This window comes from Scyliorhinus torazame, chromosome 11, assembly GCF_047496885.1.
Source record: "Scyliorhinus torazame isolate Kashiwa2021f chromosome 11, sScyTor2.1, whole genome shotgun sequence".
Lineage (NCBI taxonomy): Eukaryota > Metazoa > Chordata > Chondrichthyes > Carcharhiniformes > Scyliorhinidae > Scyliorhinus > Scyliorhinus torazame.
Genome location: NC_092717.1, coordinates 171,017,133 through 171,305,490, shown reverse-complemented (window position 1 = coordinate 171,305,490; position 288,358 = coordinate 171,017,133). Strand labels below are relative to the sequence as shown.

At 47.5% G+C, this 288,358-nt stretch overlaps 1 protein-coding gene and 1 long non-coding RNA gene across 7 annotated transcripts; one reads left to right on the top strand and one right to left on the bottom strand.

Annotated features, from left to right (window-relative positions):
- Nucleotides 1–105,810: 105,810 nt before the first annotated feature.
- On the bottom strand, nt 105,811–108,832 carry LOC140386024 (uncharacterized). Its single transcript, XR_011933539.1, has 3 exons — nt 108,750–108,832; nt 106,379–106,469; nt 105,811–106,229 (listed from the first exon to the last, which is right to left on the bottom strand). It is a non-coding gene; the product is annotated as an uncharacterized lncRNA (long non-coding RNA).
- An 8,169-nt stretch (nt 108,833–117,001) lies between these two features.
- runx1t1 (RUNX1 partner transcriptional co-repressor 1) lies at nt 117,002–242,588 on the top strand. 6 transcript variants are annotated; one of them, XM_072468005.1, is made up of 11 exons: nt 117,002–117,502; nt 151,410–151,547; nt 152,267–152,508; nt 190,593–190,682; nt 201,394–201,575; nt 202,205–202,455; nt 202,816–202,901; nt 203,316–203,514; nt 210,475–210,573; nt 217,900–218,090; nt 239,682–242,588. In XM_072468005.1, exons 2-11 carry the CDS (start codon nt 151,433–151,435, stop codon nt 239,955–239,957), a joined length of 1,731 nt encoding a protein of 576 aa, XP_072324106.1. In that variant the 5' UTR covers nt 117,002–117,502; nt 151,410–151,432; the 3' UTR covers nt 239,958–242,588. The 6 variants fall into 6 exon arrangements, with proteins under 6 accessions (XP_072324106.1, XP_072324102.1, XP_072324104.1 ...); XM_072468001.1 differs by lacking the exon at nt 117,002–117,502 and adding an exon at nt 117,785–118,541; XM_072468003.1 differs by lacking the exon at nt 117,002–117,502 and adding an exon at nt 117,790–118,541 and having other exon boundaries at nt 210,475–210,540.
- The last annotated feature ends 45,770 nt before the right edge of the window (nt 242,589–288,358 follow it).

Genomic DNA, 288,358 nt, shown 5'->3' with positions numbered 1-288,358 from the left:
TACTGTTTTCCACTGTGCTGCCACCTCTGGTGGGTCTGTCATGTTGGTGGTATGGTGATGGTGGTGTCTGAAAGCTGTGATTCCCTGAGTATGAATATGTCAGGCTGTTGCTTGACTAGTCTGTAAGACAGCTCTCCCATATTTGACACAAATGCCCAGATGTTAATAAGGGGGACGTTGCAGCACCGACAGGAATAGGTTTCACAGCATTTCCGGTGCCTAGGTTGATCCCGGGTGATCCATCCTATTTCATTCCTTTTTGCTTCTTTTGTAGGCTTTGATACAACTGAATTGCTTGCCAGGTAATTTCAGAATCAACCACATTATTGTTGGTCTGGAGTCGCATGTAGGTCAGACCAAGTAAGGACAGCATATTTCCTTCCCTAAAGGGACATTAGTGAACCAGATGGGTTTTTTGGACAATGGAAAATGGTTTCATGGTTATTATTGCCGAAGCTAGCTTTTTAATTCCAGATTATTTTTATTATCTGAATTTAAATTCTACCATCTGCTGTGGTTGGATTCAAATCCATGTCCCCAGAGCCTTAGCCTGGGCATCTAGATTATTACTGCAGTAACATTACCACAACGTCAGCTCCTCCACCCAAATGAAAATAAACATTTTAAAACCGAAGGCAGAGCTAAGAATCCCCTTCAAATCGAGTTCCAACATTCAAATAAACTGATCATTGGCATAGATTTGTGTTTAAAGGTTTCCTGCCGAGAGAATATGTTTTTTAAAAATTGCCTTGTCAGGGCAATGGGGGTTCACTGAAACCCAACAAACATGGGAAAAGCAAAGGCAAGCAAAACGGTTACCGCATGGCCATTTTTAAAAGGGAAGCAAAATTTAAAGCCGTACTCCCCTCTCAAGTATAATCGCCGTGGATAGTAAATTAAAACTGCCACACCAATTTGTGCCCAGGCAAGGGGCAAACCCAGACCCAAAATTGGGCCAATTGGAGAAGAAAATTTTTAGAATACACAATTCCATCAGGGTTATATAAGAAGTACAAGTTGATATGTTTTTTATACCTCTTTGTATTGAATTTGTGCAATAAGGTATAGATGAATTCTCAACCACACTTGGTGAGATTTTAAAAAGCTTTGACAAGTATTTTGAACTCCAAGTTGTGAAGAGTGTAGACCTTGAAAAATGTCTAGTACTCGCCCAATAAAGCACCGCACGGTAAAGGAGGCCCTAAACTGAGGGAGACAATAGCTCAGCAAACCGCAAGATGGTCGTAGATCATTTCAGCACAATGACGTGCATGAGCCAAAGAGTTTATTGCCGAGGAAAGTAGAGGCTGAGAAGCAGCCAAAACATATGAGAATAGAGGCTTTTTAAAAAGGCTGACACATTACCCAAACTGCAACAGCAAATAGTTATGCAAAGTGGCTGTGAATAATGGAAAGCTATTATGGAATCATGGAATTCCTACAGTGCAGAAGGAGGCCATTCAGCCCATCGAGTCTGCACCGACCCTCTGAAAGAACACCCTACCTAGGCCCATCCCCCTTCCCACCATCCCCATAACCTCTGCTAACCTTTAGACATGAAGAGAGCAATTTAATATGGCCAATCCACCTAACCTGCATATATTTGGACTGTGGGAGGAAACCAGAGTACCGAGAGGAAACCCACGCAGACACGGGAAGAATATGCAAACTCCGCACAATCACCCAAAGTTGGAACTGGAACCAGGTCCCTGCCACTATGAGGCAGCAGTGCTAACCACTGTACCACCGTGCCACCCAAAATCCAAGTGGAGAATGTGAATATTGATTCCCCTATCTCTCACATGCAAAGCAAGCACTCAAAAGAAACACAACCAGACAAAAGAATATTAATCTGTTTCACAGGAAAATGTTTGTATCAAAGCTGAATTAGAAGATGTGAAGCACAAGATTCAAATTCATACCTATGAAAATGCAATATAAACTAATGTCTTCAATGAAGCAAACTGTTCAAGATCTGAACAAACACATTTCTGAGGTATCAGAAAGACACAAAGCGACTTTGAAAGAAACAGAAATGGATGTTGAGAAGGAAGCAATAAGCAAAAATGTGAATTGTGTACAGACTCAATACATATCTCCAGCAAGGCACAAGGAAGAAATCACAACTCTAAATTCCATTGTGAGCAAATCGAAGAGGGTATTGGAAAAACTCAACCAGAAGCATAGCTAGGCTCAATGGTAGGCAGAAAAGGTCATCAAAGAAGTCGCTGCCTTGAAAGTATCTTTGAAGAATCAAAAGTGACCCTGGATAAGGATGAGGAGTTAAAAATATGTTGAATGGTACTTTAGAAAAAATTATCAGTTCTGACAAATCAATGCACTGAAGTAAAAGCATGAGTTGGCACAAGGTCAACAATAAAACAAACATTTGAAAGAACAGTTGATTGACCTTTATGTTCAAGTGCAAAAGGAGTACACAGCCCTTCAGCAACATGAATAAATGAAAATTGTCTTGAGCAATGGAATAGAAAAACAACAGAACAACGTTAAGGAAACTGTTAAATTACAAGAAAGCTAAAGATGATGCAGTTGAACTTGGTAAAATAAAAGGAAAACTTGTTCAAGGAACTTAAACATTACAAAGATCCCTCAGGTCAGTTTGTTCTTCTGGAACATTAAATATCTAAGCAAAATCAATGTAATATCACTCGAGAGAACTAAAGAACCAGTTGGCAGAGAAGACTGAGCAATGTTTTACATTCCAGGGGAAAGACAACAGGTACAAGAAAGAGACAGCAAAGTTGAAGAAAATGTTTGGACATTCAGAAAAAACTTAGAAAACATTATATTTCCAAAGAAACATGTAAAGAGATGAAAATTAGACACTAAAATGACATGAGATAGTAGGATTTCTCAAAAAAAAGGAATTAACGTCTGCTAAAAAAAAACTGGTCATGGAACAGAACCAACTTTCACATTCGAAAGATGAGTTTAATGATGAAAAACGAGAATGGATGAGAAAATAAGAATGTCGCTCCCAGGAAGTAGAAGATTTGAAAGAGGACTTGAATTGTCCAAATGATGAACTGGTCGAAACAAATTCAACAAAGATAGCCCTTGAATTAAATCCTGATGAACTTTAACCATTAGAAGTCTCTTGTACGTATGGTGGTAAATGCCAGGAACAGGAGAAAGAATTGTTGGTGCACTAGCACAGTTGTTTGAAAGAAGAATTAACAACAAAAATTGGCCTAATTCTTGGTCTTCAATCCAATCATGACATGGATGTGAAGTGGCGTATGGAAGAGCAAATCCAGACTTTGAAAGCAGATCAAAAAATTTGAAGAAACAGATTGAAGATCTATTGAATTAATTGAAAAAGTGACGCTCTTAAACTTAAATAAGAGATCTGCAGATATCTCTGAAACAAAGACAACTCAACTTACCAGAATAATTGTGAAGCTGAATAAAAAGACCCGTAAGCTCAAAAAACACCTGGAAAATAAGAAAGTCATCAAAGATTTGGGTACAATATTGAAACAAATGGGAATAAATATTCAACTTTTGAAATGTCAATCTCAATGCACATTGCGCCGCGCCACATGAAGGAAGATAAAGATAGCACACCTTATAGATGAGCTGAGAGCCAATTCTTCCCATAAAGAACCGGATAAACCAAACACCATCCATAACAAGAAACATGGAGTTGACAAAGAACGATTCAATGCCAAAGAATGGAAAAACAGGGAGAAAAGACACCCAGACACCAGAGTAGTAATGATGTAAATACATGAGGGAAACTGGGATAACTTATAAATAAGTTGGGTAAAGACTTGGGGGAGGTGTAGTATAAAGGTCTGGCACATATAGGGTTAATGCGAGACTGAGTAAGGTACCGCCCACACAGTGATGTAAGAGAATACATATTCAACACCTAGAAGTCAATGTAGCATGAGCAGAGCTCTGTGTAAAAACAAGCAAGGAGACAGCACCCATGCAAGGCTATACCTTGAAGTTGTATTTAGTTACAAGTTGTTAATAAACACTTAATGTGCAACAAGCCTCCAGGCCTCTCCATGAGTCACCAAACAAACTTTACAGAATCTTACAAACCGACAACCACTACCATCTAGAAGGACAAAGGCAGCAGACACACGGGAACACCACAACCTGGAAGTCCCCTTCAAGTCACTCACTATGATGACTTGGGAATATTTTGCTGTTCCTTCACTGCCACTGTGTTAAAAACCTGGAACTGCCTCCCTAACAGCACTATGGACTTTAAGATCAAGTGCAAAAGGTGTACCACAGGGACTGCTGCGGTTCAAGAAGGCAGCTCACCACCACCTTCTCAAGGGCAATTAAAAATGGGCAATAAAAGGTGGCTTAGTCAGCGATGCTACATCCCATAAATGAACTTTAAAAACTTTGAGTGATGTTCCTGTCAAAGCTGAATAACTGGAGCTATGTGGAAACTGCAAGAACTGTATATGAGACAGGCAGCATTAGCAATTGTACAAGGGTAAGTGAAACATCTGAATGTTAAGCATGATTATTAATTGCTGATGGGTCGGTGATGCATTGAGCAATGTGAGAAGTTGGTGGTGCGATAGGTAAGCCATAAGAACATAAGAGCCAGGAGCAGGAAAGGCCATCTGACCCCTCAAGCCTGCTCCGCCATTCAATGAGATCATGGCTGATCTTTTGTGGACTCAGCTCTACTTTCCCGCCCGAACACCATAACCCATTATTCCTTTATTCTTCAAAAAACTATCTATCTTTATCTTGAAATGTTACCTGAAATCACTTGCATGTTATTGGAAGATGTAGTCACTGACCTTGAACACATATGGGTGCTCTCATTCAGAATGAGTTCGCCATGTTTAGCCCAATAAGCAGCACCAATCAATGAATGATGATTTTAGAAAAACAAAGGGGCGATTCTCTCAAAAAGTAACTAAGGGCACGATTTAACGGGGGGCAAAAAGTCACGTATTTTGTGCGTTTAGCAATGCCAAGAACTTGCGCGATCAAACGTGACTCTTCTTTTGGCCTCAGCGAGGAATTCTCTGCCCGGAGCCACACTTACCACACCGAGGAAGAGATCAGGGTGCCATTTTTAAATGCCGCCCCGATCTCTCAACCCCTCCCTCAGACGATCCACCATCGCCTCCATACCTCCCGCAAATTACCTGTTAGGGGAACCCCGAGCACCCCCTCACCCCATCTTATAAGGGCAGGCGCGATGCCTGGCACAGGCAACCTTGATGCTCTTTTTAGCTTTAGTCTATTTGCTCTGTTTACGTCACCTTTGCTCATGAGTCGCCAGGTATCTTTATGATACCGCCACGTGGTTCAAGTTCAGGTTATGATTAATAATACAGCACACCGCTTAGTAAGGATTAAAACAACGGTCATTTATTATATACAACAAGCAATATTAATACCCTAATACTACTTTCTACATAATAAAACTATCACTACTGGCCAATACTTAACTTAGGAAGAGCCCACCAGGTCAGGGAAACGAATGGCTTGTCCAATCAAATCTGGCCCGCGGGATTCAAAAGGCTGCTACAGGTCGGTGGCTAGATGTCTCTACCGGATAGCGATCGCTGGATTCAAACTTACTATTGCCGGTGGCTGGTCTTGCGAAGGTCTCGAGCAGGCGAAGAGGAGAGAGAGAGAGATCTGAACTTGGACCCTCACTTTTATAGGGCCCAGGGGCTTCCCGCCTCCCGGGGCGGCCCTTGACCCCGAGTCCCAAGTGATTGGATCTGTCCCCAATCTCTGGGGTCGATGTGTCCAATGGTGAGGCGATTCCTCGATCAGGGGGTGGGCGCTCACCTGTCTTTGTTTCGGCCACGGCAGGCGCCGACAGGTCTGGCCCGGTATTCAATTGCTAATGTGTTGCAATTGTTCCCGGGGATAGCCGATTTAACTGCAGATGTCTGAATAGATGGGCTGCAAACAGTCCTGAATGTAACTGCAGATACCTGGGTGGATGGGCTGTTGATAGCCCTGAGTATCGACCTGGGCTAACTTCCCAGAGCCGAATATGCAATACTGTCTGCAGCTGCCTGCTTGTGTCTTCTTCGCTGCTTTTCCCAGCAGTCTTTCGGGTTAGCCATTTTAAACTGGGTTTTGGCCAGATTAATCGGAACGCAGCCATTTTATGTGGCTACAACCTGCCACCCAGGGACCTAGGTGCTGCCAACCTGGCACCCTGACAGTGCCCCTGCCATCCTGACAGTGCCACCAAGGCACCCTGGCACCTTGGTGCCTGGCTGGCAGTGCCAAGGTGCCTGGCTGGCAGTGCCAAGGTGCGCAGGTGCCAAAAGGAGTGCCGGAATACCACCCTGCCCAGAGCACAACCACACGGGGGCCTCCAATGTTCTGGGAGACCCCCCCCCCACACGGGGGCCTCCAATGTTCTGCCCCCCCCCCCCCAGGTGCCATTACCCCATGTCCACCTTAGTGTGGACGAGTGCTAAATGGCACCATGGCAAAGTATCCCAGACATCGATGATTATTTCCAGGCCATTGAAGCATCGGACGTCGACCTATTTAAGTGAACTTAACTGCTCACTTAGATATGTAAATCTGGATCATGTCCAGTGAGGGTGAGATCCAGATTGCGACGTTTCACGAGATTGCGTTAGATCCCACGAGGTGTTCCAAGCATCTCAAATCTCACGAGAGGCCTCTCGCAAAATGTAGCAGCCTCATCACTTCATTGAGGCAGCCGCAGCGAGGCAGTTCGGTCACGCCCCAAGTGTATTTTCGGGCAGGAAAGCTGGTGAGAATCCGCTCCCAGGAACTACCCAGCTCGCAATTCCTTGCGAGACCTAACGCAATCTCGTGAGATGTTGCGAGGTGAATCCCGGTTATCTGCATATTAAAGCGAGATAGTTAGTCTGCCTTTAATGTGCAGATTCCTGTGTTACCCAAGGCATGGGATCAATCTCCCTTGCCTCGGAGACCTTGGGGGAGTGCCATTCAGTACTGTTCTCCACATATGGGGCACAGATGAAATGGCACTCGTGGGGGTCTCCAAGGGTTCGGAAACACCCAGGTGCATGCCCTTTGGCCAGGGTGGTACCCTGGCATGGCTGGTGCCACCCAAGCACCCTGGCACTGCCAGCCTGACACCCTGGCAGTGCTACCTGTTGCCAGCCTGACACTGCCAAGGTGCCCAGGTGGTACTGCCAGATGGCAAGGGCATTGCCAGGTTGGTACTGCCAAGTTGGCAATTTGTGCACGCTGATGATCGGGCCAGGTGGAAGTGTTGTAAGGTGTGGGGGCAGGGACCCTCCCACAGTGCGTTGAGGCTTGGGAGGGATCAAGGGTCGCTTCGGGGGCCTAAGAGATCGGGACGGAATTTAAGAATTATATCTCAATCCCTTGCTATACTACGGAGTTCCGGTATATTGAGCTCCTCAGTGCACAAAGCGGAGCTATGTGCAGTATCAACCACACATTCCCCGCTGAGGCCCCTTATCAAACGCGAGTGGCGTTTTATAGCCATTTGTTTCTCGATGCTGCAAGCGCCAGGAAACACGCAGCTACATGCTCTTGCTATGGGACTTTGTTCCCTTCTTTAAAAATCTTTTTATTCTCCATATTTTCAATGGTTAAAAATTCAAGTAGGACCACCCTGCCAAGCTGAGGCACAGGGTGGAGAAGCTGACCCTCCACCCTAACAGGACCTGCCTCCGGGCAATCAGCGAGGCGAAGGCTAAACATCTGTCCCCAGAAGGGTCAGATCTGCATCCCGCGCGGAACTCCTGTCCACCTCCAACGTCTTCTCTAGCAGCCTTTGATGCTCCTCTCTCTCCTCTTTATCCACCTTGACCATAAATGATATCACCTCCCCCTCACTATGGCCTTCAGGGCCTCCCATACCATTGCCTGCGATACTTCCCCTGTACAGTTAAATCCTACGTACTCCTCAATCACTTTCTCGATCTTCTCACAGAAGCTTCGGTCCCCGAACAACCCTGCGTCTATTCTCCACCCCAGCCTCTGAGCTACCCACCTCTCCAGGACCACATCCACCCAGTGCGGTGCATGGTGGGAAATCGCTATTGACGATTACTCTGATCCCCTAACCCAGTCAACAACATCTTCCCTACCACAAAAGGAATCTATCCTCAAATATACTTTGTGAACCGGGGAGAAGAACGAGTGCTCCTGCTTCCTTGGGTGCAAGAATCTCCACGGGTCCACCCCTCGCATAAGCCTAGTCAGCGCCTTTGCCCCCCTGACTGGGCAAGCAAGCGCGGCTGCAACCTGTTCATCCTTGGCTCTTGCACCATATCCCAATCTCTCCCACTATTAGCTGATGTAAGTCCAAGTCTGGAATGGCCCCTGGCACCTTCCTCAAAAATCATGCATCTTCCCAGTTCGGGCCATTCACCCTCACCAGCACCACCAACCTCCCCTCCAACGCTTGGAGTGTGGTGACTGGGGGATTTTCACAGTAACTTCATTGCAGTGTATTATTATTTATTTATTATAATTTCTTCCACAGTCCTTCTGCCTTCACAAAAACCTCCTCTGCCTCAACCGGCTCAAAGTCAAAGTATTTTGAATCGTAGGTCACCCTCAGATTTGCTGGATACATCACGCCAAACTGCACGCCATTGTTGTACAGTGTCACCTTCACTCGACCAAAGGCCGCCCGCCTCCTCACCAGCTCCACAGTTAAATCCTGGTATATGCATATAACCAGCTCCAGTCCACTGCTCCAGCTTCTGCTTCGCCCAACTCAGGACCTTCTCATTCACATAGTACCTGTGAAAACAAATTATTACAGCCCTTGGCGGCTCATTCATCTTCAATTTAGGCTTCAACGACCAATGAGCCCGATCCAGTTCATACCAGGATGGATCTTTCCCGTCCCCAGCAGCTCCGCCAACATCTTGGCAAAGTACTCAGTCAGCCTCGGGCCCTCCACCCCTTCGGTCAGACTCGGAATTGTTAAGTTCTGCCGCCTTGTTTTATTTTCCAGGACCTCCATCTTTGCTCTCAGACATCTGATGGCCTCCACCACCCTCTGCTGCTCCTCACCCATTGAGGTGAGCTGATTGCTGTGTTGCGACAAGGCCTTCTCCACTCCCTTCAGCTTCTCACCCTGCTCCCGTACCTCAGCCGATGTCTTCCACACCTCCGTCTTCACCAGGGCAATCGCTTCCTCCACCAATACCTTCATTGCCGCCATCATTACCTTCCTCATCACCTCCATGTGTTTAGTAAACAGTTTTTCAAATTCCACGGCCATCACCTCGGTCATCTTTTCTGCCATGAATGGTGCGGCTCCACCCAGCGACCCAGCCTCCGCCATCTTTCCTGCTGCCGGCTGACACTTTTGCTCAACGGCGAACCTTTACTTTCTCCCTTCTTCCCTGCGGCCTTCTTCTGAGTTTTAGATATCCCTCTCCTTCCTTATGTCTTCCTGCACCTGTACATTTAAAAAATTGCCCCTAGGACCAAGCATTAAGTTCCAAAAAATTGAGCCTCAAGCAGGAGCTACCCAACGTGTGATTCCCTCCTACATGCCACCACTGGAAGTCCACTTTCTTCCCTTTTAGCTAAATTGTGCCCTTGGTCATTTGTTTTGGTGCTTGGAGAGATTCTCAGTGAATTCTTCTACACTTAGAATTTTTTAAGGAGTGGAGACCTAAAGATGGCAGCAAAACCGGCTCCTCAGAGATTAGGGTGCCATTTTTAAAGGATACCCCAATCTCAAAGTTAAGATGATGGTCCCTCAGTCCCCCTCCCATGGACATCGCAACCTCCAACAGACATAGGTAACACCCCCAACCTTTGACACCAGGAGGGCAACCTTCCCTCCATCACTAGATGTCTGTGTCACCCCCCGTACACAACCCAGGCTAGAGGGTGGCCTGCCGTCCCCCTCCCCACATCCACCCTCGCCAGCATCAGGCATTGGCTCCACGCCCAAAATTAAAACATGAACTTTCCTATGGAATCAGGAATGCTATTCTAACTTCACAGTCATCACAATTTTCACCCTATCTCTGTTGTCTGTTCCAACCCTTCCCCTGGGACTTACCTTTGGACAGATACTTTGAGCCGTGACAGGTGCCATAGCTCATGCATAGAGAATTAGGCCGACGGCCCACTTCCAGGCCTATATGGGAATAGGCAGATTGGTTTTCCCTCAATCTTTAGAGGGAGAATTGAGCATAATTTAGTTTATTTAAATGTTGATCAAAATAATAATCCATGTTACTTAATGTAACAGCATATTAGTGGAAATAATCACCTGGGAAATTTGATTTATCTTGATTTCTCTACATATATTTTTCAATTCAACTCAATTCATTTTCATTCTATTGTCCATTTTAGAAATTAATTTAGGGTACATTGCTCACTCATTAAAAATACACACAAATGAATAATAACAATAAAAATATATAAAATAACCCTACCACAGAGTTTTGCATTTTCAACCAAAATTAATCTTGCATTTTAAATTATTTGAAATGATATGTGTTTAGTAATTTATTTGACTGTATAATTTCATAAAATTACTTCTGATTTTAATTATCTGTATTCAATTATATGAGAGCCATACGTTCATCAGGATCAAGGTTGTCCTTTCATTCGTATTCACGTGAGGTGGTGAGTGTGTTCTAATCCCAGCAACACATGGTAATTTTTTCATTCTCTCTGCTTCCACCTGTTCCATGGTCCAGTGGAGGACTGCAAATCCTATCAGGGGACTGCAGCATAGCCGAGCCTGTTTTTTTGGCTCAAGTCCATCACATGTGCAGTCAGGCTGTGAGTGTGGAGCCAGCTGCTTACAAACGATCGTGTTATCAGATGACGGATGGCTTCATATCAGGTGTTTAAACTGACGAGCCGACCCATCTGGTAAATGATTCTGGAAGTCTGGCCTGCTTGATGAATGGATAAAGTGACAGTGCCAATCAGCACAACCCCTATAGTCTCCACTACATGGTCTATTCCTATAAACAAGTACATCTTCAGTATCCTTTTTTATAATATTACTGCCATACAACATAAACTATTTCAGAGGAATAACTTTGATGCGACATACGATACTGACAGAAATCAATTTAATAAGCTTAAAGTTCCACTTAATCTAAATGTCTAACCAACCAAGTACCAAGGGATAAAGTGATAATACAGTTAAAAAGATAGTCAGATGACTTATTTTTTCATAAAGAGATTGGCTGCAGCAAAATAAAGGAAGAAGAATTCTCATCCCAAATGTGTGCCTTCTTTGGGTATATGTGTAGAATTCTATTGTGCAGCAGAATCCAGGATTTAAACTCAAAAATCGAAGTTGACACTCTAGTATTTCTGATGGAGTTCCGCACTGCTGGACGTGCTGTCTTTCACACAAGACATAAATCCAATGCCACGTCTGCCCCCTCAGGTAGGTGTAAAAGATCCCATGACACTACTTCAGAGAAGAGTAGGGGCGTTATCCCCGGAGCCCTGGCCAATACTTATCTCTCCATTAACATCACAAAAAACAGATTATCTGGTCATTATCCCATTACAATTTATGGGAGTTTGCTGCACTCATAATGAATATTCCATTTCCTGCATTACAACAGTGATTACATTTCAAAAGTACTTAATTTGCTGTGAAGCACTTTGGGAAGTCCAGCGGTCATGAGAGTCGCTATGTAAATGTAAGTCTCTCTTTTTTTAAAGTTTTAAATTCTCATTTGTGTTTTTGAATCCCTCCATAGCATCATCTTTGTCTATCTCTGCAACCTCTTCCAACTCTCTAATATACCTATGCTTCTCCAACTTTTCTCTCTTGTGTAGCTCCGATATTACGGAACGGAGTTCCTCAGTGCCAGAAATGCAACTGCATGCGGCCTTGTGGTGGGGGCGTTCCAACTTGGCCACCAAAAAAATGGAGTGCCATTAGATAATGGGGTTATTTCCGCCGCTTGTAGCAGACTCCATTTCCAGAATGTACTCTTTTTTTGTTTTGGTTACATCATGCTGTATGTGTGTGTGTGTGTGTGAGAGAGAGGGTGTGAGAGAGAATGAGAGTGAGTGTGTGGGAGAGAGGGAGACAATGTGTGTGAGAGGGAGGTGTGTGAGACACAGCATGTGTGAGAGAGTACGTGTGAGCATGTGTGAGTGTGTGTGTGAGAAATAGAGTGTGTGTGTGAGAAATAGAGTAGGTGGGATTCTCCGGTTTGCCAGCCGTATTTTCCTGGGCGGCACACCCTCGCCTGCAGTGAGATTCTCCATTCCCGCCACCTGCCAATGGGATTTCCCATTGTGGCCACGCCACACTGCCAGGAAACCTGCTGCCGTGGGTGTACTGCCGGTGCAATGGAGAATCTGGCCAGCGGATAATCCAGTCCAGCGTGTGTGAGAGTATGCGTGTGTTAGAGAGTGTGCGTGTGAAATTGCGTGTTTGTGTGTAAGAAAGAGAGTGTGTGAGGGAGAGCGTGTGTGTGTGTGAGAGAAAGAGTGAGTATGTGTGTGTGTGTGTGTGAGAAAGAGTGAATATGTGTGTGAGAGAAGTGTGTGTGAGAGAAAGGGAGAGAATGTGTGTTTCGCAAGTTCTGGGAATTCCGGCTGGCAAATGTAAATACAAATGAGGCATGGATGGCATGCAATCTCATTATAATATTTAAAATGCCAACCATCCTCCTTGGAGTGAGGTCCTTATCCACCTCTGTCAAAAGCAAAACTGCACCGTTGGAGTTAGGTTGGGATTAGCGTTCAGACTTCCAACACCTTCAATACCACCCCCCTCCCCACCTAACCTGCACATTCTGGAGGTTACAATTTCCCCCTTTGCTGTGTTAAAGCTGCTGTATAAGTAGTTGTTCTGAAGAAAAGGGTGAAAATTTGCTTATTTTTGAAAATCAGCTTATTGAGTATAACAATGAAGGAACCTATCTTTTATGCACATTTCATTCCATCCTTCCCTTATTCTCAGTTGGTTTCAGACCTAGAATTGTTACAACCACCTCAACTGAGTGAAGTTGTTAAAGAACTTTACTTCCCAATCTTTTATCTACAGTAGCCTTATGCTTATTGCCAGCAGAAGAAAGGTGCACAAAGGCCTTTTATACACAAATATTCTGAAAATAGAGAGAAAATTCAGTTTACTAAACAACAAATATTAAACATGCAGATCCCTATCCACAGTGGCCAACAGAGTTAACGGTCTCTATCATCCCCTGGCGATACAGTGATTAGCACTGCTGCCTCACAGCGCCAGGGACCCGGGTTCTATTCCTGCCTTGGTTGACTGTATGTGTGGAGTTTGCACGTTCTCCCTGTGTCTGCGTGGGTTTCCTCCAGGTGCTCTGGTTTCCTCCCACAGTCCAAAGATATGTAGGTTAGGTGGATTGGCCACACTATATTGCCCCTTGGTGTCTAAAGATGTGCAGGTCAGGTGGATTAGCCATGATCAATGTGTGGTGTTACAGGGATAGGTTGGATGCTCTTTCAGCGGGTCCATGCAGACTCGATGGACCAAATGGCCTCCTTCTGCACTGTCGAGATTCTATGGATTCTACGGAATAACTGGTGTCACCACTTTTCTGGAAGACTTGCCCCATTACATGTCAGTCAGGCACTTAATCCCACATTGTTCCAGGATCAACAATCCTGGGGCTGGAAGTCCCACCTGCCAAGAGCTGGCAACCAATCAGAGGTAGGCACCTCTTCATTGTGCAGCAGCAGCACCACCAGGGAGGCAGTGGCTGCTGCGAGTAATGCACCCATCAATGTTCAGGATTACTGAGACCCAGGCCACAGGTAAGTGATGGTGGGATGGAGGTTGCAGGGTGGGGGCCGCAAAAGCTTGGGAGTCCGCAGCAAGAGCAGGGGGTAACTCTCAGCAAGCCTGCCTTTCCTGATGCCGGATCCCATGATCATCCACTGAGTGGCTTTGAATAAGGTACCTTCCCCACCCACTCTCTCAGAGCCCAAACAGGATTTGCTTTTCTAGCCTCCTATGTGGTGAGCCCCCACCGGCCATTGGTTGGATATCACTGATGGCTGGATGAGACCTATAGGAAAGGCAATCAATTCTGACATTGTTTCCATATATAACTGATTTTCCACAATAGTTCATATAAATGACAATTCAATACCAAATTGATGTGTTCTTGTGTATTCATAATATCCCATCTGCTCCTTTCACAGAGCAAGGAGAATCAATTGGTTCCTAGTGCCAAGGAAGTCAACAACAACCATTACCATTCACACAGTAAGCATCAACATAGATACAGACACCTGCAACCTTTAGAACTATTATGGAAAAAATAGAATTACATGAGGTGGATAGCACTGATGATGAAGGAGCATAAGCAATACACACTGACATGAACCAAGTATAGGGCAATGCCTTGGTCTACCAAGTGCCCCCCTGAGGTCAGTAGATGTACAGTACAACATCAGGCATCCAATCAACAAAGGATAATGTTAAGCGGTTTCCATACAATCCCTATCCACAGCACTGGAAGATGATCTGAATTGGTTGCCTCGATTAGGCATTGGCAACTTTAGTTTGTTTAGAGAACACATACAGGCAACGATGAGGGAAGGTTTCACAGAGATCACAGCTGCCCACTGTTCTACATTAAGTGAGATTATGGAGCTTCAGCTGTGCAGCAGCAAGGAGCAGCCATATGCCAGTGGCAGTTCTCACAGCTATGCTTAAGTAACTGCATTTAATGTATCGACAAGCAATGAGTCCAGGGTGACTTGGGCACATGAGACTTCTGGCATTGATGAAGGAACATCAGAGGAAATCACAATCAGGCGGATGCGAGCCTTATGTAACCCATGCAGATGGTCAATTGGCTCAGGGGCCAGCAAGCTGGAATAGGATTTTAAAATAAAGTGTTTGAACAATAAAAACAAAGGATTCTGTGCATCAGTGGTTTGTACATCAGAAAAACGAATGTTGATCCCTGAAGCAGTGAAAACACAAGCAGTACCTGACAAAAAACAACTTCACTTTTTTGGGAGGGCTAAATTGCATGTCCTCTAAAATAGGATTATAAAGCACAATTATCCCACATTCATTCATTGTAACGCAGGCATCATTACACTTTTGTGCTGCCTGCTGATTTGAATGATTTCTGAATCCAGTCAGTGATATTCAATCTGTTGATTGGTTGGATGCATCAGCAGGGGGAACGAGATCCATGAGTAGTTAATACTGCTTAAAGTTAACCTGCACTAATTAAAGCAGATCTCCACCTCTTAAAGTGGAGGTGCATTCTGATAGAACAACTGCTGACAGTCGTACAGGAGCTGGAACTGACCTGGGGCATATTGATGAATGATGGTATAAAATAGGCTCCGAGGATTTCAGACGCTCGATAGAGAGCCTTAGGGGAGGTGTTAGAAAGGAGGAAAGGTGTCCTGTATCCCTCCAGAAGCTTGCTCAGATGGCAGTTAGAGTGGAAGCCATCAAGGTCAATGCCAGGAGTTCAGCCCTGATAACCTGGGTGCAATGCTGCAAAGAGTTCAATTATCTGACATAAGCGGTCATGGTCAGTGAATGCATCTTCAAATGCCGTACCTTATCTGTTGCCCTCTTAGCCTCAAGCCTGCTCAATTCACCGGACACCCATCACATACCTACCAACAGTTTCCAGTAATTGGGACTAATATCTAACATTTATTTGCTCAATTGCATCCTCACACACTGCTGCAAATCTCACACCCACATTTCACAGCATGCACAAAATTTAACTACATCATCCAAAAAGATTGTATGATACTCAATGAGACATTTCCCTCACTCTTACACGAGCAGATACACAATCAGAGGCAGCAGGTCGGGAGGGGACAAGCATGCTTGCATGTCCTAACCCCTGTGGAGCAGATAGTGATGGACATTATTGGCACAACCATTGCTGAGGCAAGTGGCCATCAGCAGTGCTGAAACCATTAAAGGTGATGTATTCTAATGCCAAATCCTCCTTCTCACATCCCAGCTCCCCCTAACCCCACACACCCTTTTGAGTTGCAGGTTGCCCCCATCAACCTTGCTCATAACACAACCATACCCTTGCGCCTTTTCCTTTTAAGTATCCAAGACATGCAACCTGGACAATCAGTGGAGGAAAAGCAAAAGCACAGTGATGATGATCATTATCACTTGATTTCATATTCACAACAACCAGCTCAAATATTGACTCTCCACATAATTTAGACAAAAGGACAGAGGCAGAATCTGTATGTGCTGAGACAGTGATCACAAATGGTCTGCAGCCACAGCAAAATGCAAGGATAGTACAGATGCCAGCATGCTGGAGCACAAGGCTGAACATAAGTTCTTCTGCTGAGGACTTAGTTGGGGCAAGAGACAGAAGTTGTTCATGGTGTGCACGATGAAAGGATTCAGCATTGGGAAATTTGCCAAGAAGCCTGTGCTCATTGCCAAGGAGCATGGAGGAGTACAGCACCCACCCGACAAAGGGTTTTGTGCAGAGCTTGGAATCCATCCTTTTTTATCACAGAAATGATGACCCACTCTGTTCACACATTTGTGGATACATCTGTGATTCAGCATCTGATGGCTGATATTGCCATTCCCAATATAACACAAGCAGTCATCACACAATGTCAGAGTGCCTCAATGGAGGTTCAGCTGCTATAATGCAAGATCAACTTGTTGCTATACCAGTTTAAACATCTACCGCCATGGCTAATGGGGCAGTGTGCAGAAGGAATTGCAGAGTGCCACAACAGTCCTGCATTATGTCCTCCAACAGACTACTAGGATCACCTAGTGGTGTCCTCTTTCAGGAAGACAGCATTCATCCTCCCACCCCTGTCATCCCTCCTATGACTTTTTATCCCCATTCTGAAATGTGCAGTCTGCAGCTAGGCTTGCTACCAGTCATGCTGCAGCTACTGGGGAAGCACTATAGAAGGAACACTGGGACAGGCAGAGCTCTAAGGGAGTACACAAGGGTGATTATTTAGCTTTTGCATTCAACATAGCATGATTTCCTTTTTAAGAACAAAAAAGAACAAAGAAAAGTACAGCACAGGAACAGGCCCTTCGGCCCTCCATGCTTGTGCCAATCATGATGCCAAACTAAAAAAAAACCTTCTGCCCTTACTCGGTCCTTATCCCTTTATTTCCTCCCTATTCATGTACCCATCCAGATGCCTCTTAAATGTTGCTAACGTGCCTGCTTCCACCACATTCTCTGGTAGCATGTTCCAGGCACCCACCACTCTGCATGAAAAACTTACCCCACACATCTCCCTTAAACTTTCCCCCCTTACCTTGAACCTGTGCCCCCTTGTAATTTACACTTCCAGCCTTGGAAAAAGCCTCTGACTATCCACCCTATCAATTCCTCTCATAATTTTGTAGACCTCAATCAGGTCTCCTCTCAGCCTCCATCTTTCCAGTGAAAACAATCCTGGTTTATTCAACCTCTCCTCATAGCCAACACCCTTGAGACCAGGCAACATCCTGATGAACCTTCTTTGCACTCCCTTCAGAGCTTCCACATTCTTCTGATAACGTGGTGACCAGAAATGTATGCAATACTTCAAATGCGACCTAATCAAGGTTTGAAATAGCTACACCATGATTTCCCAATTCCTGTACTCAGTGCCCCGGCTGATGAAGGCAAGCATGTCATATGTCTTCTTAATCACCTTGGCCACCTGTGTTGCCACATTTAGGGAATTGTGGACCTACATGCCTAGATCCCCCTGTATGTTAATGTTCCTAAGGATTCTGCCATTTACAGTATAATTCATATCGAGATTTGATCCTCCAAAATGCATCACCTCGCATTTTTCCGTATTAAACTTCATCTGCCATTTCTGCTCCTAAGTCTCCAAACTATCTATATCTTGTTGTATCCTTTGACAATCCTCGGCACTATCAGCAACTCCACCAATCTTCATGACATCCGCAAATTTAATAATCAGACCACCACATTTTACTCCAGATCATTTATATATAGTACAAACAGAGATCCCAGCACTGATCGCTGTGGAACACCACTAGCTACAGATCTCCATTCAGTAAAACACCCTTCCACCACTACTCTTTGGCTTCTATAACCAAACCAGTTCTGTATCCATCTAGCCAGCCCACCCCAAATCTCATGTGCTTTTAGTTTTTGTACAAGTTTGCCATGTGGGACCTTGTCAAATGCCTTAATAAAGTCCATGTAAACTACATCTACAGCCCTTCTCTCAACACTTTCCTTTGTCATCACTTCAAAAAACTCAATCAAGTTGGTGACACATGACCTTCCCTGTCCAAAACCATGATGCCTGTCACTAACTAGTCCATTTTCTTCCAAATGTGCATATATCCTGCCCCTCAGTATCTTTTCCAAAAGCTTCCGCATCATTGATGTCAGGCTCACCGGCCTATAATTTGCTGGATTATCCCTGTTTCCTTTCTTAAACAAGGGAACAACACAGGCTATTCTTCAGTCCTCTGGAATCTTGTATGTGGTCAAAGAGGATGTGAAGATACTGTTAAGGCCCAAGCTTTTTCTCCCCTTGCCTCCCGCAGTAACCTGGGATCGATCCCATCTGTCCCCGGGGCCCTATCTACTTTAATGCAATTTAGGATACTCAACACTTCCTCCTTTGATATATTGATGTTCTCAAGAGCGTTGACACACCTATCCCTGACCTCAACATTCGTCATGCCCTTTGCCCTGTGAATACCGATACAAAGTACTCATTGAGGATTTCACCCACTTCCTGTGGTTCCACGCATAACGTCCCTCCATTGTCCTTGAGTTGGCCTACTCTTTTTCTTGCTGCCACCTTGCTCCTAATATATGCATAAAAGTCTTGTGATTCTCCTTGACCATGTTTGCTAAAGACATTTCATGCCCCCTTTTAGCTCACCTAATTCCACATTTAAGTTCCTTCCTACTGTCACTGTACTCCTCAAGGGCTTTGCCAGTTTTTAGATGCCTAGACCTATCGTATGCTTCCTTTTTCCTTTTGACTAAGCTTACCATTTCACTTGTCATCCATGGTTCCCAAATCCTGCCATTTCTATCTGACATTTTTGCAGGGACATGCCTGCCTGCACTTTAATCAACTGGCCTTTAAAAGCCTCCCAGAGTCAGACATGGATTTGCCCTCAGATAGCCACTCCCAATCCACATTCCCCCGTTTCTGTCTAATTTGGATGTAATTGGCCCTCGCCCAATTAAGCACCCTCACCCACGGGCCACCCTTGTCCATGGCTGCCCAAAATCTCTTAGGAATTATGGTAGCTAAACCCAAAATGCTGAAACATCAATAACCTGGCATGGCTCATTCCCCAATACCAAGTCTAGTATGACCCCCTCCCTGGTTGGGTTCAAAAAGGGTTCTTCGGCTACCCACAGTACAGTCGAGGTAACTGAGTTAACATCTCCCAGAATCCTCTTCTGCCGCCCCTGCTGGATGAACTTCCTCCTGTTTGTGACTGGAGGGGTTCTTCAGCTACCACAGTTTTAAGTTTGAACTTGAATGTGGTTGACTCTTAACTGCCTCCTCATGGGCAATTAGGGATGGGCCATAAGTGCTGGCACAGCTTGCGACGTCCACATCCCATGAACGAATAAAAAATAAATTAAAACATTTCATTTTGGGATGACTTTTATTTTGAAATTCAGGTCAGGTCAGGTGGATCTGTGATGGCCAGTAACAGAGGAAAATAAGGAAGTGTAGGTGAATCGGGAATTGGATTTGTGAGTCTGTTTTTTATTGTATACATTCTATGATCATCTGTGTAAATTGCACACCAGATTAATCAGCCATGACATCAATGGAGAGCCCTTTTCACCTGCTAGCCCCCCCCCCCCCACCTCCCCGTTTGTTTGCCACGGTGTCTAAAATGAGCTGACACTGTGGACTGCCGCAGAATGTAGGCCTCATGTTTTATACTGGGGTACAGGGCAATGACCTATCCGCATGTTCTGCTGTTGGATGTTGAGGGACTGGAATCCCTTTTTGGCTCTGGTACATGGCGGAGTTGACATGCCGCTCACCCAGAGTGAATTGAATATAGTCAACATCAGCTTAAACCTTGGAGAAGCCCACAGACCTAATAAAGCCGCCTGCTTGTTTTTCCTGCTTGTTTCTGGCAAAAGAAAATAAATATTGGTACTCAGTTACCTCTCTTACACAACAGTGAATGGCAGACTGGGAGATGCTGCAGGTATCTCCAGTTCCTTCCTGGAAGGAGCTAGACACATAATAGTTCATTGCTGCAATCACCTAATTGGCAGTGCAGCTCTTGCCTGCTTTGAGCTTGGCTCCAGGAGGAGGCAAATTTCAGTGATATCATGCCGACTGAAGTATAGGCGTCTCACATGTTGTTCTTCCCGAAGGGTCAGGTGGGGGAATTGTTTCCTGAACACCAAGCCTATATGAGCTCCTGCTAAGAGACTTCCTTTCACTCCTGCTTCTTAATGCGGTTATCTAGAGAAGTATTGGGGCTGAGTCCGGTTATGATGTACCTTTCAATGCAGCAGCAAAGCACAAGCCTGCAGGTGTGGAGGCATAGAAATAGTTTCAAAATTTCTCACTCTAACCATTTGGTGAGACTTTTTGCCCATTTTGATTTTGTTGCACTATTGCTTCTTTCTTCCGATCGGATTACTTTGTCACCTTTTGTTTAATTTCAGCTTTCTTGCTGCACTGTTTCCATTCAAAACATTTTGCCGGATATAGGATGCACATTCAAAAGCTCCTGCCTCGTCTTAACACAAAGAAAATGTCCACTTTCTACCAACAGGATGTGCAGCTGCGCAGGAAATCCTACCCCTCCCCTCCTCCCAACCTGTGTGTTCGACACAGCACATAAATCATGTTGCGAGTGCATTAGAACTATGTAAATATGGATACATTGGAAAACCTGAACCATGCAGGCAGTGTGAAATGTACCAGCAGCCCATACCCACAAGTAAATGGTGAGTTTAGTGCCAGCAGCCCCTTGTGAGCTGGTGGTTTACTTTACCAAATTCAGTGATCTCGAACCCCATCATCAGCAATATTTAAATGTGATTTTTTAATAAAAGTTTGGATCTTTTTGTGGTACGGACCTCTGATTCAACAATTCTGGCATTGATCCTGGTTTAGTGCCACTGGGTCCAAGTTCTCATTTCCAATGACTCAGAGTGAGAGTGTTTTGTGAGGTTTATTGGGCAGCATGGTGGCACAGTGGTTAGCACTGGTGCTTCACAGCACCAGGATCCCAGGTTCGATTCCAGGCTTGGGTCACTGTCTGTGCCGAGTCTGCAGGTTCTCCCTGTGTCTGCGTGGGTTTCCTCCGGGTGCTCCGGGTTCCTTCCACAAGTTCCAAAAGACGTGCTTATTAGGTGATTTGGACATTCTGAAATCTCCCTCCGTGTACCCGAACAGGCGCCGGAATGTGGCGACTCGGGGATTTTCACAGCAACTTCATTGTAGTGTTAATGTAAGCCTACTTGTGACATTAATAAATATTATTGTGAGATTATTATCATTATTGAAATTAGTCACCATAAAGGGGCTGGTTTAGCACAGTGGGCTAAATAGCTGGCTTACAAAGCAGAACAATACCAGCAGCGTGGGTTCAATTCCCGTACCGGCCACCCCGAACAGGTGCCGGAATGTGGCGACTAGCGGATTTTCACAGTAACTTCATTGAAGCCTACTTGTGACAATAAGCGATTATTATTATTATTAAATGTGAAGTATCACGAATTGAGATTCGCAACTTCCCCAATCTTGTTTCAATTGAATGGGTCTCCAAGCCTGGAGTGGGGACTCCTAACATTCTTCAATTTGGTATAGAAGTTGTCTAAAATTGATGATTTTGGTTTTACCTGTGAATTTCCATACTCCGGGAATTTCCTTGGGGATTTGTCGACTCCACCGTTATAACTTTGGCAGAAATCCTATTTACTTGCGGAATCGAGATTTAAGCTGAAGTTATGGAGGCTGAACAGGAGAACCCTTGAAGAACATAGAACATAGAACATAGAACAATACAGCGCAGTACAGGCCCTTCGGCCCACGATGTTGCACCGAAACAAAAGCCATCCAACCTACACTATGCCATTATCATCCATATGTTTATCCAATAAACTTTTAAATGCCCTCAATGTTGGCGAGTTCACCACTGTAGCAGGTAGGGCATTCCACGGCCTCACTACTCTTTGCGTAAAGAACCTACCTCTGACCTCTGTCCTATATCTATTACCCCTCAGTTTAAAGTTATGTCCCCTCGTGCCAGTCATATCCATCCGTGGGAGAAGGCTCTCACTGTCCACCCTATCCAACCCCCTGAAGAAATTCCTGCCATTCATGTTCATCCTTTTAAGAAAGTAAATAAATAAAATAGACAAAATTGTTTATTATCACGCAAAATTCAATTTTTCTGGATTAGGATGTTTTGTACAATTTTGGAAACTTGCGTGTTTTCCACCTGTAAGTACATTACTAAGTTATCTGCCATATTAAGCATAATATTGGAACATGTGTTACCACATGCCCTTCCTACATACCTGTTACCAGGGCTGCTATTCCTGGTAAAATGAACATGGAAATAATATGGGACCCATCGCAGAAAATAATGTGCACTACCGCAAACTACTGAGGAATAAGAATTAGATGTGCATTTATATAGTACATTTCATGACCTCTGGACATCCCCAAACACTGCATAGCCAATGAAGTAATTTTTGAAGTGCAATGTAAGAAATGTGGCAGCCAATTTGCTCACAGGAAGGTTCCACAAACAGTAATGTGATAATGGCCAGATATCCTGCTTCTGTCATTTTGATTGAAGGACAGACTTTGGCCAGGACACTGTGGAAACAACCCCCACCGCCACTTCCCCCATAACAACCCTCCCCCACCACTACCCCCATAACAACACCCCCACCACTAACCCCATAACAACCCATACCACCACTACCCCCATAACAACCCCCACCACCACTACCCCATAACAACCCCCCCACCACTACGCCCATAAGAACCCGTACCACCACTAACCCATAACAAACCCACCCACCACTATCCCCATAACAACCTCCCACCACTACCCCATAACAACCCCCCACCACTACCCCCATAACAACCCCCCCCCAACTTCCCCCGTAGCAACCCTCCCACCACTACCCCCATAAAACCTCCCCACCACTACCCCATAATCCCACCCACCACTACCCCATAACAACGCCCCGCCACTTCCCCCGTAACAACCCCCCCTTCACTACCCCCATAACAACCCCCCACCACTTCCCCGTAACAACCCCCAATCACTACCCCCATAAAACCCACCCCCACCACTACCCCACATAACAACCCCGTCCCCATTATCCCCATAACAACCCCGCTCACTACCCCAGTAACCACCCCCCCCCACCACTATCTCCATAACAACCCCCCCCCACCACTATCCCCATAACAACCCCCCCCACCACTACTCCCACCCCAATCCCCCCATCACTACTCCCATAACAACCCGTACCACCACTTCCCCCATAACAACCCCACCCCCCCTCCACCACAACGAACCACCCCCCCCCCCCGACAATAACTTCAGACTCCAGCTGCTTCTCTTCAAAACCCGGGTCATTAAAATCTGACTGGGCCGGCAGAAACATTGTTTATTATATCATCCAACAACGCAGCATTCCCTCAATACTGCAGTTTAATTCAGTCTACATTTAGTGCTCAAGTTTAAGTAGGATTGTAACTCAAAAGTTCCTGACTCGAAGACACTGAGCCACAAGTGACACAGCTGGTAAATGTAGAGCGTGGGTCAGCTGGAGTGTACGGTGCTTGTGTAGCTATAACCTTTACAGAAGGTATCCTGTGGTCCATACCAGTTCTTGCCGATGTGTGGCTCCAGTTGTTTTTGTTTTGATTGTGAGCAGGCAAGTCACCATTACAATTGCAGCGCTTCAAGAAGAAGATAACCCAACACCCCCTTCTTAGGAGGAACTGGCCTCCTCGGGGCGTGTTTCTCAGCGACAGGAGGCAGCCCATCATTGACCAGTGATGGGATCTCCTGGTCCTGTTGCTGTCAATGGGATTTCCCACTGAACCCACTCCACGCGCGGTGGATGCGCCGTCGCAGGTCCAGAAGATCCTGCTGGCGTGAACAGCCAGAAGATCTCGCCCAGAGTTAATATTAAGGTCAATGGCTATTCAGCAGTTCATTCACAGATGTTACCAGGCCTCCTGAATACTCACAGCATTTTGTATTTTTATTCGGATTTTCTGCACTCACTTTTCTGCTGTATACTTCGGGCATTTAACAGCTTTTGAAGGAAGAAAGCATCATTCAATTTGGTTGGGTTAGATTCCATCCTAGGTTCCAAAAGTGAGAACACAATGTTCAAATCTAAAGTCCAGCCTGATCTCCAATATCACATGAAAGTGACAGAGCTTTAACAACACTGTGCTGTAAACCATGTATACATACACCATTACCATTCTAAATGTAAAACAAATTATCATAAATGTATGACCCTACAGGCTGTAGTTGTTTTCACAATTACATTTATCTCAGGAGAGATAAGGACTAATTGCATTATCATAGAATCATGGCTGATTGTCAATTTTTTTCCATTTAGCTTTTCCCCCTTAGTTTGTTAAAGCGAAGGTGCCATACGCTACTTGAATTCAATAATACCCTGATGGATGATACATTTTCCCAGCAGACTAGCCACCAGTACATATACTGAATTAGGAATGATAGACCATCAATCATATCTGCTTCAAACAGTTATGTGTCTCAGGATCATTTGTTATACATTAAATCAGTTTTAAAATATATCAGCACTCTAGTAGTTTAAAAGTGGACAGTCTTTGACTCAGTAATATGTAACACTATTGCTGCAGAAAATAATATTCAAAAAACTGTAAATTATACTTAACAACTCTTAAATGGATGATTCCTTTTCTACTCTACCTTTTCTAAAAATAGGTTATCACATTAAGCTTCATGCATTGCTAATGAGCTACTTGTACCATTTATAATGTAGGATCTCTATTATCTATTTGTTTTTTGAATATGCAATGAATATTTGTATTATGAATGATATTGGGATGGATTCTCCAGCCGGAGTTGAATCGTTTCTAGTCATGCTGACTTTGGTAGCGGCACTCAGAAGCAATTCACTCTCCCCAGCCATGTAAATTTATGCATGGCGGGGATTGCAAGGGATTCTGTCGCAAATCATGCTATTGGGCCACTATTTTGAACGGGTTGCCCAATATCCAGGTCCAGCGGCTGGCCCCGCTCATCTAACTATGATTGAGGGGTCATCACCACATCAAAAGCAGTTAAGTGCTTTCTGCTGAGAAAACGAGGAATTGAAAGTACTTGGCACGTGGATGTTTATAAACATTGTGGTTATGTTCAAAGCAGGCTACTTGAGATGTATTTAAATGTGAAGGGAGATGAAAATAAACAATCCAGATATGTTGCTGTCTGGAGTCTATTAATTACAGGCTACTAAAAGCTATTTCTCTTTGAAGTGAGTAGAAACCTTGCAGATCAAAGGATCTGAGGGAGTTTAAAGCCTTGTCATGTGGTTTTGGCTTTCTATTAAGTAACATATGCTGCTTTCTTTTCTTGTTAATTTAGTGTACTCAATTATGTTTTTCCAATTAAGGGGCAATTTAGCGTGGCCAATCCACCTACCATGCACATCTTTCAGTTCTGGGGGTGAGACCCACGCAGACACGAGGAGAATGTGCAAATTCCACATGGACAGTGACCCAGGGCAGGAATTAAACCCGGATCCATGGTACCGTGAGGCAGCAGTTCGAACCACTGCGCCACCGTGCCACCCCCAGCTGTTGCTTTCTGGACACTTGTCTGAGACAGCAGCTGTGAGGCACAGGTTAGCGAAAAAGCAGTGATTTTTTATCACTGTTTCTACCTGGACTGTTCTTCATCCTCCAGGTAGGGGTGACTGATGTAGGGAGGGGGTCTCTGACATGGGGGCGGGGAGGGGGTGTTCTGTGTTATGGGGAGATCTCTGTTAAGCGAAGTTCGCTGTTATAGGGATTCTCTGCAATGGGGGGGGGGGGGGTTCTCTGCTATGGGGTGTGTTTTCTGCAATGGAAGGTTCTCGTTATGGTGGGTTTTCTGTTAAGCAAGGTTTCCTGTTATGGAGGGTTCTCTGCAAGAGGGCTCTCTGATATGGGGGGGAGGGTTGCCCATTGTGAGGCAGTTCTCTGATATGGAGATTTCCTTGTTATGGGGCATTCTCTCCTCTCGGGGTTCTCTGATTATGGGGTTAGTCTGAGGTGCAGGGGGTCTTTGTTGGAGGGGGGGGTTTGGGTAGGCAGATTTTGCATTGTGAGGGGGACCCTCCAATGGCCATTTGGGGTACCTACTCCAACTTACCCTTAAATACATACCCTCTTCGACCACTGCAAGATCCACTGTATCAGGGCTATGCTGTCAAAGACATGTACCAATCCATGCCTGTGTGAATCCCGGCGCCGAAGGCCCAAGCATCACGAAGGCTTGGAGAATCCAGTCAAAATGACTCATTTGCATCCTCTTGCTGGCGCGGGGCACGAACCTCGATGCTGTCGCTGATGCAAATCTGTTTTTGTCCCCCACACGGGATTTTCCGCCAAATCGGGAACTCCCCTACCAGTGGCAGGCAACGGAGAATCCAGCCCATTATTTCTTTAACCCTGAAAAATGCTCTTGAACCTTCTCTTGGTATATTCATTGTTACAATCCCCATACCGACTGATACGTTTAAAAAGAAATTCAAACTTCCAATTAATAACTGAAAAGGATAACACAAGATTTTATGTTTTAAATTATTCACTCCACCAAACACCCTTAACTAAACACTATTTTGTAGATAACTTACAGTTCAAACTACCTTTTATACTTAGTGCATATTGCACGTTCCACATAATTACATTCTTATAGCAAACAGTCCACAGCAGTTTCTTCCAGATTCATAGAGTCATAGAATTTACAGTGCAGAAGGAGACCATTCAGCCCATCAAAGCTCTCCGGCCCTTGGAAAGAGCACCCAACCTAAGCCCACACCTCCACCCTATCCCGTAACCCAGGAACTACACCTAACCTTTTTGGACACTAAGGGCAATTTAGGGGCCAATCCACCTAACTTACACATCTCTGGTCTGTGGGAGGAAACCGGATCATCTGGAGGAAACCCACGCAAACAAGTGGGAGAACGTGCAGACTCCGCACAGACAGTGACCCAAGCCGAGAACCAAACCTGGGACCTTGGAGCTGCAAAGCAACCGTGCCAACCACTGCGCCACCCTGGTGGCACGGTAGCACACCAAGTGGGTTCACTTTTTCTCATTTTGCTGAGTAGTCCCAGATGCTTCCCTCAGTATTAGGCGTTTCCCAAATCCACGACCAGCAGTAAGGTTTTCTCCAATGACCACACCAGCTCCTGTTCTTTTCCTCTCTCTCTTTTTCCTTCTGCCCAAAAACCTAGAGCTGGCATTTACTGTTAGCATAACTGCTCTCACCCTTTGCTCCCAAAATGTCGCACCTTGCTCGGCCAGACCACTGGCTAAGGCAGGCTTGTTGTCAGGTAGGATTCGGACTAGTCACAAGGCCTCCTTTATTTTAAACTAAGTTTAAAGACACAGTACAAAACATAATAATCAAATGAACCTCATAATTGTAACATCATAGCTGATGTACCCCCCTGCTTACCATTTAACTATTTAATTTAGCAATTTTAATAACCTTAGGCAGTAACCCTCTGTACACTCTTGAAATTATCTATCGTTTGTGTAGTCCCCACTGTTCCAGTTAGTAAGTTAGTGAAATGTATAAGGATTGATCCATTTCGTTTAGATATATATTTACTGGAATTTCTCTTGGGGTCCTTTGATCGGTAATCGCAACTGAAAAAATAATGCAAATGACCAAAATATGCAGTTTGGGCCAACTTGCTGGAAGTTTCACAATCTCCAGCCCAAGTTACAACAGGAGATTGGGAGAACCCTGTCGAAAAATTAAGGGTAATGTTCTTGTTCTGTCACCATGCAGAATGTAGAAGGCAGATATGTTTTGAAAATGTAATAACTGGTTGAGAGTCGGCTTGTGGTTATAAGAATGGAATGGACTGAGGCTATTCCACAGGACATATTGTTTTCCCTTGGATTTGAGGAGAGTTAGACAAATGAAGTCTGTGAAGGCAGCAGGTGAGGACTAACTAATGGAGGTTTGACGATGGATAAATATTCTTGAGATTTGTTTGACTGCCTTTGGTGATCAGGAAATATTTGTGCAGAATTTCACCCAAGAGATTAAATGGATGGAGATAATGTTTATTATAATGTAACTTGTGCCTAATCTAGAGATGGAGCACACTGGGTGCACTGTCCTTTTTCTGTTACAGGCCTTCTTAAAATCTAATCTCCTGGATGAAGAAGAGGCCAAAAACAGAACAATTTACTGAGGTGGTATTGTTGCACTTCAATCGCAAATTTTAAATGGAATGTGCCTTGAAGGAAACTAAGTAAATTGCAGCAGATCACAGGCCTTCTGTGAATGGAAATAAAAATCTGGAGAGATGCATGATGGCTGCTGACTGACTATTACTCATTTTACATATTGCACAAAGTCAAAATTATCCTGATGACAATTGCCATTCGTGGAAATCAAAGGTCAAAATACAAATGCCGACCCTAACTGTTATGGGGAAATTCTGCTTTGAAATTGTATTCCATCTGGAAAACAAACAAAATTTGAAATTGATACGAAAATATTCAAAAATGATCACAAATTTTATCCAGAAAGAAATCCGAACGGTTTACGTCAAATTAATTATTAAATATTTTGCAGTATTATGTATCTCCGAAAGTAGCGGACTTTGATTATAGTTGAAAGACGCTGCCCATAGCTTTGACATTTCATATTAACACTCAATTGGCGCAGTTGGAAACAGGGGTAATCCATCATGCATTTTCTTATGGTTGGATGTAATTTCAAAAAAGGTTCCCAAATAATTTTATAAAGGAAGTCAAAGGCATGCCTATACAATAGAATTGCTTCAGCATATTCCAATGATGCATTTTCTTTTCTCTTTTGCGACCTGACTATAAGCCATAGACTGAAAGGTATGAAGCATTTTGTCATTGAGTAGACCATTTTTTCAAAACGATTGGACTGCAGCCCAGCTTAAAGTAGCATTTGTTTTCAATCGCTACATTTTAATTTGACCATCGTGACCTTCCCAAACAATGCAACTGCTAGGACTAATCTTACCAATCTCCTTCCTGTCCAAATGATCTCTCTCCTGTTGCTGCTGTGGACTCTGCTTTTGGATGTTGCATCAACATCATGGCCTTCATAGAAACCAGATTGAAGAGTTTTGATGTATTTCACCTTAGTGAAGCCTCCTCACCTAGCTATATTTTCTATTGCCTTGGACCCATCCTATTTCTCACCTACATGTTGCTCCTTGTAGAGCAGGCCTCCTGGTTACACTTCCTGCACTGACGGCTGCTGTCTCTGCCTCCCAGACGGCACTGGCTGCCCTGTGGCTGAGTCTCCACCCACCTTGGGGGAACAGGGTACCCTGTCAGTAATCCACCGCGTCCAACAGGCAGGTTGGCATCACTGAAATGTGGGGCTGGTCTGTGGTATGGCTACATGCTATCTGCGGGATTGGTTTAAGAGCTGCTCCCCATTATTAGCAGGGAACTTCTGAGCGCGTCCAGGTGAATCAGCTGGCAGGACAGTCATTTCTTTTTAAAAATAAATTTAGAGTACCCGATTCTTATTTTCCAACTAAGGGACAATTTAGCATGGCCAATTCACCTACCCTGCACGTCTTTTTGGGTTGTGGGGGTGCAACCCACGGAGACACGGGGAAATGTGCCAACTCCACACGGACAGTGACCCGGTTTCGGGTTCGAACCTGGGTCCTCGGTGCCGTGAGGCACCAGTTCTAACCACTGCACCTCCATGCTGCCCAGGGCAGCCATTTCTAGCGTGAAGCATGTGGGGCATCATTAAGTGCCCTAATTAACGTTAGATACTGGTGACAGCCTCGCCGGGGTGGCCGTCGGGAAACACTCTGCAGTTACTTCACTTAGAAATGTTTCCATTAAGTCGCGTCCATTGAGTGAGGATTTGTTCTGATGCTTTCTTTTGCTGACACTCATTCTGCTGGCCTCAAACTGAGCCATTACCAGCGATTAAGAATTAAATGCAGAGAATTTTACTCCACATTCAGGGTTTGGATATTTTCCTTCCAAAAGTTTATGCAGTATTAAAAATATTACCTAAACAAAGCTCAAAAAATCCTCATCATGACACTCTCAATGGTGGCACAATAACAGAATTTTTTGTCAATTGCTATTCAGCAGTTATTGGGCAACGTTAGAGCAAGGAGGTGATGATGTAGTGGTATTGTCACTGAACTAATCCTCCAAGGACCCACTGTACTGCTCTGGTGGCACTGGTTCAATTCCCACCTGAGCCGATGGTGTAATTTGACTATTTTTAACAATAATAATAATAATTGCTTATTGTCACAAGTAGGCTTCAATGAAGCTACTGTGAAAAGCCCCTCGTCTCCACATTCCGGTGCCTGTTCGGGGAGGCCGATACGGGAATTGAACCCGCGCTGCTGGCCTTGTTCTGCATTACAAGCCAGCTGTTTAGCCCACTGTGCTAAACCAGCCCCAGATTTTTAAAAATCTGTCCAATGAAACCATTGTCAATTGCTGTAAAAACCCATCTGGTTCACTGAAGACCTTTAGGGAAGGAAATCCGCCACCCTTATCTGGTCTGGCCTATATGTGACTACGGATCCACACCAATGTGGTTGACTCTTAACTACCACTCAGTTCATGGGTAATTAGGGATGGCCAACAAACACTGACCTTGCTAGCGACTCCTGTGTCCTACGATAGAATAAAGGAAATGTAGTGCAGTCTCTCCCTCAATGAGATTCACATCATTCATGAAGCAAGCTTGTCTTCCATTTTATTCTTCCAATGCACTCAGTTATATCGAACTTAATTTGCCACCAGACTGCAAACCTAATTCTTTGGCTTCTACATCACATTTTACTGTCTCCAAAGTTAATTCTGTGAATTCTATGTATATGGCCAATTTATGTCTGGGGGAATTTTAACTGGGGGCACAGGATATATATGAAGTGAGTGGCAAATACATGTTGGAAGCATGAGACTGGGCAATTCAGCTCCTGGACCTCATCTATATACCTTTGATCAGCTTCCCTCCCATGAAGCGGAAACGAACATTCAAGTGGCAGGAAGCCACTGGCTGACTCAAAACTAATCCTCGCCGGCAAGAAGCTATGTTGCAAAGTTGAAAGTTTAAGAGCACGTCTGCCCTTACTGGCCCTAAAAGGAGTTTTAAAAAAACGTATTTTAAAGGTCTCGTCTGGTCCCAGGTCACCATCTCTTTGTCATCGTGTGACAGGGAAGCTGCAGCGACATGTTTTTCAATCTAATATTTCTGTCAGGGCTTTATGAAGTCATCAGATCCCAGTAGGCTTATTTAAAGAAAGATCTAGGTCGAGATTCTCCTTTCCTGAGACTAAGCCTCCGTGTACACGAACATGCGGCGGAATGTGGCGATTGGGGGCTTTTCACAGTAATTTCATCGCAGTGTTAATGTAAGCCTACTTATGACAATAAAGATTATTATTATTATTATTATTATTATTATTATTAATAAGTGCTGACGCCGGGGCAGGATTTATGGGGCGAGATTCTCCACTCCCATGCCGGTTGGGAGAATCGCCTGGGCCGCCAAAATTTCCCGGGACGCCGGTCCGACGCCCTCCCGCGATTCTCCCAAGCGGCGGGAATGGCCCGGTCGAGTTCCGCGGGCCGCAGGCCGGAGAATCGCCGGAGACACCCAAAATGGCGATTCTCCGGCACCCCCGCTATTCTCAGGCCCGGATGGGCCGAGCGGCCAGGCCAAAACGGCGGGTTCCCCCCGGCGCCGTCCACACCTGGTCGCTGCAGTCGTGAACGGTGCGTGAACGCTGGGGGGGCGGCCTGCGGGGGGGCGAGGGGGGATCCTGCACCTGGGGGTACCTTAAATGTGGCATGGCACGCGATCGGTGCCCACCAATCGTCGGGCCGTCCTCTCTGAAGGAGGACCACCTTCCTTCCGCGGCCCCGCAAGATCCGTCCACCATCTTCTTGCGGGGCGGACTTAGAGAGGACGGCAACCACGCATGCGCGGATGCCAGGCGACAAGGCCTGGCGCGTGGAGATGACGCGGCCCCGATTCTGGCCTATTGTCAGGGCCTGAATCGGTCGGGATCGAGGCCGTTTCGCGCCGTCGTGAACCTCAACGGCGTTCACGACGGCGCGGCCACTTCGGCGCGGGAGTGGAGAAACCCGCCCATGGACTTTCACAACAGCAAAACTGGTGCCAAACCTGGACCAATTCAAAGACTGTGGAGGGGCTAGCACTGGCGCCATGTGGAAACAGTGCGGGATTCACCGGGTCCGTGACTGACAGTCGGGAGGCTGACAAGCTGCAGCCGCACATGCACATTACAATCCCCACACACACTCATCCCAGCCAACAAGATGCCACTGGTTGTGCTGGAGCGTGCCCATAGTGCTGATGGGTCGGCTGGGCCAGAGAGCACCTAGGGGTGCCCTGGGGGGCCACCTATATGACCCATGGCCCTAAGCTCATAGTGAACTGTCAGCGGCGTGCACAGCTGCATGGCTGCCTTGCCAGCTATGGCAATGGTGTTCCGTGTCCGTCCACCCCGACTCCACAGCCACCTCCTGGCCACCTCCTGTTACTCCCCCCAGCCCTGGCAGAAGGCCCCAGCCAGCGGCACAACTGTCAGCAAACTATGGCGATGTTGGACACTTTCAGTACCCTTTCTCTCCCTCAGCAACTACGGCACCGGTTTCATGATTTTTAAAAACACAAGTGAACCGCGCCATAGGGAGCACGACCCAATGGAGGCGGAGAATCGCGGAGGTCCGGAGAATGCCGGACCAGGCCTGCTAATAATATGCAAGCGGTGTCTATTGCCCGTGTGGATTGGCGTCAAATCTGTGCCCGCCGTGATTTCAGCGTCGGAACCTATTCCGCCCAATCACTTTTCCCAATTTCAGTGTCAGCCAGCGGAGAATCCCACCCCTCATCTTCTTCTGCTGGGTTCCTTTGCCACCTGCTGTGAAGATTAGTTTATAATGAAAGATGGCTGCTCCAGGTGAGACGTCGGTGGGTGAATCAAACAGTCACGTTTAACAGTCTACTCTCCTGGTTTCTTCGAGGTGGGAATGGTTGAAAGCATCCTCATTCTGGGCGGGATTCTCGGGTCCCCCAGCTGCGTTTTTCTCAGCCTTGGTCGTTGAAGCCACCCGACACCGTCGGGAAACCTGCGAGCAGGTGTGCGCTGCCAGCGGCAAAGAGAATCTCAACAGCCTGAGAAATCCTGCCTGTATTTCTGAATCCAGTTAATTTATGTAGATCAACACAAGGGAACCAGCACCCACCTATGCTGCATTCTATTCAGTATGTATACCTCATTTGACACCTCTCCCTTCGCCAGTGCCTGTTGTTTTCACTATTTTAAAAACACCCAGAGACACAGCCATCCTAGCCCTCCTCAGTAACATCTGAGGACTTGAGGGAAAATTGGGAGAGCTGTCCCACGAGTCAAGCAAATGTCAGACACAGTCATACTCACCAAATCATACCTTGCATCCAATGTCTTAGACTCCTTCATCACCATCCCTGGAACACCAGCAGGATAGATCAATAAGAGGTAGCAGCACAGCGATATACAATTAAGGAGGAAGCGACCCTGGGTGTCCTCAACATTGACTCTACACTCATGAAGTTTCATGGTATCAGGTCAAATGCGGGCAAGGATATTTTCTTCTTGCTGAATCCTACCTGCCACTCTCCATCAGCTGATGAATCAATACTTCATGTTGAACACTACTTGGATGAGTCACTATGGGCGTGATTATCGGGTGTGAATAGCAAGAGAGGCCAAAAATGAGACCCGCTGCAGGCGCCAAACAGTTTGCGAGCAACCGGCCCGTGCCCATAGGTAAAATTGGGATCTTGCCGTAGCGTGGTGAGAAACAGATTATCACCACGTAAGCTCCATTTCCATGCAATCAATGAGAGCCACCCATGTCCAACAGCCTCCCGTCATTCAGCAGCCTCTCCAGCAAGTGGTCACGCTGGCACCGATTAGAACTCCTTTTCAAAAACATGAACCGGGCGGAAGGGCTTCAGTGGGGAACCGAGGAGGTGAGTAGCCATCTTTGCTCACAAGCAAAGAGCCTGGGTGTGCTGAACCCGCCACCCCAGTGCTCGGTGGTGGGTGGGGACCCTCAGCTGGGTGTGGGCCACCATGGGGGTGTGGGGGAAAGCTTTGGATGGTCAAGTGGGGGGAGGGGGCAATTGCTCACGGCACCACCATGCCAACCCTGGATCAAGCTGACCCATTCGGGGGGCAATCCTTGTCCCAGCCCATGTGCCCCTGAGGCCTCTGGCTGAGTGACTGAAGGCTATTGCTGATAGGGAATTGGCAATCGTGAGATTCACAGATGCCAAGTGGATTTCCGTGGGTGGCGGGCCATGTAGCATGTAGCATGTGGGAGTCATTACCTAGCATCCCAATCACACTTTGATGCCTGGATACTGTGTTTGAATACTGTGGGAGGCAACACCACACACGCAACATCTGAACGCCCAGGTGATGGGACACAGCTCCGGGGGACATGTCCATGGCCGGAGGGTGGGTGAGCGCCACGGGGAAGGGGAGATGCCTGGAGAGATGGGGGGGGAGTCAGCCCGCATTGTGTAGGAAAGTGCCAGAGGAATCATAATGGTTGTGAAAAAGGAGTTTAAAGTGCTGTATAATACCCCACTCCGAGTGGTTCCAACCCCCGACCCCAACCCCTCCTCCCCACCCACCTCCACTGGTGCCCTCAGTGATCCTCAACGTGCTTGGCCCTCCTAGCTCTCCCACTATATCTAGGTGTTTCCCCACGATGCACATCTGAGGTGGAGGCTGCCAGCTGCCTACCTCGTTCCGCGGTCTTCGGTGCCTCTGGCGGGCGTCCTCTGGGGACTCCGGGGCTCACTTGTCGGCGGCATATGCACAGCCGTGCTGGCCTGTCCCGTGTGCTGACCTCGAGACGCAGCCTCATCAGAGGGGTAGAACCCGGGGGAGCTGGTGGCCACCCTGGCCACTCCATGAGGCGGGCCTAAGTTGGCACTCAGCACCCCCTCCTCCCGGTCAGTGCCCATAGGGCCCCGGGGTTCACCTTAGGGCGGAGAAACAGCTGGTTCGAGCCCTGGTTGCCCCTGCATCATCTTGCTCTGCCAGCTCTGGCAGTTCCCCACAATCTGCAATGGTGTGTCGACGCCCTCAGCGATGCTCCTCAGAGACTGGGACAGGCTCCACAGCTAATCGCCATGCCCATCTGAGAGTGGGACATATCCCGCAGCACCTCATCAAGATCGGCCTGGAACTGGGTGACATCCCCCAGTGAGGCAGACATTCTGCCTAGACCCTCAGCCATGGCCGCCACCGACTGCACGACGCCTTGGACACCTTCATTCATGGTGCCGTCGTTGTGCACCAGGCTCTCCACTGTGGTCGGCACTCAAGCAGTCACTCATTGCCAGCGCCACCTTCTGCGCCCATAGCCTCTGGGACTCCTCTGAACGGTTATGGATCTGCTGAAGCGACGCTGACATCTCCCTCTGAATGTCTCGGCTGCTCCATATTGTCTCTGTCAGCTCCGGGTAATCTACTTCCAGGGGTTCAACATCAGGCTGGGAACCAGCCGGGTCTTGGGATCCAGCAGCCCTCCGAAAGTTGTCTCGCTTGGGGGTTCCTGCCTCCACCAGATGTGTATCATCAGCATTGCAGTGCTCACCAGATTGTGCCCCGAAGCATGTCTACTAACATGTCCCATCGAGGTGTATGTATCTGCGCTGGTGGAGAATGGGGATGACAGCTGTGCCGCGACTATAACAGTTGCATCCTCAGAGTTGTTCTCCTCGGAATCAGGAGAGAGGGCCGCCCTGGATGGACCGGCTTCATCGGCTGGAGGACCTGCAGGAAAATGGACATGTGGCCAGTGGGAGGGATGGGTCAGTCAGTGATGCAATCACTGCTCATGTTTGACCGGTCCACCTGGTGGAGCGCAGTGGTTCCTCATCTCTGCAGCGTCCGCCAGCCTCCTCGTGGGTGACCGCCCTGTCCTCGGCCGCACCAGTCACCTCCAGGGCCCACTTCTCAAAAGAGGTGAGGATTCTTATTTATGGCACCCCTCTGCCAGTCTGGGCCTTCCTCCGCTGATTGTGGGAGAGCTTTTCCTATGGAGACACAGAGAGGGCATCGTTAGCCACACGCGCGGTTCACAGTGGTGGGGGAGTGTGTGTGAAAGTGGGGTGGAAGGGGTTATGGGGGGAGGGGGGAAGGAGGGCTGGGGGCTGCCTGGGAGGTTGGGGTTGTTGGGGTGGTTGCTCCATTAGGGAGGCGGGGCATCGGTGCCTACTCACTCGTGCTGCCTGGTTTAGGTGGTTGACCTTTTTCCAGCACGGAAGGCCAATTCTCCTGGTCACATTCCCGAGCTCACATCCCTCCTGCCGCCACCTTAACCCAGGCAGCACTGGCTGCTTTGTGGCTCACCCTCCAGGACCTTGGGGGAACAGGACATCCCTCCGGCCTCCACCTCGTCCAGGAGTCTCCCCAGGTCAGCGTCCCCAATCTTGGGGCTGGTCTCCTCGATGCCAGTGTTGCGAACTGGTTGAGAAAGTGCAGTTTAAATGCTGCTCAAAATCGTTAGTGGGTGGTTGGCTGGCGCCATCCGGGCGAATCAGCTGGTGAGCCATCATTTGCAGCAAGGAAGCCCATGAGGCCTTATTAAATGGACCAATTAACGTTGAATTGCATTGCCGGCATCTCTGAGCCGAGCGCAGGGAAGCTCCCAGCAATTCCCGCTCGCTACCACACTTTGAAATTTGCCCAGAGAATTGCGCCCTATCAGTAGCAAGAGCACAGTATGTACTCTCGATATGGGACTTCAATGTCCACAACCAAGAAAGGCCCGATAGCACCATGATTGATTGAGCTGGCTGAGTCCTGAGGGACATAGCTGCCAGTCTGGGACTGCAACAGATGAACCAACATGAGGGAAACACTTTCTTAATGTGTGGGGAAGTCGGGGACAGGGGGGAGAGGGTGTATTGGAGGGTGGAGTTAGTGCTGTCAATGGTGGGGTCCCCGGGGAGAACTCAGAGTACTGATGATAATGGGGAGCTGTCACATTCAGAGGGGAGCAGGTCCAACGTGAGATTCTGATAAGTGAAGGTCTTATCGGGTGGCTCATGGAGGAAAACAAGACAGGTGGCTCAGATAACGGGAGAGGGCAGGGTCAGGGTGGCTATGTGGATATTGTTGGCTCTGAAGGGATGAAAGGCATGTGGATGTGGATCGTGAAAAGGTGCAGGGTAACAGTGGGAGGATCATTGGCACAGAAGGGATAGGCGTGGTGGTATTAGGCATGTCTATGGTGATAGGGGGATGTTCGTGGGTAATGAGGAGGGTAGAAGGTAGTGGAGTAATTTGAAAGGTGACGTGCACCATTTTTCTAAATGGACCTTGACCACACGGTTAATCTGTCAGTGGGATCCCTCGAGATGGGATCGGCATCTTTTTGGGTGCATGGAGTTCAAGATCAGCACAAGTGGTTGACTAAAGGGACACCCTAATAAATATAAGTCAACTGTGTGACAAAGATGCTCATGCAGTTGTTTTCTCCTCTCTGTGGAGAAGCCCTGCATTGCCGCAGTTTCATTCTTGATGCATGGGTCTCATAACACGAAGGTCCCAGTGAGATATGGAGCTGCCATTTATTCTGTGCCATTTGATATTGGCTGCAATCAGAGGCAGGGATAAAGGGAGGAATCAAGGAGATGCCTCCAAGGGGCATAGCTGGTGGAGAAAAGCCAACCTGCGATTCCAAACTTCCATCTTTCCAGGTGAATGGTCATGTGTGACAAGGGATCACGTGATGAGTCTTTCTACGCTGCCGAGACAATCGTCTCTCTATAGAGTTTTGAGGGTAGTGGAGACAAGTAGAAAAGTGCCCATGTGGCTTCTTCCACATAGCACTCACCACACTGGTCAAAGAGCAACATTTCTTTTGTCTAGAAGGGATGGACTGGGGATGCCATGTCTAGTCAGAGGGCAGGTGAGGGGCGTAGCACTTGCCTGTTGAATTGAGGTTGAAAAGAAACCTGTAAAAGATACGTTCACAAAACATATCACTTCTATTCATTGACACATCCACTGAGGGAAGATCATTGATGAAGCAGCTGCAGATCGTTGGACTAAGGACACTACCCTGAGGAACTTTTGCAGTGATGTTCTGGGGCTGAGATTATAACGTGCCCAAAAGAGCTGAACTCTTTTGAAAGGAGGGCCCATCACCAGTTGAAACTGGGCCATGAGGAGCAAGGGCCAGAACAGCAAGAGGCAGTGGAGCCACTATGAAGCAAAGATGACTACTGCAATGTTGAGCATTGGCACAACCTTGGATGTATCGCTGATACTCCCTTATCTAGAGATGAGAGAAAGACAGTGCCAGAGGCACTTTTCTTTCTGTCCCTGGATGTGTTTGCTCACATCTGTCAGAATCTCCAGTGTGAGTTGAGGCCACAAAGACTCTGGAGGAGTAATACGGAGCTCCTGTCCTGCAGTGAATGAATGTGTATCCGGTGTCCTTTATATGTGGCATAAGGACCTACCATACCATGATTTGCGGCACGGTAATACAGTGGTTAGCACTGTTGCTTCACAGCGCCAGGGTTCCAGGTTCAATTCCCGGCTTGGGTCACTGTCTGTGCGGAGTCTGCAAGTTCTCCCCGTGTCTGCGTGGGTTTCCTACGGGTGCTCCGGTTTCCTCCCACAAGTTCAGAAAAACGTGCTGTTAGATAATTTGGGCATTCCAAATTCTTCTTCAGTGTACCCGAACAGGCGCCGGAATGTGACGACCAGGGTCTTTTCACAGTAACTTCATTACAGTGTTAATGTAAGCCTACTGCCAGCCTCCCAGACGGTCTTGATCCACTGCAGTTTGCCTATCACCGCAACCGGTCCACAGCAGACGCTATCTCACTGGCTCTGCAATCAACACTCAAACACCTTGACAACAAGGACACCTATGTAAGACTGCTGTTCATCGACTACAGCTCTGCCTTCAACAACATTATCCCAACAAGACTAATAACCAAACTCCGCAATCTTGGACTTGACCCCTCCCTGTGCAGCTGGATCCTCGACTTCCTCACCAACAGACCGCAATCTGTCAGGATAGGCAACAGCTCCTCCTCCACAATAGTCCTCAACACCGGAGCCCCACAAGGATGTGTGCTCAGTCCTCTACTGTACTCCTTATACACACATGACTGTGTGGCACGATTTAACTCCAATTCAACCTATAAGTTTGCGAATGATACGACTGTGTTGGGCCGCATCTCAAACAACGATGAATCAGACTACAGGAGGGAGATAAATCACTTGGTTGCATGGTGTACCGGAAACAACCTCTCTCTAAATGTTGGAAAGACCAAGGAACTGATCATCGACTTCAGGAAGCACAGAACGACACACACTCCCGTCTGTATTAATGGCTCCGAAGTGGAGATGGTCGATAGCTTTAAGTTCCTAGGGGTAACCATCACCAACAGTCTGTCCTGGTCCACTCACGTTGATGCAGCAGTTAAGAAATCCCAACAGCATCTCTACTTCCTACGGAAGCATCAGAGCCTGGTATGGCAATTGCTCAGTCCAAGATCACAAGAAACTGCAGACAGGGTGAACTCGGCCCAATGCATCACACAAACTTGCCACCCCCACATTGATTCTGTATACACCTCTCGCTGCCTCAGGAAGGCAGACAGCATTATCAGAGACCCCTCCCATTCAGAAGGTACAGAAGTCTGAAGACTCGCACATCCAGACATAGGAACAGCTTCTTCCCCACAGCTACAAGACTCCTCAACAACTCCCCCTCGGACTGATCTGTTCCCTGTAAGAACACTATTTACGACACACTATGCTGGTCTTGCTCATGTATTAGCTTTGTTTGGCCCCTTGTTCCGCACTGTAACCAATCACTGTTTTGTCGATGTACCATTTGTCAATGTTCTCTGTTGATTATTCTTTTGTCCACTATGTACGTCCTGTGTACGTTCCTCGGCCGCAGAAAAATACTTTTCACTGTACTTCGGTACATATGACAATAAATCAAATCAAATCACTTGTGACAATAAAGATTATTATTATTATTATTATTTGAGTTCCTGCCTGTCCCACCACACGATTCACCAAGCTCCTTGCTAATGCAGAAGATGGTGTCTGTTTACCCGCCCCGCAACCCAGAGGGAATCACGCTTGCTTTCCTGCCCGCCATTGAACTTAGTTTCCAGAATGGAAAATTCTGCCCACTGTCTTGATGTCAAGGGCAGTCATCCTCATCTGGGTTCAGCTCTTTTGGGCATGTTATAATCTCAGCCCCAGGATATCACTGCAGCAGTTCCTCAGGGCAGTGTCCTCACTTCATCAATGACCTACCCTCCATCATAAGGTCAGAGGCAGCAGTGCCTGGTGATGTTTGTACAGTGTAAAGTCCAAATACTCAGAAAATGAAGCAGTCTGTGCAAATGTGCAGCAAGATGGGACAATATTCAGGCTTGGACTAATAAGAAACAAGTAACATTCATGACAAACAAGTGCCAGGCAATTACTATTTCCAACAAGAGAGAATCTACCTTTGCCAAATCGCCCACAATAAAATCCTGCAGCAGATTAGCATCGACCAGCATCAAGAACAGCTTCTTCCCTGCTGCCAGCAGACTTTTGAATCGACCAATCTTGCATTAAGTTGATCTTTTCTCCACACCCTAGCTATGACTGTAACATTACATTCTGCAGTCTCTCCTTCCTTCCCTATGTACGGTATGCATTGTTTGTACAGCATGCAAGAAACAATACTTTTCACTGTATACTAATACATGTGACAAGAATAAATCAAATCAAAGAAACCAAACTGGACCAGCCAAATAAATATTCTGTCAACCAAGAGCAGGTTAGAGTAAGGGAATTCTGTGGCAAATAAGTAATCTGCTGACTCTCCAAATCCTGTCCATCATCTACAAGGCCCAAGTCAAGAATGTGATGGAATACATTAGGAATAATATTAAGGCATATTAACATGAAATTAGACATTGACAATGTTTCAGAAGAAGAAAAATCAACAATAGCAATTAAGAAGGTTGACACCATCCAGGACAAAGTAACACATTTGATTGGCAGCACATCCTTCAGCAATCCCTCCCTCCAGCATCAATGCAGGTGGCAGCACTGTGTACCATCTACAAAATGTACAGCACAACTTACCAAGACTCCTTTGACAGCATCTTCCAAACCCATTGAGGCACGATCAATTTGGCTGGAGACGAAGTTGAATTCAAACTGAGGCTTTATTAGTATCTGAAGTGTGGCCTCCTACAGCAGCTGACGAAATGGCTGCTAGCTGAAGGCCACGCATATTTATAACCCGGCTCCTGGGCGGAGCTAGCATGCAGGGGCCCAGGTGAACCTGTAGTGCAGGTTCTACCGTACAACCCCTAATATAGGATCACAGTGGTTTACCACATTCACCCCCTGTTAAAATTGAGTCCGGTGGGGGTGGTGGATAACTATATACAATTTGCAATCCTTGATCGTCCTCTGAGATCGCCGAAGTGGAGCCGGCGATGCTGGTGCTGTCGTGGTCGAAGTTGACTCTGGGAGCGTGCCAAAATCCTCTTCATCAACGGGGGTGGGCAGGGGGAGGACGGACGGTCCTAGGTGGGGTGATGGGGGCGGCGGGGGAGGGGAGGGTGGCGCCGGGGGCGACGGGTGTGGTGTGGGGGCGGAACCTGCAGGTGTCAGGTCCCTGAGGGAGACGGTATCCTGGCAGCCGTCGGTGAACGCCACGTAGGCGTACTGTGGGTTTGCGTGGAGCAGGTGCACCCTTTCCATCAACGGGTCCGCCTTGGGGAGCCGCACATGTTTACGGAGAAGCACGGTTCCCGGAGCTGTGAGCCAAGTTGGGAGTGATACCCCGGATGTGGACTTCCTGGGGAAGGCAAAAAGGCGTTCATGCGGTGTACTGTGCAGAGTAATGAGCGAATGGAATGTAGTGCATCAGGGAGGACCTCTTGCCAGCGGGAGGCCGGGGGATTTCTGGACAGTAGGGCCAGCTGGACGGCCCTTCATACTGTCCCATTGTCCCTTTCTACCTGTCCGTTTCCCCGGGGGTTGCAGCTCGTCGTTCTGCTGGAGGCGATACCCCTGCTGAGCAGGAACTGACGGAGCTCATCACTCATGAATGAGGAGCCCCTGTCACTATGGATGTAGGCGGGGAAGCCGAACAGAGTGAAGATAGAATTAAGGGCTTCAATGACGGTGGCAGACGTCATGTCGAGGCATGGGATGGCGAAGGGAAAACGCGAGTATTCATCGATCACACTGAGGAAATACATGTGGCGGTCGGAGGAGGGGAGGGGGCCTTTGAAATCCACGCTGAGGCATTCAAAGGGGCGAGAGGCCTTCACCAGGTGCACGCGGTCCGGCCGGTAGAAGTGCAGTTTGCACTCTGCACAGACCTGGTAGTCCTTGCTGATCGTCCTTACTTCCTCGACGGAGTAGGGCAAATTTTGTGCCTTAATGAAGTGGTACAACTGAGTGACCCCTGGGTGACAAAGGCTGTCGTGCAGGGTCCGGAGTCGGTCTACCTGTGCGCTGGCACATGTACCTCGGGATAGGGCGTCTGGGGGCTCATTGAGTTTGCCAGGGCGATACTTAATCTCGTAGTTATAGGTGGAGAGCTTGATTCTCCACCGCAAGATTTTGGGACTTGATCTTGCCTCGCTGTGTGTTGTTGTACACGAAGGCTACCGACCGTTGGTCAGTGAGGAGAGTGAATATCCTGCCGGCCAGGTAATGCCTCCAATGTCGCACAGCCTCAACGATAGCCTGGGCCTCCTTTTCGACGGATGAATGCCGAATTTTGGAGGCATGGAGGGTGCGGGAAATGAATGCCATGGCCTGCCTGCCTGGTTGATGGTGGCGGCAAGGGCGATGTCCGATGCGTCACTTTCTACTTGGAAAGGAAGAGTTTCGTCTACAGCGTGCATTGTGGCCTTGACAATATCAGCTCTGATCCGGGTGAAGGCCTGTTGGGCCTCGGCCGTCAGGGGGAAATGAGTGGACTGTATGAGTGGGCAGGCCTTGTCCCTATAGTTTGGGACCCACTGAGCGTAATACGAGAAGAACCCCAGGCAGCGTTTGAGGGCCTTGGGGTAGTGGGGGAGGGGAAGCTCCAGGAAGGGGCGCATGCGGTCGGGATCGGGCCCCAGAACTCCATTCTGGACCACATAGCCGAGGATGGCTAAGCGGTTGGTACAGAACACACACTTCCCCTTGTTGTACGTGAGGTTGAGGAGAGTGGCGGTACGGAGAAATTTAGCGAGGTTGCGTCGTGGTCCTGCTGATCATGGCCGCAGATGGTCACATTGTCTAGGTACGGAAACGTGGCCCGCAAGCCGTACCGGTCGACCATTCGGTCCATCTCCCTTTGGAAGACCGAAACCCCATTGGTGACGCCGAAGGGGACCCTAAGGAAGTGATATAGCCAGCCGTCTGCCTCAAAGGCGGTGTATGGCCGGTCCGATTTAAGGATGGGGAGCTGGTGGTAAGCGGATTTCAAGTCCACCGTTGAGAAGACCCGGTTCTGTGCAATCTGGTTAACCATATCAGATATGCTGGGAGGGGGTACGCGTCGAGCTGCGTGTACCTGTTGATGGTCTGGCTGTAGTCCACGACCATTCGGTTTTTCTCCCCAGACTTAATTACTACCACTTGAGCTCTCCAGTGGCTGTTGCTGGCCTCGATGACTCCCTCCTGAAGCAACCGCTGGACCTCGGACCTGATGGAGGCCTTATCCTGGGTGCTGTTCCATCTGCTCCTGGTGGCGATGGGTTGGCAATCTGGAGTTAGATTGGCAAAAAGGGAAGGAGGATCGACCTTTAGGGTCGCGAGGCCGCACAAAGTGAGGGGTGGTAAGGGTCCGCCAAACTTAAGGGTCAGGCTCTGGAGTTTGCACTGAAAATCCAGGCCAAGGATAAGTTCAGCGTAGAGGTTAGGGAGGACGTAGAGGCGAAAACCATGGAACTCTACGCCTTGGACTGTGAGCATGACCATGCAGTACCCCCGGATTGCTACGCGATGGGATCCGGAGGCCAGGGAGATGCTTTGATTGGTAGGGTGTACCTTAAGGGAGCAGCGCCTTACCGTATTTGGATGTACAAAGCTCTCAGTGCTCCCGGAGTCCAGTAGGCATGAGGTCATGTGGCCGTTGACTTTCACGCTGGTGGATGTGTTGGTCAGAGCGTGTGGTCTGGACTGGTCGATTACCATGGATGTGAGTCGTCGGGTAGTGAGGCGGCCGCTGGTCGATTACCATGGATGCGAGTCGTCGGGTAGTGAGGTGGCCGCTGCGTCGGGGTCCTGAAACGCCTTTGGTCTCCGTGTGCTGCGGGGTGGACAAGATGGCGGCGCCCAGAGGTCCTGGGGGTCACAAAATGGCGGCGCCCACGGAACGCACGTTGCGGGGGTGGAGCAAGATGGCGGCGCCCATGAAACGCACATGTTGTGCGGGGGAGAGGATGGCAGCGCCCATTGCTCGCACATGGCCTGGGAGGAGGGGAGGATAGCGGCGCCCATTGTCCGTGACTGGGGGGGGTGGGGGCGACCGCTGCCGCTGAGTGGGCCTGGTGCGGGGGAGAAGATGTCGGCGCCCATTGCTCGCACATGGCCTGGGGAGGAGGGGAGGATAGCAGCGCCCATTGTCCGTGACCGGGGGAGGGGGGGGGTGACTGCTGCCACTGTGCGGGCCTGGCACACCGCTGCGTAGTGGCCCTTCTTCCCGCAGGCCTTACAAAGGGCAGCGCGGGCTGGGTAGCGTTGGCGGGGGTGTCTTTGTTGACCGCAAAAATAGCATCGGGGCCCCCGGAGATCACCGGCTGGCGTGTAGCGCAGGCGTACTGGGTGGGTAGCGCCCCAGCTGGGGCGGCTGCCTGTGGGGCCCATGAAGCATAGGAGGAGTGGGCCGTGTGGTTGGTGGCATAGGACTGTGCATTGCGCAGGGCGACCGTCATGGAAAATGCTAGTGATTTAGTCTCTGCGAGGTCCCTTCTAGGAGCCGCTGCCTGATATCATCGGACCCAATCCCAGTTACAAAAGCGTCCCTCATAAGGAGATCTGAGTGCTCCTTAGCTGTAACGCCCTGGCAGTCACAGTCCCAAACTCGTGGGATCGGGGCCCTCCAGAGGTCCTCGATTGACTCACCAGGTAGTTGCGAGAGCGTGTCTGGCGAAGAGCGTGTTCGTCTTCTGCTCATAACTCTCTTTGAGTCGAGTCATAGCGTCAGTGTAATTGGGCGCATCCTGGATCAGCGGGAAAGTTTTAGAGTTGAGTCTGGAGTTCAAGATTTGAATCTTCTGAGCCTCTGAAACAGGGGTCGGCGCCGCATTGATATACGCTTCAAAACAAGCTAGCCAGTGCTGAAAGTCCTTTCTGGCGTCGCTTGCGTGTGGATCCAGCTGCAGTGGATCTGGTTTAATCCGGAGGTCCACCTTCTGAATCAGATACTAATAAATTGAGGCACGATCAATTTGGCTGGAGACGAAGTTGAATTCAAACTGAGGCTTTATTAGTATCTGAAGTGTGGCCTCCTACAGCAGCTGACGAAATGACAGCTAGCTGAAGGCCACGCATATTTATAGCCCGGCTCCTGGGCGGAGCTAGCATGCAGGGGCCCAGGTGAACCTGTAGTGCAGGTTCTACCGTACAACCCTTAATATAGGAACACAGTGGTTTACCACACCCATGACCTCTGCCACCTAGAAGGACAAGGGCAGCAGGTTCTTGGGAACGCCACCATCTGCAAGCTCATCTCCAAATCACACACCATCTTGATTTGGAAATATATCATCATTCCCTCACTGTCGCTGGGTCGAAATCCTGGAACTCCCTGCCTACCTACACCATACGCACTGCAGCAGTTCAAGAAGACTACCACTTTTAAGGGAAACTGGGGATGGCCAATAAATGCTGGCCTTCCCACTCCCGTGAACAAATGGAAAAAAAAGATCCATATCCAAATTATAGTTAGAATACTTACTGGCAATTCATTAAAAATGTTTTCAAAGCCAATTCCTGCATCTGTAAACATCCATTAGGGATGTAACCTCTTTGACAAAGTGTCAGAGCATGGCAAGGCAGCACTTTCCTCCTTCTGAAGCATTGTCAATATCTAATTTCCTGTTAATACTCTTTAATATTATTCCCAATAATTAACTCCATTCTTTTATCAATTACAGAAGCAAGACTAATGAAACTATAGTTGCTTTAAAGTCAGTTTTAGGACTTTGCTAGAAAATAGCTCCAGTAGTTTGTTCTTGCACAAGTACCATTAGCCTGCTTTTGATGTGTATTAGCAGAGGCTTTGGAGAATGTTGTTCGGTGCCCTCTCTACTGCGGAATGGCACAAACTGGGAATGGGCAGAAAAATGGAAGCATTAAGAGAAATGTGACAAACAATATGTTGTACATGCGCTGTATGTTATTATGTATGTTACATACATATGTTGTGCAAGGTTAATCCGAACATTTCTTTTTCAGCTGTATGATAAAAGACAATGGAGTTGAACAATGCTGTTTGTCACTGCTTTGTACTTACTTTTTCAAATCATCATTTGAGGTTACAAATTTTAATTATATTTATAGGAATGTAATTTTTCTTTTATTTATTCCTGAAAAATATGCTGAACTTATAATGCTTTGAGTTGCATTTATTTATATAAATGTAATTGCCATGATGCTGATTTCTATTGTACTGAATTACCATGGGAAATAATAGGGACGCCCCAGGAAATATAAAGAATATTTTAAATCTTGATCATTAATCTTTATTATAAATTCCTATGACCCAAATAGAGAGAACTATAATCCTGAAAGGGCAGTAATGTAACAAGTGACTCTATTAAAAGGTAGAGACATGAAGAACAAGTAACAGGAGGTAGCTTAATAAGTTTCTTTCACACTTATGGTGGCACTAATATTGCATGTCATCGAGAGAAAAATTGTTATCAAATCCAGTTACCCAATTCGCAAGATTTACCCCAAGTTCAAGACCTCTAGTTAATAACGTCATTGCCTGCATTAAGATTTATTCACCAAACCTGTTAATGCAAAGGTGATCACCAATGGGTGCAGTGGGCCAATTTCAATTAAATAATAAAGATTAATCAGCGTGACTTGTGTAATATTTATCAGGTTGACTAAAGGCAGCTAGCTACTAATGGCAGACCTGGTTTAATCTCTCTCTAATAGTCACAGTGCTTTGTTACAATAGCTATTATCATATTATTTATTAAATGTCTGCCAGCACCAGTCTTTCAGAAAAACGATTTGTGAGATGCCATATGGTAGTACTCATTATTACTGCAAAATCTAAAAAAACAGACACACACAAATCAACTATATGACATGGTGATTTTTTTTTCAGAGTGTTGTCAGTAATCACTGTGTTGGCAGAGCTTTAGAACCGGAAAATTGAGGACTAATTCAGATGTGAATCAAATATAAAGTGCATCACAAATCTGGACTGCAGTGCTATTTTGTTTATTTCATTGGACACCTGGGTCAGAAAATGAAATCCATTAATCAATAATAATATGTTTCATTTAACTTGTCTGTTAGAAGCTAGGAAAAAATAATGGAACATTGCAACAAGGCACTCCAGGTAAATTAAGCATGGGCCTGGATTTTTAGATTGTTGGGTGAGCGCAATCGACAGGACTAGGAGAGTGTATGAAATCTGGTCCAGCCTGCGATTGTCTCCAGACATCAATTTCATGCTGGCTGGGGCAATTACCTGCCAGCCAGGAGGAAGGCACGCCGAGATGGGCTCAGTGCTATTGACGGGGCAAGATGAGTAAGGATGTGAGTGGGGCATTTAACTGGAAATCCCTGAAGGCCGGCGGTCAGTGTTCAAGAGCCTCAAGGATTGGCTTTGAAACTCGAATTGCGTGGTTACTTATTTCAGTTATTGTGCTGTTGCTGTCTCCAGCTCCTCTGCCCCTCTGCCAGTGGCCGTCACATCTGAGGAGACCACGATGGCGGAGGAATGCTCAGACATGGTGCTGGATTCTCCCACCCAGAAGTGGGAGACACAGGCCCTGGCGACCAGAGGGCAGTTGCTAAGACCATCAAGCCCAATGGGCCACCAAAGTCAGCAGGCTGCCTCCAAACCAGCTGCCAATGAGGGGGCAAGCACCAGGTCGTAGCACTCACAAGCGGAAGTTTAAGGCACAATGATCACACAAGGGGTCTCACGGGTGATTAATTTTTCCTTGTACTTGTATATCTCTGCTTCAGTATTCAAATGTTATACAATGTGTGCTTCATGCAATTGTTAAGGATGAGCTCTGGGAGTCGTGTGATATACATATAAAGAGTTGTAACCACCAAGGAGTAATTTGGCTGTTATAACACCCACAAATACCACGGAGGGTTCATTGATTGATCTCCCCATGGGGTTCGTGAAGTAGGAGTTCCTGTATTGAGCGGGTGGTGGCCCGCTCAATAGGCGCTCGCCAGCGGGAGCTTAAATATCGTGAGCCAGACCCAGGCCAGCAGTTTCTGATGGTCCTGGGCTGGGACAGGAGCATTGTACACCATGGCTGCAGCTTTATTTCTGTTGAGAATTAAACCTTTGTTCTGCCTGGATTGGCCTCCACTTACATTAGTGAAGAAGAGCAAGAATGGGATTCCCAGCAGCCTTTAAAGAAAGTAAACAATTCCAATACGAAAAAGAAAACTGGAAATATCCTTCTTTGGAAAATTATACCTGGACACACAAACGTAGAAGACTGAGCCCGGTATGCTGAGTGAATGTGCTATTTTTTTCATGCCAACAGCAACGAAGGGGATGGGAAACAGAAGGTAATCCTCCTGACTGCGAGTGGGGCCCTGATATTTAGCATCATAAAAAGTCTCAGTTTCCCAGCAGCCCCCGACTCCAAAGTTTTTGACAAGCTCATAGGATGATTATGAAATCACCATGGCTCGAAGCTGTCAATCATTCTCCAACGTTACCGTCTCAACACAACTGGGAGAGTATTGGGGGGAGCCCATTATAGAATTCCTTAGTAGGTGAAGGAAATTGGCGAAGTACTGCAAATTCTGCTTGCCCCTGTCTGAGATGCTACACAATAGCCGGTGTGTGGAACTAATAACATCACAACCCAAAAGAAATTGTTGGCGGAGACCAACCTTGACCTGGAAAAGGCCATAGAGGTAGCCTTGTCCCTCGAGAGTGCTGAGAAAGGGGCTCAGAACATCAAGGAACACAGGACAATAATGTTCTCTGGATGGAGGGAGGGACCTCGCATAGAGGAGCCTCCAGTTCAAGTAGAGTTGTCCATGTGCATTGTCCATTATCAACCCAATATTCCGTAGGGATGCCCTGGAGTCTAAGAAACAAGACAACCCCAGATATACCTGAGAAACCTCTCTGGAGGAATGTAATTGTCTTCTGTTGGACTGCAGTAAGTGCTGCAGAAAGACACAACCTAGGCAAGGCTGCTGAAATCATCAATATGCATACCGCACAGGCAAGAAGCCACAGTCAACACAGCTTTATACCTTACAGAAATATCAGCCTCCAGATGAAGGGATGATGCAGTTGAACCGCTTTGTCATGACCAAAGTCACCCCAACAAGGATAAGGTGTGGTAGTCACCACTGTTTGTATAATATGTGTATTAGAGGTAATACGGTAAGGCTCCTGTACTACACGTACGGGGGTAGATCCCTGCATGCTGGTTCCGCCCAGTAGGCGGAGTATAAATGAGTGTGCACACCGAGCTGCTACCATTTCTAGTAGCAGCTGCAGGAGGCAACACATCTCTGCTTAATAAATCCTCGATTACTCTCTACTCTCGTCTTGTCGTAATTGATAGTGCATCAATTTATTAAGCAGAGATATTACAGCGATGGAACTATGCATCAAGCCTGATTGCCTACAGCTGCACCCGCAAACAGCCAATGCTGCTTCAGCCTTCGAACACTGGTCGGTTGATTCGAGAGCTACCTACGATCCGCAACGGACCAACCCTCGGAAGAACAGAAACTCCAGGTCCTCTACTCACGGGTGAGCTCTGATATTTTCCCCCTTATCCGGGATGCGCCTACTTACACAGAAGCAATAGTGCTCCGGAAAGGACATTATATCTGCCCAATCAACAAACTGTACACCAGGCACCTCCTGTCCACGAGACAGCAACTCCCTGGTGAGTCTTCAGACGATTTCTGGCGTGGCCTGCACATCCTGGCGAGGAACTATGATTGCCAGGCAGTTTCGGCAGTCGAACATACTGAACTTTTAATCTGGGACGCTTTGGTTACGGTCATGAGGTCAGCATACGTCCGCCAGCGCCAATTAGAAGGGGTTATGCTCGACCTTGCGGCAACCAGGCAACTCGCAAACTCACTGACTGTTGCCTCCCGTAACGTACAGTCTTACGCCCCCGACCCCATGCCGCCCTCATGGACATCGTGGACCCCACCAGCGGCCGCCCCCAGCCAACCCCAAGCCTGCATCGCGCGGCAGCCAGCCAACCCCGGGGGTCCCAAATGCTACTTCTGTGGCCAGACAAAGCACCCCCGGCAGCACTGCCCGGCGCGGAGTGCAATCTGAAAGGCCTGTGGGAGGAAGGGACATTTTGCTGCGGTGTGCCAGGCCTGGTCGGTCGCCACTGTATCCAGGCCCATTGTTCCCGCACCCCCCATGTGCGACCCATGGGCGCCACCATATTCGCCCCCGCAGCCCACATGCGGCCCCTGGGCGCCACCATCTTCCTCCCATCAGACCACATGCGCCCCTTGGTGCCGCCATCTTCGGCGCCATTTTGGACGCCGCCTCAGGACCCCTGCTCGTCGAACACCTCATCTGGCCGCTCAGCACCTGCCACCGCCGCTGACCAGCACGGGGCCTACCAACACCAGTCGCAGCTCGCCTCCATCACGCTCGACGAGTCCCTCCAAAGCCTAACTCTAAAATTCGGCGGACCCCTACCACCCCTCACCGTTTGCGGCCTCAAGACCCTTAAGGTCGACCCACCTTCCCTGTTTGCAAACTTCACCCCAGATTGCAAACCCATCGCCACCAGGAGCAGACGGTACAGTGCCCAGGACAGGACCTTCATCAGGTCCAGTGGCTGCTGCGGGAAGGCATCATTGAGGCCAGCAACAGCCCCTGAGAGCCCAAGTGGTAGTAGTTAAGACTGGGGAGAAACACAGGATGGTCATTGACTACAGTCAGACCATCAATCGGTACACGCAGCTCGACGCGTACCCCCTCCCACGCATATCTGATATGGTCAATCAAATTGCACAGTACCGGGTCTTTTCCACAGTGGACCTGAAATCTGCCTACCACCAGCTCCCCATCCGCAAGGCGGACCGCCAATAGACTGCGCTCGAAGCAGACGGCCGCCTTTACCATTTCCTTAGGGTTCCCTTCGGCAGGAGGTCCTCGCCGACACGCTCCACTCCTTCCGATCGCTACTCTGCACTGCGACTAATGAAACCCCCAATTAATGTCTTCTTTCCTTCCCTAGGAAGTCCACCTGCGGGTTTCGCTCCCAATGTGGCTGGCAGCTCCAGGACCCGTCCTCCTCCGCAAACACGTGCGGCTCCACAAGGCGGACCCGTTGGTCGAAAGGGTACAGCTGCTGCATGCAAACCCGCAGTATGCCTACGTGGCGTACCCCGACAGCCGCCAGGACACAGTCTCCCTCAGGGATCTGGCACCAGCTGGATCCCCACCCACGGCCCCACACCACTCGACACCCCCCCCCCCTGATTGCTCCGGCGCCACCCATCCTCCCCCCAGCGCACCTCACGACAGCCCCCGCCCCAGGACAATCGGACCTCCCACTAGTTCCACCCGGGGATGAAGATGAGGACAACACGCTCCCGGAGTCACAGGCGACTAAGCTGGCGCCTGCATCACCACTGGGACTGCGGCGCTCACAGCGGACGATCAAGGCACCCGACCGGCTAAATTTGTAAATTTTCAAAAGACTGTAAACTTTAAATTTTCACATACTGGTGAATAGTTTTTACACCACCCCCGCTGGACTCTTTTTTAACAGGGGGTGAATGTGGTAGTCATCACTGTTTGTATAATACGTGCATTAGAGGTAATACGGTAAGGCTCCTGTACTACAGGTACGGGATAGATCCCTGCCTGCTGGTTCCACCCAGGAGACGGAGTACAAATGTGTGTGCACACCGAGCTGCTACAATTTCTAGTAGCTGCTGCAGGAGGCAACACATCTCTGCTTAATAAATCCTCGATTACTCTCCACTCTCGTCTCGTCGTAATTGATAGTGCATCATAAGGCTACTCTTGAACGGTCATTCCTGTATTGAGCAGGTGGAGGCCCATCCAATAGCGGCTCAACAGCAGGAGTTTAAATACTGTGACCCAGATGCAGACCAGCAGTTCCCGATGGTCCCGGGCTGGGACAAGAGTGTTGTACGCCATGCTACGGCTTTATTTCTGTTGATAATTAAACCTTTTTCCTTGGAACCATAGAATACCTCCAGAGCTGAAGGAGGCTATTCGGCCCATCGAGTCTACACCGACCCTCTGAAAGGGTACCCCACCTAGGCCCACTCCCGTTCCCTATTCCCGTGGCTCCACGTAATCTGCACACCCCTGGACACCAAGGGGAAATTTTAGCACGGCCAAGTCACCTAACCTGCACATCGTTGGACTGTGGGAGAAACCGGAGCACCTGAAACAAACCCACGCAGACACGGGGAGAATGGGTTAACTCCACACAGACAGATACCCAAGGGCGGAATTGAATCTGGGTCCCTGTGGCTGTCTAACCACTGTGCCACCGAGCCACCCCATAATTTGTTTTGCCCAGCATGACCTCCGCTGGAGGTATTACAGTGGTGTTTCCCTTGCCATCACCTTGACTCCTTGCTTTAGATTCATAACTGAAAGTCTTCTTAATCAAGGCCGCCCTGGTCTTCCTGACTCCCATAAATATCCTCACATTGGGATTTTGCTCCTCACCCTGAGAATCTTTAGGCTCCTCCTCAGACTCAGCACTTGAATCGTCCTTAGAGGCCTCTGAAACAGTATCGCTGTCTTCACCCTCCAATGCGTCCCGCCTTGAGAGAACCAGACTGTGCAGGGCCCAGAAAATAAAAATAAAGGAGACATATTTTGGAGGAATTGGCAGTGATCTACTGAGTTGTCCAGGTAGAGAATCCCATCTTGGGTCGGCCTATGATCCTCTCAATTACTGCACTTGTGGAGGAATAACTGTGGTTGTAGCTCTCCGCGCTGGAGTCCTTGGTTGTCTCAGTGGTGCCAGCATCCACCTTTTTAGTGTACAGCCTTTGTCTCTGAGTATTCAGCTACCTGAGTGAGTTCAGGAATTCAGGGAAATCCTGCAATTGCAGCAAAGCCTCTGTATTTCTCTGTCTGATTTGCCTTGTCGGTCCTGAAGTAAATGAAGATACTGCCCTTTTCAAACAAAACATCTGAAACCAACTTGATGCAGCTGTGAGCAGTAGATTGCGAGACACCACGGAGACCTCCCACTGACCCATGGAAAGAATCTAAGTCATAAACATTCAGGGCTACTGTTACCTTCAGAATCACCGCACAGGGTGGCCACCTACACGGTTGGATGCAGCGCCACAACCAATCATCTTGCAGATAATTGCGACAGTGCCCTTGGAGAGGCAGAGCTTTTTTTGGCACTGAACCAGGTAGCTGCCCTTACATACTAGCTGCTGGGTAATAGCCCCTCCACTCCTTCTGACTGTGTCGCTGATTCCACAACTCTCACTCTGGGACGCTGCCTATGGGCAATTGGTGTTGTTTCCTTTCTGACCCTCTCCTCCAGTTCCGAGGAGGTCCCTCCATCAGAGCACACAATCCCCAAGTTTATTAATGGTGTGTCTGCACTGAAGGGGCCTTGCTGCACCAAGCCTCTGCAAATGCTTAAAAAATAGCCTTCTCAAAACAACATGAGAAAATATAGGATTGACCTTTACACCAACACCAAATAATGAACAGAAAAATCCTACACCTCACCGTACTAACATCTTGTGGGTCTTTTATCCCACCCTGGACGTGGAATGAATTCGGCCACCTAGCCGTTTAACCCATGAGCCAAACTTAAAAGCGCACGTGACACTCAAAATCCCTGCCAATTGGCCTTTTTATGGCTTCGATTGGCTTACTTGGCCCTTTAACTGTCACCGATGTGGTTCCAATTTCAGCACCTGCCCGTCGACTGAAATGCCACGAGGACGACACAATGACCTTGGATCGCTGTTCTGATCCTGTTTCATGAACATTCGTCTCTAACGCTCTGCGAGCGTAAAATTCTGACCACAATTGCTTATTTTCATTGTTCGTTTGCAGGTTACGCTATTTCACTGAAGAGTAGCTGTTGATTAAAGGAGGAGCAGTTTCCCCTTTTGACGGTCTGGAATGCATGTGCTTAAGTGAAAAGTCTGGCTTTCTATATTAGTAATATTTTAATTTGTCTTGTAAAAGTGGAAGTGATATTCCAGCTGAAAGGTATATTTTTACATTACTTTGTGACCAGAAAGTGCAGCTTAATGGAGAAACGATTATTGTGCCAGGTTGACAAGTCAGCAGTTAACCCTTTACCACTTGGCTGCACCAAAGATACTTGAGAGCCTTCTTCAGTTTACATTTGTCTCCAAAAATCTATTAAATTAGGAAATGTTCTGAATTTGCATAAGGTTACTTAACTGTGCTTAATGTACTCAAATTGTATCATATTTGATTTTGAGATCTAAAACGGTGGGAGACATTCAGTCCTGAAAAAGTTAACTTAGCGGACGGAATTCCCCGTTTGAGAGACTATGGGCTTAATTCTCCGATTTTGAGGCTATGTCCGGAGAAAGTGTCTAGTTTTACGATGAAAAAGTCGACGCCACCCCCGCACCAATGCTCCGCCCGGTGGGGGGCTAGCAGCCGCGCCACGTAAAACCCCTGGCGTTCCCAACATAAACGGCTGGAGAATTGCTGAGTCCGTGGCCGCGCATGCGCACGGCGACGACCTACAGCGGTCGCGCCGTATAACATGGCGCCGGCCATGGGCAGACCCGGCCTTCCAGATAGTATCCCCCCTCGCCACCCCCAGACCACCCCAACCAGTCCCCCCAACCTGCGCCGAAGCCCCCCTCCCCCACAGGCCAGCAGAGTGGTGCCCCCCCGACTGTGGCGGCGCTGGACACAGTCCGCAGCCGCCATGTGAGGTTGACGAAAGCTCAGAACATACATGTCCCACGCCGTTTGCAGACCATCGGGGGACGGCCTGCAGGTGACGTCCTGAGGTCGTCCTAACGGCATGTGGCGTACTCACTGATAGTGCCGTTTTAGACAAGGTGGAGCATCCAAAAACAGGCCTGACCCTGATTTCGGCATCAAAGGGGATTCTCTGCCCGATCGCTGAACACGATTTTGGCGTCGGGCAATGGAGAATCCCACCCTATGTTCCCCGCCGAAGCTGAGTTGCACATGATTTGTGCTCCCGTTGGGAGTGCAAATGAGGAAGCGATTCCCAATCGTTTGCATTGCAAATATATGCATGGCGAGGATTGCGAGGGATTTCGTAGACCATGGGGTGGCACAGTGGTTAGCACTGCTGCCTCACAGCATCAAGGAACCGGGTCCAATTCCGGCCTTGGACAGCTGTCTATGTTGCACTTTCTCCCTGTGTCTGCGTGGGTTTCCTTCAGGTGCAACAGTTTCCTCCCACAGTCCAAAGATGTGCAGGTTCGGTGGATTGGCCATGCTATAATGCCCCTTAGTGTCCAAAGGTTGGGTGGGGTTACAGGGTTCCAGGGAAGTAGGCCTAGGTAGGGTGTTCTTTTGGTGCGGACTTGATCATAGAATTCATAGAATTTACAGTGCAGAAGGAGGCCATTCAGCCGATCGAGTCTGCACCGGCTCTTGGAAAGAGCACCCTACCCAAGGTCAACACCTCCATTCTATCCCCATAACCCAGAAACCTCACCAAACACTAAGGGCAATTTTGGACACTAAGGGCAATTTATCATGGCCAATCTACCGAACCTGCACATCTTTGGACTGTGGGAGGAAACCGGAGCACCCGGAGGAAACCCACGCACACACGGGGAGGATGTGCAGACTTCACACAGACAGTGACCCAAGCCAAAACCGAACCTGGGACTCTGGAGCTGTGAAGCAATTGTGCTAACCACTGTGCTACCATGCTGCCCGTGGGCTGAATGGGCTAGATGGGATGAATGGGCTGATGGGCTGAATGGCCTCCTTCTGCACTGTAGGCATTCTGTGATTCAATGAGACCCCCAGTGACCCCCTAAATTAAGAGATCCCCCGACAGAGACACCCTAAATAAGAATACACCCCCACAGACCTCCCCAGAAAAGTGACCCCTGTCAGAGAGTCTCCCAAAAGAGGGACCCTGTCAGGAAGCCCCCCAGAAAATAGACCCCTGTCAGGAGGTCACTCAGAAGAGAGACCCCTGTAGGAAGTCCACCAGAAGAGCGGCCCCTGTCAGGAAGCCCCCCCAGAGGCGAGGCCCCCGTCTGGAAGCTAGAGAGCAGTCCAAACAGAGGCACTGAAAAATAATCACCGCTTTAACACTCACCTGTGCAATACACTTGCTGGTTCAGGCAGTGGAGGCAGCGCCTGTCAATACCTGGAAAGAGAAAACCAGTCAGCTGTATTTAAACCCCCTCAGATCTTTGATCTGCAAATCATTCATTAATTTCTCTGTGAAATTGAATTTACAGGGCTGTGATTGACACCAACCAGGCACCCCCAGCTGTCTGCATTGCATCATTCTTCTCCCTTCACCCTTAACTAACTCTGAAGTGTTCTAACCACTATGTTTATAAACATCAAGCTTTGATTGATAGGTCCTGGAATACTTCCTGACAGGGACCTCTCTTCTGGGGGGCTTTAAGTGCTTTCACTTCCTCTGCAGAAAGCCCATCACTGGTTAGTTTCACAGCTGGGTACTTCAAAGCCACTCAAGCCTCAAGAGAGATGGATAAAGCAATGCCGACAGCTGAGTGTGTGTGGAAACTGCCTAGTGAAAGCAATTTCACAGAGAAATGAATGAAAGACTTGCAGATCAAGATCTGAGGGGGTTTAAACCCAGTTGACTGGTTTTCTCTTTCCAAGAATTGACAGGTGCTGCAATGTGGCAAACTGGATAAAAAGTTGGCTTTGTAGCAGGAAACAAAGGGTAATGTTTGCTGCCCTTGCAAATGGGAAGTTGTTTCAAGTGGTGTTCCACAGGGCTCGGTGTTGGGACTGTTTGTGTTATATATTAACGATTTGGACATGAATGTGGGGGGCACAAATGGACAATTTGCAGACAACACAAAGATTGGCCGAGTGATGGACAGTGCAGAGGATAGCTATAATTTCCAAAATTATATTGATGGGTTGATGGGTGATAAAGTGGCAGATGGAATTTGACACCGAGAAGTGTGAGATCAGGGGCGGGATTCTGCCGTAATCGGCGGGGTGGGCAACTCCGGCGGGAAGGAGTGGCATGAACCACTCCGGCGTCGGGCCGCCCCAAAGGTGCAGAATCCTCCGCACCTTCAGGGGCTAGGCCGGCCCCGGAGTGGTTTGCGCTGCGCCGGCCAGCGGGGAAGGGGCTTGGCGCCAGGCCAACCGGTGCCGAAGGGCCTCCGCCGGCCGGCGCAAGTTGGCGCATGCACGGGAGCGCAAGCGTGTGCTGGCGTCATCCCAGAACATGCGCAGAGGGTTTTGTCTCTGCACCAGCCATGGCAGAGGATCACAACGGCCGACAGTGCGGAAGAGTAGAGTGCCCCCACGGCACAGGCCCGCCCTCAGATCGGTGGGCCCCGATCGCGGGCCAGGCCACCGTGGGGGCACCTCCCGGGGCCAGATCCCCCCGTGCCTCCCCGAGAACCCCAGAGGCTGCCCGCACCGCCAGGTCCCGCTGGTAAGGACCTACTCTAATTTACGCCGGCAGGACCGACAAAAAACGGGTGGCCACTCGGCCCTTCACGGGCCGGAGAATCGACCGGCGTGGCGCAATTCCTGCCCCCGCCAAATCCCCAGCGCCGGAGAATTCGGCAGCCGGTGGGGGCAGGATTCATGCCGCCCCCCCCCCCCCCCCCCCGGCGATTCTCCGACCTGGCGGGCCAACGGAGAATCCCACCGCATGTATTTAGGGAGGTCAAACTGTTATGGGGAGTACACAACAAATGGGAATATTCTAAGAGGGTAGATGAAGTGAGAGATCTTGGCAAAGAAGTACACAGGTCCCTAAATGCAGAGGTTCAAGCAGACAAGGTTGTGAATTTCATAGAATTTACAGTGCAGAAGGAGGCCATTCAGCCCATCGAGTCTGTACTGTCCCTCAGAAAGAGCACCCTACCTAAACCCACACCTCCACCTTATCCCCATAATTCCACATAACCCAATCATTTTGGACACGAAGGGCAATTTAGCATGGCCAATCCACCTAACCTACACATCTTTGGATTGTGGGAGGAAACCGGAGCACCCGGAAGAAACCCACGCACACATGGGGAGAATATGCAGACTCCGCACAGACAATGAAGAAAGCATATGGAATGCTCTCCTTCATTGGCAAAGATATAGAATATAAAAGTAAGAATATAGTGTTGCAATTGTGTAAAACACTGGTGAAGCCACATTGGAGTATTGTGTGCAGTTCTAGTCACCACATTATAATCATAGAATTTACAGTGCAGAAGGAGGCCATTCGGCCCATCGAGTATGCACCGGCTCTTGGAAAGAGCACCCTACCCAAGGTCAACACCTCCACCCTATCCCCATAACCCAGTAACCTCACCCAACACTAAGGGCAATTTTGGACACTAAGGGCAATTTATCATGGCCAATCCACCTAACCTGCACATCTTTGGACGGTGGGAGGAAACCGGAGCACCCGGAGGAAACCCACGCACACACGGGGAGGATGTGCAGACTCCACACAGACAGTGACCCAAGCTGAAATCGAACCTGGGACCCTGGAGCTGTGACGCAATTGTGCTATCCACAATGCTACTGTGCTGCCCCGCACCTTCAGGTGCTAGGCCGGCCCCGGAGTGGTTTGCGCTGCACGGCCAGCGGGGAAGGGGCTTGGCGCCAGGCCAACCGGTGCCGATGGGCCTCCGCCGGCCGGCGCAAGTTGGCGCATGCACGGGAGCGCAAGCGTGTGCTGGCGTCATCCCAGAACATGCGCAGAGGGTTTTGTCTCTGCACCAGCCATGGCAGAGGATCACAACGGCCGACAGTGCGGAAGAGTAGAGTGCCCCCACGGCACAGGCCGTGTGGGCCTGTAATAAGAAAGTAATTGCTCTGGAGAAAGTATAGAAGAGGTTTACAAGAATGTTGCCAGGGCTTGAAAAGTGTAGCTACGAGGGTAGAATAGATAGGTTGGGGTTATTTTCCTTGGAACAAAGAAGGCTGAAGAGTGACTTAATTGAGGTGTATAAAATTATGAGGGAAAGTGATAGAGTGGACAGGATAAAATAATTTCCTTGGTGGAGAATTCTAGAAGCAGGGGACATAGATTCAACATAAGTGGCGAAGGTGTAGAGGGGACATGAGGAAGAACCTTTTTATGCAGAGGGCAGTGGGAGTTAGGTATTCGCTGACCAAGTTGGTGGTGGAGGCAGAGACTCTAAACTCTTTTAAAACGAGGGTGATGGTGGGTGACCAAAGCGTTTGCAGGAGGTTGGTTTGCAATATAAATTTAATAGTGAGGCTGTGGCCGAGATTCCCTGGCCTCCGCACTGGGTGTTTCTCGGTTGCGGGAGGCAGTCTATGGTTGGCCGGTGGTGGGATCTTCTGGTTCCCCCCCGCCCCCCCACTGTCAATGGGATTTCCCATTGAATCCACCCCACACCATCCGGGGGCGCATCATGGGCAGGACCAGAAGATCCCACAGGCGTGAACAGTCGGAAGATCACTCTCTACAATTTAAACTTAAGCTTGGCGGCATGAGTTTTCTGTATTTCAGGAAAGCTGACAGTTAATGGCAGGTGAGGACTATTGGCTCCACAAGATAAGTGTTTTCTCATTTACCTGTCCGATCCAGTTTACTTTTATTTTATTTATTAATCTAATAATCGAACACCCTCGGGCCCCCATTCTTATAATCTTCCTCAACCTGAACCCAGCATCTATTATTCCCTGCAGTTGCAAATCTTTACCCTACTCAAACTTCCTATCCTGCTTCCAGCCTCCAAACCCCCTTCTGCTCTGGATGGTGAGCGTGGCCCATTACTCCCTTCCTCCTCCCCAACTCTGCCTATTCCAATCCCCCTCTTCCTCCTGCTCTCAATTTTCTGGCTGAAGCCTGGGGTCAAAGGCCTACCTAACTGACAACCAGACATCCTCCCAATTTATCTAGTTGTGGTTTGAAAAAGGAGGCTAAAAAATGCTATTAGGTCTTGCCGTTAAATTTGGCAAGAACTGCAGGAAATCTATTCTTTCGAGCTTCCTGACCTCAAAGCACTCATTCCCCACAGAGCCCTTGCTTGTGCATTTCTGTACAAAATTATTAAATATTCAATTAGGTTTTTGGAAGAAGGGTCATATTGGGCTTGAAATTATAATTCTGTTTCTCTCTGCTGAGTTTTTCTTGCATTTTCGACTTTTATTTCAGAATTCCAGTATCTGCAGTATTTTGCTTTTCATTGAAATGTTGTTAGCTGTGGATACAACACAACTTGCATTTAAAAAGCACCTTTCAGTAAAATGTCCCAAGGTGCCTCACAGTAGCATTATCAAGCAAACTTTGGCTGCCACACAAATAAAGAGATGTCAGGCATGACTAAGAGCTTGTTCAGGGGGATAGGTTTGAAAGAGTCTTCACTGGAAAGAAAGGTACAGAGAGTTAGGGAGGGAATTCAACAGCTCAGGCAGTTGAAGGCACAGCTGCCAATAATAGAGCATTTAAAATCAGGGATATGCAGGAGACGAGAATTGGAGGCGCTCAGAGATCTCAAATAGTTGTAGGGCTGGAGGTGGTTACAGAGTGCAAAGAGGCTATGAAGTGATTTGAAAATAAGGATGAGAATTTTATAAACAGCGCATTCCTGAATCAGAGGCCAATGCGGCAACAGATACAAGTATCGTGAGTGATCAAGACTGGTTTGAGATAGAATATAGCAGCAGAGTTTTGCGGGAGCTCAAGTTTATGTAAACGTAGAAACATAGAAAATAGGAGCAGGAGTAGGTCATTGGGCACTGCAAGCCTGCTCCACCATTCAACATTATCATGGCTGGTCCTTTACCTCAACACCATACCTCTATGTTCTCTCCATGCCCGTTGACACCTGTAGTGTCTAGAAATCTTTCTATTATCTTTTCAAATATATTCACTGACTTGGCCTCCACAGCCTTCTAAGGTAGAGAATTCTACAGATTCACCACCCACTGAATGAAAACGTTCTCATCTCAGTCCTAAACAGCCTACTCTTGTCCTGAGACTGTGGCCCCCTTGTTCCAGACCTCCCCAGCCAGAGGAAACATTATCCTTGCATCCAGTCTATCCAGCCCTGTCAGAAATGTGTACACTTTAATGAAATCCTCTCCCATTCTTCTCAACTCCAGTGAATGAAAGCCTAGTTGACCCAATTTCTCCACATATGACAATCCTGCTCTGCCAGGAATCAGTCTGCTGAACATTTAATGCACTCCCTCGATGGCAAGTATATCCTTTCTTAGGAAAGGAGGCCAAAACTGCACACAGTACTCCAAGTGTGGTCTCACCAAGGCCCTGCAGTAAGACCTCTTTGCTCCTGTACTCAGGTCCTCTTGCAATGGAGGCCAGCATACTATTTGCCTTCCTAACTGCTTGATGTGCCTGCATGCTTGCTTTCAGTGACTGGTGCATAATGACACCCGGGTCCCATTGTATATCAATATTTCTCTTCAGCTGCGACCCCCAAAAGACACCCTCACCAGAGACTCCCAGTAGAGACCTTCATTAGTCATCCTTGTCTGAAAGTATGGGTGGCACAGTAGCACAGTGGTTAGCACTGTTGCTTCACAGCATTAGGATCCAGTTCGATTCCCGGCTTGGGTCATGGTCTGTGCAGAGTCTGCCCGTTTTCCCTGTGTCTGCGTGGGTTTCCTCCGGGTGCTCCGGTTTCCTCCCACAAGTCCCGAAAGATGTGCTGTTAGTAATTTAGGCATTCTATATTCTCATTCCGTGTACCTGAACAGGCGCCGGAATGTGGCGATGAGGGGCTTTTCACAGTAACTTCATTGATGTGTTAATGTAAGCCGACTTGGGACAATAAAGATTATTTTTTTTAAAGCTGAAGAGAGGTGCAGGCAGTCGAGTGCAAAATCACTGCATTTTCACTTACCCTTTCCTCACATCTGCTGCCTCAGACAAAAGTGTTTAAAGCAGCAGCTGTTACAAGTGCCAGAGGCTCCCTCAAAAGCCATGTACACTTCAAAGGGCTTTAAATCTCTTGACAGTCTTTGGAATGCAAATCTTCCATTCAATTTCACACAGCAATACATTGCATTTGCCAGTGATTGACAGTTTTATTGGCCCAGGCACAGGTGCTTGGTGGATTGTTTGTCTTTCCCTTCATGCTTGAATGCATGTAAATTGTCTTGCTTTGGATGCCGAGAACAATGGAGTGCAGGTCCAAGCACATATTCAGAAATCACTGTGCATTCTGCTGCGCCTGGGTCTCCAAAGCACTCTTTCCATGCAGCCAAACACTCGCATGCTGGAGTTACAGCAACAGACAGAATATGAATGGACTCCTCCAACCTTTGGTCCAGTCTGCCCATAGATTCTGGCAACACTACCTGATGTTACCATGCCAGTCTCTGCATCTCCAACAGATCTACAGTCCAGAGGTTTGTCACCTGCTTGGGATTCAGCAGGAGCCTGGCTTCCGGCAGCCCTCCAAGTGTCAGAGAATTTGCCTGTCATGCCCTTCATCATCTGTAGACCTGGGTCAGTGATGTGCTCACCAGATTGTGACCCTAGCCCAATCTAGAAGTTGGATCCACTGGGGAGAATGTGTCTGTTCTGTGGTGCATCCTTTGTGGACTCTGAGACCACCTTCAGAGGTGGGTTTGGGGTTGGGACTGAGGCTGGGGTTGCTGTGGGTTGCAGTCTGCCCCTGTTTCTTGCTGGTACCTGGAATAGAGAAAAGAGAGATTTTGGTGATTGGTGAAACAGTCTCATAAATTAAAGACACCTCACAGTCAGATGCATCCTATCACACCTCCAGCACTGGCATGTTCCAGTTCCTCCCCAGTTACCTCAGTGGCCTGCTCCTCATAATGGGTGAGGACTCAGGTCTCTGCCATTCCCCCTCATGTCTTGGCTCGCTCCTGCTTGTTGTGGGTGTTCTTTTTCCTGTATAAAGACAGAGGATTGATTGCGATCCCAATGGTTCCATGATTATTCAGGAGCATGCATGCAAATGCCAGCCGCTGAGCCCTCCCCAGAAAGTGATTAAGAAGCTGTTCATCCTCAACTGCTATGAGATATGGTGCCTGGTACCCATTCAGTGCTGATGTCCCATCTGCTGGCCATGTGTGACACCTTTAGGTTGCCAAGTGTCTTGATGAGAATATCAGTTTGCAGCGAGTAGATGGTGCACTTACCCTGGCAGAGCACACCGCTTCTGACACTGCTGCCCAGTTTGTTTTTGGGCCCCATGGCTGCTAACCACTCCTGTGACATCCTTCCAGGCTACCATGGTCAGGTGGGAGGGCCTTTCCTGGGAAACAACATCTCCCAACACTTTTCCTCGATGGTCTGGTGGAGACTGAAACATGAGACTGACTGTTGATTTCATTTTGGGACATCCTAGATGAGTAATTCAGAGCTCCTGGCCTGGAGCGAGTGAATGGCTATCCAAGTGCCCTTTAAATATGACACATGGACTTTTGACCCCGTGAGACAACAGCAAGGACTGTAATTCCCTGCCCGACACAGCCATAAGTTTTGTTGTGCTCTGCAAGGATGCATAAGTAATGAGCCGAACAGTGCAAGACTGGGCGGGCCTTTTCAGCCGTCCCACCGCACAGTGGGAAATACTCCCACTTCTGCCAGCACATTTAGACTTCAGAATGGGAGATTCTGCCACTGGTGCATTTCATTCTTACTCCTGACTACCTTGCACTGTGGGTGGCACAGTGGTTAGCACTGTTGCTTCACAGCGCCTGAGACCCGGATTCATTTCCTGGCTTGGGTCACTGCCTGTGCGGATTCTGCATGTTCTCCCCGTGACTGCGTGGGTTTTCCCCGGCTACCTCCCACAAGTCCTGAAAGACGTGCTTGTTACGTAATTTAGACATTCTGAATTCTCCCTTAGTGTACCAGAACAGGTGCCATAATTTGGTGACTAGGGGATTTTCTCAGTAACTTCATTGCAGTGTTAATCTACGCCTTACTTGTGATAATAAAGATTATTATTATTAGCTATGTCTCAGCAATACCCTCCAAAGTGCTGTTTATACTCCATACTTGTATAAAAACACTTATTTGAGCTACACACCCTAACCTGCTCCAATGGTTTACTCACAGATTTCTTATTTCTCTCTCCAGATTTAATCACGTGTAACTTTTAGTACTTCCTTTACCTCTGTGCTGGTCGTGTTGCTACAATTCTAGAAAGGCACCAATCATTCATGAGGGATCGGCTAAATACCTTGTGGGATCATTTATTCAGACTACGCACATGAGAACAGATATAAATAGGTAAAAAGCTCAAAGACATCAGCAGCAGAGCTGTGTGTGTGGTCTGCTTGAAAGCAAAAGTGAAACAAGACTGGATGGCATAATACTTTTCCGTTCTAGTGATGTGGTGCTGCTATCCTTGATAAGCATATTACAAAACCCCCATTTCTTTTTAAGGATACTTACGCACCCCCCACCCTGCAAGAGACCACCCCCCTCCCCACCCCACCCCACCAAAGAAGTATAACTATTTACAATACATGTTTATGTTTAGTTAGCATTACAGAAGTACATGGGACTGTTGAATCTATGACTCAAAAGCATAAATGTAATCTGCTGGTATGCCTAGAACTGTGTAAATATAAACTTGTTTGGAGGTTTCTTTAATTGCGCACAGTGATCTGTGGGATTGTCATTCTTGGATGCTGTTCCTAGTTACATTTGGGATCTTCTCCTTGATGCAATAGGACTGCACGGTAGTTGAGGAGATTGAGGTGGTGGTGAGCTGCCTTCTTGAACTGCTGTGATTCCTGAGGTGCAGGTACACCAATAGTGCTACTAGGGAGGGAATTCCAGGATTTTGACCCAGTCACAGTCAAGCAACGGTGATATATTTCCAAGTCAGAATGGTGTGTGACTTGGAGTGGAACCTCCAGGTGCTGGTGTTCCTTGGTTATGTCTCACCATTGAATCTTTGTATGTAATAACTTTGTAGGATCTTGGTTCTGAACAAATCCTTGTCACCTCGGCTGATTGCCACATACCTTCTGTGGAATTCTGGATGTGAGCTTGTTGTCCCAAATATAAACTTGGCAATTCTGTACAATGTACCTGTATTTTTATTGTGCACTTGGTCATCTTCTCTTGCAGTTGTTGTAAAACTTGCTCTCCAGTTTCTGAGAGAGTAGAGTGTATAAGAGTATGTAAATTGGTACACACTAGTCTGCCAAACATGAGCTTTGTAGGTGATGGAATAGTTGCATTGAAGGTGTTGCTTTCAGATGTAATATTGCATTTGTTCTTGCTTGGTCTGCCTATTTTTGAGAATTTCACCATGTGAATCATTTATTCAGCTATTAGATCTAGGGTAATGAGGAGAAGAAGTAGTGGGAGCTATATGCCACTTCTCACACATCTTCTGAAATGGTTATACCAAACACTGCAGTCTGTTATCTGTATGATCTTTCTAGGCACACTGAATAAACTTAAATTAGCATTTAGAGCATGTGCGACAGTTGTGCTTGACGTATTGTGAAATTGTTAAATAATGGGGTATTAGATAAAGTAGTCGATGATGAAGCCAGTGCTATGGACATGAAAGAAGTTGGATGTGATTTTGGACCAAGGACGAGTAGAAAGTTCATGTGGAACCAATGGTTCTTTGTGCTGACTTAGCATATGCTCTTGGCATGCCTTGTACCTCTTCATGATGACTTGACTGTCTTTGTCCATACTGAGCCAATAGACTGTCTCTCTTGCAAGTCTTCCTGTCCAATCTAAGCCTGTTTGTGAGTGATGAGGTTGTCAGGTCATAAAGATTCCAGTATGATGCCCTGTCTGCCTTTAAAATTGACTCACTGGGAGATGCCTAATTAATCCCAGAAAAGCCGAAATGGTCTCTCGTGTTCACGGACAAGCTGAATTGAATAAGGCCATCCTTCAATGATGGTTTCCCACAGTTTTTATAGTGTGGAATCTTTCGCTGTTGTTTCCTTGCATTTGCGTTGCTCAGAAAGTAGCAGATCAATTTGGAGAACATCCTCGAGTTTGTTGTTAATGAAGTCAACTTGTAGGTCTAAGGATATATCTTCACTTTTCACTGGGTTAGGTAACCTGCAAAGTGTATCTGACACGACCATCAAGTTACCTGGTTTATACCTAATCTCACAGCCATAGACATGAATCTTTACCAAGAGGTGTTCCAATCTTGTTGTTGCACAGATAAAATAATTTTCATCAAACCATCTCCAGTGGCTTGTGGTTGGTCTCTACCACAAAGTTTTTGTTAACTGAAAAGGTATGAAAATATATAATTCCAAATATTAAAGCAAATGTTTCCCACTCGATGTTGGAGTAATTGGATAGGATAACAGACAGATATTTTGAAGTAAACACAATCAGTTTGCCTTTTTGCAGTAGGCATGTTCCCAGACCTTTCTGTGAGGCATCTATCTCCAGGGTAGATATCTCCCCAGAATTGTAACATGTCAATGCTTATGATAAAGACTGTTTCAATGATTTGACGATGTAGTCTGGCCTTCATGCCACAGGAAAGGCACCTCCTTTCTCAACAATTCCCTTAGTGAGGATGATTTTGAATGAAATTGGGGGTGTATGGAGACAGGAAGTTAAAGAGACCTAGACATCTTTAAAGATCATCCTTATCTTGCGGAATTGACATGACTATAATATCCTTTATTTTACTTGGATAGGGATATATACCAGCATTGGAATAATTAGAACCAATAAATCACTCTGCTGCACGTGTTTGTCACATTTCAGACTGTTGAACACCGATCCTTCATTAGGTGTCACTTACATAAATAAATACAGATCATGGTCATGTTCTTGCTTCACTCTACCCACAACAGAAATGCCATCAGTAATATGGATGCATTCTGGCACAGTGCATGTAATGTGGTGGAAACAAATTCTGGTTAACTGAAAGCGTGAAAGGGAATTATTGGAAACTATCATCCAAACAGTGTATGAAATCCATAACCTTCTCAACAAGCTGACCAGTAGCCATTGCTTGGCATCAAGCAAAGCATTGGACCTGACAATCTCAGTTTTAACTCTTCTAATATGGGTAATTTGTAAGCACAATGTTTCAAAGCTGTGTTAATGGAAGGCTGTTAAAATATGTAACCCAAGGTACAAGAGACAGTATTCTGGCTGTCCTTCCTTATCTAGTCTTTCCTTATCTTTACAGGAAGCATGAACATTGTGCCTTTTGGAGAGAATAATTTTTGGGGATCCTCATTCTTTACTTATCTTAAGGGAACAACAACAATTTGCATTTACACAGCATCTTTAACAAATCACCAAAGTGCTTCAGAGGAGCATTATCAAATAATAATAATTTTTATTAATGTCACAAGTAGGCCTACATTAATACTGCAATGAAGTTACTGTGAAATGCCCTAGTCGCCACATTCCTGTGCCTGTTCGGGTACACAGAGGGAGAATTCAGAACGTCCAAATGACCTAATAGCACATCTTTTGGGACTAGTGGGAGGAAACTGGAGCACCCGGAGGAAACCCACGCAGATACGCGGAGAATGTGCAGACTCCGCACAGCCAGTGACTCAAGCCGGGAATCGAACCTGGGACCCTGGTGCTGTGAAGCAACAGTGCTAACCACTGTATTACCATGCCTGGTGAATAATTGTGGTGAATAATTGTAATTAGAGCAATTTATTCATTTATGGAGAAATCTATCAAAGATTTTTTTCCGAATGTATTTACAGGATGTGAGCATTGTTGACTAGGCCAACATTTATTGCCCATCCATCCCTAGTTGCCCTTGAGAAGCTGGTGGTGATCTGCCTTCATGAACCGCTGCAGTCTTGGAGGGATATTCCAGGTGGTGGGATTCCCAGGTATCTGCTGCTCTCGTCCTTCTAGATGGTAGCGGTCTAGGGTGTGGGAAATTTTGCCAAAGGAACCTTGATGATTTCTTGCAGTGCATCTTGTAGATGTCATACATGGCTGCCACTGTTCATCAGTGGTGGAGGGTTAGAATGTTTGTGGAAGGGTTGTCAATCAAGCGGTTGCTTTGTTCTGGATGGTTTTGAGCTTCTTGAATGTTGTTGGAGCTTCTTGAATGTTGTTGGAGCTGCACTCACCCAGGCAAGTGGACAGCATTCCATTACACTTCTGACATGTGCCTTGTAGATGGTGGACAAACATTTTTTGTTTTGCGGGGGGGGGGGGCTGGTCAGGAGATGAGTTACTTGCCACATGTCCCTGGTCTGCGATTTGCTCTGGTAGCCACAGGGCTGGATTCGCCATTCCTGAGACTAAATGTTGATGCCAGGGCAGGATTCGTGGACTTTCACGACAGCAAACTTTCCACCGACCTGGACCAATTTAGCTACCATGGAGGGGCCACGTGGAATACGACCGATTCCAATGAAACATGGTGCGGGATTCACCGGGTCTGTGAATGATACTCAGGAGGCTGACATGTTGCAGCAGCATACACACATTACAATCCCCACACACACTCATCCCAGCCAACAAGATGACACTGGTTGCACTGGAGCTCATCCATACAGCTGATGGGTCGGCAGGCCCAGAAGGAATCTAGAGGGGTGGCCTGCGGGATGACCTATATGACCCGTGGCCTATGTACACAATGGGCTGTCAGTGGCGTGCGCAGGTGCCATGGCTGCCTTTCCGGCTGTGGCAAAGGTGCCCATCTACCTTCGGTAGAGCTTTTCGGGAGGGTTTAAACTAGTTTGGCAGGGGGATGGGAACCAGAGCTATGGATCAGAGGATAGGGTAGCTGTTGAACAGACAGAAATAGTATGCAGCGAGTCTGTGAGGAAGGATAGACAGTTGATAGGGCAAAGTTGCACTCAGTGGAATAGGTTAAAGTGTGTCTGTTTCAATGCAAGGAGTGTCAGGAATAAGGGAAATGAACTTAGAGCATGGATCAGTACTTGGAACAACGATGTTGTGGCCATTACGGAGTCATGGCTTTCACAGGGGCAGGAATGTTTGTTAGATGTTCCGGGGTTTAGATGTTTTAAGAAGAATAGGGAGGGAGGTAAAAGAGGAGGTGGAGTGATGCTGTTAATTAGCGAGTGCATCACAGCTGCAGAAATGGAGGTAGTCGAGGAGGGTTTGTCTACTGAATCAGTATAGGTAGAAATTAGAAATAAGAAAGGAGCAATCACTTTATTGGGAGTTTTCTATCGACCCGCCAATAGCAGCAGAGAGAAGGAGGAACATTTGGGCAGCAGTCCTTCAAAAGGTGCAAAAGTAACAGAGTTGTTGTCATGGGTGACTTCAACTTCTCTAATATTGACTGGAACCTCCTTACTGCAAATGGTTTGTATGGAGCAGATTTTGTCAGGTGTGTACAGGAAGGATTCCTGACTCAATATGTAGATAGGCCGACTAGGGGGGAGGCCATATTGGATTTGGCGCTTGGCAACGAACCAGGCCAGGTGTCAGAAGTCTTAGTGGGAGAGCATTTCGGTGACAGTGACCACAACTCCTTGCCCTTTACTATAGTCATGGAGAGGGACAGGAACAGACAGTATGGGATGGTATTTAATTGAGGGAGAGGAAAATATACGGCTATTAGTCAGGAGCTGAGGAACATAAAATGGGAACAGTTATTCTTGGGAAATGCGCAACAGTAATGTGGGGGTTGTTGAAGGCGCACTTGCTGCGAGTGCTGGATAGTTTTGTCCCACTGAGACGAGGACGGAATGGTAAGGTGAAGGAGCCTTGGATGACAAGAAAAGTGGAGTTTCTAGTCAAGAGGAAGAAGGAAGCTTATGTAAGGTTGAGGAAGCAAAAATCTGGCACAGCTCTAGAGGGTTACAAGGTAGCCAGAAAGGAACTCAAAAATGGACTTAGGAGAGCTAGCAGGGGGCATGAAAAAACCCTGACAGGAAGGATTACGGAAACCCCAAGGCGTTCTACACTTATGTGAGAAATAAGAGGATGATCAAAGTGAGAGTAGGGCCGATCAGGGATAGTGGGGGGAACTTGTGCTGAGGAGGTAGGGGAGGCACTAAATGAATATTTTGCTTCAGTATTCACTCAAGAGAGGGACCTTGTCTGAGGAGGTAGGGGAGACCCGAAATGAATATTTTGCTGCAGTATTCACTACAGAGAGTTACCTTGTTGCTCATGAGAACAGCGTGAACCAGGTTAATAGACTCAAACAGGTTGATATTAAGACGGAGGACATTTTGAAAAGCATCAGGATGGATATGTCCCCCGGGCCTGACGGGATATACCCAAGGTTACTACAGGAAGCGAGGGAGGAGATTGCTGCGCCGTTGGCGATGACCTTTGCATCCTCACTCTCCACTGGAGTAGTACCGGGTGATTGGACGGAGGCGAATCTTGTTCCCCCGTTCAAGAAAGGGAATAGGGAAATCCCTGGTAATTACAGACCAGTCAGTCTTATGTCTGTGGTGAGCAAAATATTGGAAAGGAGTTTGAGAGATAGGATTTATGATTATTTAGAAAAACATAGTTTGATTAAAGATAGTCAGCATGGCTTTGTGAGGGGCAGGTCAAGCCTCACAAGCCTCATTGAATTCTTTGAGGATGTGACGAGACACATTGATGAAGGTCGGGCAGTGGATATGGTGTATATGGATTTCAGTATGGCATTTGATAAGGTTCCCCATGGTAGGCTCATTCAGAAAGTTTGGGGGCATGGGATACAGGGAAATTTGGCTGTCTGGATCCAGAATTGGCTGGCCAAAAGAAGACAGCGAGTGGTAGTGGATGGAAAGTATTCCGCCTGGAGGTCGGTGACCAGTGGTGTCCTGCAGGGATCTGTTCTGGGACCTCTGCTCTTTGTGGTTTTTATAAATGACTTGGATGAGGAAGTGGAATGGTGGGTTAGTATGTTTGCCGATGACACAAAGGTTGGGGGAGTTGCAGATAGTGTTGAGGGCCGTTGCAGGTTATAGCAGGACATTGACAGGATGCAGAGCTGGGTTGAGAAGTGGCAGATGGAGTCCAACCTAGATAAATGTGAAGTGATTCATTTTGGAAGGTCAAATTTGAATGCTAAGTACAAGGTTAAAAGTAGGATTCTTGGAAGTGTGGCGGAACAGTGGGATCTTGGGGTCCACTTACAAGGATCTCTCAAAGTTGCCACCCAGGTTGATGGGGCTGTTAAGAAGGAGTATGGTGTATTGGCTTTCATTGAGGGCAGCATGGTAGTATAGTGGTTAGCACTGTGATTTCACAGCACCAGGGTCCCAGGTTCAATTCCCTTTTGGGTCACTGTCTGTGCGGAGTCTGCACCTTCCCTCCGTGTCTGCGTGGGTTTCCACCGGGTGCTCCGGTTTCCTCCCACAGTCCAAGGATGTGCAGCTTAGGTGGATTGGCCATGCTAAATTGTCTTAGTGTCCAAAAAAGGTTAGGAGGGGTTATTGGGTTAGGGGTAGGGTTGAAGTGAGGGCTTAAGTGGGTCGGTGCAGACTCAATGGGCTGAATGGCCTCCTTCTGGACAGCACGGTAGTGTCCAAAAAATGACAAGTGGGGGTTACTGGGTGAAGGGAATAGGATGCTCTTTGTAAGGGTCAGTGCAGACTCGATGGGCCGAATGGCCTCCTTCTGCACTGTACATTCTATGTAATTCTATGTAATTCTGCACTGTATGGTCTATGTTCTATGCTGTATTAACAGGGGGTTTGGGTTTAAGAGCTGTGAGATTTTGCTGCAGCTTTATAAACTCCTGGCTGGGCCACACTTGGAATATTGTGTCCAGTTCTGGTCGCCTCATTATAGGAAGGATGTGGATGCTTTGGAGAGGGTACAGAGGAGATTTACCAGGATGCTGTCTGGACTGGAGCGTATGTCTTATGAAGAAAGGTTGAGGGAGCTAGGGCTTTTCTCACTGGAGCAAAGAAGGAAGAGAGGTGATTTGATAGAGGTGTACAAGTTGATGAGAGGCATGGATGGAATGGATAGGCAGAGGCTTTTCCCCAGGGTGGAAATGGCTGTCACGAGTGGGACATAATTTTAAGATGATTGGAGGAAGGTATAGGGGGGATGTCAGAGGTAGGTTCTTTACACAGAGAGTGGTGGGTGCGTGGAATGCACTGCCAGCAGAGGTGGTGGAGTCAGAGTCATTAGGGACATTTAAGCGACTCTTGGACAGGCACATGGACAGCAGTAAATTGAAAGGGTGTAGGTTAGGTTGATCTTAGATTAGAATAAATGGTCGACACAACATCGTGGGCCGAAGGGCATATACTGTGTTGTACTGTTCTCTGTTCTATGTACCCCAAGCCCACAGCCCACCTCCTGGCCTGCTACTCCTCCCCCCCCCCAACCTCCAGTCCTGGAAGAAGCCCCCTGACCAGCGGCACAACTATGGTGATGTTGGACTCTTTCCGGATCCTCTCTCTCTCTCTCTCAGAAGTCACGACGCTAGTTTCACCATTTTTAAAAGCACAAGTGAACCGTGCCATGGGAACCCGGCCCATCGGAAGCGGAGAATCGCGGAGGCCCCGGAAAATACCGGGTCAGGCCTCCTAATGACATGCAAATGGTGTTTACTGTACATGCATTCCGGACCACATTGTTGCCGCTGTCGCGGTGACGGAGAATTGAGATTTGGTGTCAAATTGGCACCTGCCGTGATTTTGACATCGGAACCTATTCTCCACCCAATCGATTTTCCTGATTTCGGCATCAGCTAACGGAGAGCCCCGCCCATAGGATTTATATGTCTAGTTAAGTTCAGTTTCTGGTCAATGGTAAGCCCCAGGATGTTGATAGGGGCCGATTGACCAGTTTCTACATTGTAACTTCTATGTATGCATGTGTTGAACTATGGTAAACTCACTGGCATGAAAGTATTACATCCACAATATGCATTACAGTACACATATAAAACAGAAAATGAAATTTATTCCAAAGTTTCTGTTGCATGGATCCTTTTTATTGAATCCAGCTGCTTCACCATGTTGAGAATTTTGGATCTAAATAAGTTAACTAGAATGTAACACTTCTTGCTGATTTGTATCTGGCACATTTTCTCCATGTGCAGCTCGTGGGATAATCGCTGAATTAGAGATTCCTTCTTGTATCCGTCACCCGAGTTGAATCAACTGGCTTAGAGATGTGCTTGAGTAGCTAAAGAATTATCTCTAACAGGATGATGGTAAAACATATGCAGCATTTAAAAATAAATTATATTTTTAAAAAGGTTTCTATCCCTTTGGTATGCAGTGGGATGGAAAATTGGTGGCCAGCATGTTTTGAAATTAAGCCCTGATATCTCTAGACTTATGTTAAAGATTTTTGGATATTGGCTGGGACTTCTTCAGTGATGATGGGCAATTGAAAATGAGATTGTGACTTCCGGTTGCAGCGATGACCAGCTAAGCCGCACGTTTCGGGGGCTCCAGCTCGAACGGACCTTCGGGCTCTTTTAACAGCCCCAACGGGGAATTTTTTTGGGACAAAACCTGGTGTGGGGTGAGACAACAGGGAGTCCCCCCCCCCAGTGAAAAAGAAAACTATCGGCGGCGGCGGCCAGATCTCGGAGAATCCTCGAGTGCAGTGGCAGAAGGAAGAAAGGAGCAAGATGGCGGTGGAGGGAACCCAGGCGACATGGGGACCAGACCAGGATGAATTTTTAAGACGGTGTGTGGAGCTGCTAAAAAAGGAGGTGCTGGCCCCGATGCTACAAGCAATTGAGGGGCTTAAGGGGACACAAAAGACCCAGGAGATAGAGCTCCGTGTGGTGGAGCAGAAGGTGACTGACAACGAGGATGAGGTCCTGGGCCTGGCGGTCAAAATGCAGACGCACGAGGCGCTCCATAAGAAGTGCATCGAAAGGATTGAAGTCCTAGAAAAAGAACCTCCGGATCCTGGGTCTCCCCGAGGGAGTGGAAGGAGCTGACGGCGGGGCTTATGTGAGTACGGTACTACGCTCGCTAATGGGAGCTGAGGCCCCCTCGGGCCCCTTGGAAGTGGAAGAGGCCCATCGGGTCCCTGCGAGGAGACCAAAGGCGGGAGAACCACCTAGGGCGATGATCGTGCAATTTCACCGCTTCAATGATAGAGAGGCGGTTCTGAGATGGCCCAAGAAGGTACGGAGTAGTAAATGGGAGAATGCGGTGGTACGAGTGTATCAGGATTGGAGTGCGGAGGTGGCGAGAAGGAAGGCGAGCTTCAATCGAGCCAAGGAGGTGCTGCACAAGAAGAAAGTGAAGTTCGGGATGTTGCAGCCGGCGCGACTGTGGGTCACGCACCAGAAGAGGCATTACTACTTCGAAACGGCGGAAGAAGCATGGACCTTCATTAAAAATGAGAAACTGGATCAGAACTGAGGGACTGATGTTGGAGGGGAAACAACAATGCTGATGTATATAGAAGTGTAAATTGGGGAGGGTGGGACATTGAGAAATGTGGGCGCCGGTGGAGGGGGGAAGAAGAGACTCAGGCGGGGGATGGGGAATGGGAGTGGGGCGGCAGAGGGAGCTGCGCCACGAGGGGCGGGACGGCTCGAGAGAACACAAGGTTTCTTTTTCTTGTTCCCGCGTCAGAAAGATGATGGCGGAAGATAGGCGCAAGGTGGATGGGAGGGGTCAAGGAGAGAGCGGGAGAAGCCGGGGCCAGTTGAAGTCAGCTGACTTTCGGAAGCAATATGGGGGGAGTAACCATGCTAGATGGTGGTCTACGGGGGGGGGGGGGGGGGAGGGGGGGGAGGGGGGGAAGGGGGGGAGGAGGGAGGGGGGGGAAGGGGGGAGGGAGGGGGGGATAACTGGGCTGCTGCTGCGGAGATCGAGAAGGAACTGGTAAAAGAAAAGGTGGTTGGGGCGGGAATGCGCCGCGTGGGGGGACGGGTGGGTGCGCGGAACTGGGACGTGGGACTGGCCCAGAGAGGGTGATGGCTAGTCGACAGGGGAGGGGGGTGGGCAGCCCCCCAGTCCGGCTGATCACGTGGAACGTGAGAGGCCTAAATGGGCCGATTAAGAGGGCTCGAGTGTTCACGCACTTAAAAGGACTGAAGGCAGACGTGGCCATGCTTTAGAAGACGCACCTGAAGGTGGCGGACCAGGTTAGGTTAAGGAAAGGATGGGTGGGACAGGTGTTCCACTCGGGACTGGACGCAAAGAATAGGGGGGTGGCCATATTGGTGGGGAAGCGGGTGTCATTCGAGGCTAGGAACATTGTAGCGGACAGCGGTGACAGATATGTGATGGTGAGCGGCAGACTGCAGGGAATGGAGGTCGTGTTGGTTAATGTATATGCCCCGAATTGGGATGATGCAGGATTTATGAAGCAGATGCTGGGACGTATCCCGGACCTGGAGGTAGGAAACCTGATAAAGAGGGGGGACTTCAACACCGTGCTGGACCCAGGGTTAGATAGATCTAGATCTAGGACCGGAAGAAGGCCGGCAGCGGCCAAGGTGCTTAGGGGGTTTATGGACCAAAAGGGGGGAGGGGATCCGTGGCGATTTGCTAGGCTGATGGCAAAAGAGTTCTCCTTTTTCTCCCATGTCCATAAGGTGTACTCCCGGATAGATTTCTTTGTTTTGGGAAGGTCACTGATTTCAAGGGTGGAAGGAACTGAGTACTCAGCCATAGCTGTTTCAGATCATGCCCCACACTGGGTGGACCTGGAACTAGGAGAGGAGAGGGAGCAGTGTCCACTCTGGCGACTGGATGTGGGATTATTGGCGGATGAGGGAGTCTGCGGAAGGGTGCGGGGATGTATCGAAAGATACCTGGAGGCCAACGACGACGGGGAGGTCCGAGTAGGAGTAGTATGGGAAGCACTAAAAGCGGTGGTCAGGGGAGAGTTGATCTCCATCAGGGCTCACAAGGGGAAAACGGAGGCCAAAGAAAGGGAAAGACTACTGGGGGAGATTTTGAGGGTAGATAAAAAATATGCGGAGGCCCCGGATGAAGGACTATACAGGGAGAGGCGACGACTCCAGACGGAGTTCGATCTTCTCACCACAGGGAGGGCAGAGGCACAGTGGAGGAAGGCACGGGGGATGAGATATGAATATGGGGAAAAGGCGAGTCGCCTGTTGGCCCACCAGCTGCGAAAGAGGACAGCGGCGAAGGAGATAGGGGGAGTTAGGGATGAAACGGGAGCCACGGTGCGGAGAGCAGGGAAGATAAACGAGGTGTTTAAGACCTTTTACGAGAGGCTATATAGGTCCCAACCCCCGGAGGGAAAAGAGGGGATGCAGCAATTTCTGGACCAACTAAGGTTCCCGAAGGTGGAGGAGCAGGAGGTGGAAGGCCTGGGGGCGCCAATTGGGGTGGACGAGGTGACCAAAGGGCTGGGGAACATGCAGGCAGGGAAGGCCCCGGGACCAGATGGGTTCCCGGTGGAATTCTATAGAAAATATGTGGACTTGTTGGCCCCGCTGCTGGTAAGAACCTTTAACGAGGCCAGAGAAGGGGGGACCCTACCCCCGACAATGTCGGAGGCGACAATATCACTAATCTTGAAGCGAGAGAAAGATCCGCTGCAGTGCGGGTCCTATAGGCCTATCTCATTGCTAAAATGTGGACGCCAAGTTGCTGGCAAAGGTGCTGGCAAAGAGGATGGAGGATTGTGTCCCGGGGGTGGTGCACGAAGACCAGACAGGGTTCGTAAAGGGGAGACAATTGAATGACAACATGCGATGGCTATTCGGGGTGATAATGATGCCCCCAGCAGAGGGGGAGGCAGAGATAGTGGCGGCAATGGGTGCAGAGAAGGTATTTGATAGGGTGGAGTGGGAGTATCTATGGGAGGTGCTGAGGAGGTTCGGGTTCAGGGAGGGGTTTGTCAGCTGGGTTAGACTCCTCTATGGGGCCCCAACGGCAAGTGTGGTCACAAATCGGCAAAGGTCGGAGTATTTTCGACTACACAGGGGAACAAGACAGGGATGCCCGCTGTCCCCATTACTGTTCACGCTGGCAATCGAACCACTGGCCATAGCGCTGAGAAACTCCAGAAAATGGAGAGGGGTGGTTAGAGGGGGAGAGGAACACCGAGTGTCACTCTATGCGGATGACCTACTGCTGTATGTGACGGATCCAGTGGGGGGGATGACAGAGGTCATGCAGATATTGAGGGAGTTTAGAGATTTCTCGGGATATAGGCTTAACATGGGAAAGAGTGAACTTTTTGTGATACACCCTGGGGACCAGAGTAGAGGGATAGATGGCCTACCGCTAAGGAGAGTGGAAAGAAACTTCCGATACCTGGGGATTCAGATAGCCAGGAGCTGGGGAACCTTACAGAGACTCAATCTGACATGGCTGGTGGAACAAATGGAAGAGGATTTCAAAAGGTGGGACATGCAGCCGCTGTCACTGGCGGGCAGAGTGCAGGCAATTAAGATGATGGTCCTCCCGACGTTCCTATTTGTGTTCCAATGTCTCCCGATACTGATCACTAAGGCCTTCTTTAAGAAAATAGATAGGAGCATCACGAGCTTCGTGTGGGCAGGGAAGGCCCCGAGGGTAAGGAGGGGGTTCCTACAACGTAGCAGAGACAGAGGGGGACTGGCGTTGCTGAATTTGGGCGACTACTATTGGGCCGCCAACGTGGCGATGATTCGTAAATGGATGATAGAGGGAGAGGGAGCGGCGTGGAAAAGGTTGGAGATGAAGTGCTGCAAAGGGACGAGCTTGAAGGTGCTGGTGACGGCGCCATTACCGCTCTCCTCGAAAAAGTTTACCACGAACCCAGTGGTGGCAGCAATATTAAGTATCTGGGGGCAATGGAGGCGACAGAGGGGTGTGCTGGGAGCCTCGGTGTGGTCCCCGATCAGGAACAACCATAGGTTTGCCCCAGGGAGGCTGGACGGAGGATTCCAGAGCTGGCACCGGGCAGGAATCAGGAGAGTGGGAGACTTATTTATAGATGGGACGTTTGCGAGTTTGGGAGCGCTTGAGGAAAGGTATGAGCTGCCCCTGGGAAATACCTTTAGGTATATGCAGGTGAGAGCGTTCACGAGACAACTGGTGAGGGAATTTCCACTGCTCCCGACACAAGGGATCCAGGACAGGGTGCTTTCGGGGGTGTGGGTCGGGGAGGGCAAAGTGTCCGAGATATACCGGGAGATGAGAGAAGAGGGGGAGGAGCTGGTGGACGAACTGAAGGGAAAATGGGAAGAAGAGCTCGGGGAGGAGATTGAGGAGGGTTTGTGGGCTGATGCCCTAAGCAGGGTAAATTCCTCTTCCTCGTGTGCCAGGCTTAGCCTGATCCAATTTAAGGTGCTGCATAGAGCAGACATAACGGGAGCAAGGTTGAGCAGGTTCTTCGGAGTGGAGGACAAGTGTGGGAGGTGCGAGTGAAGCCCGGCGAACCACACACATATGTTTTGGTCGTGTCCGGCACTGGTGGGGTATTGGAGGGGAGTGACGGGAGTGATCTCGAAGGTGGTGAAGGGTCGGGTCAAGCCAGGCTGGGGGTTAGCTATATTTGAAGTAGCGGATGAGCCGCGAGTGCAGGAGGCGAAAGAGGCCGATGTTGTGGCCTTTGCGTCCCTAGTAGCCTGGCGTAGGATTTTACTCATGTGGAAGGAAGCAAAACCCCCCCCGGCCTGGAGACCTGGATAAACGATATGGCGGGGTTCATAAAACTGGAGCGGATGATGTTTGCGCTGACAGGATCGGCTCAAGGGTTCACCAGGCGGTGGCAACCGTTCCTCGACTATCTAGCGGAAGGTTTGGGGGGAAGATAGATAGCCAGCAGCAGCAGCCGGGGGGGGGGGTAAATTGTTTGTGTTCTAGATGGGGAGAGGGGGTGGGGGGAGCATTGCTTCGTGTTATTTGGTTAGTTTACTATATTATTTAAACAATGTTATATAGCAGGTATCATGCTACCATTTTTGTTGATTTGTAAGGGAAAAAGTTGTGTTTGAAAACTTTAATAAAATATATTTTTTTTAAAAAGAAAATGAGATTGTGGCAAATTTCATTTTGCCCAACATGCCTTAACTGGACTTTTCTAATCTTTCTGTTGCATTACTCTCCCAACAATAAGCCTGATACCAGACTGGCTGTATTGATAATTTAAAGGGTTAATTAATTATGCAAAGGAAGGATCATTATGGAAAATCTCTCATGTTTTGGCCTACTGTAAGACAAAGCTCATTCTGACGCCTAAAGTTCCGGGTGACATTCTATTCCATTTGCATAGCAGGAGGGCTTAGCTAAGTGAGACATGTGGGAATCTCCTGCTCCCATACCAAAAGAGTCGGTTGTCGCAGACATAAGCTGAATTCCCAAAGGACTCTGTCTCAGACTCAGAATGGTTTCTGTTTTCACAGCACCAGCTGGAGTTTAAAAGTCTGAACCAGTATAGCTTTGGAATCTTAGTTACGGCACATGAACACATATTTACAGAGTTTTTAAGTTGCGTCTTTATTAATTTTCATGAGTGAGGAGCAGAGGAAAATGTTATTGTTCCTGCTGTATAAAAACGAGTTCTATTCATTGATAAACCAGCCAGTAGTCTGAGTTCAATACCACGCTTCTCAGACCACCTTTCATAGAAAGAGTAAAAATGTACTCGGTGGCAAATGTTATATGTCAGTACCCACTACATAGAGTAAACATTTTCTGTAACAATTCCTGGGTCACACTATTATGTATCTCCAGGCGCTGCACAGACTCTGGGTGATAGAGAATGCAATGTCAGATCACAGCAGGAACGACTGTTGATACTGGACTGAATTGAATAACTCGCTCAGAAGACCAAAGCGAAACAACAGAAACGGGGGAGTAATTACAACAGCTGTGTTTTGTTTTATTTCTACAGATCAATGGAAAACAATACTTGTTCATTGTGAAATTTATTTACCACAACGGTACTTATAAATCCTTATCTAAACAATATTCACAAACTTTCAATGTAAACAAAGAAAAGGTAAATGCTGTCATCTTCCGGGTCGTGGGAAAGGAAAACATGCTATTCATTTTTCAAGAACCAATCAAAAACAATTGTTTCATTGCCTTAAAGAAGGCTTATTACAAACATTTTCCCAAATTCTTTCCCCTGAAGTATTTACTCCTTTCCTGCAAACATATCTCAGCACTCCATCTTCCAAACAGTTTAACCTTTGACTCACCATTAGAAAACCGCAGCAAATCTACTGATGTATAGAGAAACTGTTGGGCTGGTGTGCATTTGATTGGTCACAAATTGGGTTTTATGACTACCTATCTACAAATAAATCCCTCTGTCATACTTAAACCTAATAGCAAACACACAGGTGGCATGCTTTGTGAACTTGATAAAGGTGACTTATCCTTCCTGTCCTTCTCAACCTGCCTGCAGCCTTTGATATGGGGGATCATGCCATACTCTTCCAGCATCTCTTCACTGTACTCCAGCTCGGTGCAATTGTACTTACTTAGTTCCATTTTTTATCTATCTAATCATAGCCAGAGAATAACTTGCTTCTTGTCCTGCTCCCATTCTGCTACCTTCAGTGTCCCCAAGCACCCTACAAAAAGTCTTTGGGTGCACAGCCATGGTCCATCTAATGAACGTGGCTGAGTCAGCGCTGATGTTGCTTGCTTCACAGCCCATATGGTGTGCACACCCAGAGTGCTGTTAGGGAAGGACTTCCAGAGTGTTGATCCAGTGACATGAAGGAACGGCGATATTGTTTGTATATTTAATCTTATATTCAAATTCCCTCAGTTAAAACCCTCAATCACAGGAAATAGCTGTTTCTATTTATCCTGTCACATAACTTTAAATAAATTATGAAATCATCTCTTAAAAGTTCTGGACATGATAACACATTCTCAGGCTTATCTTCCGGATCTGTTGAGTGGCGCAACGGTGGTTAGCACTGCTGCCTCACAGCACCAGAGACCCAGGTTCAATTCCAACCTTGGGTAACTGTCTGTATGGGGTTTGTACGTTTTCCCCGTGACTGTGTGTGTTTCTTCTGGGTGCTCTGGTTTCCTCCCACAATTCAAAGATGTACAGGTTAGGAGGATTGGCCATGATAAATTGCCCCTTAGTGTCCAAAGATTAGATGGGTTCATGGGGACAAGGATGCAGATGGGCCTGGATCGGGTGCTCCTTCGTCGGGTCGGTGCAGACTCAATGGGCTGAATAGCCGCTTTCTGCTCTGGAGGGATTCTATGATTCTAACCTGCGAGGGTTGATACCGTGTGTTGGGTTTTTTTTTGCGGAACTGAGCCAATATAGTTTTGTATTGGTACCAATATGGAACAGCAACTTATCCTTGTTTAATGGTTAGTGTCATATGTGAAATGTTACGTAGTTGATTTTTGAATCTTAGTTGCTGTTGACCGTTTAATAAACAAAATATTCTCCTCTTGTCTAACAAAAATAGCCCCAGTCTTTCATGATGCTCTTTATATTTGTATCGTATCCCAGTGAGATTGCACTGTATGCTCTATTGACAGAGTTATCCAGACTCGAAACATTAGCTCCATTCCCTGTCCACAGATGCTGTCAGACTTGCTGACATTGTCCACCATTTTCTGTTTTTGTTTGTGATTGAAATCCATCTGCTTTTTTTCCCCACTTCATCATCTAGTCTTTTGCCACTTCCTTTGGTCTACAGACGCATTAACTATATCTCCTGTTTCAGCATTGTCTGCAAAGTAGGACACAACTTGTTTAGCTCTATGTCTCAATGCAGTCATTTTCAAATTCAGGATCATGACCCGCGGGTGGATTGTGGGCAGGACTGGAAGGGTCATGGAGCCATCGGTTGCAGCGCTCCCGCTTGCAGGAGGAAGTGCCCAACGGCCGTGACCGTCCTTTAAAAATGCAGGCCACGACCAGCTTTCAGAGTGCTCGCCTCCCCACACATGCGTGCCGCTCAGCAGTGTGCAGCCCTCAAACCCAGCGAGGCAGACCGCCTTCTCCAGGTGTCAGGGTGCTGACCCAGGAGCAAATTCTTTTTGAAAATCGATGGAATCTTCTCTCCAGAAGCTGCGGCAGGGAGCACGTCACGTGCTTTGGACATGAGAGAGATTCTTTCATTTTATAGATGCCAGCGGTGCTGGTGTGAACTTCAGGGCGCCTGGTGATTAACCAATGAAGAAGAAGCCAAAATCAGGAATAAAGCAGTACAAAGAAGTTTTCTTGAGGTATGGGTTTATTAATTGTGCCAATGCAAATCAGGATGCAAAGCTCATTTGTGTTATATGCAGGGAAGTACTGGCAAATTAAAGATTAAAGCCCTCAAAACTTCAAAGGCATTTGAAGACTAAGCACAGCAGATTTGAGGACAAACCTCTTGATTTGTTTCAATGGATACAGTGAGAACTTACACCATCATAGAACATAGAACATTACAGCGCAGTACAGGCCCTTCGGCCCTCGATGTTGCGCCGACCTGTGAAACCACTCTAAAGCCCATCTAAAGCCCAGTTGAAGTCCTTAGCAGAAATGTAACATTGAATGACAAAGCAAGTGAGATTGTGAGGACCAAGCAGCCTCAGATGTCACATTAAAGGTAAGTGAAAATGGTGAGTCATGAAGTTTGGGGGGCATGGGTCACCAAGGTCGGCCGGTGTGCATCACAAAGGTCGGCCAGTGTGGATTGCGAAGGTAGGCCAGCATCGATCGCGAAGGTCGGTCCCGTTGGTCACGAAGATCGGCCGGCGTTGGTCCCAAAGGATGGGTGGTTGGTACAAATTGATCCCGGCAAAAACGTTTGATAAACATTGTCCTATCGTACACACTGAATCGATACTATCTCAAAACAGAATCCTGCGGGCACTGTCACCTCCTTTCAACTACTCTGAAAAACTGTCTCTAACCCTAATTCCCATGTTTCCTCCCTTCCGACCAGTTTTTAATTCAATTTGCTACCCTCCCCTAATTCCATATTTTATACTCTTCTATAATAGTTTCCTGTACCTACGCAAAAACTTTCTGAAAATGTTAACATCAGATCCACTCAATTCTCCCCATCGAGGAAGTTGATATCCAAGTTGCTCTGCCCCTCCACAGGCTGCGCTACACTGCAAACTCAGCAAGAGATTTGCCATTTAAATAGATGAGGGGCATGAATTTTCTGTACTTGCCTACTCGACACTCACCAAAATTGCCAGATGATGTTAAACCTTGTCCATTCAAGTGTAACTGAATTTTTAACAGCATGATAAGTCTTAATTACTGCCAAACACCTCACTGGAACTGAAAATTTACTTTTATCAGATTACAGTCAAAGAAAATACAAAGAGTCAATCTGATACCTCCAGAGACCAGTTTCTACGCTTATGCGTGTCTGTAAGGATTCTTCAATCTGATTGGTTGAGGGGACACACTATTGCTTGCTTTGTTCACAAAGGGCCCAGGTCCAACATTAACCAACATTATCTGGTTGTAGTGCAGAAGACCACAGGATATTTCTGTGCAAGTGTAAGTGTACTGAATGGCAAACATTCAACACTAACTGCAAACTATGGACCAATATTTAGCCAGGTTTCTGTTCACGCCAGTAAATATGTAGACTTATATTGCACTGAGGCTGACTTGCAGGTAGCAAATGAATGCAGGAAGCGTTCCCCACAACCAAAGACAGAAGTCCAAGGATTGCAAGAAATTCGTGTTGGGCCTCATGTAAATGATCTTGGTAAATTGGCTTCACTTGTGCCTCCACTGGTAAGATGCCTGATGAAAATTTTGGCTATCCTGCCTGCCTGCTCTGACCTCAACCTCCGAACTTTCTGCTACCTGTGGATGGTTCATCATCCTCCCCCCACCCACCCCACCTCCTTATCATCGCTGCCTCTCTATCTCCCCAAAACATTTTTTATCTTGTGCCTTTAATGGAGTAAAATTTCCCAAGACACTTCATAGGATTGTAATCATAGAAGAATTGACACCAAAGAAGGAGATATTATGACAAATTATTAATTGCTTGGTCAAACAGCTATATTATAAGGATTTAAAGGAGGGTAGAGAGAGTGAATTGCAGGGGGAGATGAGATAATTGAAGGAAAGGCTGGTGGAGGAATGCAGAACTCTGAAAAGAGCTGTAGGACTGCTGGAGGTATCAGAGCGAGGGAAGGGTGAAGCCATGGACAGTTTCACGATGAGGACAAGAATTTTAATGTTGAGGTAATGGTGGACTTGCAACCAACATAGTCCAGTGGGAATAGAGATGATGAGTGAAGGCCTGGTAGGGAATGGGGTAGCAGAGTTTTGGCTGAGCTCAGATTTATGAAGAGTGGAAGGTGAGAGGTCAGCCAGGACAGCAATGAAATAGTCATGAAAACTTTGACCCAGAAACCTCTCCCCATCTCCTAATGTGTCAGTTGTCTTTAGCTCTGTCACAATTTCTGATATCTTAATCTTAGGTAATCTCAGTTGAAATATCTCCCCCAGATGTGTTTGTCTGAATAACGAGCTGCTATTTAAAAGCCCCACATGCTGCAGTGTTAGATATCGCTGCCACTGGTGTGCTGTTATTCTTACCATAAATATTAGTTATTATTAAGTTTATATTCTATCTACTTAAATCTCAATTAAATTGCTCAACTCCCTCTTCCCCTCTGCACTGAATTCCCATTCCAGCTAAATTCCCATTATGAAAATGTTATTTTACTATTCTCATTTCACTCTTATAGGGTCATTCCAAGATGTGCTCTCCACTGCTGGTTCACTCTTCCATTAGTGCCCTCCAATACTGGCAATGACCTTCACTCATTTTCCCTTCTAGGCCTGCTGATCGCTGTTTGTTTCCTTCTCAGGAGCTCCCCTCCTTATAGCCTGGACCCTCTTCCATTAGTCCCAGCACCCCACAGATGTCCTTCCTCCTGACCGTCCTCTCCCACTGCTTGGCCTTTGCTTCACTAGTGCTTTCCATTGCTCAACTTCTCCTCATCACCTTTTATCATCATTTCTTCACTGCTGATCCATTTCTTCCATTGATGCTCTCCTTGCCATTTTTGTTCTCTCCTACAGTCACTTATCACTCCCCAACTAGTATATTCTTCCATTGGGTATAGGTCCTATCCTCACTTTCCTTACAGATGGTATTGGAATTTAACTTAGTTTGGGCTGAATTTACTTGGTGCATTAGAGTTACCATACATACTAATTATGTACCAAGGAATGATAATTTTGTGATTTTGAGTTAATTGAATTGGCGTTAACATTTGTCTACACTCCTAAAATTTCTCCTGGGAATAAATATTTTTAACGTACGTTAACACTCAGATTGCGTTAATGTTTTTTTTTGCTTGCTAACTGCTTGTTAAGCAGCAATTAACATGGAATGTGCAAATTTGCTTAGTATTTATTTAATTCCGACATTGCATTAATTTCTCCTATTTATAATTGGCATTAAAGAATTGGAGAGAGAGACAGAGTTCCAATGGTGTGGAGAAGGAGATATATTTATGAATCTGCAGTATGGATATAGCAGCAGATTTAATATCACTAGTTACTTTGAGCAGAGCCCCACAAGTCAGGAGGTCTTGGGCCACATAGGATGGACTTACATTATTTGCAATGCAAGTACCATCAATGTGTCATCCACCGGGATCTCAAAGAAGTTGCACCTCTGGGGCGTCATTCTCCGACCCCCCGCCGGGTTGGAGAATGGCCGTTGGCTGCTGTGAATCCCGCCCCCGCCCCCGCCAAAGTCTCCGGTACCGGAGATTGGGCGGGGGCGGTAATCGGGCCGCGCCGGTTGGCGGGGCCTCCCGCTCAATTCTCCGGCCCGGATGGGCCGAAGTCCCGCCCAGAAATTGCCTGTCCCGCCGGCGTAAATCAAAGCTGGTATTTACCGGCGGGACCAGGCGGCGTGGGCGGGCTCCGGGGTCCTGAGGGGGGGTGCCTAGCCTAGCCCCTCAATGTTGGGGCTCGGCCCCCAAAGATGCGGAGCATTCCGCACCTTTGGGCCGGCGCGATGCCCGTCTGATCTGCGCCGTTTTTGGCGCCAGTCGGTGGACATCGCGCCGTTGGGGGAGAATTTCGCCCATGATACGTAAATGGCCTTTAATCATAAATAACTGCGACATTCAAAACAAATGCCTTGGGGATTTCACCACAAGTAGCAACAAGAGCTGATTTTTGTCCCATTGTAATTACAATTACAACATATTCTACATTTCCTGGCATTTTATAATCATGGGCCGGGTCGGAGAATCGCAGGGGGCGGTGTGAATCCTGCACCCGCCGACTGCAGAATTCTCCGACGCCGGGGATTTGGCGGGGGCGGGAATCATGCTGCGCCAGTCGGCGGCCGCTGGCAGTGGCTCCCCGGCGGTTCTCCAGACCGCAATGGGCCGAGTGGCTGCCCGTTTTTTGCCGGTCCTGCCGGCGTAAATTAGAGTAGGTCCTTACCGGCGGGACCTGGCGTCGCGGGCGGCCTCCGGGGTCCTCGGGGGAGCGCGGGGGAATCTGGCCCCGGGAGGTGCCCCCACGGTGGCCTGGCCCGTGATCGGGGCCCATCGGTCCGCGGGCGGGCCTGTGCCGTGGGGGCACTCTATTGTTCCGCGTCGGCCGCTGTGGTCCTCCGTGATGGCTGACGCGGAAATGAACCCCCCCAGCGCATGCGCTGAGATGACTCCAGCACACGCTGGTGCTCCCGCGCATGCGCCAACTTGCGCCGGCCAGCGGAGGCACTCTATTGTTCCGCGTTGGCCGCTGTGGTCCTCCGCGATGGCCGACGCGGAGATGAACTCCCCCCAGCGCATGCGCTGGGATGACTCCAGCACACGCCGACACTCCCGCGCATGTGCCAACTTGCGCCGGCCAGCGGAGGCCCTTCGGCGCCGGGTTGGCGTGGCGCCAAGCCCGTCCCCGCCGGCCGGCGCGGCGCAAACCACTCCGGGGCCGGCCTAGCCCCTGAAGGTGCGGAGGATTCCGCACCTTTGGGGCGGCCCGACCGGCCGGGTAGGGGAGAATCCCGCCCAATCTTTGACTCTAAGAATAAGTGCAATAATCAATATCATTGAATTCATAGCAGGACACGGCATAATATGTGATTATTATCCACCGATAACAAGGGTTATCTCTTCAATTTTTAATGCCATCGTCCACTGGCATCCATAACCTCCTTTTTGTAATGAGTGAAAGAACAAACAAAAGAACAAAGAAAAGTACACAGCGACCGACCTCCTCAGAAGACAAACATGGGACACAACCGACAGAATACCCTTCGTCGTCCAGTACTTCCACGGAGCGGAGAAACTACGTCATCTTCTTCACAGCCTTCAACACGTCATTGATGACGATAAACATCTTGCCAAGGTCATCCCCACACCCCCACTACTTGCCTTCAAACAACCGCGCAACCTCAAACGAACCATTGTGTGCAGCAAACTACCCAGTCTTCAGAACAGTGACCACGACACCACACAACCCTGTCATGGCAATCTCTGCAAGACGTGCCAGATCATCGACATGGATACCACTATTACACGTGAGAACACCACCCACCAGGTACGCGGTACATACTCGTGCGACTCGGCCAACGTTGTCTACCTCATACGCTGCAGGAAAGGATGTCCCGAAGCGTGGTACATTGGCGAGACCATGCAGACGCTGCGACAACGAATGAACGGACATCGCGCAACAATCACCAGGCAGGAATGTTCCCTTCCAGTCGGGGAACACTTCAGCAGTCAAGGGCATTCAGCCTCTGATCTCTGGGTAAGCGTTCTCCAAGGCGGCCTTCAGGACCCGCGACAACGCAGAATCGCCGAGCAGAAACTTATAGCCAAGTTCCGCACACATGAGTGCGGCCTCAACCGGGACCTGGGATTCATGTCACATTACATTCATCCCCCACCATCTGGCCTGCGAAATCCTACCAACTGTCCTGGCTTGAGACAATTCACACCTTTTTAACCTGGGGTTACCCCATCTCTGGATCTGTAAAGATTTAATCACCTGCTAATGCTCGCATTCCTAGCATTGTTTGGCATCTTTGAATTTGTCTATATATGTGTTTCTGGAACAGACCTCTCCACTCACCTGAGGAAGGAGCAGCGCTCCGAAAGCTAGTGACATCGAAACAAACCTGTTGGACTTTAACCTGGTGTTGTAAGACTTTGTACTGTGCTCACCCCAGTCCAACGCCGGCATCTCCACATCAAAGAAAAGTACAGCACAGGAACAGGCCCTTCGGCCCTCCAAGCCCGTGCCGGCCATGCTGCCCGACTAAACTACAATCTTCTCCACTTCCTGGGTCCGTATCCCTCTATTCCCATCCTATTCATGTATTTGTCAAGATGCCCCTTAAATGTCACTATCGTCCCTGCTTCCAGTAGCGAGTTCCAGGTACCCACTACCCTCTGTGTAAAAAACTTGCCTCGTACATCTACTCTAAACCTTGCCCCTCTCACCTTAAACCTATGCCCCCTAGTAATTGACCCCTCTACCCTGGGGAAAAGCCTCTGACTATCCACTCTGTCTATGCCCCTCATAATTTTGTAGACCTCTATCAGGTCGCCCCTCAAGCTCCATCGTTCCAGTGATAACAAACCGAGTTTATTCAACCGCTCCTCATAGCTAATGCCCTCCATACCAGGCAACATTCTGGTAAATCTCTTCTGCACCCTCTCTAAAGCCTCCACATCCTTCTGATAGTGTGGCGACCAGAATGGAACACTATACTCCAAGTGTGGCCTAACTAAGGTTCTATACAGCTGCAACATGACTTTCCAATTCTTATACTCAATGCCCTGGCCAATAAAGGCAATCATGCCGTATGCCTTCTTGACTACCTTCTCCACCTGTGTTGCCCCATTCAGTGACTTGCGGACCTGTACTCCTAGATCTCTCTGACTTTCAATACTCTTGAGGGTTCTACCATTCACTGTATATTCCCTGTCTGCATTAGACCTTCCAAAATGCATTCCCTCACATTTGTCCGGATTAAACTCCATCTGCCATCTCTCCGCCCAAGTCTCCAAACAATCTAAATCCTGCTGTATCCTCTGACAGGTTTTGCTCATTGCGTGTGGATACCCATCCCAGCTGAATGTTGACCTCTGTGAAGCACAGTGTGCAAACTGAGAGACAGTGTTGCAGAAGGAAAGGTTGCCCTATCAATTTTTAAAGATTTTTTTTTCCCCAATTAAGGGTCAATTTAGTGTGGCCAATCCACCTAGCCTGCATATCTTTGGGTTGTGGAATGAGACCCACACAAACACAGAGAGAATGTGCAAGCTCCACATAGACAGTGACCCGGGGCCTGGATCGAATCCGGGTCCTCGGTGCCATGAGGCAGCAGTGCTAACCACTGGGCCACCGTGCCACCCAAGGCTGCCCTATCATTAGAGGTATTGCCAAGAGTTGACACCGGGGCAGGTTTCGCGGAGTTCTACAACAGCAAAACCGGTGCTGCACCTGGGCCGATACAACGACTGTTGAGGGGCTCGGACTGGCGCCTTATGGAACACAATCAATTCCAATGAGAAACGGTGCGCGATTGGCACTCAGGAGGCTGACGAGCAACAGTTCCATATACACACTTCACTCTCCACACACACCAACAAGATGGCAGCGAGGAGAGCGGCACCTTGTTTTATGGATGCCGAGGTCGAGACCCTGTTGGACGCCGTGGAGGTGAGGCAGGCAACCCAGTAACCTGGCCCGGGAAGGACACTGCCAGCCGACGCTGTTAGCTGTGCCTGGGCGCAGGTGGCAGAGGCAGAGGCACCTGTGAGCAACACCCTCCGGACTGGCCAGCAGTGCCATAAAAAACTGCATGGCCTCCTCAGTGTGGCCAGGGTGAGTAGGCAGCACAGTGCTCCAGGCGGCAAACCCCGTCCCACACATCCGTAACCCTACCCCCCGCCACACCCCCCCAGCAGGTGGGCGGATGAACCTCCACCCTGCACCACATGCCAGCACCCATACTGGCCGCCATGGCCGGGTGCCCTGGCCATTGAAACCACCAGCTACCCACCCCCTGGGCTACATGTGTCGGACTGTCTAAAACTGTCGTTTTCTATTTTCAGCCCCATCCCTAGGAGAAGGCTGCCCATAACCGCTGGGAGCAGGAGACGATCGGAGGGGGACCCCCGGACCAGCAGCCCATCACCGCAGCAGAGCAGCGGGGTGGATTATCATAGAATTTACAGGGCAGAAGGAGGCCATTCGGCCCATCGAGTCTGCACCGGCTCTTGGAAAGAGCACCGTACCCAAGGTCAACACCTCCACCCTATCCCCATAACCTAGTAACTCCACCCAACACTAAGGGCAATTTTGGACACTAAGGGCAATTTATCATGGCCAATCCACCTAACCTGCACATCTTTGGACAATGGGAGGAAACCGGAGCACCCGGAGGAAACCCACGCACACACGGGGAGGATGTGCAGACTCCACACAGACAGTGACCCAAGCCGGAATCGAACCTGGGACCCTGGAGCTGTGAATCAATTGTGCTATCCACAATGCTACCGTGCAGCCCACAATGCTACCGTGCTGAAACTGAAATCTGAAATGTCTCCTCTCATTTGCCTGTACTTCCCTGCACATGGGCTTCCCATCCTTTTTTGCATTAGTACAATTGACAAAACCATACCTCAAGAAATCAACTTTATACTGCTTTGTTCCCAAATTAAGATTCTTCTCTGTAGGCTGTTAACCAAAGGCCGTAGAGCTCCATACAGAGCTAACACTAGCACTGCTCTGTCCTGCCCTGGACTCTCCTGCACGGCTCTCTTCATCAGATTCATTTGTGGCATCCTGCCAGTAGGTACACTGCCTATTTGTGTCTCTGGCAGTCTCTTAATTGTAAAAAAAGATTCATCTTCACAGTCCTCATTTCTTGCTTGCCAACAGTTAAAAAATGGAAGAAGGTCTCCGCTGTGATTTGGTGCCAAAAACATGTGACCTGCTCACTGCTGCTACCTCTGGCTAGAAGACTGCATGCAGCTTCATTTCCTTCTCATTTGAAAGGTAGCAGTTGCCGCCATTCTCAATAAAAATGCAGGTGGTGGTCATTAGGCATTTCTCCTCACGACCGATCACTCCGCGACCATTCCGACACCCGGTCGAAAGGACACTAGAAATTAGGTGTGTTTTTTATGCTGTGTTAGACTACAGTCTAAACCATTTATTGACTCAGAACATGTGCCACAATTCATAAACAGTTTCATAGTCGGGGTGCATGCAGAACTATCACCTAAGTCTCCCCGCCACCTGGCACTGGCAGTCCTGGAGGCCCGCTGTACAATCTGGGGATCAACCTAGACATAGCATTAATGCCCATAAGGCCAGGAAAGTAGACACCTGTTATGTTGGTACGGGTGCAGAGGCGGCACAGTGAAGGTGAGCTTGGCTCAGGGACCGCAGCTCAGTCACCCCTTACCGATCTGGTGTTCAACCCCCAACCCGCCCTCCCCGCCACCATCCCCATCTCTGCCACCACAAGGATCCGATGGCACTGTGTGATGGAATGGCCAGCTCGCATGCAGGGATCACCCAGGTGGACGGTGGAAAGTGCTGCTGTTGTCAAAGAACAAAGAACAAAGAAAAGTACAGCACAGGAACAGGCCCTTCGGGCCTCCAAGCCTGCGCCGACCATGCTGCCCGTCTAAACTAAAATCTTCTACACTTCCGGGGTCCATAAACCTCTATTCCCATCCTATTCATGTATTTGTCAAAATGCCCCTTAAACGTCACTATCGTCCCTGCTTTCACCACCTCCTCCTATGCCCCCTAGTAATTGACCCCTCTACTCCGGGAAAAAGCCTCTGACTATCCACTCTGTCTATGCCCCTCATAATTTTGCAGACCTCTATCAGGTCGCCCCTCAACCTCCGTCGTTCCAGTGAAAACAAACCAAGTTTATTCAACCTCTCCTCATAGCTAATGCCCTACAAACCAGGCAACATCCTGGTAAATCTCTTCTGCACCCTCTCTAAAGCCTCCACATCCTTTTGGTAGTGTGGCGAACAGAATTGAACAGTATACTCCAAGTGTGGCCTAACTAAGGTCCTATACAGCTGCAACATGACTTGCCAATTCTTATACTCAATGCCCCGGCCAATGAAGGCAAGCATACCGTATGCCTTCTTGATTACATTCTCTACCTGTGTTGTCCCTTTCAGTGACTTGCGGACCTGTACACCAAGATCTCCCTGTGCGGAGCACCAGACTCATCCCAGAGTGGGTTGTCATAATCCTCCATCACATGGACCAGGCCCGCTGTTACTGCCAACTTAGAGCCCTAATCCCGTGGTGCATCAGGTATATATCACGGAGGGGGTTGCAGGTTGGGGAGGTGGTTGGTCTTACGGGGGTGGGGGGTGGGATGTAGTGTGGGGGTGGGATACGGTGTCTGAGCCCCTAACCAAACCCTCCATAGTCAGTGAACCTAGAGGTGATCAGAGTGTCCGATGCGCATTGGCCCTGGCGATTGTTGTGCGGCCCCCCATGACTGCCTGAGTCCCATGTCCTGCACACCCTTGCCCTCTCCAGCCTTCTCCTCGTCGGCCTGCCGTTCATCCTCCTCCTCAAGTACATCGCCCCTCTGCTGTGTGATGATGTGGAGGACACAGCAGGCTGCAACGGTGCAGGCGACCCTCCCAGCGCCATACTGGAGGGCCCCTTCAGAGCAGTCCAGGCACCTGAACCGCATCTTCAGGATGCTGAAGCACCGCTCGATCTCGCCCCTGGTTGCTGCATGGGTATCATTGTAACGGGTCTCCGCGTCGACCAGTGGCCTCTGGATGGGCTTCATCAGCCCCGACCGCAACGGATAACCTCTGTCAGACAGGAGCCAACCCCCAGCCGAGGGTGCACCTCGAAGAAGTCGGGAATTATCAAGTGTGCCAGAATGAAGGCATCATGCATACTGCCCAGGTATTGGAAGCAGCGTGCATGATGCGATTCTGATGGTCACACACCAGCTGCACGTTCATTGAGTGAAGACCGGCCTGTCATCTGCACGTGCTCATAGGGAATATGCATCCCTTTGATCACCCCCTGGACCTGGCTTGGCGATGATGGTGAACCCCGCTGTCCGGGCATCCTGGTGTGTGCTTGGTCCACATTGAAATAGATGTATTGTGCCAGCAGGGCATATCGGGCCTCCGTGGCGGCGAAGATGCACATGTACTCCGAGCTCTGTGAGATTCTGGACAGGTCCCCACTCGGCGCCTGGAAGGACCCCGTGGCGTAAAGGTTCAGGGCGACGGTCACCTTGACAGCCACCAGGAGCAGGTGATCCCCCCACATAGCCTCACAGTGCCAGGTGCGCCATGATCTGGCAGATATGTCGCACTGTCTCTCTGCTTAGCCGGAGTCTTCAACGGCATGCCCTCACAGGCACTGCCAGTACACACAAGGCCTCCTTTGCACCTCCTCCTCCTCCTGCTCCTCGGCCTGTTGGGCGGCTGCCGTTCCATCCTCACCAGTTGCCTCCTGTTCCTCTGCGACAGGCTCTGCTGCTGCAACTTCCTCCTCGAGCAGCTCCAGCTCGTACAGCCATAGTGCATCCCCCGGGGCTGCAGCGACTAGGAGGAAGGCCACCATTGCTGGTTGTATTCCAATATCCATTGTCTGCAGGGGGTGAAAGGCAGACATGTTAGCATGCTGCGTTCCTCCATGCCAAGCTAGGTCGGCCGGGCTGCACAGTGGCCCCAATTGACACTGCGGACCCTGCACCCTCATGTCCCCCCTCAACCCCCATCCCCTCACCGCTTGCAGGCTGCAGAGTGGCGGTCTGTGCCTGGACACTGCCCCAGTCCCATGCATGGTCACCCCGGCCCCACGGTTCAAACCCCTACCTGGCAGGGCTGCTTCCCCCAGTCAACCCAGCCAGTGTCAGGACTAGCAGCCCACGGTCGCGCCTCTTCGTGTCCTACCTCCTCTCTTTCCCTCATCAGCCATGGCACCTGTTTCTCGATTTTTAAAAGCACAAGTGAACCTTGCCGTCAGGAATTCCCCCCAGTGGAGGCGGAGAATCGCGGAGGCCCAGGAGAATACCAGGTCAGGCTCGCTAATGATGTCAACAGCGTTTACTGTACGTGCAGAGTGTTCACGCCGCTATCGAGGTGATGGAGAATTGAGATTTGGCGTGAAAACAGTATTCGCCACGATTACGCCATCAAAATCGATAGTCCGCCCATAGCGCGTTTCCCGATTCCGGCATTGGCCGGCGGAGAATTCCGCCCATGAAATTTCATCCTACTGGTGAAGATGGAAAATCATATTGAGTCCAATTGGGAAGTCAGTTCTATTTGGACACAAGGATAAGTCAGCAATCTTTCTCCACTGTTTGTAAGCAGGCCTATAACTTCTAGCCTGTTGCAAAAGTTCTGAAATGGTCTCTTCTCTCTCTTCTGCTTCACTTTACTGCAATGTGTTTTGGCTAAATTTCTGTGAATGTGTTCAGGTAGCCAACATAGATTTGTAATTTCTTTCAATAGGCATACCTATTGATGTAAGATAAAGCTTATTCAATTCCAGATATGGCAATGTGAAGTAATTAGTATTTATTTTCCTAGATGTCAATGTCACCTAATAGACAGTAGTTTTCATTGTTCATTTTGCTTTTTCTTCAGCCTTAGATCCAACATATTTTTGACATAGCTTTCGAAGTGAGTTGCTAAGACAGATTTAGGTTCCAGGATGAGTGCTTCCATGCCTGTTCAACCCTCTTCTTGGTTCTGGATTAGTCTTATTACAAAAATAGGCCATTTTATGATTACCTCACAAAATGCACAGCAATGTCATCAATAAAGAAGGCTTTTCAATGCCTTCTTCCCTCATTCAACATGCCAATTTGCACACACTACAAATGGATCAATGCACTGACTATTATCTGTCGTGATTATATGCATATTAAGAGAGATAATATCTGATTCAGCACCACTAGTTTTTTGCTTCACTGCTCAGTTGTGCATTAATTGAGTAAATCTGAGTGTCCCTGTGTGTAATACCAAATACTAGTGATGCGCAATTATCAGAAGACCGTTAGCAGCCAGGTGAACTTTCAGATCCACAGTTTTTGTTTGTCTAGACTTAACCTGGTATCTGTTCCTTTAAGTCTACTAGAAGTTAAAACCAACAGTTATGCAACAAACCATCTCCCAGGTGAATTTGAGATAAAAGATGCAAGGATAATGCAAAGTGCTGTTTCAAATGTAGACTTTATTTAGTTGAACGTATGGGAGACAATTACTTTTCAATCAGTTTTGAAAATTGAACAAGCAAATACCAACTAATGCAAGTGTATATTGGGGAACCTTGAGATGTACACCAGAAGCTTCCAGTAGTAAACAAATGGGTTTATTGATGAGAGGCAAAGGCAGTTAGAAAACAGGCACCAGCACTATACAAAAAGTCTTAATTCTCCAGCTCCCTGGTCCACACTGTCTGCAGTCCTGCTCCCATGGCCCATGCAAACTCTTCATAGGCCATGGCTCATGTGTTCCTACATGATTGGCCTTGAGCCAGTCATGGGGCTAGTGGAACTTGCTGGCCCTCTCAAAAGGGCCACACTACCACATATATGAATAGCCAAATCCGATTATTAAGCAGAGTTACAAGATTGTTGAACTGTCACCATCACAGAAAAATATTAGGAAGGCTGATTAATTCTGATAGTAAGAAAATATTACAAGAGAAAGAAAAAACGCATATCTACGGAAGATCAAATTTGGATACACAGGGAATGCATTTCATTGAGGCCTCATTCTAATTACCTGCAGTACTTTTCACTCCTGTAGTTGATGCTGTGATGGGTTAGTGTTAAAGGCATGTCATGAAATAGCTGCTGCTAATAATTGCAGCATTCTGCTCTGCGGTTGTGTAATCTCACCACCATGATTCCCTAAATTACTGGAAATGCATTCTGCAATGATTTATTTTGGCTACCATTTTTTTCTCAGTCATTAGAATGTTTAACAGCCAGTACAAGTTGTAAACACAATTAAAACAAATTATATATTTCACAAAATATGCTGTATTTATCCATTGAATTCTCTTTTGAAAATTTGAATTGAAGCTCTCAGTCTCTCCTGAAAACCTGGACTTGGAATTCATATTTTTGTCCAAAAGTCTGACACGGAATTTAGATTGTGCAACTTGAGCATGTGCTGTACATTTATTCTTCCAGGGCTCATTAGTGCTGTTCAGATGTTTTTACTGATTACTTTTTTGTATACTACTGGGCCTTTTTTCCCTCGCCTTATTTCAAATAAGTTTTAAAAATAAGAGGACAAATATCAAACCCAACTGAGGTGAATTTCGAATGAAAGTTTTTGTTTTGTGAAGAAATTGTAGAATGCAAAATAAAATTCACAACACAATTTGTGCGAAAGAGGGAGAGAATTCAAAAAAACACTGACAGCATTCTAGTTACACACCAGTTGCACCTTTTGTTAACTGTTCTATAAAATATTTAAGGTTGCGAGGATTGAAATCAGAGGAAAACGAAGAGATGGAAGGAGCAACCTCTTCCGTTCTCAAAAACATACTTGCATTTTAAAACCAACTATTTATCTTGACTTGTCAGTTAGAAAAAAAGAATTTCCAATTGCTAATGTTTAGAAACACCATGACCAAAGGAAATGAATTATGCGCAGTTGAAACAGGGAAGGGATCCTCTCAAATGCATCCCCACCTAATCCGACTAATTGCAATTTTAGATTGCAAAAATCTATCAGAACCATCCCCGACACCGAAATAGCATTCGCCGACATGGCGGAGAATCCCCGATATGATGACAAAATCGGGGGTGGCGCTTCTTTCGCGATGCTCCGCCCCCCTGGCGTAATCGCACTCCATATCCACAGCCTCAGGCCATTGCCTGAGGCCCGCCCCATGATGCTCCGTCCCCAACCGGCCGAACTCCTAACGGTGTGAGACACGTGTGGTCTCACCTGTCGGGAACTCAGCGTGGTGGCTGCGGGCTCAGTCCGGCGCCGCCACAGTCAGGGGAGGGCTGATCCGCGGTAAGGGTCGATCCGTGGGCAGGGGGAACTTCATTCGGGCTGGGGGCACTGTGGGGGAGCAGTCCGGGGTGTGTGAGCTGGCCGAAGGGGGGGACTATTTTTGCAGTCCGGGTCCGCGGGCTGCTTCCGCCAAGAAGCACGGCGTGGCCGCTGCAGGCCGCCGCCGTGCGCATGCGCGGCCACGCACCCAGCAATGCTCCGGGCCATATTGGCAGCAGCTCTACACTGCCTGGCTGCTAGCCCTCGTCCGGAGCACTGTTTTCAGGCCGGTGTGGGGACCTAGTCTCCCAAATGGAGAATCCAGCCCAGGATATATCTTTAAATATGCATATCAGGGGCGTCATTCTCCGACCCCCCGCCAGGTCAGAGAATCGCCGGGGGCTGCCGTGAATCCCGCCCCCGCCGGTTGCCGAAGTCTCCGGTACCGGATATTCGGCGGGGGCGGGAATCGGGCCGCGCCGGTTGGCGGGCCCCCCCGCTGGATTCTCCGGCCCGGATGGGCCGAAGTCCCACCGATAAATTGCCTGTCCCGCAGGCGTGGATTAAAACACCTTTTGAACGGCGGGACAAGGCGGCGTGGACGGGCTCCGGGGTCCTGGGGGGGTGCGCGGGACGATCTGACCCCAGGGGGTGCCCCCACGGTGGCCTGGCCCGCGATCGAGGCTCACCGATCCGCGGGCGGGCCTGTGCCGTGGGGGCACTCTTTCCCTTCCGCCTCCGCCACGGTCTCCACCATGGCGGAGACAGAAGAGACTCCTTCCACTGCGCATGTGCGGGAAACTTTCAGCGGCCGCTGACGCTCCCGCACGTGCGCCGCCCCGACATGTCATTTCCGCGGCAGCTGGCGGGACAACAAAGGCCGTTTCCGCCAGCTGGCTGGGCGGAAAATCCTCCGGCGCCGGCCTAGCCCCTCAATGTTGGGGCTCGGCCCCCAAAGATGCGGAGCATTCCGCACCTTTGGGGCGGCGCGATGCCCGTCTGATTGGCGCCGTTTTGGGCGCCAGTCGGCGGACATCGCGCCGTTTCGGGAGAATTTCGCCCCAGGTTCCAGTCATGTCATTTGGGCCTAACTGCAATTTTAAGTGTGGGAATAGTTTTGAATTCCCTGCTGGATCATAGGCCAGATGAAGCCCAAGTAAGTTTAAATTTTGAATTTTTTAAAGATTTCCTGTGAGGCAGAGTGAACGAGTGTCCTCTCGGCTGCATGAGGAAACCTTTCCCTTCCCTTCCTTCTCTGGATTTTACCCCCTTCCTCATGTAAAGATGAACTTTCACAGACTTCATTAGAAACACAAAAGTTATTCATTACTCATTACTAAGATAGCCGTCTCATGGCTGTAGCTAGCTTCCAAAATGTCTCTGCCTTGGAGCACTTAACCCACTGGGGTGATTCCACACTTTGAGCCCCGATCGGTCACACAGGTCATGTGACCCCTACATTGTTGTGTTGGCCTTAAAGGGACAATCATCACACCTTGGCCATGCGTTCTTTGTGTTCCCTGGCTGGCTGGGCGGAAAATCCTCCGGCGCCGGCCTAGCCCCTCAATGTTGGGGCTCGGCCCCCAAAGATGCGGAGCATTCCGCACCTTTGGGGCGGCGCGATGCCCGTCTGATTGGCGCCGTTTTGGGCGCCAGTCAGCGGACATCGCGCCGTTTCGGGAGAATTTCGCCCCAGGTTCCAGTCATGTCATTTGGGCCTAACTGCAATTTTAAGTGTGGGAATAGTTTTGAATTCCCTGCTGGATCATAGGCCAGATGAAGCCCAAGTAAGTTTAAATTTTGAATTTTTTAAAGATTTCCTGTGAGGCAGAGTGAACGAGTGTCCTCTCGGCTGCATGAGGAAACCTTTCCCTTCCCTTCCTTCTCTGGATTTTACCCCCTTCCTCATGTAAAGATGAACTTTCACAGACTTCATTAGAAACACAAAAGTTATTCATTACTCATTACTAAGATAGCCGTCTCATGGCTGTAGCTAGCTTCCAAAATGTCTCTGCCTTGGAGCACTTAACCCACTGGGGTGATTCCACACTTTGAGCCCCGATCGGTCACACAGGTCATGTGACCCCTACATTGTTGTGTTGGCCTTAAAGGGACAATCATCACACCTTGGCCATGCGTTCTTTGTGTTCCCTATCCACTTACCTGACTGCTATTGCCATCATCAGGTCACTGCCAGTGAGAGATAAATTAAGAAATTGGCTGTCCATCCACTGCAAGGAGATTCAAACTGACCTCATGTTGGCAGGCAAACTGCAACGTACAGCTGCGGGCTCCTTTCAGGGCCCTCTTTGCGATGGCAGAAGCTCCTCCACCCCTTTGCCAGTGACGGAGAGACCAAACGCAGACTGGGTGATCGCTTTGCTGAGCATCTTCAGTCTGTGCGCATTCATGATCATGACCTTCCTGCTGCTTGCCATTTTAACAAAAGACCCTGCTCCCATTCCCACATGTCTGTTCTTGGCCTGCTGCAATGTTCCAGTGAAGCACAACGCAAACTGGAGGAACAACATCTCATCTTCCGGTTAGGCACGCTACAGTCTTCCGGCCTGAACATCGAATTCAACAACTTCAGAATATCAGCTCTACCCCACCTCGACCCATTTGTTTTCATCCCATTTCATTTTAACTGTCTTTTACCATTTCTTTCTTAATGTATATTTAATTCTCCCCCAATCATATCCACCTTTCCTTCACCTTTCTCCTCTTTGCTTCCCCCTTCCCCTCCTCCCACATCTACAGTTCATCCTCTGATGTTAGTTTCCCCGCTGTTTGACCTTTCACATCTTTTGTTCTCTCTGATGTCTGTCATTAGCACTCTTTCCCCTTGGTTTCTGTGGCCATTAACACCCTGTTTCCCAGGGTTTCTGTGGCTATGACTCATCTTTCATTCTCACTCCACAGAATAAATATTTCCCACTTTCCCTGTCTATTAGCTTTGACAAAGAGTCATCGGACTCGAAACATTCGCTCTTTTCTCTCCCTACAGATGCTGCCAGACCTGCTGAGATTTTTCAGCATTTTCTCTTTTGCCTCTGCCAGTGACCATTGCTTCTGATGGGATGGGACGGCTGCGGAGTGCCCAGCCATGGTGCTGGACTCTCCCATAAAGGCTCCAGTGAATAGAGAACCTCTGCTAAAATTATCAAGGCTGATGGGGTATAAGAGTCAGCAGGCTGCGTCCAATCCAGTTGCCAGAGAGGAGGAAGCACAAAGACATAACACGCACAAACCAGATTTTATGCCACAATGATCACTTAAGTGGTCTCACGGGTGATTAATTTCTCCTTGGCATGTGTAATGGTGCATGTATATCTCTGCTTTCAATATTAAAATGTTAATATAAAGTGCAATGGTCTTAGTGTGCTTCATGCAATTGTCAGGGAAGTGTCCTGGTACATAAGAACGTAAGAACTAGTAGCAGTAGGCCATCTGGTACTCATGTGTTAACCATATCAAGAGCTGCAAAATATATTTCAGAGGTCGGAACTTGGCTTAAGAGGGAGAGCGGTACCTCATCAGCACCAACCAGTAAAGAGGCGTTTCTCTTGTCAGCACCTTGCTTTGTGACAGTTGAGGAGTATTCTATCTAAGACCTTCCCGATTAGTCGAGGTTGTAAGCTACCAGACAAGATCTTGTCAATATCTAAAGTAAGACTCACTGTTTGGGATGTCTAATTATAGTATCACCAATGTTCCTTGCTTTCACTACCTTCAGTGTACAGGATAGCCTGTGACTTAGATTGCTATCTTTTCCTTAACTTCAACTAAATATTTCTAATTCTGGAGAGCCAGGCATGGGCAAGTAACCCTTCAGATAGCCTCAAAGGGTGAGAATATGATGAGCCTTAGTTAAATGTCACTCTTATTTATTAAAATAGACACGGATCTGTATGGTAAAATATATACGCAATTTATTTAAAGAAATTAATAATACACGTATTTTTGATAAATGATAGTTTGACAAATACAGGATATGTGATGAGTTAGCCTGTGACCTCCCTAACTACATATTTGCTTAAGCTATAAACATCTCATACTTACATCGACTAGTAGCCTCGGAATTTGATACTCAATCAATGAGCAGAACTCTACAAGTCGAGATAGCAGCTTGGTCACATAAACACCAGCAATCTCCTAAACAGCTCTCCAAGCGAAACTCTAACCTTCGCAGCTTGTTCTTAAACATTTATATCTTTTTTTCATAGTTAGGGAGTTCTAGGGAGCTTTTGCGGAGTATTTGCTTCTGAAAAATAAATTGACTCCCCAGTTATTTCAAGACAAAGAACAGTCCCTCTCTTGGTCGGCAAGACCTTGGTTTCTAGGGAGGTCCAGTAGGGCACTTGTTCCTAAAGATACGTGGCTGATACCTCCGGTTGCTATCTCCAGAAAAACTCCAGCCTCCCTTCTTGGCATGGCCTCTTCTTGCCAGACAGTATCCTCCCTTAGTGGCAAGGTCACTAGACAAGTGATATCCTCCCTTAGTTGGCAGAGCTTATTTCCAGACAAGGCCACAAGACTTAACGAGTTCACTGCATCTGGACTCTTACAAAGATAATATTTGTTGAAAAACATTTTTGCGATAAGTAATGGTTTACAAAGATAAATGACTTCATCAGTCATCAGTTTTTAATATAGAGTGAATACATGATTTAGTATAAATCAGTTTTGATCAGCTTTTAATATAGAGTGGATATATGATTTAATGTAAAATGAATTCTGATCAGCCTTTAATATAGGTGGATACCGCCACAGCTTTAGATCCCTGACTGAATGTCCTCTGTTCTCCTTGCCTCCCATAATCTTCCTCACATCAGGATATTGCTCCTCGCCCTGGGGCTGTTCAGGCTTCTCCTCAGACTTAGCACTTGAATCATCCTCTGCCCCTTGGTGTCTCAGTGATGCCATCGGCCATTTTTTCAGCGTGTAGCCTTTATTCCCCAATAGCCAGCCATCCAAGGAAGCTGGTGTAATGAACAGATTTGGCATCTAGGATGTAGGCATCATGGCAGCTTACTGGATTCTCCTGAACAAACCTGCAGTATCTGACTCTTGTGGCCACAAATAACCTGATGTTGAGAAAGTGGAAGCCTTTTCTATTAACAAAGGCACCCAGTTCCCACACTGTGCCAGCATGAGTTGTACCTTCCGCAACCGTGTGGCATGCAGTCAATGGCTTGCTGAATATGGGGAAATCCTGAAATTTCAGCAAAGCCTCTGGGTTTCTCTGCTTGATTTGCGTTCTCGATCCTGAAGTGAATGCAGATACTAACCTTTTGGAATAGAGCATCTGTAACCACCTTGATGCAGCTGTGGGCAGTAGACTGTGAGACACCACAGAGACTCCCACTGACCCCTGGGAAGAATCTGAAGCAAAAACATTCAGGGCTACTGTCACAGTTAGAGCTACTGGCACAGGGTGGCCACCTACACAGCTGGAGTCAATTTCAGGACTAATCGTCTCATGTAAAAGTTGAAGTGATATTCCAGCTGAAAGGCATATTTTTACATTAAATTGTGACCAGAAAGTGCAGCTTAATGGAGAAACGATTACTGTGCCAGGTTGACAAGTCAGCAGTTAGCCCTTTACCACTTGGCTGCATCAAAGATACTTTAGGACAGTGTTTTTCAAACTTTTTTTCCAGGGACCCATTTTTGCCAACTATCCAACCTTCGGGACCCATGCCGGCCAACCTTCGCGACAGACGGCGGCCGACCTTCCGACCCACACAGGCCGACCTTCACGGCCCACCATTTTCTCTTACCCTCCTGAACAGCTCACACCAGCACTACTTTGACCTGCTGTGGATTCCCCTGAACAGCTCACACCACCATTGCTTTGTCCTGCTGTGGATTCCCCTGGACAGCTCACACCACCATTGCTTTGTCCTGCTGTGGATTCCCCTGAACAGCTCACACCACTGTCGTGTTGGGTGTTCTGCTACACAGACGAACCAACACGGTTGCGGAAGGTACAACTCAGTTTTATTACTAACAGTATTAACATTTGTAAACTGGTTACTGTGGTTCGTTCATTACCCTCTAACCTGTGGGCCCAGCCCTAACACTATCTTGGAGAGGCTCTCAGCACATGGTGAATGTCTGAGTGGCTTGCTGTGAGCTCTGTGCCCTGAGCTGTCTCCTGCTGGAATGAATCGGAAGTGTCGTGTTCCCCGTTTTATAGTGTGCCTGCTCTTGCTTGTGATTGGCTGTGATGTTGCGTGTGTATTGATTGGTCCGTTTATCTGTCCATCAGTGTGTATGTGTGTTTGCACCATGATGTTTATCTGAATATCATGACAACCACCACTACTTTGTCCTGCTGTGAATTCTCCTGAGTCACTCTCTCCAGCAGGTGTAGTTGTGAGACCCTGGCCTGCTTGTGTCTCTGGCCCCCTTTTCCTTAGAACAAAAAGATCCATTTTAAATGTTACTTGTTTGCTGCTAACAAAATGGAGGAATCGCAATGGCGCCCAAAGCACGTGACGCTGACGTTCGGGGGGGGGGGGGGGGGCGTGACCTTCTTTCTGCCTCCCTTCAGGCAGGAAGATTACATTGAATTTTTCTAAAAATCTTCTCCTGTGTCTCCAATTGCGCAAATTTGCACGTAACAGCGCAGCGGCCAGCTTTTAACAATGCCGACTGCGAGCAACCTTCAAAATAATGGGCGCAACCATATAAAAAATGCTGCCGCACTGCGCGTGCGTGCCCACTCAGCAAGTGCGAATTAGGTCTCCATCTTAAGATGACCACATTTATTCATTTAAAAATGTCTTTTGGAGCTTCTTTCAGAGATGCAGACCAACCTCCTGGCTTAGACAACCAGGTTGGCCCATTCACTCCAGTTAGCAGTTGGTACGCCTAATTTTGGGACCAGTTATTTCACAGATGGAGGTGACAGTGCCCCTGGAGAGACAGAGTTTTTTCAGCACTGAACCTCTGACATGTCGAGGTAGCATGATCACTGCCTGTACACACTATCTGCTGGGTAACGGCACCTTCTACAGACTCTTCTGCCTTGCCATTCTTGCTGGCCCCACGCCCCTTCTGGCTGTGACATAAGGCAGACTCCGGGACAGTGTCTGCGGGCAACTGGCTTCCTCTCTCTTCTGGCCCTCTCCTCCTCTTCTGAGGAAGTCACTCCAGCAGAGATTTGTCCAGATGATTGCACAGGTTTCTACACTGAAGGAGCCTTGCTGTAGAAAGCCTTTGCAATCATTTAAAAATGAGAGTTCTGCAAAGCACCAAGGAAAATGCCAGGAACACTCTCTAAAGCAACAGCAAAACTCCTCCTGGCTGATTGGCCTGTGCGCCAAACGTAAACATGCACGGGGGCAATCAAAACCGCTTCCAATCCTCTTTCAGGGATTGGATGGCATTGAATATTAGGGCGGAGGGGGGGGGACTGTATATGTCAATGGTGACCATAGGCGATTCCTGATTCCTTTGGGGGGGGGGGGGGACTGTATATGTCAATGGTGACCATAGGCGATTCCTGATTCCTTTTTCTTTTTTCCTTTCTTTCCACCTTGGGAGGGTTTGTTTTATTTGATGCTTATTTTGTCAGATGGGCCGTTGTTTGGGGTTGTGGGAGGAAGGGATAATTGTTGGTGATAAGGGGATTGACATTGTATTCATTACTGTTTACTGTTTGTTGGTGGGGTGTAACTTCTGAAGAAAATGTGAAAATGGAGAATAAAAATATTGAAACAAAAAAAAAACGCTGCCAATCGGTCTTTAGCTGGGCTTCATTTGGTCTTCCAGTGTCAGCTGGCGCGGTTCTGAACGGGATATCACAAGGCGGTGAGTTGGCATGTGGACCGTTGATGTTCATCCTGTGCCCACTTGGCAAGTGAATTATTCTGGCCAGAGAGTGGGATTTTGTAGACCCTCCCGCCTGGGAGATCTTCCGGTCCTGCCGGAGCGAATGGAGATTTGAAAGGTTTGCCAAGTCGGCCATGGGAGAACCCGCTGCTCGGATGTGTGGGTGGAAAGGCCAGAAAGAGTTAACGGGAAGAGAAGCCAGGGAGAGAGAGAGAGACAGAGATGGGGTGGGGTTAGGGGAATGTTTAATTTCCAATAACAAATGGCTTTGGGAGGCAGGGGAGAAATGGTACAAAGTGCTGAAGTTGACATATGTCTGGAAGCTGGCTCCAGTTCATTGACCTCTACATTTAACTGCAGCATGTTAGGCTGCATGCGAGAAACCCCCTCGGGAGTGGTGGGTTGACAAGGTAAGCCTATTAATCGGTGAAAAAGACAACTTACAACAGAAGTTTTTAATTTTAATTCTGGGTGTCTGGACTTCCGGCAATGAAAACTAGATTGAGGCACAGTCGCAATTGATGGACCAAAACTGCCATTAATAGAGAAACCTCAGACCTGCTTCCCTGCCTAATTTTGAGAAAGCCTTTTTGCTCACGGGATGTGACTTGCGGGTTTACTGTACAAACTTTATAGGCGATTTCTACGACTGTGCATTGACACTAGCCAATTTTATAGGTTTGCGTGTTGGATTTCCACTTGCTATCTGTGATATGTCCGATCAGCATGGGTGCTGCCTCTGTTTTAGCTTAGACCTCAGAGGAGAACATAGATGACGAGCAGCAGCACCAGAATATCAGCAGTGGGAGAATCACTGATCAGTAACAAGCAGGATTAGCAGCCTTCTCCTCCTCAAGATTGAGCCTCTGCAGGGGAGAGGGGGAAGACCAAAATGAAAAATGAATGCGTGCAGTTGCAGTTATCACTTCCTACAAACAGAGTGTACAAGGCAGAGTGAGGATCACCCTTTTAGATACATCTAAATAGCAATGCCTGAAGAGGCTTAAGTCATTACCGACATTTGCAGGCTCCTTGAAGAAGACTTGCTGCCAAGTAGATCTGTTGGGTTTCAGAGGCCTTTTCAGAGGCCGAGGAAACTCAACTGCCTGTGGTTAAAAGTAGAATGACTGTCAAAATGGTGTTACATGGCCTCCTTATAATATTTAAATAATCAACCCACTTCCCATGAGCCAACTGGTCACCTGGCTCTTGTCCATTCATTGTTAAAACCTGAAGTGGGATACGATAGTTCAAGGGGTTTGGTTCCTGTTCCAGATTTTTTGTATTTCACCTTTTTACGTTATCCCATCCCAACCTGTCTTGGGAAGTTAACACTGAATCCATTGTGTGAGTTAAGATTGGTTTGATTGTACTTGCAAAACATAGAATCCCTGCACTGCAGAAGGAGGACATTTGGCCCATCAAGTCAAAACAGCACCCCACCTAGGCCCACTCCCCAGCCCTATCCCTGTAACCCCATCTAACCTGCACATTGTTGGACGCTAAGGGGCAACTTAGTATGGCCAATCCACCTAACCTGCACATCTTTGGACTGTGAGAGGAAACCAGAGCACCCAGAGGAAACCCACGCAGACATGGGGAGAACGTGCAAACACCCCACAGGCAGTCACTCAAGACTGGAATTGAACCCAGGTCCTTGGTGCTGTGAGGCAGCAGTGCTAACCACTGTGCTACTGTGCCACCCATCTTTAGAACACACAAGAGAAAAGTAGGAGGAGGTAATTCAGCCTGTTCCATCATTCAATAAAATAATGACTGAATCTACACAGCAACACTACGTTCCTAACCTATCCTTATCTCCCTTGAACCCCTTAATACCCAAATATCTATCAATCTCAACTTTAAATTTACTCAATGACTGAGGATCCACTGCTCTCTGGGTTAGCGAATCCCAAAGATATTTTCTCCTCATCTCGGTCTTAGATAGCCAACCCCTTGAAAGGTCCTGAAAGTATGACCTCTTTTCCAAAATCTTCAGCCAAGAGAAACAGCCTCTCAGCATCCACCATCATAAGCCTTCTAAAAAATTTAATTCATTGAATTTTAGCCATTCTATTCAATCTCTCCTTGTAGGATAACCTTCTCATCCCTCAACTCAATCAAGTGAATAGTTGTTGCATCATCTGTAAGGCATGCCATCTAAAAATCCAAATATACTACCTCCACTGGTTCTCCTTTATCTACCCAGTTATAAATTTAAAAAGCTAAAAGATTTATCAAACATGATTTCCCTTTCATAAAAGCCTGCTGACTCTGCTTAACTATATTGTGATTTTTCAAGTGCCCTGTTACTTATGTCCTTAATTCCAGAATTTTCCCAATGACTGATGCCAAATTAAGTAGACTATAGTTCCTTGTTTCATAGAACATAGAACATAGAACATTACAGCGCAGTACAGGCCCTTCGGCCCTCGATGTTGCACCGACCTGTGAAACCACTCTAAAGCCCATCTACACTATTCCCTTATCGTTCATATATCTATCTAATGACCATTTGAATGCCCTTAGTGTTGGCGAGTCCACTACTGTTGCAGGCAGGGCATTCCATGCCCTTACTACTCTCTGAGTAAAGAACCTACCTCTGACATCTGTCTTATATCTATCTCCCCTCAATTTAAAGGTATATCCCCTCGTGCTAGACATCACCATCCGAGGAAAAAGGCTCTCACTGTCCACCCTATCCAATCCTCTGATCATCTTGTATGCCTCAATTAAGTCACCTCTTAACCTTCTTCTCTCTAACGAAGACAGCCTCAAGTCCCTCAGCCTTTCCTCATAAGATCTTCCCTCCATACCAGGCAACATTCTGGTAAATCTCCTCTGCACCCTTTCCAATGCTTCCACATCCTTCCTATAATGCGGCGACCAGAATTGCACGCAATACTCCAAATGCGGCCGCAACAGAGTTTTGTACAGCTGCAACATGACCTCATGGCTCCGAAACTCAATCCCTCTACAAAATAAAAGCTAACACACCGTACGCCTTCTTAACAACCCTCTCAGCCTGGGTGGCAACTTTCAGGGATCTATGCACATGGACACCGAGATCTCTCTGCTCATCCACACTGCCAAGAATCTTAACATTAGCCCAGTATTCTGTCTTCCTGTTATTCCTTCCAAAATGAATCACCTCACACTTTTCTGCATTAAACTCCATTTGCCACCTCTCAGCCCAGCGCTGCAGCTTATCTATGTCCCTCTGTAACTTATAACATCCTTCCACACTGTCCACAACTCCACCGACTTTAGTGGCATCTGCAAATTTACTCACCCATCCTTCTACGCCCTGCTCCAGGTCATTTATGAAAATGACAAACAGCAGTTCGTCTCTCCCTCCTGTCTTACTCAGTGGGTTGCATTTTTACCTTCAAATCGATGGGGCTCTTTAGAATCCAGGAAGTTCTGGAACATCATAGCCACTGTCAGCAGCCATCTCTTTTACAAACCTAGGATGTAAGTCATCAGGATATTTGTCAGTTTTTGGTCCTATTAATTTTTGCCGTACCTTTTTTTTTACAAATATTGATTGCTTTGAGATACCCAAACACAATATACTCTTGCATTTTCACAATTTATGATGTTTTTGAAGACAGACTTAAAATGTGTTTATTGCCCTTGCCATTTCCTGAATCATCATTATAAATTCACCAGTCTCTGACTCTAAGTGACCCCATTTACTTTCACTAATCTCTTCCTTTGATCATAGATCATACTTCTATGATCTGCTTTATACTTTTTGCTAGTTTACCACTATTTTACCCTGCTTTATAATTTCTTGATCATCCTTTGCTGATTTTTATTACCACCCCACTCAATTCTCAGTTTTATCATTCTTTTTAGCAACATGGTGTGCTTTTTTCCGCCCCGTTTAATCCAAGGCTACCCTTAATATGTCTAGTTAGCTATGGCTGCACTATTTTTTCTGTGAAGATTTATTCCTCAAGGAAATGTACATAAATTAAGAATTATTAAGTATTTCTTGAAATATTTGCCACTCTTTATATAACATCATATATTTTAATCTAATTCCCTCATTTATCTCAGTCCTCATAAATTTTTAATTGGTTTGTACAAGTTTAAAGCTCTAACTTTGGATTTACATAGAATTTACAGTGCAGAAGGAGGTCATCTGGCCCATCGGGTCTGCACCGGCCCTTGGAAAGAGCACCCTACTTGAGCCCACAACTCCACCGTATCCCCATAACCCAACCCCACTTAACAATTTATTTTCCTTTTTAAAAAAATTTAGAGTACCCAATTCTTTTTTTCAAATTAAGGGGCAATTTAGCGTGGCCAATCTACCTAACCTGCGCATCTTTTGGTTGTGGGGGCGAAACCCACGCAACACGGGGAGAATGTGCAAACTCCACACGGACAGTGACCCAGAGCCGGGATCGAACCTGGGACCTCGGCGCCGTGAGGCAGCAGTGCTATCCACTGTGCCACCATGCTGCCCACCTTACCATTTTTGACATTAAGGGCAATTTATCATAGCCAATCCACCTAACCGGCACATCTTTGGACTGTGGGAGGAAACCGGAGCACCCAGAGAAAACCACGCAGACACGGAGAGAACGTACAGACTCTGCACAGAGAATGACCCAAGCTGGGAATCGAACCTGGGGCCCTGGCGCTGTGAAGTAACAGTGCTAACCACTGTGCTACCGTGCCACCAAATCATCCCATTCTCAAGCTTAATATGGATTTCTGCCATATTATGATCACTCTTTCCCAAAGGCTCCTTTACTGTAACAATCACAATTTAATTGTGTCTAATTGTGCATTACTGGATCTAAGACAACCTGTTTCATGATTGGTTCCTTATAATACTATTCTAGAAAACTGCCAGAATGCATTCCTTGAATTAACCCTCTGAGGTACTTTTGCAATTGGTCTATAAACTACTTCACTTGCAGATACTCCCTCTTTACTCATGAAAAATGTCCACCTTAGTGAGATAGCGGAGGATAACTAACACTCATGGGATCATTCAGCAGTTTCAGTGGAGGGGGTTCTGATGAAAGATCACAACCTGAAACATTAACTCTGTTTTTCTCTCTCCACAAATACTGACTGCCCTATTGAGTATTTGCAGCATTTTCTGTTTTATTTCAGTGGAGGAGCGTCTTGAAACAAACTCATGAAATAATAGGGATTAATTTGCTCATAGTGCACGAATATTCCTTTAATGGACAAAAAATTCACAACACAATACAACAAACCACAGTCAGTTCTCCTGATATCTTGTCTGATATTTCATCCTTAATCTATTGGTTCAGCAGTTTTGAAGTTATTTAGAGTTTGGGTTCGTCCTGGGAATCATTTAAGATGCGAGAGCTGAAAAACTCTATGATAACAGTAGAAAAGACTCAAAAATTTTAACCGTCACCATATCAACAAAGAAAGAAAAGTACAGCACAGGAACAGTCCCTTCGGCCCTCCAAGCCCGTGCCGACCATGCTGCCCCACTAAACTACAAACTTCTACACTTCCTGGGTCCATATCCCTATTCCCATCCTATTCCTGTATTTGTCAAGATGCCCCTTAAATGTCACTATCGTCCCTGCTTCCAGCACCTCCTCCGGCAGCGAGTTCCAGGCACCCACTACCCTCTGTGTAAAAAGCTTGCCTCATACATCTACGCTAAACCTTGCCCCTCGCACCTTAAACCGATGCCCCCTAGTAATTGACCCCTCTACCCTGGGGAAAAGCCTCTGACTATCCACTCTGTCTATACCCCTCATACTTTTGTAGACCTCTATCAGGTCGCTCCTCAACCTCCGTCGTTCCAGTGAGAACAAACCGAGTTTATTCAACCGCTCCTCATAGCTAATGCCCTCCACATCAGGCAACATCCTGGTAAATCTCTTCTGCACCCTCTCTAAAGCCACCATATCCTTCTGTTAGTGTGGCGACCAGAATTGAACACTATACTCCAAGTGTGGCCTAACTAAGGTTCCATACAGCTGCAACATGACCTGCCAATTCTTATACTCAATGCCCCGGCCAATGAAGGCAAGCATGCCGTATGCCTTCTTGACTATCTTCTCCACCTGTGTTGCCCCTTTCAGTGACCTGTGGACCGGTACACCTAGATCTCTCTGATTTTCAATACACTTGAGGGTTCTACCATTCACTGTATATTCCCTACCTGCATTAGACCTTCCAAAATGTATTACCTCACATTTGTCCGGATTAAACTCCATCTGCCATCTCTCCGCCCAAGTCTCCAAACAATCTAAATCCTGCTGTATCCTCTGACAGTCCTCATCGCTATCTGCAATTCCACCAATCTTTGTGTCGTCTGCAAACTTACTAATCAAGCCAGTTACATTTTCCTACAAATCATTTATATATACTACGAACAGCAAAGGTCCCAGCACTGATCCCTGCGGAACATCACTAGTCACAGCCCTCCAATTAGAAAAGCACCCTTCAATTGCTACTCTCTGCCTTCTATGACCTAGCCAGTTCTGTATTCACCTTGCCAGCTCACCCCTGATCCCGTGTGACTTCACCTTTTGTACCAGTCTACCATGCGGGATCTTGTCAAAGGCCTTACTGAAGTCCATATAGACAACCTCCACTATCCTACCTGCATCAATCATCTTTGTGACCTCTTCGAAAAACTCTATCAAGTTAGTGAGACATGACCTCCCCTTCACAAAACCATGCTGCCTCTCACTAATACGTCCAAATGCTTCCAAATGGGAGTAGATCCTGTCTCGAAGAATTCTCTCCTGTAATTTCCCTACCACTGACGTAAGGCTCACCGGCCTGTAGTTCCCTGGATAGTTTCCTTGCTACCCTTCTTAAACAAAGGAACAACATTGGCTATTCTCCAGTCCTCTGGGACATCACCTGAAGACAGTGAGGATCCAAAGATTTCTGTCAAGGCCTCAGCAATTTCCTCTCTAGCCTCCTTCAGTATTCTGGGGTAGATCCTACCAGGCCCTGGGGACTTATCTACCTTAATATTTTTCAAGACGCCCAACACCTCATCTTTTTGGATCTCAATGTGACCCAGGCTATCTACACACCTTCTCCAGACTCAACATCCACCAATTCCTTCTCTTTGGTGAATACTGATGCAAAGTATTCATTTAGTACCTCGCCCATTTCCTCTGGCTCCACACATAGATTCCCTTGCCTATCCTTCAGTGGGCCAACCCTTTCCCTGGCCACCCTCTTGCTTTTTATGTACGTGTAAAAAGCCTTGGGATTGTCCTTAACCCTATTTGCCAATGACTTTTCGTTACCCCTTCTCGCCCTCCTGACTCCTTGCTTAAGTTCCTTCCTACTTTCCTTATATTCCACACAGGCTTTGTCTGTTCCCAGCCTTTTAGCCCTGACAAATGCCTCCTTTTTCTTTTTGACGAGGCCTACAATATCTTTCATTATCCAAGGTTCCCGAAATTTACCGTATGTATCCTTCTTCCTCACAGGAACATGCCGGTCCTGAATTCCTTTCAACTGACACTTGAAATCCTCCTATTTGTCAGTTGTTGATTTACCCTCAAACATCCGCCCCCAATCTAGGTTCCTCAGTTCTCGCCTAATGTTATTATCATAGATTATCATAGAATTTACAGTGCAGAAGGAGGCCATTCGGCCCATCGAGTCTGCACCGGCTCTTGGAGAAGAGCACCCTACTCAAGGTCAACATTTCCACACCCTATCCCCATAACCCAGCAAACCCACCCAACACTAAGGGCAATTTTGGACATTAAGGGCAATTTATCATGGCCAATCCACCTAACCTGCACATCTTTGGACTGTGGGAGGAAACCGGAGCACCCGGAGGAAACCCACGCACACACGGGGAGGACGTGCAGACTCCGCACAGACAGTGACCCAAGCCGGAATCGAACCTGGGACCCTGGAGCTGTGAAGCAATTGTGCTATCCACTATACTACCGTGCTATAATTAGCCTTCCCCCAATTTAGCACACTCACCCTAGGACCACTCTTATCCTTGTCCACCAGCACTTTAAAACTTACTGAATTGTGGTCACTGTTCCCGAAATGCTACCTTACTGAAACATCTACCACCTGGCCGGGCTCATTCCCCAATGCCAGGTCCAGTACAGCCCCTTCCCTAGTTGGACTGTCTACATATTGTTTTAAGAAGCCTTCCTGGATGCTCCTTACAAACTCTGCCCCGTCTAAGCCCCTGGCACTAAGTGAGTCCCAGTCAATATTGGGGAAGTTGAAGTCTCCCATCACAACAACCCTGTTTTTACTCTTTTCCAAAATCTGTCTACCTATCTGCTCCTCTATCTCCCGCTGGCTGTTGGGAGGCCTGTAGTAAACCCCCAACATTGTGATTACACCCTTCTTATTCCTGATCACTACCCATATAGCCTCACTGCCCTCTGAGGTGTCCTCCCGTAGTACAGCTGTGATATTCTCCCTAACCAGTAGCGCAACTCCGCCACCCCTTTTACATCCCCCTCTATCGCACCTGAAACATCTAAATCCTGGAACGTTTAGCTGCCAATCCTGTCCTTCCCTCAATCAGGTCTCTGTAATGGCAACAACATCATAGTTCCAAGTACTAATCCAAGCTCTAAGTTCATCTGCCTTACCCGTAATACTTCTTGCATTAAAACATATGCACTTCAGGCCACCAGACCCGCTGTGTTCAGCAACTTCTCCCTGTCTGCTCTGCCTCCGAGCCATACTGGCCCTATTCCCTAGTTCTCCCTCAATGCTTTCACCTTCTGACCTATTGCTCTGGTGCTCACCCCCCTGCCATACTAGTTTAAACCCTCCCGTGTGACACTAGCAAACCTCGCGGCCAGGATATTTATGCCTCTCCAGTTTAGATGCAACCCGTCCTTCTTATACAGGTCACACCTGCCCCAGAAGAGCTCCCAGTGGTCCAGATAATGGACACCCTCCCTCCTACAGCAGCTGTTTAGCCACGTGTTTAGCTGCTCTATCTTCCTATTTCTAGCCTCACTGGCACGTGGCACAGGGAGTAATCCCGAGATTACAACCCTAGAGGTCCTGTCTTTTAACTTTCTGCCTAGCTCCCTGACCTCCTGCTGCAGGACCTCATGCCCTTCCTGCCTATGTCGTTAGTACTAATATGTACAACGACCTCTGGCTGTTTGCCCTCCCCCTTCAGGATGCCCACTACCCATTCGGAGACATCCTGGACCATGGCACCAGGGAGGCAACATACCATCCTGGAGTCTCTTTCACGTCCACAGAAGCGCCTATCTGTGCCCCTGACTATGGAGTCCCCTATGACTATTGCTCTTCTGCGCTTTGACCCTCCCTTCTGAACATCAGAGCCAGCCGTGGTGCCACTGCTCTGGCTGCTGTTGTTTTCCCCTGATAGGCTATCCCCCCCGACAGTATCCAAAGGGGTATACCTGTTCGAGAGGGTGACAACCACAGGGGATTCCTGCACTGACTGCCTGTCCTTTCTGGTGGTCACCCATTTCTCTGCCTGCACCTTGGGTGTGACCACATTTATATAACTGGTATCTATGACGCTTTCTGCCACCTGCATGCTCCTAAGTGCATACAACTGCTGCTCCAACCGAACCATGCGGTCTGTGAGGAGCTCCAGTTGGGTGCATTTTCTGCAGATGAACCCATCCGGAATGTTGGAAGCCTCCCGGACCTGCCACATCTCACAGTCAGAGCACTACACCCCTCCAAATCACATTGCGTCAATTAAGTAGTAAATTAAATTTAAATTTAAAAAAAAAAAGTAACTGTTAACTATATCATTATGTTTCCTAGCACTAGATTTCTACTATAAATATGAAAGCTAAATACAGTACTCTCCGATCTCTGGCTTAGATACCCCTCTAAGTTATAACTCAGTAATAAGTAATTATGTTTAATTAGTTTAACAATGCTTAATTTTTTTAATTTAGTGTAGATTCCCAACCTGCCAATCAGGTCACAGCTTTCCTATGATGTCACTTCAGTTCCCCCCCCCCCCCCCCAACCACACAATTTGAAAAGATAATAAAAGTAACAATTGATAAAAATCACTTACTTACCTTCCGAGGGTCTCAGATGCTCTCTGGTTCTCTCCCTGCAGATTAAAAGTTACAGGCCAGAAGAGAGAGAACAAAACAGTAGGGAAAAAGCACCTTCTCCCACTCTGCACCGAATTACCTCACTGCACCAAATTACCAAATTCCCACTCTGGATATGTCTCACGCTGTGTCTCCTTGACTTGCGCAAAGCTTCAAATTTCTGTAAAATTTCCAAGAAGGATTGTTGGATACCAACTAGGAGCACACCTATTGACTGATGGCTCAACTTCACTAGAACCACAGCCACAGGTCTATCACCAGCCCTATTGCTGTCCTGGTTGAAATATGATAACGGAACACCAAAAGGAATGGAACCTGGAATTCTCTTGGTCTATGGTTCCATTTTTACATTGGTAAAAATATTAACCGCTAAGTTGAATGCATCAACCAAAATTGTTGTTTCAAATATTTGCTGTATGGCAGCTGGCCAGAGATAAAAGCCACCTTAAATAAATTCTTCAGTACTCTAGGTATAGCAAGGTTGCAAATGTGTTTATGGAATCATAGACTCCCAGGAGGAGACCATTTGACCCATTGAGTCTGCACCAACCCTCTGAAGGAGCACCCTACCTAGGTCCATTCCTCTGCAAATCTGTAACCTCACCTAACCTTTGGACACTAAGATGTCATTTAGAATGGCAAATCCGACTAACCTGCACATCTTTGGACTGTGGGAGGAAACTGGAACACCCGGAGGAAACCCACACAAACTCCATACAATCAGCCAAGGCCAGATTGGAACCTGGTATCGTGAGGCATTAGTGCTAACCACTGTGCCACCATGCCATTGTTATAAATGTGTTCACAATTTCACTCCATCCGATGTCATAGAGAAAAGCTTCTCCTTCTGAGTATTAATCAATCCTCCATGGTTATAAAAGCCCAGTTTTTAACTGATTTTTGAAATTTACTAATCTTCAATAAAATATTCAATGAATAACTAGAATGTCATGGTTATCTGATTTACAAAACGATCAATAAAAGTAATGTCATATATATAACATTTCCCATTTATAAAATACAAATATTCTGCAACTATTCATTAAAATATCTCAATTTTGAACATGCTTAAATGAATGATTATTTGGGTCTGGCAGCAAGTATGTTGCATCAGAATATATTAGGTTGTACAATTTTAAATAAAGCTTTATACCAGGAGGTATTATATAACAATAATCCTGTATCTGCAGCAAGTCGTTGCAATGCGATGGCAAACAAACCGTCTATAACTGACAGGTGTGTATTCATCAAAAAGCAAATGTTAAATTATTACTTTTAACATTCCTTTCTTGTTACACGTGCAGTATAGAAACAGCACCAACTGTCTGTTTATATCCCACTCTTTTTGAAGTACTGTTATTGCAACCGTAGACAATTAATGAGAATTCACGCTGCTTCATAAGAATTAAACAATCTTTTCTGAGTATTATGGGATAGAAATCCATCTTGGGGAGGGAGCATCTCCCTTATATGTCCTCCTCCCCCCACCCTTCCCCATTCAGTTCTTTAAAATCGATAGCCTATTCAGTACCGCCTGTTCCATCCCATGCTTTTTTTGTGTATTGACAATCACCTACAAATGCACAGTGCAATTTAAAATTGCTGTTTGGTTTGGGAGGTATTGCCGAGGTGCACCAGGAGACATAACACTTTAAAAGTATGTGGAGCACGAGGAGTGTGGTACCTTCAGGACCTGGAGGCAGCAGTTAAAGTCAGTGTCAGTTCAGCTGGAGTGTTTGGCCCCTTGTGTTGTGAACAGTATTGTCTGGATAGATGGACCCGAGTTGGCAGCAACGGGTGTTATTTTCTTCTTGTTTTTGGAGCAGGTGGCAGCGCCCAGCAGGTGGGGAGTGAGCGCCTGAATCTGCGAGGGCAACGGCTTCCCCTGGCAGGCGGGGCGAGCGACGCATCCTGTGTGCAGACACCCAGAGCCGGGCGCGGCGGTCGGCAAAACCGCGCCAGCTTGCGGCCCTGCTGGCTGAAAGAATAACCAGGACCAGCTTTCAGAGTCAATGCACCTTGGTGGAATTCTGCATCTGTCCCATGCAGCTGAGGTACTGTGCAAATGACCCGCGTCTCCCGCATCGAGTACGATTTAGGGTCAGGTCAGGTTTCGTGTTGTAAAAGACCGTACGTTGTATTTATTGTGCATGCAAAAATCAGAACGGAACATGTAGCATTGGCGCAGCTGTGTTTCGTATGGTTTGGCTCGAGCTGAATGTTAGGGAGACAGGGAGGGAGAGGGGAAATAAACCGAAGAGGCTGGAAAGAAGCCAGCTAGAGAGGGGGGTGGGGGTGGTTATGATGCAGATTTCAGTGTCGCTGGATTCTGGAAGTCCCGTTTTTTAATAGCAGATCGCGATAAGACACAGGGAGAGAAGCCAGGAGCTCTCGGGGCTGGAGCAGATGGCAGCAGAGAAGGAAAGTGTTTGAAAGCCCGAATGCAGCAGCAGCCCTTCCCCACTGAGCTCTCGGCAGCCGGGCTTGTGGGGGGGAAAGCAGCACCAGAGATCAAGCTGCACGCACACAGCTCGCAGAGAGAGCGAGAGAGACACTCTGCCAGCTTATTGTTAACATATACTTGACCTCCTGACCCTCTCAGCACACAGATGTCTGCTCTACCTCTTTCAACTCCCCCCTGGCTAAACCCCACCCACTCTGCACCTGGGCAGTAAGTAACCAGCTCCAGAGTCCAGGCTGCCTCCCAGACACACAGGAAGGACTCTCCTCATTTCAACTGGGAGCTGTTAAAACGAGACTATCTCTCCGGCCGTGCACATCCATGGAGGGCGGCCGTCTGCAGTCTGTCTTCTGACATCGTGAGGATCGTGATCCTGGGGGCCTGCAAATATCTGAAGGGAGAACTCGCTCGTGTTTTCTTGCCCTCTCCTTATCCCTGAAGTTTACATTGTCAGTCTTCCTTCTTGTTGCGGAGATCAAGAAGTTTGCAGCATTTTCTGCTTTGGCGCTGACGGATCTGCAGGGAGAAACTTGCATTCATTCCTCTCAGTTTTTTTGTGTGTGTGGCCGAGCTCTGGAACTTCTATAATTTAATAAATAGGCGAATGGTTGGAATCTCTGGATCTTATCAAAGTAAGTGTGATTCGCAGCATTTGCTCTGTTATTACTGATATTCCCCCTCCCCCTCCGTATTAATTTAAAGCACTTCTATCTAAGCAGCAAGTTGTTCCTTAAGCGAGCTGCAATGGTAACGACGGTGTGGTTTTTTTTGAGCTGTGACATTTGTTTTAATCAATTTCGTGAGCATATTTGCATTAATCTGAATTGAAATATGCATTCGATGCTTGTAAGTTTACACCATTCATCCAGTTATTTGAAGAAAGAGGCAATAAGACACCAGATATTGATTGTGTCATTGTGAAATTGTATAGCAAACTATATTTAAGAAGCTTACACATTGGCGTCTAGTCAAACTGAGCAGGATTGTGCAGTTAGATTAATTACCTCTAACAATCGGGGTCTTCACTTGACCTTCGTCCTTCTGTCAAATCAAAATGTCTCATTCATATTTGAATTTTCCAAAAATCAGAAGGTCCATTTGCTTGGAAGCATGACGAGATATGATGTAGGCATCCTCAATTAATTTGTCTGATCTTTGTAGTGATTTGATCTGTAACTACTATTTAACTTGCTCGTTGATGGGTTTTTGCTGGTCTATTTTTGGCACTTAATCCTGTTATCTAGGAAGCTCTACATCTGGCTTTGTTTTGGAATGGCTACACTTATGCGATCTAGCAATAACAGAAAGGGCAATAGAGAAAATGGCTCAACCTGGAGAGTGAGTTGCAGGGCAGTCAGCTCTGACCACCCGTTCCTGTCAAATCCTGTTTTCCCCTTATACAAGAGATGTGTTCCAAATGCAGAGCATTCAATGCAAAGCCCGATTCATTAAGATTCTTAGTGACTGCATCACTTGTGAGCAGCTTAAACTGAAAGAAAGTTGGCATCTGCAGTTTTGCATTTGAAAACATTAGCTGTCACAATTGACAGTTTCATCTTTTTGATTCACTTTCATGATTTTCTCAATGCAGTTCATTAATGGAGATCTTTTGGTTGTTAAATGGAAGGTTAATATATTGTTTTGAGCTTTGGATTTCAATTGAAAAGCTTGGTCTTTGTTCTGTGGGAACTTGTCATGTGCTGTGATCAAGATGCCTTATCAGTTAAATAAAAGGTGACTTAGAACTTGCATGCTTGGGGAAGCTAGTTCTCATGATCATGAGCAGGTGATATATGTGGATAAGTAATTGAGGTTTGGCAAAATCTGAACATTAGTTTGTATAAAAATCAGGGGCATATTTTCATTAATGTATATTAGATACGTCTTATCAAAAGCATGACATTTAAATTTAGAGAATACTTATTTTGTAATTCTCGACTAGTTGCAGATTCAACGTTTTTTTAAAAATTTGGCCTAATCAAAGCCTTGCTTAAATTAACACCATTTCACCTATTTTGTAAATAAGAATAATATAACAATTTTCGTTGAGAGTTCTAGCATTGGAATTCTTTCCAAGTATATTTCTGGGGGTTTTGGACAGGAAGCCTGTTTCCCACCTGTTGCATCCTGAAACATTTCAATGAAGTTTGTTTCTGTTTTCCTAGATGGAGTGTCACAGCGATATAAAAATTAATAGTTTTGTCTTCCAGAAAAAATGTTATTTTAGTCTGTCGCATCCACAGTCATATCAATGAGGTTAAATGCTATTACCTGAAATATATATACATTTACATTATATTTAAAGAGCGTACATTATTTAAAAATAAAATTTGATTGTGGCCTTTATGCCAAAGGTGTGAGTATTTTATCCTCTGGATGTGCCAATTCCACATTAATTTAATCACTCAACTGTTCAATTCAAGAAATTATTGCATATGGGACACAAATCTTAGCACATCAGCAGCAATCCTGTATTGTCTTTCTTTCATAAGTGTGAGATCTAATTGCAGGAAAATTTGCTTTAGTCTTATCATAAATTTATGAATTATATAACATTTTATAAAATACTAAATATCAATAGTTGATGCACCAAATACTGTTGCTTGAAGAAATGTATCAAAGAATTGATGTTCTTCCCCTGTGAGGGGGAAGCTAACATTTCTTGTGCTTCCTGCTCGTTTGGATCCAATTGCATGGCTGTAGTTTGCTGGAACTCTAGTTGTGCCATGTAACACTGAACAGAATATTGATGCATGTAAATACTGCATGTTATGAGCCAGTGCAGAGTACAATGGTGTTATAGGGTCCAGAATTTACTATAGGAAGGAGAAGGAACAGCATCCCCTAGTGAAAATAAGTGTTGGAATTGGTGCTTTTTCAGAAAATAGCATTTTAACATTGGCTCCAGGATTATATTTGTGAATATACTATTTGACTTTTACCACTTTTTCAGAAAGATATATCTTCATAACATTTTTCTACCTCAGTCACGATACAATATAGGTATCTATGGACTAGATCTTGTATGCAACTATTTGAGTTCTGATCAGGAAATAGATTATAGGCACAGAAATTAACATTGATCGTTGGTTAAGCTTTAATAATGATGACATGCTATTGCAATTTTATCCAATGTGCATATTTTCATACTTCTATTAAATGAGGGTAGAGTATATGTTTTCTATGATTAAACCACACCAATGATTATTTTAATATTATTACATTATTTTTAATTTGATTTATATACCTTTTAACAGCATATTTGTGTTCGGTGATATAATTAAGGAAACATCAGTTTAATTTGTTATGGTTTATTGTACATACTAAGTTTTGATAGGGTTATGTACATGGTCTTTAAACAGAACAAGTCACTTTGCACAACTTCAGCAGCCATCTGCAAGTGTAGAGGGCTTGCACCTGTCAGTCCACACTAATTATAGATTAGGGTCAAAGAAATGAAATATGAGTATTTGCTGTTGATGATTTCTCCAACACTTCTAGAAACTGAATATTTAGGATGGGCATATTTGTTTTCAGTAAAGCGCAACATGGTCGTATGATAGCTACATTAATATTTTTGATGCTCATTCCATTTTGAGGTTAATGTTTTTGGCAATACATGCAAAAGCTTCTTAGAATAAAAGCTGCTACTGTAATCCTAAAATTCAAGGAAATAATTTGTCTGGGGAAAAGCTGTTCTCACAAGGTCAGTTTTTTCAGTTGAATATTATTTTAGTCTGTCGTGTCCACGGTCATATCAATGAGGCTTCCGTGTTATTGGATTAGTTGAGGATTTGTGACAGACCTCTTTTATCTACCATATTCATAGCGGTGCCAAGCTTTTCATCAGCTCCTTTTTTATTACAGTTCTGCTTTTCCACTCACATTACGGCAATTTGCTCTCACAATTTGAGCAGCTTTCCACCAGGTGACAGGTGTCCTGCCCGGCTGCAGTTGGCCGGGAGTCCATTTTCTATAATCCTCAGTCCGTGTTTTCCCTTTGAGTTGCCAATTAACTTCTCACACACCCTCTGTTTATTTTCCTGGATCCATCTGGGCTGAGCTGATATTGTAATCACTCTAATGCACATTGCCTTCCCTTCACACACAATGTGCCATCATGACGAGCCTTTTATTTTAGATAAGCCGAGGAAGTGTGTTTAATGAATACAAACCCGTTGTGCTGGTGTGCACTCTGCCAGAAGGTAATCTCCATGAATAGGTGCTTTCAGTATTTGGAGGAGATGCATAAGTCGATAAGGCTGGGAGTGAAGATGTAACCTGTTATCTGCTGCTCCTCTTGCTGGCAGTGAATTTACATTTAAAGATTAACACTGAAGAAAAGCTGCCTTTTGACAAGGTTAGGTATCATTCCTGGTCTTGACAGTATCTGACATCGCCTAAACCATTTCTGCAGGTCTTCTAAAGGTGAGATTACCAGAGTCGTTATCTTTAATTGGGTTTAGCATTCCATCTTGACTGCTTTCTATAGTGTAGAACTAAGTACTGGGAGATGATAATGGAGAACAAAGGATTATTTATTGATGTGGTTTTATAACCATTAGAATACTAAAGAATATGGTCAGGGTAATGACTTGATTTGCTATTTCATTATGTGTAAATTGCCTGAAAATAGTCTTGCCTCTCACAGAAAACCAATAAAGCTCTTGAATGAAGAGGCATAAAGCCTTTGTCTTTTATTTTTGATGGCATACATTTGATAGCACTCGCTCTGTTATATTGTTTGCTAGTGAAGCTGAAGAGACCAGTGTGGATTTGTTTAAATCTAGGTAATGGTGCACTAACATCGTACAACACATGTAAAAACATTTATCTTGGGGTTTATTCCAATTCAAAATATAGAATGGGGAAAAGATTAATTGGGATTTTTTTTTGCATGTTTGTATTTTAGGGAAGAATTGCAACTAGTCAATACGTTGAGAAAATAGGAACCATTACTTCTGTGCATATTGACATTTTGTATTTGTGACTGGCTCGGTGTGTGGTGAGATATTTTAGGATCTCACTGGTTACAGTACACAAATATTGCTGTAACTGACCTGTTATGTCCTTAGAAAACCCATTTGATGTTTGCAGATTCTTCCTAGGGGGTTATTATTTAAACAAGGGTATTACATTACTCAAGATACAAATATACCACCTTGTAACAATTTAAAGCTTCTTTAATTGTTCCTTGTATTTTATTATGCAATAAAAGCGAAGATGGAAATTTACAGCCAAATGCAACCCTGGACTGTCTCAATTATCTGTTGTGTAATTGTTGATATGTGGATGACTTTTAAGAATGTTTGAGACTGAGGTTTGTATGATTTTCATGAAATTGTTTAACTTCTGTTTGATCAGCAGGTGCTGCTGAGATGAAAGCCATGTGCAAATTATTTCAAGGCTAAAAAGTGTCGATTGAAAATGAATGTGATAAAAGAAAGAGCAATCCGTTTTCTGTTTTCAATTTGTGCAAAGTTTGAAGAGCTATCCTGCTAAACTGACACATCTGTTCAATTTTGAATATTGCAGCGAATCCCCCTATAAATAAAGTGCTTTTTATTGGTCTAAATGGCTCAAGTTTTCAAAATTGCCAAAGTATACCCTTAGAGAATCTTGGTGGTAACTTGTAACTTCCTTGTACCATTATTGATAATTGTGGAAAGAATCTGAAGGTGATGGCAGCACATTTCTTTAAGGCACAATATGCCACTGTCATTTGTTTGAAATGATGTATTTCACTGTGCCAATACTGAGGTTGCAAGTGGGCACCTGGATTATTTATTTATTTAGTTTCAGTTTTAAAGTGGCGTTCACACAAATGCTCCAGTTTTTAAAATGGATTCTGCTCTTGACGTACCTTATTGGAAGCATGCGAGCTGTGTGTGTCTTATAGCATTCACCTACTGTACCTTAACACAACTTTATTGAATTATGTGACTTAACACAATTGGAGCTGAGAATAAAAGCAGCTGATTCTGAAATCTAATTTCCCCAAGAAATATTATAAGTTTCCAATTATAGGTGCTCCTTTTCTCATCTGCAGTTTGGGAAAATAAAAGTCTTTATTTTCCATCTTTTAAATAGCTTATACATTCTGTAATATCTCAAAAGTTTGCCATTTTTTTTCCTGGAAGAAGCATTTTCACATTCACAAAGTTTGTACAGTTTTATTTAGTGATATAAAAAGGTTTTGTTTCAAAATTAAGTGAAAGATGTGAGATATTGAAACGTGATGAAAAATATTAATGCAACCCACCATATGAAAAATCAATTTTGAAAAGTAAGTGCCCTCTAATATGGCAAACTCCACTGAGCTGGAGAGCACTTGCCTCAGTAATGCCTCGCTAGCTTGCTGCTCGAGTCCACTGATTGCATTAGTAATGCAATTTAAAATAATCAGCACAACAATGAACTGCACAGGTACAATTAAAATACTTGTAGGAATGTTCTGAAAAAAGGAGGAAGGTTTGGTGGGATCCATCAGACCAAAGCAGGAGAAGAAAAATTACAATATTTTTGTGTTTAATTGGTATTGAGTTGCCCGAAGGCTTTTTAAAACTTGGTTTGTTACATTGCTTTCATGGTCAAATGCTCAGCAGATGAAATCAGAAAATCATGTTTGCAGCTGGGCAATTACAATGGTGCCCAAGATCTGTGACTATCGAGCATGAACGCAGATGCCTTCAAAGTTATATTTTCTTGCATGTGGAGGTTGTTGGCATGAAACAGATGCCTTCATTTTTTTTTTGAGAAGTCAGCCTGTGGATATAATTGGTTCTCTCTTCCCATCCTCCAGGGAGAGTCTCTCACAGATGAAATCAGATGAGAAAAATTTTGCACAAAGCAAACGTATTCATGGTTTAAGCACCGTATGCTACAGACACAGTCAATGACTAGATTCTCCATATTAATGGAATAAGAAATAACAATGTGTGTACAATTTTTGTCAATTTTATTCCTATAATAAAATCAATTTGGTGTGAGCGTAGCCAATTTGTATATGTATCAGAGCTAAATTGTGTGTATATATAATAGTGCAGACGGTTTTAAAGCTCTTGTCTGGCAAAGCAAAGCTTTTCCAAAACGAGTACATTTTAGCATATGGTTGGAATCAATCAAAAAAAATCGTGTGTATGCAACTGATTACATTACCATCTGTCATAAAAAGTCCTCAGTTGCATCTTTTCTTTTTACATAATGTCAGAACCACAAAAACTATTTTATAAAAAAAAGATAGGCTGTTTCTTTAAAGTAAGGAAAACTTGGGTTTCAATCTAGATAAATATGTGGGGCTGAATTTTCCCACAGACTTCCCTGACTATGGGATATAATGGGAATGCTGACAGCAAGGCTGGTGTCACAATCATCAAGGAGCTAGACTCCAAATTGGCTGATTCCAAATTTGCCTTCCTATTAAGGTCTGCAAGCGGGCAGCAATCAGAAAGCTAGTAGCTCTAGAGCTCCGCAGCCCTACTGATAGGTGTTGGGTGCTGCTTATGCAGGCTGGAGAATGCGAGATCACTGGCCTCCACAAGTAATTAAAAATAAAATATTTAGCATATAGACCTATAGGTGAATTGGAGCAGAGTAAAGAAATTCTTTGCTAGATCGGTCTTGGCTGCGATTGCAAATGCACCTCTTTGTGGCATGGAGCCTCTGGTTGATGGCCTCTGGGTATCATGGGGCCAGTGGGCGGGGTCTTGGGGGGCTGATGTTGCTGTTGGTAAAATAGTCAAGAGGCTGTACAATTTCCCCAAATTGTGCCTTTTACGTTTGCAAATTGCCTACCTGCCTCATGGAATGGGCAGCCGGCCGCTTCCCAGCCTGCCCCTTTGTAATAGCTGGAATGGATCAGGGAGCTGTCTCCCGCAACGCCCTGCTGTTTTCCTTCCTCCCACCTCCAAGCCTGGCACCATGTTGCCACCAAAATTCAGCTCTTGGCTTTCATTCTATCAGAAGAGTTGGTAAGAAAAATGGTGATACCGTTGTATGGCAGAATGATAACATTTCAATTTGCTGCATTTTCTGACTAATATCTGGTTCATGTTATGGCCTACCATACTTACCTTTTTACATTTCAAACCTGGGGGGTGAAATTCCACAAATTGATAAATTTAGTTTTGCGCCTACATTGAGGTTTTTGGCAAAATTATTGATGGGAGGGATTCATTCCTTTAGCTATTTATTAGAATTTGACAATTCCACAAATAATTTGTGTTACAGTTAAATTGTTGCTACTTGAAACAATTTAGCAATCTGTTTTGATTTCTTCTGCTCTGGAATTTGCCACATTTGCATTGTGGGTGGATATTGGAGAGCTGGCAATGGCACTGCAACAGTTGTGCATTACACTGCTCCGAATATGTCATTATAAACTGGTAATTTATAGTGTCTTGGATATTTACTGATGTTTGCCATGAGAGGTGCTATGCCTTTTACAATATGGAAAACTATCTCTCAAGATGGTATTTTATGTGTCCCAGACATTAAACTCATGGAATTGGCATAAAAGACTCATTCAACATGTTGCTCCTGTTTTGATGCAACTGTGTTGCAGCTATTTATTTTGATTCCTTTTTGCTGCTCTGTCGCCATTATATATTCTCGTTCAAGTGTTTTTCCAAAACCATTTGACATAGTATCTGCCTCACTAGTCACTTGCAGTTGAATAAACCTTGAATGGGAAAATATCATCCCACATTCTTCTTTGCTCTACTTGTGATAATGTTCATCTATGCCCGCTTGTTCAAGAAAGGACAATCGAATGCTTTTTATAGCACCTTTCATGTTCTCAGACCAAAGTGTTTCAAATCAATGCAATCACTATTATTATGTACTCAAACACATAAGCCAATTTGCACACAGCAAACTCTCACTAACAGAAAATTAAATGATGACAAGATGATCTGTTTTTGGCTGAGAAAGGAAATGTTGGCCAGAACATTAGGATTATTTCTTCATAGGATCGTCTTCACATAGTACATGGACTCATTTCTGCCCACATAATAGGCAGATATGACTTGGCTTTAAGGTTTCATCTGCAACACAGCACCTTTGGTAATGCAGCACATCTGAAGTATTGAACTGAATCATGAACCTGGATTATCATGGGGCTTGAATCCACAAATGCCTGATTTAGAGAAAAGGCTCTATGAACTAACACAAGCTGACATCCAACAATTTGCCACCCAGTGGAAACAATCTTTCAATGTTTACCCTCATGATTTACTAACCAGTGGGAATGATTTTTCATTGTTTACCCTCTTGAAATCCTTCATAACTCTTTCGGAGTTGCCTTCTTTTCATTGCTACGTTACCGTAGAAATGGAGCAAAGAAGACTCAGCCATTATAATGATGTGAATAGTCAGTATAACCTAGTCTGTTCTTTAATGGTTTTGGAAAGCGCAAGCTTTTTTTGACTCATTTATCTGGAGGTTGTTCAGTTAGCTACCACATACAGGTAATTTTCATATTTCGGATGAGACATTAAAGCAAGGTGTTAGCCCTTTCGGGTGGATGCAAAACATTGCAAAGCATTATATAAAAAGAGAGCTATCTCTAGTGTCCTGGCCCATACTTATCCCTCAATCAACATCAGAAAAACAGATTACCTACTCATTACCGTTGTGCTATTTGTGCAAGCTTGCTGTATGCAAATTGACTGGTAAATTTCTACATTACAACAGGGATTACACTTCAAGAAGTACTGCATTGGCTTTAATGTGCTTAAAATGTGCTGTGGTCATTAAATGTGCTATATAAATGCAATTTTGTATACTCTTGGCAGTTTGCACCCATTATTTTCATCAATGCAGATGATATTGTTGATCGTTTCTCTCCTCGCTTCTAGGTGGTGTAAGCATTATATTTGAATTGTTCTGTTGTAAGCATAACTTTCAGATTTTGGTTTATACATCTGTGTTCACTTTTCTTGAATGCATAACTGGACGGGTCCTTAGAACTGATCTTGGAGATTTTTCATAATTTGTAGTAGACAGTGTGGAAAAAAAGGAGAGTGTTTTGTTGGTGCCAAAAAAAACTATTAGAAGATAAAGGAAGATCATGCTTTTGTAGTCCATTATGTTGAAAGATAAAAATGTATGGTGTATTTCAATGAACAACATTGATTTGAATACAGTTTAGTTGTGCTGCAGTGATCAAATAATATTCTGAGAGGTTAAACTATTTTTGTATTTTGGGCAACGACTCTCAATATTCTAACTGTGGTGAAATTTTACAGTTCCCATTCACAGCAGGTTTAATGGTGGGTGGGCAAGGACCAATGTGGCAGGAGCTGAAAACTTGGTATCCCGCTGGCGTGAAATGACGGTGTTCCTGTCTAGAATGGTGGGTTGTCAATCCGACCAGAGGTTGGCGAAAACCTGTTTTGCATCCTGTTAATGAAATGCAAATGAAGATCCGACTGGAATTGACCTCCTGCCCAATCATCTGCGTGACCAGTGTGTTTCCACACTTGCCCAGAACATGTCTGCCGTACAAATGCCGGCACTTACCTGAAGAAGGCCTGGGGCAGCACGCGGAGATTGGCGGGAGGCCTCTAGTGAATGTTGACCCTGGAAGACCACATGCAGCAGTGGGTGGTTGGAGCTTCACCCACATGAATCGCTGCAGAGCCTTCCAGGTGGTGGACCTTCTTGAAAACTTCAGAGAAACTAAATTTGCCCAGCCTTGCATTGAATAGCCAATGAAGATTGGCTTCAAAACAGTGGCTTCTTTCAGGAGGTAGATCTTCTAGCTGCAGGTAGAAAGCTGAAGGAGGTACTATTGGGCAGCGATGATCTGTACTGGGGGAGTGGGAATTAGACAGGGAGTAGAGAAATGAAGAGGTGGGTTGGGTGCAGAGGCCTAGAGCAGGGCAGAGGTGTGCAGGTGGCGAGGGCAGGGGGAGGGGGGTTGCAGGTGTGATTGGGCATGGAGGCTTGCATGGGTAGGAATGGGCGTGGGCAGGAGTGAGGGGAAAGGGGCTCAAAGGGTGTGATCTGTAGTGTCATTTGAGGAGTTCTGGGAGCATATTCGGGGAATTGAAGACAGGAAAGAAATGTGATGGTTAAAGGCGGCAGAGAGAGTCTTTAGAGTGGGAAGGTGAGAGTTCGTCAATGGTGGATAAAGCAGCGCTGAGGGTAGTTGGAGGAGATGCGGAAGGAGGGGCAGATTCTGGGGCTCAACAGAATGACAGGATGGGGCTCCTCAGAAGGTAGGGGCTTTTGGTGTTCACCTACACAGGACGGAGTGTGATGAAGGGAGGGTTGAAGGGTAACCGGAGGGAGGTGAAATGTTGAACCTGGGAGGTCACTTGGGGTTGTACCACCTATGCACAGGCTTAAGAACTAGATCACAAATAAACCACATCAGATCTCACTGAAGTGCAAGTGTACGATATTTATAAAAGTGACCTAAGATTAACTATGAGTGAACCCGTGCAACCACATATGAAATCAAAACTTCTTAATCTTGTTTCCGTACCACTTCTTCCAGTTGCTCATTTGACATCCACAGAAGGGGTGGAGGCAACCTGCTGACCAATTTTCCCCATTGTGTTGGATCACTGTGGCGGGCGTTATTTGGGGAACTGAGGTGTGGAGGCCCCTGGCTTACTTTGGCTGTCCTGTGTGGCAGCTACTCCTTCTGTGGTCACAGAGGATAAAGCTGAAGGGATCACAGACAAGGAGAATTCGGAAGGGCCGAACATCCTCCCAGAGTCTAGGGATGTTCAATAGCTGCTCCTTGTCCATTTGGGTACCCGAGGGCCCTACCTTACTCCTGGAGAGAGGTTGAAGATCCCGTTCCCCTTTCATGTAGCCACTGCAAAAACTTACCCATGGATACAGTGATGGAATGCAGATCTGTGTGCATCTCTGTCAGAAACTGGGCTTTCTGCTGGACCAGATTCTCCATGGCATTTGTTGCCATACCCATGGAGACCACTTTGTGCACATGTTGGCACCACTTCATTAGAGACCAGGCAGATTGACTCCTCTGCCTCATGTGCCACTCTGTTGCGTGTCCCTGATACCTCTCTGGTGTTTCCTCACCTCTTGCAACTTTCCTGGCATTTCAATGACAGTGAATCCCAGAATCTCATCATCAGACTTTGATGCCGCGTGCCGGTGAGCTTGGCTGACCCTGCCTTCTCCTACTGCTGACATGTGTCCATTTCGTGACCACCAGAATGTAAGACTCAGCTAAATACATCTAGCACCCACCGTGGTGTGTCTCACAGCTGATGAGGGTGCACGGGACACCTCTACAGATGCTGCAACTTCCTCCTCTCCAATGTCCTCAGTCTTCTGTGGACTGTATGAAATTCTGGACAGGATATTTTGTTCCCTTGCTCTCGTCCTGCTGGCACCAGTACGTTAAAGAGGAGAGAGTGGGTAACTGCATGAGCTGCCTCTAATGTGGAGGAACTCATGACCCTCCGGTTTCTATGCGACATGCATGGATACTTACTGGATGGAGGTTGCCTGCCAACCTCTCCATCACGGCGGGCTTGGTCTGGTTTCTCCCCAGCCAGCTGGGCTGCTCCTTGAATTCAGTCAACTTTGTGAAGTCAGGCTGGCCCCCTCCTGGCTTCTCTCGCTTTCTCTCTCACTCTCTCCTGTTGTGCCATAATGTTTCCTGTGCAAAGAGAGAAGATGGAGTTGAGAGCAATTGGGTTTCCTCTATCCTTCTCATGCTTCCAGTCTGACAAATAAACTACTGCACTGTGTGGCATGTGATTGATACACTGCAAGTTGTACAGAAAGGTTCTGGGTAGCACATCCCAGAGTGGTGAACCCTCGCAGATAGAAGGATAAAACTCACAGATGCATTTCATTAGTGGTGCTTGCTTAACACCTAACCCCCCCTTTCTGCCTGATGCCCTGCGTTCCAGGCAGATCTGAGCTCTCCGTGTGGAAGGGTCAGGAAGCTTCAGCGGCCCCTCCACATGCAAACTCGATGAACTGCATTGGGACTCTGAGGCATCACCGTATAATGTTGAGTAGCACTTCTATGCATGGGCCACACACATGCAGCCTTTGCCACTCAGGCCCATGTGCCCCCGACTGTTCAGTGAGGTGAGTGAGCAATTGAAGGTTCACTTACCTTGGCGGAGCAGATGGGGTAATTAATCCATTTCCTACACTGCAGTGGAGGCCCTGGGCACTGGCCTCCCTGGAGACTTCAGTCCATGTTAGATTGGTGTGACAGCTCAGCCTCCTCCTAACCTCTGGGTAGGTGATGGTCCTCCTGGGCTTCACTGCGTTGAGAAGGATTTCCAGAAACATGTAACCCAATGTGGAAGCCAGAGTTCCCTGTGGTCGCAAATCATCTCCTCCTTCAGTGGCGGGTAAGACTGATGTCCGTGAGCCATTGACATTTTCAGACCGGATATGATGGCAGGGCGCACCCTCTCTCGATCGCCCCTCTGTGAAAAACATCAAGAAGCCCCTGACTACATAATTAATGAGACCAGCATTGCACAGTTCGGCGTGAATTCCCACCAGCCTCCGCAGTGAGAAACACTCCGGGTTCCCGCCTCCACCACGGGACTTGGGGCAGAATTTTCCATTCTGGGATTATGTCCCTGTGTCCGCTGTTTGTTTTCCCTCTGGGAAGTAGAGTGAGATGGCTTCCTACATTAAATATGCTATATAAATGCAAGCTGTTGTGACAGAACAAGGTGTGAGTGCATGTGTTTACATGAGGACATGAATGTAAATGGTCATTCAAGTTTCATCATTGCTAAAAATGTAAATGGAGAAATACGTAGCCTGGAAAACTGTTCAAAGTTAGAAACTGGACACTTGTGCTTGTGTCACAGATACTTGCTTCAGGGACCCAAAAGTTTGAGTATTGCGCATGATCTTGAGTTCAGTCTGGAAACATTTCTGTTTCACTATAAAGTTATTTGTGGAATGTGTATTGATCAAATGTAAAGCTGTGATAAATGCTGGCTTTGATTGGCAAAAGAAGTGAAAGCTAAATAAATGCAGATTTCCATCTGCAAAATCAGAGAATCATCCTAATTATGAGAGGGAGAGTATAGTTTATTATCTTATTGTGATCTAAGCCAGTTTTTGTCAAGTTAAAGGTTGATATCCAGGCTAGAGGCCAAAGTCATCTGTAGCCAGAAAAAGCCAGAGGAAATTAGCTGAGGACTGGCAGAAAGCAGCCTGGTCTAATCAGCGAAACAATTGGAATTCGTCAAGTAGAATAGGAAGGCTGATGAAATGGGGAAAGGAACTTTCAATTGAATAGAGTTAAGGGGAGATGGCCAAAAATGTGACTTTGTGTCTTCAGCTGCTATTTCTGACTCAGGGCATTGTCTCCGAAGAGTTCTTATCTTAAATTTCTGGATATGAACGTCTTCCTAAAATGAACAAAACAAAGAGCAGCAAAATAAAAGCAGATGCTGCTGTGAATAACAGATATGTTTCTTCTGCAGTTAATTTTTTTAACAGTGCATATTCTGGATACATACATTTATTGTGCAGTGAATCACTTTTAAACGTTGTTATTTGCCAGTTTCAAATTTTCTCCTATTCACACAAGCTGTTAATTTTTCCTGACGCTTTGTTTTACTGAAAATAAAGGTGGTTCTGGCAGAACAATCATCAAAATGTAGGATTATCACTCAAAGAACAAAGGCAATTTGGAGGCACTTTTTCACACTATTAGATCAGAATTGAGGCACGGACTGCAGCATCATGTGAAAGGAAATTGGGTAAGTATCTGGGTGGGGTGGGGGGGCGATACAGGACATAGACAGGTAAAAGGAGCTGGCACCAACAAAGTCCAATGGGCCAAATGGCCCCGATGTTATAATTACTGTTACCTACTTCTAGTAGCAATCATTGGTTGCCTCTACTAAAATGTATTTTTGAAATATGCTGATGTATCTTATGGAAGTTGCTGTATATTGTCTGGTCTGATCGACCAGCATCTAACTTGGTAAACAATTTAGCCCCCCAGCTTGATTAGCATCCTCAGACAAACCGTCAAACAGTTTTGTGGTAATTGGAAGTTCAACGAAACAAGCTTTGAATAAACATTAAACCGATGTGTAGTTGAGTAGTCTCTCGACCCAGAATTTGAGCTGTTGACAATTCAGCAGAGTGGAACATCAATCATGAGAAATATTGGCAAGGTTTTGTCCTGTCCGCACAAATACAGGACCAATCCAGTCTTCCCCAATAACACTCCTGCAGTCTACTCTCAGTCATCAGCAATGTGTTGGAAGATGTCGTCAACATCCCAATAAAGTAGCAATAACCATCGATGCTCAGTTTGGCTTTTGTCAGGGCCTTTCAGCTCCAGTCCTCATTCCAGCGTTGGTCCAAACATGGTCAAAGGAGCACAATTCCAGATGTGAGATTTAAAGTAGAAGTGACTGATCTTCATATCAAGGCAACATTTAACTGAGTGTAGCATCAAGAAGCCCTCGTAAAATTAAAGTTAATGAGGGCGGCACGGTAGCACAGTGGTTAGCATTGTCGCTTCACAGCTCCAGGGTCCCAGGTTCGATTCCCGGCTTGGGTCACTGTCTGTGCGGAGTCTGCACGTTCTCCCCGTGTCTGCGTGGGTTTTCTCCGGGTGCTCCGGTTTCCTCCCACAGTCCAAAGACGTGCAGGTTAGGTGGATTAGCCATGTTAAAATTGCCCTTCGTGTCCAAAGGGGTTGGGTGGGATTGCTGGGTTACGGGTATGGGGTGGAGTTCTGGGCTTAAATGGGGGTGGTCTTTCCAAGGGCTGGTGCAGGCTCGATGGGCTGAATGGCCTCCTTCTGCACTGTAAATTCAATGTAATCTATGTAATCCCAAGTTCGATCCCGGCTCTGGGTTACTGTCCGTGTGGAGTTTGCACATTCTCCCCGTGTCTGCGTGGGTTTCGCCCCTACAACCCAAAGATGTGCATGTGCCACGTGGATTGGCCACTCTAAATTGCCCCTTAATTCGGAAAAACGAATTGGGTACTCTAAAATGTAATTTTTTTTTTTAAGTTAATGAAACTGGGAAGGGAGGTGGGTGGAGGTGCAATTATTCTCCACTCGCACAAAGAAAAATGATTGTGCTCATTGGAGGCCAATCATTTTAGCCCAGGACTGTAGCAATGTAGGAGTTCCTTAGTCCTGCTATCTCCAACTGGTTCATTATTGACCTTCCTTCCATCATAAGGTCGAAAGTTGGGGATGATTGTTTGATTCCGTTTGTAAATCTTCAGATAATGGACCTCTGCCATTCCGGTTGAAAGTGGGGAGTGTGTAAAATGCAGCATATCACTTGCCTGTCGTCGCCCTGCCCATCCTGATATGTCTCCCATTTTATGGGTGAGGGGTTTCAATGGAGCCATCAGACACTTATCCTTGGCTTGTTGAGACCATTGAGTGGCTAATTACTATTATAATGCCTCGTCCTACCCCTGTCATTATTTTACCAGCAACAGTGGGAAGCCCAGGACAAGCAGGTAGCTGGACATGTTTTACTGGGCGAGGTAATGTTGAGCAAGATGGAGGCAGACCACCTTTGACGGGGTGGCGCGGGGGGGGGGGGGGGGGGGTTCCCTGTGTCCATCTTAGGCACCCCCCTCAACTAGGTTATAAACTCCTTTTACCCCTTCTCAGCTGCTCCCCAATGCTCCCCAGCATGAAAACGAGTCCCTCACCTCCCTTATCCTCCTTGCTGGGGCCGCCAATATCCCAGACTTATCTTCAGCTCGGCTTCCATAACCTCCTCTTCTTTGGGTTCTGACTGCAGTCACAGTAATGGCCAGGACTCAAATCTGGTGTTGCTGGTACAGCAGAGAAGCTGGCCAGTTTCGAAGGCAGGACCTCCTACTTGATCTGAGCTAATTGATGCCCTGCTTAGCATAAAATGGCTGCCGGGATTCCGGCTTTTTTGTGGGCAAGCTTTTGGCCGACCTTTTGTCAGTGGGGATGTGGTAGGGACGTGCTGCCCCATAAACACCAACACAATGAAGGCCACCCTGTGCAGCAAGACTTGACAGCATTCAGAATTGAGCTTACAAATGACAAATAATGTTCACGCTATGCCAGATGGTGACAATCTCCAACAAGAGGGAATCTAGCTAACTTCCTTTGATATATAACATTGCTGAATCCCCAGTATTGGCATCCTGGTGGTTCCATTGATCAGAAACTGAACTAGATCAGCCATGGGGATTGGGCCTAGGTCGGGTGCTCTTCCGAAGGGTCAGAGCAGACTCCATTGCCCGAATGGTCTCTTTCTGCAGTGTAGAGATTCCATGATTCTATTTTATAAATATAGTGACCAGAAGAACAGGTCAGAGGCTGGGAATTCTGTGGTAAGGAACTCACCTCCTAACTCCCCAACATCTGTCATCAGCTACAAGGCCCAAGTTTGGAGTGTGTTGGAATATTCTCCACTTTGCTGGTGAGTACAACTCACCGCTCAACACACTCAAGAAGCTCAACAGTGTCCAGAGCAAAGCAGACTGCTTGATTGGCATCCATCCACCACTTTTACTCTCGCTACTACTGGTGCAGAATGGCCACATTCACAAGACGCAACAAAGCAACTCACCAAACTTGGTTCAATAGTGCCTTTTAAACCTGTGACTTCTACTAGCAGAACAAGGGCAGTAGGCTCATGAGAATACCGCCATCTGCAAATTGGCATCCAAGTCACACACCAACTTGACTTGAAAATTTGTCGCCATTCTATCTCTGTTGCTGGGTCAAAGTCTTTGAACTCCCTCCCTAACAGCAATGTCAGTTGAGCTGCATCATAAAGACCATAGCAGTCCAAGAGGACTCGCCGCTATCTTCTCGAGGGCAATTGGAGATGGACAGCAAATGCTGGTGTTGCCAGTGATTTCCATATCCCATGAACAAATAGAAAAAAAACTCCTCCCTGTGGTCATTCATTAATGCAGACACTGCCCCAAATTATTAACATACAGTAAAGATCATAATCAGGATGGCCCCTGCCTGTAACAAACTAAGGTGAGATTGATTAATTCTCTGCAGTACAGTTCTGAGACGTTTGTAAAAGTATCGGTGGAATTTATAGCAATACTGAGCTAGTTCTATAAACCTTACAGAACACAATGGCTGAAGTACTTTGTGTCACCCATGAATTTCAGCAAATCCCGAAGGCCCCTTCCACCATCTACTTACTAGAACTTCCTGGCTTCTTGCATAGAGCAGAATCCTGATGGTTACAAGCCCTCAGATTCAAGTTCCTATCCCTCTGGCTCTCATCCTTTGGGATTTCTGGGCCATGTTCTTCAATGCATCCATTAATATAATTATCAGCAAAACAAATTAGACTTTTTCCAATGTTAATTGGCTGGTGCTGCTTATTTTAACATTAATTTGGAATGGGGGAAAAAGTGAAAGTGGAGCGTCTGAACGTACTGAACATAAACTAGATTTACATTGTTTTCGAATCAGTCTTAATTGTGACATTGCCTATAGTTTTCAACATTGAAATATTTGAAGGGAAGGAAGATTTGACCATATCAGAAATGATTATAAGTGGGCTTTACGACAGAATCTGTCAAACCTATTTTAACCTGTGATCAGGGAGGCGATGAAGAGAAAAATCAATACTATACATTCCATTGCTTTAGGGTTACTCATTTGTACTATTTTTATTCAGTGGCCTTTGGTAAATTTGCACAAGCTGTTCTACAGCCCAGAGGAACTGCAGTATTGGAAGCTGCTTTGAATTTTTAACCCTGTGTTAGATACTATTTTATTTTACTCATACCCACACAAATTGATTGAGCGGACTTTACTGTGAGACTAATTGTATGTTGAAGAAAATGTTTTGAAGTGAGATATCTGCTTCACCATGAACAGACATTGTTGGCATTCAGGATATTACAATATATATATTTCTGGTATTAGTTCAGTCTTCAGAGAAGAAACAACAAGAATGTTTATATAGACACAGTGAAAGGATAACAGAAGGGTCACAGCACAGAAAGAGGCCATTCAGCCTGTCAGTCCCCCACCTATCCCCCTTAACCCTACAAATTAAGTGATATCATTGAAAATGGGTTGGAATTTTACAGCCCCCGCCGCCACCCCATGGCGACTTTTCTCATGGCTGCTGGAGGAATCTTCCAGTCCCGCCGAAATCCACGGCAATTCGCATGGCTTGCCCGTCATGCTGCCAGGAAGCCTGTGGCAGGGGCCAACTCTGGCGGGACTGGACGAGCCTGCCTGCAGCAAGGGCCGTAAAATCCTGCCTCAGGTCTTTTTGATTTTCAAAACTCCATAAAAAAGGAAACTTAAGTGCTTTAATCCTATAACTTGATGCTTCTATTTTCATATGTTGTTTAAAAATTGGAGTCTAACTTTTGTTCTTTAATTAACACCCTCAACAAATCAATTCTACTGTACTCTTTTGTTCTATCCATAGCACCCCTGTCCTCACCCCATCCCCCAATTCCCTTCCTCTCTTTGCCACAGAAAAAAAGTCAGAATGCTTAAATTAGCAAATACTGGGGAGAGATGTTGGGAACTGCCACTAATCTCTTCATAAGGCATATCTTCCAAGCCTTTTCAATGCCCATTTTGATTGTTGATAGACAAGTTTACAGTACCCAATGGTGGGTATGATTTAACGTGCAAAAACAGAGTCCTGTTTTGGACACATATCGTGGGGTCTTTCTCGGAACCTACAGCACTGAGAATGAACCCCTATCGTTTTTTTCTGACCTCGATCAGGAATGCCTCGCTGAGGCTGCACTTACCTCACTTCCTGCATTGACGAGGTGAGCTGAGCATGTCAGTGTAGGAAGAGATCGGGGCGCCATTTTTAAATGCCACCCTGATCTCTCGGTCCCCCTCGGATACCCCACTGCATGGGGTGGCCTCTGGACATTCCTACTGCCGCAAAATACCTCTTAGGGGATCCTCGAGTCCCTGTCACTCCACCTCTTAAGGGCAGGGCACGCCGGGCCAATCCCTGGCACTGGCAGTCTGCCATCTAGGCACTGGCACTGCCAGCCTGGCACCCATGCAGTGCCCCTGCCAGCCTGGAAGTGCCACCTAGACACCGTGAGTGCCAGGGTGGTGCTGCCAGGGTGTCCAGGCGGCTCTGCCAATGCACTAGACTGACAGTGCCAAGATGCCTGGGTGGCAGTGGGAGTGCCAGGGTACCATCCAGCCCAGAGCTCGATCACTTGGGGGCCTCTGATGGCCTGGGAGACTTCCACCAGAACCCCCCAGATGCCATTACATCCAGTCAAAGTTTGGGTGGACCAGTGCTAAATGGCACCATGGTGAGGTCTCCCAGGAGCAGGTGTCCGTTGCTGGGCCTTAGGAGAATCGGGTGTTGACATATTTAAAAGAGTCTAATGGCTCACTTGAATATGAAAATCTGGATCCGACCCTTGCGAGGCATTCAGAGTGTCGCGAGAACAAAAGAGTAAAGTAGAATTGAGGCTGCTCGCGAGATTTAATGGTCTTGTCGCGTCACTGAGTCGGATGTGATGAGGCCGTTCGATCTTGCCTGGTATTAATGTTTTATTGTGGGTCATAGCATAGTGTGAGACCTTTTTAAATTTGAGGGGCATGATATTTACATAAGAATAGTGGTTGGAATTCTCCGATTGTTGGGATTCACTTTTCCCGCTGGCATCACACCCCCACCAGCGGGTTTCACGGTGGCGTGGGGTGGTTTTAATGGGAAATTCCATTGACAAGTGGCAATAAGATAAAGCATGTGGTTGGGGGGCCAGAGAATCCCACCCAGTGACAAAAATCCAGCAATCTGAAAAACAAATTTTTTTTCAGCTGCTATGCATTCATTTTTATTATTAGATTAAAATAACTTACTGGCTTGTTAAGCTAGGTACTGCACGGGCACAGTGGCACACCATGGTTATCCGCTTTGCACACCTGTCTTTTCCTGTGCTCTGAGTAGTCCAATTGACCTTTGACACGACCCAACCTGGTCCAAATTGCCCGACCCAAAAACCGTCAAGATCCGATATCCGACATGGGCTCGGTTCTGAGGTTGCCAGTTTTGAGACACCATACCTGTATTGTAGAAGGCAAATCATTTCAATTTGAAAAATGTATCATGATTCTATGCTCCAATAAATAGCAGGCATTCAAGCTTTCTTAGTAAATGCTGGGAAAATAGTAAAGGCTGTGAAAACTTTAGAAATCTCATCACATGAATCTGATTTATGACTGTTTTGAACTAAAGAATATTCTCTTAAAGCAGGATGTTTTCCTAACCTGATGGCTAGAAGACACTCCAATATGTCTCTATTGTGTTTGCTTTCTGAAATTTCCAAATAGATGTTGTCCAAGGATTGGTTTTGTCTTTTGCTTGTAGACTATTGTTAACATTTTCAGCCTAAAATATAAGATTTTTAAAAAATTACAAATACACAGCAGACAACTACATTTGTGGTTTATACAAAGCTATAATGTATGGGTGGTTTAGAGAAAAAACATATTTTCTTTTGTTGATCCTCCAGCAAGTTCTAGCGGAAGCAGATCAGAGTTTCTGTGGAGCCGTATCATGGGTCAGACCCATACACTACATTCCTGCTTCCGTGTTTAACAACCTGAGGAGCAAAACATCCAGTAACAAGTGTGTGAAACTTCTGTATCTTGGGCTGCAGTTTGTTGCTCTGACATCCTGCAAGCCAGTCCTGTCCGTTCACAAACGTCAGGACTGGTTCCTGACAGCATGCTATCTCTGCCTGGCCTGGGTTCCTTTCATTCAGGATTCATTGTGTGGAAGAGGGTTTGGTCAGGAATTCGGGTTCCTGCCAGTAATGCTCTCTCCCAGCCCCTTCTGCACTGATAGATGCCTGTTGTCGTGGACAAAGGAATTGGCTCTTTGCTCCCTCGGTTCCTTCTTGTATCCAAGATCGGAATTTACACTGTTTCTGCCATTTATGAGAGAAAACCATAAAACCATTGCTAAATATGTTTTAATCAACTAATGTATATGTTGTAGAGAATGAATCTAAATAACTTAAGCTATTTGCAAGAAAAAATGGGCAGGATTTTTTTTAAAAGTGCTCTTGGTTGTATTTGCATTGTCAATTTATCTGAATTTGGATTTGTTTATGTTTTATTATATATTTTCACTTATGTTCATATTGTATGAAAGGCATACAAGCATCTTCAACCTAAATAGATTTGGAACCAGAAAGTAAAAGCTGTGGCTACCTGTAAGAAGCAAAGATTTTACAGATATGAGGAGATAATGAGCCTCCCAGTCGTTTTTTTGTAAACCGTAATATCTATAGACCCCTGAACAGCTGATGCCAACACAATTTGTCTGATGTGCTGTATTACCAGCTCCATCTAGTGGTTTTATCTTCCTGCTATTTGATGGAATAAGTGGCCTCTTCACAGAATTTCTTGCAAAATGCTTTGCTAAAATTTGTTATTGAGCTTAAAATACCAGAGTAATCATTTCTTTTCGACCATATTTGAAGGTTTTAGGCAACCAATATGTGGTTATAAACGTTCAATGTTTTTGAGCAATTAATTGATTCCTGTTGGCACATTGTTCCTAAACATTTTGTCAGGTGGACTTTTGGTAAATCCTTAATTGTTAGAAGAAATAAATGTTAGGCATCTAAAGGTATTAGAATAAAATGTGCCTTCTGACCAAATCCATGCAAGTGATCAACAATAATTTCAGTCTGGTGCAAACAACCACAAAAAAATATTTAGTTCATCATTAATAGAACAGAATGAGGGAAGGCCTTGAAGTTTTGCCTGAAGTGTGGTGTAGGGTAACTTTCGGAGAAAGTGGTCCAGATGGCAACCAACACACTGCAGCCCTATTTTTTTTGTCTCTAGTGCAGAGGAGGGAAAGTTTATTGAAGCATAAAATATCACCCTTGCATTTCAACAGAGCTAACTCATCACCAGTCAGATAATAAAGCGGGGGATGGCCCGGGGGGGGGGGGGGGAAAGAGGTTGGGTGATTAAGCATGTAGAGAAACACTTCAGCTGTGGTACTGTCGAAGCACAGGAAACTGAACAACACTGTTGGCCTGGTTATGAAGAAGCACAAGAGTTGTCCCTCCCTGACAGATTTCACATGGGTGGGTCAGCCTTGCCAGCAGGAGGCTTTAAGAAAACACTAATAGCTTCCAGCTGTGTGGAAAATCAGGCTCTTTAGAGTCAAAAATGGGAGATTTGAATTTCAAAGCATGCTAATGCTTCATTTCTGTTCACTACCATTTGGCCATAAAAGATTATTTTCCAATATGTCAACCCAATTGATGGCCAGTGGTCCGAGAATGAAAGGGAAACAAGCAAGCAGGGAAATTTGTACATTGGTGAATCCGCCCTCCAAGCTGGTGTGACATTTTGTAGAAAGACCTACCATGAGATGAGGGGATCTTAATAACCATTCATCAATTGATCATTGGCTGATCATTGACTGCTATGTTATTCAGTTTATCAAGTCTTGCACAAAAGTCAGAAAAGGCTTCATTCAACTTTGTTAAAGCAAGCTCTTAGAGTAAAATGCTTTATTTTAATTCATTTTGCCTTTTTTATTATTATTCTCTTTCCTCTTTTGTTAATGCAGCCCAACTTAAATGAGTCCTTTTATTTGGTGGTTTGAATATATGAAACTATTAATTCCTTTATGAAAGTCCAATGGAAAGCAGGAGCAGATGGGGTAGAAAACTATTTGGTTGCTTTCAATTTGTGTCAATGAGGTTTCAGTTCTTTAGAATTAACTCACTTAATACCTACTGTGTGAAGTCATGAATTCACAGTGTATCAGATGCACGCTGGCAATTAGTGGGCAAAGAGTAGATAACTGAAGTTGAGCTGTCCTGTAGAAAAGTCTTGACACAGCCAGTATTATTGTTACTGATTTGTGATCTCGTTAAATGCGTTTTAGGGTTTCTTGCTCTCTGGGTAAGCAATTTTAGTGTTTTTAATACCTTTGTGTTTTAATTTCTTAGTTATTTAATATTGTGTAATCGCCTGATCTGCCACCTAAAGACTTTGATTCGTGCTTATATAATCAATTACATCCCAAAATCTGAATTAAGCTCGTTCTTTCAATGCTTCTAATAATTCTTGATTAGTTCAAATGTGACTTTTATTTGTTTCTATTATTTAATTGGCAGATTAAATCACTACTTGCAATACTTTTCTCAACCAGTGACATTATATGTTTTGGATAAGGATAGCCAAAACCATTTTGAAATGTTTTATTTCAAAGCATTGAATAAATACATGAACTGAATCCACTATTTAAACTATAAATTCATCCTGTTCACCAATGATATTTAATATTGACAGGATAATTTATTTTACTTACTATCAACCTAGAAGTGAAATTATAACCATTTATTGACTTGATGATAGGGTCTTGTAATCCTTTGGTATTGTCTTAAATAAAAATAAAAATATTTGTGCCTGGGTTGACCTTGTCACTATTTAAGATTGCTGCTTCTGTTTGTGGGTGCCAGGGAATTATGCTTGCATTTCAGACAGCAGACAATGATTTTCCACCACTAATATCAAGAGTAGTTAAAGTGAAGTGAATCACATTGATTGCGAATCACAGCCGCTTGGATTAAACCAAACTGGGGGGTGCTGCCACATGTGTAGTACCTTTTCTGTAATTAAATAAGCTAAAGGCGAAGGCCTGATGCAGCTGACGGTTACAGAAAACACTGGAGGAGTATCTGATGCACAAGCATCCTTGTCTTGTCATTCCTTTCACTGATAGACCACTAGGTGAGAATCCCTAAGGAATTGGTTCATGTTAATGTGGATCAATTTGAAGCTGCAATTACTGTTGTGAGGATATGGTCCTGGCACTTAGAAAAGCTGTTTCAAGACGAAAGACAAAAAAGTGAAATTGCTTGTTGTCTTAAATGTACATCTGTGGTATAATCCTTTGATAGCTGGTGTATATTGGACAAGAGCTGACAATTATTGCTGTTCATAACCCTTCGAGGTGCTCCTGACAACACTGGATTTGTTTTTCTTAAAGAGCTGCATTACATTAGGAAACAGCTTATTGGCTGCAGCACTGCTGTGAGTGTTTGTTAACTGACATCAGTTGTCAGAGAGCCATGGATTGATCCATATGTGAACAGAGCATATTCATAGCTCTCAAAAAAGGTCAGTTTTTCCTGTGTTCCCACATGGATTTCATCAGCGGTTTAAGGCGGCTACGGGGAAAGAATGCATTTGCATTGACAGAGGCTGATTGCTGGGGGATCTGCATTCAGACACATGTGAATCATATGCTGTAAGGAAAGCAGAAGGAATGCTACAAGCAGCGTAGTGGAAGGATTGCAAAGAGTGGGGACAAACAAATCAAAGAAGGAAAGGTTTACATTTCCGTTTTTGTAAGGAACGACACAGCTTATCCGAGGACTTCACAGCAATATATCCCCGTGTCTGACGTCTTCCTTGCCCTCTCCTGCGTTGGAGCAAGTAAGAAAGGTACAGTAAAAGAAGTCAGATGAGGGTCTCGGGCAGAAATAATTTGTGCATACATCCATGTCATTGTTCTGCCTGAAGAGATTGGGCTTGGTTCAAGGCCACATGTGCTCCTGTCATCATTCACATTTCTGCTCCAAGTACAATTCGGAGTGTCAGCTCTCCATCTGTCGCTGCCTGGCAAAAGCACGCACCCAGTTTCCTGCCTCTAGGTAGGGTGCCGCAGCAAGCCTTATGGCTGTCTGTTTTTCTTTTCTGATCATTCCAGAGCAGGAGACAGTAGGTCTGCTGACTCCAGTTTTACATTTTTTTTGATGGTAGAGGTGTGTAGCTCAATCAGCAATGCCAGGTAAGCCTTACAGAGGTGACCTGTTCACCAATTATATTTAATATTGACAGGATATTTTATTTTGCTTGCTGTCAACCTAGAAGTGAAATTATAACCATTTATTGACTTGATGATAGCGTCTTGTTTTGTGTGCAGTGTGTCACATTTTATTAGTCACACAGTGTGTAATAACTGTTAAGCCATGTGACAGTGTTATTTTATCTTATTCTTAAGATAAAATATGTATCAAGAGACTAAAAGTGTGCAGCTGTCTGTTTGCAGATTATTTGGTTATAAGTCCAGAAGTGGTTGCAGTTTAAAGGGGAGTACACTTCACAGATGGTGTTTTGAAATTGTATCTGCTTGCTTGTACTGCTGTGTGAAGGTATTGCCAGTTGTTGAAGAAGATTTTTCTTAGGGGAGTTGTTGTGTGGTCTTAGCCAACTAACAGGGCAGTTTTGTCCATTTTGCGAGCTATTGAATTCTACATTACATTTGTACCATTACTTATTTATCCTGTCATTTTTAAAATGCATTTTTGTTCATGAATATCAAGCTGCAGTTAAACACCTGAGTACGTTCTTATGCATTGTATTGTTTTCCTGGTGATATGATAAAGCCTGTGTGCTGTACTCTACTGCCAGCCTTTGTAATGTGGTGCATAATCTGCAAATAACAGATGTGTGCAACCGCAAGCATGTGCAGGATTTAATCTACTTGAGCAGATCTGACACTTGGCTATTTTTCTTGACACCCATCTGTACTATAGTCTGTTAGGATGGTCTTCACAATCTGCCCTAGTACTGTACTTGCATTTCTTCACTGAGAATAGGATTTGTACAATTATTTGAAAAAAACACAGTAACTGGGGTCAGAAACGCTCGTGCACAACTCTTAATTTGTAAACCTCTTACCAAACTCGAAATATTTGTTAAAGCTCAGGTGGACAAGGCAGTTTTGCAATGTGGACGTATCAGGAGCCTTTTCAAATTGGGTTTGATTATAACTGCGTTTTCCATGCTATTTTTAAAATTTCATAACTTTTAACCAATAAACCTGCACACTTGACGCCGTACGTTGACAACAAAATGGCCATTAAGATCCCAGAATGTTCTTTTCCATATTTCTCTGTTGAAACAAAATCTCTAGATTACATTATCATCAGTGGTGCAGAATCTACAAAGTTAAATGTCGACAGCATAAGAAAACTGTTTTAACAAAGAAAACTGTAACTAACATTTTATTTAAAAATGTTAACAATCACGCTCCCTGCATTAACTTGGGCAAGGCTTTAACTTGGCCTTGTTATGTTATTATGCCTGTGTTTCTCCCAACACTTTAAATGCACGACAAATATAACACTTTTGTTTGTGTGAGTCTCATTACTTAAATCGTTTACATGTAAATAGTATGTATATGGTGTGTATTTCCGTACAAGATGTACTTCAGTATGGATTTGGTTATGGTTTGGCCATAAATATGCAAGCAATAAACTGTGTGATCTGTCAGGCTATTGTGTATATAGGAGAGTGTTCGAGTGAGACGCTACTATAGTGTACAATTTCACAAAGCAAATCTTGTGAACCCTGTACAGTACTTCCAAAGAACAGATGCAGGCTTATAAATACAGCACCATTAATGCATCTGGCATTGCTCAGGGTCATTTCCGTGAAAGACCATCAGTGATCATGGTCATTGTAGTACAAAATGATACTGTTCTGTTAGAAATGGCCTGGCATTAGGTCAGACCACCCTCTTAACTTCTGCTGTCCAGATGTGGCCACAGCTTTTTTTCTTTACATTTCAAAAATTGGTTCTGTTTTCAGAGTCTGGTTCTACTTAGGACATCTCCATCCTGGGGCGCATTTCATAAATTGTCCACATATTTTTCTTAGCAGAGAACTTAACTGGCTGTAATTTTTAACACATGGCTATGTCATGTGATATTTTCAAAACACTTGCAGACAGCACTGAGCAAGTCCCAGTAGAAATAAACAGCCATTCTGCCGCCAGTCTTTTTTTTAATAAGTATAGAAGACGTATCTGCACTTTATTTGTCGATGAAACTTCATTTTAGCACACGTTTCTATTGCACAGCTTGAAATAGCTTTGAAAATAAGCAATTTATTGCATCTTGGATTTTCAATTAAATTTAATTAAGGCTTTTAAAAAATCTGCACACCTATTTAAAGTTATCGGGAAATTGAAGTACTTATTGTGCTTCGACCATTATCAATAAGCAGATCATGCTTTGTTCTGTAAGGTGTCCAATCTGTTTTCTGGAGGGCATGTCAGATTGTTCAGTACTCCTGAAAGATGACAGAAGTCCATATTATTTTCTTGCTATTATTTCTGCAAAAATGCTTTCACATACGATTAGTTATGGTTCAGTCTGATAGTTTCGCCATTGTCTCAGGTTCTTGCTAATGATTTAGGTGTTGATTTGTCTACTTCTTAAAAAATAAAGTGCTTGAATAATATCAGTCACCCCGAAACACAAACTAAAACATTAGCCATTTGTTTATAACAGGCTGACGAAGCTAATGAACCAAATGATTTTCATATTATGGGTCTAGAGACCTCATATGCGATGGCAGCTTTGTTGCAGCAGCATCCCGAAGAGTCGTCTACCGCAGAGTCATATGGGTCGCATATGGCTTCTGTGGACAAGCAGCATCCTACCATGGGCAAGAGCACGAAATATGAAATATTTCGTTTTGAAAAATCTAAGGAAGTGCTCTGATAAATTTTGAAATTAGACAGTGTTTTTTTAACCTGCACTTTATCACCATTTAGAGACTAAATTTGAGTTTTGTTTACTTTTACTGCAAAAAACATCCAAAGCATGCATTATTTTGCCTTTTGCCTAAATACTGCCTTGTGGTTTCTTACATTTTATTTTACGTTACAGTATTTTAATGCTGAGCTTAGATTTCTGTAGATATTCCAAGACTGTTTAAGAATTGCTATTCAAAGGTTAATGTCTGGATACTGCTTCTATACTGTAAAAATTCAGCTTCATTAATGCAAAGTGCAGTGTAACAAACAAGTAGGTAATATATTTCTGCACTGGCTTCCCCTTCTAAATTAGTTTTAAAACGGGGACGCATAGCTCAATAAAAGGTTGGTGGTTTCTGCTTCATGTTTCCAAAATACAGTTCACAGAATAGTCCTAGAAAAAGAATGCTGCCACCATTTTTGTTGGATTTAAATTAAAAGGCCTTTGACCTTGTCTTTAAAACAATATCAGAGCAGGCTTTTGTGCGACACCAATTGGGAGTGCTCCCGCAGGCACTGTGCAGATAGCCTGCTGCAGTCCCATAGCCCTCACCTTATTTAATATAACGGAATAAAAATACTTTTGGAACCACCTGGTACAGATGAGGCAACCCGGGGGATGTGTACTTCAGGGATCGAGGAACTGAATGCTAAGAAATGTGAAAAATCTAAGGGGACAACTGGGGGATTGCAGAAAAAAAACAGTACAGGGACACTAATACATCTTCCTGACAAGCAGAGGTTTGATGGGACATGTACTGCACACTGTTCCATCTGGTGCTTATGATTGCATGGCATATTAGCGTGCTGCAAGTTCATAATGTATTCAAGGCGAGAAGCCATCTCCTGCATACCAAGTGAGCTCTCCTTCCCAAGACTGCCTTTGAATCTTGATGATCGTGTCTTGCATGTTCCACCTGTGTTCTACAGGACGAGATTTTTTTTTTTACACACCACCAGAGACGTGCACCCGATGCATCTGCTGAGGCGGTGGATCAGCTTATTTATGTAAACACACAAGTTGGATTGTAATCAAACTTACCAGTGGTTTATTAGAATCGTAAACCAATTCTCCTATCCAACCTCCTAATTACAGAGATAATTACTATCAAACAGCATGAGTTAAGGGGTTGGGTCACAAGTGCAGACATATTCAGCATTGGTTACAGAATCATCATCCCAAGCTTTTTGGCTCACAGTAAGATTTCACTGCACTCTCAGACATTCACATGGAAGAGACCCCAATCTTCTACCGTGCATGGGATTTGGGTGTGACATGATGTATTGGTTTTAAATTTCAGCATAAGTTTCATTTGCAGTTGAGGACATTTCCAATTATCTCCCTTGGTTGGTGATAACATTTCTAAACATTAACCTTCATTACAGTGTGCTGCCTTTGTAATTAAGATGTACTGTTGCTTTGCTAAAGCAGGCTACTCGCCTGTTAAATTCAGAGAAATATGTAGGAGTGAGTGTGGGTAATCTGAAATATTTCAGCAAATGTTCAAGATTCCTTGAATGTTTCAACCTATTACACACAAACTGTAAATATCTACTTTTTGGAGATACAATGCACACATCACTTCATGCATTTGAATGCATAATCCCTGGAAACTAGATCCCACCAAGCCAGCCTCTTTTATATGAAAGAACATGTTGTTTAAAGCAAACTGAATAATTAATAGAAACTGCATGTAGTGAGGTAATTCCATTTGCTTTATATAGCGTCATCCTCATTGAGGATTTTCACATATTGGAGACTGGTAGATAAAGGAATTTGGCAGTCATTTTCATACTGCTTCCATTTAAACAATTAAAAACTTGCAAGCTTGCTTTACCTTTTCTTTCACTTATCTTGACTTGTATGTGCCTTCATCTTGAATGGAAATGATTTCACATTATTGTCTGCAAGCTTTTGTTTCCATTCAAGCTTTGACACACAGCGTTTAATTTGAAAATAATAGGCATAACAGGTTAACTTTTAATAAATACTGTGCTTTCGCCTCTAATAAGGTTCATTTTCTGGAGGGTAAAGTTAAATCAACATTTTCATGATTATGCTTTTAAATTCAGAATAAAATATTGTAAAAAATGTTACCATTTTGAGCTGCAAAGGTTATTATGTACACTTAAAACTGTAACCTTGCAAAAAAAAAAATCCTCATTTCAGCCTGACTGCTACCGAGAACAAATGGAACTGATTTACAAATACTCAAACCACATTTTCTGAGTTTACATCAAGTCACTAACTTTACTAGAGGCTTGCTTTTTTTGGGGGTATGGATTAGAACTGGCCCATTACTTCAACATTATCTCCATCGTGAATTGATTGCGCTAAACAGCACTGAATGAGTTGCAGATGGTGGCATTACATTTAATTTGGAGGACCTCTCGGCTCTGGCTCCATCTGATCCAGGCAGGTTGGCTGTGCATGAAACCTTCTGGCTGACACCAAACTGTCAGCACAGTAGAAGCATGTGTCTGGGAGGCAGTTTTAATTCTCAGCAGAGCTGTGCTGCAGATGGAGATGCTTGGGTGACTATTTTGGATAGCTTTCAAGATTTCATAAGGAAGTTCTGTATTAGGACTAATTGTGTGTGCTAAAGTGTGGAGATACACAGAAGTAACATGATTTCAGATTTATAATTACAGTTTATGCTTCAGTACTTGTAGAATGCTGTGATATTTAAGCATGAGGGATATGAGCCTCCTTGTATAAGTAACAGATTAATTCCACAGGCTTTTCTCCCATGTGTTTTGGAGCTGGTTATCTGGACAGTCTTTTTTAACAGTACAGCATGAGTGTTAGCAGAATGGAAACCAGATGGGCTCGCAGTTCCCACTGTTATCTCTCAACCAGCCCTGGCAAGCTCGCTGCCCCAGCATGTCAGGAATATTTTCCTTTTATTAGGAGAGCCTGAGTTCACTGCTCTCTCTCTTTCTCTCTCTCTCTATCTCTCTGCAGTAACATGTGGTTTTTAGTCTTGGGCTTTGGAACTATAAAATATTTATTCCAAATGATTCTGATCACTTGAGGTACTGAGGTGAATAGACAGGGTGCACTCTTGAGCAATAAGGTTGGAAAACACCATCACATTGGCGAGCTGGCTGGGTCTCCAATATGAACTTAGTCATGGTCTTTTGAACATAGCAAAACCTGTAAGTATTAACTGGCATAAAGAACAAAACCTGGCGGATAAAGAAGTAACAAATATTGAGAGAACCAATTTTTTTGTTTCACGAACTTCAACTTCTGATCAAGTAGCAAAAAAAAAAGAAGAATTTTGGAAGTAAATCTTTGGATAAAGGTTGATTTGTAATCAATCTTGTGTGCTTTCATAAAATTAATGTGGATTTTTAATAAGCATTTTCAGTTAAAATTGTAGCCTAATGTAATGGCCTGTACATTATTGATTTGAATATTTGTGCCAATTGCCCTATTTTTAAACTTTTGCTTAGCTTCCAGTAATGCGGTGAAGTGTGCGACCAATTAATTGCCGGAGTAAACATCAATCAAATAACATTTTACAGTAGTTATACAGCGTGCAGAAATCTCCTATTTAAGTTTAATTAGCTACGAACTGTCCTACAAGACAGTAAGAGGCATAATATTTCATCCAAACTATTTATGTTTAAGGTAATGTAGGTATGTATTATATGTATGTGATGATGGATATAGATCAGAAATAACATTGTAAATAAAATGCATAATGCAAGAGGCCCTAATCATAGCCTCAGTCTTTACTTGGATCCATTTAAAGCAAAGATCTTGGCCAGCCTCCATTCTTTCCAGAGTTGGGTTCCATCTCTCCAGTTTTCTTGCTGGGTAAAGTAGAATGGTTGCTTTAGTTCTGGATATGAGAAAGCCAAGATGAGAGCAAGAAGGAAAAAGGAGTAAAGAAAGAAAATAACAAGAGGATGCGAAAAATGGGGGAATTATTTGTGCAGAAAAGGTGTAACACTAATTACACTGGGGTTGGAAAGGGAAAGGTAGGAAATGAACAACGTGTGTTATCTGCTCCAAGATTGTCCAGGGTTTGTACTGATTAACATCTTATTCAGTCTTTTAAGTATTTGAGCAGTAAAAAGGTACTAAAAGCTTTCTTTTAACTATTTTACATTCTATCAACATATGGAAATTGAAGTATCATATTTTCCTGAGGATAGATAAAATAGTGTACCACAGTGATCTGCTAATAGAAATAGAGAGCAAGAATTAATTATGACTTGTTAAAGTTGCTCTGATTAAATAAGACACCTATTCATCTGCAATAAATTACTGAAGATTTACAGCATTTAGTAGGCTGTTCGAATCAACCTCCTATTCGGCAATTGTCTTGCATTTTTTCTTAAAATATTTGGAACTGGCTTTGCGGTTTGAAACTATTATGTTCCCTTTTTAGTGTTCGTAAGCCATGAGTTTCCAGACTGCTGCTTATACAGTTAGTTAGCACATGTACCTTCTGTGCCAAAACAAAACTGGCAGGCATCAGGTGTTGCCTCGGAGATATTGTGTATTTGGTTTAGATTGTGCCAGTATTACCTGTGCATCAGAGTTTTCTGTCATGTTTATCTTCAGGGTCCTCATTACATTACCTTTTCCTCCTCCTGTATTTTTGTGAATATTTGAGTACTTAACTGGAAGAAACTATTGAAATGAAATTTGGATCATGCTTGGTACCAAGGAAGCATCTTTACGTCTTTGAGCGAAGAACAAAATGACAATCTCTCCACATTACTAATGAGGTGACACCATCTGCAACATGCCTCGTTACAATTGTTTTGATCAGGGAATGATTAGAAGATGAAATTTCTGTTTTTAGCCAGGAGAATTGCCTTTTTGGAATGGAATGATACATTTAACAGTTTCTTGAGCAACTGATGCCCAGTGGAAGAAAAGAATAACACACATTCTCTTTTTTTTTGTTCTGGCAGATCGCACTGAGAAGCGCTCCACGATGCCAGACTCTCCTGCAGATGTAAAAACACAATCCAGGTTGACGCCTCCAACGATGCCACCTCCTCCAACCAATCAAGGAGCACCTCGAACTAGCTCATTCACACCAACAACATGTAATTGGAAATATTGTGGTTTAATAAGTTAGTTTTGTACTGTGTAGGGAAGGGCGAGGAAGAGAAAGTGGAGAGAAACTACCTGCTGGTATTGGAGTGTGGGTCGTGAGTGCATAAGATGTGAGATGCCTCGAGGGTGCTGTACTATTAAGTTAAGTGGCCTCTCTCGGGCTCCTCATGTAATATTCTTAAGTTAGTCTGACCAGCTAAAAGTCATTTGAATCAAATTATGTTGCGGTTTGGGGGTTAAATTTATTTATTTTAATCCCAGTGATGCTTTAACCCTGACGGTCTCACTGGAGCTCTTTTGGCAGGTGCTTAGATAAATATAACCTTCGTACTTGGCCTAGTATTGGATCTGTACACCTGTTCTACTTTAGACTGACAATGCTATTTTCAGATGTTTCCATGCTGAATGTGTCCTCCCCAGTAAACGCAAAGTAGAATTTAGCCTGTGCTTACTCAGTTGTGGGTAGCACATGTAAGAAGTAGAATTGTTGCTCGAGAACTTTTTTGCTGTCGACTTAATAAGTCATGCTGCAGAGCACACATTTGTTGCTGACCTGTTTAACCTATGGTGGAAGAAACCTTCACTGTCATTGTTTGCAAGGTTATTGCTTTTAAAGCCTGGTCTTTGTATCTGTTGTTAGTATTGAGTGGAGCAGTCTGTTCTCAACAGCCACAGGCCTAACATTTATTTTTTATTCCTCTTGTTACAGTAACTAATGGTAGCAGTCACTCGCCCACTGCATTGAATGGGGCACCGTCTCCTCCAAATGGCTTCAGTAATGGAACCTCTTCTTCTTCCTCTTCCTCACTGGCAAATCAGCAGCTACCACCAGCCTGTGGTGCCCGACAGCTCAGCAAGCTGAAGAGATTTCTAACGACCTTGCAACAATTTGGCAATGACATTTCACCAGAAATTGGAGAGAGAGTGCGAACCTTGGTGCTTGGGTTAGTGGTAAGTAGGGAGCACAAGCTCTTTGCCACACACCACATAGTATGTAGAGCTTTGTGCAGAAGAAGTCTCTGGTTACTGCATTTTCACTGGCATCTAACTCTTGCAAAGCTGCCCCAAATGTTTTGATCAAACTGTGTGTGATTCTGCATCATTCCTGTATGATAGACAAATTGCTTTAAGACTCCAGCTCAGTATCAAATGGGCACTGTGAAGGGGAGAATGCAGACCTCATGATGCAAGTGGCATTAGACTGCACACCCCAAACCATAGCTGTTTTATTTATAGACAGCGTAATGATCTGACTGAGAGACTCTTGTCCAGATTTTCACAAGAGGGCTGGATTCATCACCCGCGACACCAGCAACGTGGATCACATCGGGCAGAGAATCGGGCGTCTGGCCGAAATCAAGGTTCGTGCCAGGCGCTGAACCGACTGCTATGTTCCAGCTCCCTTGCTGGCGGTGGGATCGGGTTTCTTGCCCGTGCGCCAGCGGGATGATACAAATTGGGTCCGAATGACACATTTCCATCCACTTAGCGGGCCCGGCAGCAGAATCTCCGAGCCTTTGCGATTCTCTGGACCGGGAATACCTGGGCGGATACAGATATCACCAAACATGAACCTGATGTGTTGTGCTCGCAGTGGGCCAAGGGGGTAAGTCCTTCAGGGAGTTGCACCCGAAGTCCATCCGAGGACCAAACCCCGTCCCGATTTTGGGGATCTCTCTATTTAGGGAGTCCCTGTGGGGTCTCCCTATTTAGGGCATCTCTGGGTGGGGGGGGGGGGGTTGGGGGGGGGGGGGGGGGGGTTGCGTGGGTCGTGACAATCCCATACTTTGGGATCCCATAAATCCAGGGGTAGGAGGGATTTTGGTGGCTGATATGTGATGTGGGGAGGGAGACGTGTGGAGGAGATGGCCAGCCGTAGGATTTCCCTACTCAAAATGGCGGCCTGACATTGGGATTCCCTTGGGAATACCTCGTGTTCCTCGCCTTGCATAAATTTGCATGGTGAGGGATACTGAATTGCTTTGTGATTTTGCGCTGCCAGCCAGAGCGGATATCTGTATCAATTCTCTTCCGGCAGGAGAACATAGTCTCCCAAACGGACAATCCTGGCCAGAGTCTTCAGGACCCTGAAGACTTTTGAAAGTGGTGGGCAGAACATGATCCATGCAGCGGAGAAATCCGAGAAATGGCAGGTTATTTAAACTTAGTGCTGAGTTCTAACAGATACCCTTTTGGCTATTCCAAGGGTCTTTACCTGCAGTTTGGGAGTCACAAATTGAAGTTTTCGAAGGGTGAATAAAATCTGTTTCATTGTCAGACTTCAAGTTTTTAAATCCCCTGATCTTTAAGCTTGAGAAAAGCTACTAAATTTGAGAAAAAAAAACTACTGACCTTAAAAAAAACGCGAACTGTCGGTGAGAATTTCAAAAAGTCTGTTTGACTGCTTTTATCGACAGGCCATCAGGTGTAGGTTAGGAGAAAAAACCTGTCCCCCCCTGTTCAACAGTTACATTAGAGATTCTTGTTGATATTTTCCAATTGCTTTTGTGTCATTAAGACATTTTGGCTGGGTTTCAAATGCTACACTCATTTCAGCAAGGAGTTCGGAGTTCACAAATTGATTTTTTACAGAGGCTATTGAAGGATTAAAAGTCTTTGAGTCTATTGAATAGAAGTTTGTTTGTTTTTATAATGGATTAACCACTTGGGGAGATTTAAAAAGCTTTGAATGAAAAGGATTTCACAAATGATTATGTGATGTATTAGATTGTTACAACTTTATTTTTTCACCTCCACATGGCTGCTGATGGCTGTCCATGGTGAATACTGGGTGAATGGCTATGGAGGTGTGATTGGGGCTATGAAGTGGCATGGGAGTGAGTGGGGGACATGAATTAGTATGGGGCCTTATGAGGGAGTATGGGTGGATGCAGGAGTGTGAGGGATAGAGGGCCTAACAGCTTCTGAAACAACTAGAACAAAGTCCCAGAAAATTGAGGTGGGTATTCTAGGCTACCCATCTCTGCACTGGCCCAGCTCCGTGGCCACCTACCATCTCCTTAAGGGGTTGGTGGGTCCGACTTTATCCCACACTTGCCTTCATGGAGTGAAAAGTGGGTCGAGGAAAGCCCTTTAAATCAAAGTGTTTCTGAGTCAGAAACTTTCACAATCCGAGCTATGTGCCTCAGTCCTAAAATCCAGCCCTAAAAATCAGTGGCCTCCAACAATGTCTGTTTTTGAATATTATTAACTTCAGTGATGTGGAATAACCGATCACTGTTGATGATTATGATTTTTTAAATCTACCTCCTCCCCCAGTAGCTGGACGGAAATAGATGGTGCAAAATGGGTGATAATGAATTAGCAGACTGTTTTGTACCCACCTGGAAAATAACAATTGGACTGGGTATAAAATAAGTTGTTCATTTGTCAAGATGCATTTTGGACCCAGTGACTCATGCCAGTGTTTATTTTTGGATCACTGGCTATTCCTCACATCTGATAGTGAGCGTTGTGCTATTTGACTGTGACAGCCATCAGAAGGCAGGCTGATTTCTCTTCTGACATTCACACAAGATCATCAGCTCGCGATCAGCATTGTAAATAAAGAGAAACTTTTTATTTTGGTAGTCAGGAAGCCAAGGACACAGACTTAAGGTAATTGGTGAGAACCAAAGAGGGGATGAGGAGAATGTTTTTATGCAGTGACTTATGATCGACCTGAATAGATGGTGGAAACCAATTCATTGGCGGCTGAATTGGATATATACTTAAAAAAGGGTGAAAGAAGCACATTGGAGAAAGAGCAGTCTAGTAGAAAACATAGAAAAAAATAGGAGCAGGAGGAGGACGTTCAGCCCTTCAAACGCTCTCCACCATTCATTATGATCATTGCTGATCATCCAACTCAATAGCCTGATACTGCTTTTCCCCCATATCCTTTGATCCCCTTTGCCCCAAGTGCTATATCTAACTGCTTCTTGAAACCAGACAATGTTTTAGACTCAACTACTCCCTATGGTAATGAATATCACAGGCTCACCACTCTCTGGGTGAAAACAATTCTCCTCATTTCTGTCCTAAATGGCCTACCGCATATCCTCAGACTGTGCCCCTGGTTCTGGACACCCCCACCATCGGGAACATCCATCCTGCATCTACCCTGTCCAGTCCTGTTAGAATTTTATAGGTTTCTATGAGATCCCCCCTCATTCTTCTGAACTCCAGCAAATACAATCTTAACCAATTCAATCTCTCCTTGTACGTCAGTCCTGCCATCCCAGGAATTAGCCTGCTACACCTTCCTGACTCCCTCTATAGCTAGAACATCCTTCCTCAGATAGGGAGACCAAAACTGCACACAAGGTGTGGCCTCAAGGCCCCGTATAATTGCAGCAAGACATCCCTGCTCCTGTACTCTAATCCTCTCACAATGAAGGCCAGCATACAATATGCCTTCTTTACTGCCTACTGCACCTACATGCTTACCTTCAGTGACTGGTGTACAACGACACCCAGATCTCATTGCATGTTCCCCTCTCCTAATTTATGGCCATTCAGATAATAGTCCGGTAGCACAGTGGTTAGCACAGTTGCTTCACCGCTTCAGGGTCGCAGGTTCAATACCCGGCTTGGGTCACTGTCTGTGTGTAGTCTGCACGTTCTCCCCGTGTCTGCGTGGGTTTCCTCCAGGTGCTCTGGTTTCCTCCCACAGTCCAAAGATGTGCAGGTTAGGTGGATTGACCATGATAAATTACCCTTAGTGTCCAAAAAGGTTAGATGGGGTTACGGGGATAGGGTGGAGGTGTGGGCTTAAATTGGGTGCTCTTTCCAAGGGCTGGTGCAGGCTCGATGGGCCGAATGGCCTCCTTCTGCACTGTAAATTTTATGATTCAATGTTATTGATCCAGAAACCATCCCATATACACTCCAGGAATTCCTCCTCTCCGCTATTATGGCTAATTTGATTTTCCCAATCTATATTCTGTTTAATGCCATTCCCAAAAATATCACTGCAGTTTGGGGGTCTATATATGACATCCACTAACGTTTTTTGCCCCTTACTGTTTCTCGGCTCTACCCATACAGATTCCGCATTGTCAGAGCTAATATCCTCCCTCATATTGTGTTCATTTCCTCCTTAACCAGCAATGCACCCCTACCGCTTTTTTTCCTTTTTTGTCTGTCTTTCCTGAACAAATACTGAATACCCCTGGACATTCAGTTCCCATCCCTGGTCACCCTGCAGCCATGACTCCGTAATCCCGACGATATCATACCCATTCTCGTCTATTTGTGCGATTAGTTCATCCAGTTTATTGCGAATGCCCCACGCGTTGAGGCACAAAGCCTTGAAGCTTGTCTTTTTAACATTACTAGTACTGCTCCCAATATTTTTCACTGCAGACCTGTTTGAATCTGGCTTTTGGTTTATCTGCCGATCACTTATTCCCCTTTCTGTCTTTGATTTTTGACCTTATTTCCTTCGCCTCTGACCCGTTGCATAGGTTCCCATCCCTCTGCCATATTAGTTTAAAACTATCCCCAACAGTATAGCAAATACTCTTCCTAGAACATCAGTCCTGGTTCTGCCCATGTGTAATGTGTCCAGTTTGTGCTGGTTTCACCTCCCCCAGAACTGGTCCCAGTGCCGCAGGAATCTGAAACACTCCCCCTCACACCATCTCTTCAGCCACATATTTATCCAATATATCCAGATTTTTCTCCTGACTATCCTGACAATCCTGAGATCACTATCTTAGAGGTAGTGTGACACAACCGGCCAGCTCCCGGAGGCGAAATAGGGATCTCGCATTAGTGTGGCGAGAAACCAATTATCACTACTTAAGCCCTATTTCCATACAATTAATGAGAGCCAGCCCATATCCAGCGGCCTCCTGTCATTCAGTGGCATCCCGAGCAAGTGGTCGTTCTGACGCCGATTAGTAGTCCTTTTGAAAAATGTGAACTTGGCAGAAGTGCTTCTGTGGAGGTGAGGAGCTATCTTTGCTCACAGACAAAGAGCTCGGGGGGAGGCTGGGCTTGCTGCCCCTGTACTTGGTGGGGGCAGGGGTGGGGACCCCGCTGTGGGTGGGGGAACCTCTGCAGGGGTGGGCCAGCATAGGAGGGAGGCTCTGGGGGGGCAACTGCTCACGGCACCACCATGCCAACCCCTGGATCGTGTGTACTCATTCTGCGGGCAACCCTTGTCCCTGCCCGTCTGCACCAATGACCACCCATAAGCCCCACCGACTGCCGGGTCCTCTGGCCGTGTGGCTGAAGGCTATTGTTAATTGGGAATTGGCAATCCTGGTTAAGAGAGCACTTCACACAACACAAGTTGATTCCCGTGGGTAGGCGGGCCACATAGCAAGTGGGAGCCATTGCCCAGCATTACGACCACACCTTGATGCCTGAACACTGCATGGGACGCAATACCACACACGCAGCAGCCAACATCCGAACACCCAGGGATGGGACATGGCTCCCGGGACATGTCCACGGCCGGAGGGTGGGTGAGTGCCACGGGTAGGGGGAGATGCCTGGAGAGATGGGCCAAGGGTTCAGAGTTCAGCCTGCATTGTGGAAACAAGTGACAGAGGCGTCATAATAGTTGTGCACAGGGTGTTTAATATGTAACACAATTCCCCACTCTCCCATCCACTCACCCCCTCTCCCAGTGCCCTCTGTGATCCTCGATGTGCCTGGCCTTCCTGGCTCTACCACAATGTCTCGGTGTCTCCTTGGGATGCACATCAGAGGTGGAGGCAGTCAGCTGCATACCTCTGTCCGTGGCCTTCGATGCCCCTGGCGGGCGTCCTCTGGGGGCTCATGAGGCCGGGCGGCCCCAGCTCACTTGGCGGCACATGCACAGCCGTGCCGCCCTGTCCCTGTAACGTGGCCTCACCAGGCGGGTGGAACCCGGGGGAGCTGGTGGCCACCGTCGCCACTCCAGGTGACGGGTCCAGGTTGGCACTCCCCTCCTCCTCCTTGGTGCTCATAGGACTCTTGGTTAACCATTGGACAGAGGAGCAACGGATTCCAGCCCCGGCTGCCCCTGCATAATCTCGCTCTGCCAGCCCTGGCAGTTCCCCATGGGTCACCACCATCGTGTTGATGCCCTCGGTGATGGTCCTCCGTGATTGGGCCATGCTCTACAATGCCTTGGCAATGCCCAGCTGAGAGTGGGTCATGTCCCGCAGAACCTCATCAAGGTCGGCCAGGAGGGCAGCATGGTGGCACAGTGGTTAGCATTGCTGCCTCATGGCGCCGAGGTCCCAGGTTCGATCCTGGCTCTGGGTCACTGTCCATGTGGAGTTTGCACATTCTCCCCGGGTTTGATGAGTTTCGCCCCACAACCTCAAGATGTGCAGGGTAGGTGGATTGGCCATGCTAAATTGCCCCTTAATTAGAAAAAATGAATTGGGTACTCTAAATTTATTTTTCAAAAAATCAAGGTCAGCCTGGTACTGGGTGACATCCGCCAGAGAGCTGACAGTCTGCCGGGACCCTCAGCTATGGCCGTCACCGACTGCGCAACACCTTGGACACCTTCACTAATGGTATCGGCGTCGTACACCAGGCTCTCCACTGTGGTCGCCACCCGAGCAGTGTTGGCCTAGGTCCCACGCGACATCTCCTGTGCCAGTAGCCTCTGGGACTCCTCCAATCGGCTATGGACCTGCTGGAGTGTCGCTGGCATCTCCCTCTGAATGTCCCGGCTGCTCCCTATCGTCTCCATCAGCTCTGGTTAACTCTGTTCCACAGGCTCAGCATCGGGTTGGGACCCAGCTGAATCCCGGGATCCAGCAGCCCTCCGACTGCTGACTTGCCTGGGGGGTTCCTGCCTCCACCTGATGTACATCAGCAGCAGTGCGATGTTCACTAGATTTGCCCCCGAAGCCTGTCCACTAACATTTTCTACCGAGGTGCGTGTGTCTGCGCGGGTGGAGGGTGGGGGTGACAGCTGTGCCGCAACTATTACGGTATCTTCTCCGAGGTGGTCTCCTGGGAGGCTGGAGAGGGGGCCACCTGGGATTGGCCTGCGCCATCGGCTGGAGGACCTGCGGGAGAATGGACATGTGGTCAGTGGGAGGGATGGGTCAGTCAGTAAGGCAATAACAATTCGTGTTTGAAACGTCCCTGGGTGGGGCCCAGTGGTTCCTCATCTCTTCGTCATCCGCCAGTCTCTGCGTGGGTGACCGCTCCGTCCTCGGCCACCCCCATCACCGCATGGCCTGCTCCTCCAAAGGTGGTGAGGATTCTTGGGTCTGGCACACCACAGCCAGTCTGGGCCCTCCAGGCGATTTATGGGAGAGCTTTTCCTGAGGAGACACAGGGAGGGCATCATTAGCCACATGTGTGGTTCACAGTGGTGGGAGAGTGGGTGTGAAGGAGGGCTTGGGGGAGGGGCAGTTGAGGGGGAAGGGGGTGGATTGACAGTCGCATGGATAGTTGGGAGGTGGATGCTCCCATGGGGGATGCAGTTTGTGTCTACTCACTTGTGCTGCCCGGTGTAGGTCGTTCCCCTTTTTTCGGCACTGGAGGCCAGTCCTCCTGGTCACATTCCCGAGCTCACAGTTGCCACCACCTCATCCTAGGCAGCACTGGCTGCCCTACGGTTAACCCTCCGGGTCCCTTGGGGGGGGGGGGGGTTAACAGGATGTCCCACGTGGCCCCCATGGCGTGTAAGAGCCCCCCTAGGTCAGCATCCCCGAATCCTGGGCTGGCCTCCTCGGTGCCATTGTTGTGAGCTGGCTGGGGTTGGCTGAGCAAGTGCTGCTTCACCTTGTTAACGGGGGGCTGGCGAACGCGGTGCCGGTGAATCAGCTGGCGAGCCTTCATTTGCAGCGAGAAGTGAATCAATTAACATTGAATAACGTTGCCGGCCTCGCTGGGCCAAGCGCCGGGGAGCTCGCGGCAGTTCCTGCTCACTACTCTTTGAAATCTTTCCGGAGAATCGTGCCCCTTTTTCTCTCTCGTCTGTCTGTGAGGTCTTCAAGCCATCTTTAAGCATTGTGGAGACCCATAACAGAGACAAGCTGCAGGTTGTCTGTCCTACCAAACACTTCCAGGTCAGAGCCCTGCTGTGGCTTCAATGCTGAAAGTCAGTGTTGTTCCTTTGACTGTCACCAACCTCTGGCTTCACAGCAGAACGCCAATGCTAATGAGGAATTGCCATTGTTAGTTGTGAGAGCACGTCCCAGTTGCAGGTTGTTTGCTCCTGCTGGTGACTTGCAAATGTCTGGAAGCTGCTGCAGCTGAGAGTTGGTTTGCTTGTTGCTCTTGTTGGTGAATTGCAAATGCCTGGAGGCTGCTGTTGCTGCTTTCCTTTCTAATTGCCTGCTGCCTCGTCCCTTTGGGCTTACTTGCTGCTTTTGGGATGAAGAGAAGGAATAAAGAAGGTCTCTTTAACCTGGGGTGCGGCGAGGGGAGGATTTTGATGGGCCTACTGCCAGGCTGAAGATGCAGGAGGGCTTGCTCGAGCAGTCTGGATGTTTTTAAACATGTTTAGTGTGTTGACTGTGTATTCTGTTCTGGGCCTGTGGATTACCCTCCGGTGTTCCTGTGGCCCAGTCATCGGGGAAAGGGTGGTGATGGAAGATCAGATGCCGACACTGCAGGAGAGGAGGAGGGGCGGCTGCCCGGCTTGACTGCACAGCCCAGAGGTTGTGTCGGGATATTTTCATGGAATACCGGTGACTTTATGTTCAGTAGCCACCTGCTGCTTCCGTTATGGGTGCTGTGCAGGTCGCTGGTGTTCCTTGTTTTCCCTTCTGTACTGTATTTGGTATATGTTTGTCGGGGCGGGGGGGGGCGGGGGGGTGATGTGAGTCGTTTTTGGACTGTTGTCAGTGTATTCTTTTGTCTGGCGGCTGTGTACTTGTCTGCTGCACTCTGTCTTGCTTCTGTGGCCTGGACCCCGGAAAGTTATCTCTCCTTCTACCGCCCCATGACCTATTCGGTGGTCTGTGCTGCTTGCTCTCTCGTGTGCAACCACCGCCTCCATATCATGCACGTGTGTGTCTGCTACCCAGGGAGCGTGCATGTCAGCTATATCCTGGGGCACTCAGAGATCGGGAAGTGGGGGGGACTCCAACAGGGGGTGGGGTACAGGTGGGCCCGCTATGAAGATTTAACGTGACAGAGGCTTCACATGTATCAGATGTTACATGTTTTGATGGTGAATATGACATTTCTATTACCTTAGCTACAGATAGTGACCCCCAACCCACCCCAGTACCCACTCCGTGCTCCTCAACATTCTTGATCTTTCATGGTCTACTGCTATGTCTAACTGTGTCCCCAGGATGCACATCAGAGGGGAAGGCAGCCTCCTGCTTTCCAAGGCCTATGACATTTGCAGCCTTTGGTTGACATCCTCTGGAGGGCCTGGAGCCGGAGGGCCCCAGTGGACTTCCTGGTGCCACAAGCGTGCCAAGTTACCCCGTTCTGCCCACTTCTCTTGAGATATGTTGGTATTAGGAGGTGGGGGGGGGGGTAATTTGAAAGAACTGAGACCGCCGTTGTCTGCTTGGTGGAAGGCCCCGAGCTGGCCTCCAGCTTTCCTCCTCCCTGACGGTGCCCTGGGGAACTCCATGGGATGGAGGGGCAGCTGGAATGAGCTTCGGAGGCCTGAGTCATCTGGCTCTGCCAGTCCTTGTGACTCCCCATTGTTTGCACCATGGTGCTGACGCCCTTAGCGATGCACCTCCGTGACTGGGCCATGATATGGAGTACTTCGGCAATATCCACCTGTGTCTGAGACATGTCCCTCATCGACCGGGGCATGATGTCGAGGCCCTCGGCCATGGTCGTCACAGACTGAACCATACTTTGGGCACTAAGACGCGGACATCATGCTCCAGCTTTTCCATGGAGATCGCCACCCTAGCAGTGTTGGCTTTGATGTAACACATTTTTGTCAACATCTCATGCAACTGAAGCTTTTAGGACTCCTTGAATCGGCCATGCTATTGCTGGAATGTACCTAGCATCCCCTCCTGAATGTCATGGCTCTGGCCTATCATCTGCATCATCCCCAGGAAAACCTTGTCCAAAGGCTTGGCATCAGACTGGGCTGAGTCCTGGGATCCGACTGCTGTCTCCCTTGGATGATCCTGCCTCTAGCGGATGTGCATCAGCATCTATTTGGTTCTCACCAGATTGTGCTCCAGAAGCCTGTCCACTAATGTTGCCTACCAAGGTATGTGGAAAGTGAGGGTGATAGCGTTGGTGGAAAGTGGGGCTGGTAGCTGTGATGTCTCGATGATGGTTTCCTTGGAGCTCTCTTCCGAGGCAGTCTCTTGGGTGGCGGGGAGGAACGACTCCGGATGGCCTGACCTCATCAGATGGAGAGCCTGTGAGACAATGGACATGTGATCAGTGAGTGGAAAGGATCGTTTTGTCTGACAAGAACTTGAGACCGGTCATCTGGGTGAAGGGGCAGTGGATCCTCACTTCTGTGGTGCAAACCAACCTTGCTGTCAGTGACTGCTCTCTCCTTGGAGAGCCCTACGATCTCCACGGCCCATTCCTCAGTGGGTGAGGACTCTGATCTCTGAGACGTCACACCCCCACCCCGTATTGACCCTTTCCTGCTTATTATGGGTATCTTCTCTTGCAGGGACAAAAAGAGGGCATTGTGAGCTGTCACGTGTACTGAGGTACAGTGAAAAGTATTTTTCTGCGAGCAACTCAACAGATCATTAAGTACATGAAAAGAAAAGAAAATACATAATAAGGTAACACAAGGTACACAATGTAACTACATAACACTGGCATCGGATGAAGCATACAGGGGTGTAATGTTAATCCGGTCAGTCCATAAGAGAGTCATTTAGGAGTCTGGTAACAGCGGGGAAGAAGCTGTTTTTGTGTTTGTTTGTGCATGTTCTCAGACTTTTGTATCTCCTGCCCGATGGAAGAAGTTGGAAGAGTGAGTAAGCCGGGTGGGAGGGGTCTTTGATTATGCTGCCCGCTTTCCCCAGGCAGCGGCGCGTATAGATGGAGTCAATGGATTGGAGGCAGGTTTGTGTGATGGACTGGGCTGTGTTCACGACTCTCTGTAGTTTCTGATGGTCTTGGGCTGAGCAGTTGCCATACCAGGCTGTGATGCAGTCAGATAGGATGCTTTCTATGGTGCAATGTGGACATGCCAAATTTCCTTAGTTTCCTGAGGAAGTACAGGTGCTGTTGTGCTTTCTTGATGGTAGGACCGACGTGGGTGGACCAGGACAGATATTTGGAGATGTGTACCCCTAGGAATTTGAAGCTGCTAACCATCTCCACCTCGGCCCCGTTGATGCTGACAGGGGTGTGTACAGAACTTTGCTTCCTGAAGTCAATGACCAGCTCTTTAGTTTTGCTGGCATTGAGGGAATGGTTGTTGTCGCTGCACCATTCCACTAGGTTCTCTGATGGGTTGGAGGGGTGTCGATAGCAGCTGGCGTGTGTGGTCACCGTACCTGGACATGAAGGGATTGTGCTGGTATTGGCAGGGGATTTTGAGGAACAAGTACAAAGATCTAATGTGGGGAGGATGCGAGGTATCAGCCAGTTATCTGTGGAGGTGGGGAAGGGATGATGTTTGGGGATTTGAGGGGTGGCAGGCGGAACTGATGCCAGGAGAGAGTTGGTAACATACCCTACCGTACTTCCATAGCTTGGTGGAGGTCGTTGGTCTTGTTCCGACATTGGACAGCGGCCCACCTGGTCATGCTGCCTGAACTGACAGCCACTGCCTCCAAGGCGGTTTGCTGACCTCCGATACCCTCGGGAGAATAGGATGCCCCGTCTCTCATTCACAGCATCGAGAAGCCCGACCAGGTCGGCATCCCCAATGTGAGGAGCAGGTCTGTGCACTGCCATGCTTGTGTGTTGACTGGGGGTGAGTGATGAGGAAGCGCTTAAAAGCAGCTCTTCCATATTAGTGATGGGAAGCTGCAGCACGACAGGTGTATCACATGGTGGGACAGCCAATAATGGCGAGAAGCACGTGGGGGCATATTTTCGGCACTTAAGTGTCATTGAATATGGGTCTTGATCTCGCCAACTCCGCCGTCGAGAAACACTCCGCTAAATGCACCCAAAATGACACTTATTTATGGCTGAATTCTTCGGCCGCTCCAAGGACGGGATGCAGATCATGCACCGGTCCATTCACCTTGGGCAGGAATTTCCGGTCATCGGGCGGGTGTGGCTGAACAATCCCGGCCTCAGAAATGTTTCTGTATAATCACGCCCATAGAGTCATACAACCCAGAAACAGGCCATTTGGCTCACCGTGTCTATGCCGACTATCGAATACCAATCTATACTAATTCCATTTACCAGCACTTGGTCCATAGTATACTATGCCCTGGCGACCAATGCTCACCCAGATGCTTCTTAACATTCTGCATTAATGGTGTTTCCTTCCTGTAACATGTCGTTCCTAGGTTAAGGTAGTTAATAAACTAATGGCATTAGACTGCAAGGCTTTTTAGCTGGTTCAATATCTTATTCAGAAGATTGTGGGATGCAGTTAAATTCATCAAGCTTCCAATGTACTCGGGTAGAATTTCCAGGTCCTGTGTTACTGAACCGTATCTGCCAGAAGATTTGAACTCTGTCTGGTTCTGAATTAGTTAACGTCCGCTCAGATGGCAGTGGACGTGTTTTTAATTGGTGGTCTTCCTGAGATGAAGGGAAATGTTTAGTCAGATTCCTCATTTCGGTTGCACACATTAAAACTCTGTGCGCAGTTTCTACATGGTGATCAGTTAGACCATTCTGTAGTTAGTCCACAGCTTTGAATAAGTTGGCTCCTGCTTCTCTGGCTCTCAACCTAATGAAAAATCAATTCAGTTGAGTTTCTGGAGCACTTCTTCAACAGTACCGATGCATAAATCAGTAGCTTCAGGAAATGGGTAACAAGGGAAATTTGAACAAGAAAAGCAACTTTCAATGCACTTAAGTGCTTATTGAGGTGGAAGCTCATGTGAATTCCTGACACTATGTAGATAGGCCAACGAGAGGCGAGGCCGTATTAGATCTGTCCTGGTTCATTACCCAGTACCAAGTGTTAGATTTGGAGGTAGGTGAGCACTTTGTTGATAGTGACCACAATTCCATTGCGTTTACTTTAGTGATGGAAAGGGATAGGTATATACCGCAGGGCAAGAGTTATAGCTGGGGGAAAGGCAATTATGATGCGATGAGGCAAGACTTAGGATGCATCGGATGGAGAGGAAAACTGCAGGGGATGGGCACAATGGAAATGTGGAGCTTGTTCAAGGAAAAGCTACTGCGTGCCCTTGATAACTATGTACCTGTCTGGCAGGGAGGAAGTGGTCGAGTGAGGGAACCGTGGTTTACTAAAGCAGTCGAAACACTTGTCACGAGGAAGAAGGAGGCTTATGTAAAGATGAGACCTGAAGGTTCAGTTAGGGCACTCGAGAGTTACAAGTTAGCTAGGAAGGACCTAAAGAGAGTGCTAAGAAGAGCCAGGAGGGGACATGAGAAGTCTTTGGCAGGTAGGATCAAGGATAACCCTAAAGCTTTCTATAGATATGTCAGGAATAAACGAATGACTCGGGTAAGAGTAGGGCCAGTCAAGGACAGTAGCGGGAAGTTGTGCTTGGAGTCCGAGGAGATAGGAGAGGTGCTAAATGAATATTTTTCGTCAGTTTTCACACAGGAAAATGACAATGTTGTCGAGGAGAATACTGAGATTCAGGCTACTAGACTAAAAGGGCTTGAGGTTCATAAGGAGGAGGTGTTAGCAATTCTGGAAAGTGTGAAAATAGATAAGTCCCCTGGGCCGGATGGGATTCATCCTAGGATTCTCTGGGAGCTAGGGAATTGCTGAACCTTTGGCTTTGATCTTTAAGTCATCTTTGTCTACAGGAATAGTGCCAGAAGACTGGAGGATAGCAAATGTTGTCCCCTTGTTCAAGAAGGGGAGTAGAGACAACCCCGGTAACTATAGACCAGTGAGCCTTACTTCTGTTGTGGGCAAAATCTTGGAAAGGTTTATAAGAGATAGGATGTATAATCATCTGGAAAGGAATAATTTGATTAGAGATAGTCAACACGGTTTTGTGAAGGGTAGGCCGTGCCTCACAAACCTTATTGAGTTCTTTGAGAAGGTGACCAAACAGGTGGATGAGGGTAAAGCAGTTGATGTGGTGTATATGGATTTCAGTAAAGCGTTTGATAAGGTTCCCCACGGTAGGCTACTGCAGAAAATATGGAGGCATGGGATTCAGGGTGATTTAGCAGTTTGGATCAGAAATTGGCTAGCTGGAAGAAGACAAAGGGTGGTGGTTGATGGGAAATGTTCAGACTGGAGTCCAGTTACTAGTGGTGTGCCACAAGGATCTATTTTGGGGCCACTGCTGTTTGTCATTTTCATAAATGACTTGGAGGAGGGCGTAGAAGGATGGGTGAGTAAATTTGCAGATGACATTAAAGTCGGTGGAGTTGTGGAGAGTGCAGAAGGATGTTACAAGTTATAGAGGGACATAGATAAGCTGCAGAGCTGGGCTGAGAGGTGGCAAATGGAGTTTAATGCAGAAAAGTGTGAGGTGACTCATTTTGGAAGGAATAACAGGAAGACCGAGTACTGGGCTAATGGTAAGATTCTTGGCAGTGTGGATGAGCAGAGAGATCTCGGTGTCCATGTACATAGATCGCTGCAAGTTGCCACCCAGGTTGAGAGGGTTGTTAAGAAGGCGTACGGTGTGTTAGCTTTTATTGGTAGAGGGATTGAGTTTCGGAGCCATGAGGTCATGTTGCAGCTGTACAAAACTCTGGTGCATCCGCATTTGGAATATTGCGTGCAATTCTGGTCGCCGCATTATAGGAAGGATGTGGAAGCATTGGAAAGGGTGCAGAGGAGATTTACCAGAATGTTGCCTGGTATGGAGGGAAGATCTTATAAGGAAAGGCTGAGGGACTTGAGGCTGTTTTTGTTAGAGAGAAGAAGGTTAAGAGGTGACTTAATTGAGGCATACACGATGATCAGAGTATTGGATAGGGTGGACAGTGAGAGCCTTTTTCCTCGGATGGTGATGTCTCGCATGAGGGGATATAGCTTTAAATTGAGGGGAGATTGATATAGGACAGATGTCAGAGGTAGGTTCTTTACTCAGAGAGTAGTAAGGGCGTGGAATGCCCTGCCTGCAACAGTAGTGGACTCGCCAACACTAACGGCATTAAAATGGTCATTTGATAGACATATGGACGATAAGGGAATAGTGTAGATGGGCTTTAGAGTGGTTTCACAGGTCGGCGCAACATCGAGGGCCGAAAGGCCTGTACTGGGCTGTTATGTTCTATGATGTGGAGATGCTGACGGTGGACTGGGGTGGGCACAGTAAGAAGTCTTGCAACACCAGGTGAAAGTCCAACAGGTTTCTTTGGAATCACTAGCTTTCGGAGCGCAGCTCCTTCATCAGGTGAGAAAGCTAGTGATTCCAAAGAAACCTGTTGGACAAAACTTCTTACTGAATTCATTGCAGTGAGAAGTATTTTTACACCCTTGATGGCCATTATCCATCAAGGGGCAGGGGGGAGGAATTTTCAGAGCGGAAATTTCTTTTGCTGCTGCACCCACTTATTTGAGATTTAGGGCTGGATTTCAGAGCCCTCTGCCGTGTGTGTTTTTGGCAGAGGGAACATAAAATATGTCGGGTGCCCAGCCCATCTCCTTGCACCCACCCACTGACCTGTTTCCCAAAAGGTGTGGGTAAGTTACCCACAAGGGCGCATGCCATTAGGTCTACTGAACCCCTGAAGTTGCCAATCCTCAACCCCCCCCCCCCCCAGAAATCTGCAAATGTCACTTCCGCTTCGTTCCTCCCTGCCCGCCCTCCAAACCCAGCCTGCCATCCCTTTCTCCCCCACCTCCCTAGGTTCTTCAATCATAAAATTATAGCATTTACAGTACAGATGGAGGCCATTCGGCCCATCGGGTCTGCACCGGCCCTTGGAAAGAACACCCTACGCCACCACCCTATCCCAAGCACCCCACCTTTTGGAAAATAAGGGCCAATTTAGCATGGCCAATCCACCCCATCTGCACGCCTTTGGACTGTGGGAGGAAACCGGAGCACCCGGAGGAAACTCACGCAGACATGGGGAGAGAGTACAGACTCTGCACAGACAGTGACCCAAGGCCGGAATTGATCTTTGGGCTCTGGAGCTGTGAGGCAGCAGTGCTAAACACCTTGCCACCGATCCGCCCATAAAATCTTGGGACTTGCCTGTCTCCAGTTGCCATAATCTACTTCTCAAGGACTCTGCAATGCCCACAACTGAACTCTGCTCGACGGCGACTGTTACAATTAAGTTGACAGAGGGTGGGACTTGCTGTCCACTGAGGGGCTGAACCCTGATCCCCAGCCTGTTTAGCCCAGCCCAGCATGTTACTGAAGTCAATCTTTTCAGTTGGGGGGCTGGTGGCGAGCACTCGAGCACTCTGCCTCCTCCATATAATCCAGCCCATGAAGTGAAATTAATTTGAATAGTTAATTTATAATTTACTGGGATTTGGAGGTGATGTTATGTATCTTTAATCACAAAAAAATCTATAAAAGTAGCAACTGGTTTTGTTTAATTTTAGATATTTGTATGAGAGTTTAACTAAAGTGTCATTTTGGGTGAGAAAATCGGTGCAAATTGCGCAGGCTGTTGCAGTACCAGCCGCATCGTGATCTTCCCACACTTTAGGATTTTTTTGGGGAGCGGGGAGTGATTTGCACCAGCACTGAAGAGGGCGAAGCCTATACACTCCGGCTTTACAGAGATCCGGGCACCGCTTTTAAAGGGCACCCCAATCTCAAAGTGACAGTTCAGTGCCACCCGCCCCCACCCCTGGACATGCCTGGGTGGCAGTGCGAAGGTGCCTGGGTGGCAGCAGGAGTGCCAGGGTACCACCCTGCCCAGAAACCGATCACCTCTGATGGCCTGGGAGACCCCCCCCCGATGCTGCTACGCCTGATCCACATTTGCGTGGACCAGTGCTGAACTGTGCCTGGCGAGGTCTTGCAGCCGTTAGTTCCCAGGCCTCGGGAGAATTGTGCGGCAACATATTTAAATGAATGAATGGCTCATTTAAATATTTTAATCTGAATCTTGCCCAGCGAGGGCGCGATCCAGATCGCGAGATCTCATTAGCCTGAAGCAAACCCTGTTGAGGGACTCTCCCGCAATTCTCCTGACATGGTGGGAAATACCTCCCCCTTAACTTGAGTATTCCTTGAAAGCTATATTTATGGCCATTAGTGGCCCACTAATATATGGATATGGTGAAGAGGGAAAAAAGTGAAAGCTCACAATTTCACGCCTTCCCCCACTAGGGCACTCCCCAAAGTTCCTAGCTGGGTATGCGTATGGAGCACTTATTCACAAACTCCCCCTTTAGTTTCCATTTGACACTTTTTATATAATCTGTGGGAAAGGTCCTGAAGAGTTTCTGGGAATTGGGCAGTTCTTAAATCTTTGTCCTGGGTACATAGAACATAGAAAATACAGCACAGAACAGGCCCTTCGGCCCACGATGTTGTGCCGAACCTTTGTCCTAGATTAATCATAGATTATCATTGAATTTACAGTGCAGAAGGAGGCCATTCGGCCCTTTGAGTCTGCACCGGCTCTTGGAAAGAGCACCCTACCCAAACTCAACACCTTCACCCAACACCAAGGGCAATTTGGACATTAAGGGCAATTTATCATTGGCCAATTCACCTAACCTGCACATCTTTGGATTGTGGGAGGAAACCGGAGCACCCGGAGGAAACCCACGCAGACACGGGGAGGACGTGCAGACTCCGCACAGTCAGTGACCCAAGCCGGAATCGAACCTGGGACCCTGGAGCTGTGAAGCAATTGTGCTATCCACAATGCTACCGTGCTGCCCTTGAGAACAAATAAATCTACACTATATCATTTAACCGTAATCCATGTACCTATCCAATAGCTGCTTGAAGGTCCCTAATGTTTCCGACTCAACTACTTCCACAGGCAGTGCATTCCATGCCCCCACTACTCTCTGGGTAAAGAACCTACCTCTGATATCCCTCCTATATCTTCCACCTTTCACCTTAAATTTATGTCCCCTTGTAATGGTTTGTTCCACCCGGGGAAAAAGTCTCTGACTGTCTACTCTATCTATTCCCCTGATCCTCTTATAAACCTCTATCAAGTCGCCCCTCATCCTTCTCCGTTCTAATGAGAAAAGGCCTAGCACCCTCAACCTTTCCTCGTAAGACCTACTCTCCATTCCAGGCAACATCCTGGTAAATCTTCTTTGCACCTTTTCCAAAGCTTCCACATCCTTCCTAAAATGAGGCGACCAGAACTGTACACAGTACTCCAAATGTGGCCTTACCAAAGTTTTGTACAGCTGCATCATCACCTCACGGCTCTTAAATTCAATCCCTCTGTTAATGAACGCGAGCACACCATAGGCCTTCTTCACAGCTCTATCCACTTGAGTGGCAACTTTCAAAGATGTATGAACATAGACCCCAAGATCTCTCTGCTCCTCCACATTGCCAAGAACTCTACCGTTAACCCTGTATTCCGCATTCATATTTGTCCTTCCAAAATGGACAACCTCACACTTTTCAGGGTTAAACTCCATCTGCCACTTCTCAGCCCAGCTCTGCATCCTATCTATGTCTCTTTGCAGCCGACAACAGCCCTCCTTACTATCCACAACTCCACCAATCTTCGTATCATCTGCAAATTTACTGACCCACCCTTCAACTCCCTCATCCAAGTCATTAATGAAAATCACAAACAGCAGAGGACCCAGAACTGATCCCTGCGGTACGCCACTGGTAACTGGGAACCAGGCTGAATATTTGCCATCCACCACCACTCTCTGACTTCTATCGGTTAGCCAGTTCGTTATCCAACTGGCCAAATTTCCCACTATCCCATGCCTCCTTACTTTCTGCATAAGCCTACCATGGGGAACCTTATCAAATGCCTTACTAAAATCCATGTACACTACATCCACTGCTTTACCTTCATCCACATGCTTGGTCACCTCCTCAAAGAATTCAATAAGATTTGTAAGGCAAGACCTACCCCTCACAAATCCGTGCTGACTATCCCTAATCAAGCAGTGTCTTTCCAGATGCTCAGAAATCCTATCCTTCAGTACCCTTTCCATTACTTTGCCTACCACCGAAGTAAGACTAACTGGCCTGTAATTCCCAGGGTTATCCTTAGTCCCTTTTTTGAACAGGGGCACGACATTCGCCACTCTCCAATCCCCTGGTACCACCCCTGTTGACAGTGAGGACGAAAAGATCATTGCCAACGGCTCTGCAATTTCATCTCTTGCTTCCCATAGAATCCTTGGATATATCCCGTCAGGCCCGGGGGACTTGTCTATCCTCAAGTTTTTCAAAATGCCCAACACATCTTCCTTCCTAACAAGTATTTCCTCGAGCTTACCAATCTGTTTCACACTGTCCTCTCCAACAATATCGCCCCTCTCATTTGTACCCCCTCTGGGGGTAGGGGGGTGAGGGGGAAGGGAGAGAGAATGTTGCCAGCCTAAAGACTTCAGAATTTTGCACCCAGTCAACAATTCAGAAGGGCACGCCACCAGCAGCCCAGGGGTGTATCAGTATCCAGGTTTATTTTCCCCACATGTTTTGATGGACTTGTAGTTTCCAGTTTGGATGAAGAAGAATCCGTCTGGGTGGAGATGAGAAATAGCAGGAGCAAATGGCACGGTAGCACAGTGGTTAGCACTGTTGCTTCACAGCTCCAGGGTCCCAGGTTCGATTCCTGCTTGGGTCACTGTCTGTGCGGAGTCTGCACGTTCTCCCTGTGTCTGTGTGGGTTTCCTCCGGGGGCTCCGGTTTCCTCCCACGAGTCCCGAAAGACGTGCTATTAGGTAATTTGGACATTCTGAATTCTCCCTCTGTGTACCCGAACAGGCACCGGAATGTGGCGACTAGGGTTTTTTCACAGTAACTTCATTGCATGGTTAATGTAAGCCTACCTGTGACAATAAAGATTATTATTTAAAAAAATAAGTCACTGGTTTGATTAGTTTATAAACCATCTAACAGTAGCAGAGTCGACATCAAAGAAACATTGGGGGCGGGATTCTCCACTCCCGCGCCGAAGTGGCCGCGTCGTCGTGAACGCCGTCGAGGTTCACGACGGCGCGTAACGGCCCCGATCCCGACCGATTCAGGCCCTGACAATGGGCTAGGATCGGGGCCGCGTCATCTACACGCGCCAGGCCTTGTCGCCCGCGTAAAGGCGGCGCCACATAGATGACGCGGCCGGCGCCGCATAACTGGCGTCATCCGCGCATACGTGGTTGCCGTCCTCTCTAGGTCCGCCCTGCAAGAAGATGGCGGACGGATCTTGCGGGGCCGCGGAAGGAAGGAGTTCCTCCTTCAGAGAGGACGGACGATCGGTGGGCACCGATCGCGGACCACCCCACATTTGAGGACCCCCCCGGTGCAGGATCCCCCCCTCGCCCACCCGCAGGCCCCCCCCCCCCCAGCGTTCGCGCGCTGTCCCCGACGGCAGCGACCAGGTGTGGACAGCGCCGGGGGGAACCCACCGTTTTGGCCTGGCCGCTCGGCCCATCCGGGCCTGAGAATAGCGGGGGTGCGGAGAATCGCCATTTTGGGTGTCTCCGGCGATTCTCCGGCCTGTGGCCCGCGGAATCGACTGGGCCATTCCCACCGCTTGGGAGAATCGCGGGAGGGCGTCGGACCGGCGTCCCGGGAAATTTTGGCGGCCCAGGCGATTCTCCCAACCGGCGCGGGAGTGGAGAATCTCGCCCTGGGTGTTTGTAAGAATGGACCTGCAATAATCATGGGAAATTTTAATATTCATAAATCGGATGGATCATATTAATAAAAGATAGCCTTGAGGTTGGCTTCACGGGTTGTATTTGGGACCGTTTTTTTAGAATAATGCATTCTGGAACCAACCAGGGCACCAGTTAGTAGACCTGCTAATAGGATTAATTAATAATCTCATGGTAAAGGATCCGCTTAGCAAAAGTGATCATAACATGATAGAATTTCTCATTCACTTTGAGGTTGAGAAATGTGGGCCTGAAATTAGTGTTTTAAAATTAAATAAAGGCAAATACAAATGTATGAAAACAAAGTTGGCTACAGTAGGCTGGCAAAATAAATTAAAAGATTACATAAGCTGTGGCAGACATTTAAAGAGATATTTCAAAACTCAGCTAAGATATATTCCACTGAGAAAGAAAGTCTTGAGACGGGTATGTTATCCATGGCTGAACAAGGATGTCAAGGAAGGTATCAAATTGAAAGAAAAGGTGTACAATACTGTGAAGTCGAGTGGTAGGTCAGGAATTTGGGAAAATTTTAGAACGCAAAAAAAGGATGACCAAAAATATGAGGGAGAAATTAGAATATGAGGCAAAAAGGGGGGATGAATTCAGAACAACTACTATCACTAGAGGAAAATGTACTAAGTAAATTGCTGGTACTAAAGGTCCCTGGGGTTTGCATCTGAGGTTCTTTAAGTAGCAGAGGTAGTGGAAGCATTGCTTATAATCTTCCAAAATTCTCTAGTTCCTGGAAAGTTTAAACAGATTGGAAAACGGCAAATGTAGCACAACTGTTCAAGAAAGGAGAGAGATAAAGCGAGAAACCATAGGCCAGTTAGTCTAACATTGGGAAAATGGTGGAATCCATGATTGAGAAAGTGGGAGCAGAACATTTAGAATCATGATGCAAACAAGCAGAGTCAGCATGGTTTTATGAAAGGGAAATCATGTTTGACACATTTATTAGCATTCTTTGATGATGTAACAAGCAGGGTGGATAAAAAGGAACCAGTGGGTGAAATTTGTTTTAATTTCCAGAATGCATTGAATAATGTTCCCCACAACTGTGCTGGAAGTGATATCTGAGCGTAGATAAAGGATTGAACAGAGAATCAGGGTAAATGGGTCATTTTCAGGTTGGCAGAGTGTAACTAGCGGGTTCCCACTGGCGTCAGTTCTGGGGCCCATGTGACGTGGATAAAGGGACTGAGCTTACTGCAGCCAAATTTGTCAACAATACCTAGATGGGTAGAAAAGCATATTGTGGGGAATCTTTGTAAATAAATTTAGGGTACCCAATTTTTTTTTTCCAATTAAGGGGCAATTTAGTGTGGCCAACCCACCTAGCCTGCGCGTCTTTTGAGTTGTGGGGGTGAATGTGCAAACTCCAAACGGTCAGCCATCCGGGGCCGGGATCGAAGCCGGGTCCTTGGCGTCGTGAGGCAACAGTGCTAACCACCACGCCACCGTGCCGCCCTATATTGTGAGAAAGATGCAAAGAACCCGTGGTGGGTTAATGATAGATAGGTTAAGTGTTTGAGCAAAAAATTGGCAAGTGGGGTAAAAAATGGGAAAATGTAAATTTGTCAACTTTGACAGATAGAGTACTAAAGCAGGATATTATTTAAATACAGAGAGACTGCAGAGTGCTGCAGTATAGAGGGATCTGGGTGCCTTTGTATATTAATAGCAAAAAGCATGCAAGTACAACAAATAATTTGGAGGGTAAATTGAATATTTAACATATTGGCAAGGGGGATGGAGTGTTTTTTAAATTTGTTCATGGGATGTGGGTGTCGCTGGCTGGGCCAGCGTGTATTGCCCATCCTTGAGAGCATTTAAAAGTCGACCACATTGCTGTGGATCTGGAGTCAAATGCAGACCAGGTAAGGACGACAAATCTCCTCCCTTAAAGGACATTAATGAACCAGATGGGTTTTTACGATAATCGACAATGGCTTTGTGGCCACCTTTAGACCATGTTTTTTATTGAATTCAGATTTCACCATCTTCCATGGCGGGATTCAAACCCTGGTCCCGAAAGCATGACTCTGAGTCTCTGGATTGTTAGTCCTCAGCAACAATAACACTACGCCACTGCCTCCCCTAAGTGTGAAAGAAGGGAAGTCGTGTTACAACAATACCTGTGAGACTGTACCTGGAATACTGTGTGCAGTTTTGGACTCCTTACCTAAGGAGGGTTACACTTGCATTGGAAGCAGTTCAGAGAAGGTTCATCAGACTGCTTCCTGGGATGAAGGGGTTGTCTTATGAGGAAGGCTGAGCAGGTTTCACTCATTGTAGTTCAGAAGAATGAGAAGTAATCTTATTGAAACACCAGGAGCGGGATTCTCCCCTACCTGGTGGGGTGGTGGGTCCCGGCGGGATGGAGTGGCGTGAACCACTCCAGCGTCGGGTCGCCCCAAAAGTGCGGAATCCTCCGCACCTTCAGGGGCTAGGCCCGCCCCGGAGTGGTTTGCGCCCCGGCGGGGAAGGGGCTTGGCACCATGCCAATGGGCGCCGAAGGGCCTCTGCCGGCCGGCGTGAGTTGGCGCAGGCACGGGAGCGTGGGCTGGCGTCATCCCGGCGCATGCGCGGGAGGGTTCGCCTCCGCATCGGCCATCGTGGAGGACCACAGTCGCCGATGCGGAGGAATAGAGTGCCCCCACGGCACAGGCCCGCCTGCGGATCGGTGGGCCCCGATCGGTGGGCCCAGTCGTGCTGGTTGACGCCGGCCAGCGCGGAGGTAGGGGTCGGCGTGGGGCAGCTGCCGGAGAGGGGACGGCACGGCTGCAGTTGGTGGGGAGGGGGTCGCAGGAGCCATTGGAGTGTGCGTGCTGGGGAGGGGCTGGGGAGGTGGTAGTGGTTGGGGAGGGGGAATGGGGAGTGGCTGGGGATGGGAGGGGAGGTGCTTGGAGAGGAGGGAGGGGTGGGGCTAGGAGAGGGGGGAGGGAAGGGAGAAGTTGGGGCGGGTGCATGCCGGGAAGGTTGGGGAGGGTGCGTGTGCCGGGGGGGGGGGGGGGGGTGTTCGCCTGGCCGGTGCCAGCTGGCAACAGTCGCGACCATGCAGCCCATGGCACCTGGCTGCGGGGGGGGGCGGGGTGGGGTACGGGCAATGATGACATGTCGTCTATCCTCCCCTGCAGGCCATTATGTTTGGTCATCACCCAGCGATGTTGGCCGCCATGGCGGGAGCTGCACTTCTACATGTTGCCCTGGGGGAGCTGGAGCAGGAGTGTGCAAGGGAGGCGGCGGAGTCTGCCGCAGAGGAGCGTCCCGCAGGGAGGCAGGTGCCAGGCGTCCAGGCAGGCGCCCAGGCTGGAGGGCCACCTGCCCGACAGGACGAGGAGGAGGTGGTGGTGGTGCCATGGCGACGGAGACGCCCGATGAGGCCCTGTGTGTACCGGCCCCGCTCGTCGTACCAGGACCTCACGGACCGGGCATGCAGGAGGAGACTCCGGATGAACCGGGAAACCGTTGCCCATATCTGCCAGCTGATGGCACACCTGGCACAGCATGGCACTGGGGGAGGACACCCTCCCACCATGGCCGTCAAGGTTACGGTGGCCCTGAAGTTTTTAGCCACGGGGTCATTCCAGGTGCCGGGTGGGGACCTGTTCGTCATCTTGCAGGCATCAGTGCACCGGTGCATCCGTGCAGTGACAGACTCCCTAAATGCCATTGCGGACCGCTACATCCTGTGCACCGTGCCAGCCAGGATGCCAGGCCAGCGGGCTTTGCTGCCGTGGCCAGGATGCCCATGGTCCAGGGGGCGATCGATGGGATGCATGTCGCCGTACAGCCATCTGCGGATAACAGGGTCTTGTTCACGAATAGGAAGGGGACCTATTCCATGAACGTGCAGGTGGTCTGTGACCACCGCATGAGGATCCTGCACGTCTGCGCCCGGTACCCGGGCAGTGTACATGACTCATTCGTATTGGCGCAATCTTTCATCACCACCGTGTTTAAGGGCCACCCCCCCCCCCCCCCCCCCCCCCCCCCCCCCCCCCGGCTGAGGGGCTAGTTGTTGGGCGACAGGGGTTACCCATTGCGGGCGTGGCTTATGATGCCTATACGGAGGCCACAGACTGACACGGAGAACCGCTACAACGATGCCCATGCAGCGACCAGGGGTGTGATAGAGAGGTGCTTTGGGCTGCTGAAGATGGGCTTCAGGTGGCTGGACCGCTCTGCAGGGGTCCTCCAGTACCCGTCAGATAGGGTAGGCCGCATCGTGGTCTGCTGCGTCCTGCACAACATAGCCCAGCAGAGGGGCGATGTGCTGGAGGCAGAGGAGGGGGAAGGGGAGGAGCAGCAGGACGAGGTGCAGACCTCCCCAGATGAGGAGGATGGGGGCAATGTTCAGGACAGACGGGCTGGACACGGACGGGAGGCTGCTCACCGTTACCGGCTGGGCCAGCGGGCACGGGACAGGCTGATAGCCGTCCGGTTCACGGACTAGGGGTGTGTGGGAATCGCCGAGTATGGCCACAGACTGCACACCACGGCACCAGCCTACCACCCTCACCCCACCCACCCAACACCAACCATACTCACCCCACCCGCATGCACACCACCCCTCCATTGCACATCCACCTGCGGCACAACGGGCAGGGCTCACACGGTCGCCAGTGGAAGCGTGTCTATTGCAGGCCATGGAGGATGATAACAACCTGCTCTGCGATGAGCTCTGGGCTCTACATCGTTGGACAATGTCTGACCCATGGCCACAGTACCACTCTCCACCCAGACCGTCCCTGCTTGCGGCCTTGACACTGCAGTGCATGGTCCCGTTGCCTGCACGGGGGGATGGCGAGGGCGACCGGGGGGGGGGCACACTCACCTGAGGCCGATGTTCTATCACCCCTCACACACACACTGGCACTCACCTACTCACCTCACACCACACCCCGTACGCATCGGACAGAGCATAGAGGCAGCTTCTGTAGGTGTGAAAGTGCTTTTAATAATAAACCGTTCATACACGTGCCCTAGCCCCTATAACTAATCTGTGCCCTGCACCTGTGCCACCTTACTCATGGCCTGCAGTGACTGGCCCATGGCCTGCTGAGACTGGGCCATGGCCTGCTGAGACTGGGCCATGGCCTGCTGAGACTGGGCCATGGCCTGCTGAGACTGGGCCATGGCCTGCTGAGACTGGGCCATGGCCTGCTGAGACTGGGCCATGGCCTGCTGAGACTGGGCCATGGCCTGCTGAGACTGGGCCATGACGTTGAACGCCTCTGCGATCTGCTGCTGGCTCTGGCTCATGGCTGCCTGTGAGAGGGCAGCCATATCCTGGGCCACAGACGCCGCCTGCACGGAAAGCCCCAGGCCTTGCATACTGCTCCACATGCCTGACATCGTCGCACCCATTGCCTCCACCGCGGACGCCACCCGTGTGGTTTCAGCCTGGATGGCACGCATGACCGGCACCACTCCCTGCTCCTGCACACGGGTCGTCACCAGCTTCCATCGTCCCTTGGTCCGTGACTGCATCAGGTCTATGGGTGGGTGTGTTAACTCCAGGAACCCGGGACCCGTCTGGGCGGCAGATGGTTGCATGCGCCAGGCTGCCCTCCGACTGCCCGGCCCCTCGGCTGCTCCTGCCTCCACCTGCTGTACCGGGACGGCTGTGTTGTGCGCACCAGTTAGTGTCCCAGATGCCTCATCACTAAAGTGCCCAACCGTGGTGAGTGTTTCTGCGAGGGTGTAGGAGATAGCAGTGGCGTAATGTCGTGCTCCTCATCCGACCCGAAATCCGGGTCCCTTGGAGTGGTGATTCCTGTCCACCCGTCCCCTGTGTGGGTCAGTGTCCTGTGTGTTAGTGCCCTTCGTGTCCAAAATTTCCCTTAGTGTTGGGTGGGGTTACTGGGTTATGGGTATAGGGTGGAGGTGTGGGTTTGGGTAGGGTGCTCGTTCCAAGAGCCGGTGCAGACTCGATGGGCCGAATGGCCTCCTTCTGCACTGTAAATTCTATGTAAAAACACCTGGGGCTGGCTTCTCCGCTGGCGGGATTCTCCGTCGCGCAGGCAGCGCACCCATGCCCGGTGATTTCCTGACAGCGTGGGGCTGCCCACAAAGGGAAACCCCATTAGCTGGCTGGCGGGATGGAGAATCCCGCTGCCGGTGGGGGCATGCCACGCCAGAAAACGGGTGTGAGGGACGGAGAATCCTGCCCCTTAGCTGTCTGAATTCTTTACTTGGAGAATCCACCACATTACTGATTGGATGTTAACTTAACAAATCCCTTGTGGTTGTTTTTCTTTGATACTGGTATAAAAATAGAGGGCGCGATTCTCTGAGAGACAGAGGGCGGTCATTCTCCGACCCCCCAGAGGGTCGGAGAATGGCCGTTGGCCGCCGTGAATCCCGCCCCCCGCCGGTTGCCGAAGTCTCCGAAGGGAGAAAAGTCGGCGGGGCGTTAATGTCGCCGCTGCCGCGGAGAATGTCACGGGTCTGCGCAAGGCAGCCGATTTTCGGCCTGCCGATATTCTCCCTTCCGGATGGGCCGAAGTCCCCGTCGACGTGATGACCGTTCACGTCGACGTAAATTAAACCTCCTTTTCATCGGCGTGACCCGGTGCTCCAGGCTCACGCCGACCAGCGTGGAGGTGAGTGACGGCCTGGGGGGTTGGCTCTGGGCAGGCGATGGCGTGGCTGCAGTCAGAATGTGTGAGGAGAGGTGTGTCTCGGCTTGTGTGTGTGTGTGTGCGGCGGGGGGGGGGGGGTGGTTAGAATAGGCTGGGCTCCGGGGGGGAGTGCCGGGAGGGGGTCCGTGCCGGGGAGGGGGATGGGGGGGTCCGTGCCGGGGAGGGGGATGGGGGGGGTCCGTGCCGGGGAGGGGGATGGGGGTGTCCGTGCCGGGGTGGAGGTTGGGGGGGGGGGGGGGGGGTCCGTGCCGGGGAGGGGGATGGGGGGGTCCGTGCCGGGGAGGGGGATCCCTGCTGGGGAGGGGGATCCCTGCTGAGGAGGGGGATGGGAGGGCAAGTGAGTTGGTCCACCTGGCCAGGTGCCAGCCTCCAACAGTGCCACCTGGCTGGGGGGAGGAGGGGATATGGGCAATGATGACATGTCGTCGTTCCCCTCCCCCCACCAGGCCGTCATGTTTTCAGATCATCCAGCGATGTTGGCCGCCGTGGCGGCAGCCGTTCATGTCTATGTTGCCCTGGATGAGGAGGAGGAGGAGGAGCGTGCCAGAGAGGCGGCGCAGGCTGCCGCAGAGGGGCAGGCGGCAGCCCGCCCAGGCTGGAGGGACACCCGACCAACAGGACGAGGAGTGGGAGGAGGACGTCGCGGCCCCACGGCAACGGAGGCACCCGAGGGCGCCCCGTGTGTACCGGCCCAGGCAGTCATACCAGGACCTCACGACCGGGAATGCAGGAGGAGACTCCGGATGAGCCGGGAAACCGTGGCACACCTCTGCCACCTGCTGGCACACCTGTCACCGTGTGGCACTGGCGGGGGACACCCTCTCCCCGTGTCCGTCAAGATTACGGTGGCCCTGAACTTTTATGCAACGGGGTCATTCCAGGCACCGAGTGGGGACCTGTCCGGCATATCGCAGACATCGGTGCACCGGTGCATCCGGGCAGTGACAGATGCCCTATATGCCATGGCGCACCGCTACATCCGCTTCCCCGTGGACCGGGGCCAGCCAAGATGCCCGGGCCGTGGGCTTCTCTGCCGTGGCCGGGTTCCCCATGGTCCAGGGCGCGATCGATGGGATGCACGTCGCCGTGCGGCCACCTGCAGATAACAGGGCCGTGTTCACTAATAGGAAGGGGACCGATTCGATGAACGTACAGGTGGTCTGCGACCACCGCATGATGATCCTGCACGTCTGCGCCCGTCACCCAGGCAGTGTACACGACTCATTCGTGTTGTCGCGGTCATCCATCCCCGGCATGTACAAGGGACGCCATCCCCGGCTGAGGGGCTGGTTGCTGGGCGACAGGGGCTACCCATTGCGATCGTGGCTGATGACGCCTATACGGAGGCCATGCAATGAGGCGGACAAGGGGAGTGATAGAGAGGTGCTTTGGCGTGCTGAAGATGCGTTTCAGGTGCCTGGACCTCTCTGGGGGCGCCCTCCAGTATCGGTCAGATAGGGTCGGCCGCATCATTATGGTGTGCTGCGTCCTGCACAACATAGCCCAACAGAGGGGCAATGTGCCGCAGGCAGAGGAGGGCGGAGTGGAGGAGCAGCAGGAACAGGCGCAGTCCTCCCCAGATGAGGGGGATGGGGGTAATGGTCAGGGCAGACTGGGTAGACACAGGCGGGTGGCTGTCCACCGTTACCGGCTGGCCCAGCGGGCACGGGACAGACTGATAGACGCCCGCTTCACTGACTAGATGGGGCGTGGGAATCGGGTAGTATGGCCACAGACCGCACACCATGGCAACAGCCGACCACCCACACCCTCCACCCATCCACCCACCCAGCACCCTCACCCCCCCCCCCCCCCCCCCCCCCCCCATTGCCGATCCACCTGCGGCACAATGGGCCGGGCTCACACAGTTGCGGGTGGACGCGTGTCTATCGCAGGCCATGGAGGATGATGACAACCCGCCCTGCGGTGAGCTCCTGGCTCTACATCGTTGGACTATGTCTGACCCATGGCCACAGTACCACTATCCACCCGGACCATCCCTGCATGCGACTGTGACACTGCAGCGCACGGTCCCGTCCTCTGCCCGGGGGATGTTGATGGCGGCCCAGGGGGAAGGGGGCAGACTCACCTGGGGCTGAAGTAAGACCACCCCTCACACACACACTTGCGCTCAACGTACATGACACCCCCGCACACTTTGGACAGAGCACAAAGGCAGCTTCTGTAGGTGTAACATTGACTTTAATAACGAAAGGAGTTCATGCACGTGCCCTAGCCCCTAAAACTCATCTGTGCCCTGCAACCGTGCCAACTTACTCAGTGTCTAATTATTTGGCCTTACGGGCCCTTTGACTACGTCTACGTGGTTCCCCAGACGGTACAGCAGAACTGGAGGTGGACTCCTGTGATTCCTGCCCTCTGACACTGGATCCCTTTGGCGGTCGTTTCCTGGGGCGTCCTGGCCTAGATGGGCCAGGCTGCGGCCCGGGCGACTGGGATGGCGAGCTGCCAGCCTGTCCTGCCCGTTGCCCACCCGATGCACCTGGGACGGAAGGGGGGGGAGTCCGAGGTGTCGCGGTGTACCGGGACCTCCCCTACAGAGGGAGTCGGGACAGACCACACCACCACCTCCTCCCTCGGGGTGCCCAATGGCCCCCAGGCCTCTACATGGGTGGGGGATGCGAACGGACTGGCCATCCGACGCCCCCCCGACATCTGGCGCTGCCAGTCCTGGAGGCCCATGCTGGTATCGACAGGGGTCTGCAGGTTTGCAGCCATGGAGCCCAGGGGGTTGGCAAACCCTGTCTGTGACAGTGCGACGCCGGCTCGCACATGGCCACTGGCGCCGATGCCCTCAGCGATGGCCTGCAGAGACTGGGCCATGGCCTGCAGAGACTGGGCCATGGCCTGCAGAGACTGGGCCATGGCCTGCAGAGACTGGGCCATGGCCTGCAGAGACTGGGCCATGGCCTGCAGAGACTGGGCCATGGCCTGCAGAGACTGGGCCATGGCCTGCAGAGACTGGGCCATGGCCTGCAGAGACTGGGCCATGGCCTGCAGAGACTGGGCTATGGCGTTGAGCGCCTCTGCCATCTGGCGCTGGCACTGGCTCATGTCCTCCTGTGAGAGGGCAGCCATTTCCTGGGCCACAGACGCCGCCTGCACGGAAAACCCCAGGCCTCGTTCCCCATGTCTGACACCGTCGCACCCATTGCCTCCACCGCGGACGCCACCCGTGCGGTGTCGGCCTGGGTGGCAAGCATGACCGGGCACCACTCCCAGCTCCTGGACGCGGGTGGACTCCTCCACCTGCGACCGCCGCAAGCCGCCCGTCACCCTCTTCGCTTGTCTCCGGGTCGGTGGTTGCATCGGATCTATGTGTGGGTGTGGTAACTCCAGGAACCCGAGATCCATCTGGGCGGCAGATGTTCACTTGGGCTGGGCTGCCCTCCGACCGCCCGGCCCCTCTGCTGCTCCTACCTCCACCTGCTGTACCGGGACGGCTGTGTTGTGCGCACCAGTGAGTGTACCAGACGCCTCATCACTAAAGTGCCCAACCGAGGTGAGTGTTTCTGCGATGGTGGAGGGTGTTGGTGACAGCAGTGGCGTTGTGTCGTGCTCTTCGTCCCACTCTGAGTCCATGGCACTTTGGGGTGGGGGTTCGTCTCCATCCATCCACTCTGAGTCACTGTCCGGTATTTCATCTTCCCGGGTAGTGGTGTCCCGGGTAGTGGTGTCCCGGGTAGTGGTGTCCCGGGTAGTGGTGTCCCGGCTCGGATGTGACGGGGGCCTGTGGCTGTCCCCCTCATCGCTGGGTGGTCGCTCCCGCACGTGATGGGGGTGTCGTCTCCCTGTTGCTCCAGGTCTCTCCGTCTCCCGTGGTGTGCGAGGGGCATCCTGCGGGCGTCGCATGCTGGAGGGTGCGGGTCTCCCGTGGTCTCCGAGGGGCATCCTGCGGGCGTCGCATGCCGGAGGGTCCGGGTCTCTCCGTCTCCCGTGGCCTCCGAGGGGCATCCTGCGGGCGTCGCATGCCGGAGGGTCCGGGTCTCTCCGTCTCCCGTGGCCTCCGAGGGGCATCCTGCGGGCGGTCTGCATCTGCGGGGATGGGTGCCTGGACGTTTGGTCCTGCGATACACAATGAAGCATGCATGGTTAGACATCAGGCAGTGATCAGGTGTTACGGGGGAGGGGGATATAGGGGAGGGGGGATATGGGGACGGGCTGTCGGTGGCTCACTTGCTACTACGCTCCCGACCTCTGCATCAGCAACCTCCCGGTCCTCAGGTCCACGAGCCAGTTCCAGGGCCCTTTCCTGGTGTTCGGTCAGTGGCCTCTAATCAGCGGGGCCTCCTCCAGTCCTCACATGCTCCCTATTGTTGTGTGCGCGCTTCTCCTGTGGGGGGGGGCGGGGGGGGTGGCAGGGGTAAAAGGCAACACTGTTAGGCAGGTATATGAATGCACGCCATCGGTTGCGCGTGCATTGCAGAGGTTAAGGTTAGGGCTGGATTCACTTGGGGATATGGGGGAGGGGGGGATATGGGGGAGGCTCACTCTGACGAGGTCGTTCACCTTCTTGTGGCACTGAGTGCCTGTCCGTGGTGTCAGGGCCACAGCGGTGACAGCCTCTGCCACTTCCCTCCACAGACGCCGGCTGTGGCGTGGGGCAACTCTGCGGCCGTGCCCGGGATACAGGGCGTCCCTCCTCTGCTCCACCGCGTCCAGGAGCGCCTCTACATCGCGTGATTCGAACCTCGGGGCTGAGCGGCGGCCAGCCATCCAGTCGGGTGTTGCGGTCGGGTGTTCCGGTCGGGTGGGGGGGAGCAGCGCGGCCTTATGAGCCGTCACGCCGTGCGGCGCGTATGACGCTGCACGGCGTGAACCACTGCGCAAGCGCGGATCCCGTTATGTCGCTGCTAGCCCATTTCGGGCCGGAGACTATCGACCCATTTTTCCGACGTGACGCAAGTCAGATTTGCGCCGTTTTTTGCGCCGATCGGCGGACTTTCCGCCAATAACGGAGAATTTCGCCCAGTGTTTGCACCGTCGTGAACGCCGTCGAGGTTCACGACGGCGCGAAACGGCCCCTATCCCGACCGATTCAGGGGCCGAAAATGGGCTAGGAGCGCCACCGCATCATTTACGTGCACCAGGCCTTGGCGCCGCGTAAAGGCGGCGCCGCATACATGATGCGGCCGGCTCCGCATAACTGGTGTCACCCGTGCATGCGCGGGTTGGCCGGCGCCAACCTGCGCATGCATGGTTGCCATCCTCCCCGGGTCCGCCCCGCAAGAACATGTCTGTTGGATCTTGCGGGGCTGCGGAAGAAAGGAGGTCCTCCTTCAGAGAGGATGGCCTGACGATCGGTGGGCACCGATCGCGAGCCAGACCCCATTTGAGGACCCCCCGGTGCAGGATCCCCCCTCTCCCCCCCGCAGGCCACCCCCCCCCCCCCCCCCCCCCCCCCAGCGTTCCCGCGCTGTTCTCACCGGCAGCAACCAGGTGTGGACGGCGCTGGGGGGAACCTGCCATTTTGGGCAGGCCTCTCGGCCCTTCCGGCACTGAGAATCGCGGGGGTACCGGTGAATCGCCATTTTGGCTGTCTCAAGCGATTCACTGGACCGCGCCGCGCAAAATGTGATTGTGCCGATCTGGCCGCTTCCGTGAATCGCGGGAGGGCGTCGGACCGGCGTCGCGGGAAAATTTGGCGACCCAGGCGATTCTCCAAACCGGCGTGGGAGCGGAGAATCGCGCCCAGAATTGTCCTGAACATTTCAGCACTTTAGACCAAGCTTAAGATCTCTGAAGCCTTTTCATTATGCTGCAATTTGAGGACTTTTGCAAGAAGGTACGTTTGATTGTTTTTTCCCCTTTGTGATTAGTTAAGGAAGAAAACAAGCAATTAGTTCTTCGATCTTTATCAGTATTGTCCTATAACTGGGGTTGATGCGTTCTTCTGTTTTTCCAACTCTTTATGAGTAGGCAGCTTGCTCCCTCTTGAGGCTTTACTGAAATATTTGCCCAGAATCATTGAGTAGCTTCCGCTCTGCTGTCATAATTTCACCAGAAAGTGTTCCCACAACCCTATTTATTTGTTGCCATGGAATGGGAGCAGATTCTCTCCATTATTTTCATTACTGAAATTACAGTATTTGTTGATTAGAGGAGAATAGACATTTTGGACTTGTTGAGTGAGAAGCATAAGAATGATGATTTCTGATGCAGTGAGGTCAGTGCCAAAGTTGATGCGTGTTATGTGGGTGCTGTTCAAGGCTGAGTTACTTTTTTTCTTTTTTATAAATTTAGAGTACCTAATTATTTTTGGGGAGGCAATTTAGCGTGGCCAATTAAGGGGCAATTTAGCGTGGCCAATACAACTAACCTGCACATCTTTGGGTTGTGGGGGTAAAACCCATGCAGACATGGGGAGAATGTGCAAACTCCACGTGGACAATGACCTAGGGCCGGGATTCAAACCCATGTCTTCAGCGCCACAGTCCCAGTGCTAACCACTGCGCCGCATGCCACCCTCAAGGCCCAGTTACTTGAGTGCAACCAAGACTAAAGACTCTGGCCGTGATTTCCCGCTGTCGGGATCCTCCACTGTCGGGATTCTCCGCTGCGCCAGCAGCACACCCACGCCCGGGGATTTCCCGATGGCATGGGACTGTCCACAATGGGAAATCCCATTGGCTGGCTGGCAGGACAGAGAATCCAGCTGCCGGCAGGAGGAGCACGCCACGCCGCACCAGAAAGCTGGTGTGGCAGGATGGAGAATCCCGCCCTCTGGCTTCTCAAATGAGGAGCAGGGACCAGACGAAGCCTCGCTGCCTCTCTAAGAAGAAAGCACGGATGTATTCTCCAATGTAAAACAAATGGATAAAATAAAAATACAAAGCTTCAGTTGTTTAGTTGTAAATGTGCAACACAAAATCATGTTGAGATCCTGGAAGGTTCTAGTCTAATCTTTTGTGTGTTAATTGTTGACTTCTGGAGTACAGAGGGCATAGCAATAGGCACTGTAGAGGAATATTTCCCAGGTATATGCCTTCAAATTGTTACTCATGGGCCACACGTGGCTCAGTATATGCGCATATACTGATATTGGGTGAGAACATAGTTGATCCCTGTTATGATGGACTTCAGAATTGAGTAGTCAGTTAACAGTCACTGTTCAGTTTTTTGCACAAGGCATAACTAATTGGGTGAGATGCCACCAACCTTGAGAAAAATGAAACAAGGTTAAAAGCAGAGGAAAACATGTGAGACAAGAAAAATAAAAGAAGATTAATTAATGAGAATTAAATCATGAGAATGCCACAAAATAAATTCCAGCATATTTAAAATAAAATGAATATATGAGCATACTATTTCACAAGTATTCACTCTGTTTTGTCATTTGGTTTAGTGCTAAGGGAATAGTGTAGATGGGCTTTAGAGTGGTTTCACAGGTCGGCGCAACATCGAGGGCCGAAGGGCCTGTACTGTGCTGTAATGTTCTACGTTCTATGTTCTATGCTCCTTCCTAGTGCCAGGTGCTCCTCTCAGTTTGCATACTGCAATGGTGATCCAGTGACACATGAGTGTCAAACCTGTCAGCAAGCTATTTTTAAAATTCATTTATGGGGAGTTGCTGGTCAGGCCAACTTTTATTGCCCTTCCCTAGTTGCCCTTCAGAAGGTGGGGGTGAGCTTGTACTGCTGCAGTCCCTGAGGTGTGGATACACTCACAGTGCTGTTAAAGAGGGTGTTCCAGGATTTTGACCCAACAACAGTGAAGGAACAGTGCCATATTTCCAATTTGTGTGGTGAGTGACTTGGAGGGGAACAGGTGGTGGTGTTCCCAGGTGCCTGCTGCTCTTGTCCTTCTAAATGCTAGCAATTGTGGATTTGGAAGGTGTTGCCTAGCGAACCTTGGTGACTTTCTGAAGTGCATCTTGTAGATGGTACATATGGCTGCCACTGTTCATTGGTGGTGGAGGGATTGAATGTTTGTAGAAGGGGGAGCAATCAAGCGGGCTGCTTTGTCCTGGATGGTGTCAAGCTTCTTGAATGTTGTTGGACCTGCACTCATTCGGGAAAAATGGAGAGTGTTCCATTCCATTCCTGAGTTGTGCCTTGTAGATATATAGGCTTTGGGGAGTCCGGAAGTGAGTTACTCGCTGCAGGATTCCTAACATTTGACTTGCTCTGGTAGCCACAGTATTTATATCGCTAGTCCAGTTCAATTTCTGTGACATTTCATGCTGAATTTTGTATTGGAACAAAAACTGGGCCAATTTGTTTCAGTTGTTAGAATTTCTTGCTAATTGTGCTCATTGTATCTTGCAGTTCTTCGATTATATACTATTGAGTGCCATTTTCCATCATTCAGCATTGTAACTCAGTCCTCCCATGCGCTTTAGCTATTTTGTTTTGGGTTTCCCAGACTGATCCTTCCTTTGATCACTATGCAGTGAAATTATTTTTCTCATGTACTATATGATTCCTGTCATTTAGCTGTGCTATAAATATCCTTGCCATTTACTCTATGTATGGTAATGTTTGTATTACTAATGAGCTCCTTGATATATCCACTGAAGTGTCCCAAATGTTTTCGGAACAAAGTATGGTCTTTGGAAATGCAAACTATTGTCGAGTTTTGCTGGGTATGGGAATATTTTGTAAACTTAATTGCATAGCTAAATGAACCCAGTTTTCCCATCTGGCAGGAATGTTCTCCATGCATAGTAATGCCTGCAATTCTGCTGTGGAACTGGATTAAACCAATGTGTGGCGAGATTGCTCTTACTAAGATGGCCCTGGAATTTTAAAGGGTTGGTGGCAGGGTAATTAGAAACATACTTTCCCTCATCTAAAGTATATCTTTAACTGTTGGAACACCATTGATCTCTTTGAAGTATTCTTTGCCATTCTTCCTGGTTTGCCCTCCTCCTGGCATTGGGAATGTGTGTGCTTTTCTTGTTACATTGGAAACCAGGACTTGTAGGTAAACATGGCTAGATTATTGTCAGAGGACCATATATTTCATATTGGGGGGCAGTGTGTTGGTTTAATAATATTTAATTAAAAACAATTTGCCACCACAGTAACATTGGCACTATGCATGAAAAATATCCAACGATAATACTTTATTTATTCTTTCTAATGGCCCCATCAGCTTAAATAAAAAGATTTGTGGGTTTTTTTGACATGAACGATGCATTTGCTACTAAAATAAGGTGTTGTATGAGATAATAAATTGTCTAGCCTCCAGAGAGTGTCATGGTGTGCATAATAAGAGGTTATGATCCAAATCTAGTGTCTGATCCAGCTGTTGGAATCAACTATATCTTGGATTACCATTTTTTTTGTCCATTCTATGTATTTCTGATGGCTTTTGTTTCTTTGTTGAAGCAATATGAGAACATTTATATGAACTGAGTGAATTTTAAACTATCTGGTCAGGTTCTTAGCAGCAGGACCTGAAAGCAGAAAACAAACTGAATGTTGTGTGTATAACAGTATTTGTTCAAGTATCATTGAAGTTTGAAGTGAGTAAACCAATAGAGCTTGCACTAATTTTGAAAAATGCATTTGTCAATTTTTAAAAAAATTTAGAGCACCCAATTGTTTTTTCTAATAAAGGGGCAATTTAGCGTGACCAATTCACCTACCCTGCACATCTTTCGGTTGTGGGCTTGAGACCCACACAGACACTGGGAGAATGTGCAAACTCCACACAGACAGTGACCCGGTGCCGGGATCGAATCCGGGTCCTCGGTGCCGCGGGGCAGCAATGCTAACCACTGCGCCACCATGCCACCTATCAATTTATTTTTAATGGAAATCTTAAATGATAAAATAAATTCATGTAATTTATTTAGATTAATTTATTACGGGAGTTAAAATCTGTGTGAAAGCTAAAATAAATACTCATTCATAACAATACTTAGGTGGATACTGTCAATTGATTCATTGATTTTAGAAATTTAAATTTATTTATATCTTTAAAAACAAAACAAATGAAATAAAACTTTTGAATTATCTTCAACTGCTTTATTATTTATTACAAAACTTTGGACCAGATTCTGCAGTAAAATAAGCGTGCACTCTTCGAGTGTTTCTCTGAATTCCCCTCTACAATGGTAAGAGAAAGTAACCTGTTTATATTTATTTATTAGGTTATGATGAAGAGAATTCCAAATAAACCTACTAAACAATCACTATAGCACAATTTAGGGCTATCATTTCCTTTGAAAAAAAATAGTAAGCACAACCAGGAACAGGAAATTGTCAGTAGTTGAAGGGTTAAGCTGTGAAGACAATGAATGTATTGGTGAATTCAAACCTTCAAATACATCTGTATTTTAGAGTCACCCCAGGCAGCATATACGGCATCGGCAATGGAACATATAATAAGAGAAGCTTTTGTTCATAGATGTTTCTAGTAGAGAAGTGAAAATGTGAGTACAAAGAACACACGGTCTCAATGCCCACAACCAATTTTTGTACTGGTATGTGTTGAAAGGCCCTCACTCAATATACTATTAGAATGCAGAAATGTATTTTGTTATGCTAGCTTTGTAAATGTGGTCTAGAAGAAAATATTTTCATTTTTTTTTAAATAAAAAATTATTTTTGCAGAATTCTACCTTGACAATTGAAGAATTTCATTCCAAGCTTCAAGAAGCTACGAATTTTCCTCTCCGACCTTTTGTTATACCATTTCTAAAGGTATTTGTGACATTTTCCACTTATCTTCTAACCTTTTGTCCCTGCATTCTATTGGTGTGGGCAATACTGTAACAGGTACTTCCTGGGTTAAACACTTCTGTTACTGGAATATTAAATAATGTTCTTATGTAATAAGTTACGCCTCATAGTTCTTAACACAGAGAATCGTTTTTTTAAAGTTTGGTGAAGGATTTGTTGACAAAACTCAAAGTAATGTTTAATAAAGGAAAATAGCAAGGAGGGTTCAGTTTATTCCAAGAGTCAAAATTTGTATCTGAATCTATTGTTTAACTTTTGATACTATTTCTGAATCCGTGTTATAATTTCCTTAAACTGTCCGAGCAAATACTTATTAATACCACAAAGGGTTTCACATCTATCCCCACCTTCTCCTGCAGGAATTTGGATGTCCATTTTGTTTATCTTGCTAACACCTTTAAATTATTTCATCAGTAGTTGGGTGCACATAGCTCCTGTCATTAAAATCCTAACGGAACACTGAATAGTCTCTTCAACTAAACCACCAGGAAGATTGGATGCAGGGATGTTTGTTGTTTCCTCTGACGAGGGTGGGGTGAGGGGGGTGGTGGAGGAACAAGGGGTCAGAGTCTCAGAATGCAAGGTGAGCCATTTAGGACTGAGATGGGGTGAAATTTCTGTACTCAACAGGATGGTGAATCTCTGTAATTCTTTACCACAGAAGGCTTTTGAGGCCAAGTCACTGAATCTATAATAAGAAGCAAATAGATAGATTTCTTGATCCTAAAGGCGTCAAGGGGTATGGCGAGAGAATGGTGTTGAGATAGAGGATTACCGTGATCATAGTGAATGGGGGAGCAGGCTCGAAGGGCCGAATGGTCTATTCCTGCTTCTATTTTCTTTGTTTCTATGAGGCAATGATGAAACTCTCTAGCGTGACCATAGGAATAGGCAGGTAAATAACAATGAATCACTGACAAATTTTAAATAATAAAGGAAGCTTGTACTTTTGAAATGTATTGACTTGTTGGAAGTATACTTTTTGTATGTGCATATTTTCTTGGTAAACATGCATTCATTTCCGAGAACTGGCATGTGATATCAAAATGAACCAATTGGGAGTTTCCTGTACCGCAGTCAGACATTCTGAAATGTGAACATCTTTTTGAAAGCTTCAGGGTGTTTAAAAAAAATGTTAAATAAAAGGCACATAATTGTTGCGTGCTTTCTGGCCAAGCAACTATAAATGCTGTGTTTGAATTGCATCATGCAAATACCATTTCCTTTGTGAATATTTTTTTCATCGTGGAAACAGCTCCCTTTAGGGTCAGGTTGGCGGTGAAAAAAAACAAAAAAGCATACAAGGACACTTCCAGAATCTTCCCTCACTGCTGTACACCATATGGTTACCATATCATTTCATGGGGATCACTGGAATCAAAGATGCAACTTTTTTTCTAATTTTAGTGCGTTTCCTCAAAGGAGACATTAATGACAAAAACCATATGGTTATGGGAACGCGGACCTTAATAACTGCATTCAATCCCAGCTGTAACAATATGCATTAAAGTCTTGTTTTCATTAGGCTAATGTAAGCCACAGACTCTCGATTCTATTTCATGTTATGGAGAATCATTTACAGGAAAGATATTAGACACCATTATAATTACTTTCTCTGGTTCTGAGAATCCACCCTCCCCCATTACTTTCTGCTGTCACTTTTTCTTGGTTTGGTGTAACATTTAAATGGAATTAACGCTTTGAGTACTGATTTTTCAATGGAGATTTGAATGTTTATTTTTTTTAAATCTGCAGAAATTATTTTGCTGAGAATTTCAAATAATGCATCTAATAAAGGTATCAAATTCATAGGGCTGAATTTTCCATTCCAGCCCCCTATGCAACCGGAAAACCTGCCTGCAGTCAATAGACCTATTGCTAGTCCGTCAAATTTCCATTCTGCTGTGGTGATTCCCACGGTGGGCGATACCAGAAAATTTAGGTCATATTATTACTTCATTCAGGCAGCTGTTTAAAATGTTTTAATTTATGACACACTGAATTTTCTGCAGTCTAACTTGTATAACGCCAGTACACACACTTGTAAATTAGAATAAAGGTTCAGATGTAGAGTACATGAATGTAACCCTCATTTTATGAGGAGCACCTGCAGATTTCATATCTGCTCCTGGATTGTCTGAACCAGAGTATGCACAGATGTGATGCCCTATTTGCTCCAGCACTGGACTTCAATACCTATTTGTTCCAGCACTAGGCTTCAATGCCACAGCATTTCCATAATACTGCTTGCATTTTCTAGATTGGGCACAGCCATCTATTTCTTTCTGTTACCACAAGATTTTGTTTATTCTTCAACTTCCCAAGCTATACCCTCAAAAAAACTCCCACTTGTCCACAACACCAATCCTGACGTTGGGCGCGATTTAACAAAAAAAAGCCCCTTTTTGGCCGCGAATTGCGGGGGGTGCGAATTGCAGGGTGTTTCTTGAAGCCTGTAGCGCTGAGAATGACCCAACTATCAAATTTTTGGCCTCGGTCGGGAACGCCCCGCCGAGGCTGCACTTGCCTCCCTTCCATTTCTAAAGGATGTCCCGAACTCTCAATCCCCCTTCCCCTCCCCACGGCCTCCAGAATTCCCCAATGCCCCAACTTACCAATTAGGGGGTCCTCCTTGAGCCCCACCTCGAGGGCAGCGCACCCTTGTGACAGATTCTTGGCACCTAGGCAGCTTGGTACTGCCAGCCAGGCACCCTGGCATTGCCAGGGTGGCACTGATAGGGTTCCTGGGTGGCAGTGCTGAGGTGCACGGGTGGCATCGTGGGTGCCAGGGTACCAAGCATCCTAAATCTCTCGAGAGGTGAGATTTCACGTTCTTGTTGTGTCACCGAGTCGGGCGAGATGAGGCCGTACGATCACGCCCGTTATATTTCACACACAGTCCTCCTTGTTCATCATTTTCATTCTCACTGATTTATGGTGACTTACATGCCATTTAAAAAATGTCTCTGCAGCCTGGCACCATTCAAATCTGGTGCTGTTGTAAGCTCCTTTTGCACACATTGATCTTCTTGATTCTGTATTTCTGCTTTATATGCCATAACTTTAGGTTTACCATTGATGGCAGAATAAAGAGATTGAAGAGGTAAAGAAAACTAAATAATGAAAAGTACTTAAATCAAGGGCAGAATTTAAGTCAGGCAACAGGGCCTCAGCCATAGAACCATAGAAGGAGGCCATTCAGCCCATTGAGTTTGCAATGACCCTCTGAAAGAGCAGCCCAACTAGGTAGCAATGCTAACCATTGTGTCATCGTGCCACTGCCTGGAGAGTTGGGAGAGCCCTGCTTAACATCCATTGGAAAAAAAACACGATATTAAGTGCCAACTGGGAAGTGGCCAGTGGTGTACCTTTCCCCATTATTGTGGGGCAGCACGGTGGCACAGTGGTTAGCACTGCTGCATCACAAAGCCAGGGACCCTGGTTCAATTCCGGCCTTGGGTGACTGGGTGGAGTTTACACTTCCTCCCCGTATCTGCATGGGTTTCCTCCAGGTGCTCCGGTTTCCTCCTCCAGTCCAAAATTGTGCAGCTTAGGTGGGGTGGCCATGCTAAAATTGTCCTTAGTGTGCAGGTTAGGTGGAGTTACAGGGATAGGGTAGGGGAGTAGCCCTGGGTAGGGTTTTCCTTCAGAGGGTCAGCGCAGACTCAAATGGCCTCCTTCTGCACTGTAGGAATTCCCTGATCAGGAACCCGTAAATCTTGCCCCCTGAGCTGCCAGCAAATCGGAGGCCAACAGCTCCTTCATTCTCGGCAATCTCACTGGGCACAGTGAAAACCGCTGGCAATGCAGCCACCAGAGGCCCGGCATAGAGTTTTGCTTTTTGGCTTCCCTGCAGAGCGACTGTCCTGCCATCACTCATCGACAATCAGTGGCATTAGGATAAAGCCTTCATTGGCATTAACTGTCCATTATGATTGGGGCAGGAAAGCCATCCGCGAGACTTCCCTACTCACAGATTTGAGCAAGATAGATGGGGAAGGCAGTGGGGACCCCAGACTGCACATTCTAGCCCAGGTAAATGACTTCCCACCTCCAAACTCCCCGTGGGAGAGGAAATCAAGTTATGCACCAGGTGTGAGAGATCAGAAGTGTGTGACTAAAACACGAGAGCAGAAAGACAGATTTGGGTGTGGCCCAAATAAACATTTGTTATACACATGCATTGAAGGAACAAATTGAATGAATTGAAGGCACAAATGCAACTTTGAGGGAATGGTGTAGTAGCCATTACTGAGACCTGGCTACCAATCAGGACGGGAAACAAATTATACAAACGTTTTAAGGTCTACAGGAAAGATAGAGAAAATAGTGGAGAGGGAGGAGTAGTCTTGGGGATTCAGGATGAAATCATTTGATGATAGAAGAGGATATACTGGTTGGTAAGTGGGCAGTGACTACTTTATGGGTTGGGTTAAGAAATAGAAAATGAGTTACGGCTATCGTGGTAGTTGTGTTTAGGCGTCCGGGTAGCAGTTCTGATGTGGTAGATTGTACGACTTCAGAGATTAGACAAGCATGAAACAAAGGCAGAGTGGTATCACTGGACAAATATTTCCTTTCATTTAGATTGGGATAAGGAAATGAGCACATGTGAGAAAGTGGCCAGGTTAGCTTTCTGCAGACATGTCCCCTCGAATCAAGGGGGCATGCCATGAACCATATTTAGTATCAATTTAACAGTGTATGAACATTTATTCAATAACAATCATAACACTATGGACTTCAGTGCAGGGTTTGAAAGGGAGAACCTTGAACCAGTTACCGAAGGTCAGGCTGATTTCCATAGAACAAGGCCGAGACCGTCCATAGTTTTTCTTTTTATTCGTTCCTGGGTGTCGCTGGCCAGAACAGCTTTTGTTGCCCATCCCTAATTGCCCTTGTACTGAGTGGCTTGCTAGGCCATTTCAGTGGGGGCAGTTAAGATTCAATGCTGTGTGGGTCTGGAATCACATGTAGGTGCCAGACCAGGTAACGATGGCAGATTTCCTTCCGGACATTATTTAACCAGAGAAGGGTTTTCACAACAATCGACAATGGTTTCATCATTACTTTTCATTCGAGATTTCAAATTTCACCACCTGCCATGGTGGGATTCGGACCCAGGACCCCAGAGCATTACCCAGGGTCTCTGGATTACTAGTCCAGTGACAATACCACTACCCCCACCCCCTCCATCAGTGGTGTTCAAAAAGTATTTTAATGTGATAGAGGAGCAGTTAATAAACCTGACCAACAAGAGCTTGATTTGCCAGAATGGACAGCCAGGGACAACTAAAGAGCTAAAAGACAAAGAAAGAGCACACAAAAAGGCAGAAAAGGCATAAATCCTGGTGAATGGCAAAGATACCAAGAATAACCAAGGGTGACAAACAGAGCTTCAAAATGGAATTATGGAAGAAGCCTCGAATGGAACTTCAAATCGACACACAGGAGAGTAGGTCACTGAAAACCTGGACAGGGATTCTCTGTTCTGGAGCCTATGTGCTCCCGCCAGCAGAGTATTGGGACTGGTCTCCGCTGGCTGTCAGGGGATTTGAAGCCTGAAAGCCTTTGACACTTGTATCAGCTATTGCTTTAAAGACTTGTTTGAGGCAGCAGATGTTAGGGAAGGGTAAGTGAAAATGCAGTGATTTTTCACTGTACTACCTGGACTGCTCTTCAGGCATGGGTGACTGATGGGTGCGTTCTGATTGGAGGGGGGGGGGGGGTGAGGCTGGACAGTGGAACCTAACCCCCAGGACCCTTGGGGGACTCTCCTCTGCAGGGGCAGTTCATTAGTGCCCTTCTTCGCCCGATTGGGATTCTCAATCAGAGCGGAAGTTAATGTATATCCCCGACCTGATAACGGTGATACCACTGAAAATAAGGAAATGGCGGTATTGTTGATTAATGATTTTGCAAAAGTATTTATAGACACGTTAAACTAACAACTGTTGTCAGAAAATTACTCCGAGTCTGAAATTATTAATAGGCATAACTGAACACCTTGATAGTTTTCAGCTGATCAGAGAGAGCCAGCATGGATTTGTAAAGGGTTGGTCATGCCTGATAACTCCGATTAAAGTTTTGACGAGGTGACTAAAGTAGTGGACAGGGGAATGTCTTTGGCTGTTATGAAATACCTTCTGGATGTCCGTATAAATAAAGTTCCTCATAAGAGACTTTAGGTAAAGTTGACTCACGTGGAATTGAACGCAGGGTATTAACCTGGCTAGGAAGAAGGCTGAGCTGCATGAGAAGTGAGTAAGGAAAATAGGCAAGTAATCTAATTGGCAGAATGCGACTGTGCTGTTCCACAAGAATCTGTGTTCGAACCTCAACTATTTGCTGTAATTATTAACAATGTAGATGATGGGATAAAAAGTCACTTATCCAGATTTGCTGAAGACACAAAGGTGGCATTAAGAATGGATGCGTAAGATTACAAAGAGATATTGAGAGATTAAACGACTGGGCAAAACTGTGGGAAATGGTTCACAATATAGGCAAATGTGAGGTCATCCACTTTTTGACCTAAAAAGGATTAAACAAGATACTTTTTAAATGGTGCAAATCTAGACACAATGGAGGTCCAAAGAAACTTGGAGGTTCGGGTATATCATGCATTAAGACGTCATGAAAAAGTATAGAAAATAATCAAAAAGCTAATGAAATGTTGGCCTTTACATCGAGGGTTTGAGGAAATAAGGGTGTAGAAATCATGCTTCAGCTATACTAAACCCTGTTTGGACCACACCTGGAGCACTATGAGCAGTCTGGGCATCATTCCTTAAGAAGGGCATATTGACCTTCGAGCAAATGCAGTGTAGATCAGTCAGAATTATATTTGGACTCCAAGGATTAAGTTATGATAAAGATTGCAATCTAAACTTGTATTCCTTGGAATTTAGAAGATGGAGTGGTTTGATCAAAAATATCAAGGTATGAAGGGGAACAAATAAGATCAATAAGTGAGGAACTATTTCTGCTGGTTGGGAAGTCTAGAATGAGGTGGTGTAGTTTACAAAATATGGTCAGACCCTTGAGAGGTGAATTTGGAAAATATTTACACACGCAGAGTGGCAGAAGCTTGGAACTCTCTTCCACGATTACAATTGATGCTAGATCAATCAGGAAATTTAAAACTGAGGTTGATAGATTTCTATATTAAAGAATATGAGGTGTAGGCACTTGCCTGGTTGAGGTCAGTCATTGAAAGGCACAGCAGGTTCGAAGGGCTATATGTTCTACTCCTGTTCATCATTCTTATGCATTTATATAGCACCTTGCAAAGTGTTTCCTGCAAATTCAGTACTTTTGACTTCTAGTCACTGTTGCTGTGTAGGAAATGCAGAAGCCAATTTGCATTCAGGAAAGTACCACAAACAGAAATATAGTGATGACCAGATAATCTATTCGGGGGTGAAAAGCAAATTACAGTGGATGCTGGAATCTGAAACAAAACAGAAAATACTGGACAATCTCAGCAGGTCTGACAGCATCTGTGGAGAGAGAAGGGAGCTAATGTTTCGAGTCTGGATGACAAAGAGCTTTGACAAAGAGTCATCCAAATTCGAAACATTAGCTCCCATCTCTCTTCACAGAATCTATTCAAGGGTGTCGGCTGAGAAATTACACTTTTGGCTAGGCCACTGGGGGGGGAAACTCCCATGGGATAGTTTATATCCACATGAGAGGATAAAAAAGATTGTCAATTGAGGACAAGTGTGATAAGTGAACGGGACTTGATGCAAGTTAAGACGCATGACAGCAAAATTTTCGATGATCTCAAGTTTACAGACGGTAGAATGTAGGAGACCAGCCAGGGTGCATTAAATAGTCACATCTAGAGGAAATGGAGATATGAAAGGGTTTCAGCAGCAGTCTTCAATTCCTACATTGTTGCTTGAAGTCTGCCAGTGCATAATTATGTTTGTTATTGACTTATCTATCTGCGTACCATATTTTTTATTAATTTTGAATGGTTTGCCTTTCCAAAGTTTTGTTAGTTTTTTTTGTGTATGGTGTTTCCAAGAAATCAAATTTGAGCAATAATTGTAGACAATATGAATCTGTTTTTCCTCTTGTTGGGACAACATGAAACAGTTTTTCCAGTATCTTTTCTAGTGTTTGCAGGCAAGCTAATATCAATGCATAATTCTGGAATAAATACTAATGACTTCACGTTGACCTTGTGACACTGCCACAACCTGAGCATTTTCTTTTGTTTTCCGTTTTCTGATTATTTCCTTCCTTTGCTTCCCCTCCCCATGCTCTGAAAATTTTGCTGCTTTCATGGGGGTCATGGGGGCACTTGACCCACAGCCCTTGGCATCCTAGTTATCATGAATCGTGGCGATTTTTTCCCTCTTTAAAACCAGTGGTGCTGAGCACTTCTGCAGTTCCTGAGCTCCAACCTGTCTAAAGTTAAACAGATTAGAAGAGCCATCATCCATAAAGGAAGGCCAATCTTCTCTCCTGTTGTAGCAATTAATTATTACTTTATTACTTCAATTATACCACTGTTTTTGTCTTCCCCATTGGGAGTCCATTCCCCTCTGTATGGTATTCGTCCTAAATTTTCCTTATTACTCGACCGCATTGTCATTTATTTTGAAGTCCTATTCTGGATTTACTTCTCTCTCCTTTGTCATCACCGGTCAAATCAGTGTCAAACATCTCAGTCAGGACTGAAATGCTCAGGTCACTCTGATCTTTTCTCATAACTCTGCTCTTTGACACTGGAGGCTAGGCATATACACCATCTAAAATCCTTGAACATCTACCCTGTGTTTCAGTGACTAGAATTGGACACAGTACTCAAGATGTAATCGAACCCAAGTGCCATTTAGTTTGCAAAGGATTTTCTTTAACCTATATTTTATCAATTTAGCTATGTAGTTTAACATTACATCGACATTGTCCATTGCTACTCTGGTTAAATCTGAACACCTAGTCCTTGAAAACTAAAAGTATGTTTCATACTTGGGCTGTCTCAACCAAATCTGTGTTGTCCACATGTTGCTCGTTTTTCTTTGCTGAGTACAATGGGGCAATTCTCCGATATGGAGGCCAAGTGTTCGCGCCGTCGTGGACGCCGTCGCGTTTCACGACGGCACGGGTAGGGCCCGGGCACAACCTATTCTGGCCCCCACAGGGGGCCAGCACGGCGCTGGAGCGGTTCACGCCACAGTGCCTCGGCCAGCTGGCAGTGCCCAAAGCGCACACACCTGGGGGCCTCCAATCCCCTGGGAGACCCCCACAAGTGTTGTTCCCTCTGGTCCCTGTTTGTGGGGACCAATGCTGGATGGCACTCGACCAAGGTCTCTGAGGCAAAGGGGATAGATTCCAACATCTCGGGTGCCTCAAAAAACTGTATGTTAAAGTGAGACTAGCTGTCTCGCTCCGATATGCAGATTTGCGAAAAAGTGATCCCGTCAACAAGGGGCAGGAGATACATTGCAACATCTCGAGATGCTTTTCGGACGCAGCATGGCTGTTGGATCGCACCTTACATGTGGGATGTTTCCGTGAGAATGTGCTCAAGCTCCAAAAAAATGACTAAGGGTGAATTACGATCTGGTTCACGCCTGTCATAAATCAACCCCTCCCCCTCCCCCCCCCCCCCCACCCCCCAATTCATTTTTCGGGAATATCGTGCCCTCGGTGTCGCTTTGGCTAGCTAGTCCAGTTAAGGTTCCGGTCAATGGTGAGCCCAAGGGGTGTTCATGGTGACTAACCTGTGAGATTGTTGGACCATTTCATTTCGGTTATCATTGCCTGCCACTTGTGTAGCACCAATGGTGCCTGCAGCATGTCAACCCAGATTTATCTGGTATCGGTGCACTGCTACAGGCTTGAATATCTGAAGCATTATGGGTGAAGCTCGACATTTCGAATAATCAGAAAACAAACCCTACTTTTGTACTTTCATCCTTTGCGGGATGCTTATTAATGGAGTAGTTGAAGACCATAGAACCGAGGGCACTAGCAATGATATTCTAGGGCTGTGGTGACCATCGTCCTATGTCGCAGGTATGACTCCTTGTACAGGATACAGGGGCTAGTTTAGCACACTGGTGTATATCGCTGGCTTTTAAAGCAGACCAAGGCAGGCCTGCAGCACGGTTCAATTCCCGTACCGGCCTCCCCAAACAGGCGCCGGAATGTGGCGACAAGGGGCTTTTCACAGTAACTTCATTTGAAGCCTACTTGTGACAATAAGTGATTTTCATTTCATTTCATTTTCAAATGTTATAAATGTTATATTCCATTTTTGTGGCAAACTCCTACCAATACCATCACTATAACAATCATTTTGGCTGTTCCAGACCTAGTTGAACAATTGTGTCCATGCTGTATATTACTACTGCAGAGTCATTGTCCCTTTTCATAATTATATGGCTGCAGAGCTCCAAGTGTGGAACTGCAGCCAAATTTAACCTATGCTTTACAACACAATGCTAAAGCAATCCATGATGACTAGCATCCTGTCACGATGCAAAGCTAGTCCAAAAACATAGCTTCCAAGGGCAGCAAATAACTCATTGCGTTGTCAGACCACTTTTGTTATTTGCTTATTCATCCATCTATGAGGTCAGCAGGGTCTTAGCAGTTCTCCCATGTGGCTGTGCCGACTGTGATATTGTTTTTTGTGTCATTCTTCTTGCAGGCCAACCTGCCCCTGCTGCAGAGGGAGCTACTTCACTGCGCACGCTTGGCCAAGCAGAACCCAGCACAGTACCTCGCACAGCATGAGCAGCTGCTGCTGGATGCCAGCACCACCTCACCCGTCGACTCCTCCGAGCTGCTGCTTGATGTTAATGAAAATGGGAAAAGGCGAACTCCAGACAGGTGAGACAAATGGCAGCAATTTATCAACAGAATGGTTTCTTTTAGAGCCAAAATGTATCTTTGCGGATGCATCATCGGGGCAAAAATAAGCATGCGAGTGAATGCTGACTTGTGCCTTTTTATTTCTTAAATTGCAACACCTTGCTGTCAACTGGAAATTCTGAGTCAGGAACTTTTTTTTTCTTCCTTCTTTGTTCAGAGTTAATTAATGAACCCATGGTACTGTGTTTAATCCTGCCTCTAATCTTTTTATGATGGCAAGTGACGAGTAGCTTGAAAAATGCTGTTTTAAGGGAAACAACTGATAGTTTGCTGGGTTTCTTCCTGCATATGGTCAGCTGTGGATGAGTAGCTGCGGTGAGGTGGAGTCCATTAGAATAGCTCATTAAAAAGATCATTCTGTTTCTCCATTCGCATAGGGATGCAACAGTAATTGTACCGAACAAAATTGACTTCGGTATGGAAGAGTAAATATCGTATCTACTTGAAATATAATTTAGCAATAGTGTAGTTCGGAGCGTTTTGTGCTAATGAAGGAATGCTTATTTCAGGTTATTGTTGAAGCTTGACATTATAGCAACGAGACACTTATCGGGTATTTATATTTGAACATCTTGCGTTTTTTGCAGAACCAAAGAGAATGGCTACGATCGTGAGCCTTTGCACTCAGAGCATCCTAGCAAGCGGCCCTGCACTATAAGCCCCAACCAACGGTTTAGTCCAAATAATGGGTTATCCTACCAGCCCAACGGCCTGCCTCACCCAACACCACCCCCACCTCAGCACTACCGTCTGGATGATATGGCCATGGCGCACCACTACAGGGATTCATACAGACATCCCAACCACAGAGACCTCAGGGACAGGAACAGACCTCTCGGTGAGTGGATTTCTGTCAACACATGCAAAAACATATGAAATAACCATTCAGTTTTCTTGATTTATTGTCCGATGAACTGCCAAAGGCACAATAATGTACTAGATATCTAAAAGGATGAATCATGTTGAGATGATATATGTTTATTATTACTAGTGAACATCGCAAGTGCAATGGGCCAAGGCTCGCCTATAGACATTTGTGGTAAACTGGTGTGTTTGCTGAAGGATGGATGTGTCACTTTTATGTTAGTGATGAGAATTACAGGGATGGTGATAAGTTACTTGATGGATAATATAAAAAATGGCATGTTTTCCAGCAGAATAGCTTTGGAAGTCTGAAATTATTTTCCACTGTTGGCAGGGATGCATGGCACCCGTCAAGAAGAAGTGATTGATCATAGACTAACGGATAGGGAATGGGCAGAAGAGTGGAAGCACCTTGATCATGTAAGAAAATAAATCAATTTACTGAAAAGCTAACCTGAAGGGAAACAACTGCAATTTTATATTTATGCAACAGATATTTGAGTGTTTGTTCTTTAAAGTTTGAATGATTTATAAAATTTAGTGCTATTTATGTTTCGGAGTTAAATACAGGAAGTCCTGTGCAAATAATATCCTGTAAATATGCAACATGTAGGATTCTATAAACTAACTTTTCACTGTATTAAAAGTTGCATCTCCTTCCTGCATGCACTGTATTTAAATCTGTTAGAGCTTGACTGCGTTTCAGCTTCTAAGTTAGGGACAGTAATGGTATGATTAACATTTAATAACTGTGGATGTTGTTTCTGTGACTATGTGTATAAGTATATGATCAGATTTAGTGGCTCACTGGTGTACCCTGATATGTTGTTTCAGCTTTTAAACTGTATCATGGACATGGTAGAGAAGACGAGGCGGTCACTTACGGTCCTTCGACGATGCCAGGAAGCTGACCGTGAGGAACTTAATTACTGGATCAGGCGGTACAGTGATGCAGAGGATATAAAAAAAGGTAGTGGCAGCAGCAGCCATTCCAGACAACAGAGTCCTGTGACTACAGATGCTGCCCAACTAGGTAACAGTCATTAGGTACCATAACCTACTCTTTAATTAGGTGCAGTTAAGCTTATGATACTGGTGTTACATTGTAAACCTGGTACCGACTCCATATCAGTATAATTTAATCACTAATTTCATGGTGTAACATGTCAAAATCCATAATCGGTTCACCTAAACTGTCTTGTTCACCCAAATGGCTGATCTGACAACGTAGTTGCTTTGCATTGGTTCCATAAAACAGCTGATTCTGTCATTGGACTTTGGAAATGCAACCTTTACACCATTGCTCCACCCCCAACCCTGCTTCTGCTCCGCCCCCAACCCTGCTACTGCTCCACCCCAACTCTGCTTCTGCTCCACCCCCAACCATACGTCTGCTCCACCCCAACCCTGCTTCTGCTCCGCCCCCAACCCTGCTTCTGCTCCACCCCCATCCCTGCTTCTGCTCCGCCCCCAACCCTGCTTCTGCTCCACCCCCAACCCTGCTTCTGATCCGCCCCCAACCCTGCTTCTGCTCCGCCCCCAACCCTGCTTCTGCTCCACCCCCAACCCTGCTTCTGCTCCACCCCCAACCCTGCTTCTGCTCCACCCCCAACCCTGCTTCTGCTCTACCCCTAACCCTGCTTCTGCTCCACCTCCAACCCTGCTTCTGCTCCACCCCCAACCCTGCTTCTGCTCCACCCCCAACCCTGCTTCTGCTCCACCCCTAACCCTGCTTCTGCTCCACCCCCAACCCTGCTTCTGCTCCACCCCAACCCTGCTTCTGCTCCGCCCCCAACCCTGCTTCTGCTCCACCCCCAACCCTGCTTCTGCTCCGCCCCCAACCCTGCTTCTGCTCCGCCCCCAACCCTGCTTCTGCTCCACCCCCAACCCTGCTTCTGCTCCACCCCCAACCCTGCTTCTGCTCCGCCCCCAACCCTGCTTCTGCTCCACCCCCAACCCTGCTTCTGCTCCGCCCCCAACCCTGCTTCTGCTCCACCCCCAACCCTGCTTCTGCTCCACCCCCAACCCTGCTTCTGCTCCACCCCCAACCCTGCTTCTGCTCCACCCCCAACCCTGCTTCTGCTCCGCCCCCCAACCCTGCTTCTGCTCCACCCCCAACCCTGCTTCTGCTCCACCCCCAACCCTGCTTCTGCTCCACCCCCAACCCTGCTTCTGCTCCGCCCCCCAACCCTGCTTCTGCTCCACCCCCAACCCTGCTTCTGCTCCACCCCCAACCCTGCTTCTGCTCCACCCCCAACCCTGCTTCTGCTCCACCCCCAACCCTGCTTCTGCTCCACCCCCAACCCTGCTTCTGCTCCACCCCCAACCCTGCTTCTGCTCCACCCCCAACCCTGCTTCTGCTCCGCCCCCAACCCTGCTTCTGCTCCGCCCCCAACCCTGCTTCTGCTCCACCCCCAACCCTGTTTCTGCTCCACCCATAACCCTGCTTCTGCTCCGCCCCCAACCCTGCTTCTGCTCCACCCCCAACCCTGCTTCTGCTCCACCCCCAACCCTGCTTCTGCTCCACCCCCAACCCTGCTTCTGCTCCACCCCCAACCCTGCTTCTGCTCTGCCCCCAACCCTGCTTCTGCTCTGCCCCCAACCCTGCTTCTGCTCTGCCCCCAACCCTGCTTCTGCTCCGCCCCCAACCCTGCTTCTTCTCCGCCCCCAACCATATATCTGCTCCACCCCAACCCTGCTTCTGCTCCGCCCCCAACCCTACATCTGCTCCACCCCAACCCTGCTTCTGCTCCGCCCCCAACCATGTATCTGCTCCGCCCCCAACCCTGCTTCTGCTCTGCCCCCAACCATACATCTGCTCCACCCCCAATGCTGCTTCTGCTCCACCCCCAACCCTGCTCCTGCTCCACCCCCAACCCTGCTTCTGCTCCACCCCCAACCCTGCTTCTGCTCCACCCCCAACCCTGCTTCTGCTCCACCCCTAACCCTGCCTCTGCTGCACCCCCAGCCCTGCTTCTGCTCCGCCCCCAACCCTGCTTCTGCTCCACCCCAATCCTGCTTCTGCTCCACCCCCAACCATACGTCTGCTCCGCCCCCAACCCTGCTTCTGCTCTTCCCCCCAACCATGCCTCTGCTCTGCCCCCCAACCATGCTTCTGCTCTGCCCCCCAACCATGCCTCTGCTCTGCCCCTCCAACCATGCTTCTCCTCCGCCCCCCCCCCACCCAATCATGCTTCTGGTTTAGACTCTTAGACATGTGTCAGTTGACCGATCAACTTTGCAGTCATGTGACTGATACAGCATCAATAACACATGACGAGTGATGAACGTAACTGAGGCTTTAATACACTAAATAGCAAGCCTCCTGCCTCTGGACCCGAACTGGGTCGGAGGCGGAGACTTGCCACCTTTATATACATAAGCCTGAGGGGAGGAGCCACAGGCGGAGCCAGGCTGGACAAGCACAGGCATGCCCAAGCATGCACAATACAATACAATACATATAATGCAATAACATGGTTTACCACATTGACCCCCTGTTTTTAAAAAAAAAAAAAGAGTCCGGAGGGAGTGAAGTAGTCTTAAAGATCAAATCTGTCGGGGGCCTTGACCTTCCGCCGTGATCGCCTCAGTCCCGGCTGTGGTGTGGGCGCCGGCGTCGAGACCTGCGCGTCCGGGAGTGTGCTATCTTCTTCTTCACCTAGATGTTGAGTCAGCGAAGGGGGGGGGGGGACTGTGTATGGGCGGAGATGGTGGTGCTTGTCGCCGGTGGGCCTGTGGGTGTCAGTTCGTGAGGGAGGTGGGCAGCGGTGGGGGAAGACGGTGGGGAGTGGTGGTGATGGTCGCCGGGGAACCTGCAGGTGCCAAATCCTGAAGGGAGACCGTGTCCTGCCGCCTGTCCTGGTGTGCCACGTAGGCATATTGTGGGTTTGCATGGAGGAGCAGGACTTTCTCGACGAGGGAGTCGGTTTTATGGCTCCTCGCATGCTTCTGGAGAAGGACGCGCCCCGGGATTGTCAGCCAGGACGGAAGCGAGACCCCGGAGGTGGATTTGCTGGGGAAGACAAACATATGTTCATGAGGAGTCTCGTTAGTGGCTGTACATAGGAGCGACCGGATGGAGTTGAGCGCATCGGTGAGGACCTCCTGCCAGCGGGGGTCTGGGACATTTTTCGACCGTAGGGCCAGAAGGACGGCCTTCCAGACCGTTGCGTTCTCCCTCTACACCTGTCCATTTCCCCGGGGGTTATAGCTGGTCATCCTGCTGGAGGCTATGCCTTTGCTGAACAGGAACTGACGCAACTCGTCGCTCATAAAGGAGGAACCCCGATCACTGTGGATGTAGGCAGGGATCTGAACAGGGTGAAAAGACTGTGCAGGGCCTTGATAATGGAGGCAGAGGTCATGTCAGAGCAGGGGATGGCGAAGGGGAATCTTGAGTACTCGTCAACGATGTTGAGGACGTACACATTACGGTCAGTGGAGGGGAGGGGCCCTTTGAAGTCCATGCTGAGGCGCTCAAACGGGTGGGAGGCCTTTACCAGATGTGCTCTGTCTGGCCGATAGAAGTGCGGTTTGCACTCCGCGCAGACATGGCAGTCCCTGGTCCCGGACCTGACCTCCTCGATGGAGTAAGGCAGGTTGCGAGCCTTGATGAAGTGGAAAACACGGGTGACCCCCGGGTGACAGAGGTTGGTGTGGAGGGCCCGGAGTCGGTCTACCTGTGCGCTGGCACATGTACCACAGGAGAGGGCATCTGGGGGCTCATTGAGCTTCCCGGGTCGATACAACATATCATAGCTGTAGGTGGAGAGCTCGATCCTCCACCTCAGAATCTTGTCATTCTTGATCTTGCCCCGCTGTGCAATATTAAACATGAAGGCAACCGACCGTTGGTCAGTGAGGAGAGTGAATCGCCTGCCGGCCAGGTAATGCCTCCAATGTCTCACAGCTTCTACGATGGCTTGGGCTTCCTTTTCGACGGAGGAGTGTCGAATTTCAGAGGCATGGAGGGTACGGGAGAAGAAAGCCACGGGCCTGCCCGTCTGGTTGAGTGTAGCGGCCAGAGCAAAGTCCGACGCATCGCTCTCCACTTGCAATGGGATAGACTCGTCCACAGCGTGCATCGCGGCTTTGGCAATATCTGCCTTGATGCGATTGAAGGCCAGCCGGGCCTCAGCCGTTAGGGGAAAAATGGTGGATTTGATCAGTGGACGGGCCTTGTCCGCATAGTTGGGGACCCACTGGGCATAGTACGAGAAGAACCCCAGGCATCTCTTCAGGGCCTTGGGGCAGTAGGGAAGGGAGTGTTCCAGGAGGGGGCGCATGCGGTCAGGTTCAGGCCCTAGGACTCCGTGTTCCACGACGTAGCCGAGGATGGCCAGGCGGGTTGTGCGGAGACGCATTTCTCTATTATAGGTTAGGTTTAGGAGTTTGGCGGTGTGGAGGAAGCGCCGGAGGTTCTCGCCATGGTCCTGCTGGTCATGGCCGCAGATGGTGACGTTGACTAGGTACGGGAACATGGCCCGCTGCCCGTCCTGGTCAACCATTCGGTCCATTTCCCATTGGAAGACCGAGACCCCATTGGTGACTCCGAAGGGGACTCTGAGGAAGTGGTAGAGGCGGCCATCTGCCTCGAAGGCAGTGTATTGGCGGTTCTCCGGGCAGATAGGGAGCTGCTGGTATGCGGACTTCAAGTCGACTGTAGAGAAGACTCGATACTGCGCAATCTGGTTGACCATGTCAGATATGCGGGGAGGGGGTATTCATCGAGCTGCGTGTACCGGTTAATAGTCTGGCTGTAATTGATGACCACCCGGTGCTTCTCCCCAGTCTTGAAAACCACCACTTGGGCTCTCCAGGGGCTGTTACTCGCCTCAATGATCCCCTCTCACAGAAGTCGCTGGGCCTCCGATCTGATAAAGGCCCTGTCCTGGGCACTGTAGCGTCTACTTCTGGTAGCGACGGGCTTACAGTGAGGTTTGCGAAGAGGGAGGGTGGGGCGACCTTAAGGGTCACGAGGCTACAGATGGTGAGGGGGGGGCAGGGGTCCGTCGAACTTTAAGCTAAGGCTCTGGAGATGGCACTGGAAGGCGAGCCCCAGTAATAGGGCAGCGCAGAGATGGGGGAGGACATAGAGCCTAAAGTTAGTGTACTCTGTGCCTTGTACAGTAAGGGTCGTGACACAGTACCTCCGTATTTCTACTGCGTGGGATCCGGAAGCCAGGGAGATTTTCTGGGTTGCGTGTAGGATGGGGAGGGAGCAGCGCCTTACCTGGGCGTATCTGGGTGTATGAAGCTGTCTGTGCTCCCGGAGTCGAAAAGGCAGGCCGTCTCGGGCCCGTTGATACAGATGGTCATCGTGGACTTCGCGAGGTGGTGCTCCCGGGACTGGGCGAGTGTCGGAAGGCGGTCGGTAGGCCGGTCGGAGATAGCGGCGACCAGCGTACGGTCGAGTGAGCTGGGCTCCCAGGAGGCTGCGGAGTGGTCCCAAGATGACGGCCTCCATGAGTCATGCCGTGAGGCGCGTGGCATCTGTGATGCCATCCAAGATGGCGGCCCCCCATGGGTCGCGCGTGGCGGGTGTCAGTGGCGATGGCGTCCAATGGGTCGCACGTGCCGGCCAAAATTAAAGATGGCGGCGCCCATGGGCCACGCATGGCAGGTGCCGCGGCAACTGGGGGCAGCCCCGACAGGCAGCAGGCAGCGCTGCTGGGCCTAGAAGATTTAGGGGGGGATCGGGCCTGGCAGGCTTTTGCGAAGTGGCCCTTCTTCCCACAGCCATTACAAGTTGCGTTCCGTGCCGGGCAGCGTTGTCTGGGGTGATTACCCTGGCTGCAGAAGTAGCACCTCGAGCCTCCGGTGTTGGCGAGCTGCTGAGCGGCACAGGCTTGTGTCGCACCTGCTCGGTTGATGGCTGCGCCCACGAGGCCCACGAGGGTGCCGCGCAGTCGAAGGTGTAGGCCCCCATGTTCTGGGAGGCCACCTCCAGCGAGTTGGAGAGTTGTACTGTCTCTGGGAGGCCAGGTGTCCCCCCCCCTTCTAGTAATCGCTGGCGGATATAGTTAGAGTTCATGCCTGCAACATAAGCGTCCCTGATCAGCTGCTCCACGTGCTGGGTAGGCGACATCACCTGGCAGTCACAGTTCCGGCAGAGGATGCGCAAGGCACGCAGGAATTCTGCAAGTGATTCCCCAAGGCGTTGCCATCTCGTGGCGAGGAGGTGTCTAGCATATACCTGGTTAACGGATTTCACATAGTGTCCTTTTAGCAGCGGACGAGGGGGCATCCCTGATGAGGGGAAATACTCTTGGGCTCACCCATGCGTGGAGGACCTGCTTCTTCTGGAGGTCTGTGAGGTCTTCGTTGAAGGATGCAATTTACGCCTCGAAACAGCTTAGCCAGTGTTCAAATGTTTCTGTAGCGTCGGCTGCCTGTGGGTCCAGCTCCAGGCGATCAGGCTTGAGTGATGAGTTCATCTTTAGGAGTTTAGTGTATTAAATTGATTCACCATCAATACCACACGACGTGTGATGAACGTAACTGAGGCTTTGATACACTAAACAGCAAGCCTCCTGCCTCTGGACCCAAACTGGATCGGAGGTGGAGACTTGCCACCTTTATACATAAGCCCGAGGGGAGGAGCCATAGGTGGAGCCAGCCTGGACAAGACCAGGCATGCACAATACAATACAATACACATAATGCAATAACGTGGTTTACCATAGTGATGCAGTCGCACACTGGATCCTCAATTCCATTTGAACCTGATGACTGATGTGCATATCTTTGCTGGTCAGAGCATCAGGAAAATGGAGGAATCTAGTGTTCGTTCATGTAACTGTTGGCGAGACTTAGTTGGCATCATTAATGTGTCTCATTCTTAACAGGTTCTCAGAGATATAACAATGGAGTGAAATAATTTATTGCTTGCCATGCAGCCACTCTCTCATTAGTGTTGTGAAGTTTCCAAAAACACTAATGAAGTTATCCAGAAATGACTTTGCTTACAGTACATTTTCTTTGGTTGCAGATTCCCATCGGGAGTTCCTTCACAGACCAGCTGGCCACCTGCCAGAGGAAATATGGAAAAAAGCTGGTAATTGTTATTATGGAAGGGTGGGGGAAAAAGGTGTGTGTGTGAGTGTGTGTGTTAGTTATATATGGATCTCAGTCACTTTACAACATGGTGAACTTTTATTCAGTTTCCACATTAAAAGCCAATGGGGTGTTCCTTTTTTAAGGAATGATGTGGAGATGCCGGCGTTGGACTGTGGTGAGCACAGTAAGAAGTCTTACAATACCATGTTAAAGTCCAACAGGTTTGTTTCAAACACTAGCTTTTGGAGCACTGCAACTTCACCTGAGGAAGGAGCAGTGCTCCGAAAGCTAGTGTTTGAAACAAACCTGTTGGACTTTAACATGGTATTGTAAGACTTCTTACTTTTTTAAGGAAGTCATGGCTTGAATAGTCAATATGAGACGATTATAATTTTTATTTGAATAAAAAAGATGTAAGATTTCCCATTTACCTCTTGTCTGATCTTGGTAGCAAAATTCTGGAAAGGTATGGTTCTGAAACCTGAGGCCTATTCAATGGAGGCACTGGGTTCTTGTTCGCTGACTAGAGAACCAACAAGAGGTACGCATGCCTCTTTTCCAGAAAGCCCATTGCATCCAGCAACAAGCAGGCACTTAACTGAGCAGTGGTGTACCTTCCTCGGGATAAAGATGCTGGAGGCAGTTATCCCACCTACCAAGAACTGCCAGCCAATCAGATGTCTGATAATAATACTCCCTTTTAGTGTCACAAGTAGGTTTACATTAGCACTGCAATGAAGTTACTGTGAAAATCCCCTAGGCACCACACTCCGTCACCTGTTCGAATACACTGAGGGAGAATTCAAAATGTCCAATTCACCTAGCAAGCACGTCTTTCGGGACTTATGGGAGGAAACCAGAGCACCCGGAGGAAACACGGAGAACGTGCAAACTCCGCACAGACAGTGACCCAAAATGGGTATCGAACCTGGATCCCTAGTGCTGTGAAGCAACAGTGCTCACCACTGTGCTACCGTGCCACCCCATTGCCTTCATTGTTCGGCAGGGAGGGAGGCAGTGGCTGCTTCCAATAATGCACCCACCCAAATCCCAGAATCACCAATGAACCCAGACACTGGTGAGTGATCATGGGAAGTATTGGCAGCAAGGGCAGGGAATGAGGCTCGCAGTAGGCCCCACCCCGTACCCAACATTAGGTGCTCCAATCAGTCATCCAGTGCTTTTGAGCAAGGCCCTTCTCTCCAGAAGTCTGTAAACAACCCAACAGAGTTTCTAGGGTTTTCGGCATGGCAAGCCCATTGCTGTAAAGTCTCAAGCAAGACCCAGCAGCTGTGGGATAAGGCCCTTAAATGGGCAATGAATGCTCAGTTAGTGGCATGTGGGAGTGTAGGCCATCGATGGGCCTTCCGACCGCAAACACAATTGGGGCTGAGGCAAGAAGGTGGTGGGGTTCCATGTAGCCCCTTTTAACATACTCCTAAGGTGCTTCAGAGTTATGAAGTAAAATTGCACACCAAGCCAGTGAAGGTAATATTGAGGCAGATGGCCAAATTCTTGGTCATGGAGGTAGGTTTTAAGGGGAGTAAAGAGCTTCAGTGAGGAAATTGAAGAGCTTACAGTCTAGGCAGCTGAAGGCGCAACCAGCAACGGTAGAGCGATTAAAATTGGGGTTGTTTCGAGGCCAGAATTAAATAAGTGCAGATGGGTGAATGGGACTTAATGCGGACAAAGGGAGCAAACATTTAGCTGACTTCATGTTTATGGAGCATAGAATGTGGGAGGCCAGGCAGGAGTTTTTAGATTGGTTAAGCCTGTGGCAGCAAAAGCATGAGTGAGAGATTCAGCAGTAGATGAACTAAGACAGGGGCAGAGTCAGGCAATATTATCGAGGTGGAAATAGGCACTCTTTGTGATGGCATGAACATGTGATCAGAACCTCATCTTGGGATCAACTAGGTCACCAAGGTTGCAGATGGTCTGGTTCATCCTCAAACAGTTCCCAGGTTAAATCTCAGATTGTTGTCAGGGAGAGGGATTGAGTTGATAGCTGGCAAGCAGAGTTTATTGTGGGGAAATGAAGACAAAGACTTTTTATTTCACCACAACAGTCTTCTCAATGTTTAGTTAGAGGAAATTCCTGCTTGTTAATTATTTGAGGTCAGATGAGGCGTCTGCCAATTTAGCAACAATGCAGGAGCCAAGAGGGTGGTAGTGAGGTAGAGTCGGCTGGTGTCAGTGTACATGTGAAAACTTAAGATTGACTGTCATCAAGGAAAGTATGCAGATTGAATTTGGGAGGTGGCCAGGAATACATCTTTGGGGGAAGTGGCATTTGTGTGGGAGGGGGAAGAGCAGTCATTTCAAATGGTTCTCTAGCTACAGTTAGGTAGATAAGAATGGAACCAAGTGCATTGCCTCCCAGCTGGATATTACTGGAAGGGCATTGGAGGAGGATGATGTGATCAACTGTATCAAAGGCTGCAGAGGGGCCGAGAAAGATGAAGAAGGACTATTTATCTTTTTCCCAATTGGAATTGTAACTCTGACAAGAGCAGTTTCAGTACTGTGGCAGGGTGACAATCTGGCTGGAGGGTTTCAAACATGGAGCTCCAGGAAAGAGAGGCACAGATTTGGGAAACAAAGAAACATTCAATGACTTGGTGCAGTAAATAGAGATTGGAGACGGGGTGGAAATTGCAATGAAGCAGATATCCAGTGTCTTTTTTGAGGAGAAGTGATGAAGGTAGATTTAAAGGATATAGAATTCTAGGTGCTGGGCTCCAAAGTGGAAATTTTATCAAGTTTTGCTTGAGTTTAATTGTTAATTTTAATCAGCACCATCATGAATTGTAGGCTATCAAGACTGGACTTATCCTAGTCCACTATTCATCAAAGACCAGCTCCTGGGGTTAAAAACTTGCAGTTGACTATAATGTTAACAGCCTCTGTGATTGTCCACTGTTGCAGAAGTATCCCCAAATATGCATCTTGTTTCTGATTTGACAAAAGTGACTAATTCATCTGTTTGAAAACAATTATTGTTGCCCAGAATGGTGGGCACGATTTAACAGCCTCGTCGCATCCGACCTGGCGTTGGGACAAAGCTGATGAATCTTGCGAGAGGCCTCTCAAGAGATTTGTGATGCTCAAAACCCTCACAATTGTGGACCAGTCATAATGGCACCTGGGGGTGTGGGGAGGGGGGGGGGGGGTGCGGGCGACGTTCAGGGCAGCCAGACAGAATGATGCCCCCAATCTGCAAGGAGCCTTTCCTGCTGGGCTCACCAGCATGAAATGACGTGTAGCCTCGGTGGCGAGAAACTCCCCGAGTCACAAAATGGCGTTAAATAGTGAGGTGTTTCTTGGTGCTGCAGCCACCGATAAACACCCCAAAAACGGACATAGACTTTTTCCTGTGTCACTGTGGTCAAGAGAGAATTTGGCCCAGAGGTGGTCATCCCTCAGTGCAATACAGGACTGATTATCAATAGGAAGCTTTTGGAGAATATCTTTAAAGATGGACTGGCCATGCTGCATCCTGTTTCAGCTCATTGGGTCAGGGAGAGATTGTGGCACTGTCTCGCCATATTTGCCGCAACTTTCCTCTTCATCGGTCACAGATTGAACCTTTGTGTTGATGAACTACATGAGTGGCGGGTACCTTAATATGTTGTGAATTTCCTTCTGCAATAGCGAGGAATGTTTCTCTTGATCATCTGGGACCCCAGTGAGCCGAGGAGCTAAAGAACATCCCCTTTGCTAGAGACACTAAAAGGATGTCACCCGGGTTTGTTGTAACGAAGTGCCCCAAAATATGGGAGGCGTTCAGCTAATCTGGATATCTGTAACCTGGAGGAAATAATTATTTGAATGGCTTGGCTATCAGACAAACTTTGTGGCCCAAACAAGGATACAGCCACACAAGGTATTGTGTTCAATATTGGCAGAGTTCATTAGCAATAGAGATGATTACTATTCGACAAAATCAATCCTTCAGCTCTCTCTCTGCCTGTTCCTCTTTTCTCACTGTGAAGGTTTGTAGTTTGGAGCTACTTCTAATTATCAAGTGTCTGTCTCATGAGGGACGATCTCGCTGAAACTATGGTGGTTTCACATTTATCTAACTAGTAACAATGGCAGGCTGATCAAAAATAGCCAATGTAACAATTCAACGGACTCTTGACACTGCTGGAGTGCCTGTAATTCACAATTAATGGAACTGATGCCCACTTCGTCTTTACATAGGCCATGAATGCTCAGTTTCATGGGCGAGATCCTCCGACCCCCCGCCGGGTCGGAGAATCGCCAGGGGCTGGCGTGAATCCCGCCCCCGCCGGTTGCCGAAGTCTCCGGCACCGGAGATTCGGCAGGGGCGGGAATCGTGCCACGCCGGTTGGCGGGTCCCCCCGCGCGATCCTCCGGCCCAGATGGGCCGAAGTCCCGCCGCTAAAATGCCTGTCCCGCCGGCGTAAATTAAACCGCCTCTCTTACCGGCGGGACAAGGCGGCGCGGGCGGGCTCCGGGGTCCTGGGGGGGCGCGGGGCGATCTGGCCCTGGGGGGTGCCCCCACGGTGGCCTGGCCCGCGATCAGGGCCCACCGATCCGCGGGCGGGCCTGTGCCGTGGGGGCACTCTTTCCCTTCCGCCTCCGCCACAGTCTCCACCATGGCGGAGGCAGAAGAGACTCCCTCCACTGCGCATGCGTGGGAAGCTGTCAGCGGCCGCTGACGCTCCCGCGCATGCGCCGCCCGGAGATGTCATTTCCTCGCCAGCTGGCGGGGCACCAAAGGCCTTTTCCGCCAGCTGGCGGGGCGGAAATTCGTCCGGCGCCGACCTAGCCCCTCAAGGTTGGAGGATTCCGCACCTTTGGGGCAGCGCGATGCCCGTCTGATTTGCGCCGTTTTGGGCGCCAGTCGGCGGACATCGCGCCGTTTCTGGAGAATTTCGCCCCATGTGAGGGATGGCAGTTGCGGCATTATGCCAGATAAGTTAGTCACCATACACCCTATCTAAAATCTGAGCAAGATCTAGATATATGAGCACTTTGCTGTCACTGGGACCTGGGTCACAGAAAATGTCAGCTACTTTATCCCATCTGTCCTGGGACATCACAGTGGAAAGAATGTTCAACAACTGTCAATGATAATCACACAGCTAATAATTACTCTAAGACCTGCAGCTTTCTATACTGTCACGAGATTTTGTGGCCAACCCAGTCTGTCACAGGATGGGATTTCATTTTAAATTACAGGAGGTTTTGGAACCCCTCTGCTATACACCTGGTACATAACAATCTGGATTTTGGGTTGTGCGGTTGGTCCAAGGGGAGTTTAAGAAGAGAGTCCACAACAGGATATGGAGAGTGTACACCAACAACTGTATCAACAGACAATGGAATCTGCCTTTGTACATCTTCACTGATTCTGTGCAGATATGGAATTGGTGCAGTGCTACTCGTTTTGCTCCATTTCGTTGTGTTCAGCTTAATTTTTGTCAAATGGAGTTATCTTCAAACTCTTTCAGTCCCTCCCCATCATTTCTCTCGATGAATTTTCATGGTTTGGAGCTGCTTCCATTGTTTGTTTCAATGTTCATCTGCACAAGGGTTTAACTGGGTTGTTCAGACAAAGAAACATAATTGTCATGAACTGCATATTTAATTTATAGCACGATAGCCTACGTTAGCATTTCTCTGGTGGCTCATTGAGCACTGTCACCATCTGGCATGCTGCAGAGCCAGTAGAGATCAGCAATGTCCCAGGTTCAATTGTTGGTCTCTGGTAGGTTAGTTGATCACTATTTTTAACAGCTTATTAACACTTCTGAAGAATGCCCGTTTTGGATTAGCTACAGGAGGGCTACCAGTGCTTGTATGAATTACCGCAGTGGAAGGGTAGAGTCACAAGCCAAGAAAATTGTAAAAAGAAAAGTCTGCAAACTTGGTTAATTTCATTTTTTTAAAATTCTTTGCTCCATCTGTGATTGCAGATATATTTTGTAATTGATAATGGACTGATTTTGTGTGCTGGTGTGCCTTTCTCATTGTATGTTTTTATTGATGTCAGGGTACCGAGATATCCAGAATGTTCCACATCCATTTTTATTTATTAGTCTTTTCTGAGAAAATTAACAGCATTTTGTTCTGACAATCAATTTTATACCAAAATTCATTGTTAGAATGAGATTTTATTTGGTAAGGTACTGAATCTTAATGGGTCTGAGAGTGGTACACATTTAATTTATATTGACATACTGACTTTGTAAAAAAAAATAACATATTGTAGCATAAGGTTTGCCTATATATGGAATTGCAGCTTCAGTATTTTGAAGAAAAGTTAAATGCTTATTTGTAATTTGCAGGAATTATTCAAGCACATTACTGACATCCCACCAAATCTCTTTACTGATCCCATGTGCCAGTGAGGCTCGAATGGAAATGCATAATTTTAATATAAATTGCCTGATTTGCATAGACAATTAGTCAAGCTACAGTTCTGATCGTAAGCAAAATTGTTTTTTCTGTTTTGCCATTGAGTGAGAATTTCAAATCACCTTGAATATTTACAGTAAAATTGGCAGAGGGTGGAAGATGTTTTTCTTAAAATAAAACTGTATATCCATTTGTGTGTAGAATTAATCTGTATTGTAAAATGGTACATTTTCTCTGCAGAAAATTTCACTGCAAAATGGGCCCAAAACCCATGTGTCCAATATAGACAAGTGTGCATATTGTCTACATTTTTTAATGAAATGTATATCAATGTAATATTTCCCATATAATATGCACTATTTGAGTGAAAAAGATCCAAACCCAGGGTTATATTAAGTATGAGTGTGGATTGCATCTGGTGAATATTTTATGCAAAAACTGTGTGAATTTTAATGATATGAAAACAACTTGCCAAGCCTACCTTAACAAAGCCAACAGTGCGGTGCAACCTAAACTGATAAGTTAAGCTGTAGTTGATAATTGTTGAGTATTGCATTAATTCCTATATAATTTTATATCTGCTACAGCAGTGATATATGTATTATGAAATAATTTTCACATATACTTTTTTCTGAAGTCAATAAAATGGCATGAAAAAGTTATTAAGCAGATAGTGAAACACTTCCTTAAAACATGACATAATCAGTTCTAATAGAGTGTTAATTTGTGCAATATTCCAGCTAATAATTAGTTCTTATTAAATATTACATTCATCATTGTCACTTAGCTTTTGTAAGTGTGGAAATTATAATGGATAAAAGTAATTGTGGAGAAATGCGCTATCCTTTTGATAATTACACCAGTTAATTTTTAATGAAAGATATTTATTGAGTGATGCCTTGTTATTTTTGGCGATAACTGTATTGGACAGAATGTGTGAACTTATTAGGCATTTTATGTTTTACAGAAGAGGCTGTGAATGAAGTGAAGCGCCAGGCAATGTCTGAGTTGCAGAAAGCTGTGTCTGAAGCAGAGAGGAAGGCCCATGACATGATTGCTACAGAGAGAGCCAAAATGGAGCGCACTGTAGCAGATGCGAAAAGGCAAGCAGCTGAAGATGCACTCGCAATTATTAACCAGCAGGAGGATTCCAGTGAGGTAGAATCTCCCGTTACTTCCAATTCTTGTTGAGAAATCAAATTTAGCTGTAATGCCATTCCTGGCTCCACAGGGAATTTTCCTTAAAAAACACCCCTCTTCCAAAAGACCTCAATCAGTAGTGCAGTAGGGTGTGATGGGAGAGCAGAAAATTAGGACAGGACCTGAATACCACTGATTGATTGATTTGATTTATTGTCACGTGTACCGAGGTACAGTGAAAAGTATTACTCTGCGTACTGTCCAGACCGATCATTCCATACATGAAAAACATAGGACATACATAAATACACAATGTAAATACATAGACACAGGCATCAGGGCTGGTTTACCACACCTTAGGGGCTGGTTTAGCACACTGGGCTAAATAGCTGGCTTTTAAAGCAGACCAAGCAGCACGATTCAATTCCCGTACCAGCCTCCCCGAACAGGTGCCGGAATGTGGCGACTAGGGGCTTTTCACAGTAACTTCATTGAAGCCTACTTGTGACAATAAGCGATTTTCTTTTTTTTTATTTGATTGGGTGAAGCATATGGAGTGTAGTACTAAGTAGAGAAGATGTGTGAAGAGATCAGTTCAGTCCATAAGAGGGTCATTCAGGAGTCTGGTGACAGCAGGGAAGAAGCTGTTTATGAACCAGTTGGTGCGTGTTCTCAGACTTTTGTATCGCCTGCCCGATGGGAGAGGTTGGAAAAGCGAATAACCTGGGTGGGAGGGGTCTTTGATTATGCTGCTCGCTTTCCAAAAGCAGCGAGAGGTGTAGACATAGTCAGTGGATGGGAGGCGCGTTTGCATGATGGGTTGTGTTCATGTCTCTCTGAAGTTTCTTACGGTCTTGGGCCGGGCAGTTGCCATACCAGGCTGCAGTGCAGCCAGGTAGGATGTTTTCTTTGGTGCATCTGTAAAAATTGGTAAGAGTCAATGTGGGCATGCCAAATTTCCTTAATTTCCTGAGGAAGTAGAGGCGCTGTTGTGCTTTCTTAGTCACAGCGTTGACGTGAGTGGACCAGGATAGATTGTTGGTGATGTGCACACCGTGGAATTTGAAGCTGGTAACCATCTCCACCTCTACACCATTGATGTCGACAGACTTGTATACAACACTTCACTTTCTGAAGTCAATGACCAGCTCTTTAGTTTTGCTGACGTTGAGGGAGAGATTGCCAGAGCAGGCATGTGGGTGGCGCTGGCAGTGCCAAAGTGCCCAGGTGGCACTAGCAGTGCCACCCTGCCAGGAGGCTGACCACCCAGGGGCATTCGATCTTCTGGGAGATATACCCCCAAGTTCCCTTCCACCTGGTTTTCATTTGTGCCGACCAATGATGAACCAATTAGATACCGGGTGGCCGTTCTATCTGGCGTCAGTGTGGCTAAGTGGGTTTCTAAACTCACTTGATCATGCAAGACTGGGTCCTGCCCATTGTGGTGTAATGGCCATCAGGAATCCCAGGGAAGGCCTCTCCTGGGATCTACTGGCTGCATTTGATCCTGTGGGTGCAGATTCATTTAATAATGGTAGGAAGTCTCTGGAGGTGAGCAGGGCTATTTACAGCCCCTTATTGTACTTCTTGCTGCATCATATTTAAATAATAATTCTGTTTGCATGGTGATCATATAAGGATAAGAGCCTATATATTGGCATTACTCATTATCTTTGCATTGAAAATAAGTTAAAAATGTACGGTATTTGTCACCAGAATATGGGATAATTTTAATTAAATATTTAAATTGACGGTTGACGTTAAAGAACATCTGTTTACATTTTATTTTTGTGCATCTCTGGTTCACTGTTTTCTTGCCAGCAACCAGAAGTGTTGTGAATTAGTGGCATAAAAGAGGGAAGTCACCTCCCCAAATTTGCCGATAGCAACAGTCGTGCAAAATGGCAAGTTCAATTGAGATGCTTCTGTTGAAAATCAAATGTTGATAACCACTGCTAAAATCCCTGCCAGTAAGTGTTTTGAAGCTGAAAAGCCAGTCATCAGCAGCAGTGGGGTGCCCAATAGCTGTTATAGACAGTGCAGGGTCATTAGGTGCTTAGTGAAAATTAACAATTAGAGTTGTGACTCTGGAATGCAAATTAAGGCTTCTGTAGTGACTGGAGAATGGTTATCTTCTTTACATTAGCATTTAATGTGTAGCATATGATTCTTGAGCAGAAGACCTTAAAATATCACCAGCCTAAATGCAGGAGTGAAGAAAATTGGTGCTTTATGCATCTTGCCACAATTACTCCAGCTCAGTATTTACGCAATGTTTACAAGTCAGAATGACTGTGGGACCAGTTAACTCAAACCAAATGTTACAGATATTTTGAATCATTACGGTCGGCTAAATGTTAGGAGGTTGAGGCCACTTCCCTCTCTGTATACCGTTTAGTGTCTACACAGACTGAAAGTTTAAAAACGGTTCTACCATTGAGGAAGAAAAGTCATCTGGGAAACTGAAATGAAAGTAGATTTGGCTATAGCCAGCAATTTATGAAAAAGAAAAGGCAGAATGCATGAGATGTAGATCCTTCATTGACTGTAAGCTCTTGTTTTTTCTTTTGAGGCGAAGATGATCGTGCTCTTCATAGAATCTTTACGGTGCAGAAGGATGCCAGTCGACCCATCATATCTGCACCGACCCTTGGAAAGAGCTCCCTAGGACCCACGTCCTGACCCTATCCCCGTAACCCAGTAAACCCACCTATCCTTTTGGACACTAAGGGGCAATTTATCATGGCCAATTCACCTAACCTGTAGATCTTTGGATTGTGGGTGGAAACAGGAGCACCTGGAGGAAACCCAGGCAGACAAGGGGGAAAAGTGCAAACTCCACACAGGCAGTCACCCAAGGTCGGAATTGAACCCGGATCCCTGGCGCTGTGATGCAGCAGTGCTAACAACTGTGCCACCTTGCAGCCCCATCTGTAGTGTTTGGAAGGGTTTGGTGGGTATAGGTGACAGCTACGGCTGATCCGTGTCCTAAAACTTCCACTGAAAATGGGACAGGATAACTCAGATGATTGAGTTTTGGAAAAATTGCTGGCTCGAGATTTTCTCTGCTTGCATTTTCTCTCTGCCTCTTATATGCGCATGTTTTCAAAGGAGGCTGCAGAGTTTTTTTTACTTGGTTCCACAGGTGCAGTGATCCTTGGTGAGCTTCTCCCAGGATTCGATGTTGTGTCAAAACCCCTAAGTGAAGCCTTCAGAGTGTCTGTGTAGCACTTCCTCTGACTGAGTACACCCGAGACTCTAACTCTCCATAGAAGATTCACTTTTTGGCATCAGACATTTTCTCTACATGACCAGCCTAACTCCGTTGTGACTGCCTCAATATTGTGTGGATGCTTGGCATGCCAGCTGAGGTGAGCTCCTTAGTGTCTGGTAGTTTGTCCTGCCACCTGGTCTTCAATAGCTTCTGAAGTCAGCTGAAGTGAGAGTGGTTGAGCTTCTCAAGTCCAAGTACACAGTCCAAGGCTCACATACGTAGAACAGAGTGACCAGGGCTTTCAGTTTGGCGGGCATACTCACTCACCTTCATGCGCAGATTGATGTTCGAAGTCTGCCGGAGATTACTTGCTTTACATTTGTCTAGTCATCAAGACCGACAGCTTGAGAGAGTGGACGATCAAGATGAGTGAACTTATCCACTGCTGATGAGCTCTGGTCATGGAATTAAATCTTGAGCTCAAGATAGAGCTTTCCTCAAGCAGTTCTTCATGCTGATCATGAGGCTGAAGTTGTGGCATGCATTGGAGAACAAGTTCCTGCGACATTGCATATCCTGCTCTGAACCAGCACAGTCATCAGCAAATAGGAAATCACAAAGCATGCCCTTGGAGACCTTGGTCTTTTCCTGGAGTTGTCTCCCTTTGAACAGTTTCCTGTCCATGTGTTATTTGAGTTTGATGCCAGGATGCAATTTATCATGGCCAATCCACCTAACCTGCACATCTTTGGACTGGGAGGAAACCAGAGCACCCGGAGAAAACCCGCGCAAACAGGGGAGAACATGCAGACTCCGCACAGACAATGACCCAAGCTGGGTATCGAACTTGGGACCCTGGAGCTGGGAAGCAACTATCCTAATCACTATGCTACCGTGCTGCCCATCTCACTCCTCTCCAAGACTGGTAAAATCTTTGCCAGAATCCTTCTGAACTGCTTAGTGGAATATGATCTGCTGCCAAGAAAGGGTCCACTGAAATGGTGTTTACAGTTGGTCAAAGTCAGAAGAAATGCCAAAAATGGAACCTGGACCACTGCACTTTATTTATTGACCTGATAAAGACCTTTGACAACGACATCTGAGGACCCCTCAAAGGTAATGGAGAAATTCATCATAAATGGTTTGACAGTTCCATGATGGTATGCTCATGTGAGATTTGGAGAATGATGAGTCTTCTGACCCATTCCCAGTGAACGTAGGTACACCATATTGGAGATTAGCATTGATCTTACAAATTGACATCAGAGTATCCAGTGTAAAAAGAGGGATACAGTTGGATTTGGTCGCTCAATAGCCTTGCAATTGTGAGTTCCGAGAAAACACTTGGAGAATAAAACGTAAAAAGTTAAACAAGAATGGGAGAGGCTGCTCCCCAGTACCATTCTCTACCAAATAGAAAGATTATAATATTTGAAAGATTGCAGCTCTAGCTGCAATTGAATGCAGATCACAGAATGCAGAATAGGTGAAGTTCCATTTATTTCCAACACCAATAAGTCCAGCTTCAAATAAAATGTGCACATCTCTCTCGAAGTAAGTGAATTTGTTATGTATTCAATGGAGCTCGCTTTTTACTAAAGATGCAGCAGCTCAGTGATAAAGGTATCCATGGCCCTCTGGTATCTTACCCATGTCTCCATTTATCATATGTGAACCTTGACCATTCAGGTCACTGGACTATTTAGCCTGGATTTTTGTACTTCTGTATGAGAAGGGAGAGGACTGGGCTTTAAAAATGGTGGGCTGGATCTGATTCCTTTCCCATTTCGGGCAGTTTTTGCTAGCATGGATAGTGTTGCGGGTAACCAGCCTGCAGGCAGAACCTTGTAGGCTCCATTGCGTGAGTGGAAATTTCAACCCTTCTGCGACTGCAGTTTTGATGGCATTGAACCTATTCGATTTGTAGATATGATTCACAACTCCCTAGAGGAGTCATGAACCATGGCACAAACCTAATCATGAGTTAGAACCCAAAAAGAGATTCAAAAAGGCTATTCAACAAGGGAGGTAGAGAGAAAACTGGGAACCATCGACCAGTAAGCCTAACATCGGTAGTAGGGAAGTTGCTGGAGTCCATTTTCAAGGATTTCATAGCACAGCATTTGGAAAGCAGTGGTATTATCAGACAAAGTCAACATGGATTAACGAAAGGAAATCATGCTTTACAAATCTACTAGAATTCTTTGAAGATGTAACTAGTAGAGTTGACCAGGGAGAACCGGTGGATGAGGTTGATTTAGACTTTTAAAAGGCTTTTAACAAGGTCTCAAAATTATGTAATGTTAAAACGCATGGGATTGCACGCTGTGTCATGCGATGAATAGAAAGCTGGTTAGCAGACGGAAGCAAAAAGTTGGAATGGGATGGTATTCTGTGAGGAGAAGGCGGAGATGCTTCAGCAGAATTTGGACAGGCAGAGTGAGTGGACATATGCATGGCAGATGCAGTATAATGTGGATAAATGTGAGGTTATCTGCTTCGGTAGCAAAAACAGGAAGGCAGATTATTATTTGAATCAGTGTATATTGAGAGAGGTGGATGCTCAGCGAGACCTAGGGTGTCCTTGTGCATCGGTTGCTGAAAGTAAACACGCAGGTACAGCAGGCAGTAAAGAAGGCAAATGGTATGTTGGCCTTCATAGCAGGAGGATTTGAGTATAGGAATAGTGCTGTTTTACTGCAATTGTACAGGGCATTGGTGAGGCTACACCTGGAGTATTGTGCGCAGTTTTGGTTTACTTATCTGAGGAAGGATGTTTTGCTATGGAGGGGGTGCAGCGAAGTTTTACCAGGCTGATTCCTGGGATGGCAGGACTGTCATATGAGGAGAGACTAATTCAGTTAGGATTATATTCATTGCAGTTTAAGGGTGAGAGGGGATCTCATAGAAACTTATAACAGGATTAGACAGGATAGATCCAGAAAAGAATGTTCCCGATGGTAGGGGTGTCCAGAAATAGGGGTCAAAGTTTGAGGACGAGGAGTAAACCTATTAGGACTGAGGTGAGGAGAAAGTTCTTCACCCAGAGAGTGGTGAATCTGGAATTCATTACCACAAAAAGTAGTTGAGGCCAAAACATTGTATAATTTCAAGAAGGAGTTAGATAAAACTCTTGAGGCTAAACGTATCATGGGATATGGGGGGGAAGGCTGGATCAGGGTATTGAACTTAATGATCAACCATGATCATAATGAATGGCAGGACAGGCTTGAAGGGCCGAATGGCCTCCTGCTTCTGTTTTCTATGTATGTTTCTATGCAAAAGAGCAAGCAGCTATTTAACATTCTCTTTGAAATACATTGCCCCTCTGAATAAAGCTGTGAATCAAACAAGAAAGAATAACTTATTTCAAGTAATGTCAAAAAAAAGCTTGAATTTCCCTCTGCAAATTTGTTAATAGTGCATGCTGCAATAAGTACATTAGTCATTTGTGGAGTTCAGCCAAGCATTTAAAATGAGACCATCTGCTAACTGTATCATCAAATCATGCTGAACAGTAGGCCACTCCACTCAATGGTTTTACAGGTGGCCTCATTCGGAATATTTGGCTAAGCTCCAAGAATGCTTACTGAGCAAAGTGCATTAGTCGATGTTTGCACAGCTGCAGAAGGGTGTTCAATCTCTGTTCGATTGACATCGCTTTTACAATTGTGGGTGTTATTCCTGTGGGTTTTCAATGCTTGTGTGTTTATTTATTCGATTAAAATGTGTGACATTGTCAATAGCTTCTGACATTGAAGCTATGAATTAGTTGACATGAGATTGTGAGCTCAGATTTTTTTTCCACAGTATATTTTCAAGGTATCTACTTACAATGTCAATTTCAGGATCATTTTTTCAAAACTAGCCAATGGCTTGTTGGTTTTGTAATGGTGGATTGTGGGAAAGTGACATGGAGGATGGCTGGAGGTCATGGGGATATGGGAAGACATTGAGGTGACATAGGAGACTTAGGCATAGAAGAGGAATAGGGGATATGGGTGGGGTGCATGGTGGATGTAGGGCATGGAGCCAGCATGGGAAATGTTTCTTTCTTTCACGAGATGTGGATTTCATTAGCGATGCTAGCATTTTTATTACCCATCACTAATTACCCTTGATGTGGGGGGCATGGGAGAAATGAGGGAGACTTAGATTTGGAGGGGTGCAGGGGTTGGTTCAGGACTTGAGCAGCTGAGGATAATGTTTGCAACTGGGCCGATGTCCCAGTAAATGGAGACGTGCTTGCTGGCCCCTCCTTTGCTACCTCAGATCCGCCTCCACCCCGCCTCACCTCCACATCCGCATCACCAGAATGAAAATCTGGCAGCGTGGGAACACTGGAACGGAGACCGCCAGGGAAGAGGTTGCAGAGTCGGAAGCTTTCCTGCACACTTCCTGTCTCTTCCACGAAAATCCAACCATTGGTGTTTGTGGTGTCACAGTTGAGCTTAAGTATGTCCTCACTTACTCCAATCACCTTTTAACCAAAGAAAGGCCAGTCATCTTCCACAACTTTCAATGACACCATCATTACAGAGTCCCCAACCATTAATATATTGAGAGACATATTTGATGACCAGTTTAATATCAGTGCTAATACTGTATCAACAATCTGGTTATAAAAGCAGGGCAGAGGTTGGGTTATTCTTTGACAAAATGGATTATCTCCTTTGTACACCATCTACAGTGCTCAAGTCAGAGTGTGATTGAAAACCTCCCACTCACTTGGGTGGGTGCTGCGGCAATGACATTCAAAAACAATCTAAGAGTAATTTTCTAAATTGATACCTCTGCCTCTGGACTCTTTCATGTACCCATCCACCACTGGTGCGTTGTGACTGCATTATGTACTATCTACACATTGCATAGGTACAACTCACCAAGATTACTTTGATGGCATCTCCCCATTACTTCAACAAGAGCAAGTGTGCCAGCACCATGGGAATACGCATTTGCTTCCAATTAATATATAATTCTGATATAAATTCCTTGCTGGATGGACCTCATTCAACATTGTATCCTGCACAAGTACGGCACAGCAGGGCAGCACGGTGGCGCAGTGGTTAGCATTGCTGCCTCACAGCACCAAGGTCCCAGGTTCGATCCCGCGCCTGGGTCACTGTCCGTGAGGAGTTTGCACATTCTCCCCGTGTTTGCGTGGGTTTCGCCCCCACAACCCAAAGAGGTGCAGGGTAGGTGGATTGGCCACACTAAATTGCCCTTTAATTGGAAAAATAAATTGGGTACTCAAAATTTTTTTTTTTAAGTACGGCACAGCAAATTAAAAGAAGTCGGACCACCATGTTTTCAAGGCCATTAAAGATAAGCAAGAAATTTGGCCGTGCCAGCAATGCACACAATCCAAAAGCAGGATTCTGAATGGGTCTTAGGATAACACTGGCTTCTTTATCAATGCCATGCCCAATTGTAGCACGCCAATGACCGCCCCCGACAAGATCGTCAAAAGACCCGGGGTTGTGCCTGGAACCTTAGTTTTCTCACATCAATCAGTTTAGCAAATATTATTGTTTGTTCTGGTGCATAAGCTTTTGTCTTATTTGCAGTTGCCATTTTTGAAAATGCTCTAAATTGTAGTTGTGGATATTATCCAGTCCTGCATTAAGAGTACTTCTTCCCACCCACCCCGTCCCCCGTCCCCCACGCCAGGTGGGAGAATCGCCGGGGCGCCGTGTGTGTCCCGCCCCGGCGCACGCACGCAATTCTCCCACCCCCCCCAAACCGGCGCGGCGAGAATCACGGCTGGCCGCTGGGAGAATCGTCGCTTGCTGTTTGTAACGGGCGAGCGGCGATTCTCCGGGCCGGATAGGCCGAGCAGCCTGCCCAATAAGACGGGTTCCCGCCGGCACGTCCACACCTGGCCGCTGCTGGCGGGAACAGCACGGGAACGCTGGAGGGGGCGGCCTGTGAGGGGGGTGGAGGGGGATTCCTGCACCGGGGGGGGGCCTCAAATGGGGTCTGGCCCGCGATCGGTGCCCACCGATCAGCGGGCCAGCCTCTCTGGAGGAGGACCTCCTTTCCTCCGCCGCCCCGCAAGATCCATCCAACATCTTCTTGCGGGGCGGCCTCGGGGTGGACAGCAACCACGCATGCGCGGGTGATGTCATTTCCGCGGCACTGGCCGCGTCATTTAAAAGCAGCACCGCTTTTACGCGGCGCCAAGGCCCGTCACGCGTAAATGACGCAACGCTGCTCCTCGCCCCCCCCAGGGGTGGGAGAATAGTGGGCTGGGAGCGGGCTCCGACGCCGGAGTGAAACACTCCGGTTTTCATTCCGGCGTCGGCACTTAGACTCCTGATGGGAGAATTGCACCCCATATTTTGATGCAAGTTACAAAGCAGGTATTATGGTGAACAAGAATACAGATATTTGAACACCGTTTTGCTGCCAACTCGTAAGAGCAAGCATGGCTTGCATTAAATTTGCTTTTGAGTGACAAATGCATTCAAGTAGAAATAGTTCTGTAATAACACTAGGGCCGAGGTTCTTCGCTGCGAATCCGTGCCGCTGCCAGCAAGAAGGAAGAATTTGGCGCTCCGCCAAATCTCCATTCACTGCAGCAGGACCAGAGAATTCCCGCTGGCATGAATGGACAGAGAATCCCACCCTAGGACTCCTGCTGCAAAAGGCTTTGTCCACTTAAATATTTGAGAGTGGATTCCCATAGCAGCATTGCCAGTGAAGGATCAATAAAAATTGCGAAGCATGATTGTGGAGGCGACTTTGCCTCTCGCACCTTAAACCTAGTAATTGACTCTTCTACCCTGGGGGAAAAAAGCTTCTGACTATCCACTCCGTCCATACCCATCATAATCTTGTAGACATCTATCAGGTCGTCCCTCAATGTCCGTCGTTCCAGTGAGAACAAACCACGTTTCTCCAACCACTCCCCATAGCTAATGCCCCCCATACCAGGCAACATCCTGGTAAATCTTTTCTGTACCCTCTCCAAAGCCTCCACATCCTTCTGGTAGTGTGGCGACCAGAATTTAACACTATGGGCGGGATTCTCCAATAGTGGGGCTATGTCCACACACCCACGAGAAAAGGGGCGCAAACCACTCCGGCGTCAACGGTTCCCGATAATGAGGAATGCTCCCCTTCCTAGGGGGCTAGGTTGGCGCTGGAGAAGACCCCGCAGCTCCAGCCGGTGCGGAATGGCCGGCGCGGGTTCGCGCATGCACGGAACGGCCGGCCTGATTCCACGCATGTGCGGAATGGCCGGCCTGATTACGCGCATGCACGCTACGGCCGCAGTGATTCCGCGCATGCGCGGGGGTTCCCTTCACCGTGCCGGCCCCCGGGTAATATGGTGGAGCCCTACAGGGGCGCGGCACGGAGGGACATAGGCCCCATGGAACCAGCCAGCCCGCCGATCGGTAGGCCCTGATCGTGGGCCAGGCCGGGTCGGATACCGCCCCCCCCCCCGCAGGACGGACCCGCAGACACACTTTCCATGTCCCGCGGTGTGGGACCCGAGTAACCACGGCGGCGGGACTCGGCGGACACTCGGCCCGTTGGGGCCTGGCGAATCGCTGGGGCGGGGTGGGGGGGTCGCTTTCAAAGGCCCCCGACCGGTGCGGCGGGAATCCCGCGGGCGCCCGAGAATCGGCGGGAGAGAATCGGTAAGCCGGCGTCAGGTCGCGATTCTCGCATCCCCCCCTGGGGATTCTCCGACCCGGCGCGGGGGTCAGAGAATCCCGGCCTATATCCCAACTGAGGCCTAACTAATGTTCTATAAAGCTGCAGCCTGACTTGCCAATTTTTATACTCTATGCCCCAGCCGATGTGGGCAAGCATGCCGTATGCCTTCTTGAGTACCTTCTCAACCTGCGTTACCATTTTCACTGACCTGTGTTCCTGTTCACCCAGATCCCTCTGCCTATCAATACTCTTAAGGGGTCTGCCATTTACTGTATACTTCCCATCTGTATTTGACCTTCCAAAATGCATTACCTCAAATTTATCCGGATTAAACACCATCTGCCATCTCTCCGTCCAAGTTTCCAACCGATCTGTATCCTCTGACGGTCCTCATCGCTAACTGCAATTCCGCCAACCTTTGTGTTGTCCATAAACTGACTAATCATACCAGTTACATTTTCCTCCAAATTATTTTTTTATATATATATATTATAAACAGCAAGGGTCCCAGCACTGATCCCTGAGGAACACCACTAGCCACAGCCCTCCATTCAGAAAAGTACCCTTCCACTGATACCCTCTGTCTTCTATGACCAAGCCAGTTCTGTATTCATCTTGCCAGCTCACCTCTGATCCCATGCGACTTCATGTTCTGTACCAGTCTGTCATGAGGGACCTTGTCAAAGGCCTTTCAGAAATCCATGTACTGCCCTACTCTCATCAATTATCCTTGCCACTTCTTTGAAAAACTCGATCAAGTTAGTGAGACACACCTGAGGTCTCCGGTTCGATCCTGGCGCTGGGTCATTGTCCTTGTGGAGTTTGTTCATTCTCCCCATTTTTGCGTGGATTTCGTCCCCACAAACAAAAGATGTGCAGTGTAGGTGGATTGGCCACGTTAAATTGCCCTAAATTGGAAAAAATTAATTGAGTACTCTAAATTTATGGGAAAACAAGTTAGTGAGTCACGACCTCCCCTTCACAAAATTAAACACAGGAAGAATTATTAAAATTAGACATTTTATTAGGCCTGGCTAGCAAAGCTCCCATCCCTTCCATTGAAAATTAGATCATCTATTCAGATGTTTGTAGGAACCTGCCATGCTGCCCGTGTCAGTTTGATATCCTTTCCTGCAGCCTCACCCATATTTGGCTATCCTGGCTATTGTACAACAAGAAGAATTATTATTTATTGCCCATCTCTAATTGCTCTTGAGAAGGTGGTGAGCTGCCTTCTTGATCCCTTGCAGTCCATACGACTCCATCTGTGACCGGAGAGGGTGGACAGGTTTTGCTTAAATCTTTCATCCAAATGACAGCAGCTCAACTAGTATTGCCTGATTGGATTGTATGTTTAAATCCTACCATGGGACACAAACCCATGTACTCTGATTTTAAAAGTGAGCTCACTGCCAGTGAGCTAAAGCCATTCATCGAATCCCTACAGTGCAAAAGGAGGCCATTTGGTCCATCGAGGCTGCACCGACTCTCCAAAAGAGCACCTTACCAAAGCCCTATCCCGCAACCCCACCTAACCTTTGGACACTAGAGGTAATTTAGCATGGCCAATCCACCTAACCTGCACATCTTTGGACTGAGGGAGGAAACCGGAGCATCCACAGGAAACAGACCCTGGGAGAATGTGCAAACTCCACACAGTCACCCGAGGTCAGAATCGAATCCAGGTCCCTAGCGTTGTGAGGCAGCAGTGCTAACCACTGTGCTACAATGCTGCCCACTGTATAACAAACAGCACCAAATCTTCAATGGTTTTATGGAAACATGTAAAATATGTGCCATAATTTTCAAAGTCAAGTTGAGTATGAAAGTTGTGTTGATTGTCAAGAAAGTCCACAGTTCAAACATCTGACTTGTGTTATGGTAATGTCATCAAGTCTTTAAATAAATAAAGCTCTTGTGTTGTTTTGGTCTTTCTCGTCACTTTTTAATGACTGAAGTTCCCATGCAGTTTCTGCTTACATCAAATGGCTCTTCTTGGTGGTTCAAAGAGCTTAGATATGCAGTAAAAAGGCTTACTTTGGCTCAAGTACAACATTTAGGACCAAGTTGAAAGGTGGATCTATATAAAAGGAGGGGGATTGATTAATTGCGCTGGTCAAGGAGACACAGCCTGAGTGAATGAGACACAGACAGAGTGAGAATTTGGTGCAGTGAGGTAACCAGGAAAGGTAAGTGGTTAATCTAATTTTGTTGTTTTTCAGTTAAAAGTGCAGTGTAGATTAGTGTCTGATTGGCTGAAGCTGCCCCCACCCTAATTGCTGAGAGGCAGTTATCTGGCAATCACCTGAGGCCTGTTAAGGGGCACAAAGATACACATTGTATTCTTCTCTTTGAAGTTTTAGTGTGAGTCATCCGAAAGTCTGTATAAAAGACAGACAGAAAGCACACAGAAAGCACAGTAAGCATTGCGCTGGTCAAGGAGACACAGCCTGAGTGAGTGAGACACAGACAGAGTGTGAATTTGGTAATTTGGTGTAGTGCGGTAATTCGGTGAAGAGTGGGAGAAGGTGCTTTTTCCCGATTGTTTTGTTCTCGCTTTCTCCGGGCCTAATTTCGGGAGCCGTTCGGAGGAGGAGGAGCAGTCTCTGTGAGTATAAAAACCTAATGATAACTTCGTTTTCCAGTTTTTTCCCCCAAAAGTGATGTCAGAGGGAAGCTGTGATCTGATTGGTTGATAGCAAATCTGCCCCAAATTTAAAAAAAAAACACAGCTAAACTCGTAAACTTAAATTAAACTAATTAATTAATTAGTGATGGCTGGTCAGGTGATGTGCTTGAGCTGCTTGATGTGGGAGCTGGCAGATCCCATTGCGAGCTGCAGCGACCACATCTGCAGTAAGTGTTGGCTGCTCGAAGAGCTCCGGCTCAGAGTTGATGAGCTGGAGTCTGAGCTTCAAACACTGAGGCACATCCGGGAGGGGGAGACTTACCTGGACACTGTGTTTCAGGAGGCAGTCACACCTGTCAGAGTAAGTAGTTTAAATCCTGCCAGTGGCCAGGGACAGCAGGGTGTGACTGCAAGTCAGGCAGGTAAAGGGAACCAGCAGTCAGGAACTCGGGAGCCTCAGCCCTTGACCCTGTCCAACAGGTATGAGGCACTTGCTCCCTGTGTGGATGGCGAACAGGGCTTCAGGAAGGATGAGTCAGCTGACCAAGGCACCATGGTTCAGCAGGCCATTCAAGGGGAGGGAGTAAATAGGCAAGTTGTAGTTGTAGGGGATTCTATTATCAGGGGGATAGATAGTATTCTTTGTGAGCAGGAGAAAGTGTCCCGCGTGGTATGTTGCCTGCCCGGTGCTAGGGTGCGGGGCATCTCTGACCGGCTTGAAAGGATACTGGAGAGGGAGGGGGAGGATCCAGTTGTTGTGGTCCATGTCGGTACCAACAACATAGGCAAGTCTAGAAAAGAGGACCTGTTTAGAGATTATAAAGAGCTAGGATTCAAATTTAAAAAACAGGTCCTCAAGGGTCATAATCTCCGGATTACTGCCCGAGCCACGTGCAAATTGGCATAGGGAGGCAAGAATAAGGGAAGTTAACACGTGGCTGAAAGAGTGGTGTGGGAAAGAGGGGTTCCTTTTCATGGGACACTGGCATCAGTTTTGGGGCAGGGGGGACCTATACCGTTCGGATGGTCTCCACCTGAACCGAGCTGGGACCAGTGTTCTGGCGAAAAGAGTAAATAGGGTGGTCAATAGGACTTTAAACTAGAGATTGGGGGGAAAGGGAAAGTCAGGGAACCAAGAGGTGAAGTAATCAGTGGGAAGCGTAGCTGCTTAGGAATACAAAAAAGCACGAAAAGACAAAACTCAGGAGAGGTTACGATAGTCCCAATCCCACAAAATATGACACAGTGTATGGAAAGGCTCAGTAAACCAAGGTCCACCACACTAAGAAAACAAAAAGGGACAGTCAATAGAGAATTAAAGGTGCTATATTTAAATACGCGCAGTGTACGGAACAAGGTAGATGAGCTTGTGGCCCAGATTGTGACTGGCAGGTATGATGTGGTAGGCATCACAGAGACGTGGTTGCAGGGGGTTCAGGACTGGCATTTAAACATCCAGGGATTCACAACCTATCGAAAAGACCGAGAGGTGGGCAGAGGGGGCGGGGTTGCCTTGTTAATTAGGAATGAAATTAAATCAATAGCACTAAACGACATGGGGTCAGATGATGTGGAGTCTGTGTGGGTCGAGTTGAGGAACCACAAAGGCAAAAAAACCATAATGGGAGTTATGTACAGGCCTCCTAACAGTGGTCAGGACCGGGGGCACAAAATGCACCACAAAATAGAAAGTGCACGTCAGAAAGGCAAGGTCACAGTGATCATGGGGGAGTTCAATATGCAGGTGGACTGGGTAAATTATGCTGCCAGTGGACCCAAGGAAAGGGAATTCATTGAATGTTTACAGGAGGGCTTTTTGGAACAGCTTGTGATGGAGCCCACGAGAGAACAGGCCATTCTGAACTTAGTGTTATGTAATGAGCCAGGCTTGATTAAAGATCTTAAAGTAAGGGTACACTTAGGAGGCAATGATCATAATATGGTAGAATTCAATCTCCAATTTGAAAGAAAGAAGGTAGAATCAGATGTAAAGGTGTTACAGTTAAATAAAGGTAACTACAGGGGCATGAGGGAGGAACTGACGAAAATTGACTGGGAGCAGAGCCTAGTGGGGAAGACAGTAGAACAGCAATGGCAGGAGTTTCTGGGAGTAATTGTGGACACAGTACAGAGGTTCATCCCAAAGAAAAGAAAGGTTATCAGAGGGGGGATTAGGCAGCCATGGCTGACAAAGGAAGTTAGGGAATGTATCAAAGCAAAAGAGAAAGCCTATAATGTGGCAAAGAGTAGTGGGAAATCAGAAGATTGGGAAGTCTACAAAAACAAACAGAGGATAACAAAGAGGGAAATAAGGAAAGAGAGGATCAAATATGAAGGTAGGCTAGCCAGTAACATTAGGAATGATAGTAAAAGTTTATTTAAATACATTAAAAACAAACGGGAGGCAAAAGTAGACATTGGGCCGCTCCAAAATGACGCTGGTAATCTAGTGATGGGAGACAAGGAAATAGCTGAGGAACTAAATAAGTACTTTGCGTCAGTCTTCACAGTAGAAGACATGAGTAATATCCCAACAATTCAGGAGAGTCGGGGGCAGAGTTGAATATGGTAGCCATCACAAAGGAGAAAGTGCTAGAGAAACTAAGAGGTCTAAAAATTGATAAATCTCCAGGCCCTGATGGGCTACATCCTAGCGTTCTAAAGGAGATAGCTGAAGAAATAGTGGAGGCGTTAGTTATGATCTTTCAAAAGTCACTGGAGTCAGGGAAAGTCCCAGAGGATTGGAAAATCGCTGTTGTAACCCCCCTGTTCAAGAAGGGAACAAGGAAAAAGATGGAAAATTATAGGCCAATTAGCCTAACCTCGGTTGTTGGCAAGATTCTAGAATCCATTGTTAAGGATGAGATTTCTAAATTCTTGGAAGTGCAGGGTCGGATTAGGACAAGTCAGCATGGATTTAGTAAGGGGAGGTCGTGCCTGACAAACCTGTTAGAGTTCTTTGAAGAGATAACAAATAGGTTAGACCGAGAGCCAATGGATGTTATCAATCTTGACTTCCAAAAGGCCTTTGATAAGGTGCCTCACGGGAGACTGCTGAGTAAAATAAGGGCCCATGGCATTCGAGGCAAGGTACTAACATGGATTGACGATTGGCTGTCAGGCAGAAGGCAGAGAGTTGGGATAAAAGGTTCTTTTTCGGAATGGCAACCGGTGACGAGTGGTGTCCCGCAGGGTTCACTGTTGGGGCCACAGCTGTTCTCTTTATATATTAACGATCTAGATAATGGGACTGGGGGCATTCGGGCTAAGTTTGCCGATGATACAAAGATAGGTGGAGGGGCAGGTAGTATGGAGGAGATGGGGAGGCTGCAGAAAGATTTAGACAATTTAGGAGAGTGGTCCAAGAAATGGCTGATGAAATTCAATGTGGGCAAGTGCGAGGTCTTGCACTTTGGAAAAAAGAATAGAGGCTTGGACTATTTTCTGAACGGTGACCAAAGTCATAACGCTGAAGTGCAAAGGGACTTGGGAGTCCTAGTCCAGGATTCTCTAAAGGTAAACTTGCAGCTTGAGTCCGTAATTAAGAAAGCAAATGCAATGTTGTCATTTATCTCAAGCGGCTTGGAATATAAAAGCAGCGATGTACTTCTGAAGCTTTATAAAGCATTAGTTAGGCCCCATTTAGAATACTGTGAGCAATTTTGGGCCCCACACCTCAGGAAGGACATACTGGCACAGGAGCGGGTCCAGCGGAGATTCACACGGATGATCCCAGGAATGGTAGGCCTAACATACGATGAACGTCTGAGAATCCTGGGATTATATTCATTGGAGTTTAGGAGGTTGAGGGGAGATCTAATAGAAACTTACAAGATAATGAATGGCTTAGATAGGGTGGACGTAGGGAAGTTGTTTCCATTAGCAGGGGAGACTAGGACCCGGAGGCACAGCCTTAGAATAAAAGGGAGTCACTTTAGAACAGAGATGAGGAGAAATTTCTTCAGCCAGAGAGTGGTGGGTCTGTGGAATTCATTGCCACAGAGGGCGGTGGAGGCCGGGACGTTGAGTGTCTTTAAGACAGAAGTTGATAAATTCTTGATTTCTCGAGGAATTAAGGGCTATGGAGAAAGAGCGGGTAAATGGAGTTGAAATCAGCCATGATTGAATGGTGGAGTGGACTCAATGGGCCGAATGGCCTTACTTCCGCTCCTATGTCTTATGGTCTTAAAGGAAGGAAGAGATCCTGCCTATGTTGATCAGGAACCTTGTTGAAGTAGAAATCTCGGGCGGGATTCTCCGACCCCCCGCCGGGTTGGAGAATCGCTAGGGGGGGCGGCGTTAATCCCGCCCCCGCTGGCTGCCGAATTCTCTGGCGCCGGGGTTTTGGCGGGGGTGGGAATCGCAGCGCGCCGGTCGGCGGCTGCTGGCAGCGGCCTTCCCGGCGGTTTTCCGGCCCGCGATGGGCCGAGTGGCTGCCCGTTTTCAGCGGGTCCCACCGGCGTAAATCACAACAGGTCCTTACTGGCAGGACCTGGCTCCACGGGCAGCCTGCAGAGTCCTCGGGGGGGTGAGGGGGGATCTGGCCCCGGGGGGTGCCCCCACGGTGGGCGGGCCTGTGCCCTGGGGGCACTCTTTCCCTCCACACCGGCCGCTGTCAACCTCCGCCATGGCCAGTGCGGAGAAGAACCCCCCCTGCGCATGCGCTGGGATGACGCCAATACCCGCGTATGAACCAACTCGCGGCGGCCGGCAGAGGCCCTTCCTCGCCAGCTGGCCTGGCACCAAACACTCTGGCGCCGGCCTTGCCCCTGAAGGTGCAGAGGATTCAGCACCTTTGGGGCGGCCCGACGCCGAATGGTTCACGCCACTCCTCGGCGCCGGAGAGCCCGCCCCGCCGGTTCGTCGAGAATCCCGCCCCTCAAATTTTAAATTGGTGAGGGTAATTTTATTCTGTGTGTCATAAAGTAATGGTTTCAAGGCCCACACCGGCTGCTGACATGGTACTGGGTGTGTATTGCATTACTGGAGTGCAACACTTATGTTAAACTAAAGTCTCATCTGCCTGTTCAACTGAATGTAGAATATTATTTGGCACTAGGTGAGAAAGGGCTGGATGTTCTCCAAGATTTCTGGACAACATTCATTGCTGCAATCCGACCAAAAACAGATTAACTGATTATTTAATGTGATGGCTACACTTCAAAAGATATATGGCGCTGGATTCTCCGATTTAGCGGCTATGTCCAGAGGACCCTTGGCATTTTACGTGGGAAAAATCGGCACGGCTGCAGCACCGATCCTCCGACTGGTGAGGGGCTAGAGCCGCGCCACATAAACCGCACGGCCTTCCCGATATAAACGGCTGGAGAATTGCCGGGTCCGTGGCCACGCATGCGCATGGCGGCGACTTCAAGGGGTTGCAGCGTACAACATGGTGCCTGTCACGCGCAGACCCAACCTTCCAGATAGTGTCCCCCTGGGCGCCCCCCTGGCCAGAAGCATGGCTTCCACCTGACTGTTGGCGGCGCTGGACACTGCTGACCACGCCGTGTTCCTGATCGCTGAGACCATGAGTCAACCAGGCAGTCGGGAACCCGGCCCATCGGGGGAGGGCCTTCAGGTACCATCCTGAGGCCATCCTAGTGGCGTGCGACGCGCTACTTGATTATGCTGTTTTTGAGGGGGCGGAGCATCAGAACCCCCCCCCCCCCCCGATTCCACCGTAAAAAAGGATTCTCCGCCCGATTGACGATTACAAAATTGGCGTTGGGAAACGGAGAATCCCGCTGATCATTTTTGTTGCTGAGGGTGGAAATGACATTCTATAAATACAGATTTTGTTTGTTTGCCTTTACCAAATCCACTTACATGGGGACCTGGTAGTGTGAGCCCAAATGTCTGAAATATCCCAATAGTTAGCACATTACAGGAGTCTTCCACTATGTTGAAGACAAATGTCCAGTATACAGTTGAATGCAAACTCTTGATTGATGCTGGATGACATCACTTGATAGCTGAGAATGTCAATTCATGTTCATATATATTCAGGGTCCAACCTGGTTGTTTGCAGAGCTAAACAACCACATCCAAATGGTGGACCCCAATTCAGAGCCCCCATTCAGTGGGTGCAGTGTTTTAAATGCTGTGAATAGAACGATGGTGACGGTATGCTTGTATATTTATTTTATATTTGTAATCTGTTGTGTTGCTGACTCTTACCATTCCGAGGGAGCTTCTGGTGCCTGCCATTTGACATCGAGTCATTTAGTAACTGTTCTCTGGTTTTTAATCACAATTAAAGATATGAAAGAAGGGGGAATTGATAGAACAAGTGAATGGTTGAAACTATTATAGACGAGTTCACTATGAAGAAATCTGAGGTTGTCAACTTCAGATCAGTGAATGATAAAGTGTGGTTTTGTTTTTATAACTGAGAGGTCAGAGGCAGTGAAATGGCTGAAAAGGTGCCCAAGAACACAACTTAGTTAAAGCTAGTGTGCAAATACCAAATGCATTCAAACGTCTTAAAAATGGGAAAATGCAATCAATGTATGCCCTAAATTTGCATGTGTGAGCAATCTTGTCCATTTATAAGCCCATCTAAAGTGTCAAGTGAACACATTCACATTGTCTTACAAAAACTTGAAGTTAGATAAAGAAACCACTGTTCAAGTCCTCATTACATTACCATATAATCTGTAGCTGATTTACAAAGCCGTGTCTACCATGAATATTGCCCAGTTCTTTATTGCCAAAATTTGCATCGGCATCTATGTGGCAAGTTGAAAACACTGTGAACCAACATGAATCACATCCTACAAGTGCAAGTTGTTAGTTCCAAATATTTTTTCCCTTACTATCCCAAGAAAAATGTTTAGCAGTGCATTCCCAGCTGGTAATTATATAAACCAAAGGTAAAGTCACCATAGTCCTAGCTGACCACACGCTGCTTTCCACTTTGAGGGGGAGAGCTGACTGGTGGTGATTTAACCTGAGGAAAGCCACACCCCAGGTCCTCAAGGTTGAGAAGGCAGGCGTTCTTGAATAACATATATAAAGTATAGCAAAGGAATTGGCACAGGGAAGAGATATGCTTAAACATATTTTATTTAATTTTAATCAGGTTGATCAGAACTAAATACAATCTCTGGATACAAAGGGAGAAGAAGAGAATTGATTCGCACTCTGGCCTTGGAGCAACAGACATTTGTTTAGGGGGGGAAAAAATTGATTTCAGTATTTCCGCTCCTTGAGTAGTCATGATGTGGAGAAAGTATTTAAAGGGTTACTATAATTGGTTCTTCCTGTGTTAATAGTTTTCCCATACATCTGCATTTAATCTGACAGAAAGTGATATGGTGGCAATTAATTCAAGTATTCACTCAGTTACAGACTACCATCATCATCGTATTTTAAGAGTGTGTGCACAAGGCTGTATCTAAAACAGAAAGCTCCCCTTATAGAATTATTCAGCGATGTTCAAGTATTTCAATATCTGTGAACAGAGGTTTTGTGATTAGTCAACTGATCGAATAACTGCATAATAATTAGTTAACATTGTTCTGTTACAATTGACTAGTGCTCATTTGAATATAAAAATGCCTCAGCCATACTTCGGATTTTCAGCTTCTCTGCAGTTCTAACACTATTTGCAGTACCGATTAATGTTCTGTCTTCCCTGTGAACCACAAGACACCATTGTTTTTGTAATGATGGACAGCTCAGTGAAAATAATCTAGAACCTATTTAGCATACTATTTAAAGGAGCTTGCTTAGACCTCTTATTTTGACATGTAATTAACTTTATTCTGAGATGACAGTTTCCCACAGTGCTTTGGAAGTGGGCACTTTTTTCCAGCACAATATATATCACAAAGTAATGGTGACAGCTTTGTACTTCAGAAGCTGTACCTCATGTCTACAAGAGACGTGCACTATTTATGTGGGCTATAAGCACCAAAATGCAGCTGGACAAATGAATATTGACTTTGCTGCTTTATATAACTTTCAGGTTTATAGGAATAGTGCCTTGGTTCTAGGTCTTTCTGCTACGTACATGTAATTTAGTATTGACTTTTCTAGTAAACTTTCAGCAACTTCTAATGTTGTACTTATGTTGCTTCTTTTCTTTCCTCCACAGAGTTGTTGGAACTGTGGGCGCAAGGCCAGCGAGACCTGCAGCGGCTGCAATACAGCACGATACTGTGGTTCATTTTGCCAGCATAAAGACTGGGAAAAGCACCATCATGTGTGTGGGCAAACCCTTCAGGCTCAACAACAAGGTGAGGCAACAACAGCCAGCTCATCCGCAACACCCAGCAGTGAGGCAGGAAGCCCAGTGGACACTCCACCAGCAACCTCCTCCAGGTCAACCACCCCTGCCACTCCATCAACCATAGAAACAACCCCCCGTTAGAAGATACAAATTGTTCAGTCACACAAAGATGAAAAGGAAGAAAAAAAGACTCTTACACTATCAAAGGAGAAACTAATCTGGGAGTAGTAGTGAGTTAAAAAGGCCAGTAACGGGTCTCACTTACTTACTATGAAAAAACAAAGATATTATTTGTTCATCTTTTTTCTTGTTTGTAAAACTGCAGAGAAGGCAGAGCGCATCATAAAAGTAGATTTGACCTCTTCCCTCGTTATTTTTCCAGTAGCTCGGATTAAAACTAGGTAACCTCATAAACAGATCCTTTATCAGACAACAGACCAAGGGATTGCTAATTACTGTACAAAGCAAAAATGCTAATATTAAAGAACACATTGTTCTTTTCTACTATAATGAAAAAGAAATCTCGTGCAAAACCCTCAAGGGCACATGCGTTGGCTACAGCATAGACATTTTAACAAGAAGATGAATGGCGTTCATGGGTTACCGACTGAACTCTGAAGACCTGCAACAAAATGTGCAGCTGTGCAGCAGATTGGAAGGAAGCACAGATGTTCATCCTTTCCTCAAAAAAAAAACAATATCCAGGTCAACAGAATGAAGAATTAAATCTTTTTTGCTGTGGGATGTATGAATACAACAACAAAGAAAATGCCATAATAAGAGGCTTTCAGTCCTAATGAGAAACAGCCTGTATTTGATTTGCATTTTTTGGCAGTCACTGTGTACCAGCTGCCCTCAATGGAGCATTTCTACACTTTTACAAGGTTCCACATAGTAAGACAATCAGGTCTGTTCCTGCTCATTTTTTTGATAATGAAATGGTGGCTACAGCACTGGCCCACTCTATGTTCCCACTCCATCTGTTCAGATTTGAAGTAGTTCTCTTGGTGTTAAAACACTTCTGTCCTGTGAGGTTCCCTATGGTGTTCTTGTAAATGTGTTGGACAAACGTGAAGATCCATTGTAGCTAACCATGCCCACATTTAGTCTATTATTCCTAGTTGGTGATAGACCTGTATCTTTCTATGCTGCTTTTATATCTGTATGTATTAGTGATATTTCTCTGGTAGTTCCCACAATGGAATTTTTTGTTGTCCTCAAAAGAAAAAGAAAAAAAAAAGAGCTATCTATCTGAGCTGCTATTTCACTCTGTATAGGATTTCTAAGACTTAGCATGCGTCACGGAATGCTAACATATTGGTGTTTTGTAAGAGGGATGTACATAAATGTACTTGCACTGTCACAATGACTCCCTAGGCATGCTTATTTGGGCAAACTCTTAATATGCTAGAGCCATTTCACAGAGTTAGCTATAGGTTAGGGTAGCTGTGAATGTCATTTCTTTGACAAACTGGTCACTACGATTAGTGGCATTTTATATAATGAGATCATACAAGAGGACAGTGCATGCATATCACTGCAAGGTCATTAAGTATTGCTGATTTAAAAAATACTTTTAAAAAAAAAGCTCCAAATGCTGAGGTGTAGATTGACAGCTTTAACACTGCTGAATGCCAGGTATCAACAGTATTAAAAAAGGGAAGTCAGCCAAAGACTGATCCGACGGACCAAAATCAGAAAAATAAAGCACCAATAATTGTTTCAAAGCAGTCAGCAGGTTAAACGATTTCAGCAAGTTTCAGTAAATCCATTGTATAATCCAAAAACCAGATGTCATACACGTATATATCGGATGCTGTGATGTATGTGAAAACAGCACTGTTTTATTAACACTAGTGTGTGAAAGGATTAGTGCATCACATTACTGATCTACTTACTTTAATTCAGGGCACCCTGTGTAAACCAATTCTCAGAGTTCTTCTCTTTTCTCCTGTTTTGCTACAGACTCCTCAGTGGCAAAGTTTCACTCTACCTCTGACAGCATGTATATTGCACCAGTAGCTAAACTAACTGGTATAGTCAAACCAAATGGGCACAAGAGAACCAGGAAACCAAAAGTAAGCTCATACAGCTGCAAACCATATCACTACTTGGTAACAATGCAGACCTCATACCTGAACTTTTGTTAGTTTCCTTTTAAGCTTGTCACTTATACAGATTATGTGAGAGTATAATTTGTAGGTATAAACGCATAAAAAATTGACTTCATTAATTACAGTTTAAAGGTTGGTTGCTGATAGGAACGGGGGGGTCCTCTCTGTTGTGAGATGTACTTGTGACAGGATCACCTGTCTTTGTTGTGTAGGTGCATGTTGTGGAACAAAAATGGGAAAAAAAAAAAGCAAAGGCCGGTTAACTTATGCAAAGCATGCCTATGCCTGGAATACTTAAGAAAGGGACTCCATATTGTCTGGTTTCTAAAAGGACAAAAAATTGGAGAATCTGAAATGCAGATTTAAGTAAAAAATTTTGGTTCTGCAACTTTATTGTGAAAGTTGTTGTGCAATACTTAATTCAGACATGTACCACAAGTTAACGGTAGACTAACTTTTTGGGGGGTGTCTAGACATCATGCTTTCGTCAGCATATTTGAGCTTTTAAGTCTACTATGTCTAAACTGTGGTTCCTTGATTATCTTTTTTTTTTCTTCAGTTGGACTGTATTGTATGGTCTGTCAACCTGTGAATCTTTAAAGTATGATTCAGGTCTTGTTGTATTCCTTACTGTGTAATAAAAATTTTAATATCTGTATTCACCAAAGGTTGTGGTTCTTTGTGGGGAATTGGTGATACTACTTTAATAGTACTCTATTGGGATCTTGGTAAACTGCTTTCTGAGGATTGACACAGTCCACTTGCAGGTAAGACACAACAGATTGTAAAGGTTTCTGCATATTAATTAGTATTCTAATAAATTTGGAAGTGGAAACAAAAGTCGCCAGAGATTTCTGGTACAGGTTTTAATTAGAAATGAAGCTCTGAAGAAGATTCTTGTCCTTTTCAGGCTTTCTAGGCAGCCTTCAGAGGTTTGAATGTCACAACAATAATGACTCTCCTTTTGGGTCACGTACATCAATAATTGCACAGTGGTGTGCTACCCATATAAAACTGAAATCACGTCAAGAGGATTCAAATCTAAAGGGTTGGCCAACAATCCTTCAACATTTAAATTTTCTGTTACCTGCATTCAATTTGTAACATAATTATATCATCTAATTTGAGGAAGTGGAACATTGTTAATGATTTTAAATTCACTATCAGCAAGCATAACAAAGGAATTTGTCACTCCTATGTATTCATTTTTTATTTTTAAAAAGCACTATTATTTACGATAAAATGAATAATGTTCATCAATATTATGTTGCAGCAGGGCTTACATTTTTTTTTATTTAAAAAAAGTGCTGTCAGAAACCGTGCGAAAGTAGTGAAGGCGGCCATTTAAAAGAGTGGGAAAAGTGAGAGCAGCTTCAGTGTCAGAAACAGTGCAGAGAGTAACGGTTGCGGGGAGAGTGACGGACCAGGGCAGAGTGGCGGACCCGGCAGAGTGGCAGATCCGGGGAGAGTGGCGTTCCCGGGGAGAGTGGCGGACCCGAGAGTGGCGGACCCGGGGAGAGTGGGGGAGGAGCTTCCCATAAATAGAGTGGGAAAAACAAAGAGTGATGTCATAGGAAAATGGTAAGTTCATTGGCCGGTAAGTAACTGCTAATTTGCATTACCTATTCTCATCGGAGGTAAAATGGAGAAATATTTTACAGGTTAGAAAGACTAAAAACCAGATGGAAATTTAAATTTAAAAAAACAAGTTTGAAATGAATTAAATAAAATAGAGATGCAGTGCAAGACAATGTGTTGTATCTGCATGATGTGGGAACTGGTGGACCCCATTGTGGTTCCTAGTGAACACACCTGTAGCAAGTGTTGGTTGTTTGAGGAACTTCAGCTCAGAGTTGATGAGCTGGAGTCTGGGCTTCGGACAACTGTGACACATCAGGGAGGGGGAGAGCTACCTTTGTTTCAGGAGGCAGTCACACCCCTTTGCTTAAGTATCTTGAATTTGGCTAGTGGTCAGGGACAGGAGGGTGTGACTATGAGTGAGGTACGTAAAGGGATCAAAGAGGTAGGGTTGCAGGAGCCTCATCCCTTGCCAAACAGGTTTGAGCTTTCTGTCCGGATAAGATCAGGGACTGTGGGAAGAATGAGTAAAGTGACCATAGTACTTTGGGAGCCAGACATTCAAGTGGGATGGGGGGGGGGGGGGGGGGGGGGAGAGAAAAAATTGTAGTCTTAATTGGGGATAGTAAAGTTAGGAGCTTAGACACTGTTCTCTGTGATCAGGATCGAGATTTTCCGACAGTTATGTTGCCTGTACCCAGTGCTCCAGTTCGGGATATCTCATCTCGGCTGCAGAGGAACTTGGAGTGGGAGGGTAAAGATCCAGCTGTCGAGGTCCACACAGGTACCAACGATATAGGTAGGACAACGATAGAGGTTCTGCTGAAGGAATATGGGCAGCTAGGGGCTAAATTAAAGAGCAGAACCAAAAAGGTGTTAATCTCTGGATTACTGGGGTCAATAAGATTAAAGAGGTAAATTTGTGGCTCAAAGGTTGGTGTGGGAGAAATGGGTTCAAATTCATGGGACATTGGCACCAGTACTGGGGGTGGAGAGAGCTCTTCCGATCGGACGAGCTTCATCTGAATAATGCTGGGACTAGAGTCTTGGCAAACCACATAACCAAAGCTGTCAAGATGGCTTTAAACTAAATAATGGGGGGAGGGTTCAGTTGTACAGAGAATTAGAAAATCAAAGTTAAAGGAGAAGGTGGGAGTGCAGGTTAATGATGAGGACTTTAAACTAGTTAAAGGGGCCGAGGGCTCAGGGGAGGTTAATAACGATTCCAGAACCTGAGTATAGAAAGCAGCTGGAACCTAACATCAAAAAGGGGGACAACTCTGAGAAGGGGGACAGTCAATGCAGGACTGAGGATGATGTACCTAAATGTGCGCAGTATACGAAACAAGGTAAATGAGCTCATTGCACACATTGAAATTGGCGGGTATGCTGTTGCAGGCATCACAGAGATGTGGCTGCAAGGGGAAGAGGCTGGGATGTAAATATCCAAGGATATGTGTCCTATTGAAAGGACAGGCAGCTGGGCAGAGAGGTGGGGTTGCCTTGCTAGTAAGAAATGAACTTAATTCGAGTGGTGAAGAATCTGTGTGGGTACAGTTGAGGAATCACAAAGGAAAAAAGATCCTGATAGGAGTCATGTGCAGGCCCCCTAGCACTAGTCAGGATGTGGGGCATAAAGTAAATCAGGAGATTGAAAAGGCATATAAGAAGGACAATATTACAATAATCATGGGGGACTTCAGTATGCAGGTGGACTGGGAAAATCACGTCGGTAGTGCATCCCAAGAAAAGGAATTCGTGGAATATCTATGGGATGATTTTTTTTGGAATGGCTTGTGGTAGAGCCCACTAGAGAACAGGCGATTCTGGATTTGGTGTTGTGTAATGAGGCAGACTTGATTAGGGAACTGAAGGGGAAGGAACCCTAGGGGGTAGTGACCACAATATGATAGAATTCACCCTGCAGTTTGCGAGAGAGAAGCGGGAATCAAATGTAAAGGTTTTACAGTTAAGTAAAGGTAACTACAAAGACATGAGGGAGGAGCTGGCCAGAGTTGATTGGAAGGGGAGCCTAGCAGGGAAGACAGTGGAACAGCAATGGCAGGGGTTTTGGGGCTTTATTCGGGAGGCACAACAGACACTCATCCCAAGGAGGAAGAAGCATGCTAAGTGGATGACAAGGCAACCATGGCTGACCAAGGAGGTCCAGGACAGCTTAAAAGAAAAGGAAAGAGCAGGCAAGCTGTGGGGGTTACTGGGAAGCTACAAGGTTGAGCAGCCTTTAAAAGCATGCAGAAGACCTAAAAAAATCAATGAGAAGGGAGCAGAGGAAATATGAATGTTAGCTAGCTAGTAAGACAAAAGACGATTGAAAGAGTTTTTTTGATTATATAAATGCTAAGAGACCAGAAAGAATGGACATTGGATGACAGGAAAATGAGGCTGGAGAAGCAGTAATTGGGAACAAAGAAATGGCAGAGGAACTGAATAGGTACTTTGCATCAGTCTTCACAATGGAGGACACCAGTGGCATACCAGAACTTCAAGAGAGTCGGGGGTAGAGGTGAGTGTAGTGGCCATCAGAAAGGAGAAGGTGCTGGGGAAACTGAAAGGTGTGAAGGTGGATAAATTACCTGGACCGGATAGACTACACCCCAGGGTTCTGAAGGAGATAGCTGAGGAGATTATGATCTATCAGGAATCACCGGAGGAAGGAGTTCCAGAGGATTGGAAAATGGCTCATTTGGCGAATGTAACACCCCTGGTTTAAGAAGGGAGGGAGGCATAAGACAGGAAATAATAGACTGGTTAGCCTGACTTCAGTTGTTGGTAAGACTTTAGAGTATTATTAAGGATGAGATTGCGGAGTACTTGGAAGTACATGGTAAAATAGGACTGCGTCAGCACGGATTCGTCATGGGAGGGTCATGCCTGACAAATCTGTTAGAATTCCTTGAGGAATAACGAGGAAGTTAGACAAAGGAGAACCAGTGGACGTGATTCATTTGGATTTCCAGAAGGCCTTTGAAGGTGCTGTACAGGAGGCTGCTCAATAAGATAAGAGCCCATGGTATTCGGAGCAAGGTACTGGCATGGATAGAGGATTGGCTGGCTGGCAGGAGGCAGAGAGTGGGGATTTTCAGAATGGCAGCTGGTGACAAGTGGTGTTCCGCAGGGGTCCGTGTTGGAACCACAACTATTCACGAAATACATTAACAATCTGGAAGATGGAACTGAGGGCATTGTTGCTAAGTTTGCAGATGATACCAAGGTATGTATGGTGGCAGGTAATGTGAAGGGAGCAGCGAGGCTGCAGAAGGACTTGGACGGAGGCAAAGAATTGACAGATGGAAGGCAATGTGGAAAAGTGTGAAGTTATGCATACTGGTAGGTAGAATAAATGTACAGACTATGTTCTAAATGGGAAAGGCTTCGGAAACCAGAAGCACTCGGGAGTCCTAGACAAGGATTCTCTTAAGCTAAACATGCAGGTTCAGTTGGCAGTTAGGAAGGCAAATCAATGTTAGCATTCATGTCGAGAGGGCGAGAATACAAGAACAGGGATGTACTGTTGATGCTGTATAAGGCTCTGGCCACACCCCATTTGGAGTATTGTGAGCAGTTTTGGGCCCCGTATCTAAGGAAGGATGTGCTGACCTTGGAAAGGGTCCAGAGGAGGTTCACAAGAATGATCTCCAGAACGAAGGACTTAATAATAATAATAATCACTTATTGTCACAAATAGGCTTCAATGAAGTTACAGTGAAAAGCCCCTAGTCGCCACATTCCGGTGCCTTGTCACATGAGGAGCAGTTGAGGTCTGTACTTGTTGGAGTTTAGAAAGATGAAGGGGATCTAATTGAAACGAACAAGATACTGAGAGGCCTGGATAGAGTGGACGTGGAGAGGATGTTTCCACGAGTAGGAGAAACTAGACCCTGAGGGCACAGCCTCCGTTTGAAGGGCCGATCCTTTAAAACAGAAATGAAGAGGAATTTCTTCAGCCAGAGACGTGAATCTGTGTAATTCTGCTGCAGAAGGCCATGGAGGCTAAGTCACTGAGTGTCTTTAAGACAGAGATAGATTCTTGATTACTAAAGCGATCAAGGGTTATGGGAGAAGGCAGGAGAATAAGGATGAGAAACCTATCAGCCATGATTGAATGGTGGAGCCGACTCGATGGGTCGAATGGCCTAATTCTGCCCCTATATCTTATGGCCCTATGGATAACAATTTTCTGCTACATTGGAATAAAAAGGCTGTCGGAAGTTACTGCCTTAAACCGATTTAGGTAACACAGGTCTCATATAGGGTGGACATGTTTCATTCTTTCACGAGATGGAGGTGTCGCTAGCTAGGTCAGTATTTATTGCCCATCCTTAGTTGCCTTTGTGAAGGTGGTGGTGAGCTGCCTGCTTGAACTGCTGCAGTCCCTGAAGTGTAGGTACACCCGCAGTGCAGTCAGCGAAAGGATTTTGACTCGGTGACAGTGAAGGAATGACAATATAGTTCCAAGTTAGGATAGTGTGTGGTTTGGAGGGAAATTTTTAGGTGGTGTTGTTCCCTTGTATCAGCTGCTCTTGCCCTTCTAAATGGTAGTTGTTGTGGGTTTGGAAGGTGCTGCCTAAGGAACCTTGGCAAATTTATGCAGTGATTCTTTTAGCAGGTACACGCAGCTGCAACTGTGCATGGTGGTGGAGGGATTGAATGTTTGTGGAAAGGGTTGAAATCAAGCAGGCTGCTTTACTCTGGATGGTGTTGAGCTTCTTGAGTGCTGTTGGAGTTGCTTTCATCCAGGCAAGTGGAGGGTATTCCATTACACTCCTGACTTGTCTCTTGTAGATGGTGGACAGGCTTTGGGGGGTCAGGAAGAGAGTTACTAGCTGCAGAATTCGAAATCTCTGACCTGCTCTTGCATCCACAGTATTTATATGGCTGGACATTTCAGTTTCTGGTCAATGGTAAACTCAAGATTGTTGACAATCGGGGGGGGGGGGGGGGGATGGGGGGGGGATTCAATGATTGGAATGCCAATGAACGTCATGGGGAGATGGTTAGTTTCTCTCTTGTTGAACATGGTCGCTGCCTGTGTGGCGCAAATGTTATTTGCCACTAATCAACCAAAGCCTGGATACTGTCCAGGTCAAGCTGCATACGCACACAGAATGCTTTGGTATCTGAGGAGTTGTGAATGGTGCTGAACGTTGTAGTTATCTGCAAACTTCCCCACTTCTGACCTTATGATGGAAGGAAGGTCATTGATGAAGCAGCTGAAGATGGTTGGGCCTCGGACATTACCCTGAAGAATTCCTGCACGAATGGCCTTGGAGTGTGATGATTGACCTCCAACAACCACAACCATCTTCCTTTGTGCCAGGTATGACTTCAACTAGTGAAGAGTTTCCCCTCATTGACTTCAGTTTTGCTCAAGGTCCTTGATGTCACAAGCAGATCAAATGCTGCCTTAATGACCAGGGCTGTCACTCTCACTCTTAAATTGAGCTCTTTTGTCCATGTTTGCACCAAGATTGTAATGAGATCAGTAGCTAAATGGCCCTGGTGGAACCCAAACTGAATGGCAGTGAGCAGGTTATTGTTGAGTAAGTGCTCCTTGATAGCACTGTGGATGATCCCTTCTGTCATTTTAACGATAACTGGCCATGTGAATAATTGAACGCGTTGCCATGTTTCCTTGTGAGTAATTGCACAGCAGTGCCCCTTCAAGTAAGCTATTTCCTGCTGTTTACACTAGTATAGGGTGATGTTACTGAGCTAGCATATATTTATTTCATCTGAATTGTGATGCTGTGGGAATTCTGAACAAAGACACTGCTCCAATATTACATTCTTCCCAGCTCCTCTTATTTTTCCCTAATATGTTCACATGGCAAAATGAAAACATTCATCACACAACAAGCTATAAAGATATGAAGATTCCCACTGAATTAAACTAAACAAAATTGCCTATTTCTCTTTTTGAAGAATGCCTTCCTCATTTTATTTGTAATTGCTAATGGAAAGAAATTACTTAATGAACATGCACATGACAAGGCCATTTAATATTAGAAACAGATTGAAGCAGTTTACCAATATTATTATACATTACACACTAATTATTAACTGCAGCGTATTCCAGGTTTTCTATACCATTAAACCATTAACCCGGTAATGGGAATTGTGTTGATTCTAGATCCACTATCCCGTGCCAACCATGGTGGCTTTTATGGTGGACCAGCCGCTATGGGCACTCTGCAGCTATGGCTCATTGGTCATTGTGGCTATGAGGCGCCAGCTGAGTAGATCTTTCTTCTCCAGGTCATTCAGTCCAGCAACATTGAGTCTCCTGCAGCAGAGCTTTTTCTGCCTCTGCCGGCTTGAGGCCAGGTTAATGGAGATGGTAGAGTGGATTAGTTGGCGATCAGTGCAGCAGTCATAGAATCATAGAATCCCTACAATGCAGAAGGGGGCCATTCGGCCATCGAGTCTGTACTGAGCCTCTGAAAGAGCACCTACCCAGCCTCGATCCCATGCCCTATCCCTGTAACCCCACTTAACCTTTGGACATTTAGGGGCAATTTAGCATAGCCAATTTACCTAACATTCACATCTTTGGACTCTCGGAGGAAGCCGGGGCACGTGGAGGAAACTCACACAAACACTGGGAGAACGTCGCTGGCTCCAGTCTTGGCACGAGTGATGTGGACATCTTTGCAGTCCCTCACTTGGATGTTAATGTAGTTTATTAGGTTCCAGTGCTTAGAGCGGGAGGTTGCCATGAGGCTTTGTGCTTGTCTCTGGTAGAACAGGGTGTTTGTTGTGACAAGGTCATGTTCTCGGCATTTTGTCAGGAGGAGGACTCCATTGGGGTTTATTTTCCCTATACCTTCCTTGACTAACATGCTTTTCCAAAGGTTTACGTCCCGACTCTGGCATTGAAATCGTCGTGGAGAATCAGCTTATCTCCCTTTGGGGTGCGGGACAGTATTTTGTCGAGGCTGGAGTAGAATGCCTATTTGTCTCGCCTGTTGCGTCCAGGGTTGGGGAATAGGCACTGATGACTGTATTGTGCTGTTTCTGGGCCAGGGTGAACGGTAGGCTCATGAGGCGCTCACTTACCTCGCAGGCCATTTGTTGAGACGTCCAACCCATTTGTTTTTTACGGTGAAGCTGACCCCATAGAGAGAACATTTTTCTGGATTGACTTTCGGGAAGAAGGTGTATCCACCACCTTGTTTTTTTAAACTGCCCTTCTGCTGCCAGTCGTGTCTCGCTCAAGGTGGCGATGTCAGTGTTGTACCTCTGGAGTTCCTGGGCTCTGATGATGATGAGACATTCGGGTCTGTCACTGTTGGGGTTGTCCATAAGGGTCCTAATGTTGCAGGTTCTGAAATTAATTTGGGTGGGTGGGATGGGGTTGGGGTGGAAGATGCACCTGCATGGATTCTTTTAACATGGGGTGGTTGTTGCACACCAATCACCACACGGTTCCATTGGAATGAGGTCTTAGCCCAATGGCAGGGAAATCCGAGATGACGGCAGACCAGGTTCTGCTGTAGGACGGGGACTAACACAAACTCATCGTCCTCCAGTCACCTGCTTTGCAGCGATGCTGACTGCGGGACATTCTTCCTAGCCAGAACCAGAGTGCCCCAAGTGCCTGATTCACCCTAAGTCGCCATAGTTGGCACCTGTGAGGAAACACTTGGGCCGGGATCCTCCGCTGGCGTGATTCTCCGTTATGCCGGTGCCAGTGGGTTTCCCGACAGCATGGGGCTGCCCCACAATGGGAAGCCCCATTGACCGGCTGGCGTGATGGAGAATCCCGCCGGCCGGTCGGGGCTCAAATGTGGCGTGGAAGGACGGAGAATCCCGCCCTTGGTCTCTCAACCAGGAAGCATCAGGACTGTATTAACGAGAATGATCAGGAGATCCAGGATCTTCGAGACCGCAAATGATAATCTTTGTTTCCAAAAGTAGGCTTACATTAACACTGCAATGAAGTTACTGTGAAAAGCCCCTTATCGCACCATTCCGGTGCTTGTTTGGGTACACAGAGGGAGAATTCAGAATATCCGATTCACCTAACAGCACGTCTTTCAGGACTTGTGGGAGGAAACCGGAGCACCCGGAGGAAACCCATGCAGACACAAGGAGAACGTGCAGACTCCACACAGACAGGGACCCATAGCCTGAAATCGAACCTGAGATCCTGGAGCTGTGAAGCAACAGTGGTACCCATTGTGCTACCATGCCACCCAGGTGTTCCTGAACTGGCAGTTCCACCAAAACCTGGAGTGAGAGGAAACAAGTATACAGCCAACTGAAGGCCAAGGTGCAACAAAGAATCTGTGACCTAAGGTGAAAAGAGTGCAGGAGACTCAGCAACTCCTCGACAACCATGACATGCGTAGCTTCTTCAGTGCAATTAAAGCCATCTACAGTCTATGTACCCAGGGACCTACCCCACTGAGAACCAAAAAGAGAGAGGCGCTCAGCAAAGACAGTGAGGCAGCCAATGCTCGGTGGAGAGAGAACTTCAAGGACCTCCTCAACCAAGACACAGCCCTCGATGCATGTGCCCCTCAACGCCATCCCGCCGTACACTACTTGGTATCATCTCAGCACAACCCCAGCCCGCCGGTAGGTTGAAAAAGCCATCCGACAGCTGAAAAACCAACAAAGCTGAGTATCACAATACAGCGGAGAGGTAATCTTCACAACCTAAACAGCCTTGTTGGAAGGAAGAGTGCATGCTGGGACACCTCAGAGACAATGCAATTGTGACCATCTTCAAGAAAGGAGATGGGTCGACTGCGGAAATTAGATGGATTTCCCTACTGTCCGCCACAGGAAATGTCATTGCAAGAATCCGCCTCAACTGCCTCCTCCCAATGGCTGAAGAAATTCTCGCTGAGTCTGCCCATCAAGAGGCACAATGATTTTAGCAAATCCAGGAAAAGTGCTGGGAGCATAATCAATCTCTGTGCTTCATTGAATCAATGAATTTACAGTGCAGAAGGAGGCCATTCTTCCCATCGAGCCTGCACCGGCTCTTGGAAACAGCACCCCAGCCAAGCACAAACCTCCTCCCTATCCCCGTAACCCAATAACCCCATTTTACCTGAGGGCAATTTTGCATGGCCAATCCACCTAACCTGCACATCTTTGGACTGTGGGTGGAAACTGGAGCACCCAGAGGAAATCCAAGCAGACACTGGGAGAACGTGCATATTCACACAGGCAGTGACCCCCCCAGTCTGGAATTGAACCTGGGTCCCTGGAGCTGTATAGCAACTGTGCTAACCACTGTTCTACCGTGCCACCCTTCTTCGGCAATGTCAACCATGAGGGATTGTGGAACATCCTCCTCAAATTCGGCTGCCTGCAAAAATTTGTCACTATTCTCTGCCTGCTCCACGATGACATGAAAACCATGATCCTCACCAACGATCCACCACAGACCCAATACATGTGCAAACTGGGGTCAGGCAGGGCTGTGTCATTGCACAAACGCTCTTCTACATATTCCTCGCAGCAACACTCCGCCCCATCACCCTGAAGCTTCCCGGTGGAGTGGAGTTAACCTGCAGGACAAGTGGGAACCTGCACAACCTCTAACACCTTCAAGGCCAGAACCAAAACCACCCCTACTTCTGTCTTCTAACTACAGTGCACAGATGACGCCCACGTGTGCGCATAATCAGAGGCCAAACTACAAACCATTGTCAATCGAGGTGTATGAAAAAATGGGCCTCCGATTAAACATCCAGAAAATAAAGGTTCTCTACCAGCCTGCTCCTGCCTCACAACATTACCATCTGAACATCAAGACACCCCAAATCCCTGGAACGTTTTTGTCAAAGTCACCGGACTCGACACATTAGCTCTTTTCTCTCCCTACAGATGCTGCCAGACTTGCTGAGATTTCCCAGCATTTTCTCTTTCGTTTCAGATTCCAGCATCCGCAGTAATTTGCTTTTATCCACATTGTCCACATCCCTGACACAAGGTTCCTTAAACAAATGCTGTACTTCGAGCTCCACAATGGTAAGCAATCACTAGGAGGTCAGAGGAAATGTGACAAGGACACTCTGTAAGCCTCCTTAAATAAATGCAGCATTCTCACTGACACCAAGGACAATGCATCAGAGGAACAGGCCCTTCGGCCCTCCAAACCTGTACCGGTCATGATACAACCTTGGCCAAAACCCTCAATACGTCCTTGTGCCGTATCCCTCTATACCCATCCTATCCATGTATTTCTCAAGATGCCTTTGAACACCATTAATATATCTAAAGTAAGTAAAGTCGCCATAGTCCCAAATGATCATAGGCTGATTTCCCCTTTGGGGGGAGAGCTGACAGGTGGTGATTTAACCTAAGGATCAACACACATCAGGCGAGGGACAAGGCAGGTCTTCATGAATAACCTCAGCTGGTACAGGAATTGAACTCACCCTGTTGACCTTGCTCTGCATCACAAGCCAGCTGTCCAGCCAACTGAGCTAAACCATTCACCACATGAGAATCACTTGCCCTGGAACACACAAGCTAGATAAAAAGCATCCGTGAAGGCGCCAGCCACCTTGAGCATCACCGAGCAAAACACATGGAGGCCAAGTGAATGCAGCAGAAATACCACACAGAATCCAGAGTGACCCACCCACCTGTGGCTCCAGGATTTGTCTATTCAGCCACCGCAGAACCCTACCCACACACCCCCCACCTCCCTGCTCCCCCACAGAGTGGAAGCAAGTCATCCTCAACCCTGAGGGAATGCCAGAGAAGTGGAAGATTGGGAATTGTGCAGTTTGTATATCCATGGCAACTTCCCCAGGCCAGGATCAAATATGATGTGAAAATATCAGGTTCTAGTGGAGACTGCAGGATCTGTGCATATTTAAGTTACATCATCAGATCTACTATGATGTGTGGATAATCCGATCATAGCCTCATTGCCAAGGGTCTTTTTTTTCTTGGAAATTGGAAAGTCCCATCAAAATAACCAAAACTCTCATGCAATGGCTGGGCAAGCAACAGGATGTCTTACCAGTGCTCAATATTAATTTGCAGATTAAGCTGGACATATTCCAGCAGTACTCCCATGCTTGGGACACCCTTGGCCATGTAAATCTGCACCTCCGTATCTGAGCAGATATGTGAGATTTATCCTTATGGAAGGTATGCTCCATATTGTGCAAAATAAAATTCTACTTGTTTGGATTTTCCAGTAGTTATTGAAGATAACAATGGGTTCTCAGCTTTCTACACATCTAGCCAACCTGGGGATGAATATTTAATTCCTACTGCCTGTAGGAAGCCCTATTCCTCCTCCACTAATTGGCATCACATTTAACTCGCTTATCCCGACTGAACCAGGCTTCTTGATATTATTAGGTGACATATCACACCTTTGCTGCTCCATGGCATGCAGTGTAAAATAGCTTCCGGGACTTGGGCAGTTCTCTGTTTAGCTTTGACTTACTATGGTTTGGAGTCCATTATTTTCATTAAAGTTGGTAACACACCTAGGCCAGAAGCTAAGACAGCTGATGTACGTGGGAATAATAGCATTTGTGTTGCTTCATTGAGTCTGAAGAGACCAACATGGGTAACAGACCTGATAACCTTTGGTACTTTTCTATGGACTAGGTATACTATACTTTTGTATCAATTTGAAGGAGTTTCATGTGCATGGCCACACAATTGGCAGTGCCAATCAGAAACCAAAATGATAATTTGCTGTGATCTGTATGAAAACCTTGGATGACGAGTGATATTGTAGGCCTCGTCAAAAAGAAAAAGGAGGCATTTGTCAGGGCTAAAAGGCTGGGAACAGACGAAGCCTGTGTGGCATATAAGGAAAGTAGGAAGGAACTTAAGCAAGGAGTCAGGAGGGCTAGAAGGGGTCATGAAAAGTCATTGGCAAATAGGGTTAAGGAAAATCCCAAGGCTTTTTACACGTACATAAAAAGCAAGAGGGTAGCCAGGGAAAGGGTTGGCCCACTGAAGGATAGGCAAGGGAATCTATGTGTGGAGCCAGAGGAAATGGGCGAGGTACTAAATGAATACTTTGCATCAGTATTCACCAAAGAGAAGGAATTGGTAGATGTTGAGTCTGGAGAAGGGGGTGTAGATAGCCTGGGTCACATTGTCATCCAAAAAGACGAGGTGTTGGGTGTCTTAAAAAATATTAAGGTAGATAAGTCCCCAGGGCCTGATGGGATCTACCCCAGAATACTGAAGGAGGCTGGAGAGGAAATTGCTGAGGCCTTGACAGAAATCTTTGGATCCTCGCTGTCTTCAGGGGATGTCCCGGAGGACTGGAGAATAGCCAATGTTGTTCCTCTGTTTAAGAAGGGTACAAAGGATAATCCCGGGAACTACAGGCCGGTGAGCCTTACTTCAGTGGTAGGGAAATTACTGGAGAGAATTCTTCGAGACAGGATCTACTCCCATTTGGAAGCAAATGGACGTATTAGTGAGAGGCAGCATGGTTTTGTGAAGGGGAGGTCGTGTCTCACTAACTTGATAGAGTTTTTCGAGGAGGTCACTAAGATGATTGATGCAGGTAGGGCAGTAGATGTTGTCTATATGGACTTCAGTAAGGCCTTTGACAAGGTCCCTCATGGTAGACTAGTACAAAAGGTGAAGTCACACGGGATCAGGGGTGAACTGGCAAGGTGGATACAGAACTGGCTAGGCCATAGAAGGCAGAGGGTAGCAATGGAGGGATGCTTTTCTAATTGGAGGGCTGTGACCAGTGGTGTTCCACAGGGATCAGTGCTGGGACCTTTGCTCTTTGCAGTATATATAAATGATTTGGAGGAAAATGTAACTGGTCTGATTAGTAAGTTTGCAGACGACACAAAGGTTGGTGGAATTGCGGATAGCGATGAGGACTGTCTGAGGATACAGCAGGATTTAGATTGTCTGGAGACTTGGGCGGAGAGATGGCAGATGGAGTTTAATCCGGACAAATGTGAGGTAATGCATTTTGGAAGGGCTAATGCAGGTAGGGAATATACAGTGAATGGTAGAACCCTCAAGAGTATTGAAAGTCAAAGAGATCTAGGAGTACAGGTCCACAGGTCATTGAAAGGGGCAACACAGGTGGAGAAGGTAGTCAAGAAGGCATACGGCATGCTTGCCTTCATTGGCCGGGGCATTGAGTATAAGAATTGGCAAGTCATGTTGCAGCTGTATAGAACCTTAGTTAGGCCACACTTGGAGTATAGTGTTCAATTCTGGTCGCCACACTACCAGAAGGATGTGGAGGCTTTAGAGAGGGTGCAGAAGAGATTTACCAGAATGTTGCCTGGTATGGAGGGCATTAGCTATGAGGAGCGATTGAATAAACTCGGTTTGTTCTCACTGGAACGAAGGAGGTTGAGGGGCGACCTGATAGAGGTATACAAAATTATGAGGGGCATAGACAGAGTGGATAGTCAGAGGCTTTTCCCCAGGGTAGAGGGGTCAATTACTAGGGGGCATAGGTTTAAGGTGAGAGGGGCAAGGTTTAGAGTAGATGTACGAGGCAAGTTTTTTACGCAGAGGGTAGTGGGTGCCTGGAACTCACTACCGGAGGAGGTAGTGGAAGCAGGGACGATAGGGACATTTAAGGGGCATCTTGACAAATATATGAATAGGATGGGAGTAGAAGGATACGGACCCAGGAAGTGTAGAAGATTGTAGTTTAGTCGGGCAGTATGGTCGGCACGGGCTTGGAGGGCCGAAGGGCCTGTTCCTGTGCTGTACATTTCTTTGTTCTTTGTTCTTTGTTTAAAAGCAAGAAAATGAGCTTTACATTGGCTACAATATAAGGGGTGGCACGGTGACACATGGTTAGCACTGCTGCCTCACAGCGTCAGGGACCCGGGTCCAATTCCGGCCTTGGGTGACTGTCTGTGTGTGTTGTGTTCTGTTACTTCCTTGATGATGGAGTTACACATAGAACAGAACACAAAGATGTAGTTGCTACAAGTATTTATTCTTCGTGGTAACCATACTATAGACAAACAATTTTGTCTCCGTTACTGATGTCTGTTGTCTTGTTGGTCCTGCGACCAAGTGCCTGGCCCCCCGCCCTTCCTCTAATATATATATACATCTGTCCGGTCTGGTTGCACCTGCTGGCGGGAGGTTATAGATGTCCCTACATGTGCTGGTCATTGTCTATATACAGCGGCACTGTTATATACAAATATATACATTGATACAACTATGTAGAATTATAGATAGATATGCATATCACCACAGTGTGGACTTTGCACGTTCTCCCCATGTCTGTGTGTGTTTCCTTTGGGTGCTCTGGTTTCCTCTCACTGTCCAAAGATGCTCAGGTTAGGTGGATTGGCCATGCTAAATTGCCCTTAGTGCCCGCACATTGGGTGGGGTTATGGAGATAGGGCAGGGCACTGGGCCTAGGTGGGGTGGGCTTTGAAGGGTCGATGCAGACTAAATGGGCCGAATGGTCTCCTCCTGCACTGTCGGGAATCTTTGATTCTGTAACTCCATTCTGGTGCCATGCCAAAATTTTTAAAAATCAGACAGCTCACTGTATCTAATTCTTCATCTTTCTAATTTAGGAGAGACATTGCTCTCTAAGAAAGTTGCTGAACAAAAAAATTGAATATTGTAAATATTGGCTGGCTTGGTAATGGGCAGAGGATGATACAACAGTGATGATAACCAAAGTCTGAGTGCAGTACATTTACTATAATTATTAATTGTAAAGAAGAATTACCAAGTGTGCATTCTTTTTCTCCCTCCTTAAATATTAGAGTAAGAATTTTATCCATCTTCGAGTTCTTCACCTAAATAGCTATCCTCATTTGTGTGCCTAGATAAGGACTGTCAACAAGCTTTTTGACCATAATGCCTAAGCAGGTGAGGACAATCCAGTGTTCACCCAGTGTCCCCATACCTGTGTGTTCCAGTTGTTAACAGCTCTGCCCCCACATCTTATACTGTTTGGATGGTACAGACTGATTCAAAGGAATACAAAGTGATTCGAAGTACTACAATACAACATATTATCGATACTGGCAGTTTGATTAGGTTACAGTCATTCTCCTGATTTCGATGACGTGAATATATTATCTGACATACTTCACTTCTAATCTTTTGGTGGACACATCTTATCCATCTGCCTTTTAATACAAAGGAACGTCCTTTAGACAATCAGCCAGTAATGAGGTGGTGAGTGCCCTATTTCCCTGTTACCTGTATACGGGTGGATGCAAAATGCCCCTTCCAGATATGCTGGAGCCAGGCTGAACATTTTCGATTTGTCACTATTGCTGAGGCTTGAAAATGTGTTACGTGAGATATGCCTGCGTTTAGTCTGCTAATTTGCGTTTGTCCACATTTTGGGTTTTAGAGATTGTCAGGTTAACCCTTTCCAGGCATTCCCTTCCCTGCTGTCCCATGCGTACATCAGATTCTCCATTTTCCCTACTACACAGTTGACATAATAATTGATAGCGATTAATAGCGATTAATATTCCCGTACCAGCCTCCCTGAACAGGCGCCGGAATGCGGCGACTAGGGGCTTTACAGAGTAACTTCATTTGAAGCCTACTTGTGACAATAAGCGATTTTCATTTCATTTTTCATTTCATAGTGGCAATTCTAGATGAATGACAAATAACAAAGACAGTGCAATGGTATGATGTTTTTAACCAGCATTTGTTGTTTAAGAATCATAGAAAATGATAAAGAATAGAATTGGAATAGTCAAAATTTAATTATAAATATTAGAGGGAAAGCTCTTCTTTCGAGGGAAAAGGGTTATCACCTACTGGAGTTTAGAAGAGTAAGAAGAGACTTGATTGAAATGTATAAGATCCTGAGGGGACTTAATAGGGTGGATGTGGAAAGAATGTTCCCACATGTGGAAGAATTTATCATAGAATCATAGAATTTACAGTGCTGAAGGAGCCCTTACAAAGAGCACCCTACTCAATGCCACGTATTTACCCCATCCCAGTAACTCCCACTTAACATTATTTTGGACACTAAAGGCAATTTAGCATGTCCAATCCACCTAACCGCACATCTTTGGACTGTGGGAGGAAACCGGAGCATCCGGAAGAAACCCACTCAGCCACGGGGAGAACGTGCCGACTCTGCACAGACAGTGGCCCAGCCGTGAATCAAACCTGGGACCCTAGAGCTGTGAAGCAACTGTGCTAACCATTATGCTACCGTGCTGCCCATTTGAACCGGGACCACTCTTTAAAAATAAGGGACCACCCATTTAATACAGAGATGAGGATTTTTTTTTCCCTGTGTGTCTTTGGAATTTTCTTTCTCAAATGGTGCTTGAGGCAGAGTCTTTGAATATCTTTAAGGCAGATGGCAAAGGGTTCATGATAATGTCAGGAATGTGGGGAGTTAACGAGATTAACGTAAACTTGAGATGAAAATGAAATAACAGAAAAGAAACAAGATTAGCAGGAGCCTAGGGACAGTGTGGTGTGAATGGCCATATCAAAAACATATTGTTTACCAGAGATTAGTGGGGCTATACAAATGATAACTTCTAGGAATTTGAGAGAGGTAGACAGTAGAATCCACAGAAGGGAATATCAAAGAGACTGATCAGCGTTACTACGAGCATCCTCACTGGGAAGGAGATTTGTTCTCCATCTAACAGCCAGACAGGCGAGTTCTATCTTTGATCCAAGCCACAGAGGCCTGTTCCAGCTAACATTTACAACCGGGGAAGATTGCCGATATTCTCCTCTAAAAGACGAAGTTTCATGCCTTCATTGAACCAGGAAGAGATATTTTCCCAGATTTGGTTACCTATGCGGTAACTATTAATTTGATTTGACCTATAAAGTTACAAAAATAGGATGTATGTTAGTCTTTTGTCATTTCTTTTCTTTTACTTTGATAAATATTACTGGGCTGGCTCCTTACTGGGTTGTACATTATTCCTCACATTACTTCAAACAAAAATACACCACTAAGAACCAATGTTTCAAGTTATCCTTTGGGGTTCTGAGACACTCCTGCAGGTTCGTAACAATAAGCAAGGGCATGAAAGATTATCGGAGGAAAGTAGGAATGTGGAATTGAGTTAAAGTTAGAGTTAGATAGCCATCTTATTGAATGATGCAGTAGGTTCATGGGACCGAATGGCTAATTCCTGATTCAAATTAATATTGACGGATGTTATTATCTGGAATATCTAATAGTTTTTTGAGGAAATAATGGAGTGTGTTGTGAAATGAACAAAGAGAGAGCGCGATTCTCCGGAAACATTTCTAAGTGTGGTAGTGAGCGGGAACGGCCACGAGCAATCGGTCCGGCAAGGGTTCCCGCCGCAAATGAAGGAACCGCGCTCGCCCATCCCCCCCGCCGCCCCCCCCCCCCCCCCCCCCCCCCCCCCCCCCCCCCCCGCCACACTAACCAGGTCGAGCAGCATTTGAATAGCACCAAGATTTGGACACGCAGACCTGAGGAGGCTCCGCGATGTGGTGGATGCCAGGAGGGATGTCCTGTTACCCTGAGGGCCCTTGAGGGTGAACCCAGGGCAGCCAGTGTTGCCTGGGATGAGGTTGCGGCGCTGTGAGCTCAGGGAGTGTGACCAGGCTGACTGGCCTCCAGTGTCGCAAGAAGGTCAATGAACTACATCGGGCGGCATGGATGGGTTGACACCAACACCCCTCCACTCTTCCTTCACACCCGCCCTCTTCCTACCACTGTGAACCTTATATGCTGCTAATGATGCCCTCTCTGTTTATGCGCAGAAGAAGCTCTCCCCCAATCGCCGGGAGAGGGCCCAGTCTGGCGGAGGTGTGCCGGACATAGGTATCTTCACCATGTTCGAAGAACGGGCTCTGGGGATGACTGGGTGGCTGTGGCCATAGCGGTCACCAATGAGGAGGTCGGCGGACACCACAGAGGTGAGGATCCACTGGGCGCCACCCGGCGGACCTGTCACGCATGAGTTGATATTGCATTACTGACTGACCCATCCCTTCCACTGATCACATGTCCACCATACCACTGGTCCTCCAGTAGGTCTCATCGGCCCACCCCGGGTGACGTGTCCATTGTAGCAGTCTCAGAGCTCTTCCTGCCTCCCAGAACAATACCTCGGGGAAGAGCTCTGAGACTGCTATGATGGACACGTCACAGCTGTCATCCCCACACTCCACCAGCACAGATACACACACCTTGGTGGAAAATGTTAGTGGACAGGCTTTTGGGGCACAATCTGGTGAGCACCACACAGTTGTTGATGTACATCAGGTGGCGGCAGGAACCCCCAGGCGAGACAGAAGTCAGAAGGTTGCTGGATCCTAGGTTCCATCTGGGTCCGAGCCAGATGCTGAGCATCTGGAACAGGGCTATCAGAGCTGATGGAGACATTAGGGAGCAGCCATGGCATTCAGAGGGAGATGGCAGTGACACTCCAGTGTCTATAGCCACTTGGAGAAGTCCCAGAGGCTACAGGCACAGGAGATGTCATCGACAATGCGTGACCAACACTGCTAGGGTGGCGACGCAGTGGAGAGCCTGGTGCACGACGTCAGCAGCATCATTGGAGATGTCCAAGGAGTGGCGTAGTAGGTGACGGCCATAGCTGAGGGCCTCAGTGGACTGTCCGACTCAATGGGGGACGTGACCCAGTACTAGGCTGATCTTGATGAGGTGCTGCGGGACATGACTCACTGTCAGATGGGCATGGCCAAGGTGCTGCTGAACTTGTCCCAGTCACAGCTGAGCATTGCAAAGGCACTGCAGAGCATAGCCCAATCACTGGGGAGCATCGCCGAGTGCGTCGACACCATGATGCAGACATTGGGGAGCTGCAAGGGCTGGCACAGCCAATTGATGCAGGGGCAGTGGGGAACAAGCCAACCGCCCCTCCATCCTGAGGTGAACCCCAGGGCGCTATGGGCACCAGGCAGCAGGAGAGGGCGTTGGGTGCCAACCTGGATCTGTCCCATGGAGTGGGGATGGTGACCACCAGCTCCCCCCGAGTTCCACCCCCCTCTGATGGGGCCGTGACACAGCTATGAATGCGCCGTCGACAGGTGTACTGGGGCCCTGCGTCCCCAGAGCCCCAGAGGATGCTCGCCAGGGTCATGGAAGGCCACGGGATGTGGTAAGCAGCTGGCTGTCTCCACCACAGATGTGCATCCTCGGGGGACACCTAGATGTAGCGGTAGAGCAAGGAAGACGAAGCACGTTGAGGATCACTGAGGGCACTGGGGGAGAGGGCGGGATGAAGGTGGGTGGGGTGGGGAGAGTGGGATGACACCATTGGGAGAGTGGGGCATTGCTGGGCACCTGTGACACATTTTTAAAAAAATATATATATTTTATTAAAGTTTTTCGATCAAACAAAAACAAAAATGTCCCATTTTACAACTTTGTAATAATATATACATTGATCGTTTTTAAAATAAATACTATGCTAACTAACGGCAACTGCCAACAACAAAATAAGAAACAACAGAAATAGTAACTAAAATAGTAACTTCGTAAAATCTAATATAAATAACTAATATATAAACACACACATAAAACCCCTGAGGACCCAAATGAGTCCCCCCCTCCCCCCTGGGTTGCTGCTGCTACCTTTCCTATTTTCCCTTATCGCTCTGCGAGATAGTCGAGGAACGGTTGCCACCGCCTGGTGAACCCTTGAGCCGAACCTCTGAGTGCGTACTTTATTCGCTCCAATTTTATGCACCCTGCCATGTCGTTTATCCAGGCCTCCACGCCCGGGGGTTTAGCTTCTTTCCACATACGTAGAATCCTTCGTCGGGCTACTAGGGACGCAAAGGCCAAAACATCGGCCTCTCTCGCCTCCTGCACTCCCAGCTCATCTGCAACCCCAAATATAGCCAACCCCCAGCCTGGTTCGACCCGGACCCCCACCACCTTTGGAATCACTTTTGCCACACCCACCCAGAACCCATGCAATACCGGACATGACCAAAACATGTGGGTGTGGTTCGCCGGGCTTCCCGCGCATCTCCCGCACCTATCCTCCACTCCAAAAAATCTACTCAGCCTTGCTCCAGTCATATGCGCCCTGTGTAGAACCTTGAATTGTATAAGGCTGAGCCTGGCACACGAGGACAAAGAGTTTACCCTACTTAGGGCATCTGCCCACAGCCCCTCCTCAATCTCTTCCCCCAGCTCCTCCTCCCATTTTCCCTTCAGTTCCTCTACCATCGTCTCCCCCTCGTCTCTCATTTCCCTATATATATCTGACACCCTGCCATCACCCACCCATGCCCCCGAAATCACTCTGTCCTGGATCTCTTGCGCCGGGAGCTGCGGAAATTCCCTCACCTGTTGCCTCACAAATGCCCTCACTTGCATATAGCGAAATGCATTCCCAGGTGGCAACCCATATTTTTCTGTCAGTGCTCCCAGACTCACGAACGTCCCGTCTAAGAACAAGTCCTTCAATTTCGCAATTCCTGCTCGCTGCCAAGATTTAAATCCCCCATCTATCCTTCCCGGGACGAACCTATGGTTGTTCCTTATCGGGGACCACACTGAGGCACCCGTCACTCCCTTATGTCGTCTCCACTGCCCCCAAATTTTCAGAGTTGCCACCACCACTGTGTTTGTGGTGTATTTTTTCGAGGAGAACGGTAACGGCGCCGTCGCCAGTGCTTTTAGGCTAGTTCCCCTACAGGACGCCATCTCCAGTCTTTTCCACGCCGCTCCTTCCCCTTCCCTCATCCACTTACATATCATTGACACGTTGGCGGCCCAATAATAATCACTTAGACTCGGCAGTGCCAGTCCCCCTCTGTCCCTACTGCGCTGCAGGAACCCCCTCTTTACTCTTGGGGTCTTTCCAGCCCACACAAAGCTCATAATACTCTTGTCCACCTTCTTAAAAAAGGCCTTTGTAATCAGTACAGGGAGGCACTGGAACACAAGAAGAAACCTCGGAAGGACCACTGTTTTAACCGCCTGCACCCTGCCCGCCAATGACAGGGGCGCCATGTCCCACCTCCGAAAGTCCTCTTCCATCTGCTCTACCAGTCGTGCCAAGTTAAGCTTATGCAAGGTTCCCCAGTTCCTGGCCACCTGGATCCCTAAATACCGGAAATCCCTTGTTACCCTCCTCAACGGTAAATCGTCTATTCCCCTGCCCTGTTCACCGGGGTGCATCACAAACAGTTCACTCTTCCCCATATTCAATTTATATCCTGAAAATTCTCCAAACTCCCTGAGTGTCTGCATTATCTCAGGCATCCCCTCCACTGGGTCCGCGACATACAACAACAAATCATCCGCGTATAATGACACCCAATGTTCTTCTCCTCCCCTGAGTACTCCCCTCCACTTCCTAGAGCCCCTCAGCGGTATGGCCAGTGGCTCAATTGCCAACGCAAACAGTAATGGGGACAGGGGACATCCCTGTCTTGTACCCGTATATAGTCGGAAGTGGTCAGATCGTTGCATATTTGTAATCACACTTGCCACCGGGGCCCTGTACAGGAGCTGAACCCATCTAATGAACCCCTCTCCAAATCCAAATCTCCTCAGTACTTCCCACAGGTAGTCCCACTCCACTCTATCAAATGCTTTCTCTGCATCCATCGCCACCACTATCTCCGCCTCCCGCTCCGGTGGGGGCATCATCATCACCCCCAGCCGCCTCCGTATATTAGCATTCAATTTCCTCCCTTTAACAAACCCCATTTGATCATCATGCACCACCCCAGGGACACAGTCCTCTATCCTCGTCGCCATCACCTTGGCCAAAAACTTGGCATCTACATTCAAGAGGGAAATAGGCCTGTATGACCCGCACTGCAGCGGGTCCTTGTCTCTTTTCAGGATCAGCGATATCGTTGCCTCCGACATCGTCAGGGGTAGTGTCTCCCTTTCCCTAGCCTCATTAAAGGTTCTCGTCAGAAGTGGGGCCAGCAGGTCCACGTATTTCCTATAGAACTCCATCGGGATAACATCCGGTCCCGGGGCCTTCCCTGCCTGCATGTTCCCAATTCCTTTTACCACCTCCTCCACCTCAATCTGCGCTCCCAGTCCAGTCATCTCCTGTTCCTCAACCTTCGGGAACTCCAGCTGGTCTAGGAAACGCATCATTCCCTCTTTCCCTTCTGGGGGTTGAGCCTTATATAGCCTCTCGTAAAATACCTTAAACACCCCGTTCACCCTCTCCGCTCTCCGTTCCATCTTTCCCTCCTCGTCTCTAACCCCTCCGATCTCTCTCGCCGCCCCCCTCTTCCTAAGTTGTTGGGCCAGCAGCCGACTCGCCTTCTCTCCATATTCAGACTGCACTCCCTGTGCCTTCCTCCATTGTGCCTCCGCCTTGCCCGTGGTCAACAAGTCAAAGTCCGTGTTCAATCTCCGTCTTTCCCTGTATAGCCCTTCAACTGGAGCCTCCGCATATTGCCTATCCACCCTCAAAATCTCCCTCAACAATCTCTCCCTTTCTTTAGCCTCTTGTTTCCCCTTATGGGCCCTTATGGAGATCAGCTCCCCTCTAACCACCGCCTTCAGCGCCTCCCAGACCACTCCCACCTGGACCTCTCCGTCATCATTAATCTCTAGGTACCTTTCAATACATCCCCTCACCCTTACACATACCCCCTCGTCCGCCAACAGTCCCATATCTAATCTCCAGAGTGGGCGCTGTTCCTTTTCCTCTCCTACTTCCAGATCTACCCAATGTGGGGCATGATCTGAAATGGCTATAGCCGAATACTCCGTTCCTGCCACCTTCGGGATCAGCGCCGTTCCCAGGACAAAGAAGTCTATCCGGGAGTACACTTTGTGGACATGGGAGAAGAAGGAAAACTCTTTACTCCTTGGCCTAGTAAATCTCCAGGGATGCACTCCTCCCATCTGCTCCATAAAGCCCTTAAGCACCTTGGCCGCTGCCGGCCTCCTCCCGGTCCTAGATCTGGACCGGTCCAGCACCGTGTTGAAGTCCCCCCCCATTACCAACTTTCCCATCTCCAGGTCCAGGATGCGCCCCAACATACGCTTCATAAAGTTTGCGTCACCCAGTTCGGGGCATATACATTCACCAGCACCACCGCCTCACCTTGCAGTCTGCCACTCACCATCACGTATCTACCCTCACTGTCCGCCACTATGGTCTTCGCCTCAAACAATACCCGTTTCCCCACCAGTATTGCCACCCCTCTATTTTTCGCATCCAAGCCCGAGTGGAATACCTGTCCCACCCATCCTTTTCTTAATCTGACCTGATCCGCCAGTTTCAGGTGCGTCTCCTGAAGCATGACCACGTCTGCCTTTAGCTTCTTTAGGTGCGCAAGTACCCTTGCCCTCTTAATAGGCCCATTCTACCCTCCATGTTCAAGGTGATCAACCGGGTTGGGGGGGTCTTTACCCACCCCCCTCGTCGACTAGCCATCCCCTTTTTTAGACCAGCTCCTCACCTGGTTCCCACGCACCCGCTTATACCCCCGACGGCGCCCTCCCGTCCCGACCATCCCATCCGTAACAGCTCCCCCTTCCCCTTAGCAGCAGCAACCCAGTTACCCCCCCCCCCCCTCCCCCAGCTAGATCCCTCTCTAGCTTAGTTGCTCCCCCCATATTGCTTCCGGAAGTCAGCAAACTCTGGCTGACCTCGGCTTCCCCCGTTTATCCTTAGCCTCCCATCATGTGAGGCCCCCTCCTTCCTGAGCCCCCTTTTCCCGCCACAATTTCCATAGTGCGGGAACAAAGCCCACGCTTCCCTCTCAGCCCCGACCCTGATGACGTAGCTCCCTCTCTCCTTCCCCCTCCCCTTCCCCACCGGCGCCCACATTTCTTCGTGTCCCCCCCCTTCGAGGGGAAAGAAAATTTTCCCCCATCTGATTCACAGTCCCTTGCCACCACCTCACTACTTCATTTCAAACACTCTTTCTCCAATCTAGTCCAACTTCTCCTCTTCAATAAATGTCCACGCCTCTTCTGCCGTCTCGAAGTAGTGGTGTTTACCCTGGTGTGTAACCCACAGTCTTGCCGGCTGCAACATTCCGAACTTCACTTTCCTCTTGTGGAGCACTGCCTTGGCCCGATTGAAACTCGCACTCCAATCCTGATACACGCGGATCACCGCGTTCTCCCACCTGCTGCTCCGTGTCTTTTTTGCCCATCTCAGGACCACCTCCCTGTCCTTGTAGCGGTGGAACCTCACCACTATTGCTCGAGGTATTTCTCCTGCCTTTGGTCTTCTCACGAGGACTCGATACGCTCCCTCCACTTCCAGGGGGCCCGTCGGGGCCTCAGCTCCCATTAAGGTATGGAGCATCGTGCTCACATACGCCCCAACGTCCACTCCCTCTGCCCCTTCGGGAAGACCCAAGATTCTTAAGTTCTTCCTCCTCGAGCTATTTTCCAGGGCTTCCAGTCTCTCCATACACCTCTTATGCAGTGCCTCGTGCGTCTCCGTCTTCACCACCAAGCCCTGTATCTCGTCCTCATTTTCAACAGCTTTTGCCTTCACTCCACGGAGCTCCATCTCTTGGGTCTTCTGCGCCTCCTTTAACCCCTCAATCGCCTGCAGCATCGGCGCCAGCACCTCCTTCTTGAGCTCCTCCACACATCGCCGGAGGAACTCCTGCTGTTCCAGGCCCCATACCAACTGGCCTCCCTCCGCCGCCATCTTGCTTCTCACTTCCCTTCTTTGCCGCTGCTCCAGAGGATCCTCCGGAATCTGGCCACTATTATCTCTTCTGTCCATTCACATCCGGGGGGACTCCCTTCTATGTCACCTCACAGTGGGTTCAGCCTTTGAAAATTGCCGTTGGGGCTCCCGATAAGAGCCCAAAAGTCCGTTAAAACGGGAGATGCCGAAACGTGCGACTTAGCTGGTCATCGCCGCACCCGGAAGTCACCTGTGACACATTTAAGCAGTATGATTCCTCTTTCTTCCACAATGCGGTCCTAAGCTCCAAACCCTTGGCGCATCTCCCCCTCCCCGTAGCACCTACCCACCCTCTGACCGTGGACATGTCCATAGAGTTGTGTCCCATCCTCTGGATGTTGGCTGCTACTTGTGTAATGTTGCCTCCCACAGTGTTCAGGCACAGTGTCCATGTTAGTCAATTACTCCCGCATGCTACATGGCCCGCCCACACATGGAAATCCACTTGACATGTGTGAAGTGCTTACTTAACCATGATTGCCAATTGCCTATAGCAATAGCCTCCAGCCACATGGTCAGAGGTCTCTGCAATCGGTGGGGGTTATGGCTGGTCGTTGGGTAGTCAGGCAGTGGCTCGGGTTGCCGCAGGAATGGCGACACACAATCCAGGGGTTGGCATGCTGATGCCGTGAATGGTTCCCGCCCCCCCCCCCCCACCCCCAGCACCACCACCTCCCCCCTTTCACTTAGTTGCCCACCCTGTAGAGGGTGCCCCCCAAGGTGAGGTTCCCCCATCCCCTGTCAAGCACCAGGGCGGCAAGCCCAGTGCCCCCAGTCTCTTTGCCTGTGAGCAAAGATGGTGACTCACCTCCTCAGCTCCTCGGAGAAGCCCTTCTGCAGGTTCATGTTTTTCAAAAGGAGTACTAATTGTCACCAGCATGACTACCTGCTGGGGAGGCTGCTGAATCACAGGACGTCGTTGGATATGTGATCACCCCTGTTAATTGTATGGAAATAGGGCTTAAGTGGTGATAATTGTCACCACGCTACGGCAAGATCCCGATTTCTCCTTTGGGAGCGGGCGGGTTGCATTGCAAACTGTTTGGCACCTGGCGTAGTCCTCTCTTTCGGCCTCTCCCACTCTTCATAGGCCTCGTTGCGTTCGAGCGAGAGCGTAACGCGGCCTGACAATCGTGCCTAGTGTGTCCTTTATACAGACTATTAAAAGGCTTTAATAAGGTGTTGCTAAGGAGACTTAATGATTAAATTAAAGAATTTCAAGTTTGATTTTTACTATCTTCCTCTGCCATTTAGAGGGTGGGAACCATCTTGAATATGATCAGTAGCCTTCCTGCACAGTTACTGCGGCAATGTGGCTGGCACCATTTTGCAAGGGGGCTACCACTAAAGGGTCAAATGTTCTGATGGAAGGTCCCAGACCTGGAATTTTAACTCTTATTTTTCTCTCCACAGATCTACCTGACCTAATGAGTATTTCCAGCATTTTCTGTTTTTGTGTTTACCGAGGGCACCCTAGATTCAGACAATATGTCAGATTTAATATCTATTTAAATACACATATCCATCACGTTATTTTGTAATCCATGTTGTTCTAACGAAGACTCACACTTTTGACTTTTACATTATTTCATGGCTTGCTTATAGACTCACTTTATTACCTCAGCATTTGTTTTGCCTGAGCTGACTTTTGGCAGGCATATATTTCACTCCGAACAATTCTGGGAAAGGGTGAAAGGTCTCTTTCAAATATTTGCAGCCTTTGGAAATGCTGAAACAATTTTTTGGCCCCAGAGGTGGGCACTACCTTTAAGTGTTTAATCCCTTTCAATAGACTTTTTAAGGACTCTGACCACCAGCCCCTAGCTTTGGTAGACTCCCAAGGCCAGGCTCGATAACAGCTGAGAGCTCACCATGCATGGCTAATTGGGGCTGATGGCACGAACTTCTGAGGATCTGATCCCGCGGAATGTCAATGCGCACTCAGCTTTGCTTTGCTCTGGTCCCTAATTTCAGTGCCAAGACTGGAAAATCACGTGACTGAATTTCTGGCTCTGTGGATGTGGTTTTTAGTGCAATCTCTTCCGGATTAAAATCTCTACAGATGGCTTCAGGATTTGCCTTTATTTGTATATGAAGCTTGCAGTGGATGTAAACAGGGTGCTTGACCAGAGGCACTTATTAGGTGAGCCTGACTCGAGCCATTATCCCATGGAATGATTGATTTTCATCTCGCTATTACTGATGTTAATTTTAGGACCTTTACTGCTGATCTACTGAAATCATTCAATTTATGACAAATTGCAGGTCAAAATTATGCTATTCTGATCTGTCTGGGTTAGTTACATCAAGAATAAAATCAGAGTCATTAAGGCACTGAATAAAATAGGCTTTCAATAGTTAGAGCAGAAAAGTACTTCTAATTATGTTTTTTTTGGAAATACGACACTACAGGGTATATGCTGCTGCATAATCATAATACTTTGAATGCTTATTATGTGCGGATAATTAACTCGAGACATTATGCCCGGTTCACCCACAAGACAGGTGGAAAATGGCAAAATTCCTCATCACCTGTATGCATTTGGAAAATGTAGACTATAGTTTATTAAAGCCATGTTATTTTATGAGAAGAATTTTATGTTCCCCTCCAGCAGCTTTGTAGGTGGGGAGTGGCCATAAAATTCTTAGGTGGCTTTCCCACTGGGCTCTCACCGCCCTTACCTCTTTACAGTTTTAGGGTGGGTTGGGCAAGGCCGAGAGCATCCTCCCTGCCGTCCTTGCCTCAATCGAGGCCAATAAATGGGCAATTAATGGCCGATTAGATTGGCTGTCAGCTCTCTGCCTCTGCATGAGGGGAAGAGATCCCGCCTTCAGCCAAGTAAGGCTCATTGAGAATCGGTTGGCAAGTGTTTTCGGCTGACTCTTCGGATGGTGGGAAGGGAAACTACACCTTCCGAAAAATCCTGGCCTATGTGTTTCATGCTAAATAATTTGTTAATGTTGAATAATTTTAAGAGCCAGCATTTGAGCCAGCTCCAATAATGCTTACTCATTGAATTCATCTCAGAGATGGGTCACCAACTCAGGTTTGAATGAGAGTCAGGCAAATTATGGGTTTTGGCTCATGTTGCTTAGGCTTCAGTAGTAGGCTAGGAAATGGTATTTGGACACTTTTTCCGAAAGTTGAATTGATAAATAATTATTTTGACTGTCCATGACAGATTTTGCAGGTAAAATGGCTCCAAATATCCTGAATAGAAATAGCAGCATTGCTTTATTAAAATTAATTTACGGGATGTGACTGTCGCTGGCTAGACAAGCATTCACTACCCATCCCTGATTACCCTTGAGAAGGAGGTGGTGAGTTGCCTTCTTGAACCGCTTTAGTCCCCGTGCTGTATGTACACCCACAGTGCCATTAGGAAGGGAGTTCCAGGATTTTGACACAGTGTCAGTGAAGGAACGCGATATATTTCCAAATCAGGATGGTGGGTGGCTTGGAGGAGCTCCCAGGCTGTGGTGTTCGCATGTGGCTGATGATTTGTTATGTTGTAGGTGTAACATAAGCGGCTTCCTTGTGGTAACTTGGCAAAGGAAGGTTCAGACGTGGAGATAACTTCAACACCATTATTAAACTATTTACACTTCTATTACTCGGGTTCGACACTACTGCTAATCCTACTATAGCTACCCAGACTGACTAACCAGTTGCTGCAATCCACGTGGTGGGTGTAATATTGAATCAACCCTGTGTCTCTACTCACTGACTGTCTCCACTGGAAAGAGGCAGATCATGTGTGTGGTGTCCTTTATATATGGGTTGGTGTAATGCCCTCATGTGGTCGTGTCACCTCTGTGTGTATCATGAATGTCCATTGGTCATGTCCTATCTAACTGATCTATTGGTTGAGTGTGTGTGTGTGATATCTTTGGTGCTCCCTCTAGTGTCTAGCTAGCCTACATGTATTTACATTGATGCACATCACCACATCCCCCTTTTTTATATGTTACATATTTTCTGTACACTTCAAGAAAATTGAACAAAAAACAGGTAGATACGTTAAGGTGTATATAAGTCATGGGAACAATGATTAAACAATAAGTCCAAATCATTTGTGTGATTCCAAAAACCATCAATCATCATGGTCAAATGTCTCTCTTGGTTATGAACGCCATCAACGTCCCTGTGTCACAGGAACCAAGAAATGGTCAAATCATTTCGCTGTCTGATTTGGAGTCCCTTTTTCGATGTTTGTGATGGTGCTGTCGGATGGCATCTTGTAGCTGATAAGGTGTTGAAGAGGTACCATCAACAGTATCATTCGAGGGCATGGATGTGCCATATGTTGAAGTTGGATAAGACTGTACATACTGGTTCTGGCCATGTGCTGTGCAGGAAGGGTGATCCTGCTGAGAACCGCTGAAGCTTGTCGAATTGGAAACAGAATTGCTGCTCGCATAAATACTTGGTGATGGTGTGAAACTAGAACCTTGCATCTGTTAGGAATATGCCGTCTGGCCAGGCTGGGGTGCAGCAAATCCTGGGCTGTAACTAAGGCATCCAGTCTGTAGTGCAGATTGCACTTGCGGTAGTCCTCCTTCGGTCTTGATTCCATTAGTGGGCAATCCGTAGAGCTGGCCTGTTTGAGAATATGCTGCATAGACTGCTGGCTGCTGCATGCCTGAATACTGGGTTTGTCCAGCATGAGCTGTCATTGGCTGCACTGCTAGTGTGGAAAAAATGTGTGGCTATAGCTGTGGTGAATATTGCTGTATTCCTTGTGGACTGTAGCCGCTGCTTGTTATTACTGACCCGGTGTAATTGTTAAGTGATCCATCTCCTGTTGTTGTGGCATCTACTGTCACCCTGAGCGTGCCATCACTGAGGTTGTGGCACTCCCTATCTGGAGTAAAGCCCGGCTTACGTGAATCACAGTCGGCGTTTGGTTGCTCCCCATCTGGAGTGTGGTCTGTTTTAACTGAGTCAGTGTTGGTTTGTTGATGCTCCCCGTCTGGAGTCTTAGCAGGTTCACTGGAGTCAGCTGAGATTTCTTGAAGCTGCACGTCTGGAGTCGCAACATGCAGGAATGCATTGACTTGTGGAGAGGTTCGAGCGAATGAGGGTGGAAGTATCGTGGTGTCACTGGAGTCACCAGTGGTATCGCAGTGATCGACGAGTGCCTCTGAACACACTAGCTGAGGTCTGTTACTTTGCACATCTTGCATGGGAAGTGGGATGCTGTCGTCCCTCGTCTCACATACCGTGGGTAGATCCTCAGTAGCTGCTTGTTGTTCACTTGGGTTGGGTAAATTGTCAAGAGTCTTCATCTGGTGGTGCAAACAAAGTGGGTGGACTTTCATTGTCTTGCTGTTGTCCTTCATTTGGGTTTGGACTGTCATCGTCGCTTTGTTCCTCACTGTAGCATGATAGACCGTCATGGTCGTCCTGCTGTGCATTGGAGCGTGGTAGACTGTCATCGTCTTCTTGCTGTTTACTTGAGCATGGCAGACTTGCATCGTCTGCCGCTAGTTGGTCAGAGGAGGTTACTAGACCCTCATGGTCTTGTTCCTGCAAGGACTGCGCATCGGAGTCTTGTGTTTCTTCTATCATGGAGTCTGTCCACGAGCTCACTGTGGAGGCTTGTGACACTGGAGTCACTTTTTGTTTGTGCAAGGACTGTGGTGTGGAGTCTTGCATGTCTTCTTTCGTAGAGTCAGAACCCTGAGCGGTGTGTGGACCACGCTCTGGGTGGCAGCGCACCGCTCTCTGTGGGCTTGTACTGCTCTCTGTCTCTTAATTTCAGGCCACAGCATAATCCTGCACTCACAAGTCGAGATGTCACATCTGCTGGGCTGGAGATCCTCAAATCCAAAGAACTCGTCGTCGGGGTCGGCAATGTGCACCACGTCTAGTTGCGGTTCGGATTTGGTACTGGGGTAGCCTCCCAAGGTGAAAGGTTTGTCCGAGTCGTAGTCTTCTAGGACCATGTCATCACTGTTTGCGTCGGAGCTTGCATTGGGCTCGCGAGGTCCAGAGAAAATGTAACGGTCGGTATCAAAGTATTCAAGGTCAGAATCATCTGTTTGGGCGTAGGTAACTGCTTGTTGCAGGGTTCTTCGGAGGTTAATTTCATTTCTTGGTTCAATTTGAGGCATTGTGCTGTCATTCCAGGTGAAAGAAGGTTGTTTTATGGCTTTAAAGGATTTTTTCTTTGTTTTGGGATGTTTCCCCTTTAAATAGGTGTGGTCCGGGGCCTCTGACGTCATGACGCATGTGACGTACTGCGTAGGAAGCGATTGCGCATGCGCAGATCGCGGTTCCTTTACTTGGGGCCTTTTTCGCAATTGCGCATGCGCGGCTCCTCGTACATGCGCAAATGGACCTTCCCGTTCTTTTCGCTTCTCATGTAACTGTGCAATTGTAGTCCCTTTAGAAAGATGGCCGCCGATCAAAACTGTTCTCTGCTCCGGGATCTCGGCCTCGTGGTAAGAACTGGCGCTTCTCTTACCTTTTCTTGCTGGTTGGAGTGTGTTTTCCTCACAGTATTTGCCAAATTTGTCCAGGACTGCCTGGAAGTCGCTCCTGTTTTGCCCTTTGGAGAACTTGAATTTTAAAAAGATTTCTTCTGCTCTGGCACCGGCGATAGTGAGCAGAAGCTCTGTCCTTTCAGCATCGGCCAGGTCTTCTAGTTCGGCTGCTACCAGGAAGATTTCAAACATTTGCCCTAATACCCGCCAGTTTCCGCGGAGATCACCGTGGCACTGGAGCTGCTGCGGAACCCGGATCTCGAACATCTTGCCTGGGTATCGTTGCTGGTTGTCACTGTACGCTGAGGTATGGCTATATGGATTGAAACAGTTCAGTCCTGGTACCATGATTTGTTATGTTGTAGGTGTAACATAAGCGGCTTCCTTATGGTGCACTTGACAAAGGAAGGTTCAGACGTGGAGATCATAGATCATAGAATTTACAGTGCAGAAGGAGGCCACCGGCCCATCGAGTCTGCACCGGCTCTTGGAAAGAGCAACCTACCCAAGGTCCACACCTCCCCCTATCCCCACAACCCAGCAACCCCACCCAACACTAAGGGCAATTTTGGACACTAAGGGTAATTTATCACGGCCAATCCACCTAACCTGCACATCTTTGGACTGTGGGAGGAAACCGGAGCACCCGGAGGAAACCCACGCACACACGGGGAGGATGTGCAGACTCCGCACAGACAGTGACCCAAGCCGGAATCGAACCTGGGACCCTGGAGCTGTGAAGCAATTGTGCTATCCACAATGCTACCGTGCTGCCCCAACACGTTTATTAAACTATTTACACTTCTATTACTCGGGTTCGACACTACTGCTAATCCTACTATAGCTACCCAGACTGACTAACCAGTTGCTGCAATCCATGTGGTGGGTGTAATATTGAATCAACCCTGTGTCTCTACTCACTGACTGTCTCCACTGGAAAGATGCAGATCATGTGTGTGGTGTCCTTTATATATGGATTTGTGTAATGCCCTCCTGTGGTTGTGTCACCTCTGTGTGTATTGTGAATGTCCATTGGTCGTGTCCTATCTAACTGATCTATTGGTTGAGTGTGTGTGTGTGTGATGTCTTTGGTGCTCCCTCTAGTGTCTAGCTAGCCTACATGTATTTACATTGATGCACATCACCACAGCTGCTGACTGAGAAGATGCAAGTGAAAACATCAATGAAATACTTGTATTTATATAGTGCCTTTCATAGCCACCATCCCACTCGGAACACGCTACAGCCAATAAATTACTTCTGATGTGTCGCCATTGTAATATAAGAAATGCGGCAGCTAATTTTCACACAGCAGTGTAATAATGACCAGATAATCTGTTTCATGAAGTTGATTGAGGGATAAATATTGGCCAGGAGGCATTGGGGATTATTCCTCAGCTTTTCTTTGAAACTGTGCCATGGAATCTTTTACATCCTCCTGAGAGAGCTTCAGTTTAACACCTGAAGATGAAAATCAAATCGAAAGTTACTACTAAAATAACATGCATGAAACAGCTCAATAATTGGAAACAAAGTGCGGAATATTCCCTTTTTTATGTTGAGTGTGGCAGTGGGCAGAAAAAGTGCCAGCGACTTTCCCCACCGTATTGATCAGGACTTAGTCAAAACAATTGAAGGGGTAGGTTTCACAAATCAGAGCCAACAATGTTAATTTAAAAATAGGGGCATCATTCTTAAAGGCCACTCTGGTACACAAAAGTAAAAATAGAACATTGACAGAGCTATTCAAAATTCTGGACAGTGTAGATGGGGAGAAACTGTTCCCATTGCTGAAGAACAGAGGGAATGAGATGGCACAGATTGGAAACAGTTGATAAAATAAATAAAAGTGACGTGAGGAGAAGCTTTTTCACGCAGCAAGTGGTTAAGCTCTGATATGCACTGCCTGAGAGCAGTGGGGGCAGGTTCAATTGACATACTCAGAAGATAATTATGCTGTTGTCTAAAAAGGACTAAGGCAGGTGATAATAGTGGCCTAAAGGTCAGATGACAGAATGTGTAAGAGCAGACCAAGAGTCCGTGCTATCTGAAAGCAAAACATAAGAACACGTTACAGGCTGGTCCAGTGGGGGTAGGGGCTTGGGGATGAAGAAAAGAGAGAAAAATTATCAAAATTGTAGCGCACAATGACTTACGAGAGAGATGAGAAGTGATGAAGTCGATTCAGGCTTTATTAAGCAAGACTTGTCCCCAGCAGCTCAGCAACAGAATGAAGCGGCGGGGAGAAGCTCGGGTTCTTATACTCCGCCTTAAGGGCGGAGCCAGGAGTCGGCAGCCAACCAGGACCCGGGATCTGTCGGCCAATAGCATCACGGCTTCACAGTCCCACATGACCCCTAATACATACCACCACATTCACCCCTTGTTAAAAAGGAACCCAGCGGGGTGGTGGTTCGCATGGTGGTAGGGGTTTACAAGGCTGGCCCTGGAAGGAAAATTTCAGACATTTTACAACAGTTTTAGCCCTACACTGGGCTATGTACAGGTTTGTGAAAAACTATTTACAATATTAGCAAAAAAGTTCTTTTTTTTTGTTACAACAACATTCTTGGTGTCACGTGGATTCCACGAGTCAAGCGGGCGGTCTGGTCTTCCTCGTCGATCGCCTCAGCCCCGGTGGTGGTGCAGGTGCCTGTTCGGGCGTTGTCGTCTCCGGGAGCGTTTCGGTGTTTGTTCCTGTTTTACTCCTGGGCGGGCACGGGAGGAGGACCGATCCCCCCGGGAAGGGGGCGGTCGCAGGGTGCGCCGGTGGCAGGGAGGGGATGATCGGTATCGGGGGGGGTGTGTGTGTTGCCGGCGGGCGCCAGGTCCCGCAGGGAGACCGTGTCCTGTCGGCCGTCGGGGTACGCCACGTAGGCGTACTGCGGGTTCGCGTGGAGAAGGTGAACCCTCTCGACCAACGGGTCCGATTTGTGCGCCCGCACATGTTTCCGGAGCAAGGTGGGTCCTGGGGCCGCCAGCCAGGTCGGCAGCGACGTTCCGGAGGAGGACTTCCTCGGGAAGACAAGGAGGCGCTCATGAGGCGTTTGGCTAGTGGTGGTACACAGTAGCGACCGGATGGAGTGGAGAGCATCCGGGAGGACCTCCTGCCACCGGGAAACTGGGAGATCCCTGGACCGTAGGACCAGTAGGACGGTCTTAAAGACCGTGCCGTTCTCCCGCTCTACTTGCCCGTTCCCCCGGGGGTTGTAGCTGGTCGTCCTGCTCGAGGTTATGCCCTTGCTGAGCAGGAACTGGCGCAGCTCGTCACTCATGAAGGAGGACCCCCTGTCGCTATGGATATACGCGGGGCAACCGAACAGTGTGAATATGGTGCCTAGGGCTTTAATGACTGTGGCCGCTGTCATGTCGGGGCAGGGGATGGCGAAGGGGAAACGAGAGTACTCGGCCACCACGTTCAGGAAGTATGCGTTGCGGTCAGTGGAGGGGAGGGGCCCTTTGAAATCCAAACTGAGGCGTTCAAAGGGGAGGGAAGCCTTGATCAGGTGCGCTCTATCCGGCCTGAAAAAGTGCGGTTTGCACTCTGCGCAGGTGTGGCAGTTCCTGGTGACTGTACGGACCTCCTCCACAGAGTAGGGGAGGTTGCGGGACTTAACGAAATGGTAGAATCGAGTGACCCCCGGGTGGCAGAGGTCCTCGTGGAGGGCTTGGAGGGGGTCTATTTGTGCGTTGGCACATGTGCCGCGGGATAGGGCATCGGACGGCTCGTTCAGCTTTCCAGGACGGTACAAGATCTCATAGTTGAAGGTGGAGAGCTCGATCCTCCACCTTAAGATCTTGTCATTTTTAATTTTGCCCCGCTGTGCATTATCGAACATGAAGGCTACCGACCGTTGGTCGGTGAGGAGAGTGAATCTCCTACCGGCCAGGTAATGCCTCCAATGTCGCACAGCTTCCACTATGGCTTGGGCTTTCTTTTCCACTGAGGAGTGGCGGATTTCTGAGGCGTGGAGGGTCTGGGAGAAAAAGGCCACGGGCCTGCCTGCTTGGTTGAGGGTTGCCGCCAGAGCTACGTCGGATGCGTCGCTCTCGACCTGGAAGGGGAGGGACTCGTCGATGGCGCGCATCGTGGCCTTTGCGATATCCGCTTTGATGCGGCTGAAGTCCTGGCGAGCCTCTGTCAACAGGGGGAAGGTAGTGGACTGTATTAGCGGGCAGGCCTTGTCTGCATACTGGGGGACCCACTGGGCGTAATATGAAAAGAAACCCAGGCAACGTTTCAGGGCTTTGGAGCAGTGGGGGAGGGGAAATTCCATAAGGGGGCGCATGCGTTCGGAGTCGGGGCCTATTATCCCATTGCGCACTACGCATCCCAGGATGGTCAACCGGTTTGTGCTAAAAACGCACTTTTCCTCGTTCTATGTGAGGTTCAGGGCGTTAGCGGTCTGGAGGAACTTTTGGAGGTTGGCGTCGTGGTCCTGCTGATCGTGGCCACAGATGGTTACGTTGTCGAGATACGGGAACGTGGCCTGCAACCCGTGCTGGTCAACCATTCAGTCCATCTCCCGTTGGAAGACCGAGACCCCGTTTGTGACACCAAATGGGACCCTTAGGAAGTGGTATAGCCGCCCGTCTGCCTCGAAGGCTGTGTATTTGCGGTCACCTGGGTGGACGGGGAGCTGGTGGTAGGCGGACTTGAGGTCCACGGTGGAGAAAACCTTATACTGGGCAATCCGATTTACCATGTCGGATATGCGGGGGAGAGGGTACGCATCTAGCTGTGTGTACCTGTTGATTGTCTGACTATAGTCTACGACCATCCTTTGCTTCTCCCCGGTCTTGACTACTACCACCTGGGCTCTCCAGGGACTATTGCTGGCCTGGATTATGCCTTCCTTCAGCAACCGCTGGACTTCAGACCGAATAAATATCCGGTCCTGGGCGCTGTACCGTCTGCTCCTAGTGGCGACGGGTTTGCAATCCGGGGTGAGGTTTGCAAACAAGGACGGCGGTTCAACCTTGAGAGTTGCGAGGCCGCAGATAGTGAGTGGGTGTATTGGGCCGCCGAATTGAAATGTTAGGCTCTGCAGGTTACACTGGAAATCTAATCCCAGTAATGTGGGCGCGCAGAGTTGTGGAAGGACGTAGAGCCTGTAGTTCTTAAACTCCCTCCCTTGCACCGTTAGGTTCGCGATGCAGAACCCTTTGATCTCTACGTAGTGGGATCCTGCAGCTAGAGAAATCTTTTGCGTGCTTGGATGGATGGTCAGAAAACAGCGTCTTACCGTGTCTGGGTGAATAAAACTTTCAGTGCTCCCGGAGTCGATCAGGCATGGTGTCTCGTATCCGTTGAGCAGCACCGTTGTTGTCGTCGTCTGGAGCGTCCGGGGCCTCGATTGATCCAGTGTCACCGAAGCCAGTCGTGGTAGTAGTGTTGCGGCGTCTTCTTCGGACCCCGTGGAGACGTTGATGCTGGGGTCCTTTGTTGTCAACCAAGATGGTGGCGACCATGAATCACACGCGGCCGGGGGTGGACAAAATGGCCGCCCCCATGGATCACACGTGGTCGGGGGTGGACAAAATGGCCGCCCCATGACTCGCACGTGGCTGGGGGGTCACAAGATGCCGGCGCCCATCCTCCCCTCGTGGTGCCCGGGACCCAAAATGGCGGCACCGCGGGTCGCACATGGGGCGCTGGGGGGGGTTGGGGAGCGTTTGGGATGTGCTGGGCTCGTTCTTCTCCGGGGATTGCGGCGACCCCCCGGGACCGGCACACTGCCACGTAATGGCGGTTCTTGCCGCAGCTTTTACAAATAGCTGCGCGGGCCGGGCAGCGCTGCCGGGGGTGTTTCGCTTGCCCGCAGAAATAGCAGCGGGCCCCCCCCCCCGGGATGGCCTGGCGCTTTAACCGCGCAAGCCTGCGAGGGGGGGGTTTGTCGCGACGGGGGTCCACGGAGCCCAAGGGGCTGCTGCGCGGTCGGGGCCGTAGGCGTGGGCGTTTTGCGAGGCCACATCTAGGGAAGCTGAAAGGGCCCGTGCCTCTGACAGTCCTAGCGACTCTCTTTCTAAAAGTCTTTGGCGGATTTGGGGAGAGTTCATACCTGCCACAAATGCATCGCGAATTAGCATGTCCGTGTGTTCGATCGCGTTCACCGGCGGGCAGCTGCAGTCCCGTCCCAAAATTAGCAGCGCGGCGTAGAATTCTTCTAGCGATTCTCCGGGACATTGCTGTCTCGTTGCGAGTTGGTGGCGCGCGTAGACCTGGTTAACGGGCCGAACGTAGATGCTCTTCAGTAATGCGAGCGCCGTCGGGAAATCATCTACGTCTTCTATGAGAGGGTAAATTTCCGGGCTTACCCTCGAATGCAGGACCTGCATTTTCTGGTCTTCTGTGATCCGGCCGGGGGCCATTCGGAGGTAGCCTTCAAAACATGCTTGCCAGTCTTTAAATACTGCTGCCGAGTTCGCTGCGTGGGGGCTGATCCGCAGGCATTCCGGGGCGATCCGGAGCTCCATAGTCTTTTAAGCTCGCTTAATAAATTGTAGCGCACAATGACTTACGAGAGAGACGAGGAGTGATGAAGTCGATTCAGGCTTTATTAAGCGAGACTTGTCCCCAGCAGCTCAGCAACAGAATGAAGCGGCGGGGAGAAGCTCGGGTTCTTATACTCCGCCTTCAGGGCGGAGCCAGGAGTCGGCAGCCAACCAGGACCCGGGATCTGTCGGCCAATAGCATCACGGCTTCACAGTCCCACATGACCCCTAATACATACCACCACAAAAATGCAGGATCGAGTTAATGGTGTGAAGTTGTTGAACTTCATGTTCGGGGAAGTGCCTAATCGACTTGCGGTGGTGGGGATGTGCTGAGCAGTCGCAGGGAAAGTGGCTCTCCTCTCGGAAACTTCCATCTAAGTACTTTTAGTCCGAAAAGCAACTAAAATAAACCCACCCTTCACCGAAACCACCATACACACGAACATATACCCTCAAACCAACAAAGGGGCTGAAAGGTCAACAAGGAATGTGCCAAATCAGAAGATGATGTGCTGTTCCTCCAGTTTGCGCTGAGCTTCACTGAAACATTTCAGCATGCAAGGATGGAAATGTGAGCACGAGAGCAAGATGGTGAAGTGAAATGGCAAACAACAGGAAGGTCAGGGTCATGCTGGCGGACAGAGTGAACGTGTTCTGCATAACGGTCACCAAGCCTGCGTTTGATCTCTTCAATGTAGGAGAGACCGTATGGTGAGCAGCAAATACAGTAAATCAATTGAAAGATGTGCAAGCGAATCACTGCTTCACCTGGAAGGAATGTTTGGGGCCTTGGACAGTGAGCAGGGGGTGGTAAAGTGGCAACTCTTGCACCATATGCGATTGCCTGGGAAGGTGCTGTGGGAAAGGGATGAGGTATCGGAAGTGATGTGGGCATGGAACAGGATGTCACGGAAGGAATAGTCCCTATGGAATGCTGACGGTGGAGGTGAAGGGAACATATGTTTGGTGGTGGCATCATGCTGGAGTTGGCGAAAATGCACAAGAATGAGTCTTTGAATGCGGATGCTGGTGGGGGAAAAGTGAGGATAAGGGGAACTCTATCCTGGTTCTGAGAGGGAGGGCATAAGTGCGTGAGATGGGTTAGCCATGGTTGAGGGCCTTATTAACCACGGTGTGGGGCCCTATTAACCAAGCTGCGCTCCGAAAGCTAGTGATTCCAAACAAACCTGTTGGACTTTAACTTGGTGTTGTAAGACGTCTTACTGTGCCCACCCCAGTCCAACGTCAGCATCTCCACAGCATGGCTGTAATTTCTAGAGTGCAGAAGAATAGGGGACGGGATTCTCCGATCCACCGCCGGGTCGGAGAATCGCCGGAGGGCGGAATGAATCCTGCCCCCGCCGGCCGCCGAATTCTCCAGCACCGGAAATTCGGCGAGGGCGGAAATCACTGGTCGGCGGGCCCCCCTGGCGATTCTCTGGCCCGCGATGGGCCGAAGTCCCGCTCATGCCAGTCCTGCCGGCGTGAATCAAACCATCTACCTTACTGGCGGGACTGGCAGCGCGGGCGGGCTCTGGGGTCCTGGGGGGGGCGCGGGGCGATCTGGCCCCGGTGGGTGCCCCCACGGTGGCCTTGCCCGCGATCGGCGCCCACCGATCCGCGGGCGGACCTGTGCCGTGGGGGCTCTCTTTTCCTTCCACCTCGGCCATAGCCTCCGCGATGGCCGATGCGGAAGTGACCCCCCACCTGCGCATGCGTGGGGATGACGTCAGCAGCCGCTGACGCTCCCACGCATGCTTCCGCCGGCCGGCGGTGTCCTTTTGGACCCGGCTGGCATGGCGCCAAAGGCCTTTCCCGCCGGCCAGCGGCACGCCAACCACTCTGGCGCAGGCCTAGCCCCTCAAAGTGAGGGCTTGGCCCCTAAAGGTGCGTAGAAATCCGCATCTTTGGGGCGGCCCGACGCAGGAGTGGTTCCCGCCACTCCATCCTGCCGGGACCCCTCCCCCGCCGGGTAGGGGATAATCCCGGCCAGGATTCTGTTGGAGCTTAACAGGTTTGATGTTGAGAGGTTATTTCCACTGGCTGGAAAGTCTAGAACTATCAGGCGTAATGGTACGATAAGGAGTCAATCATTTGAGACGGAGCTGACAGAGAATACTGCCTATGAAGGGCCGTAAGGATGCTTTGAGTAAGATGTCAAGGTGGATTATAGATTGCTTGATTACTTTTAAGCATCTAATATATTCATATTGAGCTTGTTTTTGTGAAATGGATGGGGTAGAATGCACAATAAGGTCGATGACATGTGACCTGTGACAATGGGATGGGACGTCATCTCACTATAAAGCTGCAACATTTTCCCAAATGGGTTTCTAGGAGTTGGATGAATGGCTTATTATCCTGAGTGCACTTTTCAAATATTTGCCGAATAGTTATTTGGCAATTAGTCTATTAAACCAGCAGAGGTTACTGCTCAGTTACTACTGATTGATCTTCAACTACAAAATATACCCTGTGAGTACCTATCTTTATACTCATGGCAGAAAGAATTCTTCACAAATCGAGAGTCGGCTGCGGAAATTGGCATCTTCTGAACTGTTTCACCAGATTAATTGTCTAGCACAGGGAAATAGGATATTATTTTCTACTCAAGGGGCGGAATCCTCTGCACCTTCAGTGGCTAGGCCGGCGCCAGAGCGTTTGGCGGCGCGCCAGCCGGCGTGGAAGGGCTTGGCGCCATGCCAACTAGCGCTGAAGCGCCTCCGCCAGCCGCGCGAGTTGGCACATGCGCGGGGGGGGTTCTTCTCCGCACCAGCCATGGCGGAGGTTGACAGCGGCCGGTGCATAGGGAAAGTGTGCCCCCAGGGCACAGGCCCCACCCGCAGATCAGTGGGGCCCGATTACGGGTCAGGCCATCGTGGGGGCACCCACCGGGGCCAGATCCCCCCGCGCCCCACCGAGGACTCTGCAGGTTGCCCGTGGAGCCAGGTCCCGCCAGTAAGGACCTGTTGTGATTTACGCCGGCGGGACCTTCCGGAAATGGGCGGCCACTCGGCGCATCGCGGGCCGGAGATTCGCCGGGGGGCCGCTGCCAGCAGCCGCCGACCGGCGCGCCGCGATTCCCGCCCCCACCAAAACCCCGGTGACGGAGAATCCAGCAGCCGGCGGGGGCGGGAGGGGTGGCATGGTTGATCAATAGGGGTTGGCTTGGCTTGGGGACCACAGTTCACCCAACGCTCACCACATTTCCCCCCCCCCCCCCCCCCCACTATGCCACCCCAGGGAAATGATGGGACCATGAGATGGAATAGCCAGCTCGCATGCAGGGATCACCCAGATGGACAGTGGAAAGTGCTACCGTGGGCAGGAATCAGACGTTGTCAAATGATGTGGAGCACCAGAGCTCAATGCAGAGCGGGTCATCATCATCCTCCATCCCATGGACCAGCCCCGCTAACCCAAGGCCCGCACAACGTAATGCGGTAGATATGTTTCACGGAGGGGTTGCAGTACGGGGTGTCATGATATTCAGGTAAACATCATAGCACAAAGATACATAGATACTGATGGACAGATCACCGGATCAATCAACACACACACAACACCACAGCCAATCACAGGCAAGAGCATACACAGTACAAAACAGGGAACATGACACTTCCTGAGCATTCCAGCAGGAGACAGCTCAGGGCACAGAGCTTATAGCAAGCCACTCAGACATCCACCATGTGCTGAGTGCGACCAAAAGATAGTATTAGGAATAGATCCACAGATTCTAGGGTTATGATCTGTGGTAGTATGTATTGGGGGTCATGTGGGACTGGAATCCCTAATGTCATTGGCTGACAGATCCGGGTCCTGGTTGGCCATTGACCTCAAGCTCCGCCCTGAAGGCGGAGTATAAGAAGCCGGTGTCGTCCCCCGCAGGCCAGTTTACTATCGAGCTGCTGGGGAACAGACACGCTTAATAAAGCCTCATCGACTTCACTATATTCGTCTCATGGAGTCTTTGTGCGCTACAATTTATTAAGCGTGCCTAAAAAGGACTATGGAGCTCAGGATCATTCCAGAATGCCTGAGGATCAGCCCCCACGCAGTGAACTCGGCAGCAGCCTTCAAACACTGGCAGACTTGCTTCGAGGCCTACCTCAGAACGACCACCGGCCGAGTCTCAGACGAACAAAAACTGCAGGTCCTGCACTCGAGGGTGAGCACGGAGATTTTCACCCTCATTGAAGACACCGACGATTTCCAAACGGCGTTCACAGCACTCAGAAGTCTCTACGTTCGCCCAGTTAACCAAATCTACGCTCGCTACCAGCTCGCGACAAGACGGCAAGCTCCCGGAGAATCGATGGACGAGTTCTACGCCGCGCTGCTGATTTTGGGACGAGCCTGCAGCTGCCCGTCGGTGAATGCAAACGAACACACGGACATGTTAATGCGCGATGCTTTTGTGGCAGGTATGCAATCCTCCCAAATCCGCCAAAGACTTCTAGAAAAAGAGTCGCTAGGACTCTCAGAGGCATGGGCCCTAGCAGCCTCGCTAGACGTGGCCGCGCGTAATACCCGCGCCTACGGCCCCGACCGCGTGGCAGGCCATTGGGCCCCGTACGTACCCGTCGCGGCAAATCAGGCTCGGCCCCGGACACTCCAGACGACGACGACAATGGTCCTAATTAACGGCCACGAGACGCCATGCCTAGTCGACTCCGGGAGCACGGAAAGCTTTATACACCCCGACACGGTAAGACGCTGTTCCTTGACCACCTATCCCAGCGCACAAAAGATTTGCCTAGCTGCAGGATCCCACTCCATACAGATCCAGGGATTCTGCATAGTTACCCTAACGGTGCAGGGGAGGGAGTTCAAAAACTACAAACTTAACGTCCTTCCCCAACTCTGCGCCCCCACCTTGCTGGGATTAGATTTCCAATGTAATCTACAGAGCCTTACGTTTAAATTCGGCGGCCCCATACCCCCACTCACTATCTGCGGCCTCGCTACCCTCAAGGTGCAACCCCCGTCCTTGTTTGCGAACCTCACCCCGGATTGCAAACCCGTCGCCACTAGGAGCAGACGGTACAGCGCCCAGGACCGGACCTTCATTCGGTCCGAAGTCCAGCGGCTACTAAAGGAGGGCATAATCCAGGCCAGCAATAGTCCCTGGAGAGCGCAGGTGGTAGTAGTGAAGACAGGGGAGAAACAAAGGATGGTCATTGACTATAGCCAGACCATCAACAGGTACACACAACTAGACGCGTACCCTCTCCCCCGCATATCCGACATGGTCAATCGGATTGCCCAGTATAAAGTCTTCTCCACCGTGGACCTCAAGTCCGCCTACCATCAGCTCCCAATCCGCCCAAGTGACCGCAAGTACACAGCCTTCGAGGCAAACGGGCGATTATACCATTTCCTACGGGTCCCTTTTGGCGTCACAAACGGGGTCTCGGTCTTCCAACGGGAGATGGACCGGATGGTTGATCAACATGGGTTACGGGCCACATTCCCGTATCTCGACAATGTAACCATCTGCGGCCACGATCAGCAGGACCACGACGCCAACCTCCAAAAATTCCTTCAGACCGCCAAAGCCTTGAACCTCACGTACAACGAGGACAAGTGCATTTTTAGCACCGACCGGCTAGCCATTCTGGGCTACATAGTACGCAATGGGATAATAGGCCCCGACCCCGAACGTATGCGCGCACTCATGGAATTTCCCCTCCCGCACTGCCCAAAAGCCCTGAAACGCTGCCTGGGGTTCTTTTCGTACTACGCCCAGTGGGTCCCCCAGTACGCAGACAAGGCTCGCCCCCTAATACAGACCACGACCTTCCCTCTGTCGACAGAGGCTTGCCAGGCCTTCAGCCGCATCAAAGCGGACATCGCAAAGGCCACGATGCGCGCCATCGACGAGTCCCTCCCCTTCCAGGTCGAGAGCGACGCCTCCGACGTAGCTCTAGCGGCCACCCTTAACCAAGCGGGCAGACCCGTGGCCTTTTTCTCCCGAACCCTCCACGCCTCAGAAATCCGCCACTCCTCAGTGGAAAAGGAAGCCCAAGCCATAGTGGAAGCTGTGCGACATTGGAGGCATTACCTGGCCGGCAGGAGATTCACTCTCCTCACTGACCAACGGTCGGTAGCTTTCATGTTCGATAATGCACAGCGGGGCAAAATTAAAAATGACAAGATCTTAAGGTGGAGGATCGAGCTCTCCACCTTCAACTATGAGATCTTGTACCGGCCCGGAAAGCTGAACGAGCCGTCCGATGCCCTATCCCGCGGCACATGTGCCAACGCACAAATTGACCACGTCCAAACCCTCCACGAGGACCTCTGCCACCCGGGGGTCACTCGGTTTTACCACTTCATCAAGTCCCGCAATCTCCCATACTCTTTAGAAGAGGTCCGTACAGTCACAAGGGACTGCCACATCTGCGCGGAATGCAAGCCGCATTTTTTCAGGCCAGATGGAGCGCACCTGATTAAGGCTTCCCGCCCCTTTGAACGCCTCAGTCTCGATTTCAAAGGGCCCCTCCCATCCACCGACCGCAACGCATATTTTCTTAATGTAGTGGACGAATACTCCCGCTTCCCTTTTGCCATTCCCTGCTCCGACATGACCGCGGCCACAGTCATTAAAGCCCTGAACAGCATCTTCACACTGTTCGGTTACCCCGCATACGTCCACAGCGACAGGGGGTCCTCTTTCATGAGTGACGAGCTGCGCCAGTTCCTGCTCAGCAAGGGCATAGCCTCAAGCAGGACGACCAGCTACAACCCCCGGGGGAACGGGCAAGTAGAAAGGGAGAACGGCACGGTCTGGAAGGCCGTCCTACTGGCCCTACAGTCCAGGGATCTCCCAGTTTCACGGTGGCAGGAGGTCCTCCCGGACGCTCTCCATTCCATCCGGTCGTTATTATGTACAAGCACTAATCAAACGCCTCACGAGCGTCTCCTTGTCTTCCCTAGGAGGTCCTCCTCTGGAACGTCGCTGCCGACCTGGCTGGCGGCCCCAGGACCCATCCTGCTCTGAAAGCATGTGCGGGCACATAAGGCGGACCCGTTGGTCGAAAGGGTTCACTTCCTTCACGCAAGCCACCCAGTACGCCTACGTGGAGTACCCCGACGGCCGACAGGACACGGTCTCCCTGCGGGATCTGGCGCCCGCCGGCACCACGCACACCCCCCCGACACCATCAACCCAACCGCCCCCCTTCCTGCCACCGCCGCACCCCGCGACCGCCCCCTTCCCAGG

What these genes read in the sequence shown, in the direction of transcription:
- runx1t1 (XM_072468001.1), top strand. Translation starts at nt 118,514, where the DNA reads ATGGTTGGAATCTCTGGATCTTATCAAA. An exon ending in AATCTCTGGATCTTATCAAA is followed by an intron (nt 118,542 to 151,409) that starts GTAAGTGTGATT and finishes TTGTTCTGGCAG; the next exon opens with ATCGCACTGAGAAGCGCTCC. An exon ending in CTCATTCACACCAACAACAT is followed by an intron (nt 151,548 to 152,266) that starts GTAATTGGAAAT and finishes CTCTTGTTACAG; the next exon opens with TAACTAATGGTAGCAGTCAC.